General features: G+C 39.4%; 2 protein-coding genes across 8 annotated transcripts; both read left to right on the top strand.

Annotated features, from left to right (window-relative positions):
• The first annotated feature begins 22,667 nt into the window (after positions 1-22,667).
• LOC136874155 (zinc finger protein 595) lies at positions 22,668-150,632 on the top strand. Of its 7 annotated transcripts, XM_067147723.2 has the most exons (9): positions 33,908-33,936; positions 39,000-39,050; positions 45,541-45,710; positions 57,554-57,687; positions 80,565-80,701; positions 106,444-107,941; positions 126,234-126,479; positions 138,594-138,868; positions 150,341-150,632. In XM_067147723.2, the coding sequence occupies exons 3-9, from the start codon at positions 45,584-45,586 to the stop codon at positions 150,609-150,611; spliced, it is 2,688 nt and encodes an 895-aa protein (XP_067003824.2). In that variant the 5' UTR covers positions 33,908-33,936; positions 39,000-39,050; positions 45,541-45,583; the 3' UTR covers positions 150,612-150,632. The 7 variants fall into 7 exon arrangements, with proteins under 7 accessions (XP_067003826.2, XP_067003823.2, XP_068083781.1 ...); XM_067147725.2 differs by lacking the exons at positions 33,908-33,936; positions 39,000-39,050 and adding an exon at positions 22,668-22,845 and having other exon boundaries at positions 106,444-107,936; positions 126,247-126,479; XM_067147722.2 differs by lacking the exons at positions 33,908-33,936; positions 39,000-39,050 and adding an exon at positions 22,668-22,845.
• Positions 150,633-190,584: 39,952 nt separating this feature from the next.
• dUTPase (Deoxyuridine triphosphatase) lies at positions 190,585-260,886 on the top strand. The gene is made up of 4 exons (XM_067148668.2): positions 190,585-190,856; positions 198,773-198,909; positions 224,221-224,366; positions 258,193-260,886. Exons 1-4 carry the CDS (start codon positions 190,753-190,755, stop codon positions 258,247-258,249), a joined length of 444 nt encoding a protein of 147 aa, XP_067004769.1. The 5' UTR covers positions 190,585-190,752; the 3' UTR covers positions 258,250-260,886.
• The last annotated feature ends 1,052 nt before the right edge of the window (positions 260,887-261,938 follow it).

The raw sequence follows: 261,938 nt of genomic DNA, 5'->3' as shown, positions 1-261,938 counted from the left end.
TGTCCTCTAAATATCTGTTTAATATGTAGATGATGTCCGGTGACGGATTGTAAACAAGACAAGCAACACTTGTTGGAAGTGGTATTCGTAAACAGGTTAGACTTGCAATTAAGCGTGCTCGAGCCTGAGTATATAACTGACACTGGAGAATGAGGTGATTTGCATCCGCCTCATTTGAACCACACTGACATGTCGGGTGGCTGACAATATTGAAACGGTACTTTAACAAGGGCGTAAGCGAATGGTTGAAACGTAGCCTAATAATAGTTATTATATGACGCCGTGTGTAAGTTGATCGTTGATACCAGTGTTTGATTGGCAGAGAGGGTTGGATATTGTAATAGAAGGTCCCTTTTATTCTTGCAGTGTCATTCCAGAACTGTTGCCATGTCGCTTTTTGATGTTGCTTTAGTAATGGAATTAGATCTGTAACTGGAGTCATAAATGTCATTGGAGGGGTGTTGAGCAGTGATGCTTGTTTGGCAGCTCTATCCGGGAATATTTTTATGAGCTGGAATCCATATAATTGTAATCTTAGTTCCAGTAGTACGTAGGTCATATAATAGTTGTTTAACATTATAAACATACCAGTTCATCGTGAATTTAGAAGACTGGATCGATTGTAATGCTGATAGAGAATCTGTGAAGATATTAGCGTTAGGGATTGCTTCGTTTTTTATATACAGGAGTGTTTGTCTGATCGCTATAAGTTCTGCAGTAAATATAGAGAAATCCGGGTGGAGTTTATATAGTTCAATGTGTTGTATTCGTTCATAATAAAATGCTGCTCCTACCCCGCATGAATTCCGAGATCCATCGGTATAGAAATTATGTCCAATGTTAGAGTATGATAAGCGGATTTTTTTCGAGGGTGGTAAAAACATAGAGGTTTGATACTGTAGGAATGCAAAAGTAGTAGTTGTAGCTTGGAGCGTATCTGTGTGGTATTGTACTACCTCATACGGTACTGTATAATGGGGAAGTTTGGCGCACCTTATGATATTGTTTGTTAATGTCGATACATATTGGAAGACTGTTATTAGAGCAGGGGTTCTTTTGTCTCTGATATTATATGAGTTATATCGTTCATGTAGTAGTTGGAGTTTCGGTACAAGAGGATGTGAAACTGTTATGAAACGTCGGATTAGGTACTTAGAAGTAAGGAACTGCCGACGTATATGGAGTGGTGGTTCTCCCGTTTCCACTTGGAGAGCATTCGTTGGTGTAGATTTTAGTGCACCAAAACAAATACGTAATGCATGGTGTTGTATGGTATTTAGCTTAGTCAGTGTTGCGGGATTAGCAATATCAATGATATGAGCGCAATAATCTAATCTGGAGCGAATTGTAGCACAGTATACTGTCTTGGCTGTTGTAGGGTCTGCCCCCCATGATCGTCGTGTTATAGCTTTGAGGAGTTTTGTATAATTATCTGCTATATTTCGGAGGTACTGGATATGTCTAGTAAGGTTTAGTTTATTATCTAGGATGATGCCGAGATATTTATGATATGTATGTATCGGTATCTCATAGGAAGCCACTTGTAATGGTTCAGTGTTGTAGACCCGTTTCTGTGTAAAAATGAGTGTTGAACACTTAGTTGGAGATATGGATAAACCATGGTCATTTAACCAGTTCTGTACCTCAAGCATGACTTTAGTAATAGTATTACGGGCAGAGAGATAATATTCTTTCAGCGCTGTGAAGAGGAGGCGCACCTCCAGTGTTGATTGAATCGCGGATAGTACGATTGCAACGCTCCTCAGGTGATCTCCGGTACTACCGACGGAGGCAAAGCAGTACGGAGCTCCGGAGGTTAACCCGAGGGCCGCCTCCTATTCGCAACAGTAGCTCCGAGTGTAAGGACGTAGAGGGCTGTGATTTCAAACTTACGTCCATGAATGTAGGCGCCCTATAAAAAGCGTTACCTACATACACAGAAATTGATCTATATCACCGATATTCTATACAATACCCCTTAACAAAGAACGTATAGTCATTCAGAATAATTAATGCATCCTCTCATTTGTTATCAAGAAAATGCAATTACATCGACATATAATACATACCCCATATACCTGTAGGTATAAACCCTGTAGATACAACAAACAATATATCTAAATAGGTTCAGTTGTTTCTCAGAAAAGTGCAGGCCCTACCTGTGCAGAACTTACACAGTACACTTCGATCATTATTATATTATTATAGTAGGGAAAACTCAAAAGTTTCTGAACTGAGAAAATAAAAATTGCTAATTTGTAAATGTTTTTACTAGGTTGAGTAATGCTCTTTCGAGCGCACCTTAATAAATTATTTTTATTATGGAAATATTCCCATTATATTGGCGCTAGAATACAGTAGTTTCAAGTTAAATTTGAATTCGCTTTTAATTTCCGGACATATGTAAAAAACGCGAAAGACGTGCAGAAGTAAGGTATGATTATTTACGAGCGGAGGGAGGAGTTCAAGCGGTTCAAGTCTGTAAGTGCTGAGCTGTAAAATATGGCACAAATGACTCGTAAACACCGGCCTCGTGGTGTAGGTGGCAACGCGTCCGCCTGTCACCCGGCGGCCACGGGTTCAATTCCCGGCAGGGTCAGGGATTTTTATTTAAATTATTAATATTCCTGGTCTGGGGACTGGGTGTTTGTGTCATCCTTAACGTTCCTTTCCTCACATTCAACACTTTACACTACCGCCATTTACATAATACACGCAGAATTCCTCACATATGGTGCAAATAGGGGCAAAAGATCTTCAAAGGTCGACGCCCCGAACATATAGCATTAAAAAAGTTAAAGAAGGAGTGTAGTTTCGCGCAATAATAGCGACAAGTTATAAATTCCTGTGGAAATGCTCGTTCATTCCTCCCGTATGAAGTTCACACTACGCGCTTGTCAGTCAATGTTTTTTTTCTAGTTGTTTTACGTCGTACTGACACATATAGGTCTTATGGCGACGATGGGACAGGGAAGGGCTAGGAGTGGGAAGGAAGCGGCCGTGGCTTTAATTAAGGTACAGCCCCAACATTTGCCTGGTGTGAAAATGGGAAAACACGGAAAACCATTTTCAGGGCTGCCGACAGTGGGGTTCGAACCTACTATTTCCCGAATACTGGACACTGGCCGCACTTAAGCGACTGCAGCTATCGAGCTCGGTCATTCAATGTTTGTACGTAAGAATGCTATCTGTAATATCGTCCAATAATAAGGGTACCGGTATAAACCGAGGGGTCTAGTTTCTCACGATAATAGTGACAAGTTATAAATTCCTGTGAAAATGCTCGTTCATTTCTCCCGTACCAAGTTCACACTACGCGCTTGACATTCTATCGGAGGTTCTGATACATAATTACGTTTGTACGTAAGAATGCAATCTGTAATATCGCCAAATAATTAATAATTAAGGGGCCTAGTTTCGCACATTAACAGCGACAAGTTATAAGTTCCTGAGTTCCGTACCAAGTTCACACTACGCGCTTGTAATTCAGTCGGAGGTTCTGTTACATAATTATTATGTTTGTACGTAAGAATGCTATCTGTAATATCGCCAAATAACTAAAGTATTAACGGAGGGGCGTAGTTTCTCACATTAACAGCGACAAGTTATTAATTCCTGTACAAATGCTCGATCATTTCTCCCGTACCAAGTTTAAACTACGTGCTTGTAATTCAATCGGAGGTTCTCCGGAGGCACCGATTGAAAACGCCCGGAGCCTTCGCTCCGTTAACAGCGCTATATTCTTTGGTTCTCATTACCAAAGAGAATGAGTAGCTTTCTTTCTTTCTTTCTTTCTTTCTTTCTTTCTTTCTTTCTTTCTTTCTTTCTTTCTTTCTTGAGGAGGTTGGTTGGGATTGAATGTTCTATCTCCCAGTCACAAGCCGTTATTAATATTGCACTCAATTCACTTTTAGGTTACACACGCATCATTAATAGTCTTTAGAACCAGCATGTAATAGCATGTAATAGAAGAAAACACTATATGACCTACAAAAAGGGGATGTGAGGAATGCACTGGCAACTTATAGATGTGTTACTTCCAGGTAGTCATGAAACAACTGAAAGACTATAGCGTAATTACAACTTTATTTGAGTGGAATCAAGACAATCGTTAAGATTAGTGATGATTTGTGGTGAAGGTTGGAATAGCAAGACTGAAACTCGCGTGGGCAAAGGTACGTGAAGTCTGATTAATTTCCTCATTAAGAATCTCTGTTGAGGCACATATTGGGGACACTGAAAAATTAAATGATCACTGTCTCCATTATTATATCCACAAGAATAAGATGGGCTATTTGCTATGTTAAATCTATGTTGATAAACAGGGGTGAGCGAATGATTAAAGCGTAATCTTATAATATTAATAATATGGCGTCGCGTGTACGTACCATTGACAAACCATGGTTGTTTCGGAATGGTGGGCTGCAATTGATAATAGTGTTGTCCCTTCGTACCGGCAGAAAGTCGCCATAGTGTATTCCACCCTTGATGAGCATCCCTTTTAATACGAGAGAAGAAATCGGAAACCGGGATTTTAATTTGCAATAAATGTGCGATATCAGTACTTGCCTCTTTGGCTGCTAAATCGGCTGTATCATTACCCACGTGGTTAATAAGTCCTTTTATCCAAAGTAACGTTATAGAAAAAACAGACTTCTCGAGTTTGAAAAGGAGGTATTTAACCTCATTTACATACATATTGTAACTCTATGAAAAGGATTGTAGAGCCTGAAGCATACTTTGGGAATCGCTAAAAATATTTATTTTTCGAGAATTCAGTTGTTGAACATATAAAAGTGCTTGGTATATGGCATAGAGTTCTGCTGTAAATATAGTTAGACTATTCGGCAACAGATATTTAAAACTTGTGTGGGTTTGGGGATCAAAGAATGCTGCCCCTATGCCAGTAGACGACTTTGCTCCATCGGTAAATATATGATAATCTTGGGAATGTAATAAACCTTTAAATTTCTTATGAGGAAAATTTTGAGAGTTAATTTCACGTGAAGATTGGGTAGTTGGACAAGAAGAAGCTATAATTATGGATGGACGGAATATGATAATGTCATAAATGTATGAATACATGATGAAACGCGGTGTTCGTAGAATGGAATCGTGAATATTTTGCATTTCAACGTATGCCGTATATATTGCAGGGTATCGGTGTTTCTTTGGAGGACGCTGTCGGTAGTATTCATATAGTAATTTAGGAAATATAATAGAGTTCGATCTACTGATGTGCTTGAGCAGAAATTTTTACGCAATTTTTAACCGGCGAATATGAACAGGCTCTTCTGTGGCTTCAACTAACAAAGCGTTAGTCGGTGTTGTTTTGAGAGCACCGACACTTATACGTAAAGCGGAAAATTGTATGCGATTTAATGTTAAAAGATTTTGTTTGGAAGCTAAATCTATTATGTGTGCACTACAATCTAAGGTAGAGCGAGCGGTAGCACGGTATAACTGTAACGCTGACAAGGGATCAGCACCCCACGTACGATTCGTTACTGTTTTCAAAATGTGGATATAGCGATCGGACTGTCTACTTAAACGCTGAATTTGATGATTCCATGTTAACCTTTGATTTATGTATATGCCTAAATATAAAATGTTGAGTGACAAAGGGGATGCTGTAATAATCGAAAATGATAGGACTTTTATCAAAAACTCTTTTGTGAATAAAAACCATTGCCGCACACTTAGGTAAGGAAAGATGAAGGCCATGAGACATTAGCCACCGAAAAACAAGACTCAGAACATGGGATATTGTGTTTCTGCAATTGTCAATGTTAGGATGTGAACAATAAATGACATAATCATCTGCAAAAGCTAATATTCGGGCATACGGTGTTACAATAGATTCGAAATCCTTCATATAGAGAGAAAACAAGATTCCACTCAGTATGGATCCCTGCGGTAAACCCTGTGAAGTATGTCGACTGTCAATTTGATGTTGGGTTGATTTAATTGTTAAAATGCGGCTGGTGAATAATTGGTGTAAAATAGAAATGAAATGGGAGGGAAAGCCATAAGTAGACAATTTGTCCCATAAGATATGTAATAAAACCGAATCATAAGCACCTTTAATGTCAAAAAAAACTGCAATAGTAGACTGCTTCCGCCATTTAGCTAATAAAATATCAAGTATCAGGATGGTAAGGGTTTCTTGTGTACTGCGGCCGCGCATAAAAGCAAATTGGTACTTAGGGAACAAGGAATAATATTCTAAAATCCACGCAATTCTTTTCATTAGGATTTTACAAAATATTTTACGTATACGTGATCCTAATACAATTCCTCAAAAACTTTCGGGTGCTTTCGGTCGTTTGGTGGGTTTTAATATAGGGGTTATAAAAGTTGTTCCATTGTATTGGCACTTGTAGAGACGTAAGATTATCATTATAGTAGTGTAGTAAATAAACTTGCACTTGCGAAGGAAGTGATTTCAGCATAATATACGTGATAGCATCTGGTCCTGACGAGGAACTGTTGATATTATGTAGAACAGATTGAAGTTCATTATAGGTGATTGGTTGTAACAAAATAGTAAATTGGCGAGAATCGCCAGTTGATGAGGGTAGAAAGGGAGGAATTGCTGGGTCTGGGGTGATTGTTTGGAGAAATTCTTCTAAAACCGTTCAAGAAAAGGAATATTGAGGTTGATATTGAAGCGTTCTAGTTATCATACGAATAACATTCCAGAATTTCGCGGCAGGTAGCTGAGGGGTTAAGGATGAAATAAAAGATTGCCAAGCCTTACGTTTCTTGGTGTTAAAAATGAGCTTTGTTTTTGCGATATGCTTGCGTAGGAGTAGGTAATGAGGTTGTGTCATGGATTGACGATATTGCTTACACAACTGTTTCCTCTTATTGATCAGTTCATGACATTAATTTAATTTCGTGAACCGGGGGAGGACTCGATGCTTTGATAGGCCTGCACGGGTGAAACATGTTCAAGTAATGGTTAAATGAGTAACCAAATTGTAAAGGTAATAGGGGTGCCACATTCATGCTGCAGAATATGATTAATATATGCTTGATAAGTTTGGATATTGAAATTTTTATATGAACGTACGTTACTTGCTATGTGTGAGGCATATGATTTGGAGACAGATGGGCTACTACCATACGTTATAATGATGGGAAAATGATCACTGGTATAAGTGTCTGCTACGGTATGCCACGTGGTAATGGGAACCATCTTCAGACGGCACAGCGTGAGGTGCACCGCGCTTGGTGGGGATCCGGGAGGTGTAAGACGTGTTGGTGAGCCATCATTTAAAATAAAAAGGTCGTGATTTTTTGACGTGACAAGTAAATTTGATCCTTTTATTGTATCAGTTGTACAACCCCATTCGGTGTGGTGACAATTGAAGTCGCCGACAATGAAGAGATGCTGAAAGTGTGTAAATTATTCAGAACATTGTGCCCATTGTCCTTGGGTAATATAAATTTGAAGGGGGCAATATATATTCAGAAAAAATATTATTATAGACTATCTCTACCGCATAAGTATGTGGGTGTAGAGTTATCGTGGTATAACTTAAAGTCTTTTGAATGCACGTGGCTACACCATCATAACCGTTACCATCACGGCGTATAACATGATAACCTCGTAATCGAAAGGAAAAATGTGTTTGAAGTCACGTTTCCTGCAGAAAAATAAGATTAGCCTGTGTCGCATTTATTAAAAGATGTAATTCGTGTTGCTTGGGAGTGACACTTCTACAGTTCCATTGCAATAATCTGATCATGTAGTAATATGCATAATGTGATCCCTCAATTTATAAATTAAATTACTTAATTGTGGCTCGTGACCTAAATGTTGAATTAACATCACTAGGATACGTTGAATTTCATGTTCAAGGTATTCTTTCATGGAGATAGAACTTGTGGCTTGGGGGGCCAAAGGATTCCGCTGCTCACGTTGTTGTGGCGAAGTTTGTGTATGTAACACTGGTTCAGCTGTTATCTTTGAACTCGATGCTGGAGTAGGACGTTCTGAAGCGACGTGCTCATTCCTAAGAATGGCTAAATATCCCTGCTTATCGTATCCAGGTTCTGGTGTGAGGGGTGGAGATTGTAAAATTACCCAACTTGCGCTTTCATGGGTTGTTAGTGGGTGGAAATTGAGGATTTGTTGGTAAGGGGAGAAATGGGTTTGCCTGTTGGTCAGGGTAATAAACTGGAAGCGCTGTTCTAGCATTTGCCTCCGGAAATGACAGATATTCCGTACTCATAAGCCGTTTGATTTTGACTTGATATTTATGCTCAGGACAATCCTGAGAGCCCAGAATATGGTCTTTCTTGCAATATACACATTGCAGGAATTGTTCAGTACAGGTATTAGTTTCATGTTTTTGGGAACATTTTCCACATCGGGAATTTTTTGCCTGACATTGTCTGATAGTGTGCCCATATCGCTGACATTTTCGGCAGCGGATAGGAGAGAAAATAAAAGGCTCAACCTCCATATAAACTTTATATAAAGCAACCTGTTGAGGGAGCATTTGCGCACGAAACACTATCTTAATGGAATCCGTAGGGAGATACTGTGTTTTACCGCCTTGGGCAACCCTGCAATTTAGCCTTTGTACGGATTTAATTGGAGCTACAGATTCGAGATGCTGAAGAATGTCCTCATTTGAAATACCCTTATCAACCCCGCGTATTTTTCCCACTCGCAGAACTTGGGAGGAGGGAATATAGGCTTTAATTTTCAAAGTTTCTAAGATGGGATTGTTCAAAAAAGCATTGGCTTGCGCAGCAGTATTAAAGGTCACCTGTATTCGGTTTCGGCCTTTACGCTGAATGGATTTGACATTTAACTGTTGTTCATAGAAACGGCGACCAAGGGCCATGGGATGTAAGCTACCAACATTCTGATCGGTCTTGGATTCTACAAATACGAAATATGGCCCATGATGAAACCTGTTATAGTATTCCGGTGTAGGTACTGCTTGTTGCACTGCAGGTTGTTCGTTAGCTTGTTCATCATTAGAACGAGGTGGTACTTCTGTATTGAGACGTTGCTGGTCACTCTTAGTTGAATGGGATACCTGCCGTTGCTCAGTATTGATAGAGGTAGGGGTATCAGACATGGATTCCTCGTCCATGGGAAGCTCAACTTCACTTTCCACTAGTAATTTAACCCCTGTCATCGCCAATGGCCCTCCACTAGCAGCAGCCAGGGCTTACTACTCCCTTACCACACACTCACTAAGCACAATTAATCACCACTGCCGCACACAACTGACACTCACGACCGAGGTAGTGTACCGCACGGCAAGCAACGACGAACTGAGTGATCAAGGAATCGAATGAGTAGCTCATTACAAAGCATTATTATGAAAGTAGCGTATATGAGACCAACACTCGGCCACCTGGATTCCTTGCTGCACACCCTCTTTTCTGCACAACTTGTAAAAGCAAAGAGAATGCTTGTAAGGAGCGGTAAGGAGTCTCGAGTTCAGTAATAGCCGTATGAGCACTAAAGGTGTGTTTTGTATGTGCCATCTGTGAGCACTGAGCATTCAACTAAATTATTAGAATGGAGGTAATAGCCTGCGATTTGAATTTCTGTCGCGTACTACTTCCTAGCGAATTTGGATTTTTACTGCGTTCTACTTTCTAGCGTTTGACGGCAAGGGTAGATGATTTGAATTTTTAGGGGGACGTACTTCGTAGCGTTGCGCAATAACTTCCCAGAACAGACTAAGTGCTTCCAAAGTGAATTCATGTATATATCAGTCGGTAAAACTTTCGGTTTCCACTGGGCGAAACTTAGGTTATTCTCTCCTTCGTACGTCGCATGTCCACTATATTTTCGGCTGGGTGGCCCTCTTCTCCGCTGCAACTCAGTCGGCCCAAGAATAATTACACAGGCAGACGCCTAGTTGGCTGTCGCCTCCCCTCTTCACCATGAATTACGATCTTATCCTTGGTATTGCACCCATAAGCGAATGTGCGTAATTATGCATGAATTAAAAGTTGAATAATTCGCATATTGGAATACAACAGTATGTTGTGAAAGCTGGCAGTCATAAAGCAACATTCTGGCGCCGGTCAGACTGCAAGGAGATCCGCAGAACTTTTCGTAAGGCACGAACAGCGGATAGCTGGCCTAAGTGGTACATCCAATAAACTTTATGGTGCCGACAAGGAGTGGGAACTTTCTGCTCAGTTCTCACGGGAAAATCACGCGTTGGAACCTGACCTACTTAGAAGCGCAAGAGAGAAAACAATAATACCCGTCAACCCTTGACAGGAAATGGAAGCATCCACGCTGCGAGGAGCGCGAACGTCTCAGCCAATCACAAAATTGCAAATTTAAATGTCTTGTCATAGCGGGAATCTACAGCCAGTATTTCGCTATTTGGAGCCCGGAGTAGTTGTGGAAAACGGTGTCCTGACCTCCTAACAATATTTGAAAATTTATCAGTGCAAATGTGTGATTAATTAGTGGTTAATTATGAAAATTTTAACTTTACACGGAAGGGTGGTATCGCCCAGGAAGCGAACTATCATGGCGGGAAGAGAGCATCCTCAGGAAGGAAATAACGCCGGTGACGCGCGCCGTCGTATGGATTACCCTGTGATCGTTTCCTACGGCGCAATATAACAAGTAAGTCAGACCGAAATTAGGAAGATTTTGTACATATTTTTTTAAAGCTTTAACCTACGGACGTATGATAAATCGGTCCCAAGTGCAAGATTACTACGCCACATCCCTTCCACAGAACTATATTCGAAGTGGGGGAGAACTGTTTACAAAACCAACGAGCAGCGCGGTGAATCTTCAGTGTCAGCTTTCAAATTCAGTCTTGTGCGGAGCAGTTAGCTTTCGAATTCAGTCTTGTACGGAGTTCTTGTACGAAGTCTAGTACGGAGTTAGTTCAGTCAGTTGTGTGAATTCTGAGTCTGGTAGGAACGCGATCAGAGACACTTGTTGGCATCCGAGTGAGCCATGTATTTACTTGGGAGAGTAATATTTCAGGAGAAATGAACACTTTAACAAACTTTTATGTAATTTGAATCTATGCAGAGATAATCAGGCAATAGCTACGTTTTCATCACTTGCCTTAAATGAACTTACACAGCCAACCGAGAGGGACAATGGATCACGTCGTATCACGTAACTGCATAAATTTTTCCTAATAAATGTGTAGTTAGGAAATTTGTTGAAAGGTCATTCTTTTTATTTTGAGGATGATCAGTATAAAATTTCTCCACACATCATTGGAAACAGTACTTTTAGCTTGTTTTCATCACTTTCAATGAACTGTTATGGCAAGCGAGATATTACGGGAGAGAAATTAGTTAAAGCAGTTACAGGGAGGAGAATGACTTTGTTTTTCATTAATGGAAGGCCGCGGTGTTAAGACCTTGAGTACACTGTTATTTCCGAAGAGGTGAACAACCGGTAAGCCTTAAACAAACAAACTGAGAGGGGTGTGAGACACAGCAGGAGACGCCAGGCAGGTAGCGGAGAGAAGACTTTCGACTTCACGTCAGGTGTTTATGCAGTGTTATTGTATAATCTTCATAGAAGTGCTAGAAAATGCGATTGTGTATGTAAATGTGAACGTGTGTAACGCCAATATAAAAATGTATCAAGTACGTGCGTGTGACATTTCGGATTACCACATCAGCTTCAAGATGGAATTCTAATTCATCATGACAGAGCCCGGAGGGTGATCCAACCTGCGTTTTATTTGCGTACTTTCTTTAAGTAAATGTGTTTTGCATATTATTTCTGGATCAGTTGTAGTAAGTCCTTGTGACAGGTTAGAATTCTGTTTGCGAGATTTCGATAAGTGCAATGCAGATTTATAATAATAATAAGAATAGTAATAATGTTATTATAACGTTAGTTATGAGCGATATTTTGTTGAAGTTATTTATCTTGTAGACGCCACCTTGTTGATTTTTAATGTTTACTTTTGCTACTTGCGCATTCAGATCATTTCATGTTGTGTAATCATCATTTAGATGACCGTTTCCGGAAGCTCTTATACCGTGTATTTTCGCGACGATTTGGTTGACACGCGAGTGTTTATTTCTGTGTGTAATTGCGGTTACACTTTTCAATAGCCGTGTTTTTGAGAGGCAATCTCGTCATTTTTAGTAAACAGTTTGTGACAGGAAGCCATTGATAAGTCAGCTCTGATATTTTGTGAGATGTGAAGCAGAGGATGATCAAGAGATCGAGCTAAGTGAATAATGATATCCCTGATGATCTGCGTTGATAATGGAAATGTGATATTGGACCATATCATGAACAGTGTCGTAAGAAATGGAGATGTGCACGACAGATATTTCAGATATTTCGCCCGCCGGATACGAGCGAGGCCGTATTATGAGTTACTACGTCGAGAATAATGATGAATAAATAGAATTGAGAGATGAATAATTTAACTGAGAGTGTTAAATATGTAACGACATGGATTATGATTGTAGGCAGAAAGCCTGTATTGTGTCAAATAGTTTCCAGGGAAAGTAGATGCTCGGAAAAATATGCGAGTTAGAGCATGAGGTAATATGTGAGCAGAGCGACGAATCAATGTGTACTTTGACAGTCATGTAGAGTCATGAATGACATGTAATACCAGACGTTATTGTCCATAAAGGCAGAATAGTGTCATAGCCAGACATTTTTCGTCTGAGGTTAGAAGATTGCCATCAAATTCACATATTTTGTTACGTATAGCTGGGTAAAATTTTCTTTAGACTCCGATATTTGCGCATTTTATTTTATTTTTTTAACTTTCAGCAGGCAGCGATGTTTGGGATATAGATTTTTGTTATTATCCTTTCTTTGTGTATATTTTATCACAGTGTTATTTTAGGATCTGATCATACGTGAATTATTTGTATTTGAATGATGTAAATAAGTAGGTGTAGGTAGGTTAGTTTTGATTTCAGTATATTTTGTTCGGAGCAGTGTTTCTCCATTGACATATTCATTTATGTAAATAAGATTTCATGTGTTAGGATAAAAGATCATCGATTAGTTCATAGTCAAAACCATAGTAGTGGTATGCTCATACCAGACATTCAGTAATTACCAAGCCTTAAAAATCCACTACATTTCAATTAGGAAAATGAAAAATGAAGCGATCTTTAATAACTAGTTGCATCATAAGTGCCGCAAATGAATTAGGTAAAATGAGATGGGATCTGCCTCCATCTAATGGTAGTACCACAAATATGAATTCGTAATGAAAATGCAGGCAGCGGCAAATTAAAATTAATAATGTAAAGGGATCGCTTTCATTTGAGATGTAAACATGAGGCACTTGGCCTAATTAATTTCTAATATTTTAAGAGGTCCAGGCTATCACAGTCATGTAAGTGAGGTTTGAATAATTAAATGAGTGATTGTAACACTCAGGTTTATGTTTCAATAATTTTCTTGTTTTTCAACCACGAGTAGTTTAAAATGTGGCAATGGTTACGTGGTAGATGAAGTACAATGTTCATGGTTGTTTCTTTCAATTCTTTCTCTTATTTGTTACACATGGTTAGTGCAGTCCATGATTATTTAGAGTTGGGTGTTTCCCAACTGAATCACATGTATTAAATATTTGATAAACACCTCTGTGTCAGTGTTGATTTAATGGCTTAACGAATTAATTATTCAACTACGCAAGTTTATTTTGATAGACATTTTCAATGTATTACAATTCAGTATTTCAAATGAGGTGGTATTTCTGACCAGAGTTTTGAATTCATTCACGTCATCGTCTTGGAGACAGTGTCGACGTAATCTTATAATTTAAATTTGATATACCTTCAGTCAATTTATTAGGCAGATAATTGAGTTATTGTAATGTAGATCTTTTTTTAAAATTTCAATTTCATTTCACTTTGTTTTATTTTTCACCAGTTTATTTTCAATTTTTGGCACTTTGCACTTTGTTCAATAAATCAGTTTATTTATTTAAATTTTAATTCAGTCTTTGGGTACCGTCATTTATAGTTTAGTTTACCCCATCTTTTCATTTCCTCATTCCCCGATCGACGTGTAGCCCATCACCCGTGGGATATTTTTCGACGCACCACGACTGAGGAAGAAGAGTCTACATGCAGCGGTGAGTATTTTAAAATGTCATTATTTACAGGAGCAGCCGGCGCACAGATGAAGAAAGAAGATCACCGCATTGGGTGCCTTTGCAAGGGCACAGTATGGACACTGCTCTCGAAGAATCTAAGCTTTTCGACGTACTCCCATCCGCTCTGCTATTCGGCTACATGATCGCACCACTAATGGCATGTCATCGCAGATCTTGGTCCAATTCTTCTCTGACGTCGACACGACAGCCTTCCAAACTAGTGGAGTAACCATCAACGGACGACTTTGTACAGTGGTACCCATTCTTGAGTACATCCTCCAACAAATGCACTCTGACTCCGGCACTCTTCTCAGCGCTAATCCATATCCACCTCGCACACCTCAGCAGTCTCCACCGCTCCCCACCTCCATAACAACACCCTCACTACTATTACTACTACCACCACCTTCATCACCTCTGCACTTACACTCCCGAGTACTTCTACCCTTCATCCTACAATTAGCCACCCCTCTCCACTCATGTTCACATCTGCCACCGCCTTATCCCTCACATTGCCCAGTCCCCAGCAGCCCCCTGCCGACTCCCCGGATGCCACCATCACTGCTCAGCCAGCCTCCCACGGAGAGTCCGGCGTTGCCACAACCCCTCACCGGCTTCCATCTTCGATCTGTGTCCTTCGTGGCGTTGACCCTGCCATCACTGAACATGACATCCTGAACGACCTCCACTTGGCAGGCGTCCCAGCACGGCGAGGCTACCGTATATTCAACACTAACGATCCGACGTTCATGGTCCGCCTACAACTTCCATCCGATGAAGACGTCCACCAATTAATCTCCAACGGCGTCCGACTTCCAGGCGAACCTACCGCGTGGAACACTCCCGCTCCCCTCCCCCGTACCGTACGCTCTTCTCGTCATAACCCTCCTCATAGTCCCCGACCAGTTCCGCCACCCACCCCACCACCTCAAGCCATCTATCAACCTGCTCCACAGCCTCCCTTCTTACTACCGCCCCTCCCTATAATGGACCTTCTTCGCCTTCTTGCCACTTCCATCACCAAAATCACAACAACCCTCTACTACCTCATGTCGCAACATCACCCTTGTCCTCCTTCCTACAACCTCCTACCGAACCCTCAAACTGTCCCAACTCAATATATGTACACTTTTTATCTGTAATTCTATGGACAACAACTTTTTCTCAGTATTGAGCGCCCGGGACACCAACCTAATTCTCTTGTTACTATGGTGTTCGTTGGGTTCTGCTTGGGCGGGGTGTTTTGCGGGTCTTCCCTGGGGCCCGGCTTGTTGTCCCGGTGACCCTGCGGCACTCAATTATCTTCTTTCCTTTTCTGGTATGTACAAGACATACATCCCCTTTCATGTTCAATTTCAATTTTTCTTCCTAATCAACGGACGAAGAGCTCCGCGTTGAGCTGATGGCCCGCCCCCTCCTCGTATGAGGAGAGGGAATGAAATGACCTCATGATTCGATGCGATGAACTTAGGTTAGAGATCGAACATACCGCGGACGCCACCTTTAAATCAATATAAAATACTTTTCAAGTATGCTATATGTAGCATATACTATTTTTCAAAAATTTACTTCAACAGATTCTTTTTACACCGCAGATGGATCTTACATGGATATTTCCTTCCTGTCAACATCAGTAGGAATTATGTATATACCGAACCTCAAATTGCATTGACAACACCTTTCATAATAATTAGAAATACGTTCAGCAAGTAGCTTATATAATCAGTACCATCGATGAACATGATCGTACGAGTTCGGTAAAATATATATGGTAATAATAAGGCAGAGGAGAAAATAACACAAATGGGGTCATTATATTAATTGTATTCTTACAGTTGGACTGGATAACACAATGGCATTTTTTACCGGCTATTGCAGCCAAATACGGTAGAGTACAGTACTGTATTTGTTGCAGCCATTCCAATACTTTAGTCGAATACTGAACCGACAGATGGCACATACAAACCGCACCTTTAGCGCTCACACAGCTATTACTGAACTCGAGACTCCTTACCGCTCCTTACAAGCATTCTCTTTGCTTACAAGTTGTGCAGAAAAGAGGGTGTGCAGCGAGGAATCCAGGTGGCCGAGTGTTGGACTCGTATACGCCATATACAGTATTTGTATATGCTACTCATAACTTAGCCTACAAGGCATACAAAGCCTGCTCACTAGCAGTGCTCTCTTCAGAAACAGTGTCCGCCTGGCAGTGCGCGTCTTGACCACTGCAGCGCTAGTATACCACCTCACATCAGCGCTCACTGGCATTGCTAACGGGAGTTAAAACCAGCACATATTTACCTCTACACTATACTTCCCGTATATTATATACGTTACTGAGCAGAATGAAGTAGAACAAAATAAATGTTCACCTCTTACCCCTAGGAGTTCGATTCAACTGTGGATTTTCATTTCAGATAACAAACGTAACTGTCTGGCATTTAAAAGGATATAAGGTCTGCACTAGATATTTTTACTACCGCACCGTAGATTTTCAGTAAAAAGCAACGACTTTAACCATTTTCCTTGATATTTTCTGCTTATAAATTGTTTTTCCTCTCAAGAAGTGCCATGCCATTAGCGTAGTTAGTGACAGAGGGGTGCAGAAACTTCTGCAGTATTATCCTGCTTAATTCCTCAGGATGATCACTTATCCCACACTGTAGAATAGGATTTTTAGCAACATGTGGCAACAGTATTTCGGTTAATATTTGTGCTATTTTTGGACTGCCCAGCGTTACCGATATCATTCATCCGTTACTTGCCCCAGATTCATCAGCAGTGAAACAAACTTGGCTTTGGATACGAGACCATCTCTGTCGTTGATTTTTATTAATGACGTTAGTGGAGATGGACTCTGGATACTACTAATTTTATCGACACACTCTTGACATGGCATGTGGTCTTCGACAACTCTTACCAAATACCCTCCAATATATGGCATTAGAGCACTCGACATAGAAACGCATGGTGCTCCTTCTGCTTCCTTTTCGATGCTTTCCAGTTGTGTTTGAAAAATTCTTGCTAACTCAGGATTCGTTGTTGGCGGTTCATGCGCGTGTGCGATTTGTTCACTAACTAACGGTTGCAAAAGTTGGAAAAGATACATTTTATTTATTTTGTTCCGGAAGATAAGAAGAAACCATTTAGAAGCTTATAGTAGACCATTTATTCCTTTTTTCTGGTTATTTTTCACGAAACACTGAAAGATAAAAAGGAACTACTTATATATTATGTCCAAAGACTTTAATATTACTTATCTAGACTCACAGAGCGCGCTGATGCTAAGCGGGATATTGAACACTTTCGCGCATCGCCATGTTGCGGGCGCTTCAGCCTCGAATGCATGGCTAGCACGTGATAATGTTTACAGACCCTTGCATATTTTCGATTTGAATCATGCCTGTTAGTGAGTCTGGTTTGGTATTATATGTGACAGAGTGATAATATATTGTGAAATATTTTCAAGGAATGTGGGAGCTGATACATTACGTTAGTTAAATTGATAGGCCTAAAATTAGGCATTACCTGCGGAATGGAAAGGTATTCACGAGGGTAAATTCGTGTGCAGCCTTCATTATTTTGTACAGACTGCTATCAGAGGGCATCTGGTATTTCTTTTCACATGTGTGTAGAAATTGAACTGTTAAAAAGTAACTTTCATTTACCATAATCGAGAACTAAACAGGTTATAGGGTGGTTGATTCAGAGAACACATTGACATGAAATTTAGAATATTTGGGCTTCTTTTTCTTGTTTGTCTTTTTCCAATTCACGGGGGATAATTGTTTAGAACTAAAAATCTGTTCTGAAAAAGACTACATATTTTTCATACAAACTGTGTAGCGGTATCACAAATTTGATAAACCTGTGCCTAGGATCCGTAAGATATGATTGATACAACTTGATAAAACCTTCTAATGTTAGGGCAAGGTATTGCTTCAAATGGTCAATTATCTGAAAAATTATTTATTAGTATCGTATGTCTTAATTTGTTCAATTTTTCCCACTTGCTTTATAATAACAGATTGCAATTGCTAATACGGTATTTCAGAAAAATCTAACAATATAAAGTCTAAACAAAGCTCATTACAATCCAGTCAATCCTAGTCAGCATTAGAAAACGGCAATCAAATTAACTTTTCACTATGATATTAATCTTTTTTGTTTGCAAGTGCTTTACTTTCAATTTCATTTTATTTTCTTTCTGGTGTAAATCATGGTGCTCATGTCTGTCTGTTAGGTCATCAGCCCAGAGGCTGGTTGGATCCTCAAAGAGCATCACCAAATGCTGTGCAGTTATAGGGAAACCACGAAAACCAATGGCAGTACCAAAATGAGGTGATATACTAGGCAAGATGAGGAGTGAGGTAGTTTGCCATTGCTTTCCTCACTGGACCAGACAGTGCTATTGTAGCACAACTAACCCTATGAGCAACACCTTTCATGACACTCAGACACACTGGTTGTGGTCTGAATGTCATTAATCAGCACCACCCATACCCCAGCAGCGTCCATGTTGTCACAGCCATGGATGAGACTGGGACTTCAGTGGAAGCTACACTTTACTCAGGCCTGTGCCAAGAGATGGATGCAAAAGTACTGTATCCATCAAGAAATGACAGCAGGCAGATGGTGCTCATATTGGAGAAAATTTAGAACGCACTTTCAATTTTCATGTGCTCAGATAATGTTAATTCAGAATGCGTTTTTAAGAGCAGTAATATTTAAGAAGATAATATTATGAGGAGGGTTTTACATCTTAAATGATAAGATTCTTACTTAAGCCTAACCGGGCGAGTTGGCCGTGCGGTTAGGACCGCGCAGCTGTGAGCTTGCATCCGGGATATAGTGGGTTCGAAACCCACTGTCGGCAGCCCTGAAGCTGGGTTTCCGTGGTTTCCCATTTTCACACCAGGTAAATGCTGGGGATGTACTTTTAATTAAGGCCACGGGCTCTTCCCATTCCTAGGCCTTTCCTATCCCATCGTCGCCATAAGACCTATCTGTGCCGGTGCGACGAAAAGCAAATTGTAGAAAAAAAACTTAAGCCGGTATTTCATATTCGGAAAATGATAAAACATGTATCTGATTGTTTTAGAAAGATTTCTGCAGTCATGTAATTTTTAAACAATCCTTTCAGATAATTGAGTACAATTTCCTGTAATGACTTATCTGAGAGGAATCATACGAAGTAAGCTATGTACCTTTCATAGAAAGATTTCTATTTCACAGGTTTCCTTTTTTGTTGATATTGAAGATTATTATTATTATCGGCACAGGAGTTTGTAAATAGTGTTCTCCAGTTCGCTGAGAGACATGTAATTTTTATCTCACGTCATGTGCCGGTCTGAGTGGCTCAGACGGTTGAGGCGCTTGCCTTCTGGCCCCAACTTGGCAGGTTCGGTCCTGGCTCAGTCCGGTGGTATTTGAAAGTACTCAAATACGCCAGCCTCGTGTCGTTAGATTTACTGGCGCGTAAAAGAACTCCTGCGGGACAAAATTCCGGTACCTCGGCGTCTCCGAAAACGGTAAAAGGGTAGTTAGTGGGACGTAAAGCCAATAACATTATTGTTATTCTTACGACATGTAATCATACTTAAGTTGTAGATAGCTTTTTGAACATGTCTTCATATTTACAATAAAGCTAAATAATTGTTGATCCTAGGTTTCTCAAGAGACAGATTGTCAGGCGATTCTCGTCCTTTGAGTCTGGCCTTCTTGTCATACGTACAATGTTCAAACACATCAGTTACAAACATGACCCTTATATTAAAGTGAGCGACATGATCATTTTCGAGGTACCGTTAGTGTAGGCCTACTTTTGTAGTAGTGTATTTTTCAGTCTTCTTATTCAGTAAGCTAAAGGTTTCTTTTAGGTGCGCCGCCTATAGGCTATCCAAAGGGTTTGTGTAGATTGTTCAGTTTTTATACAGAAGTATATGTTAATATAACCACAGTCTTGATATTATGTATAACTTATTTATTGCGTGTGTACACGGTAGTCGTTGTAGGCTGTCATTAATTTTATTAGGCAATTTTTTCATGTGTGCGAAATGTAAGTTAAAGCATGAATTCCATACGATCTCCGCGTCAAGCTGAGGAGCGCCCGCAACATGGCGGTACGCGCATGGACATGTCTTCCCCAGTTACACGCTTCTGCGCAGCCAGCGGTGTGGGGCCTTGATTATGTCATTTTACGTTCCATAACTATTCCACTCTTCGAATTTCCAAGGTTAAAATCACAGTTTCGACACTGGCAACTCTCAATGTGAATTTCATGTAGAGTATACCACGGAAATAATGAAAGAATGAGAGAGTCTTTAAAGTCCTGGGGTACGGTACCTACTCCAATATTTGTGCCAAATACGATGGCCATGACGCCAAAGGAGTCTGGCATTGCTTACACCTTCCCAAATAATATGCTAATGTTGACGGATCATGTAACTACTAAATATTTTCATTCCTCCCCTGAAGAGGGAGGCGGGTTACCTAGACCGTGAATTCGTCTCTCGGGCCAGGAGATTTATATCGAAGATAATATAATTATCATCAGAACAGGTGCAATAATAATAAGTAACCTAATTTTGCCGTCACTTGGTGTGCGTATTTACTGTACCATACCTTGCCTGCTTATTGCTTTAATCCAAAATTCCCTAGATGGCTCTTGGCAAGGGAATTCATGGAAACTAGTTGCAGGAACTTTATTTCTAGAGACTTATTTACAAAACGGTACGCAAAAGTACACCAATGTAATATAATTGACGTATTTAAACAATACGGCGTCACCAGTAAGCATACAACGTGTAGAAATACCGAAAACCGAGATGTTCATGTGAGGTTGAATTGCAGCGCGTCTAGCGGCAAATATAGCATCCTCAGGGCGGATAGCGATGAGTGGCTATTGAGCAGGCCTTGTATTCCTTGTAGGCTAAGCCTATACGTCAATTATATTACATTGGTGTACTGTTGCGTACCGTTTTGTAAATAAGTCTTTAGAAATAAAGTTCCTGGAACTAGTTTCCATGAATTCCCTTGCCAAGAGCCATCTAGGGAATTGTGGATTAAAGCAATAAGCAGACAAGGTATTGTACAGTTAATACGCACACCAAGTGACGGCAAAATTAGGTTACTTGTTGTTATTGCACCTGTTCTGATGATAATTATATTATCTTCGATATAAATCTCCTGGCCCGAGAGACGGTGTCACGATCTAGGTAGTCCGCCTCCCTCTTCAGGGGAGGAATTAATATATTTAGTTGTTACATGATCCGTCAACATTAGCATATTATTTGGGAAGGTGTAGGTAATGCCAGACTCCTTGGGTGTCATGGCCATCGTATTTGGCACAAATATTGGAGTAGGTACCGTACCCCAGGACTTGAAGGACTCTCTCATTCTTTCATTATTTCCGTGGTATACTCTACATGAAACTCACATTGAGAGTTGCCAGTGTCGAAACTATGATTTTAACCTTGGAATATTCGAAGAGTGCAGCTGCCCATTCTTATTACGGAGGGTAAGTTATTGTGCTCGTCTATGCAGGAGGAAGAGAGGAATAGTTATGGAACGTAAAGTGACATAATATATAAGTAGTTCCTTTTTATCTTTCAGTTTTTCGTGAAAAATAACCATAACAAGGAATATATGGTCTCCTATAAGCTTCTAAATGGTTTCTTCTTATCTTCCGGAACAAAATAAATAAAATGTATCTTTTCCAACTTTTGCAACCGTTAGTTAGTGAACAAATCGCACACGCGCATGAACCGCCAACAACGAATCCTGAGTTAGCAAGAATTTTTCAAACACAACTGGAAAGCATCGAAAAGGAAGCAGAAGGAGCACCATGCGTTTCTATGTCGAGTGCTCTAATGCCATATATTGGAGGGTATTTGGTAAGAGTTGTCGAAGACCACATGCCATGTCAAGAGTGTGTCGATAAAATTAGTAGTATCCAGAGTTCATCTCCACTAACGTCATTAATAAAAATCAACGACAGAGATGGTCTCAGGTATCCAAAGCCAAGTTTTGTTTCACTGCTGATGAATCTGCGGCAAGTAATGGATGAATGATATCGGTAACGCTGGGCAGTCCAAAAATAGCACAAATATTAACCGAAATACTGTTGCCACATGTTGCTAAAAATCCTATTCTACAGTGTGGGATAAGTGATCATCCTGAGAGTCGTTGCTTTTTACTGTGCGGTAGTAAAAATATCTAGTGCAGACCTTATATCCTTTTAAATGCCAGACAGTTACGTTTATTATCTGAAATGAAAATGCACAGTTGAATCGAACTCCTAGGGGTAAAAGGTGAACATTTATTTTGTTCTACTTCATTCTGCTCAGTAACGTATATAATATACGGGAAGTATAGCGTAGAGGTAAATTTGTGCTAACTCCCGTTAGCAATGCCAGTGAGCGCTGATGTGAGGTGATATACGAGCGCTGCAGTGGTCAAGACGCGCCCTGCCAGGCGGACACTGTTTCTGAAGAGAGCACTGCTAGTGAGCAGGCTTTGTATTCCTTGTAGGCTAAGTTAGCTCATAACAACAAAAGATCATGAAGGGGAAGAAGAAGTACTGTTGTTTATAATCAATGGCAAATGTCGTGGTTGAAGTTCTCGTTTTATGGGTTGTTGAATCGAATTCACTGTATGTTTGAGGATAGTTTATTTGCCGCGAGTTATTACTTTGGCGTACCTTTGTGAAAACAGTGAAATGATTTCAGTGGTTTGTTGTTTATTATTGTTAACATTTTCGTTGTACAACCTCTCCTAACCTGTAGTTAGGATATAGTTCATTGCCAGTATTCAGTAATGGAATATCTGTTGATATCTACTTTTTTTTTTTTTCCTTTTTTCACTACTCTTCTTTCTGTCATTTGTGAATTTGAATGGTGGCGGTAGTAATTTATTTTTATTTTTTCGAGAGGAAGTACAACTAGGCAGCCATCCTCTGTTAACCCTAATCGGAGGGAAAGTGGAAGAGGTCCGACTGTTCCAAGAATAAAACTGTCGGCAAAATAGATAGAAACGCCACGTAGTGCATGAAGCGAAAGATTCCTAGGCCTCGAAACCTAATAGCCTACCGTCGGGGTTGGAAAATAAGATGAGGAGCCTGGTACAAATAAGTGGAGGTAATGTCCGGTCTCTGCTAAAGGCCCCGTGGGCGCCAAACCATGCTCTCAAGCTGAAAGCCCCTTCGGGCGTCTTTTAGTTGCTTCTTACGACAGGCAAGGGAAACTGGGGATGTTATTCTACCATGCCCACCCACAGGGGTATTATGAATTTGAATTTTCCAGACCCTTTTGGTGTATTTTTGGTCATTCGGTATTATAATGGAGACTTTAAATAATACAGTATTTAAATATTTGATAGCAGATGCCCTTTGTTGATCTTCAGTGGAATTGGTTTTCAGGAAATTCTCATTATTGAGCCCACAAAATTCCTGGGTGGCGTGGGTATTATCTTGCAGAAATTAAATTCAGTTAATTATTTTCCATTAGGGGCTGCCTCGCCAAAACAAAGACGTGCTTGGTTCACCCAGAAGAACGTGGGTTCGATTTCCTGTCAGGAACTTCGAAATGCATGTTTCAAACCAATGTTCTAGGTAACATTTCAAGAGCAGTAGTGTGTTTGTGTAAATTCATGCCTAGCATCATGCGTTATTAAGAAAGAAAATGTTCATGTGATGTCTCCGTTCAATGTATTGAAGTATGTAGGTAACAAGTTTAGAGTTAATAAAAAAAACTGTGTGGACTGCACCTTGTTGGACTGTGGTGTACTAAATGTTATTACAGTTCATTACTTCTAATTCCCATCAGGAAGTCGAGAAATTTAAGAAACAAGATTTCCACTTTTGTAGGTGCACATGGTCCAGAGATTCACTCGGCGTACACCAAAAATCAGTACCAGGTTAATTCCAGGGGGCAAAGGCAGTTAGGCATAGAGCTGAACACTCTACCCTATCAAGCGCCGGGGTTACGGATAGTAGAAGCCTTTATCTTCCACCCCTCCAAGGATCTTCATGACCTGTATGGAGATGACTTATTTTTTTTACTCTTCTCCATTGTTCTTTTCTTCGAAATGCATTTTTCAAACTAATGTTCTAGGTTATATTTCAAGAGCAATTTGTCTAAATTCATGTCTAGCATCATGCATTATTAAGAAATAAAATGTTCACCTGATGTCTCCATTATTAACTTAGATTTTGGAAGAAAATAATGAAACTTACTGTATATTCATGAACCCTTCCGCAGACTCGTTTGTGATGAACATTTCACCAGTCATATCACAGACTTAGGAACTGCAGTTCTATAAATGGTTATCTACAGGTACATCAATAATGGCTCATTCCTCCAGGAATTAAATTAGCCTAAACAATAAGTGTTCGAAATATTTTTTCTGTAAATTTGTTACAGGTTTATGCACTTGGTTGTTGTAATATAACCATTGGGCAGTTGTGTAACCCCACTGCCCCCTTTTGAATTGCTTAATTTGGGAATGTTGTTATAATTTGTAGCCTAGTTTATTTCCACATTACCTTCTTATCAAATACCATCGTATCATACATCTCAAGTAGTTTTGGTATGATACCTCCACACATAACCAAAAATTAATTAAAAACTGGAATTTATCATTGTACAGGTATCCGAGATAAAAATGAAATATTAACTAAAATTTCAGTGTGCACTCACAGAAGGATGTATTGAAGTATGTAGGTGACAAGTTTAGAGTAATAAAAAAAATTGTGTGGACTGCATCTTGTTGGACTGCGGTGTACTAAATTTTATTACAGTACTCGTATCAGCAATACCAAAGTCCTTAGAGAGATAGGAGAAAAATGGAATCTGATAACTGAAATTGAAAATCAGAAAATAAAATTTACTGGTCACATTCTGCAGCATGAGGAGTTTCTTTTGTAATATCATTGAAGGAAGAATTTCTGGAAAAAGAGGAAGAGGACGACCCAGAGTGTCTTTATTTCAAGAACCTGCTTCTGAGAATGAACTGCAATTGACCTGCACTGAGTGGAAAAGACTAGCTCAAGATAGACGTATATGGCTGCAGCAACGAGGCTTATCCTTTAGAATATGATGATGATGACTAGTATCAGGAACCCCACGAACCTGCTACGCAGGCGTAGCAGGGGGAGAGGTGATGCTCCCTCGCGGCGCGTCCCAGGTGGCGGATAGGGGGGTCCTAACCGGCTTGCCGGTGGACTTGAGGGATATAAAATACTTCTCGCGGACCAAACACACGCCCCCTGTGGGTGGGGGAGGCAGACGAAGAATTCACCCAGGGTATCCCCTGCCTGTCATAAGAGGTGACTAAAAGGGGCGACCAAGGGATAATTGTCTTGGAACCATGAAACTACTTGTGATTAGTACCACCACGCGGAGAGCATCATGGGTCGCTTTTCCTTGCGAGTAGTACCACTCTGTTAGGTACTCAGTAGTTTTGTGATTCGTAGCACTCAAGTGGGGTTCATTGTTGGTTTCCAGTACTCGTGAGTCGTACCCATGTGAGCAACACCATGGGTCTGGGCGTTGCCTGTGAGTTGTACCACTATGTGAGCGACACCGTAGGTCTGCGTTGCCAGTAATTAGTACCCACTATGTGAGGAACACCACGGGAATACCGGCACCCGTGATTAGTACACCTAGGTGAGGAACCTCATTGGTTTGCGTTGGCTATGAGTGGCGCCATTGTGTGAGTAAGATCATAGCTCTGTGTTACCTTTACAATGTACAATACTTGTGAGTAGTACCTTAATGTTTGGAACACCGTGAGTTTACGCTACCTTTGATTAGTACCGCAGCTTGAGAAATATCATGGTTCTACTTTACTCGCAACATGTACCATACTGAGGGGCCTTAGACCTGGTTTTATACCCCTTTAGACATCAAGCATAATCGATTCCAGACTGTGCTTTATAAGTGATCCCTTGGTCAGTAATACTATTATTTATGACCGTTTTTTAGTCGGATCCACTGTTTTTTTGTTTGTTTCTTGTTTTTTTTGGGTTCATGTCCATCCATTCATTTTTCATGACATTTTTATTTATTTTGGTCAGTGGATTTTTTGAACTTTTTGTTGTCATATCATTTCGTACCATTAGGGGCTGATGACCTCGATGTAAGGCCCCTCTAAACAACAAGCATCATCATCAGTATCAGGAACCTGCAGATATTGTTAAGATAGTTAAAAAACAATTTTAAATCTGCCACTCAATACTTTGTAATTTGTGTTTCAGTTGATTATATAGCATACATGTTTTGGCCTATTTTTAGGGTTTCTTGAGCACGATTCTTAAGTCAACATCAGATTTTTTGTTTGTTTAACATGACATTCGTGTCCATCCACATAATATGCTGTCAGTATGAATTATCTATATATTAAGAGTTTACTAAAAACAGTTTTGTCCAGTCCATCCATTCTGATAGACCGATTTGCTTAATTCTTGTTTTAGTCTCTCTGGAATTACCTGCCATTTAATCATCCTGCCTTGATAGGACTCTTAATCATCATGCATTGATAGGTCTCTTCAGTGAACTTTGAGTAACCCTAAAATCAAAACATTAAATGATCACTTCAGTAATTGCAGGTGAATGCTTACCCTAGTCCGCAATACATTCTGTACCTAGTGGGTTGCACACAGTTAAAGGAGCAATGTATTTACGTAAGTATATTGCCGAAGCGACTATAGGTAAACCTGCAATTTCAAATCAGTGTGGAACACATGTGATTTAATACTGTCTGGAGAAAAGTACAGAGGGAGTAAGACATATCTAGTACCCCTAGGTGTGGAGTGGAGAAGGAGTGACATGTAAAAATAATAAAAAATGATGTATATTAGTGTGAATCCATAGTTTTCTGGGTCGCTGAGATGAATAGTGACTCTCCAGATGACATTCAAGTCCAAGTTCAGCCACCATTGACATAGGGGTTGAGAAGAGGTAAAAAATATATATATATCCATCGAGATTATGTATGATATTCCAGCTAGCTGTCAACCACACTTGATACACATATGATTTACTCATCATCATCATCATCATCTTCATTTCCAGTTTCAGCCCTGAAGATGGTTTTCCGTGGTTTCCCATTTTCACACCAGGCAAATGCTGGGGCTGTACCTTAATTAAGCCCACGGCCGCTTCCTTCCAACTCCTAGGCCTTTCCTATCCCATCGTCGCCATAAGACCTATCTGTGTCGGTGCGACGTAAAGCCCCTAGCATTTCCAGTTTCCAGCTTTCGGGTCGGGTTGTGAATGACCTCCATCGCTGCTTGTCTCTCCACCACTCTTCTCCGTTTTTAAGTACATCTTCTGGTTTACCTCCCCGCTTCTCTATGCACTCCCACACTGAATCTGTTCACCTCTTTTGGGATCTTCCTCATGGTCTCTTTCCTGTTAACTTCTCTGAAAAAGCTTTTTTTGGCACACACTCTTCTTCCATTCTCATTATATGCCCATACCACTTTAGCTTTGTTGTTTCTGTCCTGTCTCGAAGTTTCAAGATTCCTGTCGTTTACCTTATGTCTTCATATCTAATTCTATCCTTTCTGGTCTTGCCCTCGATACCTCTTAAGAATTTCATCTCCGCTGCCTGTATTCTACGCTCCTCTCATTTTGTTGTAGTCTACGATCCAGCTGCATGGGTTAGTATGGGTTCATAATAGGTTGAATATAATACTTTCTTACATATGATTTACTACCTGAGCAAAATACTGTGGGAAAAGACAACCCTAGCACCCCTACGGATGGATTTGGGAGGGAGTGACATGTAAAAATCATTGAAAACTACCAATATTAGTGTCAAGTCCATATTTTTAGGGGTCACTGAGATGAATTGTTACACTCTGTATGCCGTTTAAGTCAAATTTCAACCTCCATTGGCATGCGGGTCATAAGGGGTGAGAAAGAAAATGTCCAGAATGACCGAGATCAATTCTGAATTCACTGTTTTGGGGTCCTCTAGGCTGATTGGTGGCAGTCCCAATAACAGTTGGAATCGTGCACACCATATGTATAGCGTGATGTATAAATACAGTTGACACTTATTTTTGTTACTCAAAAGGCTCAATTACTTCCCAGAACAATCAGGGCTGCTGCAAGGACAAAGTTCACATGTATCAATATAATCTAAAACTAAAATTTTAAACACATAACAATAACTCTAAAGGTACAAAATAGTTTGTAAAAACCAAGCAAGGGGCTGCGCGGTTTATGTCACGTAACTGTCAGCTTGCATTCGAGAGATAATGGGTTCGAACCCCACTGTCGGCAGTTCTGAAGGTGGTTTTCTGTGATTTTCTATTTTCACACCAGGCAGATACTGGTGCTGTACCTTAATTAAGGCCATGGTTGATTCCTTACCACTCCTTGGCCTTTCCTATTCCATTGTCGCCATAAAAGCTATCTGTGTTAGTGTGATGCAAAGCAAAAAAAAAAAGGTTTATATTATCAATCAGTGCCACAATTCACAATAAAGAAATCTACAATAAATATCACTTCACACATAATACAAATTCTAAAAGTAAATGTTTAAAAAATGTACCCGGGCAGCGCATAGAGCTATTTTATATCGAGACATGTTATCTAACTTATTTATAACGAATGTCGTGGAGCAGCACGGGTCATCTAAAATAATTAAAATTGTTGTTCTTTGCTGGCTGCATCTGTGCCTTTCAAGTAGGCACTCTCAAGTTTACTTGTGGTCAGCATATCAAGTCCTGAGGCTGTAGACTTTTCTTTCTACCACCAGATTCTTTGGTACACCTTCTTTTTGGAAGACAAATTCCATAGAAGTAGGATCATCTTGTTTTATTATATGACCACACCAATGATCTCTGTCACCTGTCCTTCTTGATCATGCTCCATTTGCCTTCAGTTTAACTGGCCTCTGTCTGTAACACATGATTCCACTTATTGCGCTCCATTTCATCCAGCTGAAGTTACCAGTAATTTGATGTTTAACATAATATAACCGTCTGACATGACACAAAGGTTCTTCATAGACCTACATGTGGAGCCCTGCGAAGGCAGGGCTCACCCATTCCGTATCTATCTATCTAACCATCTGGCATGACATCAGTAGTAGCAGAGGGACTTAGATACTTGAATTTTTCCTATTTTAATGGCTGTACCTTTTGGTATTCTCTATTCTGTATAATAGAGGGGAAATTTCTAAAATTTCTCGTTTTACTTTAAACATATTCTAGGGCTAGACAAGCAGAAAATAAAATAAATCTAGGAGCCAGCAGAATTTCCTAGATCCAGGCATTAAAAAAAAAGGCACTAACCTCTACAGCAGCAGTGCCCAAACGCTGCATAGCTTACAGTGTGTGCAGTTACTGCACACTGACTTTGCATGCAAGAAGAGCTTGGTAGGCATGTCCGCTCTCGGGAGAGAGAGGGTCGTAATGTGGTTGGGAATACTGACTGTAGAGTTGGCCAGGTGTATTGTGTGAGTTCGACAGCTAGGGAACATAGCACACACAGTTAAGGACGGCGGTTTGTTGGATGTACTGTTGCAAATGCATTGCAGTATGGAAAGCACATCAAAAAAGAGAAGTACAGTGAAAATGTTAAAGGTCCACCTTTTCAATACCATGAATGTTTATTGATGTGAATATCATCATCATCATCATCATCATCAGTTTTCCACTCCAGTTGCCCGGGTGTGGTTTACGAGCACTCTCCACTTCTGTCTGTCCATGTACCACTCTTCTCTCAAGACGACATCCCAGCTGACTCCTCTTGTTCCTATGTCCTCTTTCACTTGGTCCAGCCATCCCTTCCTAGGTCTTCGTACCAGTCGTTTTCCGGCCACGATTGTGTGTAGCCATTGTTTTGCTGTCCTTCCATCGTCCAATCGTTTGACATGGCCAAACCATTTCAAACGGGCCCTTGTCACTTTTTCATTCAGGGATGGGTACACACCAGCTTCCTCCCTTATTCTTTCATTCCTTACCCTGTCCCTTTTTGTTTTCTGTACCATAGTACGTAGGAACTTCATTTCTGCGGCTTGTAGTTTGCTATCCACTTGTTGGGTTGTTGTGCAGGTTTCTAGGCCATATGTTAGTATGGGGGTGAAGTATGATTGGAATAGAATCTGCTTTCATCTTAAGGGACCGAGCTCGATAGCTGCAGTCGCTTAAGTGCGGCCAGTATCCAGTATTCGGGAGATAGTAGGTTCGAACCCCACTATCGGCAGCCCTGAAAATGGTTTTCCGTGGTTTCCCATTTTCACACCAGGCAAATGCTGGGGCTGTACCTTAATTAAGGCCACGGCCGCTTCCTTCCCACTCCTAGCCCTTCCTTGTTCCATCGTCACCATAAGACCTATCTGTGTCGGTGCGACGTAAAACAACTAGCAAAAAGATCTTAAGGGAACTTGTTCGTTCCAGAGTAGGTTCCCAACTTGATGGTAAAACTGAGCTGATTTTTGAATGCGGTTGTAAATCTCATGCTGTATTCTGTTATCACTTGAAATGATGCACCCAAGATATTTATATTGGTCTACTGTTTCCAGCTGTGTACCTTCCAGCATTATTTTTCCTTTCTTCTTCTGCCTGTTGACAGACATAGTAACAGTTTTCGATTTATTTATTGTTAATCCGTGTGCTTTCAAATGTTCATTCCAGGTGTTCAGCCTCTCTTGGACTTCCTTCTCTGTATTTCCCCAAATTACTACATCATCTGCAAATGCAAATGCATTGATGTCCATATTGTTCTTCTGCTTAATTTCTTTCATGACTTCATCCATGACAGTGATCAAAAGTAAGGGTGAAAGGGTACTGCCTTGTTGCACTCCTTTAGTAGTTTGGAACCAATCAGAAATACCGTTTCCTATCTGTACGCAACTGCAGCAGTCTTCGTAAAGCATTTTAACTTTCTGGATAAGACCTTTGGGTACATTTTTCTTTCTTAAGCATTCCCATATAGTCTTCCTTGGAACACTATCAAATGCTTTTTCGAAATCCAAAAACACTAGTGTTAAGTCTTTGCCCTTCTCCCAATGCTTTTCTAACAGTATTCTAAGTGCAAATATGAGATCGGTAGTTGATCGGTGTTCTCTGAATCCATATTGTTCTTCCTGTAGTTGTGGTTCTATTATTTTCCTTAGCCTTTTTTCAAGTATTTTCTCAAATATTTTCAAACCATGAGACAATAAAGTGATCCCTCTATAATTGCTTCATTTCTTCGGGCTTCCTTTTTTGAAGAGAGGTATTATTATTCCCTTTTTCCAATCATCTGGGACGTTCCTATCCTTCCATATTGCATTAATTACTCTATGAAGCCACTGTATTCCTAATGCACCAGTTGCTTTGATCATATCTGCACTGATTTCATCAAATCCTGTTGATCTTTCTTTGGGCATACTATTAAGGGCAGTCTCTACTTCCTTCCATGTTGGCGGGCTCTCTTGGTCAGCCTCATCATTGCAGCTTAAACTGACCTGCATGGTTACATCATTGGAGTCTCTCCCAGTACAGTTGTATAAATTATCAAAATAGGATTTCATGATCTTCCTTATTTCTGTCTCTTCCCTGACTATGTTACCATCTGGTTCCTCTAGTGCTGTTATGTATTCATTGTCTCTTCTTATATTTCGTATTGTTTGGTAAAGTAGTTTAGAATTAGCTTTGCTGTCTTGCTCTAGTTTATCTGTGAAATCAGTCCAAGCTTTCTGTTTTTCTTCGGCTACAATTTTCTTTACTCGTAGCTTCTGATCTCTGTATTTCTGCTGCAGTTCGTTTACTCTAGATTCACTCCTTTGACTTCCTTTTTGCATTTCTTTGTCTCTGGCTTTCCTGGTTTCATTTTTCGCTTTTACAGCAATCTTCACCCGATCGTTCCACCAAGGAGTTTCTTTTGCCTTCATTTTGTTATTAGTTTTTCCACAAACTTCTACTGCAGCTCCGACAATGCTTTCTTTGAATCTAGTCCACTCGATGTTGCCTTCTTGTTATGCATTTGATGGTAATTTATTGGTCACATTTTTTGTATATTCAGCTTGTTTCTCTGCCTTCTTTAGCTCCCATGTCTTGATTTTTGGTTTCCTGTATTTCTGAGGTCTGTAAATTTTAATGTACTTTATTGTTGCGAGGAGAAGTCTGTGATCACTGTCCAGGCTTTCACTTGGTATAATTCTGACATCACATATGGTCTTTCCTGCTTCATTGTCTGATATAAAATAATCTATCAGAGTTTTAGTATCTCCATTCCAACTGTATCTTGTTAGTTTATGACTTAGCTGCTTCTGAGACCAACTGTTTATTCTCAAGCCATTCCTTACACATAGATCTAGAAGACTTTCTCCTTCTGGGTTCCTGTCTCCATAACCATGTGGACCTAGTACATTTTCATATCCAAGCCTGTCTGATCCAACTTGAGCATTTAGATCTCCCATTACTATGATATTTTCCTCTCTTTCTATGGCTTCTTCTAAATCAGTTCGGAATTGTTCTTTTTCCTCTTCGTTACAGCTAGTCTGTGGGGCATACACCTGGACTACTGTCAGCACACTCTTGTTAAGAGAGATGTTCAACTTAATAATTCTTTCATTAACTTATATTACCTCACTGATGACATCAATGTCCTCTCTTAATATGAAACCTACACCATTTTTGGCTTCTGTTTTATTTCCATTCCAATGTTGTTTGTATCCTTTTCTTAGTTTTCTTGTTCGTCTTTCCTTCCACTTTGCCTCACTCAGGCCAAGAATACAGAGGTTCCTCCTTTCCATCATATCTATCAGCTCCTCGCTTCTGCCAGTCAGGGTCAGGATATTCAGGCTCGGTTTCATCAACACATGTTAAATATATACTAACAAGTTGTTAGTTAATACCGAGTTAAAAATTTAACATCTTGTTAGGTTTCTTGCGTTTCATCAAACTTTTCCTCTGAAATGTTAACTAATCGCCTGTTAACTCCACTAACATTGCGAAGTGGTGTGGATCACGGAGGCAGTGGTACGAACATGCTGTTTTACAGAGCGCTCCAATGCGCTTTTGTTTGAGTACAGCTGTTAAATATGGCGAGTGAAGCAAAGAGGAATCGAAGTTCCAATTTCTCTTCCTTCGAAAAGGAGTTGCTAATTGAGTTAGTAAGTAAAAATAGGGAAGTGATTGAGTGCAAGCGCACAGATGGCTTAAGAATAAGAGAAAAGGACGAGGCGTGGGAGAAAGTCCGGGAGGGTTTCAATTCTAATCCCAATGTAACCTCCCGGACTGCAAAACAACTTCGCCAGTTTTATATCAATATTAAAAGGCTGGCGAAGAAGGCAAAGGGAGAAGAACGGTTGGAGAGATTCAAAACAGGAGGTGGCCCCTACAGTCCAACTGCAACCAAAATAGATGAAAGGGTTCTATCCTTGATAGAAGACCAGATAGAGCCCTGCAGTAACGTGTACGACTGTGATGCGGTTTACTACGGTATGTATTGCTTTTATTCATGGAGGACCTCAATAAAAGAGTATGTTACATGTTAATATAAATCAGATGGTAAATGTTAAACACATTTTTGTGTACTGTTGTAGGAGATGCCGAGATAGTGGAAGTTGTGGATGAGGATGAGGATCTTTCAGTTGTGGCAGCTGTACAGGTAATTATAAATTATATCAAATATTATTTTCCATGAACCGTACGTATACCTTAAAGTGATTGAATGTTAATACATTATACTGAACAAGATGTGCATTGTTCTGTTAGCAGAATGAACCAAGTTTGGTTGCGAGTACACCACCGAAGGCCACTACACACCTTGAGAGCACCAGACTGGATATAATTTCACCACAGGCCACTCCAAAAACTGTAAGTCCATATTTCTTTCTAATGAACTTGAATATGAGGTAATGTTTCGACTAGGCCTATACTGTAGAATGTGGTTAACGTTTAACTTACGATGATGTGCCATCCAGGGCTGAGCTTAACCTAGACAAGAGGAGACAATTACTTCCTGCAGCATAGCATATGGGGAGACTTTGTGACTGAAGTCTACTGAAATAAATAAGTAAACTAGCATAGTGTCCTCCAACTTATAAAAAGCTTACTACTACTACTACTACTACTACTACTACTGCTGCTGCTGCTGCTGCTGCTGCTGCTGCTGCTGCTGCTGCTGCTACTACTACTACTACTACTACTACTACTACTACTACTACTACTACTACTACTACTACTACTACTTTCAGAGGGACAAAATAATGTATTTGTTTGACTCTAAATACAGCTGACCACAAGGGTCCAGAATAGCTACAGAATAGAATTTGTTGTGAAAATCTGATATAAGTTTAGGCCTAGGTAACTTTGTCAATTCTAACTATGTGAAGCATTCAAAACAGTTTAAAAATACAATCTGTGATGCAAACTGTTGGAGGACACTATGCTAGTTTACTTATTTATTTCAGTAGACTTCAGTCACAAAGTCGCCCCATATGCTATGCTGCAGGAAGTAAGCTGGAATATCTGGAATCTTTGAATATGAGGAAATGTTTTAACTATGTGCTTAGGCAAACTTGAAGTCAGATTATGCAGGTAGTGCAGTTGAATTGACTGGGATAGCCAGTCTGAAACAAGTGTGGAAATATATAGCTTACTTCCAAACTTGCTTGTTGAGGTTTATCGTGTAAAAGTGTCATTACATTTATTATCTGAGACTGGATGATGTTTTCGAGGGTCGAGTCTCTCCTACGCTCTCATTAACTTGGTGAGAACAGTAACTTGATAACAGGGGATAAGCAATAGGGTAGGCGAACATAGTTCAGTCACTTGCTCTACCTTTAATAGTGCACTGGTGAAAATTAAAACTTGTTTTGAAAGTATAGATAATTTTATGATTTATTACTGTCATAATTTTCATAAAACTTTTCAGACCACATGCACATGTACATGTAGCTCGTTGTTTGTTAGGGTCGCACTTAGTTGGTAGGAACTAATATTTTGAGGAAATGTGTGCACAGGTTGTGAGGTGAATAGAATTTTTCAACATTGTTTTCTGTACAGCATAAGTTGTATGTTGAGCAAAACATGGCAAAAAAGGGTTACACTTTGTGTAGATGTGTGTGTATTAATTGGTTCTTAGTGTGCTGGTGTTGTTATTGACATCTGTCTAAATTGAATTCTGGGAGTCATGCAATGGCTGAAATGGCTGCTGATACCATAGGTACAGATTGTCACACAATGTATGATGTTAAGTTGTGAAAGTAATAATATTTCTTGGCATCGCTTTCCTGCCAGTCATTCAAGATTTGCTGGGGTTCATTTTGTTAGGTAGAATTTATGCCCCCAGACCCCTTTGCTTGTCCCGTTCCTATCTTCTTTATAACAAATGATGATGTGCCAGCAGCGCCATGTTCGATCTGTTATCTATCTTCCACATAACACTATCAGAATCGTTACCAACATTTCTAGACGAATGGTGGCAAATTAGACAGACAAACAAAGTCTAAACCCTGATGCCTTGCTTCACTTTGCTTATATGCAGTGAAGAAACCAATAGTGAAAAATTATCTTCACCTCGCAACCTGTACCAAACAGGTGGTAGCATTGTGTGCTGACCTTAGTAAGCTGCTAATAAAAACTTAAAAACTTTCCAGTCTACCGAACACAGGCTAGAAAACTTGTAACTTTATACTCAAATGAACACCGTATAGCAGCATACATTTCTATAAGTCTTGGTTTGTGTAATAATTCTACATTTAAAGGAAACAAATACAAAACACATGTTTCATGTAAATTCTGAAAGTAGGAACGAGGCAGGGACATCATCTAGGACAAGGTGAATGATTAAGGCTTAACCTGTTGCAATGTACTATCTGCGCACTTTTTAGCGATAGATTTGGGTACAGGTTTGAGGAGTAAGGTGGGAGCGCTTCCGGTTCCGTTAGTACTGCCAACTGAATGGAAATTAAATCTGAATTGAATCGATAATATGATCGATCAATATGAATTTTCTAAACCTTTGTTATTTTAAGCCAACAACTGTGTCACACACACACATTATATAACATTTCTCGATGCAAATCTTATTCCTAGAGTGAATTTGATAGTTTGGCTTTGCTGTGTAAATAACAACAGTACTAGTACGTAAAGTGTACGCCAGACGTCGCACAGCGATGCATAAGCGATTCATAGTTTGTGTTTCAAAGATTGCCAGTACGAATCTCGAAGATTGCTGAGGTCGACCGCTTCAGCACTAGGGTGTAAATCTGTCACTAAAAAGTGCGCAGATAGTACTTCTTATTCAAAGATTCAGCATATTTTAGTTCTGACTGAAAATCACTATGACTGTAATTGAATTGAAATGTTTTCCAAATTGTTACACATGTAATCAGAACAAATTTAAGATTCCCCAAACACATAAAACTATAAAATCAGACTGATAAAACCTAAAGATGGGGAATGGAAAATTATACAAATACAAGGCTTATGAAATTGCTAGGGTAATACCTAGTTTAGAAAAACAAATCAAATAATTCACTGGTTGGCTATGAAATGTTCCTATCTCTTCCATCGTCTGATCAATGGACAGTCCTTTTCATTTCTCTTACTCATCTAAGTGATTCCTCTAGTATGTAACAAATAATGGTGAATTTACATGGCAGCTATCTTGTGTGGCATTTCTTTAACTACCTTACTACTAACTACCCTATTTACACACAATATTAAAATTAACAACACTTTTTTGACAAGGCCACTTCACATAATTTAGGAGTCAAGCTTGCCAAGTCAATCAAAATTATTCAAAATTCTGAACTGGAAAACTTTTAAAAATATCAGATTTCATTCTCATCATCACAGCCTGCTCATTGTTCGATATGTAGCAACATTAGAAGTAGCTCTTCTATTTTCAGAATTTTTTCCTCTTTACTTTCCTGTTTATTTAAACAATTTTTACAAAGAAATAGAGACTGATATCATCACTCAACACAAAATAAATTTTACAAATAGAAAAGCAAATAATTGTTTATAAGCTTCATAGGAAGAGAGTCGCTTCTTTGCGTGTTTTTGGTCACTTTTCATACATTGTAGGCCTACTCCTTTTTTCTGGTATTTTTATAACAAAATTATATATATTTTCATGAATGGTTTTCTTTGTTGTTCTCCAGTGGAAACTGCCTTCTGACACACTTATTTACTTACATAATACTTCAAAAAATGTGAAAACTTGTGGATTTCCTCCACGTACTCTTTTTTCCCGCTGCGTCAGTCGCATCCAATTATGAAGAGAATCTAGGGACAGTGCTCATCACCTGAAGTCTCTATCGCAACTTAGCACAAATACCTGAAATGCCAGCTTGCACTCATCTTCAGTGAAGATGTAAAAAGGCTTACTTTCGAATCACTCCTTCTTTACCCCAATGGCACAAAAATAAATTGGAAGAAAAAAATTACAGTGAGCTAGACATTGTCATTTTGCTTCCAACAACTATCCGTTCACAATCATTAGTTCCACTTGTTTATTTCTTTCTCAGTTTCAAATAAAATTTGAATAGGTGCAATAATATTGTAACTATTTAATCATAGACGATAACTTCATGACTACAATCATGCTACAAACTGTAGGCATACTTTAGTGGGATCCACTGAGCCCTCTTTTACTGAACATTGAGACCTATGATATGGATAACCGCAAAGTACAAACTACGAATTGAGACACACGATTATTCATTTTGCGGGGCATGGATTCCCACTTCACAGTGTGTATAAATAAGAAATTCCACGCTCCAACCTCAGACTGCAAGTTTGAATGGTGTGCGGGACCATGTGATAAACACCGTTCTCCAGTATGTAAAAAAAAAAAAAGACAAGACTATTTAAATACAGCAAATTTGCAGTGAATGCCAGTTTAAAAATTGTAATAATTGTAAGAATATTTCACATGTACATTGTAATAATTGTAAGAATATTTCACATATACATTGTGCGCTTTTCTGTTTAATAATAAAATAACAAATTTCTCACCAAGCAAGTGGTTGTGCGATTAGGGTCGCGCAGCTTGAGCGTGTGAGATAGTGGGTTCGAACTCCACTGTCGGCAGCCCTGAAAATAGTTCTCCATGGTTTCCCATTTTCACACCAGGCAAATGCTGGTAAAACCTTAATTAAAGCCATGGACACTTCCTTCTCACTGCTAGCCCTTTCCTATCCCATTGTCGCCATAAGACCTATCTGTGTCAGTTTAACGGTAAGCAAATTGGAAAAAAGGAATACCCTCATGTTTTCCCCTTTACACATTAACATATAAAAATAAACCTAAAGCTGAAAATATATACATACAAAATCAAGCACTATGACTTACTACTGCTTGTAGTAACTGTGTAGGCAACAGTGAACAATAATAACAGCAACATACACAGTTTTCAGGGATTGCTCTGACATGTGGTATTGTGATTCAGATCACTTTTCTTATATTGTGTCTTTTTAGCCACACACTGATTTTAACTTTAATATAATCCTACTGTTCACTTTTCAAAACGCACGTCTTTCGCACAAGACTCGTCTACACCTTGAAACCAGGTCGTATACTGCAGCAGTTCAACGACACATACAGGATATCAGCTGAGACGACTAGTAACTGTTCGTAGACGATAGCCACTTGTCAACACGATAGTAGATTCACAATAGGCACTGGACAAAGAACTCTTACCATTGAACTGGCCTGCAACTAACATACGCTTGTACGGCCATCCACCTTCCCCATCCCATTTATCATGACGAACACAGTGTGGGTAAGGGTTGCAACCTGCGCAATACAGACAAGTGTATGGCCTACCTTACACAATATAGTCACCAGTGTCAGAGGTGTTCATTTACCTGTTTTCAGCAATTTCTACTTCTCTCTTCCTTCCTTACAATTTTTTTTTTTCTTTTCAGACCAAAGATAAAACCTGCGCAGAAACAAAGCAGTCAACTCGCTCAAACAAGGTCAGTATCTCATTAGCTATTTCACACTGAGAAAGTCAAAAACATTATTGCAGATGTTTTAAGATTTTCCTTCGTCATCTTTGTTCAGAGGCCAGTCTTTGTCGGAACAACATTGCTGCACTTGCTGAGAGCAGGACATCTCTCTGCGAAAAAGAAATGAAGTTGATAGAGGAGAAATATAAGCAGGAGATACAACTTATTGAAATGAAAAAAGAAACCGAGAGGTTGAAACAACAAACAGAGAAGTTGCAACAGGAAGCTATAAAGGAAAAGCTTCTCTATTTAAAAGAAAAAAGACGGCGAATTGCCAAAGATTGTGATTAATATTGTAAATAACCATTATGTATTCTTATTTATGTTTTTTTATTTTTAAAATAAAAGTTTCATGTGCAGTACTTACAAGCAAAGTGTTGTTGAGCAATTGAATTCCTATACGCTACTGCTGTGTGTTCATTATCAGCTTCAATGGAATGATTTTCCATCCTTTCATTCTTATTTCCCCTTTGCCTTATGTATTGGTATAATGGTAAGTCATCTGGAGGAAGTTCATCTCTAGTCAGCACTGCGATGTTGTGCAACACAGCTGTCGCTACAATAATGGTTAAGGCTGACTGGCATTTGATTCGTAATACCAGGCTGAGAACAGGAAATCTTCTTTTCCAGACCCCTATCATCCTTTCCACGCAGTTCCGTGTCCTGATATGCGCTATGTTGTAGCGGTTTTGCGGTCTTCCTTCAGGATGTAAGTATGGGGTTAACAGATACTTTCTTAGCGGGTATCCACTATCACCTAACAAAATCCCTTCATTAATTGTCCCCATTTCGAACTGTGCTCTGATGTGGGAGTTATTAAATATTGTACTGTCGTGTACAGAACCAGGCCACCTAGCAACTATATCCCTGATTTGGAGGTTAGGGTCACTTATCACCTGAACATTAACAGAGAAATATCCCTTCCGATTACGATATATTTCGGCCCTATTGCCTCCAGGTGATTGGATTCTTACATGTGTGCAATCTATTGCACCTAGAACACAAGGAAAACGACTTGCTTCATAGAAGTCGCGGATAATTTGCTGACGTTCTTCTACTGAAGGGAATGTTACATACCTCCTTCTCATGGATGCTATTGCTGCAGACACTCGACAAACAACTCTACTAACAGTGGCTTTAGAAATTCCAGCATTGTCTCCGACCATTACATGAAAAGAACCAGTAGCAAGAAATCGTAATGTTATCAGTACCTGCAACATTGGAGAAAGAGGTAAGTTTCTCTTCGTAGGATATTCCAACCTCACTCGAATTTCTTCAACAACCTTAGCAACGACTATTTTCAATAACCTGTATCTATGAAGAAATTCCGCATCCGTCAAATTTTCAAAGTCATTACGTCGCTGAACTCTTCTTCGATTAGGATTGTTTTGTAAAAGATCTAAATAGAGCAATTCCGCATCGAAAGCGAGATTCACAGCAGCCATTTTGGAACAGTGGAACAGGTTGCTAAATGCTAATGTTAGCCATTTAACATTGGAAATTGCTGATGTTAACTTTAATACGCAGTTTACCATTTGTTAATGTTAACAGTCGTTGATGAAACGCAAATTTTCTTTAATCGGATGTTAAGATGTTTTAACACCTTGTTAAGTACTAACATGTGTTGATGAAACCGGGCCTGTTCCAATTCTGTGTTTTGGACTCTTTCTTTTGGCTTCTTCTCAAAACATCGTACTTGAACATCAGCCTTACGGTCATCATACGTTGCAGATGTTTGAGAAGATGTGTCTATCCGGTATTTGTTTTGCAATCCGAGGCTCGTTTTTTAGTTGAAAGCAATCGATATAACCCTTCAGTTGACTTGCTAAGCCTAACACTGCTGGGGATTTTCTGTCAGGGGTATTCTCCCTTAGCCTTTGGCATCCCCTACCTCACTGCAAGGCAGCAGCTGATGAATTTATGTGTCATTTCCTACACAAGGTCACATCAAACTTAATGTCTAGAGAAGGTTGTGATATATATTCACATCAATAAACGTTCATGGTATTGAAAAGGTGGACCTTTAACATTTTCATTTTACTGTAATCCCAGTTCAATACAGAAAAAAATGAAGTTTCTAACTTTAAAAAAGAGAAGTGACAAAATTTTGCAATCCTTTAAAATGGCCTAGGAATTGCAGTTCTTTTTCACACCCGACGGAAACAATTCTAAATGCTTATTATGCCATCGGACTATTGGAGGACACCGGAAAATTTACTGTCAAGTGTCATTATAACGCTCTCCACAAAGAAGAATATGCCACGTTAGTAGGTGAAGAACATGAAGCAAGGCTTAGGGATCTGAAAACGTGATCGCCGTCAGCAGGCAGGTTCCAACGTAAGTTAAATATTTGAAAATATTTTTTAAGATCCAGTCTTCTGTGACTCACAACCGCAGTATGTTCAATAGTGTCCTTCTCTCCTACTTTCTGGAAGATTATCTTGATACACCGGCATCAAGAGCTAGTTACAACATAGCGCTGAAAATAGCGAGATTGGGAAAGCCATTTGCGGATGGCGAAATGGTGAAAGAGTGCTTGGTTCACACAGCAAAACTCTGTCTCACAGAAGGCAGCAAGTTTGAAAATGTCTGACTTTCCCACCAAACAGTCACTCGTCGCATCTGTGCCGTGGCTAGTGATGTTTATCGACAATTAATTAATGCCGTGAAGGATTTTGTTACCTTTTCAATCACCTTGGATGAGGGCATATGGTATGAATTTGTATTTGTTTATTGTATTTGACGTATAAACCACAATAAAATAATATAATAATGTGCGGTGTGAAATTTTCGGACTCAGAAAGCTTGACTGCTATGACTATATGGCTGAGGTGTCGTACTGTTGTTAGTTGGTGGGTAGGAAGAGCAGTGTTCCCCTCCCGAATGGCTAGTCGAGTCGGTTGCGCTGGGAGGAGCAATTCCGGATGGGTGGTAACCTTAATGTGCAAGCATGAGGCCAGCTCATCACACAGTATATCAGTGTGCTGAACAGGTGCGACATTCCTGGTCACCACTATTCTACAGTATTAACCAGTTTGAATTCGTCACTTACAGTCATCACCACTGCTTCATTTCTATTCAGTCCTTATATGTCTGTATACCTTTGAAAATTCTAGTGATCTATTGATATTGTCAATTCAGAATCTTCTAGGCCTTGGCCATGTATATTGATTATCATTAACTACTGTATTTCATGCTATCTATCTATTTAGTAGTAATCAGATACTGGTATGAAGTACTCCATCTTACACCCACTGTATAGCAATATAAAATATATACAGAAAGAAAAACAAACAATAAAAGGTTACGAGGAGAGTATAACGATTTCTTTAGAAATGAAGTGACGAGAAAGAAACGAAAAAAAAACCCCACCCATATGTAATCATGTCCGTGTTACTAGTAATGCTCTGGCTAGGTTGTCAACATAGAATTGAGAGCTTATGTCTGTAGTAATATTTCAATTTGGTTTTGAAGAGATGATAGGGAATGAAGATCTCAATTTCATGCAGGGCATCTGTTGTGGGAAGTATGTAGAATATGGAGCATAGCTGAAGTGTTAGGCACAGACGACAAACATGGAATAGAGGGTCTCAGGTCAGGGTTGTGAGCTTTCATAGTGTACACAAAGAATGAGAATGCACACTTAATTATATTGACATTTGTGGGAGTAGCTGATGACCAAATGGGTGAGCAAAAACTCAATGGTTGGAAGAACATAAATACAGAAGTATTATTTAAGAGTGTTTAAATTGTGAATTTCAGTAAATCTGAAAAAATCAAGAAATCTCATGCCACAGGATGAAAGTGCATTTATGTGGTGCGTTGCTCAAAAAATGGGGATGGGGCAAACTGACTATCTGCAAGCTATGCTAGAGTGATCTCACATTGCTTTGTAGGATGATGTGATAGACCTCTTTCTTGTGACTATGGAAGCTTTTCAGTGGATTCTTCAATTGGATTTTGTTCATAGGTATAATTTTATTGCAGGCTTGTGATCAGCGGATTTCTATGAATGTAAATAATGTTTTAATATCAATCAAAATCATTCAATACTGATCTGCATGTAGGGCAGTCACCCAGGTGGCAGATTCCCTATCTGTTGTTTTCCTAGCCTTTTCCTAAATTATTTCAAATAAATTGGAAATTTATTGAACGTCTCCCTTGGTAAGTTATTCCAAACCCTAACTCCCCTTCCTATAAATGAATATTTGCCCCAATTTGTCCTCTTGAATTCCAACTTTATCTTCATATTGTGATCTTTCCTACTTTTATAAACGCCACTCAAACTTATTCGTCTACTAATGTCATTCCACGCCATCTCTCCGCTGACAGCTCAGAACATACCACTTAGTTACAAGTCTCATACCACTTAGGCGAGGAGCTCTTCTTCTTTCTCTCAATTCCTCCCAACCCAAACTTTGCAACATTTTTGTAACGCTACTCTTTTGTCGGAAATCACCCAGAACAAATCGAGCTGCTTTTCTTTGGATTTTTTCCAGTTCTTGAATCAGGTAATCCTGGTGAGTGTCCCATACACTGGAACCATACTCTAGTTGGGGTCTTACCAGAGACTTATATGCCCTCCCCTTTACATCCTTAGTATATATATATATAATCTCGAGCTTATCATCATATGCTAAATAAATATATATATTTTACATGGCACTACAACCCTATGGGCCATGGTTTACCAAATGACTGCTACTCAGCCTGGAGGCTTGCAGATTATAAGGTGATACAAGATCAGTGTGGTGAATCCTCTAGGCCCATTATCCTTGGTTTTCTAGACTGGAAAATAAATAAATAAATAGCATTTACAAAAGTTTGTCATTTTCCCATCAAGTTAATGCCTCACCTATCTCTGCAGCATATTAAAACCAAATGTGCAACCATTTGAAATTGAAAGTACTTTGCATGTAAATTTATTTTAATATTTGGAAATAATTGTGAACTTTATCTCCTCCTTACGTACTGAGCAAGTTGGTTGCATAGTTTGAGACATGTAGCTATGAGCTTGCATCTGGGAGATTATTTTGAATTTATTCATTTGACTATTTTTATTGATCTTTTTTGGTCCATATTGACCTTTTACCTAACAATTCCACTACACTGAAAAACAGGAGGTGATATGAGTCTGCCTATACTATACAAAAAAGCTATTTAATACATAATATTATTATCTAATTGTACATGTTTTGAGAACACAGCACATTCTCTTCATCAGCAAAGAATATTTCCTAAAAATGTTGAGGACTTGATCATCACATACTACAACATACTATATAAACCCTTACATATAAAGATAAAAGACTATTACTATTCATCTTCTAGGAAAAAATCATCTCATTCCCATTAATTCTGTCAATTATTTGCAATTTCCCGTGCCTTTTCATATAACATTGGCCCTCTCACTTGCAGTTTCTTTCTCAAATGCACTTGAACCACTCATATATCGCAATGTACACTTCTGCAGAATAAAAAATTGAGTCCCGCTTTTTCACTCCGGATTCCTATTTTTCTCCCACTCATAATTTCATTCTTATTTTTCACAACTCTTTATTTGAGTTTTCTAGCATTTGAAATTTTTCAGCAAGTCCTTTCACACTTTCAGTAGGCTACTTACATTTTTTCTTGTCTTGAGATCTAAACACGCGTGCCCCTTGTACTCATGTTTACTAGGCGATTGAAATGCTATGGTATTTTCATTTCAACAGTTAGTACATTTAAGTCTCTTCCTTTTCAAGTATAACTGAGCTATCTGTCGTTGACCTTATCAGTGACAATCTAAGTTAAGAATAGAATGATACAAGCTAGGTTGGAAAATCCCTTGATAACTTCTGAGTAAACAGTCATTGGCAGCATTCCTGGGCAACTAACATGCTCAGAATGTACATTAATTAGAATGCAAGATAACCATAATGAGAGGTTTGCAAAAAGACCCCTACAGAAGAATTAACTTTACAGCTACTACAGCATTCCAATGTACATATCTTTCTCTTTTTTCTTGGACTCAAAATAGTACAAACATTCAAAAGGAATCCCTACATGTCTACAGAATGGTTTTAAAAGAAAGGATGATATATCCTGGTGTAAAAAAAATGTCTTGGAACATGCAAAGCATCTGCTAAGACAAGTAGACGAGACTAATGGTGATGTTCACTGTCTGGGATTCAAGGTTACCGTTTAAATGAGGCCTATTTAACAGGTACTCGATGTAAAATAATTCTGTGAAAAATGTCCATGTAGGGAAGTGTCCACTGAATAAAGGTGTCCGTTAGGGCAGGTTCACTATACTAAAAAAAAAAAATTGTTTAAATTAATTTTTACAATTGATGATATAAGAGAAATTTGAATACTGCATATGGCTAGTTAAAAAGTGAAGGTATTTCTTGCTTCCCTTCAGTACTGTTGAGAGTAACTTTTCTTTATCTGTCTTAGCTTGTTTTTCTGTCTACAGTAAAACTGCATCATCAGAAGTTGTCTCTGATAGAAGTGAAAGGATGTTATCAGAACCTGAGCAGTCTCATTTTCCTGAGGAGACTGAAGTAACTGTCAAAATAGAAATCACGTCAGACCCAATTAATGTTATGGAGATGGCGATGGAAACCGTTGCTGCTGATTCTCCAGGTCAGTTTTATTTTTAGATAGTACATGGTAGTTTAATAATAGTGCAGTTGGTTTTGCTGAGAATGAAGATTCTTCCAGCTTTTCTTTTCAAATGGTTGTTAAGTGATGGGCGAGGCTAAGGGAACAGAAACCCGTGGTTTCAAAATTTGATAAACGATGACAGGATTCAGATAGCTTGCATATATACAGGGTCTTCCACGGTGCGACGCAGCGGGCAGATGGGCGAGCTGGTCAGACGAGGACATAGCAACTTGCTGAGCTTGGGGCCGGGAGAGTGCCCATATGAATCACATGTAAATAACAAGCACACATAATAATGCATAATCAAAGTAAAATAATTTCTGACCTTTCTCATAGAATATGTTGAAAATGTCTTCCACCTGCATCTACACATTTCTGGCTTCCATCTAAGGAAATTTTCATTCATACGCATTAGTTCATCTACCAAGATAGCCTCAGTTTCTCTCGTGAGTTTTTCTCCTGTTGAATAACACCAAGGGGCCTGATCAAGGCTCATTGTCCCCATCCAGTGGAAAATCACCATGAACAGCATCATATGTCCTCACTCCATATTAATACTATGTAGAGGTTTGGAACTGAATTCAGGCTTTCAGCATGCAATCTAGCAATTAGAAATTGTATACCACCACCTCTCCTACCTTGCCGGTTGACATTCTGATAGTGAAAACGTTTTCCACCAATGGCACTTGAACCAACTAACCACATTGTCAGACCATCTACCAAATAAAATAAAGTCTCAATGCAGCATGCTTTCACAGAGTTATTGTGTACTGTAATTTCTAATCTTACAGATTCTTCCTGAATAGGCAAAACTAGTTGATACTCTGAATATTCTATACTTCCCTTCCTCTTGACTCGAATATCAGCAGCCGTATTGTGCCCAAGGCATAGCAAAGACTTCACAAAAGTGGGGTGCAGCCCAGTCGGCAAGTGGCATAACAATAAGGTTCATGGTTATGAGATGCAAGATATTATCAATGGGAAAAGAATGTATTTTGTCTGTTGCAGTGTTATTCATTAAACTGAATCCTCTCACAGCTTCTGCAGAACTCACAACCACTTTCATTATATTTCTTGTCACATCAACTAAATTCGTTAATAGAAATTGTGTGCTTTGGCAACTTCCATAGCTCATCCAATTTATATTCTCTGTCCCTCCAAAGAGATAACTGCTGCCATCCATTTCATGGGATCCAGTAAGCTTAGATTGAACTATATCAGATTCGTGTATGACTCATCCTGATTATTTAACAGCCTACTGTTCATAATATTGTTAATTGCACTCCTAGATCAGCTGCACTCTTGGTGGTTGCATGTTTGGTGTTAGAAACAAATGCAGTGTCTTTATTAGCAGCCCTGAAGGTAGTTTTCCACGGTTTCCTATTTTCACACCATGCAAAAACCTTTGATGTGTTAGTGCAACGTTAAACCATGAGTAAAAAAAATTCTTCTGATTTCATATCTATGGGAAGTGCACCTCTTAATCAGGCAGTCGGCTTTTCACTAATGTTACCCCCTGACTTTGTATTCCTTAATTAAGGCCACAACCGCTGTTTTCCCAATCCTAGTCCTTTCCCATCCTTACATCACCAAAACCTTTGATGTGTTAGTGCAACGTTAAACCACTAGTAAAAAAATTTCTTCTGATTTCATATCTATGGGAAGTGCACCTCTTAATCAGGCAGTCGGCTTTTCACTAATGTTACCCCCTGATTTTGTATTGCTGTCGAAACAGAGAGAGTACTCCAAGTTTATCATAAGAGCAAGGTCTTATGAAATTTGTACTGCCCAGTTTTTTCTAATCTACTGTGTATGTGATTACTAGAGAAATAAGCACATAGAGCTGGATAGGCTTTCTATAATCCTTTCTTAGCTCTAACGCTAGTGGCTACACATCAAGGTCAGAACAAATGTTGAATTGTTAGATTTTCTATTTCTAAATCTTTAGCTATACAGTACTATTCAATTCTGTTCTGACATTGCGTGGTTATGCTGAACCAAACTATTCACGGTATTGATAATATGGATATTTCATTCTATATATTTTTCATTCGATGAATCGACTATTGTTGCCAACTTCTTTTCTTTCCTGTGAGTTTTCTTAGCTGTAGAATGCGATGCCATTTGATGTTCCTGAAGTTTCTTACGTATAGATGCTACCTGTGTGGTCTGCATGGAACTAAATGCAGTTACCTCCCCCGTGTGCCATTCTGAAGATGGATGATCAACTTCGCATTTAAGACTTCAAACACTGCTCACACTTAACAGCCAACACTGTCATAATCAGAAACTTCTAACCGTCATTACTTGTTCATGAAATATTGTCTTTAGGTATCTCACCACATCAACAAAATATTTGCAACATTCGAGGATGACCCTGCATTTACACCTTTGACTCTAACGTCATGTTTATTCATTTCCGAAATGGCAATCGCCATATTGTCCATTCAGCATTTTTAGATATACTAGTATCTCTACCATGATTACTGAAAAAAATTGAAGTTACACTTTGGTGCTTTATTTTAATAGTAATCACTCTTTCACATCCAAAATGAAGTACTGTTTAAATGCTACTGCCCACTGCATATTTAACAACTGGATCTGCGAGCTGCAGTAATTTTACCAACTGGTTTAGGCAAACTTGTGCTAAATGGCGGAATGACACCTCTGGGTAATGTATCATTACAAGGCTGGTGTATTTGAGCACCTTCAAATAACACTGCTCTGAGCTGGGATGAAACCTAGTTCTTGAGATCAGGAAGCTCTTCCATCTGAGCTATTCAGCCTACTGCATGGTAGTTTAGTGATGGAGAAAGTAATATATATTTACTACAAGTTTTAAAAGAAAACTTTATTGTAGGTATGAGTTCATCAGATTTTTCAGTGCCAGGCTGAATGGCTCAGACAGTTGAGGCGCTGACATTCTGACCCCAACTTGGCAGATTCGATCCTGGCTCAGTCCAGTGGTATTTGAAGGTGCTCAAATACTTCAGCCCCATGTTGGTAGATTTACAGGCACGCAAAACATCTCCTGCGGGACTAAATTCTGGCACTTTGACGTCTCTGAAAACCGTAAAAGTAGTTTGTGGGACTAAAGCTTTACCATTATTATTGGCTTGTATGACTTTCCCTTACTCAGCGGCACTACCTCGAGGAATATGAGGACACTAATTTACTTTTTCTTTTTTACTGACCTGACTGGCGGACTTGGTTAATTTTGGCCTTCTGTTCCCAAGATTGAAGGTTCGATCCCCACCAATGTCAGTAGCATTTGAGTGCACTTAAAACGTGGAAGTTCAGTGTCGTTAGTTTCCGGCATGTTAAATATTTCCTGCTGGACAAAATTCTTTTAGCTGTCGACTTGCATTTGGGAGATAATGGGTTAGAACCCCACTGTCAGCAGCCCTGAAGATGGTTTTTCGTAATTTTCCATTTTGACTTCAGACAAATGCTGGGGCTGTATCTTAATTCAGGCCACAGCCGCTTCTTTCCCACTCCTAGGCCTTTCTTGTCCCATCATTGCCATAAGACCTATCTATTAAGATAGAGTTTGAGGTATGTTCCACCATTCAACACATTGTAAAATATATTAAATTATAAGAAGACCGGTTTCGACTCCCTTGAAGTCATCATCATTATTTCCTGTTGAAAATTAAATCGAGGGGAGTCTGATAACAATCATAATAAAAAAATTTAAAGGCGATTGCCTGGAAAAACATCAATGGGTTGCAAGCATCTCAAGCCAATGTATAATTTCAGCTGATTACCAAACATTTATTGTGATTGTGTGGTCATAATGGTTAACTCCAGTTGATTGTGGTAAGACCGCTTGACGGGTCTGCGCCGAGTGATACCAACATACGACAGCATTTTTACTGATATCCAAGAACGTTAAAGTGCCATGTGTTACATATCGGTGCATAAACTTTCAATCAATGTATATATTCTCGACTACGATTATGCATTTGTTTCCAATAGATTGTAGCAGGACCAACGGTCTAGTTTAATCAGTTGGAGGCAAGACTGTCAAGCCCAGGAACATTCTTGAAACGCCAATTGTTTCATATCATTGTAAGTATCTCATATCGTAAGTGTGTGTTTTCAAACCAGTGCAAGGGATTCCAGTATTCTGTGTGTATGAACGCATGATAGTCTAGACCAGAACCATGACTTCATACATTTGTTTCAAGGTGTCTGTATTTTATCCAGTTTTTTCAGTTAGAAACAGAACTGTCAATTTCAGGAACGCTCTTAGAGAGCCAAGGTTTCATATCACTATAAGTGTCCGTGTCAAGTGTTCAACAGTGCATGTGTTTCGAGTGTTACTTGTTCCATGAACACAGGACAATTTAGGCCAGAACTAGGAATTTTTTAAGTTCCAAGTGCTGCTTGCCATGTATGCGTTGCACTTCAAAGTAATGTCTTGCAACCCATGGATGTTATTCCACGCAATCACCTTTAAATTTTTTTATTATGATGATTGTTATCAGATTCCCCTCAATTCATTTTCAACAGGAACTGCTGATGACTCCAAGGGAGTCGAAACCAGTCTTCTTATAATCTATCTATATATATAAAATAAGAGTTTTGTCTGTACATTGCTCAGAATTTGAAAAGAATGGTATTTCTGTATCGGTCATGTCCACAGTAACAAGAAAATGCAATTTTTACTTTTCCGTAATTTCTGTCTGTCTGTCTGTCTGTCTGTCTGTCTGTCTGTCTGTCTGTCTGTCTGTCTGTCTGTATGTATGTATGTATGTATGTATGTACACGCATCACGAGAAAACGGCTGAAGAGAATTTAATGAAAATTGGAATGCAAAGTCGGGTGATGAACCACTACAATCTAGGCTATAAATTATTTTAATCACGCCGAGTGAAATGGTAGTTTAGGGGAAGGCCTGAAATTTAATTCTCAAATATTTATGTTATTAGTGGTCGTGTCTTAATGAAAATCGCTAGACAAAGATGGGAAATAAGTCGCTATAATATAGGCTATACACGTTGAGAAAAATGGTAGTTCAGGGGAAGGCCTAAAATTTAATTGTCAAATATTTATTTTATTAGTGGTCGTATCTTCACGAAAATTGGTATGCAACGTCGGGGAATAGGTCGCTATAATCTAGGCTATCAATAATGTTATTCACAATGAGTGAAATGGTAGTTTAGGGGAAGGCCTGAAATGTAATCTATATATATAAAATAAGAGTTTTGTCTGTACATTGCTCAGAATTTGAAAAGAATGGTATTTCTATATCGGTCATGTCTACAGTAACAAGAAAATGCAATTTTTACTTTTCCGTAATTTCTGTCTGTCTGTATGTATGTACACGCATCACGAGAAAACGGCTGAAGAGAATTTAATGAAAATCGGAATGTAAAGTCGGGTGATGAACCACTACAATCTAGGCTATAAATTATTTTAATCACGCCGAGTGAAATGGTAGTTTAGGGGAAGGCCTGAAATTTAATTCTCAAATGTTTATGTTATTAGTGGTCGTGTCTTAATGAAAATTGCTAGACAAAGATGGGAAATAAGTCGCTATAATATAGGCTATACACGTTGAGCAAAATGGTAGTTCAGGGGAAGGCCTAAAATTTAATTGTCAAATATTTATTTTATTAGTGGTCGTATCTTCACGAAAATTGGTATGCAACGTCGGGGAATAGGTCGCTACAATCTAGGCTATCAATAATGTTTTTCACACTGAGTGAAATGGTAGTTTAGGGGAAGGCCTGAAATGTAATCTATATATAAAATAAGTGTTTTGCCTGTACATTGCTCAGAATTTGATATGAATGGTATTTCTGTATCTGTCGTGTCCACAGTAACAAGGAAATGCATTTTTTACTTTTATGTAATTTCTGTCTGTATGTATGTATGATTGTACACGCATCAATAGAAAACGGCTGAAGAGAATTAATGAAAATCGGTATGTAATGTCGGGTGATGAACCACTACAAGCTCGGCTATAAATTATTTTATTCACGCTGAGTAAAATGGTAGTTTTGGGGAAGGTCTGAAATGTAATTCCCAAATAAGTTATTTATGTTATTAGTGGTCATATCGATAAATACTACATAACTAACATAACTTTAGTTGTGTCGTTAGTAGTAGTTATGTTTTCCGGGGTTTCCCATTTTCACACCAGGCAAATGTTGGGGCTGTACCTTAATTAAGGCCACGGCCGCTTCCTTCCAACTCCTAGGCCTTTCCTATCCCATCGTCGCCATAAGACCTATCTGTGTCGGTGCGACGTAAAGCCCCTATCAAAAAAAAAAAAAGTAGTAGTTATGTAAGAAGTTATTAAATTTCCGATCACGTATGTCTTAGACATTGTTACCGTACCGCATATAATGGGTATATTCATGAATTTGGATTTTTGTTACTAAGTCCATATCAGCGCCGAGTCACGAGAAAATTGGTTAACAGAATTTAGTGAAAATCGGTATGTAAAGTATGAGAATAAGGAACTACAGTCTACGATATAAATAATTTTGTAAGACACCCTAATATCACAGAGTCGAAAGAAAACTAATGTGAAGGCCTGTAATATAGAAAGCTCATAAACTTTATCAACAATAACATTACATTGACCATTGTTTGTTGTGATGTGCTTTTTGTCTTCTGTTTCCTCTCATCCCCGATAGATAGGATTACTGCAGTGTACCGAGGTTTTTTTAATTTGCTTGACGTTGCACCGACACAGGTAGGTCTTATGGCGACGATGGGATAGGAAATGAATAGTGGTGTGAAGGAAGCGGCCTTGGCTTTAAGGTACAGCCTGGTGTGAATGGTGTGAAAATGGGAAACCACGGAATACCATATTTTTTTTTGCTTAACGTCGCACCGACACAGATATGTCTTATGGCGACGATGCGATAGGAAAGGTCTAGGAAGTGGAAGGAAGCGGCCGTGGCTTTAATTAAGGTATAGTCCCGGCATTTGCCTGGTGTGAAAATGGGAAACTACGGAAAACCATCGTCAGGGCTGCCGACAGTGGGGCTCGAACCCACTATCTCCCGAGTACCGTCTTCATGGTTGCCGGCAGCGGGGTTCGAATCCACTATCTCCCGGATGCAAGCTCACAGCTGCTTGCCCCCTAACCACACAGCCAACTCGCCTGGTCATATCGAGTGTAACAGCCTGCCTGCATATTGGCGGGAAGTAGCTGGGGAGTTAGATAACTTTCTTCTTTAGCATGCCATTCCTCTGGTTCATACATTTTCTGATATATCTGGTACGTAACACACTGGTTCATCATAGTATTCGAGCTATACAATCCCTACTCTTAGCCACTGATTGGAATGAGTAGTGTGCATATTTAACGGAATAATGACAGAGGAGTGTTCACGGCAGTCTGCGACCTGGTTATTCCAGCTCTGGAACTTTGGACCCTTAGATCGGCACCGTAATACTGATAATATATAAGTAATAATAATAACAACGTAAACGTTTCCACCTTTTCAATACTACAATATATTAACAAAATTACAAATTACACGGTACTAGTTTCGACCCATCTAGGGGTCATCATCAGCCGTATTGGAGCAAAGATCATTTGTGGCGAAATCCTAAGACAATATTATTTTAAAGAATAACAAGTGAAATGAGATGTTATGGTAATAGTTAATAATACAAGGAATATACATACTAAGAGGTTTTTAACAAAGAATAAAGTATAAATGGGGTGTTGTAAAAATTATAATCATGGAAATCAGTAAGTTCTTGTATTGAAATGAAATATGGCTTAGGAAGAGGGCTTAAGGTGGGGCTGAAGGGTGCGGTACTTTTCCAAGACAATTACACTTTCTCCCGCACCCTTCAGCCCCACCTTAAGCCCTCTTCCTAAGCCATATTTCATTTCAATACAAGAACTTACTGATTTCCATGATTATAATTTTTACAACACCCCATTTATACTTTATTCTTTGTTAAAAACCTCTTAGTATGTATATTCCTTGTATTATTAACTATTACCATAACATCTCATTTCACTTGTTATTCTTTAAAATAATATTGTCTTAGGATTTCGCCACAAATGATCTTTGCTCCAATACGGCTGATGATGACCCCTAGATGGGTCGAAACTAGTACCGTGTAATTTGTAATTTTGTTAATATATTGTAGTATTGAAAAGGTGGAAACGTTTACGTTGTTATTATTATTACTTATATATTATTCTCAGTTCAATACGGACCAAAAACATGAAATTCATAACCATCAACCGTAATACTGTTCGTTGAAAGTGAGAAAGTGTGCGGTTTTTCATTTGATCGAGTATTTTATATGATAACATTGCTTTCAATCGCTACATTCCCACTGACGTTTTTGTAATGACCTATGTTGAATTCAGTTAGGAAAACCACCAAGTCAGTCTTTCTGAGAATCCTGTGGCGAAGCACGGGTACATCAGTTAGTTTAATATATTTTACAATGTGTTGAATGGTGGAACATCCCTCAAACTCTATCTTATTAAACGTCAACACGGAAATGAAGATCATAACCTACGATAAGACCTATCTATGTCGATGCAACGTAAAGTAAATTGTAAAAAAAAAAAAATACACGAGCCTCTCTTAAAATTGTTATCCCTTCTGCCCACACTAGGTGGTTATGTTTATCCTTTGTTTCTCTTCCTGTCTTTGGAGATTATACCATTGCTAGTTTATGATAACAATCATTAAAGATGTTACATGTCACTTTAGTTTCTTTCATGATTTTTAATTCTTCTTTCTACATCCTCTATACATTCAAGATAACTTAAAGGCCATATATGCAGTTGATATGTGGAAATGAATTAATTTTGTTATTGTTTGGCATATACTCTATAGTTATCTGTGTGGACTTGATGGCAATATGGGCAGTTTAACATGAAACGAAAATCCACAGCTTGTTTCCAGTTTCCACTGGGTCAGGAATGGAATGAATGAAGGCCCCACCTAGTGGTGAGGATAGGAACAGTGCCGGCTGCCGAAGCCTGTCACACTCCTCGTGGGCAATGATTAATGACTGACAGATGAAATGTAATGATATTGGTGAGTGTTGCTGGAATAAACAATGACAGCAAAAACAGGAGTACCCAGAGAAAAACCTGTCCCGCTTCTGCTTTGTCCAGCACAAATCTCGCTTGGAGTGACCATGATTTGAACCACGGGACCCAGTAGTGAGAGGCCTGAGCCACGGAGGCTCCAGACAATTTCACTTGCAGGTAGTAAATAGAGCTGATAGCTATGATATCCCAAGTCCCTAAAAACAGGAAACTATAACAGTTGACCAGAAAGGAAAACTAAAAGAGGCAATATCTAGCAAAGTTTTAGGGAGGCAGAGAGGGCTAAAAGGCATTCTAGGTGACAATACCAAAGAAGATTAACTTGATCAAGGCAAAATTCTCCATTGCAGTCTGACTATTTCATTTGTCTACAATGATGGATTGAAAGATCAATCTACTTCTCCATCCAGAACCAGTTTACTGACAACTTCATGTTGTTGGCGTCCATCACTTCAAGCTCAGCAGAGTGGAACCTGTTATATCCCTCACACCATTGCCAATGTATGAACACATCTAATCATCTGCGCATGGCCTTTAGTGGAGATTTGGAATAAAATTAGTGTGTGAATTACAAATTTTGGGTCATTGCATGAAGTTACCTTTTTATTATATTAGACATTTCAAGTCCAAATCTTTCTCGATCAAACAAAGATTTTGTGTAAAACCTCATTTTAACTATATATATATTGCTTATCTAATGCTTCACTGAGAAATATCAGAAAAAATTTATTACTGGTACACCGACACTCTCGGTACGTGAAAAGAAGTAAGCTATGTGTTTTGTACAGCGACCACGCAAAATTAATATCTTTTGACTTCAGAAACAGTCTAGGTCAGGGATGGCGAACCTATGCCACGCGTGTCACTAGGTGACACGGAAACACGATTTCGGTGGCACACCACATGAACATAATAACGCTTTTTATGTACGTCTTGTACTATAGTCTATACATATCTCTTGCATCGTATAGTCATAGTGTTTCAGACTTAAGAAATAAATATCAAAAATCTAAATATAGTTCCATTCGGACGCGCATTATGGCAAGACTTGCAACACTGATAGGTCCGGAAATCAAGTGAGATAAATGTCAGATGCGGCTGGCGATACATTCGCTCTCCCACATCAGTCAATTAGTGAAGTTCGACGTTTGTGCGGTTGCCAGCAGCGCGTAAGTTTTCTTAGTGTGTAACTTAACTTTTTAATTTTGTAAGACGAATAGTTGCCAAGAGAGTTATCCCAATTACGAGATTTGGAGAAAATATCGCACTTAATTTCAAACCCTCATATTGCACAAATGAGTAATATTAAGGTCAATTTTTTGAGTAGTTAGAAATGGAGTTGACAGAGTTTCAAGAAAGCAGTACATGGGTGAACAAATTCGTACAAACTGATGAAGCATTGGTGTGTTACAATGGGCGCTTATGTTAGGTATTCTAAAAACTTACATATTTAAAAATATATTTTTGCAGTATTGGCAAATACGACCAAGGAACATGCAAGCAAAAGTATTATCTTACAAGATATATGTAATAAAGTAATAACGTATTATGAAATATAATTTGAAATTAGGGATGGAAGTCGGGGGGTGGGGAGGAGGCGTGGGTTGTATCTACTCCAAAGGACAATAACTGGGCCGATGACATTCGATGTTAGGCTCCTTAAAACAACAAGCGTAATCATCATCAAGGAAAATAACTAGTGGCACAGTAGACAGTTGATAATAATAAACCGGACTTACAATGGCACACTGTTTAGAAAAGGTTCGCCATCCCTGGTCTAGGTAGTTCCTAGTCTAAGCAGACTTTGAACATTCCAGGACCTGAAAGTATAATTCTCAAATTGTAATCCTCATTTCCCTTGCATTTTTCATCTTTCTTTGTGTTCGTCCATATCTGAGGCAAGTTTGTACATCATAACACGAAACTTTCTACAAGATGGGGCTGTTAACCCCATGGCCAACCCTCCTTCTGTATCCGTGCTAGGAACTCACTTTTGGAATATTGTCAAAGTGGTGTTGATGTAACACACATACATATCAATACAACACATGGTAGGTTAAGTTCACTTGAGCTTATTAAATCTCACTATCTCTAGTTAGGTAGTCCCACAAATCACTTCACTGGTTAATAGTGATGCATATCTAGGTCACACAATGAGAACGAACAAGACACATTACAACAGGATTTATGTCGGTGAGGGCTTACAGTTATTAGCATGTTCAATGTTCCTTACTCAGTATAACAGTCTGATGACCAAGCTCGATAGCTGCAGTCGCTTAAGTGCGGCCAGTATCCAGTATTCGGGAGATAGTAGGTTCGAACCCCACTGTCGTCAGCCCTGAAAATGGTTTTCTGTGGTTTCCCATTTTCACACCAGGCAAATGCTGGGGCTGTACCTTAATTAAGGCCACGGCCGGTTCCTTCCCACTCCTAGCCCTTTCCTGTCCCATCGTCGCCATAAGACATATCTGTGTCGGTGCGACATAAAGCAACTAGCAAAAGCAAAAACAGTCTGATGCTTTTATGGCTCAGAATATCAACTCTGTGTAAATATTGTTGCAGTGAAATTGTCACGGGATAGTGTAATAAAAAATAAAAAACCTGTACAAGTTCTAGCTTATATACTTAGATGATAACACTAACTTCTGCATTTGTCATGTCTTGTTTTTAAGAACATACTTCATTTCTTGTGAAACCATGTTGTTGGTTATTTCATAGTGATAGTGTTACATGATGAGCCTGTAATATGTTAAGTTTGATTCTGTTGTAGATGTTTTTCCTGTTCATCCTGGGCAGCTGTGTCGCCTTTGTGCTCTTCCCACACCAAATATGATGTTTATTTATGGAGAGGAGGGCATTAAAGAAGAACTAGCATCAAAAATAAATATGTGGTTACCAATATCGGTAAGGCATTGTTAAATTTATTTCATTACTCTACGTTTATAACTAGTAGGTATAGTTACAGTACTGTGTAAATTAGTCAGAACAATGTTCTTTTTTTTTCCTAATTTTCCCAGTGGTGGCAACATTTTTTTACACTGTGTCTGTTCTTAGATCCTGCACTCTCTCTGCATTCTTTGCATGCTTATTCATTGCCCATTGGTAATTAATATCTGTGACAATTGTTTTGGGTTAAAAGTTTATTTGCTTCCATGTATGTCCCTTTTGAGCAAGTTTGAGGATTCCTTGTGCAATTGCCAATTAGTAATACCTATGTCTTCAATGGAAGCAACTCCCAGGAAGCACAGTGTGACTGTAGCTTAATTTCAGAATACTTCCATGATACAAAGATAGTTAGCTACTAAATTTGGTGTCGGCCGTCATTATTATTTAGCAGCACAAGCAGACTGGCTCAATTTCACAGAAGAAAAGGGAAAACTGTGACAGGCAAAAGAAAATGACACACACTGATGAAAGTTTTCTCCTCAGAAGAAGCAAATCAAATCCCAGGATTATGCTGTGAACTTGTCTTGCAAACTGGGGGAAGAGGAGCGAATCTGCATGTTTCTAATGTTCGCCGTAGAATTCTGGCAGCTGGAATGGAAGTTTGTAAACCTGTAAAGAAACACCTTCTATCAGGAGAAATGAGCAGGAAACTTCTCTTGTGGGCACATAATTGTCAGGATTGGGCAGTGGAACACGGGAAGAAAGTTTGTTTCTTGAATGAGAGCCACTGTGAAGTACAGGGGCAGAGGGTTCCATATGTGTGCCAAGCAATGAATGAGCTAAAAACTTCAGCACATTTGCAACAGCATACTATAAAACACCCCATTAGAAGATGTATTGTGGGTGTTACATGCATCAATGACCAGGGCCCTCAGTACTAGTTGATGGGATGATGAAGTTTAGTCGATACATCCAGTTACTGGAAAGGAGAATTGTTGGTGAGTTGCAGAAAATGTTTTCAGATGGTGACAGTCTTTTTCATCTATATTTTGCTCCTTGCCATACTTCAAAGAAAGTGAAGAAATTCTTCACTGAGAACAATATTTGTGTCTTAGAGTGACCAGGGAATTCCTCTGGGCATTTATCCAATAGGAAACTTATGGGCCCTTTGTAAAAGGAGACTCACATAACTTGACAGTTCCATAAAAATGCACAATAGAGTCTCTAGTTATGGAGTGGTTTCATGATGTTTAACTTAAAAAATATGTGCTCAGAGCCTGTGGAATCTATACGAAATTGTGTAAAGCAACTTATAAAACAGGAAGGAGGACTTACTAGGAAAGGTTAAAAGTATGTGCTGTATTGGGTGAATGTTTCTGTCTGTTAAGTCATCAACCCAGAGGCTGGTTGGATCCTCAAATAGCACCACCAAAGTCTATGCAGTTATGGGAAAACCAAAAACAAATGGCAGCACCAAAATGAGGTGCTATACTAGGTAAGATGAGGAGTGAGGTAGTTTGCCATTGTTTTCCTCACTGGGCTAGACAGTGCTATTGCATCACGACTAACCCTATGGGCAACACTTTTCATAACACTCAGGCTCCAGTGCTCCGAATGTCATTACTCAGCACCACCCGTACCATAGGAGCTTCCATATTGTCACAACCATGGATGAGACGGGGACTTCGGTGGAAGCTACACTTTGCTCTGGCCTATGCCAAGGAATGGATGCAAAATAAACTGTATCCATTAAGAAATGACAGCAGGCAGATTAGGTGAATACGTGAAAAAAAAAAAAAATGTAGATGTAGATGTTATTGTAGTGTTCCGATTAATTCACATAAGACTGTACAACTGACAAGAGTCTTGGATAGCTACAATTATGTTAAATAAATTAATGTTATGGGATTAAATTTTAGTGTATTGAAACTTCATGAAAATTTTAAAAAGCTATTCTCTCTTAGTGAAATTAGTTGTGAAAAATAGTTTCTTTTATCAAGAGGACAAATAAAAGCCTACTGGATTTTATAGCATTTTCTGAGATATGGATGATATTTGTTTCTTTTATGCATGTTCTTCCTTTGCTTCTTCACCGCATCTCTTAAACCAGATGGATGGGTATCTTTGGTACATCCTTAGCTATAATAGTGCAAGCAATTAGGCTGTCTGCATTTCAATTTTGATGTTATATTTTACTCCTCCTAATGGCAGAGAAACTAGAACTCTGTTGGACGATCTATTCCTGAGGATTTTAATTAATTTTACCTGATCATCATCATCATCAGTTTTCCACTCCAGTTGCCCGGGTGTGGTTTACGAGCACTCTCCACTTCTGTCTGTCCATGTACCACTCTTCTCTCAAGACAACATCCCAGCTGACTCCTCTTGTTCCTATGTCCTCTTTTACTTGGTCCAGCCATCTCTTCCTAGGTCTTCCTACCGGTCGTTTTCCGGCCACGATTGTGTGTAGCCATTGTTTTGCTGTCCTTCCATCGTCCAATCGTTTGACATGGCCAAACCATTTCAAACAGGCCCTTGTCACTTTTTCATTCAGGGATGGGTACACACCAGCTTCCTCCCTTATTCTTTCATTCCTTACCCTGTCCCTTTTTGTCTTCTGTACCATAGTACGTAGGAACTTCATTTCTGCGGCTTGTAGTTTGCTATCCACTTGTTGGGTTGTTGTGCAGGTTTCTAGGCCATATGTTAGTATGGGGGTGAAGTATGATTGGAATAGAATCTGCTTTGATCTTAAGGGAACTTGTTCATTCCAGAGTAGGTTCCAAATTTGATGGTAAAACTGAGCTGATTTTTGAATGCGGTTGTTAATCTCATGCTGTAGTCTGTTATCACTTGAAATGATGCACCCAAGATATTTATATTGGTCTACTGTTTCCAGCTGTGTACCTTCCAGCATTATTTTTCCTTTCTTCTTCTGCCTGTTGACAGACATAGTAACAGTTTTCGATTTATTTATTGTTAATCCGTGTGCTTTCAAATGTTTATTCCAGGTGTTCAGCATCTCTTGGACTTCCTTCTCTGTATTTCCCCAAATTACTACATCATCTGCAAATGCAAATGCATTGATGTCCATATTGTTCTTCTGCTTAATTTCTTTCATGACTTCATCCATGACAGTGATCAAAAGTAAGGGTGAAAGGGTACTGCCTTGTTGCACTCCTTTAGTAGTTTGGAACCAATCAGAATTACCGTTTCCTATCTTTACGCAACTGCAGCAGTCTTCGTAAAGCGTTTTAACTTTCTGGATAAGACCTATGGGTACATTTTTCTTTCTTAAGCATTCCCATATAGTCTTCCTTGGAACACTATCAAATGCTTTTTCGAGATCCAAAAACACTAGTGTTAAGTCTTTGCCCTTCTCCCAATGCTTTTCTAACAGTATTCTAAGTGCAAATATGAGATCGGTAGTTGATCGGTGTTCTCTGAATCCATATTGTTCTTCCTGTAGTTGTGGTTCTATTATTTTCCTTAGCCTTTTTTCAAGTATTTTCTCAAATATTTTCAAACCACGAGACAATAAAGTGATCCCTCTATAATTGCTACATTTCTTCTGGCTTCCTTTTTTGAAGAGAGGTATTATTATTCCCTTTTTCCAATCATCTGGGACTTTCCTATCCTTCCATATTGCATTAATTACTCTATGAAGCCACTGTATTCCTATTGCACCAGTTGCTTTGATCATATCTGCACTGACTTCATCAAATCCTGTTGATCTTTCTTTGGGCATACTATTAAGAGCAGTCTCTACTTCCTTCCATGTTGGCGGGCTCTCTTGGTCAGCCTCATCATTGCAGCTTAAACTGACCTGCATGGTTACATCATTGGAGTCTCTCCCAGTACAGTTGTATAAATTATCAAAATAGGATTTCATGATCTTCCTTATTTCTGTCTCTTCCCTGACTATGTTACCATCTGGTTCCTCTATTGCTGTTATGTATTCATTGTCTCTTCTTATATTTCGTATTGTTCGGTAAAGTAGTTTAGAATTAGCTTTGCTGTCTTGTTCTAGTTTATCTGTGAAATCAGTCCAAGCTTTCTGTTTTTCTTCAGCCACAATTTTCTTTACTCGTAGCTTCTGATCTCTGTATTTCTGCTGCAGTTCGTTTACTCTAGATTCATTCCTTTGACTTCCTTTTTGCATTTCTTTGTCTCTGGCTTTCCTGGTTTCATTTTTCGCTTTCACAGCAATCTTCACCTGATCGTTCCACCAAGGAGTTTCTTTTGCCTTCATTTTGCTATTGGTTTTACCACAAACTTCTACTGCAGCTCCGACAATGCTTTCTTTGAATCTAGTCCACTCGATGTTGCCTTCTTGTAATGCATCTGATGGTAATTTATTGGTCACTTTTTTTGTGTATTCAGCTTGTTTCTCTGCCTTCTTTAGCTCCCATGTCTTTATTTTTTGTTTCCTGTATTTCTGAGGTCTGTAAATTTTAACTCATTGCGGACCGTGGACGGCGTAAGACGTTTAAGCTTGCTCCTATGCTGCGGGCCGTGGACGGCGTAAGACGTTTAATGTTCCGCGCGAAGCAATGCTGTTTATATTCGTCATCTATGCATTCTTTTACACCTTAGCCAGCGTTACTGGTTGTAGCAGGAAGTTGGTTGACCTTTTTGAGATAACCGTCGCGTTGAGTGGACTTATGTTTATCTTAGCTGTTTTAGCGGGAATATCTCAGCACTTCCTCGCGCGTCAAGACGGTACTTGAGATTTCAATGCAGTGCATGTCGTTCTTACCGAGTGTAGTATAATGGCTTATAAAACAAAGTTTCTTACGGAAGAAAAAGTATTAAGTATTGTTCACAATGATTATTCTGGTGCTGAACTTATTCCTGAAATAGACTCGGATAGTGAAAGTGAGAGTGACGAGAAAATTCCAATTCTCGAATCCGATAGGCCTATAGAGAAAAGTGAAGTGCCTGATACAAATCATCCTAGTTATTGTCCACCCGTTCCACCATTTACAGAGAGTTCAGGTATAAACGTTCAAATAAAATATAAGCAGGATATTTTGAGTTACGTGAGTATTTTCATGAATGACGAATTTTATCAGTATGTGTGTGAGCAGACCAATCTATACGCGAGTCAAGTGATAAGTGCGTCGCCGCGGCCTTTCACAAAGATTTCGATCATGCAGTCGTGGAAACCGATTAGTCAAAAATCCTGATATAAAAATGTACTGGACCGAAGACCCTGTTTTTCATACGCCGATATTTTCTAATACAATGTTCCGAATACGCTTCCTTCATATTCTTTCATTTCTTCACTTCGGTGACAGTAATCATTATGCCGAAAATACAGATAGGCTGTATAAAATTAGACGTATTTTGAAACCTGTGACACCAGATATCACACCCTAAATATTTACTAGTGGTAAGCACAAAGTATCATTTTTCTAACGTTTATAGTTTAGGAGTAATTGTAAATTGTATTAAGTGATGCAAGTCAAGAGGGCCGGGCATGAAAATGGCTGGTCCAGGCATTCAAGTGTCCCGCTCAGAAGCTGGTACTGAACGTGTTAATGTACTTTATTGTTGCGAGGAGAAGTCTTTGGTCACTGTCCAGGCTTTCACTTGGTATAACTCTGACATCACATATGGTCTTTCCTGCTTCATTGTCTGATATAAAATAATCTATCAGAGTTTTAGTATCTCCATTCCAACTGTATCTTGTTAGTTTATGACTTAGCTGCTTCTGAAACCAACTGTTGTTTATTCTCAAGCCATTCCTTGCACATAGATCTAGAAGACTTTCTCCTTCTGGGTTCCTGTCTCCATAACCATGTGGACCTAGTACATTTTCATATCCAAGCCTGTCTGATCCAACTTGAGCATTTAAATCTCCCATTACTATGATATTTTCCTCTCTTTCTATGGCTTCTTCTAAATCAGTTCGGAATTGTTCTTTTTCCTCTTCGTTACAGCCAGTCTGTGGGGCATACACCTGGACTACTGTCAGCACACTCTTGTTAAGAGAGATGTTCAACTTAATAATTCTTTCATTAACATATATTACCTCACTGATGACATCAATGTCCTCTCTTAATATGAAACCTACACCCTTTTTGGCTTCTGAATTTTACCTGATAAACACAAAATTTGTCATCTGAGATCTTTTACATGCCAACATCATCCAGCATTGAGTGCTGAATAGACTTCTTCCTCTCTTAAACTAATCAGACTATATTGCCACTGTTGGGTTTATACCTGTGATCTTGGGGGTTCTTTACATCAGTAGTTATTTATGATTTACTGCCACTATATCAGCTCTTCTGTTTGAGGTGTCTACTGTATTGGCATAAATTATTCTTGATGGACTGTACATTTTCTGACTGCGACTAGGACAAGGGTGCCAGTGCTATTTGTATACTATGCTAGTCCCTTATAGTTGAATTTCAGCTTGCTATTTAGCAATGAATTCTAAATTTAGTACAGTCTTCATAACATCAATTTTTTTGTCCTTGTTCCCCCTGAGGCCTCTTCCTGAAACTACTCGTGTAGCTCTCATGATATTTGATGTCGTTTAAGGCATTGACCATACTGAAAGGGAAAATAACATTTATTTCTGCTTACCTTGCTGTTCAGTATTTGTTTGGTGAACATATTTTTCTTTAACATAATCATTATTTTTATATTTCAAATCTTCCGGGTGCTAGCAGATTTGCGCCTAGAGATCTCGACATTTTGGTAAATTGGAATATAATGGTGAGAAACAATTATTGTAAGCAGTATTTAGTGTGGTAAATAGTATAAAAAATGTTATTTTACACAAAAATGAGAAAAGTTATTTCATCGACACATGATTGGTGGTGGTGATGATTTTTTTGTTTTAGGAGGAAGTACAACTGGGTAACCATCCTCAATCAACACAGGAAATAAGTTTGTTAACCCCTTTTCTTACGATATAAACATGTGCTCTGAACCTTCGATTTATCATTTAAATTCTGATTAAAATGAGGTTCATACATGGCTGTATTTAAATATTAATATCTTTGCAACTATTATTTGCTCAAATAATGTGAAACCGGTACATAAATACTCAAAATTAAACAGACCCCCACTGCGGTTCTGGTCTAGAATTCTACCATCTACGTTAAGGCAACCTGAATTTTATTCTTGGTACTGACAATAGTTTAGAAATACAAAGAATCTTGGAACAGCATTAACCATGTGTCGTGAAGACAATTAGGGAGCTGCTGTGAGTAGTAGTACCTAACAAAGAACCAAAACTGCAGTTGCTGTCTCCCGTCATCTTCAAGTCACAAGCCGACCAGCAGCCACCTTGTTCTCCGAAGGCCAACGCGGTACAAATAACTATTTCAATGAAATTTACTACATTACATTGAAAAAATATACTGTAGGAAATAAACTCACTTAGGGCTGGTTCAACCATCTGCTGGTAAAGTGGCTGGCAGCTGCCCGGGAGGTAAACTACCTGGGGGTTAAATCAGCTGGTACTTTGGCTTGCGTGCAACCAGCGCGCAAGTGCTAGGTAGCTACCCGGAGCTGTACACCGATATGTAGGGTTGGCTAGACTGATTTTCTGCAACTTCTCGCTTTCGAGTGTGGTGCTATCTATCATTAGATGTATGAAGCTCATTTCGATCGTCTTATTTTTCTGTGCTTGCATCAGCTGATTACCACCTAAAAGCCTAATAAGGGGAGTCTTAAGAGTTATGGACAACGATTTATGTCAAGCTTTCGTGATTGTAATCTATGAGCTTCAAAATCACTACCTAATTGGGATTAAAATCTCAAGATTACATTTTCTTTCGCCAGTTATAACCTGTCATGTAAGGCAGCGTTTTTGGAAAGTATTCTCGTAGTAGATTGGTCAAGTCGCTTGCTCCATAATAGAACGTACGCAGGTTTTCTTCGTCTTTCTAATTTACACTTAAAAATTTATTTTCGTTCCCTGCCGTTGTTCTTAACTCTCTTTTACGTGCTTCCATATACGTATATACCCACACATCTTCCTTATGGACTTATTGCCTTTGAGCATTCTCTCTGCAGGCTTCTGTGAATTGATTAAGTATCTCCACGATCGTCTATTTGCAACTAGCTCTTTGACCTCGTTTAGTTCCACATGCTTCCATTTATTGATAATGCATTTCATTCTAATGTTTAACTTTATGAAGATAAAGTTGGAAGGTACTGTAATGTAAAGAACTAATCAGGGTAAATATTCTTTCATAGGAAGAGGAATTCGGGAATGGAATAGTTTCCAATTTCTTTGAAATCGTTTACAAGAAGACTACGTAAACAACTGATAGGGAATCTGCTACCTGGACGATAGTCCTATATGCCATATTAATCATAACATCACTTTCTATAAGTAGCACACATATAAAGCATTTTCCTAGTAGACATAATATTGTGATTAAACATTTCAATGAAATATATTATTAACAAAAGAACGTATGAAAAGGCACACAGATTAATACAATGCTAATAATGAAAATAAAAAAAGATTCGGCATAATGAAGTCTCAAACTTGCATACCTCGTATTATGAAGTGAGCGCGTTAGCCATTACGCTATGAGAACGCTTGGGGTAATTAGGATACATACACTAAGTTATACCTGATGTCTAAAAACTGAAAAAGTAGAAAATTAAATCCCGTTTGAAATGATTTTCAAATAGGTTTTGATTTTATATCGTTTTAGAGTTTCTTTGCAAAAGCTTGACGTATAAAATGTGTTTCCTACGCTACCATTGCAAGAGGCTGGTGTGACCGTTGCAACTCCAGGGAAGCATTAATGTTCAAAATCCTGCAGTACAGTATCAATCACTGATACGGTATCATGCTTTTTTCAGTATACTAAGCTAATTCTAGTTGTATGTCATCAGAAATATAGGTAATAATGTTCAGCTCTCAAAACTTGCCCGGCAGGTAAAGTCTTATCGGGTCCTCGAAGTGGCCGATACGTTACGCGCCAGTAAATATGTATTGTGCTACCGATAGTGTTACTTGGGAGTGGTCGAACGGAAACTTCCTTTATCTCATCATACACGCAGTACAAATAACTATTTCAATGAAATTTGCTGCAATGCAGCAAAGGAAAGTATACTGTAGGAAATAATGCAGTACAGATAACTATTTCAATGAAATTTGCTACCTTACAGCGAAAAAGTATACTGTAGGAAATAAACTCGCCTAGTAACGGATATCTGTTTGTCTCATCACACATGCTTTGCCAAAAGTCATCACCAAGAAATCAATCTAGAATGTTTTTAGCTGTAAGTTCAATGTTTTGAAAAATAGGACTTGCCCTAGGAATTCCCGTAAATTGCACTTTTGTAGGAATATCTTTTAGTGGTCACGTAGATTTCCACTTCCATTCTTTTACTTTCTGTTTTTTGTTACGGTGCGCAGGAACATCTACAGTCGCAATATTTACGTCTGCTTCATCACTCATATCATTATCACTAACTTCACCAACTGCATTCACTAGAAGAACTTTCAGATGTACCATAATCTTCATCACAGTCACTATCTAGTAACATATTCACAACTTCCTACTCGGTTATAGCTTTACGTGCGCTCACTTTTACTGACTGAGTAATCGTGACAACAGCTGTTCAACTATCTTCAAATACAGCAGTTATTCACCGAAAGATAATGTGAATACAGTAATAAGAGACTTCCTTGTAATACTGTATAAAGAAGCATTTTAATGCCATCTGTTGAATTGATAATCAGTTACTTCACTGTTCTGTCGATAACACAGGGCATGGCATTGCCCTGTCGATTCAGCAGTTAGGTAAGCCAATGGGTTAAGAAGGAAGCCATATAAGAAAATAACCAAAGGAACATATAAAAACATGTAAACATATCAAATTCACTACTCTTTTTGTACTACAACTGTACCTCCGTCCCTCTCTGGATCAGTGGTAGCGTTGGCCTCCGGTTCCCAAGATCGCATGTTCAAACTCAGTGGATGTAGTCAAGTCGGATTTTTGAAGGGCGGACTTAAGTCCATTCGATACTCCATGTTGTACGATGTTGACATGTAAAAAAATTTCTGATGATGCATTTCGTGTTAACCCAACAAAATTCATTAAAACTCAGTCATAGATGCCCAAGAGAGATTTGATTTACTCCGTCATCTAGTTGGCCTAGAGTAAACTGCAACATTGAAATTGATGAGCAGGCAGCCAGATGGCATCAGATTAAAATGCCTGCACATGGTAGCTGAGGCCACACAGTTATATATATATAAATGGAAGTCGGTTTTGAAAATAAACGTGAATTAATGAGGCACTTCCAGGCATCTTAGATACTTAAAACTCACTACCAGAGTAGTGGATGACCTCAGGATCCCTAAGAAATAAAAAATTCCAGAAGGTCTCCAAGGGGGCCAGGCTGGGGGGGCATTTCCAGATTTGAGGCTCAGCACAATCTGCCAAATGAGCGAGAAAATTGAAATTAGGCATAATTGTAGCTTTTAGCCTGTAACCGATGGAAAAATTCCAAAATGTTTAAATTTTTCCCTTTTTACCCCCAAAAGTATCTAAATATGAAGGCAATTTTAGTGACATTACAGACCTTCATTTTGAGGTATTTGGTAGCTAAACAGTAAGTCATATCACAAAACAGATAGCAACAGTCATGGCTCAACCGAGCAAGTTGGCCGTGCGGTTAGGAGTGCGCGGCTGTGAGCTCGCATCCGGGAGATAGTGGGTTCGAATCCCACTGTCAGCAGCCCTGAAGCTTTTCCGTGGTTTCCCATTTTGACACCAGGAAAATGCTGGGACTGTACCTTAATTAAGGCCACAGCCGCTTCCTTCCCATTCCTAGGCCTTTCCTGTCCAATCGTCACCATAAGACCTATCTGTGTCGGTGCAACGTAAAGCAACTAGCAAAGTCATGGCTCAATTTGGAGCGATCTACAACTTTGGTCCTATGGCTTTGTCGTATCCCAATCCTTTATATGTTGAATAGAGCTGCATTTCTCGATTTTGGATAATTTTGTAATTTTTACAAGTGTATTTTATTGTTTGACACACTTATAGAAAATATAGTCATCAAATTTGGCATGCACATTGACACGACCGATGGCCATATGTGAGCCAAATTTCATGATTCTAGCTTCCACATAAGTATCCGGAAAATAATGTAGTGTGTTAAATTTTTATCCAAATTTCACCCTTTTCAAAGTTTCTAACTCAATCTAACCCATAAATATGGGAGATGCAAGAAAATGTCATACAACCAAACACGTAGAGCGGTAAAAAGGGTGTCTGATGGCGCAATCTGTTTGTCAATGTGTCGTACTGTTTAGGACCAATAAACCTCAAAATGGAGGTCTCCACATATAAAGGGGCACATGCTTATTATATCTATATAAATATAAATGGAAGTCTGTTTTGAAAATAGATGTGAATTAATGAGGCACTTTGAGGCATCTTAGAAACTTAACTCGCTACCAGGGTAATGACCTCAGGATTCCTAGAAAAATCGAAGATTCCAAAAAGTCCCCAAGGGGGCCATTCCCCCTCTCCCCAAGTCAAGATGGCAACACAATCTGCCAGACAAGCTAGAAAATTGAAATTTGGCAAAATTGTAGCTTTTAGCCTGAACTGACAGAAAAATTCAAAACTTTTTCAATGTTTCACTGTTTAGCTCCGAAAAATATCGAAATATGGTGGCAGTTTTAATGATGGGGCAGACGTTTGGTTCAAATTGTATCACAAAACAGATTGCAATCGTGCCTCAATTTGGAGAGATGTACAACTTCGGGCCTATGACTTTTTGTTGTATCTCGATCCCTTATATGTTAGATAGAGCTGCATTTCTCGATTTTACCGAGCTCGATAGCTGCAGTTGCATAAGTGCGGCCAGTATCCAGTAGGCATAGATATCAAGGATAATTTAATAAAAAACCACCTAATTCAATACTTTCCACGTTTAATGTGGTTATTATCTACATGATTTTATGTAGACTTATTTGGTCAGGTACATGTTTCACCCATTATTTTGGGCATCTTCAGCCTGTAAACAACCTTTAGGTCAAGGTTTGGGACCTTTTCAACCAATATAAATATACCAATATATACACTATATACAATATATACATTATATACAATATATACAAACATTAACGAACTCTTAAGATGGGTAACATAAGTTAATACAGTTAAGTTTTTTGGTCCTAATCTATCTAATATGAAAAATGTCCAAAACTAAAATGGATCTTCTTTTCGGTAAAGAGGATTACATATCGGGGTTTATGTGACCTCTATATCATATTAAGTTCTTGACGTACCGTGTCTGGTGACAGGATGTGTTGTCAACAATAAGTGGAGATTTGAACTGATTGTTGCTTGTAGGTTGGTCAAGATTGAAAATATAAATTTAAATTAAATGTGTTTTAACTTGGCAGTTCTATTCTGGTTAACTTAAAATGTTCAAAAATAAAAATAAAATGAAACGGATCTTTTTTTTATTTTTAAATCATAAGTCTTGAGAAAGGGTGATATTAAAACTGGGGCTTATTTGACCCATGATTTTCATTTTCATGTTCTTGACGTAACTAATATTTAAATGTGTTGTCATGCACAAGTGGAGATTTAAAAAGCCGATTGTTGTAGGTAGACTGAAGACAGGCTGAAGATGCCCAAAATAATGGGTGAAACATGTACCTGACCAAATAAGTCTACATAAAATCATGTAGATAATAACCACATTAAACGTGGAAAGTATTGAATTAGGTGGTTTTTTATTAAATTATCCTTATTATCTATGCCTAACGTCATCTTCAATACGGAACAATAATGAGAGTTGTTACTTGCAGTATCCAGTAGTCGGGGGGATAGTGGCTTTGAGCCCCACTGTCAGCAGCACTGAAGATGGTTTTCCGTGGTTTCCCATTTCACACCAGGCAAATGCTGGGGCTGTACCTTAAATTAAGGCCACGGCCGCTTCCTTCCCACTTCTAGCCCATTCCTGTCCCATCGTTGCCATAAGACCTATCTGTGTCGGTGTGACGTAAAACAACTTGAAAAAAATTCTCGATTTTAGGTAAATTTTTGTAATTTTAAAAATTGTCTTATAGTTTGACACACTTATAGAAAAGGTATAATCAAATTTCTATTTTGAAAATTGGCACAAACAGTTGCCATATGCGAGCTAAATTTTATGATTCTACCTGCCACATAAGTATGCAAAAATGAAGGCAATGTGTGAATACTGTATCCAAATTTCACCCTATTCAAAGTTTCTAACTCAATCTAATGCATAAGTAGAGAAGATACGAGAAAATGTCATAGGACCAACCCTGTAGACCATTAAATTTCGCCTCGGATGGTGCAATCCACTTATCGATATGAGGTACTGTCTAGGAGCAGTTAATCTCGGAATGTAGATCTGCACTTACAAATGTGCATATACATTCGTATGTCTAGCAGACGGCAAGGGAACATGCTATTTTGGTCAAAACTCCCTCATCTAATTGTGTCTGGCAGTAGGCAAGGGTGCCCGCCATTATAAGCATAATTCCCCAACTAGATTGTGACTGGCAGTTGGCAAAGTGGCCTGCTGTTATAATCGAAACTCCACAACTTGACTGTGACTGGCAGTGGGAAAGATGGCCTGCTGTTATAATGACTGTCGTACTCTCCAACTCGATTGTGACTGGCGGTGGGCATGGGGGCCTGCTATTGTAATGGAAAAACTCCATCTCGATTGTGAATGGCAATAGGCAACTTCCAAACTCGACTCTTAATGGCAGTGGAAAAGGGGGCTGCAGTTGTCGTTCCAACTTGACAACACGCACCTTACATTGGAAGGAACGTACGGGGTCCTTCCCGTGGTGTTTTTCAGGATAACGCTTACTCACCGTGTGTACAGTAATTTGTGTAGAAATCCATGTAATGTAGAATACTGTAGTGAATCACAGGTACATTTGCTAGTTGCCACCGCCGCCGTCGCCCCCCCCCCCCCCCCTCCCTTAGTAACACTCTTAATTACGGCCAGATGTTGATGACCTGTAAAATGACCTTAATTATTTCTAAAATGACCTAATAAAGATGATCAATTTATTTCAAAATAATTGCACGTTCTCCTCCAACTTTCATACACTGTTATTAACAGTAGTGTATTGGACCACATTTATTGGCTTACTGTACTTCTTATCATCGCCCCAATCACCTCAACATTTACACGCATTTAGAAATCAGTGATGAAGCCAATCTTCTTCTACTGCTTTCTCCACACCTGTGGGGTCATAGGTGCAAACTGTGGTGCACGCATATATTTGGCCCTGTTTTATGGCCAGACACCAACCCTATGTGGAGGGATGTAATCAGTATTGCGTATTTCTGTGGAGGTTGATAGTATGGTGTGTTGTCTGAATCTGAAGAGAGGAATATTGGGACAAATGCAAACACCCAGTCCTGGAGCCTGAAGAATGAATGATTTGGGTCTCGTAGCTGTGAGTTTGCATTCAGGAGATAGTGGTTTTGAACTGTTGATATATCTTCATTTCTACTCCTTACACCGGTTTAGGTAATCAAATTACACTGGCTGAGCAAATGTCATGGGATAGCGGAGCACTGATGCGCAGGTGGGTTGTCTGCGCATCACACGCCCCCTGTGCAAGCGGCAGTTGTATAGCAGACCTTGTGAGCAGTGGCTGTGCATGTGACAGGTGTAACATGGAACGTCGTCGTGAGCTGACACCGTTCGAACGGGGTATGGTGGTCGGTGCCCAACAGATGGGAAGTGCGATTTCGGAAGTGGTGCGGGAATTCGGCTTCACACGATCAACCGTGTCCAGGGTGTATCATGAATGGTTGAATGCAGGTGTCACCGTCCACAACAGATGAACGACCAGCCGTCCAGCCACTCTCGATGACCATGACCGGCGACATCTGAGACGGATTGTCAATAGTGACAGATGGGCAACCGTGCAACAAATCACGGCTCAGTTCAACACAGGCCGTGCTAGACACGTCTCACAGTGGACAATTCGTAGGAACATGGGTTCTATGGGGTATGGGAGCCGGCACCGCACACGGTGCCACTGTTAACCCAATGTCATCGGGCACGACAACGCGCATTTGTCGCCAGTTACCAGACATGGACACTGGAAAAATGGCATAACGTGATATGGTCAGATGAACCACGATTTCAGCTGCACCATGCCGATGGGAGGCACTGTGTATGGCGCAGACCACATGAAGCGATGGATCCTGCCTGCCTCGAAGGTGTAGTCCAGGGCGCTGGTGTCCCTGTTATGGTGTGGGGTGCATTTTCCTGGTATGGAATGGGCCCCCTAGTTGTTCTGGAAGAGACTTTGAATGGTACGCGATATGTTGAGCTGCTCGGAGACCATCTCCACCCATTTTTGGCCTTCCAGCGCCCAGACGGTTCTGCGGTGTTTCAAGATGATAACGCGCCGCCACATCGCTCCCACGTCACCCGGGAATGGTTCCAGGAACATGCAGCGGAGTTCCAACGACTGCCATGGCCACCCAGGAGCCCCGATATGAATCCTATCGAGCATATCTGGGATGTCCTGGAACACAGGCTCCGTGCCATGGATCCTGCACTCACGAACAGACAGCATTGTGGGCCGCTCTGCAAACGATTTGGTGTCAGCTGCGTCCAAAGGACTACTAGGGACTTGTTGACTCACTTCCATGGCGTCTCACTGCAGTTCGCAGGGCCAGAGGAGGCCCCACACGCTATTAGGGGACTATCCCATGACATTTGCTAAGTCAGTGTATACCATAGAAGCACCAGCTTCGTCACACACATCCTTTTATTATGAACTGTTATCGACAACTGACTATCACACATACCAAGCAATTCAAACGGTCAAAGAACAAAACAAACGAAGATTAACCACTCGACACAATTTACATGAGTTGCCAGCACATAACCTTAAAGTTGTTTTCTGATAACTAATACAAGATATAATACATGACATTTTATTTTTATGAGAAAATAACATACCCACTCCCCCCCCCCCTTTTTCTCAAAATAAAAAAACTACTCTTCAATCAATTATCCTCTCATTACAATCCCATAAACCTACAGAGTTGGCTGTGCGCGTAGAGGCGCGCGGCTGTGAGCTTGCATCCGGGAGATAGTAGGTTCGAATCCCACTATCGGCAGCCCTGAAGATGGTTTTCCGTGGTTTCCCATTTTCACACCAGGCAAATGCTGGGGTTGTACCTTAATTAAGGCCACGGCCGCTTCCTTCCAACTCCTAGGCCTTTCCTATCCCATCGTCGCCATAAGACCTATCTGTGTCGGTGCGACGTAAAGCCCCTAGCAAAAAAAAAAAAAACCTACAGAAGCTCTTTTAAGTTTGTTGCTTGATAAATTCTTTGTGAACAAGTCTGCAGAATTTCTCTCTGATGCTACATATACAAACTCAATGAACCCCGTTTCTACTAGTTCTCTACATACATGGTGCATGATGTCAATATGTTGTGACCTTTCACTCATATTATGGTTTTTACTCAATTTAATCGCTGCTGCATTGTCAGCAAAAACTTTACTAGGCATATCCATAAACCTTTCCAGCCCTAGCTCTGATAGCAAATCTTTCATCCAAGTTACTTCTCGAGATGCCATTGCCATGTATTCAGCATCCATGGTAGATCTAGCAATGCAACTCTGTTTCTTACTATACCATGATACTGCTCCCCCTGCTACTGTGGTTACATACCCACTCACTGATCTTCTTGACTTAGTATCTCCTCCCCAATCTGCATCACAGAACACTTGTACTGTCTCCTCACAATTTTTGAAATACAACTTTAAATCTCTAGTACCACATTCATATCTCGTGATATGCTTCACCTCTTTCCATTCTCTAATCTTAGGTTTTTGACAATTTTGACTAACTTTACTTATCACAAATGCAATGTCAGGTCTAGTATTATTTGACAAATATATCAAACTTCCTACTGAACTGCAATAGGTGGTACAATCAAATTCCTGCTCATCATTTTCAGCTGCTGAATACCCACTTGGTAAAATAGTCTTACTCGGTTTACAGTCACGCATGGAAAAGTCAGCAAGTAATTTGTCAATGTACAAACTTTGACTCAACATAACCCCTTCATTTGTCTGTTCTGTTTTTATTGACAGTAAGTTTGTTGCTTTCCCTAGATCTTTAATCTCTAACTCATCTGCCAACCTTATTTTAACCAACTTAACAACCTCGTTGTTACCTATTACAATTATGTTGTCGACATACAAGGCATCTTTAGTACCTGCCTCGTACCCTATCATAACGCATGGCTCTGCTCTGGGATCTAACTTCCTGCTCTCTGCTCTCACAGCCCATGCCTGACATCAAAATACTTTCAATCTACCTGTTTCTTCCTCATCTAACTTCCTATTGAACTACAGTTCATACAGTATCTGAAAATTTATTGCTGAGGATGGGCACCTGTTTCTTAATTACACTGCAGTCATTACCGCTTCTCCTCACAATTCTTTTGGTAACCCAGACTGGATCAATAGACATCGAACAGTATCAGACATCGTTCTATTGTGCCTCTCTGCTAATCCATTTTGTTGTGGAGTGTACAGTACAGACCTCCTATGAGTAATACCACATTTTTGCAATTGTGCTTGAAACCTGCTACATGTATACTTTGTACCATTGTCAAATTGCACTACCTTAATACCTACACCATGTAACTTTTCTGCCTTTGCCTGATACCTATCAAACTCCTCCAACACGTCATCCTTATTTTTCACACATACAGCCACATTAAATCTGGAGTATTCATCAGTCATAGTTACAACATATTGAGCTTTCCCAAGTGATGGTGGACTAATTTTTCCAACTACATCAGTGTGCACAACATCAAGTGGTTTTTCTCCCTTACGCTCACAAGACTTAGGTACTCCCTTGTTACTTAGTTTCCCCCACTGATCTCTATACATGGATTGCTGATGGCAGCTCTCCGCTGCAGGAGAAAGTACGCCAAGCTGAGTGCGCGGTCCGCCATGTTGGTGTACCCATCCTACAGCTCTCCTTATGGGGAAGCAATGATAATATAATCAATTTTAAATCGCAATTAATGGCGCATTGGAATAATTAAAAATATAGGGACATGTTCACTCAAAGCATAAGGACATTGGGAACACCGACACGTCATTCGGAGGTCAGTAAATCTCCGGGATAGCAATAAAAATGAGTGTATAATAACGGCCAACAAATATTAACTTAGATGCTGAATACATGCAATTAGCGATCGGTAATACAATACAAGTGAAAAACAGTTTCTGGAAACATTGCTGTAAATTTTATACATGTATGCCACAAAATTATGCATTCTGAATTTTTCGTACTTTTAGCCACAAACTCTGTTTTTCTTCTTATTCATACAAAAATAGCCCTATTCTTCCTCTTTCAGAAAATGTTTTTATTTTAGTAATTCCGGCTTGTTTAAAGCTTGTAGAAGTCATTTAATATGAGCCCGCAGGGCATTTAAAAGCACAGAACCACACCCACTTCTCCTGTAACGGTATAATGATAGTTTACTGTGTGTTTTTCACTGGATATTCAAGTATTTCGTGGCGTATTTTCCGTAGGAGTACACTTCGGCATGCTGACAGTCACTTGTTTACTACGTAATCAATACAATTACGTTATGGTAGGAAATATTGTAATTTGAACTGACGGAGAGAATGTTGTACCTCCTCGAAATAGTACTCAGTTGAGTATATCTGCCACACATGTATCTTTGATAGTTGAAATACATTATGTATTTGTATTTTTTACATTTAGGAATTCATATTTGTGTTAATCGTAGTAGTACAAGCATGGTCCCTTGTTTGTTTATATTTTACTAACATGCTGAAGTAACATGGTTTCAATTCAGCAAGTGAAATATCTCAACTAGTGATTTTTCATTGATGTATTTCATCTTAATTCCTTTGGAAATGTGTGGGGTATTGCAATAACACGGCATAGAATACTTGTGGAACTACAGTCAGGAGGGCTGGCGTCACTGAACTAAGCATAAACAAAGCAAGCGCGCTCCTTGTGGTCTACTGCATCGTGCGCTTGCTGCCATGTTACTATGCCAGTCATCTTCTATTCAGCTTACTGCTACCCAAGCTACCAGCGATCTCTGTATAGAGATCAGTGGTTTCCCCTGAATGCATACAGAGCAAGTATTAATATCATTAGGCCTACTTCTTTTCAATTCTAACCTAGGCAATTTAAATAAAGCTTCAGAATGTACATGTCCATATCTCTCATGCCACAACCTAACCTGGCCAACACTTTTAAATGCTACATTATTATTACATTCTTGATCTATTATATGGTCACAATCACTCACAGCTACAATATCATTTCTCCCCTCTATCTGTACTACATACACATCATTCCTCCTGTTTGCAATAGACAATGTTTCATCTCCATTCTTATCTACAACCACTGCTTTCTCACCTGCAAATCCTACTTTGAAACCTTTGCTGGTTAACTTACCAACTGATATTAAATTTGCACCTAAGTTTGGTACATACAACACGTCTTTAAATATAATTGTCCATCCTGTTGACATTTTTACTTTCATCTTACCTGTACCTCTAATATCCAGCTTACTGTTATCTCCTATTTCTACATTCCCAGTTACATTTGTTGACATGTCTATAAACATCCCCTCTGTTGGACACACATGATGGGACGCACCTGAATCGAACAGCCGATCTCTAATTTTCTCAGGTCCTACAGAAACTATCATACTCATTGCTTTATCTACTGCATGAATAATTTCTGAGCTTACCACTTTTCCACTCGCATTCACTGATTCACTCTCCTGTGATGATTCGTCACTCTTCATTGTTGGACATACTTTAGAATAATGTCCTGACTTACCACAATTGGAGCACTTTTGGGTACTGCGACAATGTTTAGATACATGTCCCTATTTACCGCAATTGTAGCAACTATACTGTTTTCCTCGTCCCACGTCTTCTTTCTTGATATATCACTTCTGTTGAACAATCGTGGCCTGAGCTTCATCCTCCTCATGTTTTCCAGTGTCGTAAGCCTTTCCTCCATTTTGCTGAAGTTTCCTTCTGCTTTCCTCAGTGAGTAATCTCGCCTTCACCTTCGGTATTGTCAATTTCGCCAAATCAACTTCCAAGGAAGGTATACAACCTGCATATTCCCCTGTAAGATTTCCGATGATTCCTGCAACTTGTTGATCTGTGAAATCGTATCCGGCTTTACTCATTCTCCTCCTTAATTTATTTATTTTTGTGAAGTATTCTTGAACGCTCATGTCCTTGGGCTTCACAAAATGAGTTAACTGTTTCAGGATCATAGCACCATTCACTAGCCCTCTGTCATTGCACAACTCGTCCAGTTTTTCCCTTATCCCACTCTGATGAGTCTAGTGTCAGACCTAAGATGAAACGCTGGTTAATAGAGCAAATACCTGAAAAGCCTTACATCTGATCTGTTTTTGATATTATTTTCAAATATGTCAGAGAAAATTTTGAAAGTGACATTGCAGATATTGAATCAGCGAAAAACGTAAAGCGAAAAATTCTAAATTCCCATGGAGGAATTTGATATTTTTCACCAATAGAGCATGTCAAAAATTTCAAAAACAGATAAGAATTTTCCATTTGGAATTGCTAGGCGGGCAATAATTCCATTGTGGAAATTTATCTCCCGTATGCAGTTATCAGACTGTGCCTCTTATAAGGGCTTCTGATAAGTTCACCTGCATACACCCCAGCGTCAGTGGGTAGGGTCTGACACATCCCACTCTGATGAGTGTAGTGTCAGACCTAAGATGAAACGCTGGTTAATAGAGCAAACGCCTGAAAAGCCTTACATCTATGGAATTTTCCATTTGGAATTGCTAGGCGGGCAATAATTCCATTGTGGAGATTTATCTCCCGTATGCAGTTATTGGACTGTGCCTCTTATAAGGGCTTCTGATAAGTTCACCTGCGTACACCCCAGTGTCAGTGGGTAGGGTCTGACACATCCCACTCTGATGAGTCTAGTGTCAGACCTAAGACAAAACGCTGGTTAATAGAGCAAACGCCTGAAAAGCCTTACATCTGATCTATTTTTGACATGCTCTATTGGTGAAAAATATCTAATTCCTCCATGAGAATTTAGAATTTTCCATTCGGATATTTGAAAATAACCGCTAAAGCGATCACATTGTTTCGCGCTCGCCGTCTTGTTTCTATCTGATATAGTTGACAACCTGGGGTATCCTCATACCCTATTACTGATTCCCATACATCTTTCAACAACAGCTCTTATTTCACCTTCAATGCCCACGAAAAATAGTTCTCTACTGTAAGCTTGGGCACACTTCTATTCAGTGTTTCTTCACCGGTCCACGAGGTCGCCATTTTTCCCGTCAATAACGTCACAACTTCCTTCATCCGTTAATTCTTGTTACTCCATTTCAACTTATATTGCCCGGAATGTACTGCGGCGTTTTGGCGCTCTGGAGCTCTGGGCCCATAACCTGTTGATATATCTTCATTTGTACTCGTTACACCGGTTTAGGTAATCAAATTATACCGTAGAAACACCAGCTTCATCACACACATCCTTTTATTACGAGCTGTTATCGACAACTGACTATCACACACACCAAGCAGTTCAAACGTTCAAAGAACAAAACAAACGAGGTTAAACTACTCGACACAATTTACCTGAGTTGCCAACACATAACCTTAAAGTTGTTTTCTTATAACTAATACAAGATATAATACATGATATCTATTTTTATTTTTATGAGAAAATAACATTCCAACATGAACCCCTCCGTTGGCAGACCGTCGAGGGTTTTCCGTGTTTTCCCATTTTCACATCAGGAAAGTGCTGGGGTTGTACTTAATTAAGGCCATGGTCGCTTCCTTTCCACTGCTAGCCCTTTCCTATCTCATCGTTGCCATAAGATTTATCTGTGTCGGTGTGACGTAAAACAAATTTTAAAAGAAATTGGAGGTTATGTGACTTTCTCAACAGTCATGTAAAATAACAAGCTTATTATTTTATTCTTTTGTTCACTAGTTGTTAATTTATAAAACGGTACAATATGGATATGTGCTAGGATTATTGCTACATCGGTCTTCTGAATAACATATAAATGAAGTTTTTTATGTGTGTGGGGACTTTGACATAACTGTATATATAAAGGTCCATTCACAATTAAATTTAAACATAAGCATGTAACATAAAAATCACATGCATGATTGCATGTAAAGGAAACATTCACAATGGAAATCTGAACTGTACATAATAACCAATCACAGATAAGAATAAATGACCAGTTGAATGAAAATAGGTCATCTACAGATAGTACTAAACTAAATAACACTTGCATTATTATTTAACTGTAATTAAATTTACCTTTAGAATTCATTTTATGAGATCATTATGCATTTTTTTCGATGTTGCATTCTTACAAGATTTTGTTTTATAAGCAAGGATGCGATTGATGCAACATAATGAATCTCTCTTCAAACGATGCCATAATTCAACTGGTGAAGCATTGCTCTTTCATCAGTTGATTTCTACATTTGACAAGATGCAGACAAAGCTTGGAATTTGCTGTCATATACGTTAATGTAGTATATTACAGTGTCATCGTGATTGGCCCCATTGAAAAACCTGGTCATCAGCTTCTGTGTTTATTTTTACATCTGATGTCCATTGTGAATGGACCTTAAAAGTGAAAAAACACACAAGTAAGGAAAATTACATTACATTAGTTTGAAAATCATATGGATTTCATTGAGCCGTAAAATAAAAAATACAACAGTATGAAAAATGCACAAGTGAAAAACTCATTGGTTAAGAGTTTTTTTGTTGTAATTATTGAGCTAGATTTCCGATTTGATAACTTTACAGGTGAGCCGTAAGGATTCGTTGCCTAAGCAAGTATGTGATACTTGTATTCATCAACTGAAGAGATCAGCAAAGTTTTCATTTTCTGTCTTACGTGCTGAGTACCTGCTCAGAGAACTCCTAACTTCTCAAAGCTTTGGGTAAGTTATATCTATACAGTATTTCTGCCCAAATGTATGAGTCTGGCGTGTAACATCCTGAAGCTGTTGTGACTCTGATGAGCAATTGAATTAGAGATATCTGTCTTGTGTTGTGTAACACCTTGTTTCACCCTGATGAGTGTGGCGATGTAGTGAAACATGGACTCGACAAGACAGTAGAAGTGTTGGGGGACCATACTGATCCATGATTGCTGTGCAGCCTCCCATAATGCATGGAGATTGTTCAGAGTATGGGCCAGGGTGTCTACATCTCTCTCGATAGCATCCCAGATGAGCTATAGAGGGCTGAGGTCGGGTAACCTTGACGGCCAAGCAAGAATCTTGTTCTCCGTAGTGTGTTCATCAAACCAATCAGCCATAGTCCAAGTTAGATATGTTAGTGCATTGTCTTTCTGTAGTTACAGCTGATGAGGGACGTTGGTAGATGTATCAGAAATTCATTTCATCCCATGTGAACAGTCCTCATACAATATACATTTACCTAGCCTACTGTAGGGCCGTTTCAATAAATGCAGCTATCTCTGATTTAATTGCTCATCAGTGTATATTGCTAGTATCTAAAGCAGTTTGTGCATATTTTAGTTCTCTGTAGTGCTTTTAGGTTTTTATGTAACTACATGTGTTGTGGAGTATTTTGAAAACAAATACACATTTTAGCATTATGGAATGCTTTTGGGACACCATTCTTGTTCCAGTTCCTGAAGCCATGATCACTGCTTAACCAAGCACTAGTAGTCCTGTGACACTGAAGGAAAGAACAGCAAGAAAAATAGACATATTAAAGTAGTAATTTGTATGCAATGTCCACAGATATGTTGAGAACAGTTTAGCAAGAGGAGAAATTTTGAAGATGGCTAAAATATTGAAACTTGATCGGAGGACAGTCTCCAATATAGTTCAGAGAGGCCTAGGGATGCCAAGAAAACCTGTTAACAAAAAGACAAATTTGCATATAATGGATGAGTTTTGCTGTGACTATTCAGCATGGGATTTATTGTTTTTTAAATTCTTTGATTAAGGTAAATGCATTGACTATGAGATTTACTAGCACAAAAATAAAAAATGTTTTGGACTTTCCCTATGAAGCAACTACACTTTGAGAACATTTATGGATACTTGGGTTTCTACTGTATGTCATCGCTTAGGATAAGAAGCCAATAATGGAAACCGTTGGCCCTCTGAGGATGTCAGGTTATTTCCCTCCACCCAACACTCATTATTGAGTCGTTGGCTGTATGGTCTACTCCACTACCTTAGCAGGGTCACCTGGCCAGACCAGTACTGTAAGTATTCCACTACAACTCATATGCTGCCAGCTGGAGGTCTAATGGATGTGGCGACTACATCCTGGATAGAATCTAGCCATCTGACAAGGAGGACCACGCCTGTCTGATATATTTCCCTTTCTATAGCAACTGGTATCCAGACTATCAGGCCCTCTCAGTAAGTTATTCGGTCTTTCTTCGTAATAGTTGTTTGCATTCTAGGATGTTGCAACAGGAACTCTTGCCATGATCCATCAATTTAAATAGGCCTAACTAATCAATCGATCAGTCATCATTGATCTGCATTTAGGGCTGTTGCCCAGGTGGCAGATTCCATATTAATTGTTTGCCTAGTCTTTATTGACAATCCTACCATCAGACAAAATCTGAAATGGGTGCAGAAAAAATATGGTAGGAACACTAATCTTCATGAACTTGACAATTTTGTGACCATAAACTTTCAAAAGCACTGTAGAACTAAGTAAGCTAGTATTTGCACTTATGTTGGGATTTGAATCCTTGACTGGCCAGCATGTAGTCTTGACAAACCCCATTGAGCATGTGTGGGATACGCTTGGAAGGAACGTCAGACAACATGACAACACTACCTTGGCACAATTGAAAACATCATTGCTAGAAGTGTGGGATCGCAACCCACTGGAGGCCATCCAACAACCTGTGAATGGAATGACTGAGCGTTTACAGGCAGTCATAGGCGCGAGGGGTGGAAACACCTGTTTCTAGTCACCAATGTCCTCATGAAGTTCAGTACAAACATTAACTTTGTTTTGTTTGGCCATAAGTTTAATAACAAATGACAGGCACCAACTGAAAAGAAAACTTTAAAAAAACCTGAAAATTGTCAAGAATTGCAAAATATAAGGAAATTTTGTGTTAATGATTGTTGTAAAATGTATTTTGGTATTTTCTATAGCTAGACATGCAGCTTTTCTAAAATTTAAATGAATATTGGAAAACCAATATATTTTGTGTAATGAATTAAGATTTTAGTTAAGAAATTAGTGTTCCACTTTTTTTTTTTTTCTTTTTTTTTTTTTTTTTTTTTTTTTTTTTTTTTTTTTTTTTTTTTTTTTGGTTCAGTGTAGATTTGGCTCTCTTCATCAATCTCATATGGTTTGGAAATTAGTATACAGTGAAATGCCATCGTTATTATTGATGCACAATAAATAGAATTGGTGGAGTTGGTAGGCAGGATGGGATTGAACATATTAGGAATTAGCAATGTTTGGGTAAAAGACACTCTTCTTTACTACTACAGTAGAACCCATTTTTAACAAATCTCTGGGGGATTTGATATTTCTTCCTTAAAAGGGGGTTCAAAGAAAATAGGCTATATATCACAAGAAATAATAATATATTTATGTTTTTAACTAATGTCATATCAAGAAATAATAAATGAACATATTAATACCAAAAATTTAAATTAACACAAGAATAACAGAAGATATCTACAAAACAGCAGACGTAACAAATTCCTTAGTGGACCATTGGGAGCACCCAACCTGCAGCAAGGAAAAGAGAAATGGGTATTACTGACTTGCAGTTTTAAATTGAAGGAACAGAGACCTAACATGATTTTAAAGAGATTTGTGAAAAATAGAGCATGAGAATAAGCCTATTAAGCTTCACTTTCTGAAATAGTCCAGTACAGTAGTTTGCTTCCTCTTGCCCAGATGTCTCACGGAAAGAAGTTTTCTCCCAATTTGGTTGAGACCCTTGCTGAAATCTTCATCAATGTTGAAGGAGGAGAAGTACCAGCAGACAATATTCAGTCCCTCCACTGCTGCCGCAAAGGTGGTTCTGCTGGATCCTCTTCCTCCTCCTCTTCTTCTTCTTCTTCCTCCTCTTCAGAACTTTGTCTTTATGTATCGTCACAAAAGGTCTCCAACATCCATCTGTGGTGCTGAGGTTAGGATATCATCATCACAAGTAACAAATTCTTTGAATGTTGTGGCACTCGAGTCCTTTGGTACAACCCCCCAATCTTCCCTAATGTCATCAGTAGTGTCATCTTCATTAAAAACTTCTGAAATGACTCCAAAACCTGCATGGCCAAAGCAGTTTTGAATAGTATTTGTTGTGACTAGTTGCCATGCTGCTACCAACATATGCATGGCTTGGACTATATTCAATTTCATTTCCTCATTTCTTTCGAGGAAAGAAATAGCTCTTTGAACCGGGGCCTTCCTGTACTTCACTTTCAGAGAATGAATAATGCCAAGGTCCAAAGGTTGGCTGATGACCTTAGATGTTAGGCCCCTTTAAACAACAAGCAAGATCCAAAGGCTGCAGGTGACTAGTGCAGTTAGGAGGAAAGAAAACCACTTTGATATTCCGCAGGAAAGATGTATCCGAAGGATGAGCAGGACATCTGTCTATGATCAGCACTATCTTCCTTCCTGCTGATCCCATCTTAGCATCCAAGCTCCGTAAAAATTTTAGAAATATCTTCGATGTCATTTGTTAAAATCATATTTACTTGGGAGTGTATGGGTGTTCTTGAAGCATCTTGGATTCTAAATTTTCCCGTTATTAGTAGGGATAATTTTTCACTCCCGCCACTGTTAACACATAAAAACGTTGTCAGTCTTTCTTTACTTTTTTTTTTTTTTTTTTTGCCTCCTTGGCATTTTTCTCGGCGAACAGCATATGTCTTGTACGGGAGCAAATTGTAAAACACTCACGTTTCTCCAGCATTATAAATATCATTTAGCATCATATCCTTCAAGAAGTCGAGGTAACGTATTCTTTTTCCAGTACACAACTGTATTGTCGTTAACTTTCGCAGTCTCGCTGCACATGTTTTGGAACAGAAGATGGTGCCATTCTTTAAAACAACCAAACCAGCCATTTAGAAGCATGGAAATCGACCAAACCCAGCATAAGTGCAACTTCTCAAGCTTTTTTAAAAGTATGTTCCTGTCAATTGAAGCGTTCTCACTCCTTTTTCCCACAAACCATTTAATTAAAATGTTTTCAAGTTCCTCGTACGGCGAAGAACGAATCTTCTTCCGTATTTTTACCCCAGAACCGCACTCCACTTCCGTGGTCAGAATTGCTTCCCTCTGCTTCATGATGCCAAATAGCGTAGAAGGTGCCAAGTCATATTTTTTTGCCATCTGTGACAGAGGTACTTGGCTATCCCTTTCAACATCACTAATGATGTCGATCTTTTGTTGAAGAGTCAGCTTCTTACGTTTAGCAGCCATAATGAACGTAGTCCGCCGTAACTTCCAGTACAACACTTATCACAGACACAAGTTACTTGTAGCACAACTTGCAACACAGGAACAAAAGCAGTGAAAGTTGCAGATATTCTTCAGTCTGTGCACTCCGTGTGATTCCTAAGCACTGATTGGTGCTGCGAGACGGAAATGCCTAGCCGGTGTAACAGTGCTGCAGCTTTAGGTTAAGGCAGCTGACCTCACTGGAGACAACTATTTAACTATCATTAGTGAATATTTTCCTTTTTCAGATAATGACTGGACATAGTATATCTAATATCATTATGGGATTACTCACACATTTTAAAATTTATTGTTATTGACTGCTGTTATTGCGGATGCTGAAAAATATGATGGTAGAAATGTCACAGGCTTGGTGTACGATATGAAATTAATCATTTTTGTGAATATTTTAAGGTTAACTAGTGACCCACCCCGACTTAAAACGGTCCTAACTCCCAAACCATTCATGCAAATTATGTACTTCAAAGATTATTTTAATCCTTAATGAGTCCTAGAGGAGGTTAGACACTTTGTTTGGATGTAAAATTTGGGGAAAATCTCTATTAATTTCTTTACGGTACGGTATTTGAAACTTTTTTTTTTTACCACCGACTATGAACTAAAATCGCTCTAAAGGTCAAATGGTTGGAGATAGGTATGTGCCCTCACAGACTTTTTTTGTAGAGCTTGAACAGCTCTACATTCATACGCTTACACTTGGGATCTATCGATGACGGTTCAGGCAGTATAGAATGCACTTTCATTTTGTTCAGTATCCATAGCCTTTTCAGTTTCTAATTGCTTTTAATCTTCTGAAATATATATTTCATTGTAAATCATGTGAAATTTGCAAGAGACCTTCCACCTAAAGGTTTGTATTTCGTGAAGTTACTTGCGTCTCGCAGCATGTACGCATACGTCAGTCATGCCTCTAGGCCATACAGCTAGTCTCGGCGGAAACCGCACTTTGCTCCCATACAGCCGTCATTCCGGTACTGCCTACAGTTCAGTGGAAATGACTAACCAACGGCATCTAGCATGACGGTGACTGCTGCTTGCCAGTAACTGATTTCCAAAGCCTGCACCAATTTATCATGGTTCCACCCATCGCTAAAGGAGCGCTTTAACACGTTAACTTTGGACTGAGACTTCGTGAAAATGGAAGTTAATTAACATTTCAAGCAAGTTTAGAAAAAATATCTTATCGCAAATTTTCGTTACAGCGGGATGTGCGATAGTAAATTATGTGAAATATATTCCTGAAAAACGGACTTTTCTTCATGTCGAGGTTTGTTAGAAGGGGGTTTAAATAACACTGTGCTTATGGCCATTTGGCTGGGCCTTACAAAAATCTTCGTTAAAAGCAGGCACGTTAAAACAGGGTTCTACTGTATCTGAAAAACTTTTAGTGACACTTCGTCTCAGTTATCTTAGAGATACGGATTGGCAGCCTATGACATCAAAGCCGAATCGATTATACATCGTTGGCGGTGTGATAGCAAAACTTTGAATACTATTATTTTTAAAAGGCAAGAAATATAGGTGAAAAATGAACTTTTGAAACCTATTGCAATGGCTGAGGATAGTCTAAGTATATCACATGAATACCTTAGAACTCTATGCACAGTGAGGGCTGAAAAATAATAGCAGACATGGAAGACTGCTGTGATAGAGGAAAAAGAAAATAAACAGTTGCACTTCCCCTTCAGTAAGTCGATTGAACCATCTGCTGCATATACGGAAAAATCTCTTTCCACAATTGAGAGAATTAAAACATTTCCTGCCTCTCTACTCACCTCTAGTAAAAAAAGTTAGGCCACTCTAACTATTTCATTATGATTGATGTTAAGCCGTAATTTGAGAATGACATACTTGGTTACAAGGGTGCAAATTGGTTCCTATGATAAAGGTTTGGAAAACTCATATCGATCACACAATCGATTCAATTCAGATTTCAGTTCCATTCAGTTGGCGTTCTACTAGAAAAGTTGAATTCCCTCCTTGCCCCTCATCCCCCTAAAACAAAGTGTCACTAAAAGTTCCATGGATAGTACTTGTCAAAAAGGGAGCGTGGAGTAAGAGTGCAAGCAAACATATTTAAAAGTTCCTAAATGCATACAGTGATAAAACTTTATAACCGTTTGTAACTTGTACATATATCCTCCCCTTAATCTCATTTCTTGATACAGAGTTGAGGATTAGGTGAGATAAATTGATATGGCATGATTTTGCAGCCGGATGCCCTTCCTGATGCCAACCTCACTTGAGCTAATGATGATGAAAAGAATGATGGTGAATGAAATTGGGTAAGGATGTGGAAGAAATTGGCTGGAGCCTATGAATAGGAACTGTCTCAGAATTTGCCTAAAGTGAAAATGGGAAACCACGGAAAACCATTCTCAGGACAATCAACGGTGAGGTTCAAACCCACAAAGCATCTCTGCTCGGTAACCATCTGAGAGGAAAAAGAAAGTGTTTAATGCAGACCACAACTTAATACAGTCTCATCACTGGGGGCTCAACTACGGTTGCTGATTAAGTAATAATTCCAAGATAATGAGTGCATTAGTACATCACAGTTATAAAATGTTGGAGATGATGTCTTGTGAACGGATATTTGATGTACGGTTTGAGGTACCAGGGTCTGTGCTCTGGTGTAACCTTGCTGTGCAGTGATAAAGTTAACACTTCTGATCCATAATGTTATTGGTTGCAATGTTATCACCTAAAATGTTAAAAAATAATCACATTCAGTGGCATTTTTTCAAGCAGAGTAACATAATGTCAGTTTGTTAACAAATATAAATATTTGCTTCAGGAAGGTTGTTGAGCATTGTCCCACATCCTGAGGCTCACTTAGTCCATTCCCTTACAATGATGGATGCAGCCATTGAGTGTATTTAAATTGGAAATACAATGCTCTGACTAGATTTATTTTTATTGTGGCTTTCCAAATTAACATTACGTCCATAGGTAGCATAGTATATTTTTGAACCATGTGTTTTTATGTTCCCACATAACATTATGTTTGATTTATAACTGTTAGGCTCTTCAATCTGCCGAAACTAATTTTGAGTAAATAAATTTATAAACTACCTGAAAGAGAAAACATATGGTAACAGTATTACACCTGAAAAAGAATCAAGGTATTAATTGAGTTGAAATTGAACAAGAGACGGCTTTAGATATTAAAAATGACCTTTGATGGTGCTATATAAAGATCCAATCATCATCAGGGATGAAAATTTAACAGATGATAATATTCAAGGGCCATTTCTCCAAAGTATACATTCTTTTCTTTTACTACCGCTTTTCCCACATCTGTGGGGTTGCAGGTGCGAACTGTATTGCACATGTGATATGGACCTGTTTTACTGCTTGATGCCCTTCCTGACGCAACCCTATATGGCGGGATGTAATCACTATTGCGTGTTTCTATGGTGGTTGGTAGTGTAGTGTGTTGTCTGAATATGAAGAGGAAACTGTTGCGACAAACACAAACACCCAGTCCCCGGACCAGAAGAATTAACCAGAGGCGATTAAAATCCCCAACCCAGCCTGGAATCGAACCTGAGACCCTCCAAACCGAAGACTTCAACGCTGACCATTCAGCCAATGAGTCGGACTCTGCAAAGTATACATTGCTCTATAAAATTGGTCTTACATGACATCATCAGGAGGAAGAGGAATTTTTTATTTATTTTTTTGAGGGTTGAGAAGAAGACAGATAAGAAACATAACATGGTTGAGCAGTAGTGGTAGTTCTATTCATAAGACAAAGGGGGTTAAATCCACATTATATTAAAATTAATTCTTTTCTCTTGAAATGACCTATGACCGAGTGAGTTGACAGTTAGAGGCGTGCAGGTATGAGCTTGCATCCTGGTTCGAACCCCACTGTCGGCAGCCCTGAAGATGGTCTTCCATTCTTTCCCATTTTCAAAACCAGGCAAAGGCTGTACCTTAATTAAGGCCATGGTCGCTTCCTTCTCATACCTAGTCCTTTCCTATCCCATCGTTGCCATAAGACCTATCCGTGTCGTTGCAACGTAAAGCAGCTTGTAAAAAAAATTACCAACGGACGTTTAAGGGAGGAACTTTAAATATAATCCAGTGTTGTTGGTTGCAACATTATCACCTAAAGTGTTAAGAAATATTCACATTCATTGGTGCTTTTTCAAACAGAGTAACTTTAGGCCAATGTTTTAACACATAGAAATAAGCCTTAATTTGAGAATGACATACTTGGTTACAAGGATGCAAATTGATTAGTTCCTATGATTTAACTTTCTAAAATATTTGTGTTGAACTTCTAAATCTTCTAGAGCTATTCAATGAGATGATTTAAAGCTTTTGTTGGCAACAACTTCACTACTCCACTATACAGTGATCAGATTGGTCATCTAACTCGGGAATTACCTTTATCTCTCGTCTCTTCAGTTTTTCTGTGTGTATCTTACACATCCCACATCAGGACAAGATTGGTCAAGATGGCCTCTCTGCACTACTGATGAAGCTGGGAAGCAAAAGTGAGTTATTGCGGTAGTGGCTTCGAATCCCACCATCCGGAGCTCTGAGGATGTTTGTCTGTGGTTTCCCATTTTCACACTAGGCAAATGCTGGGGCTATACCTTAATTGAAGCCACAGCCGCTGCCCTCCCTATCCTAGCCCTTTCACATCCCTCCATTGCCGAAAACCTTCAGTGTTTTAGTGTGATGATAAACCACTAGCAAAAATATATATATATATATAGGCCTATATATATATTTATATCCTGGCCAGAACTACTCTCTGATTTGGAGGTTATGATCTTTCCCATTGCAGCATATTCCAGCTGTGTTGCTTCCAGGTGATTGGATTTGTGCAAGTATATTATATATTGCACCTAAAAGGCAGCTAATTGCCCTAAACAAGAGGTAATTTCCTTCACTTTACGTTGTGGTGTAGCTATACCATTTCAGAAGAATTATGTACACAATCTTGGGATTATCATAAGTGAGACTGGAGTGATCACACAACAAGCGTCTGTAGGAAAATTCACTTGTCGTTTCACCCTCTCAGAATTCGCCAATCACTTCTTCCACACAGCATGGAAATTAAACTTATCCAGACCCTTAATGACTGTGATGAATGAGCCACCATGGAACAAACGTTGAAACTATAGAAGGCAGTGAACTAGTCTATTAGATTTATATTTTCTGTGAAGTTTTGAACTTGCCTTTTCCCCATTATAAAATATTCCCTGGTATCGACAAACTACAATATCTTCACATTGCAACTCTCATAGTTTAATTTTCTGTCCTCTCCTGAACATAACACATGATCGACTTCTGCACTTGCAATACCTGTGCATCGTTCAACAGCGTATAATCACTCCTTTCAAGTGTCTGGTGCAACTCTATGGAATTCCCTTCCAGTTAGTGTTAGGAATTGCACCTCTTTAGCCTCTTTTAAGTGATCTTGCCGAGATTACTTGTTCAGTGTATAACTAGCTTGTGTGAATATCAGTATGAATGAAAGAATGAATTTGGTTAGAATTTTTGATTATTTACTTATCATTTTTTCTCAAGTTTATATTCATTATTATGTGGTTAAGTGTAAGAGAGGGCCATAAGCGCTAACCTCACCACAAATGAAGCCATGAAATAAATAAATGAAGCACCAGGAAAACAGCCTATTTCATAGGAGTCGTGGATAATCTGTTAACGTTCTCCTACTGGAGGAAATACTAAGTAATCTTCTGATGGATTCTATCACTGCAGAAACTCTGTTAACAATTTTACTAACTATAGCTTTTGACATTCTAGCATCGTCTCAAAACATTGCATGAAAAATCATCGGTTGTGCATTTAGAAAGTGTTCGATCTCCAATGAGCTTGACGGCACAGAAGGCAAAGAAATAAGTGACAAAGAATCTGAATCATCTGATGGTGATGACTGGCTGAGCAGTTAAATGGCAGAAAAATGCTACATCACTGAATTGGAAGTTCTGGGCAGTGTCACTGCATTGAAAAAGTTCAGGGTGTATCTGTTAGGTATTAACTTCATAATTGTTACAGATTGTGCTCCCTTCCAGAAAGCCCATGCACAAGAGGGACTTGACTGTGAAAGTTGCAAGGTGTAGGCCTACTCTAATACTAAAAGAGTTTCAGTATATAATCATTTACTGCAGTGGAGCCAGATTACCACCTTGAGCTGACACCCTGTCCTTTACACCATATCAGATGGATTGATTGCTAGAATAGGGAACATGCAGGATCTGGGCTTTTCATTAAAAATATGCTAATCTGATTCAAAATTTTATGCAGAATTCAAAAATGTTATCAGAATGTACAAATAATGAATGGACAAATAATAACTTCAAACATGATAAATTTATAAATTAAAGTACAAAAATGTCACGTGACGCAAGTATGCGATCTCATTGGTCTGATGTCATCGTACCGGTTGACTGAATTAGCAGACGAAATAACACATTGTGTGCTGTGAGAAACAGGATACACTTCGCATATTTCTACTTTATGTTAGTGTCTGGCATAGTTAAATTCGAAGTCTATACATTGGATAATAATCTGAGTGGTATATTTTGGACTTCAAATGAATCCTGCGCAGACAAATGAGGCAGAAAACTTATAAATGTTGTATAGCACATCACATGCCATCCCAAACAAATTGTTTATAAATGTTCCAGAGGACGCTTAAACTGGGGAGAAATGTATTTTGGTGAGCCAGAGAAATGCTGGTGATATATCAGAAAAGTCTACAGTTTATTTCTTTGAAGATAATTTTAACATAATTTGAATTTGTTTGAATTTTCAATCACTTTTCCATGTCAGCTGTTCTAGTGGTAAAACTTTAAATTTTAATGTATGATGCTTTAATTAAATGCTTCAATTACATCTTGGAATATGAAAGTAATAAACAATGCATTAATTAATGCTGATTATTAAAGTATTCTCCAAACCTAACCTATGTTTTGGGTGATCCATGTCAAGGTAATAAATCAAAGGGGTTATGAGTGGTGGTGGTGGTGGTGATTATTGTTTTAAGAGGAAGTACAACTAGGCAACCATCCTCTATATAACACTAATCAGAGAGGAAAAATGGAAGGGATCCGACACTTCGAAAAATGAAGGTATCGGCCAAAGAAAGGCAAGTGCCACCCAGGGCGTGAAAATGAAAGACTCCCTAGCCCTCGCAAACCTAATAGCGTCTGGGTCGGAAAAGAACAAGAGGTGACCAAGGTAGGTCGGATAGGATAGATGAATGTGAGGAGCCTAGCACAAGTAAGTGGAAGCAATGCCAGGACTCAGCTGAGGCCCCCATGGTTGCCAACCCACGCTCCAAATTTCAGAGCCCTTGGGGCCCCTTTTAGTCGCCTCTTACGGCAGGCAGGGGATACCGTGGGTGTTATTCTACCGCCCCCACCCACAGGGGGAAAAGGGGTTATGAACCATAATTGACAGCTCTAATTATACCAGTTTATCTTGGCATGGACAGTTATTTATGTCTTTATTGAAGAGCTTACATTTGTAAAGAAATTTAGGCTATAGCTAAGTACTCTATAATATAACAAAAAATAGGCGTGTACATCATGAAAGAAAACAACGTGAATTTAACAAATGTATATCTGTACACAAAAACCAATGCTTGTCTGTCGGGGTAGTCTTTCTTATAAGTTAACTATGCTCAGTTACAATAATATTATCATAATATTAATGAAATAAATAACATAATTGCGCACAGGTGAAAATACATTACTGGTACTAAAAATAACAATGATGTTTTTATTTTAAGTATTATCCAACTTAGCCTAAGTTTTAGGTTATACAAGCCAAGTCAATAAACTGAAGGGTAAAAATTACATCACCCAAAAGACATTCCTATATTGAATGACTAAAATGTCACCAAGACACTTTTCTTGCTTGATATGCTCAGCTTGTTAAAAGCCAAATGTAATTAATGTTATTGGCTTTACGCCCCACTAACTACTTCTACAGTTTTCGGAGACGCCGATGTGAAGGAATTTATGCCCGCAGGAATTCTTTTACGTGCCAGTAAATCTTCCGACACGAGGCTGACGTATTTGAGCACCACCGTACTGAACCAGGATCGAACCTGCCAAGTTGGGGTCAGAAGGCCAGCGCCTCAATCGTCTGAACCACTCAGCCCGACTTTTGAAAACTAGATTAAGTCATATTTATCTTTATCATATTTAACTTGTTCCCTCCAACAATATATTTTATGTTTCTCTTTCATGGGCACCGGAAGTGGGTAGGCCAGTTGCCCCAACCATAAATATATATTTTTTCAGGAATGATGGATTATAGACCTATAGTATTATGATCTTTCTTTCCTTCTTTTTTTCTTTCTTTCTTTCTTAATCAGTTTACCCTCCAGGGTTGGTTTTTCCCTCAGACTTAGCGAGGGATTTCACCTCTACCGTTTCAGAGGCAGTGTCCTGAAGCGTGAGACTTTATACAACTGGTGAGGAGGGCCAGTACCTCGCCCAGGCAGCCTCACCTGCTATGCTCAACAGGGGCCTTGTGGGAGGATGAGAACATCGGAAGGGATAGACAAGAAAGAAGGAAGGAAACGACCGTGGCCTTATGTTAGGTACCTGGAGGAGAAGTGGGAAAATACGGAAAACCAGTTCGAGGATTGCTGAGGTGGGAATTGAAACCCTTCTATACAGTTGACCTCCCGAGGCTGAGTAGATCCCGTTCCAGCCCTCGTACTATTTGTTTTCAACTTTCATGGCAGAGCCAGGAATCGAAAGTGGGTCTCCGGGGGTGGTAGCTAATCACATTAACCACTACACCACAGAGGCGGCCTAGTACTATAATGCTCCCTATATGTTAGTGCTGAAGTCCGATTTGTTACTTTACTAATGCTGAAAGCCCGAAAATGTAATGTTATTCTTTAATATGGGAACCAGTCTAGAAGGAAATGTTGAAAATGATGATTTCTATCCAGGTTCGTTGTTATCCTAATACTATGAGTTACAGTACATTGCACGCATATAAAAGATGCCACTTACAAACTTGCGTTTTATCCGTGAATTTCTGCGGCCACAAAAGTCACTATTTTTCAAGAATGATGACATCTACACATGGTAGATTGTCTAACTGTGCTGTTTTGAACCCTTCTTCTGTCATTTTGAAGTTATTCACGATCATGAATAAATAAATAATCGGCTTTTAGTAATAGCTGATGCACAATGGCTGGTAGGGCTGCATGAGGTACTGGATCGTAGCGTCACAGCGCGCTGCTTACGCCACAGGATGTTTCACTCGCCTTGTGGAAAGGGAGTTTTAAGTATTGATAGGAAACAAGGCAACTTACCACAATGTAAAACGTTATTATGCATGTTCCCTATTAAAAGGACACAAGAGAGAAGATGATGGTTCCAATGCAACTTGGGAATTAATCAAAGAACAACCATACAAGAATTTCATAATCGGGGATGACATGCTATTCCAATTCCTAGAGGGTCAAGAAGTACTAGTTGTACCAAAAGGCATGCAAGAAGAGTTTATCAAGATCGCACATGAGAAAGAACATTTCTCTATGAAAAGAACTAAAGACTCTGTAAACCAAAAATTTTACATTTATGGGCCTGAGGTTCACTCAACCTACACAAAAAATGAGTACAGTAAAATCTCATTAATTTGAATTTGTTGCGGTGCAAAAATCGGACTTCGAATTACACGATTTTGAATTAACCGCCAAATCGTAATTCAGAAATGCCTACCTTTGCGGCGTCACAAAGTATTCTAAGACCCATTACTGCATGCAGTTAACTGTGATTCACAGTTTAAACCTTTCAAATGCCATAGAAAAAAGAATATTTCCAAAATGTATCCATCCAACAAATAATGCACTTGGATAACTCATCGACAAACATAAACTCACGCAGTGAAATTTAAAAAGAAAAAATTATTCAAAGACGAGGAGAAATCTATACTGGCTCCCGTGTGCAAGTGCTTTATTCATTAGATTACTGTAATGTATGCATTTTAGATGCCTTGAACTTGCATGGAAAGTGCCTGACACCTTTAAAAACACTTTCATATGACAAGGGAAGGAAGTATCTCGCTTCCGTGTGCATTGAAACACAATACAGTGACCCCTACCCTTGTATGATTTCTCGGGTGGCACTTCTCTCCTTTAAAACCGTAAGTCCGTTTGGGCTCGGAATAAAAAAATAAAAATGCCGTTTTATCGCAACTGGCAATATTGTTCGATTCGTACAAATTGATTATATGAGCCACGCTTTTTTGCCAGCTGTCGGCATCGCTAGTGTTCAAGGATTGTTTCTCCACACACTGCCTGCTACGTGATATTGTGGCATTCCTTAAAATGCTGAAAACAAAAGAATTACGATTTCACTCAAACTTAGCACATATGAAGCACTCTGTAGACACACTGAAGTAAGTGAAAGTGTGGAAAGCTACCCCTGCACGTTCTGGAAGACGCGTTCTTTCATTGCGCGGAGAAATTTTGAAATTAATTTACTCTGTAAAATACTATGTTTTTAAAATGTAATGGCAGTTTTGAATTAAGTCTGAATTTCGGTAACGAGACCGACATTGTTCTTCGAATTACGAATTATCTGTATTTTGAATTAAACAATTTAAATAACATGAAAAACCGTACCTCATGTTTCCGTGATTCTTCGAATTAGGCAAGATTTTAAATTAACCGATTTCTAATTATTACGGTTCTACTGTACCAGGTTAATTCCTGGGGGCAAAGGCGATGGGGTGTAGAGCTAACTACTCTACCCCACCAAGTGCCGAGGTTACGGATAGTGGAAGCCTTTACCTTCCACCCCTCTAGGGACCTCCATGGCCTGTACAGAGATGACTTTGTTTTTGCTACTCTGTAGAAGAAACTGGAACATGTCTTACCCAGTTACATAAGATGCACCTTCTTAAATTGGAAAGCCGGTAAACAGGAAGGTTTATCACATCCACTCTTCAGAGAAGAGATCATCTAAGGCCTTTAGAGTCAACTCATGAGAGTTGCAAATATAGTATATTCTCAGTCATAGATGGATTTACGAAGTTTGTATGGCTTTACCCCACACACTCTACAATTGCTAGGGAAGTGGTCGCCATGCGGAAATGAATGGCCATGTATGGGAATCAGATCTAGAAAGTGCTGGAAAATATTTTATGAATAATGAAAGACAAATTAAGCATTTTACTATCATCATCAGTAGTTATCAGAACATAAAGATGTGAAATGACTGAAGTAATTGTTTTATGATGCATGTTGTCATTAAGTATTCCTTATATCTGTATAATTGTTTCCTTTTTTCTCTCAATAACTCCTGCACTACTACTACTACATGAGCAGCATTTATACTTGTGAATATATTTTTCTTCCTCTTCTTTTATGACCGCATAGGATCATTTTAGTCAGTCCATCGTTCAGGTCTCTTTGAAGGGATTGTTCAGGCTTTGCGGTCCTCCCAGTACTTCTTCAGACGCTCCGATCTTCGTGCCCTTTCCTCAGTTGAAAATATGCGTTTTGGTTTGTTTCGTGTAAGGGTAAAGCAGAGGTTTGTATTCTTGAGTTTTGTATTCAATTTTATCTTATTTGTGGTGTCTTGTGTTGTAAGGCCTATTTCCTTCAGATCCTCTTTTACTTCTCTGATTCATTTACATCCTGTTATGGTATTTTTTGAGACGAGATTGTGTTGTACTAGTTGTTCCAGAAGTCTCAAATCCTGTGCATCCTCATGATATGTCCAAAGAATCCCAGTCTCCTCTTACGCATAGTACCTGTAATGGATTCTAGCTCTTTGTACACGACTTTGTTTGGTATTATCCACCACTGTCCATCTTTCTTGTATTTTTTGTTGATGCAGGTTCTTCCAATCCTCCTTTCAATTTTCTGAAGTCTGTCAGTCTTTGTTTATTCAGGTGAAAAAGTGTTTCTGCTGCATGTGTAGCTTCCGGTTTTACAACTGTGTTGTGGTGTTTTATATTTGCATTTATTGATAGGCATATATTTTTCTAATATTTAATTTATTTTTTTCTTGACAGATAGCAAACGATCTCTCTGGAACTTGTGAACTATCTGTATCTGCAGTGAAATCAGTTTGAAATGAAGTTTATAACCTATGATTATAACCTATGAAATAATCATGCTGTAACACTATTCTCTGTACAGTATTCTATAAGCAAGAATATGAGACAATTACACTTACTCTTCATGGAAGTTCAAAGGCCACAATCAATGTTTCATGGTGTTTATACTACTCAGATTTGATTGGTAAGAATTAATTTGATGTCATGCACTTGCTGAATGTTCTTCCGTATTCTCTCTGGGTAGGGTAGTGTCCCAAAGCCCTCCACCTTACTCGATCTTTCCACCATTCCTCTTCTAGCAGTAGTAAAAAATAGCTATATCTTTGTCCTATGAGAAATTCCTCATGGATTTCAAAATTATTGACTCATACACATTTTTTAAAATTATTAAATAGGCTATCATTTATGGACATATTTTAAACAACCCTTTTAATTATTAATCAAATTTTCATGTAAGCTTTGTCTTTTTGGCAGCCTCCAAATGGGGGAAGCAGAAATAAATTCATTTCTCTATCGACTCTTCTATTTGCAATACAGTGCACAACAGAGCTATTATCATTTCTATGGTGACCCCGTCAATTCCAGCTGCCTTGCCTCGTTTCATTCTTTTAGAGACCCACTCAGTCTCTGCCGTGGACACCTTGTTTTCCTTATCTTCTATCTGCACTAAATCTGGTTCTTCGATTTCTCTTTGTACCAATGTATTTTGCACATTGTAAAGCTGTTCAAGTATTTTCCCCACCTCTGCAATATATCCTGCTTCTGTGTCATTACTTCCTCCTGTTCATTTTTAATGAAGTTAGCACCTTCAACTGGGTTTTCTTCTTTTTAACCCACTGGAATATGATCTTTTTGTTTCCAGTTGTATCTTCTTGCAGAGATTCAGTGAAATTTTGCCAGCATCTTTTTCTTTTCATGAACCATCTTAGAGCACTCCTTCTTGCAATGCCTGTATTCTGTTTTGCATTCTGTTGTTCTGTTTCACAGCTATCTTTTCCAAGCTTGTTTCTTCCTTTTAACTATATATTTTTCCCTGTCATTCCACCAGGGTGTTTCTTGATCTTTCATCCTGCCTGATACTCTTCCACAGGTCTTTTCTGCAGACTCGACCATGACTGTTTTAAAGTATGCCCATTTCTTCTTCGACCCTTCCGATATCTTCTTTAGGTGTACTTGTTTTAATGTGTGTCTGGAACTGTTCATTTATTTCCTTCTCCTCCACTTGAGGGACACACCGCGAGGAACAGGATCGGCGACGGCTTTCTGACTGGGATTAGGGAATACCCAATCGGAAGGACCGCCCTCATTCGTTTCTTAGGGGGTTTGCTCGCCTACTCCCCGGCCGCTTGCGGCTCTCGCCAGTGCTTGGCTCACTCGAGTTTGCCCGGGCGTACCGGTACACGCGCCCCTCCTGGGCCTATATAAGCCCAGGGAGGACGCGGCCAGGCGGCAGTCTGCTGGTGGCAGGGAGGAAGGTCTTGATGCAGAGTAAATATTGGGTCAATTGTGGACCTGCCTCTTCTGAATCCATACTGGTGTTCTGCCAATTTTCCCTCTGCTCTGTCTCTTATTCGTCTATCCAAGATTCTTTTAAGGATCTTAGCTGTATGAGGTATCAGTGTCACTCCTCTATAATTTTCACATTGCTTCCTGTCTCCTTTCATCCACTCTTTTGGAACAGTCTTTTCTCTCCATATCACGCGCCCCTCCTGAGCTTATATAAGCCCAGAGAGGGCACGGCTGGGCGAGCAGTCTGCTGGTGGTGGGCGAGGAAGGTCTTCTGATTCGGCGACGGCTTTGCAACTGGGATTGGGGAGTACCCGAATGGAAGGACCGCCCTGATTCGTTCCTTAGGGGGTTTGCTCGCAGCTCTTGCCAGTGCTTGGCGCGCTCGGGTTTGCCCAGGCACGCCGGTACACGTGCCCCCTCCTGGGCCTATATAAGCCCAGCAGACTGCTCACCCAGCCACGTCCTCCCTGGGCTTATATAGGCCCAGGAGGGGCACGTGTACCGGCGCGCCCGGGAAAACCCAAGCATGCCAAGCACTGGCGAGAGCCGCGAGCGGCCAGGGAGTAGACGAGCGAACCCATAAGGAATTAATTAGATGGTCCTTCTGTTAGGGTACTCCCCAGTCCCATTCGGAAAGCCATCGCTGATCTTGTCCCCTGCGGTGGTTCCCTCAAGTGCTTTAATATACGGCTATATATATATATATATATAAAAACTGTATATACATAGGGCAAGAAACAAAATACATTATAAACGAGACAGTGTACGAGAAAGAAACAAGATCAGTCCCGCATAAGTGAGTACAAAACAAAGTATACAAAACACTACACCACAAGACACTGCCATAGCTGGGGAACTCCATCGGTCAGCAGGCAGATCCGGGAGCTCCATCCTAGGTTGCCCCTCCAGAAGAAGGTGACGATTCATCACCGCTGTCTTCAGCCGACTGACGTCCCTCCCATGGCGTGTCCTCCTTTTATGGCAATTGGAGGCTCGTGTGTACTGAGCGTAGCACTTCCTAGGAGGAAACGTCCGCCGGGTTATCGGTAGAGGCGATGAATCGCATGAAAGGGTTACCCCACCTCTGTGCACAATGCTTTATTGTCAAGATATACAATGCTAAGAAATAGTTGGTGGAATGCAGAACAGCTTCACGGCCCGACTGCAAGGTGTATCGGGTGTCTGTGTACAATATAATCTCAGACACAGGATCATATGGGAAATCAGTGAGAAAGTGATGAACGGCAACAACGGCGGCGGCCGTCTCTGCGATGTTGATCCTGGTGTGTTGATCGAAGGCCTGGGACCATGCCTGGTGATACTGAGGGACCTCCACAGCGATGGACCAGGGGGTGGCGTCAGCAAAGATCTCGATGGTTTGGTGTCCTATATGCATTCAGTATTAAAAACTTCATATCTGGTCTGTATTGAAAGGAGGTAACATACAATAGAGGGAAATTTAATTGATCCACCTTTTTTCAATACATAAAAAAAATACATAAAATACATTAAAAAAAAGGTCCTGTATGCATGCGACGGGGCATTGCAAGGTAGTCCGGGGTGAGTAGTCGACGAACCCAGAAGAATTTGCCTGCTAAAATATGCTTAGGGAGGAAACTAGGCCAAATCATGACCCTGCCCAGACACGAGGAAGTACCCAGCCGCCTGTTGGAGTTGATACGGGGAAAGGTCGGGTAGAGCGGGCACAAGATACCGGGCCCGCTGCTGTGTGGTGTGATGCATGGTGATCTCTTGAAACTGAATGTTGATGGTGACCCCAAGGTAGGTCAAGATGGGAGTCGGGTGCAGGACCAGCTTGGAGTAGTTGATGGTGATACCCAGAATGACGGTGAGGAACAACTCAATGTGCTGCATCAGGTCATAATCGAGGTGTGCGGCGTGGATGTAGTGGATTACATGTAGTGGATGAGCCAGTTGTCCAGATAAGGAATCATCTGGACGCCGAACTCCTGGGACAGAAGCTCCTGCACAGCGGTGGCCCAGCGTTGGATGATGGATGGGGCCAGGCTATGCCTCATCGGCAGGCGGGTCCAACGATATCAGCGCCCACGGTAGAGGATACCGTATGACTAGTGGGGATTTGATAAAACCCAGACTGAAGGCCGAGTTTGCAAGCAAGATGATGAGACAGAATAGATGCAAGCGCCTGCGCTGGACCACGGAGAGAGAAGTGTGGGTGCTGAATGTAGGGGCTCCAGCCGCTAAAGTCGTATATGACCTGCACCCCCTGATTCCTTGGGGACAAGGAACAGGGGGAAGGCCGAAGAGCACTCACCCCGCTCGATGTCATTGGCGAGAAGATCTGCGATGACCTGGTCCATCAGCTGGGATGGTCTAGTCGACTGGAAGATGATCGGGGCATCCAGTGGTCAAGGCAGGTGGACCCCACGGTCCATGATTCTGGTTGCATATCAGCCCATAGGTGTGTCCAGGTAAGGGACCAGATACGGGAGAGTCACTACAACAGAATGATAAGACTGGGTTGCAGGTCTTCATCGAAGCTCAGATGGGTGATGAGAATCAGTTGGCGGAGGATCAGGAGGTGGCCTCAGGCGAAGCCACGGCCCGCTGAAGTCGGCGTTGTTGTCTTCCTAGTCATCGTCATTGTCGCGAGACTGGCTGTCGGCGTCCGGTGTGCCGGCGTCGGTTCCGGGAGTCATCGCCAGACATGATGTCCCAGGGAGCTGAGCATAGGTGGAGCTCTTCCAGGTACAACACGGGAGCAATCGGTGGAACTGCTTCAATGTCATCCTGTGTGGCGGGGTCAACAGAAGCTCAATACTCTGTGAGGGTGGCTTCAATAATCGGTGCGGGTGCATAGGCGATGTACTCCATGGTCACGGGCGAAGGGGACCCTACACACCCGATGGTGAGGCCTGGACATCTCACGGAGGCAGCCACAGCTCACGAAGAAGGTGGCGATCCATCACCGCTGCCTTCAGCCAAACCAGGAACATGTTAAAGCAGAACAGTACAACAAATTTTCAGCCTTCTCCAACCATATCTCAGGTTTTTATCATTCTCTCTCATCAATAGAAAACTATTTTTCTGTTCTTTTTACAACCACGAAAGGTCTCCTTTTGAAGATATTTTCATATATCTTTATTAATTTAGACCAAAGATTGAATCCTTTAGGCAATCTGAATGAGTTGTCCAAGAATATCAACATTCTCTTAGACATGGTAATTAATAAGATATTTAATTGTTCCTTGAACAAGATGTCTTGTTCGAATACGAATCGGCATTTTACTTTTCTTTCTCATTCCACACCCTTCCCTATACCCACACTTCAGGCCACTCCCCCAGCCAACTCACTCCCCTCTTAGCTTTCAGCCCCTCCATCACGCCTGCAGTACCCTCAGTTAGGCACAGCAGACCTTCAACAAGAAGACGCGGATAAACCAGTTTAAGCCAGCAAGGATGTAAATTGCGGTTCTATTGCTTTTCATCCCATTTTTTCTTACTTCCCCCAGTATTTTGGTTCTCAATGCTTACAGCTTTTCCCTGTTTGTTACAGATTGTGTTCTTTCAATACCTTAACTTTTAACAACCTGGCTTGAGCATGATTTCACACAATGTGCCACACAGCATGAGTCAAAATTCTCCAAACTCATAATATAGCATTATAACGTCTAAATGAATATGATCCATTTAAAAACAGCCGAAGTTGGTGCCTTATTTTATAGTCAATGAAAGATCTGTAGAAAACAGCGACTTGATATTTTAACCCTTATATAATTTTATCCATTTTCTTTTATGTGACACCTTCATCTTTTGGTTTTAAATGATATTTAACTGGGCAAGTTGGCCGTGCTGTAAGGAGTGCGCAGCTGTGAGCTTGCATCTGGGAGATAGTGGGTTCATACCCCACTGTCGGCAGCCCTGAAGATGGTTTTCCGTGGTTTTCCATTTTCACACCAGGCAAATGCTGGGGCTGTACTTTAATTAAGGCAACATACCGAGCTCAATAGCTGCAGTCGCTTAAGTGCGGCCAGTATCCAGTATTCGGAAGATAGTGGGTTCGAACCCTACTGTCGGCAGCCCTGAAGATGGTTTTCCGTGGTTTCCCATTTTCACACCAAGAAAATGCTGGGGCTGTACCTTGATTAAGGCCACGGATGCTTCCTTCCCACTCCTAGCCCTTTCCTTTCCCATCGTCGCCATAAGACCTATCTGTGTCGGTGTGATGTAAAAGCAATTTGCAAAAATAACAATAATAATAATAATTAAAGCCACGACCGCTTCCTTCCCATTCCTAGGCCTCTCCTATTCCATCGTCGCCATAAGACCTATCTATGTTGGCGCGACGTGAAACAAATAGCAAAAAAAAAAAGTATTTAAGCTGTAGCTGATGATGTCCACGATATAAGGATGAAACATGTACTAATTGATTTTAGTTAAATTTATGTTTGTATTTATAAGCTTTACAGTGACTGTACAGAAACATTATGAAGTTTATAATATGTAATGACTAGCTGTTAAACGAGTCATTAACGGATTTGGTTTTATACAATAGCAGCGGTGATGAACGATAGAATGTGGGGAAAAAAGAGAAGATTGGAGAGGCTCTGTTAACAACCTGCATAAGCAGAAACGTATGAAGAAGAAGAAGAAGCAGGAATACTATCTATCGGAGATGAGTGGCAGCCGAAGAGAGAGAGCACATCTCAATTAACAACAATCTAATGAGTTATCGTTGCCCATTTTCATAGGCTTAGGACATAATAGATCATCTGTTTCAGTTTCTTTCGGCTCGGCAATATTATTGCATCTGTGGTCAAGGGAGTCCTTTATTTTCACCTCTCTTCATGTCTCCCTTTTTTTTATATTAATTTTCTGTGCGTTTCCCTTCTCATTTTGATGGTTATCTTAATTATCTTCCTGATTAATCTGGGCTGCTGATCTTGTTGTTTTGTACCTTACAAAAATGATCACAACAGCAACAACAACCTCCATCATCACCATTTAACTACTGTAGTTACTGTGACAACTGAACAATATTTTCAAGTCAGTGATGCTCAGCGTTGGTGGACTTGGCAGTAAAATCTAAATTTATGAATATCTCTGTTTTCTTATCATAGCCCATGCTATTTATTAGACATAAATTATTGGAAATTGTACTTGCTATAACTTTTGTTCTGCACAGGGTTTAGGTGGAACAAATATTCCCGGGAAATGTAATAATCATGAATATTTATACTGTTGTTATTTGGAAGTTAAAAGTGCATAAAACATAAAAAATCAGAAATGATATTTTATGCAACTTTTCTAACATGCATTTTTTCAAAACATCTAATGTTAATGGAGAAATGTCTGGCTGAATGGTTAGCATGCTGGCCTTTGGTCATAGGGGTCTCGGGTTCAATTCCTGGCAGGGTCGGGAATTTTAACAATCATTAGTTAATTCCGCTGGCATGGGGGCTGGGTGTATGTGTCGTCTTCATCATTATTTCATCATCACATCGCGCAGGTCACATATGGATGTCATATCCAAAGACCTGCACGTGGCGAGCTGAACATGTCCTCGGACGCTCCCAGCACAAAAAGCCATATGCCATTTCATTTCATTTAATGGAGAAATTTGATATTTCCTGTTTTGGTCCTCTTAATATTGCTACATGCTTTATTCTAATCAAATAATATATAGCCTAGTGCACTCTTTGGATATCCCTGAATTTGTATACTGAATTTCAAGACATTCTGTCAAACCCTTTTCCTGTGATGTTCACGCAAACATAGACCAGCTGACAAAAGTTGAGCTGAACCCATTTTTGACTTTTGCATACCTAATCCGACAGAAAAATGATGGCTGGGCTTAGTGGCTCAGACGGTTAAGGCGCTGGCCTTCTAACCCCAACTTGGCAGGTTCGATCCTGGGTCAGTCTGGTTGTATTTGAAGGTGCTCAAAAATGACAGCCTCAAGTAGGTGTATTTACTGGCATGTAAAAGAACTCCTGCGGGACTAAATTTCGGCACCTCGGCGTCTCCGAAAGATTTTCAACATAATTTTACTAGCATTGATCAGGATCTTACAGTTTTACAGGTTATTAATAAAAGTACTTTACTTGACATCACTGAGGGCTGTTTTATTCACCTGGACCAGTACTTTAATGCAGGTTTGAATCTTAATGACATTTCTGAGAAACCAAGAGTATTGTTTGACTTTTTGATAGCGTTTTTCAGACTTAGAAAAGCGTCCAATAGCAAATTATTTTTTCGTAACATACAAAAAACATTCTCACGCCACGCCCTCTCGCCGCATTGCCCTGCATAATTCCCCTCCCTCTTCCCTCCTTCCTTCATTGCCATTGGCTCCAGGCCCCTCCTACTCCTTCTCAGTGCCTCCCCTGTTTTGCTTCCCCCTCCCTTCCCCTCCAACGCGGGTGCATTGGTCACGGTGTCTTGCGGCTCTCAGTGTCTTCCCTAACATCTAATAACACATAATAATTACGCTCCCAGAGGTGAGTCTCTTATTCACGTAAGTTTTTACGACAAGATTTAAAAAAAAAAAAGCCTTTCTTGATATTATTTTCTTTTTTACTTGCTTCAGGTCCTAGTTTGAACCGAGAACAGTACCCTGGAAACACGGCGTCCGCCAATATTTTTCATCAAAAAGATCTTGTTATCTCATACTTAAAGAAAGCGGCTATGTTAGAGAAGACATATGTTTTATCACGTAAAATAGGAAATTACGTCTTTTGACTGGTTGTGTTATTTTAATAACAGCCATTTTTAACCAATAGAAAAATTGTCTCTTAATTCTTGCACTGGTTACTCTAATACTCAGTGAATGTTTAGCAAGTAAACCTTTTACACATATGTTCTTACAAAATTAAAAATAATGCTCTTGGACTTTTATGATAGTGAAACATTGGTTTTTGTTCGCACATGGTTTAATGTTTTTAGATTCAGAGGACTTTTATCAAGAGGACGTATATTCATAGTTTTAAGACAGTTGGTATTATTTTTTAGGTTTAAGTCATAGGTTAATGTTTATGGATCCTGTTTTTAATTAGGTCTTGCCAGTTCTGTAAAATTTGTATGTACTTTATGCATTGTTTATTGTAACTTCGTCTATGTATATTTTTCTTATTTTTGGCTGATGATGATGCACACCAGCATCGAAACCGGTACCGAGTATAATAAAATGTTATAATTTTTCTTATAACATTATATGGTATTGAATAGGTGGACCTCTCTTGTTTCCATTAGAGTATCCAAAGACCATAAAAGTTAGTGGGACGTAAAGCAAATAACATTATTATTATTATTATTATTATTATTATTATTATTATTATTATTATTATTATTATTATTATTAGGGAAATATGAGGCAAAACTGTGAAGTGTACAGACAAAATTGTAATGTTACTGTATTTGTATAGATAATGACCCTATGATGAGTAGAGGTATTGGCATTTCTGTTTGCTATTAACAGTCCTGAGAAATCATATTGACGTAGGTTCCCTTTATTGATAGTAATAATGAGGATGATTATTTTGATGACAATTATTTTTACCGTAGTGCTTTGTTTATTTGTAAATACAAAGTTATTTTCACATTTTCTTCCTCACAGGTTTGACCAGGATGAGCCTAAAAGAGGACAAAACTGTGACGATGACCCTCATCAGTCTCCAGGTGTGCCTGCAGGTTACAGTTGTCCTCTGTGTTGTGAAGGTGTAATGGCAGCTTTACAAGGAGAAATGGTCTCTGAGGGTGACTCTGAAACTCCTTATGGAGACACTACTGCAAAGTTTAGTCCAGAAATCAATGACATTCTTGAGAGTTTAGATGAATACCACTCTGATAAGAATAGTGTGTCTAATCTAAGTATAAAAGATAAGGTTGAAGGATCATATATGCAAGATTGTGAACTACAAACATGGGAAAATAAGTTTCTACACTTCTATTGTCGTATGTGTGGTGAACACCTTTCCAGCTCAGAAGACTTGGTTTTCCATTCGTTACAAAAGCATGGAAATAGTAATACTGACTTCTACCCATGTGTTCAGTGTGAAAGAATTTTTGATGAGAGTTCAGATCTTGTTAGACATTGTTCTCTTTTTCATAAGAGTCAACTCTCGAAACAAGTGGTTGGTTTGTTGTATGTCTGTTTTACATGTGGGGGAAAATTTAGCACTCGTGAACACCAAATGGGCCATACATGTGATGAAGTTGTTGCTAGGGAACTGACTTGTAAAAAGTGTGATCTAACGTTTGAAAGTCAAGAACAGCTAAACACCCACATTATTGTTCATGAACAAGGGGAAGGATTGCTTCTCGTTTGTGAATTGTGTGATATTCATTTCAGTGATGCTACCAGCTTTTTTAACCATACCAAAGAAATTCATACAAATCATGAACCCAAAGAAGCGGCATCGTATACATGTGACTGTGGTAGAATATATCAGAACAGATCTGCATATCTAATGCATTTGAGACGTCATAAGGTCCAGTATTTATTTAAGTGTGATATGTGCTCCAAATCATTTCAGGATAAACAAACATTGAAGGAACATTTTGCATCACATATGACTGTTAAACCATTTCAGTGTCAGATATGTGGAAAGTACCTTAATAGACTTTCACGTCTTAAAAAACATCTTCTGTCACATGAAGTAGAGAAGGTGGAACCTCAGAAGTTGTATTGTTGTTCAAATTGTTCTCAGGCATTTCCAACAGAGGAGAAGGCTATTGCACATGTTCGGGGTGATAACGATGGATGCTTAGATAATGGAAATTCTGTAGGTTTTGTGGTGAATATGTACTGTGAAGTTTTTCGCTGTGAATATTGTGAAAGATGTTATTCATCTCATGAATCACTAAATGAACATCGTAATCAGCATACGGAACCTCGTCTGTTTTCTTGTAGTGTGTGTAAAATAGAATTTTCTTCTTATTCACGATTACAGACTCACAAAGTTGGGAAGACTTCATGTCAAATTGAAGAGGGAATTAAAATTCCTAAGATGTTTGGCTGTGATGAATGTTATAAGTCGTACCTTCACTGGACCTACCTTGCTGTCCATCGTAAACTTCAGCATGCAGAAGTGAAACCTAGATACAAATGTAAGGTGAGCTTGCAGGTTAATTAGATCCTCTCAAGGAGGCTTCTGTAGCAACAGCTTTTGTCAGCTGCCTTTACAATGTAATAATCCTTCTAAATGTCTTCTAAACTGTGCCATAATCAAACCAGTGAGTCCAGTAGTTAAGCTTGCTCACATTTTATTACTGTGATTAATTATGTTTAACAGAGTATAAGTTGTTTGCCGTCGTATTGCTACCATTTTTCTCTTGTGTATTTTGTGATTACAGTAGATGAGCTTGATAGCTGCAGCCGCTTAATTGCCGCCAGTATCCAGTAATCGGGAGATGGTGGGTTCGAACCCCACTGTCGGCAACCCTGAAGATGGTTTTCCATGGTTTCCCATTTTCACACCAGGCAAATGCTGGGGCTGTACCTTAATTCAAGCCATGGCCGCTTCCTTCCCATTCCTAGTAGGCCTTTCCAATCCCATCGTCGCCATAAGACCTATCTGTGTCGGTGCGACGTAAAGCAAAGAGCAAATAGCAAAAAAAAAATAATCCAGTTGTTAAACAGTATTATTTGCCATTTGTAGTCTTACGCCTACTTACTGTTCATGGAATTTTGACTTCACCATCTGTGTTTTCCTCATGGTCCAGTATAAACAATTGCTATTCTTTGTCCCACTTGGTATTCAGAGAGTAATAGTAACAAGAATAATGGCTGCTTTGAATGGCTCATTTGGTAGGTGGTGGTGGTGGTGGTGGTGGTGGTGGTGGTGGTTTAATCAAGTCCATTTACTCTGACTCAGGAATTCGGGGATTATAAACAAATACAGTTTAGTCTCGATTATCTGACCTAAACAGGACCTGGAGTACGTCGGATCACCGAAAATGTCGGATAATACAGAATAACTTTGAAAATGAACTGAAACAAACAGGAAGGCTATATTGTAGTACTAAAACAATAACATGTTTTACAATACTCTATTTATTGAATTATCAGTTCAATTGTACAATACATGCAGTATTGAACGAAAACATTCTAAATGTCTTACAAAAAAAACTTGTCAACAATGTCTGCTTGCCTGCTGATCCACGTTTTCTTGCTACGAGATCCTGCCATCGATGAAAGATCAACACCTCCATTGCACTTGCTTCCGGCTATTGCTCAACGTAGATTAATGCCATTTCTAATGGACTTAATCCTTCACTGTGAGTCATCGTTTTCTCCTTTTGTTCTGCAATGCCTCATTCTTCTTCTTCATCATCCTCATTTTCATTAGCATTCACAAAATCAATAATATCAGTGTCAGTTCAAACAGCTGATCTTGTGTGCACCACTTACATCTTGAGTTGTAGCATCCTCACAGCCAGGAATGCAATTCGGTAAGGGCACAATATTTTTCATGTCTACTTGTACCACCTCCTCGATGTTCAGCTTCACTCAACAAGATGTTCCAAGACTTTGCTATGTCGTTGTTTCAACTTCTTCCCAAGACTGCGCTATCCAGTATGCCAGATCTTTCATGTTGATTCATTTTAACTTTTCTATCCTTTCATTGTCATTGTCCATTTCCTCTATCAGGGATGAAAGGAGTTTCTGCCGATATTTTCTCTTCAATGTTTACAGCACACCCTGGTCCATTGGCTGGCATAATGACGTCACGTTAGGAGAATAAGAACATCAATCAATACTGATCTGCATTTAGGGCAGTCGCCCAGGTGGCAGATTCCCTATCTGTTGCTTTCCTAGCCTTTTCCGAAATGATTTCAAAGAAATTGGAAATTTATTGAACATCTCCCTTGGTAAGTTATTCCAATCCCTAACTCCCCTTCCTATAAATGAATATTTGCCCCAGTTTGTCCTCTTGAATTCCAACTTTATCTTCATATTGTGATCTTTCCTACTTTTATAAACGCCATTCAAACCTATTCGTCTACTAATGTCATTCCACGCCATCTCTCCGCTGACAGCTCGGAACATACCACTTACATTACATGTAATAAATATCTAATAAATAACTTAATTTTATTATTTCAATCAAACATACCAATTAGTCGAGCAGCTCTTCTTCTTTCTCTCAATTCTTCCCAACCCAAACATTGCAACATTTTTGTAACGCTACTCTTTTGTCGGAAATCACCCAGAACAAATCGAGCTGCTTTTCTTTGGATTTTTTCCAGTTCTTGAATCAGGTAATCCTGGTGAGGGTCCCATACACTGGAACCATACTCTAGTTGGGGTCTTACCAGAGACTTATATGCACTCTCCTTTACATCCTTACTACAACCGCTAAACACACTCATAACCATGTGCAGAGATCGGTACCCTTTATTTACAATCCCATTCATGTGATTACCCCAGTGAAGATCTTTCCTTATATTAACACCTAGATACTTACAATGATCGCCAAAAGGAACTTTCACCCCATCAACGCAGTAATTAAAACTGAGAGGACTTTTCCTATTTGTGAAACTCACAACCTGACTTTTAACCCCGTTTATCAACATACCATTGCCTGCTGTCCATCTCACAACATTGTCGAGGTCACGTTGCAGTTGCTCACAATCTTGTAACTTATTTATCACTCTATAGAGAATAACATCATCCGCAAAAAGCCTTACCTCCGATTCCACTCCTTTACTCATATCATTTATATATATAAGAAAACATAAAGGTCCGATAACACTGCCCTGAGGAACTCCCCTCTCAACTATTACAGGGTCAGGCAAAGCTTCACCTACTCTAACTCTCTGAGATCTATTTTCTAGAAATATAGCAACCCATTCAGTCACTCTTTTGTCTAGTCCAATTGCACTCATTTTTGCCAGTAGTCTCCCATGATCCACCCTATCAAATGCTTTAGACATGTCAATCGCGATACAGTCCATTTGACCTCCAGAATCCAAGATATCTGCTATATCTTGCTGGAATCCTACAAGTTGAGCTTCAGTGGAATAACCTTTCCTAAAACCGAATTGCCTTCTATCGAACCAGTTATTAATTTCACAAACATGTCTAATATAATCAGAAAGAATGCCTTCCCAAAGCTTACATACAATGCATGTCAAACTTACTGGCCTGTAATTTTCAGCTTTATGTCTATCACCCTTTCCTTTATACACAGGGGCTACTATAGCAACTCTCCATTCATCTGGTATAGCTCCTTCGACCAAACAATAATCAAATAAGTACTTCAGATATGGTACTATATTCCAACCCATTGTCTTTAGTATATCCCCAGAAATCTGATCAATTCCAGCCGCTTTTCTAGTTTTCAACTTTTGTATCTTATTGTAAATGTCATTGTTATCATATGTAAATTTTATTACTTCTTTGGCCTTAGTCTCTTCCTCTATCTCGACATTATCCTTGTAACCAACCATCTTTACATACTGCTGACTGAATACTTCTGCCTTTTGAAGATCCTCACATACATACTCCCCTTGTTCATTAATTATTCCTGGAATGTCCTTCTTGGAACCTGTTTCAGCCTTAAAATACCTATACATACCCTTCCATTTTTCACTAAAATTTGTATGACTGCCAGTTGTGCTTGCCATCATGTTATCCTTAGCTGCCTTCTTTGCTAGATTCAATTTTCTAGTAAGTTCCTTCAATTTCTTCTTACTTCCACAGCCATTTCTAACTCTATTTCTTTCCAGTCTGCACCTCCTTCTTAGTCTCTTTATTTCTCTATTATAATAAGGTGGGTGACTTTGATGTCACCACTTCTAAGTTGCTCTTCATTTGGGTGTGATGGAGCGTTGTCTAGTAGAAGAAGAGCTTTTCTAGGGAGATTTTTCAAGAAATTTTTCTACATCTGGAAAAAACTGTGTAAAAAAAACCAGTGTTAAAGATGTCAGCAGCCTTCTGATTCGTGTAAGGGACTGGAAGTGCATTAACAGAAATGTTTTTAAATCCCCTAGGCTTCTTTGATTTACCGATCATAAGCAATTTTGCTTTTAAGTTCCCAGTAACATTACTACAGGCAAGAACAGTAACTTTTTCCTTACTTTGCTTGTAGCCAAGTGCAGACATCTCGGCTTGGGCTGCAAGAGTTTTTTATGGCAGCATCTTGAAATATAGCCCAGTCTCATCACAATTATAAATTGATCACCGGTTAATCCTTCAGCAAGAATTATTTCTTGAAATTCCTTTTTAAATTTCACAACTTCATGAGATTTATCTGACAGTTTTTCTCCACAGATATTAAGCTGCCTAATGCCGTACCGTTTTTTTTCCACCAATCAAGCCAACCGGCACTGGCAGTAAAATTAGGGTCCCCTTCATTAAACTCCTTCTGGAAATACACCGCTTTTTCTTGCGGAATCGGGTCAGATATTGGCAGGCCCTTTTCCCAGTTTTGAGTGGACCAAAGAAATAGTACTTCATTTACTTTTTCATACTCACATTTTTCATTGTTTTTTTCTAATTTTCAGTGCATCACTTGTTGCTCTGGTAGAGCACCACTTTTCAATTTTTTTTTTTTTTTTTTTTTTTTCCCCCACTGTAACACGTCCAACATCATAATCTGAAGCCACTTTTTGAAGAGTTTCCCCTTTGTCCATTCTCTTTAATGCACTCAACTTGTCTTCCATAGAAACAATCACTTTCTTCTGTTTACTCGCCATACTTCCAGAGGATATGAAAACTATAACATCCGCACCCAACCAATACTACAATGAACAATGACTGAAGATTCACTGCATCTGTCCTTGAGAAATACACCCGGTCCTCCCACCAGCGGTCAGGCCAGTGCTTGTCCCATGGTCGCACCCTCCACACCGGGTGTCCCTGAATTTAGTCTCCACAAAAAGTTCAAATTAAGTCTACCAGTGTTGGATAACATGGAGTGTCGGATAAGTGAAGGTTGGATGAGCGAGGCTCTACTATTTAATTCCTCTGACTTGGAAACATGCCTCTTCATATTCACACAGCACAGCACACCACACTACCATTCACCATGTATATATGTATATATGTTCAGTCCTTAGCCTGAAGGCTAGTTGGAACCTGAAACAGCTCCACCATTAGCTGTCATAGATGGCCTAGGCACCACTGAAGAGATGTACTATGGAAATAAGAAGTGAGGTCGTTTCCCATTACTTTCCTCATTGAGCCAGAAGTTGCTGTTACATATCAGTCTGCCAAGCCCACTGAAATGCATGCACCAGCCGACCCTAGGAGCAACATTTTCACACCATTCTTAGCAGGGACTGGCTGCATAAGGAATGGCAGTACTAGTATTGATCACATCTCAGTCACTTTCATATTGTTAAAGCCAAGGACAAGTTTGAGACAGAACAATGAAAGTAATAAAATTGCTCTAGCCAATGCCAGAAGACATAGTGCACTATAAACACTAGATTTTGCCTGCAAAGGCATCCATCCACTACAGAAATGTGCAATTGCAAATACATCTCTCTGCATAGAGTTAGCGGAGACTCTATCATACATACTTTTGTGGAACAGTCAAATTTTGTGAGTCTCTTTTTGCAAACAAAGTTCACCATAAAGAATTTGGCAGGGAAGCCTGGTATCACCCATGCGGTGAACACAGCCTAACCATCTCAGTTGATGAGCGATGATTGTTGCCTCAATGCTATTTAGCTGCGCTTTGTCGAGAACTGCCGTGTTGGTCACATAGTCCTCCCACTTAACATTCAAGATGTATCTCATTTGCTATTGGTGGAAGCGCTCAAGTTTTTTGATATCACGGCGATAGTGTCCAATTTTCACAGCCATACAGCAGTGTGGAAATGACAACAGCTTTGTACACTATATTACGTAAATAAGTGAAAAAAAAAAACATAAAATGTGTATGTTATTGTCATGTTCCAATTATTTAGCATGAGATTGTAAAGATATGTCAGAAACAAACTCGATGGATGAAGTTGTCGGTATAAACTGGCTTGTCCTTGTCCTCTTTATGTTTTCTTTCTTTCTCCCTCCTGATCTGGCATTGTGTTTGTCCTGTTGTGTATTCCTTCTAGTGTTCTATTTGAAGACCGCAGTGTATGAAGATGTGACCGAGCGAGTTGACCGTGCGGTTAAGACCATATAGCTGCGAGCTTATATTCGGGGGATGGTAGGTTCAAATCCCACTGTTGGCAGCCCTGAAGATGGTTTTCCATGGTGTTCCATTTTCACACCAGACAAATGGTGGGGGCTGTACCACAGCCATTACCTTCCCAATCCTAGTCCTTTTCCATCCTTGCATCACCAAAAACATTTGATGTATTAGTGCAACGTAAAACCACTAGCAAAAAAATGAAGATATGGAGATTGTCCTTTTCTTTTTTGTCTCTGATTCTTCCTTTTCCCGGATTGACCCGTCGCTGTGTTTTCTTTTTCTTTCCCTTTTTTGTGTTCCTTTCAATGTTTTTATCTTTCTAAATGTGATTTGCACTTGTTTGTTCCTTTCCGTTATATTGACTATAAGTCTGCATTCTCCGTTTACGGTTGTCGAACGGAGGTAGTTGTGTAATTAAGTCCTGCTCCGCAAGTGAGTGAGACCTGTTCAACCACTTGGTGCTCAACAGTCTGAGCGAACGCACCACATTTGGTCCGACTGATTCACATTTCCAGGCACTATGACATTAGTTGCGAACATGGAAGGGGAATCCATAGACAGGGTGAAAGCAAAACTTGAGAGCAAAGAATATGAATTACTAAATTAAGAAAGGATAAAGAGCAAAGTGTGGAGTACTTCTTGCTAGTAGCAGCTGCAAGTGGTAAACATGTAGGATATGTGCCACGTAATCGTTGTGCTTCTTTATTGTCATTTGAATCTACTATCTCACACATGAAAGTACATGTGTGTAATGTGCGGCCGAATACAGTGCGGCCATCAAATACAGTATCCCATGATATCAAACAAAACATTACACAGAAGTGGGCTAAATGTGCAGCCGATCTCCATCCCTTTGCGATTGTTTCAGGAAAAGGGTTCCATGACAAAAATGAATTAATGGTGGCACAGACTATGGACGAATAAACTTTGCTGATATTTCTCCTATGAAAAATTATTTATTTAAAGATTACCTTTCTGATAACAATCCCCTTGCACGGTGGATAAATAAAAACCACAGAATATCCAAGGCTTGCCCTGCTAGCGAAGAAAATATTGTCTATTCCATCTTCCAGTGCGGCAAGTGAAAGAGATTTCCGTTCTGCTGGTAACCTAATTAGTGACAAAAGGAGCTCACAACCCACATATGCTCTCTTCGTTCATTCTGTACTAAAACAAACGAAACAATAATGACGAATGTTTGTGACAATGTGAAAGACGGTGCAAGTTTAATGTTCTGCCTCTGCTAATGTTACAAGTTGATTTCAAAGTAAGTTTTTAGTAGGTTTCATTACTTCATTGAAAATTTCAATAAAATATTTGCATGGTGTCCAATATTTTATAGTCATCCATTCTCCTTTCCTCATGCCTTCCGAGTTTGTTCGTCGTAACTTCATTGATACTTCCCGAAACCACATCAGCTGCCTTACCTCAGACTACATGCTGCTAGCCAACCCGCTCTAAGTCACCCGTATTACGGTCAAATGAGCGTGGGCGAACGAACTGAGTGATTTGCAGACCTGTAATATTGACCCATTGGGTTCGTTTTCTCTTTTTGTGTTTGTCCCATGTTCCTAGTATTTTACCACCCATATTCATTTCCTTGCCTCCTTCCTTTTTCTGTGGTAATCTGGCTTTTTTGTAGTATACTTCCCATATTAAGACTGAAGAGCTTTCAAGATGGTTCCTTAATAAGTGTTGAAGCCCATGCTCCTGATAAAGTTGGGAAGCAGAATTAAGCTCATCAGGTGCTGAGAAGAAAGGGATGTAGAAAAACTGGGATTTATGAGGAGAGAGCAAATCTGTTTCGAGAAGGCAGTGTATGAATATGTGAAGATCGTCGTAATCCTTTTGTGTTTTCTTTCTGTTTCTCCCTCTTCCCACAATGACCTGACACTATATTTGGTCCTATCTTGTGTTTCCTTCAGTGTTCGTGTGTTTCTTTATATAACTTCATTTCCACTCAATTGTGGAAATGTTACTGTTGGTTTAAACTTAAGTAAACAGTTAAGATGTTTTATTTAACCCCTCAGCGTCACAGCCGTTTAAAGAGCTTCCTACCCCGCGGCCGGATGAGATTTCAACTACGCGCGACTGAAATACATTGATTCGCTTAAAGCGTTACTACTCGTATAAGAGTAGCCCGATATTCACGAAATTTGGAATTCCTTATGGTAGAACTATGTACATGAAGATAATTACATAATTGTTTCACATTTCCTTAGTAATTTAGTTCCGTGTGATAGAGTTCGAAGCACTCTTCGAGACAGAGACCCAAGGCACACTCCTGGCAGCAGTACACCGATGTCTTCTTTTCACCGTGTTTTGAACACGCGATACGTCACTGAGGTTTGGATTTCTCACTCTTGGGTGCTAATTTCCTGATAAAACGTATTTCCTGCAACCTTGGAACTGTATTATCTGATGCACGCCGGCCTTGAATATTTCGTTTCCCGCCCGAGAAGCGTATTTTGTACTACGTAAACAAACCTTCCATCAGCTGAAACTGATAAGATAACTGCTCAATGTTTGTCCCTGTGACTTGTCTAAATATTATTGGAGAATCTAGGAATCATAATTCACTGTTGAAAACTTCCCTTTGACCTGTATGTGTATCTATAGTCTCCTGCAGGAAATTTCCAAGTACTGGTTCCTCCTCATCGTCACTCTCATCATTTACCACGGCCACATCATCTATTTCATTATCACTACTGCTAATACTGCCACTACTACTTCCGACTAAACTTCCATTTGAATTATACAATATTTCAAGCATGTTACTCTCAGCAGGAGCTAGCCATTGAGCGCAGTGCGTCACACAAGCTGATGAAGCTGCAGCGGGACCGAAAGCGGCAGGACGAAACTGAATGAGGGGAATAACATTTATGACGAATCGAACCAACTCGACACATATTTCAGATTAAAAGGTCGATACATCGTCTTTCAAACGAGATATATACCATGCACAACTGCTTCTCGTGTCGTATGACAGAAAGCAGCACTAACTGATGCCTACACAGAGCACTCGTGGAGAGTTACGAAAAGACTACAAGCTGAGAAATAAAGACAAATATAATAAATAAACCGCACTCTTAATACAAAATTAGAGCAAAGAACATCACACGAAAACACAAACTTCTCAGATCATCATTTCTTTATTTTATTATTCTGTGGGAAAGAATGAAGCAAACGGACTATTAAAAAAGCAGGGATTGGTGCTCAGACATAATTGACAAATACTTTTCCTTGCAAAAGCAACTGCACTTTAACGATTTTCAATTCTTATTTAGAACACTGATAAACCCGAAAATGTCTTCTTGGAAACAAAACAATTTGCACATCCATAACACCAAAACTCTTCGTGCTTTAGCCGTAAATGCGAAACCATGTATGGGTCTATACCACGTATAGAGGTCGGCGGCTACGGAAGAAAAGGGGGTCTATACCACGTATAGAGGTCGGCGCTGATAATTAACCTGGCAGAGTTAGGAATGTACTGCCTTCCTAACACTTCACCAGTTTTAACGTGATACACTCGTATTACTAATAACTACTTTGTACTTTTAAATGATGCAGAGAATGATGATGATTAATAATTAATAATATTTAATAATAATAGTGTATTTTTTAATGAGAGACTATCAGTGATGGGACACAAACACTTTCAAATTCGTAGTAATAATATCTTTGGAAGGTCAAAAATTTCAAGTGTTCTATGGATAGTGCATAATGTTCTTAAAGCATATCTCTTGAAATTAAATGGCGTATGGCTTTTAGTGCCGTGAGTGTCCGAGGACGTGTTCGGCTTGCCAGGTGCAGGTCTTTTGATTTGACTCCCGTAGGTGACCTGCGTGACGTGATGAGGATGAAATGATGATGAAGATGACACATACGCCCAGCCCCTGTGCCAGCGAAATTAACTAATTATGGTTAAAATTCCCGACCCTGCCAGGAATCGAACCCGCGACTCCTGTGACCAAAGGCCAGCGCGCCAACCATTTAGCCATGGAGCCAGACGAGCATATCTCTATCTACGTTGAATGGGTGTAGCATGTGAATAAGAAAATTCTAACATTTTCAGTTTCTTTTTGTCTTCCTAACAAATCTGGACTAGATCATCAATTTTTGTTGTTATGAAAGTAAAGCCCAGTTATATTTTAAATTTCAAATAACTCTATGAAGTTTGGTAGAACACTTTTATGGTAAATTAGTGGTATGTAATTGTTATACAACACTGGTATATGTAGATATCTGAACAAAGGTTTTGTCCAAAACTGATGCAGTTAACTGAAAGAAAAGTTTACGCAATAACTGCTTAGTTTTTACGGAGGTATTAAATTATTTGTATAATCCAACAATATATTAGCAACGTTTCATCAATAGTTCACATTTACAAGGGAAGTAAGTACTGGACCTCTCAATGATAATCATCACTAACTTTCAGGAGTGGACTAAGCAACTAGTGGGGAGGTCTAGCACTTCACATTTTCCCTACTGATGCTAGGACATGGCTTATTAGAAGGACCTGGATTTTTATGTAATATCGAAGTGCAAAATATGTACATAAAAATGTAGTAAATATCAGTGAAGTATGTATTTTAAAAAATGTAATTCAGTATGTCATATTCATAAAATATGTAGTAGTATTAATGCATTAATTAAATTTACAAAAATATTTGTAGCCTATGTTCCTCTTATTATGGCTTACAGTTATCATATGAGACAATAAGATTGTTTTAAATACCTCAGTATTTTATGATAAAGTTACTGGCATCATTGTTGCTTTAGATAATTTACATAATCTACCATTTTCTAATTTTGACAGTAAGTAAAGTTACTTATTAAATAATCAAATTAAAGGCATATTCAAGATATTTTGAAATAATGTTATGCACTGTAAATTGTAAAGTATATTTGCACAAGTTTTTTTTTTTTTGCTGTAGCTAATTTTCTGTTGCCCTCATGCCCCGAAAATGAAAAAAAATTTGTCAGTATAGAATCTGTCTTTAAACCCGCTATTAAGTAGCACAATTAGTGTGGTAAGTTTTTTAATCATGATGTGCAGTGTGTCACCAAGTCTCCCTGTTTTCCGTTGTGATGTTTTGGCGCTGATACAATAAAATTTGCTTATAAGCTGAGAAGTACTGTTCAGCATCGCAGAAAGTCACCGGTGCATATTTTAAAAGATAAAACTTGCTGGTTGAAATATATTACAGGGATTCTTCGTGTTCTCCACGAATGATCTTGCAAACAGATAGAAAACTTGAATAACCTGGATTTTGTTTCAAGACTGCAAATAACCTTACTCCTTGTGGGTGGGGTTAACTTCCAATAAGTAACCAGGGGAACTTGGCCCCTACAAAGCACGTCCCCAGGTGGTGGATAGGGGGCCCCTACAGTATGTAGGGCTGGTTGAAATAACCAATACAACCCGCGGACCAACAAGTAGCCCAATTCCTGGGGGTTTTAAAATACTGGGACACCCTCTTTCCAGGGGTCATAAATATGGAGGGTCCTTGCCCTGGGTTAAGGGTGAAGACCTCAACGGCATCTACGGCGGAGAAGATGGACTTGAGTACGGTGGAGATGGTGGAAGAGGCAACCCATCTTACAGATGGAACCTACTGCCTTGTAGGACGAGGAGGGCATCCTCAAAGGCTAAGGGAGTAAACCCTGAAAGAAAATCCTCTTATGCGTTAGGCCTAGCAAGTCAGCAGGAGAGTATTGAGTACAGTCGCTTTCAATAAGAAAAAGAGCCTTGGAAAGAAGATCATAGATCGGACTGACCCGTCCTCTCAGACAATTGTAAAGTATGATGACCATAAGGCTGATGATATACAATGTTCTGAAAGGAAACCCCAAATAAAAAAAGAGACCCAAATACCGAATTGGAACTATGAACATTCTATCATTAACTGGAAAGGTAGAAGAACTCCTAGACATGATGGATAGAAGAAAAATATCAATATTGGGAATAAGTGAGACCAAATGGAAAGGGATTGGATTGGAAGTAAGACACTTCACGGAGGATATAAATTATACTGGTGTGGACAGGAGAAGGTGGCGAAAAATGGTGTTGGATTCTTAATTAACGAAGGGACTGATGCTACAGATGAAGTTATCTGCAAAAGTGCTAGAATCATTAAAATGTTCATGAAACTGGAGAACACTAAGTACACCGTCATACAAGTGTGTGCCCCACAGACAGGCTGCAGTGAGGAAGACAAAGAGAAATTTCGACAAGACCTGGAAGATACAGTTAATGAGGAAAATGTTATTATTATTATTGGAGATCTAAATGCGCAAGTTGGGGTAGACAGACTTGGGTACGAGAACATCATTGGTCCACATGGATTTGGACAAAGGAACCCAGAAGGAGAACAACTATTAGATCTGTGCAGAAGAAATGATCTTATAATCAAAAATACATTCTTCAAAAAAAAGAGACAGTCACAGAATAACAAGGTACAGTTGGGATGGCCAGTATAGAACATTGATTGACTACATAATCACAAATAAAGATTGTGGCAAGTACATCACAGATGTAAAGGTAATCCCTAGTGAAAGCATGGACAGTGACCACAGATTGTTGGTAGTAGACTTCAAACATAAGACTAATGAAACGCAGAAAATTATTACGAAAAAACCAAGGGTTAAAACTTGGAAGTCGCAAGAAGTCCAAATAAAGGAAGAATACAAACTAAGGATTCAACAGAGTTTGCCGAAGGTTGAAGTAACCAACGTTAATGAAGAGTGGAAGGTCTTCAAAGACACCTTTGTGGGAGAAGCCAAAAACCTATGTGGAATTACAAGTTCTATCAAAAGAAAAAGGAGACACCATGGTGGAATGATAGAGTGAAAACAGCGGTGAAAGAAAGAAACCAAATAAAGAAGGCACTGGACAAGGAAAAACAAAAACAGGGACAAGAACAAAATGAACAAGAAATATAAAGACTTCAAGGAGTATACAGGAACAAGAAACTTGCTGTAAAGAACATTGTAAGGGAAGAAAAAGAGAAGAAATGGAATGAGTTTGCAGACAAACTGGAAGAGGACAGTAGAGGAAATATGAAATTGCTATACAGAGTAGTGAAAAACAAGCGAAGGGATCAAGAGACCATAAAAGCATTAGAACGTGATGATGGAACTCTGGCACAAGAAGAGGGAGAAATTAAACAAGAACTCAAGATCTATTTCGAAAAGCTGCTGAATAGAGATACAGAAAACGTAACAACGGATAGAGGAGAGCCAAGTAGAGGAACCACAACTGAACCACCAATTACATGGCTTGAGGTTGAAAATGCGCTCAAGAGCATGAAGAAAGGAAAGGCAGTGGGCATAGATGAACTAAGTGCAGATATGCTGTAAGCAGCGAGAATTCCAGGAATCCAGTGGCTCTACAGACTGCTCAACAAGATATGGGAGGAAAATACTATTCCTGAGGACTGGAAGATGGGCATCATTGTACCTCTGTTCAAGAAAGGAAGCCGACAAAAATGTACTAATTACCGTGGTATCACACTACTGTCTCATGTCCTGAAAATATTGGAAAAAATAATAGAGACCAGAATCAGAGATATTGTTGAACCAATTTTGCAAGAAGAGCAGTATGGTTTCAGTCCAGGAAGGTCAACTACAGACCTTATATTTGCAATTAGGATGCTAATGGAAAAATACTGGGAGAAGAACAAGCCTTTATTTCTAATGTTTTTGGACATTGAGAAAGCATACGACAGTGTACCAAGGGAAAGAATTTGGCAATGCATGAAAGAACTTCAAGTGCGAGACAGCCTCATAGACAAAGTGAAAATGTTGTATAGTGGGAACAGAAGCTGTATTCAAGTAGGATGTGGTTTGTCGGACTGGTTTGAAACAAAGAGAGGAGTGCAGCAGGGCAGCTCATTGTCACCACTTCTATTTATTATTGTAATGGATGTAGTCATGAAATCTGTTAAAAGGAAAGAACATGGAGATATCAAAGCCTTCACATTTGCAGATTATGTTGCGATCTGGAGTGACTCAGAAGAGGAATTGGGAGAGAGAATGCAAAGCTGGAATGAGGAGTTTAAGAAATATTGTTTAAACATCAGCAAGACCAAGACGGTGGTGATGAAAGTGTATGGGGAAGGAGCAGAACCAATAGTCATGTTAAAATAAATAATTTGAAAATATTAATTCAATATCTCCTCCATATAGGATTGGCATCAGGAAGGGCATCCTTTATGCTATGCAGTTGTTTCAAGCCAGTCTTAAGCTACGTGAAGATTTAGCAATACAGTGAAACCTCGATTCTCCGTTTTTCGAGGGACCGTGAAAATAAAACGTACAACACGGGAAAACGGAAAATCCGGGAATGAATGAAAACTATTAATTTGGCTAAACATCACAAAAATGAAATATGTATAATTATAATCTTACAAAAACTCCTAAACCAAACCAAACTACAGCCCCAGTGAGACTTTGCCTGCCAAGCGACCGCTGCTCAGCCCGAAGGCCTGCAGATTACGAGGGACGCATCGTCAGTGCGACGAATCCTCTCGGCCGATATTCCTGGCTCTGTAGATCGGGGTCGCCATCTCACCATTAGATACGGTAGCTCCACAATTAAAGGTAATCACGTAGGCTAAGTGGACCTGGAACCAGACTTATATCCAGGTAAAATTGCCTGACCTGGTCGCAATCGAACCCGGGCCCCCTGGATGAGAGCCGGGCATGTTAGACCGCGAACCGCATTAATTACCGGTACGCGAGTTCAAAATCTCGATACTTTATATTCAATTTTACAGGGGAATCTTCGTCAGTTTCCCGTGAAAACTTCTTTCAGTTCAGCAACTTTGATTACGCTAGCCAAACTCTTCGAAAAATCTAACAACGCCAAGCCAAACGACAATCGACCACAAGTAGCTTTTAATTCTCTCATCTAATAAAATAAAGCATATTAGATACAAAAACACCCAAAATGATGGCGAAATCCGTTCATTTCTTAATCTTTCATTGTAATTTGGTCTCCGGTATACTGTTCGTAGTCAGTTTCTGGAAATCTCGTTCCGCGCAAATTAGGCCTACATCGACTTTTAAAGGTTATGTTGAACTCGAAAACATGGTTTCGAATGTATCGATTCTTAAAAGTTCTCGAATACATTATATTCAATTCTGCGCGTCACAAATCCAATCAAATTGGAAAAATAAAAGAAATATCAAAACTTCAGAAATTACGGTTATTCGTGACCTTGAGGTCATCTGGAAAGTGCGCTCGCTGCACATGGCAGTACGAGTTTGAAATGATACCAATCATTTAAAATGTAACGTGCGCAAGTAAAACGACTGCGGTTATTGGTATTTTAACACGAAAACGTAAAATTCCCAGTCTTACATTAGTAACAGTAATAGGCAATCCCAAGACCTTCCATGGCTTTTTTTTTTTAAATGTAAGGTGCAACATCTGTTTTCGTCTCGCTAACATAATCATGTACGATAATATAAAAAATACTGAATTTGTGTTAAGGAGCAGTTTCGATTCCTGCCTGAAAGCCCACTTAGGTCTGCAGTGCCCTGAGCAAAGTGCCGAAAACCCCTTCGGCAGTACGATCGAAAAAATGTAAATAAGAAAACATCTAACCCTGGACATAACATGGAAGTTTTATAAGTGGGAACATTTGACGAAACTCGTTCCGTCTTCACGCAGAGCTGTAGAAATGCGCCGTGTCTTCTAGCAATTGCTGTGGCCACTCTCTGCCCTATGATTTTCCGAGATTCTCTAAACAATACCACCCGAATGCGATGCTAAGATGGTCCCTTATGCAAGTTCACCGCCGATCGCCGAACGCCAAGATCCATAAATATGCCATAGCCGTCCTTTCGTGAGATACAGTTTATTAAAAAACGATTGATCGAGGATTTAGCGTTGATGGGACTGGAATTTCTGGACGGTTGATCCGGGAAATCGTTTCTTCGAGGAACGGATAATGCGGGACTTTTACAACGTAATTTAATTACGATGCTCTCGGGACCACGTAATTTGAACGCATATTCCGGGAAAACGTACTTTCCGGGAACGGATAATCGAGGTTCCACTGTACCGCCTACCAAAGCCCATTTGATTTCACCTGCAAATTGATCTAATTGGCTAACTTTAGCAATTGATAAAATAACGGTGCGAGATATCGAAAATAATGTCAAACTATTTATCAATACGACCAACTCTCTAACCCTCTTATACCAGGTTCATGTTGTTTCCGACCAGCCTGTATATTGTATTGGAAGTTGATGTTTTTAAAACAAGTGGTATTATGACCCAGTATGAAACATTCATTTTAAGATACCAGTACTTACAAATACACTTCTTTAAGAAGTTTGTAGCTTTCCTTTGCCATTTTCTCTGTAACATTCTGAGGGTTGTGAAGTGCAGTAACCATTAACGTGCTATGATGTGCAGCTAGTCAAACTATACACTCTGACTGAAATGTAGAGGATACTGGTATTTAGTCTTGTATAAGACGACTTAAGTTGGGGTTCCTACTTCAGGAATGAGTTTTGTTAATGGGGAAAATCGAGTAATGTTCTGCATAACTTTGAGTTATGGAAAAATATTCTACTTGTGGGCTAAAAATATCATTTGATATATTGTAAATTTAAGCAAGATATAGAAAATATGTAAGATTCTGTCATGAAACAAAAATTCCTTGGATATATTGAAAATTCTTGTTATAATGTTCGAGTTATAGAAGTTTGACTGTACTTTGAAATACAGGCTGTTTTGTGTTTCATTATACCCTGTCATTAAAGAACTATTTCTGTTTGCTGCACTTTGAACGCTATATGGGACGGTTGATGGGTTGGGTTTTTTTTCTCCTTCACACTGTTGTAGACACTCCAAGCGTAGTTTGAAGTGCGTACTTGTTCACAATGGAAACAAACTTGCATCTGTTCCCGTTGCTCATTCAGTTATTATGTGAGAAACATATGCAAATCTCTAAATGCTGTTGTGTAAACTGAAGTACCAGGAACACAAGTGGCAAGTGTGTGGCGATTTCAAAGTGATAGGTATTCTGTTACGTTTACAAGGAGGTTACACAAAGCACCCCTTATTTCTGTGTGAATGGGACAGTTGAGCAAAGTTTAGATAATGGATTTTAGGGTCAAAAAACATAAAACAAGAAACTCTTATTCACAAAAGCAAAATACTGTTACCTCCGCTTCATATCAAACTAGGGCTTATCAAGCAGTTCGTTAAGGCCCTAAACAATGACGGTGAATGCTTTCAGTATCTTTGTCATCGATTCCCAGGCATCAGTAATTCCAAAATCAGGGAGGGTATTTTCACAGGTCCAGATATCAGAAAACTTCTTTCTGATGCTAATTTTGAAGACGTTATGTGTGCTGCAGAGCGATTGGCATGGGAAGCATTCCTGAATGTGGTCAAGAACTTTCTTGGAAACACAAAGGATTCAGACTACAAACAAGTGGTAGATAGATTGCGTGTTTCTTTCCAAGATTTAGGCTGCAAAATGAGCTTGAAAGTGCACGTTACATTCACATCTGGACTATTTACCTGAGAACCTAGGAATGCTGAGCGAAGAGCAAGGAGAAAGATTCTATCAAGATCTACAGGAAATGGAACAAAAACATGCTGGCAGATTACTGCTGGTTACTAAAGAGAGAAGGTCCAACTACTCCTCACACACGAAAAGCAAGGCGAAGAAGTTTCGTATACTAAGGTAGGACATTATAAAACTGAAACCGTAGACTTACCATTCTCAGTACGTTATGAGGCTTAATGCATGGTAAATTTTGGTCCATGTGGCTGTGTTTTTCTACAGATCTGTTAACACAGTATACTACATATCTTTATATTATGTTCATAAGTATACCAATCTAAGATAGGAATGTTCAGATGGATGAAAATAATAAGAAAGAAGCGTTCTTTATATGTGATAGTAGTAATCTTGTATGTGCGCGTGCTGCATATTTATCAAATTTTGAATTTGCACAAAAACCTGATGTGATAGGGGAAAACTGACTTCAGTTCCGGAATCAACATGCCCGAAATATAAAAGATCACTATGTAAACTTCATGCAATGATTAGAAAGTTTGAATTCGCAGGTCAGTGTTATCTAATATGTCTAGCACCTCAGCCTGTAATCTGGTCACAACTTTCCAAGTTTTCCTCCTCCATCTGTCAGTCTTTTGCAGGAACTCTTCTGTCTCTCTATGTATGTTTTGCTTTAGTTGTCATTTTAGATGATTGCAGTGTTTTTATCATAGATATGTGATACAGCTTTTCCAAATTCCTGGAGTGTTGCTTACCACCGCAGAACTCGCCATCCAGTTGAGGAAGGAGGTGGCAGTCTTTCAAAGCAAAAACCCTTCAGATGTGAAGTATGTGGACGCCGATATGTCAGCGAGATATCATTACAACACCACCAGTCGTCGTTGCATGGTGAAGAGGCTGCGGATGGATGTGGAACCAGTTATCAGTGTGAAGAATGCGGCAAGGTGTTTAGTCGTAAGGTAAGTTATACTTCTTTCATTTTATACTAATAGTGTAACTGCAGGAAGCATAACAATCAAATAGTATTAGATAACTCAAAAGTAATTATCCTATAAATGTTTTATTCATTTGTTTTTGAGATGTTAGGGGACATATAATTTGCTTGTATTTGTTGTTGGTACTGTTTTGAAGAACATTTCTAGAGTCTTATACATATTTCTTCAAAATATCATCAGAAATGTGATTATAATTTGGATACTTCAAATTTTTTTTTTTTTTTTTTTTAGAAACTGCTTCGATATGAAGCAAGCAGGGAAAAAAACAGGTCAGGTAGAAGAGATGATAAGTATTAAAACAGCTTTAAATTGATTTAGGCAATTGAGTAATGGAGATACTAGACATAATGTCTTGGTATTTCCAAACATACAGTTGCTTAACCTCTCCCCCAACTACATATAGCATACAAAACACTGAAAGCATCCTACCTATCAAGTTTGCACATAGTCAAAACAGTAAACCCTTATTCTATCAGGGAAGATATACAATAAAGATGTGGTGAAAACTTAAGTATGTTTGCCAACATGTTACTAACAGATCTTGATTGATGTTCTCTTGTTGAATTTGCATACAAAAGAACAAATTGATAAGCATGTGCCTCAGTTCAGAAGAATAGAGGCCATGTTGGCAGGTTCTTCCAATAGGCGCCTTTCTCATCAGCATTATAAATTTGCTCTTGCAGAAGATCAGCTCTAACTCCTTGGCTGAATGGTCAGCGTTGAGGCCTTCAGTTCAGAGAGTCCCAGGTTCGATTCCCGGTTTGGTAATTGATTTTAATCATGTGTAATTAATTTTTCTGGCTCGGGGCCTGGATGTTCATGTTTGTCCCAACACTCTCCTCTTCATATTGAGAGACAACACACCGCGCTACCAACTACCACAGAAACATGGAATAGTGATTACATCCCTCCACGTAGAGATGGCGTCAGGAAGGGCATCCGGTCGTAAAACAGGGCCAAATCCACATGTGCAACACAGTTTGCAGCTGTGACCCCACAGGTGTGGAAAAAGCGGTAGAAGAATATCAGCTGCTTCTTTGTTAGCACTTAAGTTAGTTTCTCACTGTGAACTGCAATCCCACAGCACTGTTCAAACTGAGTCATCCAACCTGAAGAAGCATTAAGTTCTCCTTCAGTCTTCAGAAGCTTGTACAGTTGCTGCTTTGTGAATTAACATGTAACCTGACATGGGAATTCCTTTTGTTTCATCCAGATCCCTGTAAGTTGAGATTTTTATTTTATGTCTCTGGCTATCTGGATTCCTATGCCATAATTATAAGTGAGCCTTGCTGCTGATTCACCATTTTTCTAACATATCTATAACTTCTAGCTCTTTTTCCTCTTGCCAGAACAACATGTTTGCATTTTGATAATGAATTGTAGTCCTAATAATGACTTATTTAATCCAGGTGTTGCAGACTCTGTGTGGTGAGAAAAACACAAAACTGTTAGCTGCAGGTTTCCCATTGTGAAAGGTACATTTTGAAAAGAGGTCATTTATGTAGATTGAGCTAAATTAGGAAGAATTTACTGTATCTCTGTGAAATGAAGTACATACATACATACATACATGCATGCATCTTTATTGTAGACTGTTACGCCTTTCAAAGTTCAGTCTGCAAGCATCTGTGAATTTACTAAACACCTCCACAATCCTCTATTTGTAGCCAGATCTGTGACCTCAGTTAGCTCCATACCTTTCATCTTTAAATCATTAGATACCACATCTAACCATCATCCCTTTGGTCTCCCTCTACTTCTCTTGCCCTCCATGACTGAGTCCATTATTCTCCTATGTAATCTTTCCTCCATTCACCTAACATGACCCTACTGCTGAAGCCGCTTTATAAATCGAGTTCATTCCTAACTGTGCCTTTATCTTCTCATTCTGAGTACTCTTCTGCCACTGCTCCCATCTGTTTGTACCAGCAGTCATTCTCGCTACTTTCATGTCTGTTATTTCTGATATTAAGATATCCTGAGTCTGCCCAGCGTTCATTCCCATATAGCAAAGTTGATCTGAAAACAGACCAATGTCAAAGGTAGTTTTGTCCGGGACCTGACTTCTTTCTTACAGAATACTGTTGATCGCACCTGCGAGCTCACTGCATTAGCTTTTTAGCACCTTGATTCAATCTCACTTACTGGGAGAACACACATGTAATAATAATAATAATAATAATAATAATAATAATAATAATGTAATGAGTTTATATAATGACCGACTGCACCAATAATTTACGTAAATGAGACTTGTAAGCCACGCAACTGGATGCACACAAATAATTTTATGACAGAGTACCGAGGGAATTCTCTATTGCCAGCTAGACTTTAGTCTTTTTAGCTTATCCACCTCTTACCTTAAATGGTGAAATGGTTAGTGTGCTGGCCTTTGTTCCATGTGGTCCTGGGTCGATTCCTGGCCAAGTTGGCTAATTCCAATGGCTCATGGGCTGGGTGATGTGCCATCTTCGGCATTAGAATTCATCATACATAGGGTCTCATCCTCACAGACACACAGGTTGCTTGTAAGGCATCAACTCAAAAAATCTGCACCAGGTTTCTCTGGAGACCATACGTAATAGTAATTATTATTATTACCTCAACATTATGTCTAAACATCATTGACGTGCAGTGAACACATTCGTTACCCCAGCTGCAAAAATTTTGAATTAGCAGTCGCAGCCCCACCACTCTCTCTAAAGCCAACATTACTATTGTATAAACTGTTACTATTACCATTTTATAAACTAAGTGGAACTAGAGCTAGAGAAACTGGGAAATGCCTTTTGGTCCCAGCTTCAATAACAGTGAAATCCTGACATTCACCTCCCTGTGCTAGAGAGTGGGCAACGGTTGTGTATATATATATGTGTGTGTGTTATAAACAGGCGGCTAACGAATGCAGGGACCGGGTATCTCCCGCTATAAGGAGACCACCTTCTACCAAATGCCAAAGGCCTCCTAGGAGGGTGGATGATCAGGTAGATGGAAGGGCACTCTCTTGCCCTTGGAGTGAGAAACTGCTCCTAAAGACGGAAGAGCCAGTAGATGGCCAACGGCATAGGATGGGGAAGCAAACTGGAAACCACTCCATTCAAGACCAGCATCGACTGGTTGAGAACTTTGGGGGGTGCACCCATGTCAAGTAAGTGTACATGCTAAAACTCAAGAAATATTTGGTTGACGGACCTCCTGCTGTACATTATAACCAGCAAATCCTATTCTAATAAAAGGGGTGAGGGCGAGTACCTGGCGCCTTAAAACTGGGACTACTCGGCTAAGGTATGGTAACCCTGACAGAGAAGTCTCTGGCCCTCCAGGTCGGGGGTTGAATGTAGGGTTAATGGCTCTGTTGCATAGACACTAGACACTACAGGTCCTGGATTATACGGGAAGCTCTGGAAATACGTAGAAATCCTAACAATTTCAACAGGGACACTGGCTATCAATTAAGTAATACCTGGTTTCCAGCCATTAAGAATTTACGTAGGTAGTTCCCTTCCCTGTCCCTTCGCCAGTGTTATTTCGTCTCTGTGTTTTCCAAATTCGTACGTTCCTCGTCGCCAGATGTTTCATTCCAGGCTTGTGTCAATGCCATACACCTGTCAATGTCATATGTTACGTACATATGTTATATAAACATCTTAGACTGATTCTGATGGTTCGATCAGCTTCTGCTTCGAACACTAGCACTGTGCTACGTCCGGGGAGCCATCTGGTGGCAAATGAACGTACCATTTCCACTTCCATTATAACGTCTAAATTTAAAGAGTCATTGTTTAAGAAGCCTTTCTCGTGAACAGTTGAAATTTTCTTCTGATGACGCAGAGCACAGTTCTCTGCAAAACGTAAAGAATTTCACCTTATTTTCTTGATATGGCATAAGCCCAAAAGCCTATACAGTATCATGTCTGTAAGTACGGGCCATGAAAGCATCAATGGCAAAAAAAAAAAAAAAAGGTTGTTACAAATATCTCACATTTGCCTTGGATGAATAAGAATGTATATCAAAATATGATGACCCTGCAATGGAAATCGGCTTTACAAATAGGTACTTGGAATGTAAGAACCCTGCATAAACCAGGATCCTTCAAAATCCTCAGTCAACAGTTAGAGAAGTATAGAGTGGGAATTGCTGCAATTCAAGAGACTACATTATTAGGTAATGGTATACAGGACATGGAGAAGTATACACCTTTTAAGAGTGTTGAAGAAACTGGACCCCACGAATTTGGTAATGTATTTTGTGTCCAAAATTCACTAGTGTCGTAAGTGCCGTCCTTTGAACATGTGAATGAAAGACTATGCTATTTGAGGGTACATTCTAAATGGTTTAACATTTCACTGGTGAACTGTCATGCCCCCCACAAATGACAAGGATGATCATGTTAAAGACTCCTTTTATGAAGATTTGTTAGAACTGTGGAATAAATTACCCAAACATGATGACAAAATGATTTTAGGTGATTTCAATGCAAAAGTTGGAAAGGAAGACATTTTTGTGCCAACAATAGGAGGTAAAGTCTACATGATGAAAGCAATGATTATGCCATAGACTAATCAGTTTCACTACATCCACAAACATGAATGTGCCAACCTTCCCACATAAACAAATACATAAGGAAACATGGTATTCATGTGATGGTAAGACTGCCAATCAGATAGATCATGTACTAATTGATAACAGGCATAGAAGCTTCATAATTGATATCAGAGCTTACAGAGGAGCCGAGATAGGATCTGATCACAATATGATAATTGCTTCTGTTAAAATTAAATTTAAAACCTCTTGTAAGTCACAGACTGAGGAAAGATGCAAAGTTGACACTGGCAGGAGGATGAAAGATTAAATTATAATGTGGAAATTACAAGCAGATTTGATATTCTGGGAGAAGATCCTATAGAAGACATTGATGAAACAAATGACAAAGTTTATGAACGAATGTGGAAAAATGCGAAACAAATCATGTCAACAGTAGCAATGAAAGTGATACCAAAAGGTGTTAGTAAGAAAAAGAAATGGTTTGATGAGGTATGTCAAGATGCAGTTAATGAAGTGGCAATATAGCATAATAAGTGGCTGCATTCTAATAAGAATGTAGATGTTGAGGAACTATACAGAGAAAAGCAGAAAGAATGTAGTAAATTCATTCGCAGAAAGAAAAAAGTCTACCTGAGACAACAAACAGAATCAGTCCAAGATGACTACAGAAACAGGAACATCCGCAAGATGTATAGAACTGTCAACACAATTTAAAAAGGTTTTCAACCAAGATCAAGTATTATGAGAGATAAGTTTGGAAATTTAAATGCTGATCAGGACAAAGTATTAAATTACTGTTAGGAATAGTTTGATTCCTTGCTGAATTGTGCTGATCCAGAAACCTGTATTGGTAAACCATCTAATTCCCCATCAGAAGAACAAGTACCATAGCCATCATATCAAGAGGTATTACAAAGTATTATACATTTGAAAAACAATAAAGCTTCAGGTAGTGATAACATTCCTGCTGAGCTTATTAAATATGGTGGAGAAGTATTAAATACATACATATATCATTCTAAGGATATGGCACTATGTTATTCCAAAAGAATGGCTGGAATCACTTATTGTCCCAAGTCATAAAGGAGAGGATAAGGAAGATCTTCAAAATTATCATGGTATATCTCTTGTAAACGTGGACTACAAAATTCTGTCTTTTATTCTCTTACAGCGTTTAAAACCATTTGCTGAAAATGCTCTTGGAGACTATCAGAACGGTTTTTGTAGTAACAGATCCACTACAGACAGCATAATTGCAATTAAGACTATTAATAAGGTGTGGGAACACAAAGAGTCAGTTCATTATCTCTTTCTAAATTTCTTCAAGGCATAGGATTCCATCCATAGAGAAGGGCTGTGGAACATCATGATGGAGTTTGGCTTTCCCATAAAATTAATTAACATGTGCAAACTGTGTATGGATAGTAATGTTAGCTGTGTTTTGCTCAAGGGCAGAAAATCAAGTTTCTTCCAGAATAAAACTGGTCTGAGACAAGGGGATGCACTATCTCCTCTTCTATTTAACATTGCACTGGAGAATATTATCAGGAAATTAGCTCTTGTACCTGCTGGCATCATACTGGGGAGACAACATAAAGTCCTTGCATGTGCAGATGATATTGTTCTTATTGACCGCAATGGATTAGAAATTAGGCAGTTATTTGTGGAACTAGAGGAAATGGCAGCAAAAATTGGCTTACGAGTAAATGATAAAAAGACACATTACATGGTTGTACAGAGATTGAAACATGAGGAGGTTGACAGATTGCCTTTGAAGATTGGGAAATATATATTTAGAAGAGTAGAGAAGTTTAAATTACTTGGTTTATTAATCGATGAGCAAAACTGAAGGCAACAGGAACACCAAGCTAAAATTAAGAATTCAAATAAGGCATTTTACTCTATGAGCCCTATATTAGGCAAGGAATGCATAAATTATCTACAATACAATCATTCGACCAGTACTTCTGTATGGTTCCGAGACATGGAGTATAACCAAGAAAGAGCAGCAGCAAGTCTTTGAGAATAACATATATACATACTTACATTATCATTATAGACTGTTATGGCTTTCAGCGTTCAGTCTGCAAGCCTCTGTGAATTTACTAAACGTCGCCACAATCCTCGATTTGCAACTAGTGTTGTGGCCTCATTTAGTTCTATACCTCTTATCTTTAAATCGTTAGAAACCGAGTCTAGCCATCGTCGTCTTGGTCTCCCTCTACTTCTCTTACCCTCCATAGCAGAGTCCATTATTCTCCTAGGTAACCTATCCTCCTCCATTCGCCTCACGTGACCCCACCACCGAAGCCGGTTTATGCGTACAGCTTCATCCATCGAATTCATTCCTAAATTAGCCTTTATCTCCTCATTCCGAGTACCCTTCTGCCATTGTTCCCACCTGTTTGTACCAGCAATCATTCTTGTTACTTTCATGTCTGTTACTTCTAACTTATGAATAAGATATCCTGAGTCCACCCAGCTTTCGCTCCCGTAAAGCAAAGTTGGTCTGAAAACAGACCGATGTAAAGATAGTTTCGTCTGGGAGCTGACTTCCTTCTTACAGAATACTGTTGATCGCAGCTGCGAGCTCACTGCATTAGCTTTACGACACCTTGATTCAATCTCACTTACTATATTACCATCCTGGGAAAACACACAACCTAAATACTTGAAATTATCGACCTGTTTAGCTTTGTATCACCAATCTGACATTCAATTCTGTTGAATTTCTTACCTACTGACATCAATTTAGTCTTCGAGAGGCTAATTTTCATACCATACTCATTGCACCTATTTTCAAGTTCCACGATATTAGACTGTAGGCTTTCGGCACAATCTGCCATTAAGACCAAGTCGTCAGCATAGGCCAGACTGCTTACTACATTTCCACCTAACTGAATCCCTCCCTGCCATTTTATACCTTTCAGCAGATGATCCATGTAAACTACAAACAGCAAAGGTGAAATATTACAGCCTTGTCTAACCCCTGTAAGTACCCTGAACCAAGAACTCATTCTACCATCAATTCTCACTGAAGCCCAATTGTCAACATAAATGCCTTTGATTGCTTTTAATAATCTGCCTTTAATTCCATAGTCCCCCCATATGGCGAACATCTTTTCCCTCGGTACCCTGTCATATGCTTTCTCTAGATGTACGAAACATAAACGCAATGGCCTATTCCTCTCATAGCATTTTTCAATTACCTGGCGCATACAGAAAATCTGATCCTGACAGCCTCTCTGTGGTCTGAAACCACACTGGTTTTCATCCAGCTTACTCTCAACGACTGATCGCACCCTCCCTTCCAGGATGCCAGTGAATACTTTGCCTGGTATACTAACCAGTGAGATACCTCGATCATTGTTGCAATCCTTCCTGTTCCCTTGCTTATAGATAGGTGCGATTACTGCTTTGGCCCAATCTGAAGGTACCTTACCAACACTCCATGCTAATTTTACTACTCTATGAAGCCATTTCATCCCTGCCTACCACTATACTTCACCATTTCAGGTCTAATTTCATCTATTCCTGCTGCCTTATGACAATGGAGTTTATTTACCATCCTTCCACTTCCTCAAGCATAATTTCACCAACATCATTTTCCTCCTCCCCATGAGCTTGGTTGTTTGCAACACCACCAGGATGATTTCCTTTTACATTGAGAAGATGTTCAAAATATTCCCTCCACCTCTCCAGTGATTCCCTGGGATCTATTATGAGTTCACCTGAATTACTCAAAACACTGTTCATTTCCTTTTTCCCTCCCTTCCTAAGATTCTTTATTACTGTCCAGAAAGGTTTCCCTGCTGCTTGACCTAGCCTTTCCAGGTTATTACCAAAATCTTCCCATGACTTCTTTTTGGATTCAACAACTATTTGTTTCGCTCTGTTTCTTTCATCTACATACAACTCTCTGTCTGCCTCGGCCCTTGTTTGGAGCCATTTCTGATAAGCCTTCTTTTTACGTTTACAAGCTGCTCTCACTTCATCATTCCACCAAGATGTTCGCCTTTACCCATCTTTACACACAGTTGTTCCTAGGCATTCCCTTGCTGTTTCTACTACAGCATCCCTGTATGCCACCCATTCACTTTCTATATCCTGAACCTGCTTACTGTCTACTGTTCGAAACTTCTCACTAATCATATCCATGTACTTCTGTCTAATTTCCTCATCCTGGAGATTTTCTACCCTTATTCGTTTGCAGACAGATTTCACTTTCTCTGCTCTAGGCCTAGAGATACTTAGTTCACTACAGATCAGATAGTGGTCTGTATCATCGAAAAATCCCCGGAAAACTCGTACATTCCTAACAGATTTCCTGAATTCGAAGCCTGTTAAGATATAGTCTATTATGGATCTGGTACCCCTAGCCTCCCATGTGTAGCGGTGAATAGCCTTATGCTTGAAGAATGTATTTGTAACAGCTAAACCCATACTAGCACAGAAGTCCAGCAAACGCTTCCCATTCCCATTAGCTTCCATATCTTCCCCACATTTACCAATCACCCTTTCATATCCTTCAGTTCTATTCCCAACTCTCGCATTGAAATCGCCCATTAGCACTATTCTATCCTTGCTGTTGACCCTGACCACGATGTCACTCATTGCTTCATAAAACTTGTCAACTTCATCCTCATCTGCACCCTCACATGGTGAATACACGGACACAATTCTAGTCCTAATTCCTCCAACTGACAAATCTACCCACATCATTCGCTCATTTACGTGCCTAACAGAAACTATGTTCCGTGCAATGGTATTCCTGATAAAGAGCCCTACCCCAGACTCTGCCCTTCCCTTTCTAACACCCGTCAAGTACACTTTATAATCTCCTATCTCTTCCTCGTTATCTCCCCTTACCCGAATATCACTTACTCCTAGCACATCCAGATGCATCCTCTTTGCTGACTCAGCCAGTTCTACTTTCTTTCTTCCATAAGCCCCATTAATATTGATAGCTCCCCATCGAATTCCATTTCGTTTGCCAAGTTGTTTCCAAGGAGTCCCTTGCCTGTCAAATGGGAGTGGGACTCCGTTACTCCCATAGGTCCGAGGCTTGCTTAAAATGTTCTGAGCTCGGTCGATTCATGAAGCAGGATGCTACCTTACTTGCACATAGTCCAAGTGAGGATCTCTCCTCTAACGGGTTTATAGAAAGTTTATAGAAAAATATTTGGCCCATGGTTCGATCCTATTTCTCAAAGCTGGCATAATAGATCTAATTATGAGATTTACACCCCTCTCTCAACAACATACTATAATAGGTGTGATAGAATCCAACAGACTGTGCTGGGCTGGACATTTACTGAGGATGCAGGATAACAGAGCACCAGTAGATCTATACAAGGGATCTCTTAATGGGAAAAGACCTTCAGGAAGACCCCGCTGAAGCACCTGGAAGAAGGAGACCAACAAGGTATGCCGGACCCTCGAAATTGATAACTGGGAAGAGCAGGTTCAGGATCGAAAAGGATAGAAGCAAGTGAGTGAGTGAGTGAGGTGGGGTTTTTTTTTTTTTGCTAGGGGCCTCATGTCGCACCGACACAGATAGGTCTTATGGCGACGATGGGATAGGAAAGGCCTAGGAGTTGGAAGGAAGCGGCCGTGGCCTTAATTAAGGTACAGCCCCAGCATCTTCAGGGCTGCCGATAGTGGGATTCGAACCTACTATCTCCTGGATGCAAGCTCACAGCCGCGCTCCTCTACACGCACAGCCAACTCGCCCGGTGAGTGAGTGACAAGCAGACAGATCAGACAATATATAAGACAATTTAGGTATTAAAGAACTTATGAAAATACAACTCACTTGAATGAGAACATTTTCAATCACATACTAGCACATATTTCCAAATTGGTATCCACGGCAGTGACGGCACCTTCATAACATAAACTACAGGAAATTTTAAACAATGTTCTTACATTTTCATAGTTTTCACAGAAATATACTCAGACTAACATTTTGTTCTTTAACTTAAAAAGCCTAAAACTGAACGAGCAAAACACCGCAGGTATTTTACCGTCGTTGAAGTTTTACAGTCTCACTCCTTTACTGAGCATAGGTACAGCAACGACAAACGAGGGGAAAATGTTCTTCACAACGTATACCACTGTTATATTCACAAATAGTGCCACAGAACTTCCGAAACTTTACCTATAATTCAAGAGGTACGGTACAAAAATTCACAGTATACCCCCATTACAGACAAACCCACTCATACAGAGCACCAAATACAACATTTTTTGTACTTCGCACTTAGCACTGTGTTCATGTTGGGCAATCTAAGTCTTTTTCCTTGTGTATTGACAAACATCCTATACACGTGTCATCAGTGAATCTCACAAAAATTTCATACATGCCAAAATAAAATGAAGACCTTTATTGATTTTATAAAATGGCTATTTTTGTTAGCAAGACTATGTGTAAGTGGCTATATTATTTTTTCTTGTATCCTCTGGTGTGTGGTGCTGAACACTTCCAGTGTTAACTATTTATTACAACTAACATGTACTCAAGCTTCCCTGCCGTAAGGCGCTGTGGATCTCGAGTGAGGCTAACAGCATTCTCCCCGCCTCCCCAAGAGAGGGAAGCTTAAAGTGAATGCATCAACCAAGCAACTTGAATTTCGCTGGGGTAGCTCTCTTTAGTGCCGGCAAAGAACCGAGCTCGCTGGAGAGACCTGGACTGTGTTAGAGCGATTGGGTTATTGCCTTGACTTAGCTGTTTGTAGTATTTTTAACCTGGTAAAGAAATGTTCTGAGGAATAATACAAAAATATAAATACAATATTCTTTGCCCAAGCAGCGCTGGGGTAGCTGGGGTTCAATGCACGCCACTGCTAAACATCATCTCATAGGCCTCCTCCTTCCCAACTCCTCCTCAGCTGTGTCCATCATTCTTGTAATTGTCCTATCCTCGTCCATTTGCCTCATATGACCCCATTTGCAAAGCCTCCACTTAATTCATTTTCAGGTGATCTTTGTAAGGCTTTAGTATGCAGCATTCTTCTGTGAAATAAATTAAACAATCCAGTTCTACAATCATTCCTGAAGGAATATTGTGTAAACCAAAATATTGCAGGACTAAAGATTCAAACAGTCAGTCAATATTTGTGAGTGGAATCAGTGTGTCTTTGCCAGATGAATGTTCGGAACGTTCGGTGCCAGTATATAAATTTTGTCTCATCACTTCAGTTGATGTAGAAAGGTAATTCTCAGCCAATAACATTATTTTGACTGACAATAGATGTAATTTGTCTCCAGGAAACATTTAAAAACTTGCAGTTATCTATTGTGATGCTTCTTTCCGCAGTGAATGGGTACATGTATAAAGCGAGTGAATAAAATAGGCATGTTTTTAAATTTAGAATGCATATTTTCTACATTTTTAATGCATAATTGCATGCATATTTAATCATTTTTAGTACATAAAGATCCGATTCCTACTCATGACTTACGATTAAAAGTGTCCATAGTGCTGTGTTGTCCTATTATTTCTATTGTTCAGTTGCATTCTTGTTTACTAGCTATCTCTGGAGTCACACTTGAGGTCCCACAGTGGTCTGAAGCCTTATTCGTGCAAGTTGTGCAATAAAACCTTTGTACATCCATCAGGATTGTCTTCTCACATTCGTCGTCATAAAGGAGACATGCCTCATTCTTGTAAATATTGTGGTAAGAAGTTTCTTCAGCGGAGCGACTGTAATGACCATGAACGCAAACACACTGGTGAGCGACCATGGACATGTGACACTTGCTCCAAAACGTTTCGCACTCGAGCTATGTGGTTTGAGCACTGCAGGTAAGCATGAATTATTAATGTGGTAACTTCTTCCTTCCTTGACTCAGATTCAATTTAGACATGTTTTAGTGTTTGGCTAGGATGCACTCATTCTCATGAAGATAACTGAGTAGAGACATTGGTTAGAATGCATTTTCTGGTCATCCTACCCTCATAGCCCATTCATACCTAGTGTCCATTATAATGTTCTTTGCAATCTTTATTACCTTTTAAACCTTCATGTCAGTTTATAACTTTTAAAATGGGCTTTCACTTATTTGCTTCTGCTTTTGAATAGTTAATGCCATCTACCAGAACATGGTGAACAATAATAATAAATAATGTTATTGTTTTCACGCCCCACTGACTTCTTTTAACGTTTTTCGGAGATGCCGAACCATCTGAGTTGCTCAGCCTGGCACATGGTGAACATAAAATAATGAATAAACACTAGCTTGTGGGACTGAACATCACCAGGCAAGGAGTACAGAGTAATCCTCTGCCCATTTTATGAGTTTTTTTGCTAATATCCCGGAACTTTTCTCCTTGCGAAAACCTAATGATCATGAATGTCTTAAATGAAACTCAAATACTGATAGTGATAGCCACAGCATCTTTGATGACCAAGGCCTACGATAACAACTAATGTGACATCACTGATAGTACAGTTTCTATTTCAACACACACTGTTTATACAAATCCACAGCTGTAACATCTTTGGCGACCAAGGCCTAACAGTAACAACTAATGAGACATCACTCCCGTCACACATTTTCAGATGACCCCCAGCTACAAGACATATTCATGTCAAAAGTGTCAGTGAAAGTCAGTTTGGGTTTAGAAACAGTCTACATTGTCTATCCAAATTTTAATTCAAAAATATCTGGACAAAGAGCAAACTCTTTTTGCTTGCTCTACTTGTTATGAAGAAAGTTTTTCTACTCATCAGCTGAAACATATTGAAGATAAATAGCATAATCATGAAACTGTTCTGGAACCAAACAGCTCCCATCAATGTTGGGAACCAGATTATTGAAGATATCAAGTTACAAAAAGGTATCAGATACAGTGTTCTCCTTAGCCGTTTTTACAGACCGCCCGGCTAACATAACCTAGATATGTGCTAGTTACATAATATTGATACTTATTTCAGTCGTTGGGCACTCCAGATTAAAATATAGGCCTAAATACTGTAAAGCTGATAAATGAAATGATAAATCATTACTGTGAGCATAATTTCATCAGTTACACCGGAGATTAAATATTTAGCTTGACTATCACATAGTGTCATGCGCGGGCGGTGTCTAGATTGGTGCGGAATCGCAAACGACCACTTTATTTTGCAGAACGTCACAAACCCATAGGGCATTTCACAGCAACAGAATTGTAAGCCCTGGTGCTATGTGATTATAAACGAGCAGTAGAACACTAGAAGTTCAAAATACTCTGTTATGACTTGTTCGGGATAATAACACTAAAATGGTTCAATTTTGCTGATATTAATGTTAATGCCCTGAGGGGAATACATTAAAATGTTGTCATATTCATGTTGTACATAGTATTCCCTCCTAGCTACTCATCCCTGCCACCCAGCTGACAAAAATTTCTGGGGAGAACACTGAGATATGGTTATCTTTTCCCCAATATATGTCTTATCAATTAGGACACTGATTTGAACAGTAGAGCATGATGAAAATAGGGAAGATTTTAAAACATTATAAAATATGAACTGCACACAGTACTGTCAAGTTGTGTATACATATACATAGGGCAAGAGACTACGTATTTGTCGATAAGAATGGTTCTCAAATATTCAAGATCATGACAAGGAATTGACGTACTTTTTCAGCGCTTGGTTCCGGGCAGCTAATCCACTTTCAGAGTGCATAGCGAACACACATGCTAACCATTTTAAGTGAAATAAAAGTCATTTTGTGTAGAATATGGTGAACATGTTTAAATAGGTACATCACTTTTATGCTGTAATAACTGTAAGACAGAATTACAAAAATTAGTTTAATAATTTGACAGTATTGAGGCATATGACAAATTTATAAAAGCAAAAGTTTGAGAAATGTCAATTAGAGGAAAGAGCAGCTCATAGCAATTTCAAAAAAAGGGGTTGTTTACCAGTACCAAATAGAACAGACTCTATAGGTAGAGGAAGAAACACAAGAAGTTGTATGACCAGGCCAGTTGGCCATATATTTTGGGTCACTTAGCTGTGAGCTTGCATTCAGCAGATGGTGGGTGTGACTCCCACCATTGGCAGCCCTGAAGATAGTTTTCCATAGTTTCCCATTTTCACACCAGGCTATCACTTTTCCAATCTTTCATCACCAAAATCCTTTGAGTTACTGTGACATTAAACCATTAGCAAAAAAGAAAAAGAAATTGTATACAGTTGATAGAAACTGCTAATATGTATAGGACAACGTGGAAGATTGGAAAAAGGGAATTTAAGTGCAATACCTATATTCCTTCTACAAAATGTTGACTGTTTTCCATATCTAGGAAGCCACCTATCGCAAATGCCAATGTAGAAGGAAGTCTGTCTTAAATGTGCTGCAGTAACATTTCAGTGGTTGTGATTCCGAGTTTTCAATAATCATGACATAAATAGCTGCACCAAACTTCTCATGTACAAATCGTTCGAACCCTATTTTCTTACATGGTTGTGAAACACAGACAACATACAGGCACTACATAAAAATGCTTGAAATCATCCAAGATGTCTCAGAAACATCTTGAAAATTACCCGGCAGGATAAACATACATATGTCAATGTTCTAGAGGACATTGGTATGAGCATGGAGGTAGTGTTAGCCCAAGATCAGCTCCAGTGGGTTGCATAGTGTCTACATGCCTGATCACCATGCCCCAAAACGATTTCTCTACTCTAAACCAAGTGAATGTACCTGCCATGTTGGAAGTCGGAAGAAGAGGTATGACGACTGTGTGAAAGCCACCACACTTAATTAAGGCCATGGCCGTTTCCTTCCCACTCCTAGCTCTTTCCTGTCGCATCGCCACCACAAGACCTATCTGTGTCTTTGCGACGTAAGGCCAATTGTAAAACCAAAAAAAAAAAGTCGTCATGAGGCAACGCAACATCCATACTGACAACTAGAAAATATGCGCTCTGGACTGCCCAACCTTATGGAAATAGCATTCATCAAGAATAACATTTGAAGAACAGAGATTGCACTAGGAAAATAATACAGAAATACAGAAATCCCAAGGAGGAACGTTGGTTACTAACTCCTCACTGTTTATCTGTCTCTCTTCTGGTAGAGAGTGCAGATCATGAATTGGGACGTTCAACCATCTGAAAACGCATCAGTAAAAAACTTGCTTGCGAGTGTTTGCCAGTGAATGACCTTCCTTCTTAATCCTAGCATATATTGTATATAATAAAAAAGGAATGAAAACGGAGAGACTGATCTATATAATTATGGTTGTTTTAATCAAATGTGTCCCTATTTTAAGTTTCATTGAGGATTTTCTAAGCTTTTGTCCCAGAAAAATTGTTGAATTTGCTATGTATTTCATGGAATGTTTGGTATATAGTTTATTTTCAGTGTTATTTATTTATTGATGTCTTTATTTGTGGCGAAGTTTGGGCTTTTGGCCCTCTCTTACACTTAACCGCATTATGTGGCTTGATACTGAATATATTATATATGTTCAAACTTAATATAATAATATAATTTAATATAGATTAAAACTAAAAGATCTACATCCTAAGTCTAAAATGAACAAAATAAATTCAATACTTGATATTCATATAATATAACAGAAATTTATCAAAACATCTGGGAACTATTTACTCAAGACATTTACACTCGCACATTCACACATAACTGTATAATATAGCATACGTATTCAAGAGAAAATCTTTAGACAGTCTTTTGAAAGTAATTAATGAGGAACAATTTCTAATTTCAGGGGGTAACGCATTCCATATTCTAGCACCCGACACAAGGAAAGAATTACTGAAGGCATGTGTATGATGTAGGAACTTAAGTGGAGGTGTCACATTTGAAAGTGGCAAGAGTAATTGCAGGTACCATCAAATGGAAACAGTGGCTGGATGATCCTTTGTATAAGAATTGGATTTATTGTTGGGCCATGAGAGATAAATAGACGAGGGTAGGTTACCTGTTAAATTAATACACTCAACCCTGTCTGCCAAGTCATCAGCACAGAGGCCGATTTGATCTTCAAATAACACCACTGAAGGTTATGCAAAAGTTAAAATGAGGCATATTAGGCAAGATGAAAAGTAACGTAGGTTTTCATTGATTTCTTTACTAAACCAGAATGCTACTGCAGCCTGACTGACATGTGAATAGAATGTTTCACAGCACCCAGATGTTTTAATGCCATTACTCAGCAGCATCCATACTAACACAGCACGATATTTGACAGAGACTACAGCAGTGAAAGCTACATTTTGCTATATCCTGGGCCAAGAGATGGATGCAAAAATACTGCATCTATCAAGAAACCCAAAGGTTGACTTTCTCAACACTACATGGAAAGGAAAGCAGAAAGGAACCTAGTGGTTAAACTTTTTTGCACGAGACTTGGAAGCTCAAGAGAGACCAGTGCTAGCTGCAAATAGATGATTATAGAGACAGTGGTTTATTCACACAAAACAGACAGTGTTTAGACACAAATTGCATATGTCAAGCATTGGTGACTTGTTGGTATTCATTTAAAATTTCTCCTGCTATTTCTGTTTTCCACTTAGTTCAAGGCTCATTTGATTTATTTTTCTAAGCAATCTATTGATATTTTGTCCATCGGATATTGTTGCAAACCATTTTAGCTAGACCAGTCACCTTTATTATATATTTATTTATTTTATGGCATACACACATCAGTAAACATAAATTATAACAACATAATACAACATAAAGATCTGAGTACTACAAAGATAAGTCCATATGGCTTATGTTGCGTGGAGCTTCTGGCATAGCATACAGGAAATCATGGAAGTCTCCAATGTAGGCTCTCTTGGTGCACTTCATCACTATTGTGCCGAACAGATTGGGTTTCAGCCCCACAGTCGCATCTTGGGGATTGTATTTTCTCCCATTTGAAGAGGGCATCAGCACATCTACCATGGCTCGTACGGATGCGATTCAGAGTGGACCAAACCGAGCGTGGCTGATCGAATCCTGGAGGTTTTCTTGTCAAACATGGTAAAGTTCTGCATTGTGGGGGACAACTTTATAGCCACTATTGCTTCCATGAGTTGCTCATGTTGAAGCCATCATCGTGTAAAGCTTTTGCTGTGAGAATGGCTGGGTGTCTGGATCTAAGCCTATTTCGTTCAATGTACGGAATGTCAGTAAGAACAGGCAGTTGTAGGTCAACGATCTTCCAATATTCCCGAACAAGGACACTCTTTCTTCTATCTTGTGGAGGTGGTATATGATTCAAAACAAGTAGCCAATAAGTGGGGGTAGATCATATTGTTCCACTAACGATGTGCATTGTTTCATTTAATACAGCATTGACTTTTTGTATAAGCACTGTTGGTGGCACAGTATTCGGCTGCAGAGTAAACCAGGCCAAGTGTTGACACTCGTAATGTGTGTGCTGATGACCCCCAGCTCATGCCACAAAGCTTATGCAAGATGTTATTTCTGGTTCTCGGTTTGGCAGCTATTTTGATCAGATGTTCTCTATAAGACAGTGTTATATCTAGTGTGACTCCGAGGTATTTTGGATGCACGTTATGCTTGAGTATAGTTCCTTCAAAGTTGACATTCAGCTTTCAATTGGCTGATCTATTACACAGGTGGAAGCATGATACTTCTATCTTCGTAGGATTAGGCTTTAATCTCCACTGTTTGAAACAGTTACTCAGAGTTAAGTCAGAAGTTAAAACGTCTTCAGTTGTCTCGAAGGTTGCATGATGTGTTGCTATAGCCCAATCATCAACGTACCGAGCTCGATAGCTGCAATCTCTTAAGTGCGGCCAGTATCCAGTATTGAAATAATAACATTAAGTTATTTATTAGACCACCTAATCAATACAAAATCGTCTTGGATGATTTACATAAATTTGTTAGCTAATAGTGGGACATGTTTCGCCTTCTCTGAAGGCATCATCAGCCATAGTCTTAACCTTAAATTAAAAATAAGTGTCTAAATAACATGTAGTAATGAAATGAATTTTAAAAATCTTGAAGAGATTTGAAGTAAAATAACATTAAAAATAACAATGATGGTTTGAAAATACAATGTGATGAGATACAATAGTGGAAGTATTAACAAAATTAACATTACAAGGCTGCTAAAATAAGTACAATGGATAAAACAACAGATTGTTATACAACAAGTAGTAAGATTACATAAAAGTAAAGTTGATAGTCATGGCGGTTATAATTAGACGATGGCGAAAAATCTTATATAATCAAAGTAAAGAGGAGAGAATAAAAGTCAAAGTTAGTCGAGAGATCCAAAGTTCATCATGATCTTGAAGATAAAAGACGAAAGTCAGATGCATATAGTGAAGTTGTAGAATACGTTGAGGATATGAAGTTGGTGAATAGAAGTTGAAGAACAGTTTCAAATAGGATCACTATGGACCATCTCAAAATTTGAAGTGATGTTCAAATGTTGTAAATTGTGAGATTGTAGATATTCTAGTTGAAAAAGCATATAAAAGTGGAATCTGTAAATGGAAGCAAGAAACGTAGAGATAATTGTGTGACAAGATATTTGAAAAATATTGAAGTAGAATAGTATGCACTTACCATTTGACGGTGACAAAGATAGCTTGTAATATTATGAGTTAGAAGAATTTGCAACCGTAGACTTCTTGCTACGTGTGTTATAACTGAAGTTTTGTGCTGGAGGGGGATCTGTTTGCGTTGACGTAACTATTGGAGGGGGGCTGCTATTGGTGGGAGGGAAGGAAGAGAGTGTATTACTGCGCGTGTTGTAACGGTGTAAGGCTATTGGAGGGAGCGATGTTCCGGTGGGTGTGGCTATGGGTTTATTGGTTGTATTTGAATTAGAGGTACTAGCGGCGGGGGGAAGGGAGGGGGGTATATTAGCTGTAGGGGAGGTGGGAACTCTAATTGATGTGAGGTTGAAGATTTTTAAGAATTTGTTGGTGAGGGAAGTTGATTCTCGTAATAAAATAAGAATCTGTTCATACAAGGGGCTTTTTTTATCAATAGTGTCATTTAGATTTTTATCTTTATTAAAATGTTGGTCGAGGAAAATAAATAAGTTTTCATATTCTGTCATGAGTTTGCTTTTATCGACTCTTTTTAGGATATGGAGGTCTTGTTCTATTGTGGTGAATTTATGTCCGGTGTCCCTCATATGGTTGGCCATAGCGGAGAATTTGTTGTGTCTTTGGGCATTGTAATGCTCGGCATATCTGGTAGAGAAGCTGCGGCCAGTTTGGCCAACATAAGAAAAATTACATGTAGAGCATTTCAATCTGTATATTCCTGATCCAGAGTAACTATTGTCTGTGATGTTGATAGAGTTGTGATTGAAGAATAAATTACGATTAGTGTTTTTTGTTGTGTAGGCTATTTTTATTTCGTGCTTCATTAATGAATTGGTTATCGGGTAAATGCTATGGTTAGTGAACGTGAATTTAGCGTATTTTGGTTTGACGGGTTTTAATGGGGTTAAATTGGTAGCTAGTTTCAGTTTGGTTTTATTGATGATTTTATCAATCATACTCGTGTTAAATCCATTGAATTTAGCTATTTCCTTGATGAATAGTAATTCTTTCTTTAAATTAGTAGAGGACATAGGGATCTTTAATGCTCTATATATTAAACTGTGATAAGTGGCTTTTTTATGTGAGTTGGGATGTAAAGAATCATTTTTTATGGTTGTTGGAGAAAAGGTGGGTTTTCTGTATATTTGGAAGTCGAATTTGTTCAATGCTCGTGTGATTTTGATATCTAAGAAGTTCAAAGAGTTATTGAACTCATCTTCTTTAGTGAATTTAATATTATTATCTAAGTTGTTGAGGAATGATAGTATGTTATTGCTGTTGTTGATTTGTTTATCAATGATAGCTATGATTTACTTTGATTATATAAGATTTTTCGCCATCGTCTAATTATAACCGCCATGACTATCAACTTTACTTTTATGTAATCTTACTACTTGTTGTATAACAATCTGTTGTTTTATCCATTGTACTTATTTTAGCAGCCTTGTAATGTTAATTTTGTTAATACTTCCACTATTGTATCTCATCACATTGTATTTTCAAACCATCATTGTTATTTTTAATGTTATTTTACTTCAAATCTCTTCAAGATTTTTAAAATTCATTTCATTACTACATGTTATTTAGACACTTATTTTTAATTTAAGGTTAAGACTATGGCTGATGATGCCTTCAGAGAAGGCGAAACATGTCCCACTATTAGCTAACAAATTTATGTAAATCATCCAAGACGATTTTGTATTGATTAGGTGGTCTAATAAATAACTTAATGTTATTATTTCAATCTAATATCATCAATACGGACCAAAAATGATATTTATTACATGCAGTATCCAGTATTCGGAAGATAGTGGGTTCGAACCCCACTGTCGGCAGCCCTGAAAATGGTTTTCCGTGGTTTCCCATTTTCACACCAGGCAAATGCTGGGGCTGTACCTTACTTAAGGCCACGGCTACTTCCTTCGCACTCCTAGCCCTTTCCTGTCCCATTGTCGCAATAAGACTTATCTGTGTCGCTGCGACGTAAAGAAACTTGCAAGAAAGGAATCATCAACGTAACCAAATTTTCTGAATTTTGTTGATGGCATATCTGCTATATAAAGATTGGAGAATAAGAGGTGCGAGCACTGAACCTTGTGGAAGACCATTGTGAAGTGTTTTGGTAACACTAATATCCTTTCCCATGGTGACAGATAAAGTTCTTCCAACTAGCATGTTGTCAATGAGGGAGATGGTTTTTCAACATTGAACGGCTTGAATCATTTTATAAAGCAATCTGTGCCTCTAAACTGTGTTGTAGGCTGAACTTACATCTAAGAAGACCACAGACGTCTTCATTTTTAGCTGATATCTTGCTTCTGGATAGGTTGTTAGAGATAGAACTTGGTCAGCACAACTTCGAGCAGGGCAAAATCCGGCTTGTTCTGCATGTTGCTCTTTGTTGTTAACATCAGCTAGCATCCAGATCTCATCTGTGTTCATCCACAAAATACTCTGCTTTATTATGGCTGGAAAATCAATGACCTCAAAGGCAATTCTTAACTGTCATGAAAAGGAAGAAGTCACATTATGCCAGGGTTGGAAGTGCCGATGTTGTGTTGGCACTGTTAGGAAGAGCAAAACAGCCCTTAGTACAGTCAGCCTCATAGCAAGAAAGGGACCTGACAGATCATTGTAAAAAAAATTAAATTAATTAAATAGTTCACTTGTAAAGTGAGAGTGTATTGATCAGTTGTACCAAAATGTAACATTGTTTCTTAAGAGAGAGAGAGAGAGATTTATTAAAGAAATAAATCGTCCGTCCTCCAATGAGGGTGACCATTTGGATCCGAAATACAGTTTCAATTTCAATGGAGTTTAAAAATATCAAGAAATGAAAATTTAATCGTTGAAGCTGTTATCTTCTTTTTTCCCAGGGTTGGTGGGGGAGAAATGTCAATCACGTTCTCAGGTACAGATGGAAGTGAATGATTTGCAGAGAGTCCCTCAGTATCTGTATTACTATTTTTTCTAACTCGCAGAATGGAACTTTCAAGTTTTGTAGGAAGTTCGATGTCTGACTAGGGAGGGTGCCTCTTGCTCCGAATAGCAGGCCTCTGACAATCCACCGATTGATAGGTATTTTATACTTAAATGAAAGGTAAGGCAAGCATGGAATATAAATGGCTTGCTTTTCTAGGTCCACATCCCGAGCCTGATCCAGGTCCCTTTCAAAGCGAATGGTGGGATCTAAGACCATCGCTTTCATGTCCTCTCTGTTGATGGCTACGATGTCCGCCCTCCAATTAGAGTCTTCGGTAGAGACGCAGTGAACCTCCTCGTGCACCTCCCAACCACGCTGTCTCAAGCCTTGAGCAATCGACGATCTTACACGGTGGTGACGGTGGTTGCGCATTAGTTCAGTGCTCCGGCAGAATCCCAGCACATGTCCAAGGGTTTCTGTCTCGGTTGCAGCCATTTTGGCAGCAACGGGTTGTGTTGAATGACCTACCGGTAACCGACCTGACTGCGGTGAGGTTGCATGTCATCTTCACTGCATTCATGTATTCAGAGGAGGACAGAGGTGATTTATGAGTCATCCAGGAGTTTGCTTTCGGGCAGTCTGAATATAACACTACTCCTTTTCCTTTATGTAGTAGCTGACACCACGACTGAAAGGATCGATTTCTCATAATTTTGCGTAGTTTTCTTCCGTCAATCTTTGGGGGGAGACTTTCTTTTTTTTATGTCAAGTCTGTAGAGTGCCATATCTTGTTCTTCAGGTAACTTCCTTACGTATGATAGGTGAATGTCCTGAACTGTATCAATACGGATCTATATGATGAAGTTCGTAAATTGTACTACAGATCAATGTAAGTAATGGTAAAGAACAAACAAGTTCAAATCAAGTATATGTAGAAAGATAGAAACACATAATAGGGTAAACTCATTGTTAGGTCTCTTTTTGTGTTTGACCTTTGTTCCTGATCTTTTAACAATCTGTATATACTTACCTTTTCATGTGTTTATCCAGCTTTCTTTTTGTCCTACACTTCCCACATCAAGATTAAAGATTTGTGAAGAAGGCATCTCATTGAGCTTTGAAAACTCACCCTCCTGCTGAAGCTGGGAATTAGAAATTAGCATACTGAGAAGAAATGGATGTAGAAAATCTGGGATCAATGAGGAGAAAGCTAGTCTGAAAATGACGGTGTATGAAGATGTGGGGATTGACCTTGCCCCTTTGTGTTTTCCATCTGTTAACTGTCATAGTATACATTGGTTGGCTTTTATGGAGATAGGAAATGAATGGGTTTTTTTGGACCCTCACAATATGGCTACTTTCTGGATTGAATTTATCTGTGCAGTTGATGGCCATATACTTCCATATTTCTCAAGTTGGTACAAAAAACATCATCTTTCATTTCTTGTACAACCAACTCTTGACAGTCAGGAAGGAAATTTGTCTTGTGATTTAACAGTTTGTTTATTTCTTTAATCTGTGCAATTTATGCCAAAGTAACTTTGTTGGAACAAACATAGATTTACACTAGGTAAATGCACTGGCCCAGAAGAGTCAATATCTCATTTGTATTTTAATAGGGCTTTGATCTACAGGTTACTTTTTGGTGTTCAGTTTCATCATTTGTTTTTGAGAATAATTGATCTGGGAATAACAAGATGATTTTGTAACACAGTGTAGTGTTTTGTAGATAGTATAACTACTCATCTAGGGTAAATGGTTTATTTTAGTTTGCTACTTATAATATGTTTGTTATCTGGTGTTTCAGAATTCACAGAGATGAACGACCATTTCCTTGTGACTTCTGCGGTTTGGCATTCAGACGTTCATATGCACTAAAGAACCACCGTATGATACATACAGGAGAAAAGAACTTTGTCTGCAAGGTGTGTAGCCGTGCATTCCGTGTAAAACAGGATCTACAGAAACATGAGCGGTTAAAGCATCAAGTGAAAGAAACACCTTTGGATAAGAAAAAAGAGGATGTAAATTTTGTATCAAATTATACTGGATCATTCAAGAATGTAAAACTTAAATAATAAAGTCTTCTGTTAAGTTTCTGTTAAGTTTGCTCTTTATTCTCCCTGTTGGGAGTATATTGGTGTTTAATGTTACAAGCACTGCACATGAATTTGAGCTGTTCTGAATGGCTCAGGCTCAGATGGTAAAGTGCTGGTTTTCTAAGCCTAAGTTTGCAGGTTCAAATCTGGCTCACAAGGGAAGGGTTAGACCTTCAGGGCACCAATTTATTTTAAACTTCACACATGTGTAGAGGAGGCTTAGGATAATATATTGCACATACAGTTTGTTGCACTTCTCAAGCTGTCTTGAAAAAAGCGTGAGAGAAATTTCACGAGATGAGCAATTATTCTTAAAGAGTTTCACCTTTTTATGCAGTGAGCATTATACTTTGAGATTCAGTATGGCAAGAACTATTAAGCCTGTTATGCTGTTATGCCTTGATGGCATAAATTCAAAATGCCTGCACACAGAATAGAATACTCCCATCCCCTAGTTTCAGATTACCTTAAACTAGGGAGAGAGTAATAATTTATTACATATAACATGTGATGAACCATCAGCGGTTGGCAAGGTCACCTTCCAGCAGGAGCATTCAATTATTACACGGAGAACCAGTCACATAAAAACAAGGCTGCAGACCAGCTTGAGGATTTCCAATGGGGCCCAGTCGGGAATAAGTTATCATCTAACTTCCACACTCTTTTTAGGTTCATTCCTTTTCTCTTTCATATTCTAATTCAGATTTTCATTCTTCTGGTTTTTAGACATTATGCATCTTTCTCATGTTATATGCAGTTATTGGTGTGCAAGATCTTAGAGGTTACAAGGTTCAATGGTTCCCTTTTGAAGCCCACTACAATATAAAATAGACTGATCCATGCTACAGGGGGATGTTTACCCCTAATTTGAATGTTTCTTATGCACGCTTTGTTACATGAGACACTTTTAATTTGGTTTCCCATTACATCAAGACGCTGTGTATTTTTAACATATCAAAGAACAATTTTAAGACTTTGCCACACAAAAAAATGTGTGTTTTTACAACTCAATAGATGTACTTTCTGTTTTATGTATTTTAATTTGGTGGTTCGTTCTACAATTTTAATGGGTCATGCATTAGGTATGCTATGGATATTTTAATTCCCATTGTTCTCTTTTTAATAATCTAAATATAATAATGGTTTAGTACTTACGTAGTTGAAGATGTCCACTAGGTGGATGAAACAAGTACTAATAATTTCTATCAGGTGATGTCTTTTGCCGGCCCCGTGGTGTAGGGGTAGCGTGCCTGCCTCTTACGCGGAGGCCCCGGGTTCGATTCCCGGCCAGGTCAGGGATTTTTACCTGTACCTGAGGGCTGGTTCGAGGTCCACTCAGCCTACGTGATTAGAATTGAGGAGCTATCTGACGGTGAGATGGCGGTCCCGGTCTAGAAAGCCAAGAATAACGGCCGAGAGGATTCGTCGTGCTGACCACACGACCCCTCGTAATCTGCAGGCCTTCGGGCTGAGCAGCGGTCGCTTGGTAGGCCAAGGCCCTTCAAGGGCTGTAGTGCCATGGGGTTTGGTTTGGTTTGGATGTCTTTTATCTGATTAAATAGTGTATTGAATTAGTGGATCCTTAACAATTGTATATGTTTAATCATTTATTGTAATCCAAATTGTGTTTTGATACATGCATGCTTTTCCTTATTACAACTGTTTATCTATGACTACATTAAACATTACAATTAAGTCTATCAACCTTTTTTTTTTTTTTTTGCAAGTTGTTTTTACGTCACACCGACACAGATAGGTCTTATGGTGACGATGGGACAGGGAAGGGCTAAGAGTGGGAAGGAAGCGGCCATGGCCTTAATGAAGTTGCAGCCCCAGCATTTGCCTGGTGTGAAAAATGGGAAACCACAGAAAATCACCTTCAGGGCCACCGACAGTGGGGTTCGAACCTTCTATCTCCCAAATACTGAATACTGGCTGCACTTAAGCAACTGCAGCTATCGAGCTCAGTATATTAACTATCCACACCCAATCTCTAAATTGTAGTTTTTAAAATAAACATAGAGCCAAAACTGGTTAGGACGTTTTTGTGGGGACCGAAAGAAAATAACGTCATAAAGAGGGAATGTGCCAAAAAATGAAAAGCAATTATGCTGTTAAATTTAAAGTTATGTTTGAACGTAAAAAATTTATGATGAAAACAAAGAAACAGGTGTTTACAATTATAAATAATAAAATAATACATTTTAAGAACACCAATAGAGCAAAACATCAAGGAAAAATGTTCTTAGGGATGCGAACTATACACGTCACTTACAATTATGTTTAAAGTTATCGTAGGAATGTCCAACATCTGGGCGATTTGCACACGTTTCATGTGTGGCGGTGGATTAGCATTCGCTTTCTCAATAAACTCTAATTTTTCATCATTTGTAAACTGTCTAGCTTTCTTCTTCTCCGTAACTGAATGTCCTGCAAACCACTATACGCAAGTACAGCAGGCCTAATTTATGTACGTTGTTACAAAATACACCTCTCTCTCTCTCTCTCTCTCTCTCTCTCTCTCCAGTCGTCAGCAATTAGGCTGGTTGGCAGCAGCTCTCCATTCTTCACGTTTCTCTCCTTCCCTTTTCAGTTCGTACTAGGAGTCACATCTCATGTCATCTGAATTTGCATCATATACTCTAATCTTGGTCATCGTCTATAATTTTTTCCCTCTATGGAACCCTCTAAGTCTCAGTTTGTGTCTATGTCTAACGAGGGAACGGTACGAAGTCGGACGGCGGATTTCGATTTAATTTTTACACATTCGTGAAGGTCGTTTTAAGCTGAAACACGTAGTGGAAGTCTAATTTTTCGCTGGTCTTTTTTAAGGGGGCATTTGGGAGCTCAAAGTTGGCGGTGCGCGCCCTGAATTGTACAGTACATGCTGGCACACGTCAGCGCTCACGGCCAGCGGCTGCCCTGCCTCGCCTTCCCTCTCCACTCCCTCGGTTCTCCTCTGTCCCCCACCACATACGGCTGCCAACAGTTGTGTATATGAGACGGCGAGTCCTATTCTATTCGGTCAAGTTCTCCACGACTGATGACAATTCCACTACAGGAGATCGTATTGGATTCTCTACTTTGTCATGGTCGCTTGCAACATTATTTCAGCTCTTATTAATGCCTACAGTGTTAATATTCAGGAAGCTACAGAGCTTTCTGATGAAGAGCAAATCATGTATATACAAATAAAGACAACGTTTGATGCAATTTTGGAGGGAAAATGTGAATTTATTCAGGAGGAAGAAGCCGTTTTCGTTGATTCAGAAGACGAAGATGGCGTTGAGGAGGGGACAACAACACCGAAAAAACGCAAACACGGAGATGAGTTTAACGAAGGTAACAGGTCTTGTGATGGCCAAGGAAGACCCTGTAAGTCAGCGGAAGATTATGATTCCGAATCATTGTTGGACATGTATCAAAAAATAAAGGAACGAGGACCTATGTACGCTATACGGAAGTATAAGAAGACTTGGAGACAAATTTATGGAATCGTCTACCACGTTGAACACAATGGAGAAATTAGGAAATGTGCAATGGTTCGAGCTTATGTGAAAGAAGAGTTCACCAAGGCAAGGATGCGTTATTTATGTCACAAAATTGGACATTGAGCGTTGGATTGGTGAGGGTAGAGAGTTGTATTGCCCCGAACACTCTCTCCAAAGCGCCTCATACATGACAAAATTAAAAGGCGTTCGAAAATTCGGTTCCGAAAAGTAACCAAACTAGTCAGTAAAACGTTTAAAACAGACGAAGTACGACACGAAGTGGCAAAAAAGTTTGTAATATTCATTAATGAATTGCAAGGAAAGAAAGAGATCCCGGATGCCAATATCTGGAATTCGGACCAGTCCCGATTTGAGTACGAAATGGCAACAGAGAGAAGTTATGATTTTCGTGGTGTGAAAGACGTTCTTGCTACGCTTGTTTGCCGAAATAGTTTTACGCACTCCCACACAATGCAATATCACATTTCTAAAGCCGGAGAAATGGGACAGTTGTTCTTGATCGTTTTCCAAGAAATTAATGGAAAGTTTGGACCTAGAGTACAAGAAAGTATCAAACCTGCATGGATGCCTTTAAATATGTCGTAATTGATTGTTCATCTTCCGGAAAAATGGGGAAAGGGCATGTACGTGACTGGTTTCAAAACGTTTTCCATCCGCAATTACAGGAAGACGAAAGAAATCTTCTTCTCATAGCTTCATTCAGTGGCTAGGGCAAAAATGCACAACTTGAATCCCTGACGAACAAACATGTACAAATTGAATACATACCGTAAGGAACTATGTATCTTTTCCAGCCGTGTGATCTTGGACTCTTCCGACAACTAAAATGTTTAGTCCGTCGAATGGAAAACATTTACCGGTAAAGAATTTACACGGCCAATCAAAATTAAAACCCAAAAGCAGACTTTTCATTATAACTAGTCAAATACTAGCTCATAACCAATTACAAGCTGATTGTTTTGTACCAATGCTGAAATATGGTTGGAAAGCGGGTAATTATTCCATTAATGACAATATACTACAATTTCATATTGTGTCGCAAACGAATTTGTATGATTTGACTGATAGAAAGTGTGCTGGAAATGATTGTACCAATTTTTCGTTCATAAGGTGCGCACATTGTTGTCTTGTGTTCTGTTATTCACATTTTGTGAACAATGGACCAATGCCAGACTGTGCTAGAATAAACTCATTTCTTGAACACTTTGAATGTCATGATGCAGATCATGTTTGATTATGTATTATTTGTATATTAAGTAGTGATTTGTAAACAATTTTCATTGTTTATTTACTCCATAATAAATTTATCTGTGTAAATAAAATGTCCCAACTAACGTCAGTATTCACCCGCAATCTCTTGTACACAAATGTAGGCAACCTTGTGTGGTGGGGGACAGAGGAGAACCGAGGGAGTGGAGAGGGAAGGCGAGGCAGGGCAGCCGCTGGCCGTGAGCGCTGACGTGTGCCAGCATGTACTGTACAATTCAGGGCGCGCACCGCCAACTTTGAGCTCCCAAATGCCCCCTTAAAAAGGACCAGCGAAAAATTAGACTTCCACTACCTGACTCAGCTTAAAAAGGCCTTCACGAACATGTAAAAATCAAGTCGAAATTCGCCGTCCGACTTCGTACCGTTCCCTCGTAAGTATATGGTATTAGATGATCCCACTGTCTTTTTATTTGTGTCATAAAACACCTCTTCATTCGTGACTGACACTCCCTGCAGCTGCAGCCAACATGCTAGGACCGTGAAATTAAGTTCTCTACCAAATTCTCACCCAGGCCAGTCGTCGCTGGTGCATCGTGTGTGCAACGTGGCCGGGAATGCTAATTTAAATTTCTTGTGGTGGGAATATTACGAACGTATTAAAGTGTGATGTAAATATTGCTATCCAGGTTTCTTTAGAGTGTATTTAATAGGACATAAATTAAACAGCAACATATCAACTGTATAGATATGTACAGTAGGCCTAATTTACGTACGTTATTACACAATGCACTTACAGTCATAAAATTAAGCACCAACACATCACACGAACTACTGTTGCGCGATCCAAACAAACACACGCCCACATCAAAGACTGGCTTGAGACTGATGTTCCCTGCAACTGTAGGCCGACACACTAGGGCCGTGAAATTAAGTTCTCTACCAAATCCTCACCCAGGCCAGTCGTCACTGGTGCATCGTGCGTGCAACATGGCCAGTAAAGCTAATTTAAATTTATTATGGTGGGAAGATTACAAATGTACTAAAGAGTCTAAAGTTAAAAACTTCATGGCCGTTCTGTATTGAACTGAGAATCACAAAAGTAATTTAATGTAATGGAATCCACCTTTTCAATACATACAAAACTGTTGCACATAAATTATATTACAAAACTTTTATTATTATGAAGGTACTGGTTTTGACATGTTTTCAATGTCATCATCAGCCTTACGTAAAACCAAGCAAAAGATTAAATTTACATATAGCAACTATACACACATACTAGGTAAAATTCTTGTAATGACACATTTAAAATAGTTCATATAAAATATCTGAGGATTGCTACGCGTTGGCGGCGTAATAGTCTTGTAATGTTTTGGTACATGAGTTGTGGCACTTTCTGTGAACTTGTGCTTAGGTATGACAAAACTTTATAAACACGTTAAAATCTTGATATCTTATTCATAGAGAAATACAGCACTGAGGAATAATCTGAGCACTTTTGGTGACATAGTCTTCTTATCTTAAAGTTGTACTATGTGCGTCGGAAGGTGGTTTTTAGTGTACATGTAGGTCCTAGGATGATATGTAGGACCGAGGTTTCTGAGTTCAAGCGGAAAAAGAAACCTAGAAAAAACGGAGAGCTGATTTTAATATGGAGTTCTGTAAAGGGCAAGTCAAATGAAGCACAGGTATAGAGAATTAAAGTGTGAGAACTCGCCTTGCCACAGTGTGCCAGGAAGCTTACTCTATAGAGAGGAGTTGACAACTGGAGAAGGTGCTTCATTTGACTTGCCATGAAGATGGTTTTCTTGGGTTTACCATTTTCACACCAGGAAAATGCTGGGGCTGTACCTTAATTAAGGCCACGGCCATTTCCTTCCCACTCCTAGCCCCTTCTTGTCCCATCGTCGCCATAAGACCTATCTGTGTCGGTGCGACGTAAAAGCAACTTGTAAAAAAAAATAATACAGCCCTGAAGACACCCACCTGCCTAATCATCACATGATTAGATAACATAACACTTCACCTACTCTATTTCTCTAAGTTTTATTTTCTAGAAATTTTGCCACCCATTCAACTACTCATTTATCTTGTCCAATAGCCCTCATTTTCATCAGTAATCTCACTTGATCTACCCTATCAAAAGCCTTGGATGATTAATACCGATACAGTCCGTTTGACCTCGTAAATATAAAATATCTGCTATATTCCGCTGGAATCCTACAGACTGAGCTTCACTGGAATAACCTCTCCTCATCCCGAACTGCCTTCTATCAAACCAGGTGGAAATTTTGCAGACTTGTCTAATATAATCAGAAAGAATGCTTTCCCAGAGCTTGCAAACAATACCTGTCAAGCTGACTGACCGAGCTCGATAGCTGCAGTCGCTTAAGTGCGGCCAGTATCCAGTAATCGGGAGATAGCGGGTTGGAGCCCCACTGTTGGCAGCCCTGAAGATGGTTTTCCGTGGTTTCCCATTTTCACACCAGGCAAATGCCGGGGTTGTACCTTAATTAAGGCTACAGCCGCTTCCTTCCAATTCTTAGGCCTTTCCTATCCCATCATCACCATAAGACATATCTGTGTCGGTGCAACGTGAAGCAAAGTAGCAAAAAAAAAAAAAAAAAAAAAAAAACCACTTCAAGCTGACTGGTCTGTAATGATCCAACTTTGTTTCCACTATTTCCATTGTACACTGGGGCCAATGTTGTAACTCTCCATTCATTTGGTATTGCTCCTTCATGCAAACAGTAAGCATATATTTCAAATATGACACTATATCCCAACCCATAGCCTTTAATATATCCCTAGAAATCTTATCAATCGCAGCTGCCTTTCTAGCTTTTAACTTTTGTATCTTTTATAAATGTTTTTATTATCATAGGTAAATTTCAGTATTTGTAGCCTGCTCTATTTGTACATTATCCTAATATCCAACTACCTTTACATACTGCTGACTGAAGCAAGTCTTCGCAAATAAACTCCCCTTGTTCTTTAATGATCTCTGGAATGCCATTCCTGGAATCTGTTTCTACCTTAAATGACCTATACATATCCTTCCATTGCTCCTGAAATTAATTATAGCCAATTATGTTTGCTATCATGGTTTCCTTTGTTGTTGTTGTTGTTGCTGCTAAATTCAATTTCGCAGTAAGCTCCTTCAACCTCTCCTTACTCCTGCAAGCATTCTCAACTCTATTTCTTTCTAATCTACACCTCCTCCTTAAACTTTCTATTTCCCTGTTATAATTCAGTGGGTCCTTGCCATTTCTTATTACTTTTAATGGTACATACCTGTTTTCACACTCCTCAACAATTGCTGTTTACATTTTTATTTAACATTTTCCATTGATCAATTTTTTTCCATGCCTGATTATCTTATCAAAATAATTCCATATCAGCGTCAGTGCTAGCCTTACCATGTCTGTACACCCCAAAAACATCAAGTTGTCTATTATCTTCACAGGTAAGTCTTGTACCTAGAAGTTGAATTGTTGAGGAGTGTGAAAACAGATACACTATGTGATCAAAAATATCCGGACACCCCCAAAAACATACATTTTTCATCTTAGGTGCATTGTGCTGCCACCTACTGCTAGGTACTCCATAGCAGCGACCTCAGTAGTCATTCGGCATCGTGAGAGAGCAGAATGGGGCGCTCCGTGGAACTCGTACTTCGAACGTGGTCAGGTGATTGGCTGTCACTTGTGTCAGAAGTCTGTACGCAAGATTTTCACACTCCTAAACATCCCTAGGCCTACTGTTTCTGATGTGATAGTGAAGTGGAAACGTGAAGGGACACGTACAGCACGAAAGCGTACAGACCGACCTCGTCTGTTGAGTGACAGAGACCGCCAACAGTTGAAGAGGGTCATCAAGTGTAATAGGCAGGCATCTATCTAAACCATCACACAGGAATTCCAAACTGCATCAGGATCCACTCCAAGTACTATGACAGTTCGGCGGGAGGTTAAGAAAACTTGGATTTCGTGGTCGAGCGGCTGCCCATAAGCCACACATCACGCAGGTCAATGCCAAAAGACGCCTCGCTTGGTGTAAGGAGCGTAAACATTGGACGATTGAACAGTGGAAAAACATTGTGTGGATGACAAATCACGGTACACAATGTGGCGATCCGATGGCAGGGTGTGAGTATGGCGAATGCCTGGTGAACGTCATCTGCCAGCATTTGTAGTGCCAACAGTGCATGGCACTATCATAGCACAAGCCTACACCGATGTTTTAAGTACCTTCTTGCTTCCCACTGTCTAAGAGCACTTCGGGGATGGCGATTGCATCTTTCAACACGATCTAGCACCTGTTCATAATGCTCGGCCTGTGGCGGAGTGGTTACACGACAATAACATCCCTGTGATGGACTGGCCTGTACAGATTCCCGACCTGAATCCTTTATGGTTTATACATACATACATACATACATACATACATACATACATACATACATACATATCTTTATTGCCCACCCTAGTGTACACCATCGGCTTACAGGCAATAAAGACAGACAGAGCGAAACAAAGGAAAACAAGCAATAATAGCAACTACATCTCTCTTAAAACTACTTAACTACATTAACTACCTCTACATCTACTCAGTATCATCCCACACGTACGCGGATAGCCAGCACACATGCAGGACGATACCGCACTACTAACTACCCTAAGCCCAACCCCTGACTACCACCTAAAAAAAAAAAAATTAATTAGACTGGTCGCTGCAACAGCCCTAGTATGGAACACACGCCCACCAACCCGTCTACAGCAGCCACCAGCCTTGCCACGTGAGAACTGGTATCGTATCTCACCGACACTCGCTGACAAACACTGTGTTCCTTCCCTTATCATGTGTTACAAGCCACCCTGGCTGAAACCAGACCCAACAGGTGGCCTGCCACACACTTCCGCTATGTACGTCACACATACTCTTGTCCATTGTCAGCACACTACCTTCCCTTTCCTTTTCCTTTCCATGCAGACATGCTCAAGTCTAACTTCTTTGGAGTGGGGTCAAGTCCCCACCCCTCCCTCTTCCCTTGATACGTCACCCTCACCTCTCACGCACTACTCCCACTCACTACATCTCACCTTATAAAACTTAACCCATTAGTGCCTGAATTAATTTTTTTCTGATATTTGCTTACTTATTGTGTTTTGCCGCATTTTTGAGACCAAAATAAACTAATAAAACAAGTTTCAGAATTTTGGAATCGCTAGGTCATAAGATATTTGACGTTACCATATGGCAACGCTAGGCGCTTGCACTACCTATTTTTAAACAATGAGTTTTGAAAGTCGAATTTAGGTTGCAAAGTGTTTTTTTTTTTTTTTTTTGTTTTCGTGCAATAACAGTGTTAAAATATCTTAGCATTATTTATTGTAATAATATGGAATATCAGTTTTTATCACATCATGGCAAAAGAAAAGAATTATTGAACAAAGGAGAAAATATTTGTTTACAGTATATAGACACATATGTACAGTTCGTTGCCTGTCAAAATAAAACACTCACTGGAACAATAGAATAAAATCAAAAATAAGAAAATGAAGAATCAAAGAACTTCAGATGCAGTTACAAACTATTAGTCTATTCTTTCGGAGGCATATGAAAGCCCACCCTCAACACTTGCGCGTTAGCCACAGAGATAAAGAATGACAATCTTTCACTGTCTCCATATCATCCTGCGTGTCTCAAAAAGAACGCTTGGAGGGCAACCTATTATATCCAGAAATGAAAAGTATGGCGATAAAGCAACGAATTTCATCAGAAGTTATTTGTGGGTTCGTACAATTTAAAAACACTCCATACATTTTAGACTCTCGAACTAAATGTTCGATCAGCTGGATATCTGTAAACAATTCAAAAATGTCAACAACAGTCATGGATTTTCACTTGCTATAACTAGGCTCCCGAAATGTCAACAGTCTCCCAATATTGAAATCAGCCCCATCGGTCTGTCTTGGTTTGTTGATTTATTATTTCCTCTATCAGTTATCCGCTCTTTCGCAGCGTCGGTTATTGAAACAGATCTTGCATCAGTAGACAGAAAAGGCACTTCGTCCTCTGGTAACACACCTTCACCATCGTAACTAATCCCGATTCTTTCATTATTTACAAGCTTCATTTCAGCACTGACGCATAACTGTCTAGAGAGAGATTATCAATCAGCCCACCATCATCTTCATCACCAGGAGCCCTCATCTGTAAGTACATTTACATAGGGCGGTTCTACAAAAATATCACCATCGAGATCTTCAGTCAGTAGCATATCCAGTGCTTCTAAAAGGGAAAATCCCTTCCTGCAATGAAGATGTATGAATCAGTATGAAGTATTATGATCTGACAGCTGCAGGAATTTTACTGAGTATAAACGCCTAGCGTTGCCATATGGCAACGCTAAAGATTCAACAAGCACTACTACGGCATTGTGCGCCCATACTGTTTCAAATACTTACAGCATATATAATGAAGTGTGCACAACCCTACTGTAAACATAATCCAATGAAAGAACTTCACTCGTAGATTTTTATATCCTTCCTACGTGAAGCCGGCAGCCATTTCGCAGGAATCTTAAAATAACCAAGAGTCCACCAGTCTTTGTGTCACAACAATATATTTTAAAATGAAATAAACGTGATTACTAGATTCTACAAACTCTTCTCTAACTGTCGGATGACACCACAATCTTCCAGATTATTTCTTGCTGCCTACAGCATTAAAATAAAAAGGTGCAAAAATCGTTGCCATATGGCAACGCTAGGCGTTAATGGGTTAAGACTTAAACATCAGCTAACAACCATTTAACATTCCTCATCAACGCACCTAAAACAATAAACTTTTTTTTTTACACAGACACACAGTTTTCATTCGTAGTCCATTAGTTCACTCAGTCTTCTCCACCTACCGCACCACACTTCACATATCAAACCGTCTCACCTTATTAAGCTTCAGACTTAAACATCAACTAACAATCATTTTACATCCCTCATCATCGCACTTAAAACAATTTAACTTTTTTTTTTAACATTTCACTTACACACAAACAAACAGTTTCCATTCCAAATCCATTAGTTTACTCCGTCTTCTCAGTCTACAGCACCTCAATTACATCAAACTGTTAGACTTATCCCATTTCTTCCATCCTATTAAACTTAATACATAAACATCAAGAATCCCTCAATTTTACACCCCTCATCAAGGCATCTACACCATTTAACGTTTTTTTTTTCATATGACCTACTTTCATAATTTCCATACTGCCAACATTTTCTCCTTAACTACATTCCCACTTAATCTATCTCAATTCTATCACATACACCTTCTTTATACTCCCTCCTCACACAAATACACTTAAACAATCCAATTTTTTTCCACTCCTCATTTACACACCAACAGACAGTACTCCATTCCAAGTCCATTAGTTCACTCAGTCAACTCACTTTCTTTTTTTTTTTTTTGCTAAGCTTCATTTCAACTATCCACGATAAACTTAAATTATATACCATCTTCTTAAATTTACACTACCCTCAAACCTACTCAACCTCCCCTTTTCTCAACTCTTACCTAATTTTCTCAGGCTTTCCCCTGGCCCCAGGCGGATCACCTTTCCACAGGGCAAGGTGCTCTCCCCCTTTCCCCTAACACTACAGCCCCCTCTTCTGATATCATGATTACCATGATACCCTTCCCGCATCTGCTCAGGGCGGAGATCCATTCCTCTGAGCAGAATGCCTTCCCCCTTTCTCCCTCGACACGAACCACATTATCTGCACAACCCCTGTTACGCCTTCAATTTCTTTATAAATATACTTCTGGCCACATTTAAGAATTTTGCTATATTCGTTCCTTTCTCCCACTCTCTACATAACCAAGATGTTATCTTATAGCTTTCCCCTACCATATGCAGCTCCTTCTTACTTAGTAGTTTGATCTTTATCTCCGCCAATGGTCGGCATTGATTAAAAATATGCAGGTCCTCCCACTTCTCTCCACATAACACACATCTATCCCTATTCTCACTACCTACCCATCCCCTATTCCTTGGAACACCCAATATCCACCAATACAAACCTCTCTTATCACTTCTACCCTCAAACTCCGTTTTTGGGTTTATTACTTCCACCAATTTATTTAATACTGATAAAGAGACTCTCTCTCTACATTCCCCTATTAAGCTCTGTCTTTCAATATCTAGTAGTCTTCCCTTTATCCTTTCCAATACCCATTTATTCCTACCATCCCCCCAGACCTCTCCATATACCCCCAATCCAATCTTTTGTAACCATTTTTTGCACCCAGTAACATTCATTCGTCATACCTTTCTGAAAACTGAACGTTTATTGTACTAACGCCCCACCCTTCCCTTCCTCCAATCTAATCCAGTACTTGAACACCCTCTTAGCTATTTCAACCTCTATCGATTCTTTACAGACTAATCTGGCCCCGGCATTGGCTGTACAATTCGGGAGGTCCATCATGATCTTGCTAAATTTCGCCACCACCTGGTTTAGTTCACTCCTGCCCTCCTCCATTCCCCATACTTCAACCCCAAATAGCATTTTGCCCATTACCAGTGATTTAAACACCATTTTCTGAATTTTGTATTTAACGTCTGGAAATTTCTTTTCTAATACCCCCACTGCCGCAAGCGCTCCTCTTCCTTTAAATTTTGCACTCGTACACTGATTTTTCCAAGAAGCATTCTTACTAATTATTACACCTAGGTACTCAATTTTTTCCCCCTGGTTTAATTTCTTCCTGATCTAGCCTCCAGACTTCATTATTCTTTCTCCCACCCCTTTTCCTACATACCATTATCTGAGTCTTTCTTACATTTACTCTGAGAGAGCATATCCTAGTATATTCAACTACCTTGTCCAACCCTTTTTGCAACCCACTTGCCGTCAAAGCCAAAATCAATAGGTCATCCGCGAATAGCAACCCCGGAACCTCCATTTTCCCTACCCAAGGCCATTGCCATGCGTCTCCACCATAACCCTCAAAAATATTATTTATAAATAATATAAATAATATCGGGGATAGCTTACATCCCTGTCTCACCCCGCTTTTCGATTCAAAACTTACTCAACCTTCCATCCTGCAATTTAATCATCACAAACACTTCCTCATAAATAGTTTCTATTGCCATCCTCATTTTTTTCGACATTCCAACCTCCTCTAATTTCAAAAATAGCGCCTCCCTACTGACCGTATCAAAGGCTTTTTCTAAGTCAATCGCTGCTATAAATAATTTATGCCCTGCTATCCTCACATACTTTGCAATCAAAGTGTCCAGAATCCAAACATTATCGACTGTATTACGTCCTTTCCTAAATCCATTTTGGAACTCTGATATCCTACCGTACTGTTCCGCCCAATTTGTTATCCTATTCGCCAAACCCCTGTGTACACCTTCGACAGCGAGTCTAGGAGTGTAATTCCTCTATAGTTGTTTGGATCACTACTAGCTCTTTTATTTTTATAAATAGGGCATAATACCCCCTTCATCCAATCTCTAGGAAATTTCCCCGTTTCCAGCAACCTATTAAAGAATTTCACAATCCCTCTCAACATCGGTTCATTAGCCCCAACCTCCTTCCATACACTATTGGAAATACCATTCACACCTCCTACAGCCTTGGGTCTAGCATTTTTTAATACTGTAATTACCTCCTGCCTTGTTATCTCCCCATCCAATAGTGTAATGCCTACTTCCAGTTCCCTTCCAATTTGTGACTTGTCTATTTCTCTACCCAATTTCCCCTCCCCTTCTAAAAGCCTTTTAAAATGCCTAACCCACTCGTTTTCTCCTATTTTATCCCCCTTCCCCACCGGTTTCGTTCTGATCTTGTTTATTGACTCCCAAGTCCTCTCAAATTTCTTCTCTTTACAATATATATTTATTTTTTCAGCTTCCGCCTCCTTCCATCCTCTTTTCTTCTCATTCAATACCTCCTTATATTCCCTTCTCAATTTACAATATTCCTTTCTTTTTTCTTGCACACCCTCCTTCCTAAACTCCGCTAGGGCTCTCATTACAACCTCACGTTTTCTCCTACAGTCTTCATCAAACCATCCATTCATTTTATTCTTTTTTCCCTCTACCCTTCTCCTCACTTTCTTCCCCACCCTCCATACAGGGAGTTCTACTAATTTTAGCACGTTATCCATATCATTCCCTTCTACCGCCCTTTCATTTCCTACCCTTAATATATCTCCCTCCTCTTTCAAATGCCGTCTTAATTTCTCTTTAATATTATCATCCCATACATACTTCCATCCTCCATTCCTATATCTCTCCTTACTTTCCTCCATCTTTCCCTTCTCATCAGCAACCAAAGTTCTCAATTTTATTTTGATAGGCATATGTTCCGTCAACCCACATTCTAACACCTCAAAACTCATTATTCTCCTTAACGCTATCTCTGAGCTTATTCCTGTATCCACTACGCTCCCTCCATTTGTTGTAATGTACGTTAAATCTCCCACACTATCCCCCTTCATCCACCCATTTAAAATAAATAAATGTTCTATAGCACATAACTCTAATAACCTTTCTCCATAACTATTTACAACATTATCCTTACTCTTCCTTTGCAGTACCCCGTCTACTTTTACTTCTTTCCCGTACACCGGTACTCTATTGCTCACTCTCGCATTCCAATCCCCCAATAAAATCATCCCATCTTCTACATACATTCCTTTAATTGTGTTTATTTCTTCAATCAGTTCGTCAAAAAATGTTTATTTGCATAAACTGAATCGCTCGGATGGTTATAAAGCAGTGCCAGACAAATTGCTTCCGCTGCCCCCTTCCCCATTTTTACTCTCAACCACACTATCCCTTCTACCCTAGTCTGTAACGTCTCCACCCATTCAGCTATCTCATTTCTTATTAAAACTACTATGCCCCCTGGGTTTCGGCCGCTCTTCCCTATTTTTTTCCTTAACACGTTAACTACTCTATAACCGTCCCATGTAATTTCAACCCCGTTCCCTAACCACGTCTCTACTAGAGCAATAATCTCAAAATCTTTCACTAAATCCACAATTTCCTTATTCCCTAACTTCCCCCATCAACCCCTCAATATTCAGCATCCCTATCACCATATCTAGTTATTTATTTCCCCCCCTCCCTCCCTATACTTCTGCATTTCACCACTTCCCCCCTTACTTCTCGCGATTCTTCCTTTTGACTCCACCCCGTCCCTCTCTTTCTTCTCCCCCCATCCTTCCCCTTTTCCGTGCCAGATTCTTTTTTCCCACCCCATAGATCTTTTAAACGTAACGATCTCGCCTTATTTAACGCCTGCTTTCTCTCCAGGTTTATTTCTGCATTTCTCCTATTCGGGGAGGTTGAGTCACTACCCTGACTCCTTTCCCTTCCTGTCCCCTCTTCACTACCTGTATCCACTTCACTTCGGTCTAGTGTCCTACTTGTTGATTCACTCCTTCCTGGGCTGTTCTGACTCACCAAGGTCTCCGCTGTCTTCGCTACCTGCCCGCTGACACCGCAGTCCCATCTTCTCTCTTCCTTCTCCGTACTGATGTCGCCCTGCTCTCGATTTCTGCAACTCATTTCCTCCTCACATTTTTTCATCCTCAGCAGTTCCTCCTGTGTCCACGATCGCGACCAATTTCTGTCTGAAATTACCAGGCACCTCCCCACTATCTTGACTCGCAATCCCTGCGCTCTAGCACGCCACATATGCCGCTTATAGACATCCAACCGCATCCTGTCTTCTTTCTCTATCTCAGCCTTCAAATAAATGTTCGATCCTTTCAAATTTCCAGCATTCCTCAGAATTATATCAGCCATCAGGGTTGATATTAATCTTAACTTCACTGGCCTATGTGCCTTGTTCCTTCCCACTCTATATATATATTCTATATCAACTTCAGAAAAGTTTATCTTCATTTTGTTCGAAACTATGTCCACCACTTTCAATACTAATTCCACTTTTGATTCTGTTCCTTCCTCAGTTACACCATACACAAACACATTTTTCCTTGCTGATTCGTTCCTTGCTAACCTCACTTCTCTCTTCATTGCTGTTAATTCCTCTTCCAGTACCACCACCTTCTTTTTCAAGCTCCCTACCTCATCTTCTATCTCCGCTAACTTGTCATTTACACCTCCAATTTCTTCTTTTATAAAATTTTTTAAGTCCTTCATCTCCTTCATTTGGGTTGCCCGGTGTTCCTGCATCATTTCCGTAATTTCTTCTCCTTTGCTTGCTTCCTTCACCACTCTCTTGATCTCTTCAAGCTCCTCCCAACCGAACGGTCCCTGGTTTGGACCCGGGTTCTTTTCTATACCTCCTACCACAGCAGCGTCGCAATAATCGTCGCACACAACATAATCTCTAACAGTCCTTTATAACCACTAATTTCTCTTCCTCTCTCAACTCCACCTTCCTTCCAACACTGCCTTGCACCATGCCATCTTCCAATTCTTAGCCTGTATTGCTGTAGCGTTATTCTCATATTGCGCACCTCAGCTCACTCACACGTCTGCACTTCCCGATGTCTCGCTCGTGACTGCCGACCTGAATCCTATAGAACACCTTTAGGATGTTTTGTAACGGCGACTTTGTGCCAGGCCTCACCTACCGGCATCGCTACCTCTCCTCAGTGCAGCGCTCCATGAAGAATGGGCTGCCATTCCCCAAGCAACCTTCCAGCACCTGATTGAACGAATGCCTGTGAGAGTGGAAGCTGTCAACAAGGCTAAGGTTGGGCCAACATCATACTGAATTCCAGCATTACCGATGGGGGGCGCCACAAACTTATATGTCATGTTCAGACAGGTGTCTGGATACTTTTGATCACATAGTGTATTTACCTTTCAAAAGTGGTACAGAATGGTAGGGAAATAAAGATTTGATAAGGGGCTTTAGGTTAAAGAAACAGGGCTGAGAAGTCTTAACATTTCTATAGCTTACAAATTCTTTCACCAGTATAAATACTCCCCCTCCTATTGTTCCAAAGCTGCCTCTACGGTAAACACTCCAGTTCTGTGAGGGAATTTCCACATCATAATACCACTTCTCAGCTATGATTCAGTTCCTTTGTCCGACGTGACTTCATACTTCTTATACTGTCATCAGTCTTGTGGGGTCGTTATGAGAAGTCCACTTTCGCCGGTAGTGGTTCATTTTTATGGGGCATTTTGAGGACGAAGATTTACTTGCCGGGGAGTAACGTTAGGGCCTGCAGGACCTGCAATGCTTGCCTTAAAAGGGTCCCGCAGACTCGCCAAGAAAATGATCAGAGCAATTTTGCAGAATCATTTGAAATAGTTTGTTCTTTTACAATTTGTACGTAGAGGAATTGCCACTTGATTGCATCTAGCAGCAGTTTATTGTGTCGTGCATAACACAGCGCAGCAATGCCAACACCGTGACACGCTCCTCAGAAAAGACCTGCACCAATTATTTAAAAATAATCGCAGCAGTGAAAATTGATACCAAAATATCGTATCATAGTTAGAAAATCATATTTCCTGGTTGGGTGGTGCACCTGAGATCGCATTATGCATACATTTTGCAGAATATTTAACTGTTGTCACACGTGTATTCAGCAGCAATGTACAATGCCAATAAGAAGTTCGTGTAGTAACTATCACTCAACTCAGTTTTGAACGAAATTAATAATAGACTTATGTATTCTGCGGTTTGATATTTTCAAACTTTATTTGAACAGTTTTTGATTTAATTTTGTTTTTATATTTTCCTATGTTGTAATCTAATTATAACAGAGACTTCGATAATTACAGAGTATAGATCTGTGGCTACTGAAAAAAATATATCAAGTAAGAACAACTAAGTGGTGCATGGATGGCAGTTAAGCAGCTTAGCTTCAAAACCATGGAGGCAGTCAAAATACCTATTAAACTAATAATATTACAATAACGAATATTCCCTTTGTCATATAACTTGACAATATTGCCCCCATTATTGCCTAGCTAAGCCCAGCCAGTGAGCGAGAGATCCCAAGGGGGACCGTTCGTTCATTGGCTATTGTTTTCCAGAGGCATTTAAGGGAAAGAAGGGTTGATGACCAAGCCAGAAAAATAAATTTTAAAACAACACTCTGACATTAACACAAGCAAATCACAAATAAAATTCTTGCTGATATTTCTTTTACATTGAACTTTCATACCATCCATTTCTTCCTCAGTCTTTGAGAAGCACGCATTTCTTAATGGAGAGCCTTACTATTCTGTAACGAAAATCAAAGAAAAATTAGGCCTACCGCCTTTCAAAAATCAAAATATTCGACTGAAAGTAATTTTAAAAAAACTTAACAAAGAGGTTCACAAAATAACTCGATAACTGCCTTGCTGATATTTTTACAATAAAGTAGTTAAAGGCTTCATGACCTTAAAGTAGCCTCAACACGTGGTTTAAGTTGAATTCTACTTAGTTTTATCATTTAATGTACTTACCATTGGTCAATAACACCAGTATAAGCTTTAATAGAAAATCGAAATTAATTTCAAAACTTCAAAATTAATTAATTATTCTTCTTATTATTATTATCGATCTCTCTCCTTATTTAATTAACACGACCTTCACCATCACACGATCGTGTTTCTAATTAATTTCTCACTGCATCATTCACATAGCAATCGTCATTTACATTCCAAAATAATTATTTTTCAATGAATTATTGTGACTCGTTATCACCAAAATTCAAAGTAATTATGCAGCTAATGGACATCCACTTCTGATCTTTGCATGGCATTTATGTATTCAAATTAATTTTAAAATATTTCAAAATTCAAATATAAATGTGTCAGAAAACTTTGTTATCCACGTGTGGGCTAATTAATAAATAGTTTACTTTACAAATCGATTGCCTTCGTGAAAATAACGAGATGATCTTTCCTTTTAAATTACGTTCATCAACAAAAATATATCCTTTCCTAATCTTCCTCGACTTAAACTTATCAAAATTTTCCCTTAAGGGCACGAAAATTACTTCTTAAGGTAGCACACAACGATGAATGTAATCTGCGTCGTCACAAGCACACGACCAGATCAAGTTAAATAGAATAAACATGATACAAGAAAAATACACATATTTACACACACACACACACACACACACACTCATTCATACTGGGAAACACGTATTTTATATACATTATTTACATCGAATCCTGTTCCTGCAAGTTCACTTTTGACTTTTAAGAATGGTCGGGTCACGTCATATCCAGTAGGAGATAATTTGTGTACAGAAATTATTTTTATCATTAATAGTGACTAGTGATCGAAGTTAGGGATATCACTTGGGTAAGAATATGCTTCGCATACAGATGGAAATCATCTAACTTTGAAATTATAATCGAAGATTTCAATAACATCCGTAATCACTACCAGCACATGGGTGATAAGTTGAAACTATCGCGTCCGTGAGCCTCAATCGCATTATTATTATTCCCTGTCCGTGAAATACACGCGCAACACGTGCTCCAATAATTATAATTTATCTTGCGCTCCCAATAACACAAGAACAAGTCAATCATCATAAATACCTCATCCAATAACTCAATTACATAACAAATATCCCGCAGGATTGGTCATATTCCAGACACTTCATAAACAGAGCCCATTCAATCTCACATATAAGGAATCTACTGTAAAGTTATGGCTCACGAGCGTTTAATTCTCTTATACCCGATCTTTAGTCATTGTTATTATTAATCAAGTGATTATTACATCTACTGATCCTCGTGAAATATAAAATCAGATGACTCGATCCTAAGGAATGCAAGTGATCTTGAAAAAAATCTAGGTTCGACCCTATCTCACAAAATGTACACGTAAATTCAAGTCCGATAAATTTCAACATTACACAAAAGTAGATTTATCTCGTGGTCATTGATTTTTAGATATTTAGCTCATAAGCACGGAAAATCATCCAAAGACAAACTACATGTCTACTCTAACAGGTTCAAAATTTCATTCACACATGTGACTCGTCTGCCACGACACCTTAAGAATTGGAAAAATGAAATGCTTCTAACTAGTACAAAACTAATAGCTCTACGATTTAAAGAAGAAAGATCTCTAGTTTACAAAGGATGAGACAGAAATTAAATGAAAATGGTACTCAAGTTTTAGATGAAGTTCGATCCCAGGCAGCAGTCAATCACTCCAGCATTTCCCCGGTCAGTTTCCTTCCCATGACCAGAGACGCCTCACATTTTAGAGACCCATGGAGACTTGGTCGTTGATGTCCCTCGATGAAGTTGAGTTGCAGATGATTGTAGAATTATCCATGTTGGTGTACTGCAGTAAGGTGGGTGTGCAGTTCCCTTCACTTCTTCTTTCTGTGAGCTTTGCTTAGTCTTCCCTCTGGTGAATTCATAGAGGACATCAGGATCCAACACCACCTATCATCAACAGGACCTCGTTGTAACCAATTGCCCTTCAACGTGACTTCGAATGTGTCCATCTCCTCCTTGATATTTGATGGCTCGCACATTCGTGTCGCCCTTGTGGCGAGTGTTGTGGGAATGCTATGTTTTTGTGCTGGAGGGTGGTGAGAATCTGTATGGAGATAGCGATTTTTGTGGGTGGATACACGGTATGTCCTAATGAGCCGTCCGGGGTTCTTCCTTGCTAGAACATCCAAGAAATATGATTGTAAATAAAGGGTACAGATCTCTGCACATGGTTATGAGAGTATTTAGGGGTTGTAGTAAGGATGTAAAGGAGAGAGCATATTTGTCTCTGGTGAGACCACAAATTGAGTGTGGTTTCAGTGTATGGGACCCCTACCAGGATTACTTGATTCAGGAACTGGAAAAAATCCAAAGAAAAGCAGCTCGATTTGTTCTGGGCGATTTCCGACAAAAGAGCAGTGTTACAAAAATGTTACAAAGTCTGGGCTGGGAAGACTTGGGAGAAAGGAGATGAGCTGCTCGACTAAGTGGTATGTTCCGAGCTGTCAGTGGAGAGATGGCGTGGGAGGACATCAGTATACGAATAAATTTGAATGGTGTCTTTAAAAATAGGAAAAATCACAATATGAAGATAAAGTTGGAATTCAAGAGGACAAGTTGGGGCAAATATTCGTTTATAGGAAGGGGAGTTAGGGATTGGAATAACTTACCAAGGGAGATGTTCAATAAATTTCCAATTTATTTGCAATCATTTAAGAGAAAGCTAGGAAAACATCAGATAAGGAATCTGCCACCTGGGCGACTGCCCTAAATGCAGATCAGTAGTAGTGATCTTCCATACTAGGTTATAAACCCGTGAAAATATGAGATGTGAGGTAATCACTCGCGTCATATTCTATTGCTACGGAAGAGGAGCTGTTCAGGGACATATCTGCTACATTTCTGCTCATGAGTATAAGACACAAACGATTCTTGAATTATGCCGGTAGAGGATTGTCGTTAGTACTCCCAATTGCTTTAATGTGAGAAAAAATTCCCAGACAATCTTGAATAAGTCCACGCTTCAGTAAATATTTCAAGTTGTAGAGCCTTTTCAAGCCCGCAAAACAACACAGCGCAGATCGAATAATTTTAGGGAATCCTTTCTGCTATTGAAATAAATCTCTTTGTTTACCTGCTTTCAGATCTTTGTACACTGAATAAAATTTGCGCAGGACTCCCTCCTGAATCTCTGTGTACAACCCAAAGGCACTTTCGAGTGGGCAGCCTTTATGAATTCTTGAATTCAGTACATCAAAAATGTAATTTACTAGTTTTATAAACTTAACAGGTTCTTCTTCACCTGGCAGAAGGTAAGAGACAGCTTGTGCGACATGTTTAGAGAACCGCTGGCATGCAAGATAAACGCGTTGACGACCTCTACCAGAAACAGACAAGTGATGAGCTGTAAGTTAAGACACAGTCTGATTTCACCATAATCCATTGACAAGAGCTGTTCCACAACACGTTAATCAACAACCTTCCTTCCCCTTAGTGCAATCCGTCAAATAAGAAATGGTTTCTCAATAGTTTTATCGTATGTGGTGCCGTACGTCACAAAAGACCCTAATATGTTTATTGTCATCTGAAGTATTAATAAAACACGTGTTTGTATAGTTTGCTCCAAGATTTTTGCATATTTTTGCGTTCTTCCCACCCAAGTCTGAGGCTACGCCCAAAACTATACATACTCAACCGCCTGCACTTCAACCATAAGATTTTTGCATATTTTCGCGTTCTTCCCACCCAAGTCTGAGGCTACGCCCAAAACTATACATACTCAACCGCCTGCACTTCAACAATAATTTCTTCAGTAGCTCACCAGTCACTTGAGTATCAAAGCCATAAAGTATAGGCTGTTTCGAGGCTGCACACTCTCCAAAAACCATCAGAACCTGTACCTGACTGTGGGGTCCGAGAATTTTGTCTTGTTGGTCATAACCGATGTTGGTCCTAACATTCATTTTGTCAAAGCTCAGTACACACAACACCTCCATAGTATTTAAACGCTTTGCCTTAGTTTTCATTAAATGTAGGACGTCTACCAAAATTCCCATTCGGCATTGAAACGAGTTCGAAACTCATCTCCTTAAAGTTGAGAATGCTGATAAAGTAATACCCTGCCACTTTCGTAAAAATACATAAGTTTTTTATAAAGATCGAAGAGCTAGTGCTTTTTCTTATATCACGTTTCGTCCAGCGAGGTTTCTTGCCTTCATTAAAAAGGTAGTTGATTGATGTTTCTCTAAATACTTTTCCTAGAATTCTGTGGACGTTTAGTTTAATAGTTTAATGGTCTGTTGCATAGAAGTTTTCAAATCGAATATTTGATTTTTGTGTTCAATGCTGACTGAAGTGACCTCGTTTTAGCCCTAAGCCTATTCAACTCAACTAATTTTCTAAGCGATTATTTTTATATTTTAAGAGAGTTACTTCTTTTCGTAGTTTTCGTTCCAGCGACAATTCATTAAATGGTTCAGTTCGGATTCGGCGTATTTTTCTTTATGAGTGAGAGAGATAGATAGAAAGAGAGAGAGAGAGAAGTATATTAATAGCTCGCTTTCGGGTCTCAAGGTTTCCATACCGAATTTTTCCGGTGACATTGTATCTTGTATCTTGGGAAGAGAATAAAATTGAATCTTAGGAATTTTCGTGATCTTCTAAGGATGCAGGTGTGCGTCCTGAAATTAAATTTAAACTGGGCACTGCGCCGGGCTTAAGCAACTTCTTTGGTTGTAATCCTAGGAGTTCCGATTTCAGATCACGCATGTAATCTTCTTCTTTAAAGTAGGCACTGCACACTTTTGCATGTTTCACGTTAAGTTCAATTTCATCTGGGCAGTCTCACGTACGTTCTCGTGGCGAGTGGACGTGTGACAAGCAGCTCTAGTGTTATACTCAGTGTCGGGCGTGCGTAGGTTAAGCTTGGTGTGTCTTTTCATTTGTGTTGTTCTCGAAGCTTCCTTGGGAGCGGTAAGCCGTTGTGAATATTCTATGAGTTAACTCCACACTTCCGTTCCGACCTCATGGCGGAGGCGAGTGGGGGTCTAGGAATGGAGGAGGAAGTAATTGAAGTGGATAGTCATGAGTTCTCGATGGATAATACGTTGGTGCTCCCTACACCCCCTCCTAATAATAGTAGACATGATCCATCGCTTAATGTGGATATATTTTCTGTAAAACCGGAAACTCAGGTCTATGATGATAACCATTATAGGGCCATATTTTGTATTCGTGGAGGCCATAGATGCCAGTAAGAACCTGGGTTGTATACATCCTATGGCGTTTGGAAAAATTTTCTATGATCGTAAATTTGAAGGTATCACTCAAGTTGCTCGACGAGGTCGCCAGAGGATACAGATTGAATTCCAGAATAGACAGAAAGCTAACCAATTCCTCACGAACCCGGTGCTAAAGGAAAAACATCTGAAGGCATTTATCCCTTCCGCAGCCTTATTTAAGATCGGCGTGATCCGTGGGGTTGATAAGGATTTGTCCATGGAGGAAATATGTAAGATAGCTGAATCGACCACCCCCATTGTAGGAGCTCAGCGTACGAAACGCCGTGCAGTTCAGGAGGGCAAAGTACTCTATCTTCCAACGGGTACCGTTAAACTAACTTTCCAAAGTCAGACTTTACCGGCTTTTATTTCCATTTATCGTGTGCGTACTCCCGTGGAACCTTATGTTTTCCCCAACGATATGCCGGCGCTGCCAAAGATATGGCCACACGAGAAAAACTGTAGGGCTCAACACCCGAGATGCGCTAATTGCGCCCAGGATCATGAATCAACTGATTGTCAGACCTCGACTAAGTTACGTCTCAATTGCGCAGGGGACCATTCAGTAGGTTCGTTGCAATGTCCGGAACATAAGAGACAACAGGAACTGAGGAAAAAAGCAGGCCTTGGAGGGCGTGTCAGTCTCTTCTGATTCCTTTTTTACTCCGAATACCAACAGATTCAGTCCACTTTTATCTCTACAACAATTCCCTCCTCTCCTGAGTGCTCCTCCGGTTGTTCAACCTCAATTACCCAGAAAACGCAAATTTACGGCTGTAGTTTCATCTTCCCCACCACGTCCGGAGAGGACGCCCGCTTATGATGTTCGGGACTATCGGGAACTTATACAAACACCTCCCGTGCTCCCACCTAAAACAGCTCCTAAAGTCTCCGTATCAGCGAAGACAGTTTCGATTTCTCCCAGACCAGTTGAGTCGGCTGGGTCATCGAAGCAAGCCAAGTCACTGGCTCCGCCATCTTTTAAAGAGGCCGTTTCTATCTTTGCTGACAAAGTTGATGCATATGTACAGGCGGTTTCAGACGATCCAGAGGGGTTAAAAATCTTCAACAAGGTGCGTGACGAATTTTTGGCAATCCTACAAAAAACAGCAGCTTCCCTTTCAGTAAAGGATAAACCATCTACGGTTAATCAATAATATCGTTACCCAATCACTCGACATCATTTGTTTTCTCTATCTGGATATCCTTTAGCTTAACGTATTCGGGTTATAATTTCAGTGAAATGTCGACTCTATTTACCAAGACACTATTTTTCTGCCTTATCGAAGTTTCTTCGTTTCCCTTATCCTTCCGGTAGGTTAGTTTCCTTCTCTTCCTCTTATGTGTTGACCCGGTCTTGTGTGTGTTTAGTAGAAAGTCGCCAAGTTTCGGTCGCTATGGCGTGAAGTTTAGTTCCTTGTGTCCCTGTGTTTCTCCTGTGTTGTAGGTTTCGTTACATCCCCTTTTGCTCTCCGTTCATTTCTTACTTTGTACTATACCATCCTGTTTTTATTATACTTCTTAAGGGAACGTGGCTGGGTATACCGCTCCCAAGCGAAGCCCATTAAATTATCAAGACAAGACAAGACAATTTCATCTCCCCGATTTCAAGCATGAATCCATCGCTTAAAGAAAGCTGAGTCTTTCGGAAATGTGTGATAGGTGATGCTTGTATCTTTCGTTTACGGATAATAATTTTCACACGTAGCCATAGCACAATTTGGCATTTTTAAAAACTTCTGCGAACCCTCACACATAAATATTTATATTATGACAATGACATGTAACCTGCCTAGCTCACGCTTTTCACAGAGTGGCCGAAAAAGTCGGATCAAATGTCTCTGAAGTTGACAAACTTGTGTCCCTAACTAAGAAGGTATTTACTAAGGCTCCATCACGCAGGGAAATTTTCAGATCCCAAGCAACCGACATTCCATTTTCAAAGTACAAAAACGTGCTGGTCGACAATCGTCGTTCTTTCTCCTGTGAGAATCTACGAATGGTCACAGTCATCTACTGTAATGCGGAGTGAGGTAAGGCTGTATAACCTGTCATGTATTTTAAGTGCCTTCTTTTCATATTACCTCTAATCCGATAAAGAATTCGAGTACCTAACTGCGAAATTCTCTCTTTTTTGTTCTTCTGATGTTGCAGCCTTAAAGTTCCACAACCATGAAGTGTTACCTTCCTTGAAGAAAAGAACACAGGCCTTGGAGTTTCAAACAATAGACTGAAATAATAACCAGTATCTGTGTGCAAATAATTCTTATTTGTCAAATAATGTTTAAATTATATTAGGAACCTATTAAAATCATTTCAACATACAATGACGTAGTCTGTTTGCATTTCTGTGTAATGAAATTATGTCAGTTTCATTCAAATTTTGAGGTATTTTTTAAGTTTCCGTTTATTTTAAGGGTATTTGCAGTCATTTTACAGGCTATTTGTTAAAAATTCTTCGATCATCATATTCCGAGCCCTGATCATTAATGTTAGTTTGCAAAATTCTTAATTCGATTGTTGCCTGGTCCCTAAAAGGCAGCTCTCGCTCCGCCAGGAAACAAACAGCCTCTATTAGGCAATTAACTATATACCGGTACCCGTTTTCTTTAATTTTTTCAGTGTGTTTGTCCCGACTCATTTTCAAGGCAAGGCTTAGGGATTCCTTTATTCTAGTGCTACTTAAATTCAGTAAAGTTATTTTTGAATTAGCATGGTATTCAGACTGTTCATGTCCCTTTTTAGTACATAATATCTGTTAACATCACAAACCCACTTTGTTGTCCACATATTCGTATATGTTGAAAATAAAAGACAAGGCCAACAATGCAAGGTACATACAGCCATGTATCATTTGTGCACCAGGAATTATTAAAACGGAACACTTCGCCTATTCTTTCTGTTACCATGCGTGATATACATATCTGATATACTGGGAGTGGGACTCTAATTGTGTATGATTTGCATTTTGTAGAAACATTTCGGCTAGTAAGTCCTCAATAACACAGCAACATTTGTCTTCCATCATAGCTGAATCTCCCTTTACCAACAAACATGGTTATGAAAGTGTTTTGGGTTGTAGTAAGGATGTAAAAGAGAGGGCATGTAAGTCCCTAGTAAGACCCCAAAAGAGTATGGTTCCAGTGTATGGGGCCCTCACCAGGATTACTTGATTCATGAACTGGAGAAAATCCAAAGAAAAGCAGCTCGATTTGTTCTGGGTGATTTCCGACAGAAGAGTAGCGTTACAAAATGTTGCAAAGTTTGGCCTGCCCGACTAAGGAGTATGTTCCTAGCTGTCAGCGGAGATGTAGCGTGGAATGACATTTGTAGACGAATAAGTCTTAGTGGTGTTTTTAAAGGAGGAAAGACCATAATATGAAGATAAAGTCGGAATTCAAGAGGACAAATTGGGGTAAATTTTCGTTTATAGGAAGGGGAGTTAGGGATTGGAATAAATTACCAAGGGAGATATTCAATAAAATTCCAATTTCTTTGAAATAATGTAAGTGAAGGCTGGGAAAACAACATATAGGGAATCCGCCCTAAATGCAGTATTGATTGATTGATTGATTGATTAATTGATTGATTGATTGATTGATTGATTGATTGATTGATTGATTGATTGATTGATTGATTGATTGATTGATTGATTGATTGATTGATTGAACAAAGCCGTTGCAGGCAGAAGACACGCTCATAACAATCACCACTGAAGACGGCAAGCGATTAATGTTAATTTAGCCTCTCAGCAGGCGCAAACACGCGAGCCTAGTTCCCAGCATGGTCAGCAATGTGCTGTTTTACCGAGTGCATCGAATGCGCAAGTGCGCCCCGGCTGAATTCAAGGTCCTCATATTTGCCTCTGCGAAACGGCAAACAGAGCTCACTGTCAGCATAACTTAATCATTCAACAGATGCAAAGCTTGCGTCACTTAAATTGATATTTTTGCGCAAGAGAATTATGCTTTATTGTTGTTATAACATATTCACAATCACAATCAGCCAGTTCTATCAATAACTGATGTGGCTTCTTGAAGTCTGAAACTTAGGTAAGCATTTAGGATTTGCCTCCACTTCCAACGATCTTGAGCGATGTTTTGCCAATTAACTTCGGCGATTTTCCGGATGTCTTTGTCCCAGCGATCCGGTGGCCTTCCTCGCTGTCTTAGTTTATCTCTTGGGCTCCATTCGAGAACAACCTTGGTTCATCTGCCATCCATTCTTCGGGCTACATGTCCTGCTCGTTGATACTTTAATGTTGAAATTCTCGTGATGATGTCAACGTCATTTGTGACTGTTCTTATGTCATGGGTCCTCTTCTGCTCTTATGTCATGTGCCCTCTTTCTATCTCTTCTAGTAAACGCAAGCATAGATCTCTCCATTCCTCTCTGGGCTGTTTTTAGCTTCCATTTAGTGAACTCATTCATTGTCCAGGTCTCACAGGCATAGGTCATGACAGGGAGAATGCATTGGTCATGAATATAATATATTATACGATATTAAATAAACAATTTATATGCCGTATTATTATTTAGTCATATCCTTGGTCTTTCATTTTAGATGGTGTTAGCCCGGCTAACACGGCAAACCTAGACTTGCAGCGCCTGCCTTTACATCCTTTCAACAACCCGTAAATGCCCTCATAATCATGTGAAGAATTTTATTTACAATCCCATTTATGTGATTACCCCAGTCAAAATCTTTTCTTATGTTAAAACGTAGGTGCTTTACACAGACATTCCGGTACACATCTTGACTAGCAATGATCAGCATGATGCTGAAGCCGTAAGCGTGCGACTGCCGCCTTCTTACATCTCTACACTATCCCAATGCATTAATGTAAAACTGTGCCCGAAACGGGAATACTGGACAAGAAGTTTTTAAAATATTTGAAAACACATAGAAATAAGAACAATACTAAGGATTAATTAGACCTATTAGGTCCTTTCTTTTACTGTTAAAGAAAGAAGCACTGGTATATCAGTTTGCCAATGCTTTAAAATAGCCAGGCTATTATAGACCGATCTACGGTCAAATCTGTTTCCATTCACCCTCCTACAGCATAATTTGCACATATCTTCAGGAGTTGGAAAGTTTGAGGGAGATAATTAGGATTCTCACAGAAGACAGGAAGGAAGATAGGACTCCCTCAAACAATGTACAGGTTACAGTAGGTGTACAAGAGGGAGGGGAAGGAAAGGGAGGAGTTGTAGAAGACAGGTGGTCTAATGTTCTAAGGGGAAGGAGATTGCAGGCCAAGGGCTCTATTCAGGATCAGAATTCAGGACAGGTGTCTGTGCGAAATCGGTACGAGTCACTCCAGGTAGAACAACAGAGGGAAGATGAGGGACAGGGAACTGTTGCTGAGATGCGTGGAAGTAGGAGGAAGGGAAAAGGTAGGAAAGGGAAATGTAGAGTAGAGGATAGGAAAAGACAGGTGGAACAGGGTCATGGGAAGGAGAAAAGGGAGGAGGAAGTAGCTTCTGCAGCTATCAGGAAAGATAGGGCTGACCAGGAGGGGAGGGGATCAAATGAGGTGGGTAGGGTTGAGGCTCTGGTCATGGGGGATTCCATCGTTAGACACGTGGGGAAAGTGTGTGGAGGAAAGGGAACCAGGGTAGAATGTTATCCAGGAATTAGATTGAGGCAGATGTTGAGGAAAGTAGAAGAGAGGAAGGAGGGGAAGGAGAAGGTGGTAGTGTTTCACGTTGGTACCAACAACGTAAGGCAAGCTGATATAAGTACCAACATAGTTGGAGATGTGTGGGATCTGGTAAATGCAGCACGGGTGAAGTTTAAGAAAGCGGAGATTGTTATTAGTGGAATACTGTGTAGGAGGGATACTGACTGGAGGGTGATTGGGGATTTAAATGAGACTATGGAGTGGGTATGTGGGAAACTGGGAGTGAAATTTCTAGATCCTAATGGGTGGGTAGGAGATAGGGATCTGCGCTCGGATGGCCTTCATTTAAACCGCAGTGGTACGTATAAGTTAGGAAATTTGTTTGGAAGGGTAATAGGGAGGTACATTCAGGGAAACGGGATGGCCTAGGGAGCGGTGATAAGGGAACAGGGAACTGGAAATCAAGTAGGGATGACATAAAATTGTTAGTGTTGAACTGTAGAAGTATTGTAAAGAAAGGAATAGAATTAAGTAATTTAATAGATATATATTTACCAGATATTGTAATAGGAGTTGAATCATGGCTGAGAAATGATATAATGGATGCAGAAATTTTCTCACGGCACTGGAGTGTGTATCGTAGAGATAGGATAGGAAAGGTGGGAGGGGGAGTTTTCATTCTGGTGAAAGAAGAATTTGTAAGCTACGAAAAAGTTAAAGATGAGACACATGAAATTCTAGGTGTAAGGCTCATTTCTAAAGATAATAGGCAACTTGATATATTTGGAGTGTACAGATCGGGAAAGGGTAGCACTGATGCGGATTCGGAATTATTTGATAGGATAGTCAGCTATGTGGGAAATGACATGGAAAGAAATGTGATTGTAGCGGGAGATCTGAATTTGCCAGATGTAAATTGGGAAGGAAATGCGAACGACAGGAAGCATGACCAACAAATGGCAAATAAGTTAATATGGGAAGGACAGCTGATTCAGAAAGTGATGGAACCAACCAGAGGGAAAAATATTTTGGATGTGGTGCTGATAAAACCAGATGAGCTCTATAGGGAAACTGAAGTAATAGATGGTATTAGTGATCATGAAGCTGTTTTTGTGGTAGTTAAAAATAAATGTGATAGAAAGGAAGGTCTTAAAAGTAGGACTGTTAGGCAGTACCATATGGCTGATAAAGCAGGTATGAGGCAGTTTCTAAAAAGTAACTATGATCGGTGGAAAATGGTAAATAAAAATGTAAACAGACTCTGGGATGGGTTTAAAGAAATTGTTGAGGAATGCGAAAACAGGTTTGTACCTTTAAGGGTGGTAAGGAATGGTAAAGACCCACCTTATTATAATAGAGAAATAAAGAGACTAAGAAGGAGGTGCAGACTGGAAAGAAATAGAGTTAGAAATGGCTGTGGAAGTAAGGAGAAATTGAAGGAACTTACTAGAAAATTGAATCTAGCAAAGAAGGCAGCTAAGGATAACATGATGGCAAGCATAATTGGCAGTCATACAAATTTTAGTGAAAAATGGAAGGGTATGTATAGGTATTTTAAGGCAGAAACAGGTTCCAAGAAGGACATTCCAGGAATAATTAATGAACAAGGGGAGTGTGTATGTGAGGATCTTCAAAAGGCAGAAGTATTCAGTCAGCAGTATGTAAAGATTGTTGGTTACAAGGATAATGTCGAGACAGAGGAAGAGACTAAGGCCAAAGAAGTAATAAAATTTACATATGATAACAATGACATTTACAATAAGATACAAAAGTTGAAAACTAGAAAAGCGGCTGGAATTGATCAGATATAGTAAAGACAATGGGTTGGGATATAGTACCATATCTGAAGTACTTATTTGATTATTGTTTGACCGAAGGAGCTATACCAGATGAATGGAGAGTTGCTATAGTAGCTCCTGTGTATAAAGGAAAGGGTGATAGACATAAAGCTGAAAATTACAGGCCAGTAAGTTTGACATGCATTGTATGTAAGCTTTGGGAAGGCATTCTTTCTGATTATATTAGACATGTTTGTGAAATTAATAACTGGTTCGATAGAAGGCAATTCGGTTTTAGGAAAGGTTATTCCACTGAAGCTCAACTTGTAGGATTCCAGCAAGATATAGCAGATATCTTGGATTCTGGAGGTCAAATGGACTGTATCGCGATTGACATGTCTAAAGCATTTGATAGGGTGGATCATGGGAGACTACTGGCAAAAATGAGTGCAATTGGACTAGACAAAAGAGTGACTGAATGGGTTGCTATATTTCTAGAAAATAGATCTCAGAGAGTTAGAGTAGGTGAAGCTTTGTCTGACCCTGTAATAGTTGAGAGGGGAGTTCCTCAGGGCAGTGTTATCGGACCTTTATGTTTTCTTATATATATAAATGATATGAGTAAAGGAGTGGAATCGGAGGTAAGGCTTTTTGCGGATGATGTTATTCTCTATAGAGTGATAAATAAGTTACAAGATTGTCAGCAACTGCAACGTGACCTCGAAAATATTGTGAGATGGACAGCAGGCAATGGTATGTTGATAAACGGGGCTAAAAGTCAGGTTGTGAGTTTCACAAATAGGAAAAGTCCTCTCAGTTTTAATTACTACGTTGATGGAGTGAAAGTTCCTTTTGGGGATCATTGTAAGTATCTAGGTGTTAATATAAGGAAAGATCTTCACTGGGGTAATCACATAAATGGGATTGTAAATAAAGGGTACCGATCTCTGCACATGGTTATGAGGGTGTTTAGGGGTTGTAGTAAGGATGTAAAGGAGAGTGCATATAAGTCTCTGGTAAGACCCCAACTAGAGTATGGTTCCAGTGTATAGGACCCTCACCAGGATTACCTGATTCAAGAACTGGAAAAAATCCAAAGAAAAGCAGCTCGATTTGTTCTGGGTGATTTCCGACAAAAGAGTAGCGTTACAAAAATGTTGCAATGTTTGGGTTGGGAAGAATTGAGAGAAAGAAGAAGAGCTGCTAGACTAAGTGGTATGTTCCGAGCTGTCAGCGGAGAGATGGCGTGGAATGACATTAGTAGACGAATAGGTTTGAATGGCGTCTATAAAAGTAGGAAAGATCACAATATGAAGATAAAGTTGGAATTCAAGAGGACAAACTGGGGCAAATATTCATTTATAGGAAGGGGAGTTAGGGATTGGAATAACTTACCAAGGGAGATGTTCAATAAATTACCAATTTCTTTGAAATCATTTCGGATAAGGCTAGGAAAGCAACAGATAGGGAATCTGCCACCTGGGCGACTGCCCTAAATGCAGATCAGTATTGATTGATTGATTGATTGATTACAGTGATGCAATTATAATAATAAGGCGTGCCGGACTGAGTGGTTCATACGGTTGTCCTTCTGATTCTAACTTGGCAGGTTCGATCCTGACTCAGTCCGGTGGTATTTGAAGGTGCTCAGATAAGTCAGAGTCGTGTCGGTAGATTCACGGGCACGTAAAAGATCTAATGCAGGACTAAATTCCGGCACCTCAGCGTCTCCGAAAACGGTAAAATTATTTAGTGGGACGTAACGCCAATTGCATTATTATTAGTGCTTATTATTATTATTATTATTATTATTATTATTATTATTATTATTATTATTATTATTATTATTATTATTATTATTATTGTCCGACTCATTGGCTGAATGGTAAGTTTTGAGGCCTTCGGTTCAGAGGGTCCCGGGATTTTACCGCCCGGGTCAGTGATTTTAATCGTCTCTAATTAATTCTTCTGATTCGGGGACTGGGTGTTTGTGTTTGTACCAACACCTTCCTCTTCATATTCACACACTACCAACCACCACGGAAACACACAATAGTGATTATATAGCTCCATACAGGGTTGGCGTCAGGAATGGCATCCGGCCGTAAAACAGGGCCAAATCCACATGTGCGACACAGTTCGCACCCGCGACCCCACAGGTGTGGAAAAGGCGGTAGAAGAAGAAGAATGTTATTATTAGGTACTAATAAGGCGATAAACATACCTGTCCATGGGGTTTAGATCTAAAACATGTGAGCGTAGCCTTCAAAACAAATGTGTTTCATACAACTGGGTTGTGACTTCATTAGGTATGTTCCGTTTCAAGACTGAGCTTAAACCATTACATGTATTCGGTCTGAAATACATCTCAGGAAGTTCGCACACGTGAACAACATGAAGAATATTCTTTTTGTACAACTACTTCCTTACAAGTATCACATTGTAGAGAATTGATAAAACATATCTACCACAAATTCTGAGATATAAGGTATTCAAATAATATTGTTATAATAAACCTAACAACTTTTTCGATTTATGCAAGATTACTAGTCCTTCCACTTTAATTTTAACAGTATTTTTGAAATCTTTACAACATATCTTCAAATGTGTGTGTTAGTGATGTATTTAGTTTTAGTAACTAGAAGCTATTAGTGCTGTATATTATTTGCTTGTGCTTCATTGAGTTTGGGCAGTTTTTACCACATGGGATTGTAAAAAAAAGGTACAGATATTTGAACATTATTATGAATGTATTTATGGGTTATAGTAAATATGTAAAGGAGAGGGCATATAAATCTCTGGTAAGACCCAACTGAAGTATGGTTCCAGTGTGTGGGACCCTTACCAGGATTACTTGATTCAATAACTGGAAAAATTCAAAGAAAAGCAGCTCGATTTGTTCTGGGTGATTTTCAACAAAAGAAGAGCGTTACAAAAATGTTGCAAAGTTTGGGCTGGGAAGACCTGGAAGATAGAAGACGAGCTGTTCGACTAAGTGGTATGTTCTGAGCAGTCAGTGGAGAGATGGCGTGGCATGACATTGGTGGACGAATGGGTTTGAGTGGTGTCTTCAAATGTAGGAAAGGTCACAATATGAAGAAAAGTTGGAATTCAAGAGGACAAACTGGGGCAAATATTTGTTTATAAGAAGGGGAGTTAGGGTCTGGAATAACTTACCAAGACAGGTGTTCAATAAATATCCAATTTCTTTGCAATCTTTTAAGAAAAGGGTAGGTGAACAACAGATAAGGAATCTGCCACCTGGGTAAGGAAGTGTTTATTGTAGCCGGAGGCAGTTCCGAACCTACGCAGAGGTGTGCCTGAGCCGGAGTTTACGTAAGGTAGGGTGGCCAGTTCCTTCCCGTTCCTCCATTTCCTTCCCCCTCCCCCAACAGCGCGTGGTAACCCATCCAAATCTTAGCCACGCCCAATGTTGCTTAAATTCGGAGATCTCACCGGATCCGGTGTTTCAACACGGCTACGGCCGCTAGCTAGCACCTGGGTGACTGCCATAAATGCAGATCAGTAATGATAGATTGACCGAGACTACTACTATTCGATTACTGACATAACCAGAACAAAATCTTAACCTATAACCAGTGTTGTACCAAAGTTTCTATTGCGGTTATAATTATTGTTGTTATTATTAATAATTATAATAGTACTACGCCGCACTCCACCACAAGGGGTCTAACGCCAACAAATATATATCGGAAGGAAGTGATTTCTGTCTGCTACATAATTAGTCATCGTTAATAGTTGATTTAATTTCATTAATAACTAGATAACAAGTGTACATGGGAACATGTAAGGCACTTACCGTTGTATTGAAGTTCAAATTCCTCCCTTCTTCTTTCATCTTGAATACGAGAAACCACCCCCAAACACTACGCAGGTATTCGCTGTTCTGCCACACAGTAGTTTGTCGAGTATTTAATGCAAAGTGTACATAAAAACAGCATAAACTAAAACTGCACATAACACGGTACCGGTAACACACATGTTTACAGTAGGTGTGTAGTGACGTAAGATTGCGGCAGCGGCAAGTTTTGGGCTTCACTAACGCCATTGCTACGAGACGGAGCTCTGTCAGTCTATTTACTATATGTCTGTGGTACTTTCAGTGATCCCCATAAAGAACTTTCACGCCATCGATGCAGTAATTAAAACTGAATGGACTTTTTCTATTAGTGAAATTCAAAACCTCACTTTTAACCCCGTCGGTTATCATACCATTGCCGGCTACTGGCTTTACCTTTCGCTTATAAACTTGAAGAGAATGGAGGCAGTTAAAGCAACATTCTTGAAACGGCTACCTTGTCTCTCGGGTACAACTTTGATACGACTAATGTATCGGACAGCTTGTACCGGCTTATTTATCAGGGAGCTAGTACAGTTCAACGGCTTAGAAATATGAATCTCACAACAGAGACAGGGACAAGAAAGCTGCGAGCATTGATCAGCACTTCTACTTAACACCCGCCCTGAATTCAAGCGAATGGAAAAATCCTAACTTTGCAACGTGGCACATCTTCACAAGCACTGAGGCTCACGGCTTCCACTACTTATTCTGCCAGACAAGATGTCGAGGCAGACCACGCTTACAATATACACAGCAAATCATGTCTGATGTAAGATGCAGAAGCTATGGAGAGGAAAGCTACGAATAAAGCCGACTGGAGAACTGCCGCAGACCAAGCCATGGATTGAATGCTTAAGAATAAGTGACAGGATTTCACAAGTCATCTTCTCAGTGTTTGTGCAGTCTCTGTGGACGGCATTGTGAACAGTATCACATACTATTCTGTGCAGCAAGGACTAATTCACTCGTGAACTATGCAGATGACAGTGCGATGGCACTATTTAGAAGTGCAATAGCCCCGATCATCACCTACGGCATACAGATCACCTGAAAAAAATGTTAGAAATTGGTGAATTAACCAGATTTGAAAAGGTGAAGACAATGTACACGAAAAGGGCAATGAGAGTAGGGAAGACAGTCCCTTCATGACTTCTATACGAGATGATGGGAGAAACCTACCTCATAGAAGACATCAGAATCTAACACCACCTAACATCAACAGGACCATATCAAGGACTACTAAGGAACCGAAGTAAGAGGAGAGAAGTCGATCACAGACTACTGTAATAAGTAACATTCTTGTCCTGACGTCGAAGAGGACAGAATATGACTGCGATCCTTACGGACAGTTCATGACCTGCCTTGTTCTCTTTGATTCGTTGTTTGCCATGACTAGGGCCCGGATGTTGATGCCGTAAAAATGTTGGAACTATATCCTTAAAATGTTTAAAAATTACTTTAATAAATGATCTAATAATTCGAAACATGCACTATAAAAATGGAGAAAATTATCTTATAATAATAAACTGACCAATATTTCAAAAATTATATCTTAAGCTCAAACTGAAGAGTCAATCAAAATAGATTTCTAGCACTTAACAAAAGGTTTATGTTCACTTTAGTCTGAGTTGCACTGCACTACGAATGTCATTCTGTTGTCAATTGTAAATGATCTGCGGTTATCAGCCAACGCGTTTTTATACAGTATCTCGAAAAGCTGCGTTCAACATCATCTGATGTGATCGGAGCGTACTTGAAGTGAGGAAGGTCGTTTGCTGCTAAATCCTCCTCAATCTCATCCATGCAGTAGTTTTCACCATAAAGAATGTGTGATATTTTGCATAATGTTTTATACCTGGTGTTTTTGTACAGCACTTTTTTTCAGTTTTGATACAATATCCGCAGGGAAACTGAATTAACCATTTCTTCGCCTGTTTTCTCCAACGATGTGATTGTTGCTGTCAATAAGGCGAAATTTGATTTTATGAATGCCAAACTACGTTCAATATTTGGTCCAGATGGCAGTTCCTGGGCAATTTTTATTGCTGCAGCTTCTTCACTCTCAAAACTCTGCACTATTTCCTTCACTAACTTGAAGTTTTTGCAATAATACATACACGCGTTTAACCACGTGCCCCAGCGTGTTATGGTAGGTTGAGTAGGTAATGCAATGTCTGGTGCTTTAGCTCTGAAACGTGCGATTCGCGAGGTTGCTTTTAAGTATTCTTAACGTTCGCTCTAAGCCTGTCTTTACTGGGGTAAGGAGCCCTTGCTTCTTCACAAACTCTGTGCAGTCCATGGGCAAGGCATGTAACATGGACCATTTTAGAATAGAGTGCCTTTAATTAATTAGCTGTTCGTACCATATACGCTGCAGCGTCAGTTAAAAATAAAAGTAGATCATCGTGTTTGATGCCCTCAGGCCACAGGAGAAACATAGCACTATCAAATAGTTTTGACATGGTAGAATAATTGGTCTTTTATAACACTTTGGTAGTCAATAAAAATATTTCACCTGGTGTATGCACTTCTAAAGTTCCGATCACAACGTTGGCCATATAACGCCCTATAGCATCTGAAATTTCGTCTATTGACATCCATATCATCTTCCCGCGAGTTTCAGATCTTATTTTGTTTAATATGTCTTCGTAACACTGCGGCAAATAATTCTTACGTAAAGTTGATTCGTCTGGTATTTCTTCATGAGTATGTTTTTCCAAAAATCCACGTAATTTCGGGCTGTTGTGTTTATACAGCGGTTACAAATACATCACACAATTCTTTACTGAACTTTGAGGACTTGCCGGAAGTCGAAGCAACTGAAGGCAGTAAGCGCTGATTTGCAGGTTTATTTGAAACACGCTGAAGAGCACGAATGTGTTTAGAACACGAATGTGTTTATCTCGACCTATATGTTGCGTTACAGTAAATCATCTTTCAGTAGCTAGTTTAGTTCCACACAGTTTGCCAAACAGTACGCTTCCTTCGGTAGAAAACACATTGTCACCAAATTCAGATACTAGTTGTTTTAAATGCACTGATACACTCGGTAATGAACTAATATATCTTGTCGTGAACTATGCGGAACTAAGACAACAATAGCATCTGAAATTTCGTCTATTGACATCTATATCATCTTCCCGCGAGTTTCAGATCTTATTTTGTTTAATATGTCTTCGTAACACTGCGGCAAATAATTCTTACGTAAAGTTAATTCCCCTGGTATTTCTTCTACCGCTCCACAGTTGACCTAACAGAGCAGGTAACATTCCATTTCGCTAATAACTGGTTTGTGACGAAAACAAGAGTATATGTATACCTACCCCGATAACCTTCTGCCTCCAACATGTATATTTTTCTAGTAATAGCATGTGTCGTCTTCATCATCATTTCATCCTTATCACGACGCGCAGGTCGCCCTCGGGGTCAATTCAAAAGACCTGCAGCTGGCGGGCCGATCTTGCCCTCGGATACTCCCGGCACTAAAAGCCGTACGCCATTTCAATACCGAAAAATTATACTTCAATATTTTAAAGTATCTTGTATCAGCTACTAGCTTGTTCTTAACTCCGAGAGACGTAACTTCCTCATATAAAGCTGTGACATGACTAAATCGAAAAAAAAAAGAAAACCTGAAAAGGCGGATTTCTTTAAAATATGAACCAAAGATCTACCAAACTTAAAAAAAAATGCTCTTATAATGGAAAAATAGCAAAAAATGCAAAAAGATGCAAAATAAAAATGACGTATTTGAAGACGGGTTAGCCCGACCGGAGTTTATATGTGCTTCAGCATTGTTTAGACAGCTCAGTAAAAATATGACGTGTACTCAACATCCGGGCCCTTGTCGTGACCGTTGGTTTTTTGTATATAATCTCCATGTGCAATGGTTGGGTCATAGAAGTTAATATTTCTGCCTTTCAAATTTCCCTCTAATATTCGAAATCGCTATGAACGAGTGGTTGCCTGTGTGTTTAGTTTGGAAATATAAGCACTGTATCTTGTATTATGCTGCAGAATTACTTTGTTGTGAGAAGTAGCGGAAAACATTGTAAACGTCATTATATATATATATATTTATTTATATTTGTAATGACTTCTTGACGGTTCATTGGGCGCGCGCGGTCCACATTGGCGGGCTTTTTAACACCTGTAATTTGAAGAATAGCCCGCCGAAACCGTTTTTGTTTGAAATCATTTGCAACCTTGTTACAAATGAGCGTTTGTTGAGGCTTCTGTTCGGTTTGGCTTGCATGGGAGAGTGTCGACTTTCTCAAATCACTTTGTGGACATCTGAATTTCTTTCGAGTCTAATAAGAATTTCTACTTGTTGAAGTTGCTGCTTCTTAATTTATACCATTTAGTATTCTCATTGAACACAACATGCCGGCTGAATCGCGAGTTGTTCTACGTTTTAAGAAGCTTTCGAATAAAGCATTTGCTCCGCAGAAAGCATCAGCTAAAGCTGCCGGATATGATCTGAAGAGGTAAGTTTTTATTACATTTACTTTTTGATAATTATTCGTGTAACTTGCTGTGTGCTGTGACTGAATTTTACATGAAACTCGCACACTTTTCCAATCATCTGTCAACAAATAAGACTTTTTGAAATCTTTTATAAAACATAAGGGACTGACTAACCTTTTTACGTTACTAACCTTTGTATGGTATTCGGTAGATCGGGTTATGTGTTGACACAGATGTACTGTGAGCTGCTTCAGTTCTGTTGAATCAATTTTTAGAGTTTGTAGGCATATTAATGAGTTAAGTTTCTAATCATATGGATTAGGTGTTTAGAAAATGTTGAGTAAGAGTACGTGTCGATACGACGAGAGGTCCACTACTTCCAGAGGAGAGATAGTATGCATAATGAAGATTTACGACCAAATGAGGATAAGCTTCGTAGCCCTCGTGAAACGTAAGTGGTGATGTGGTTCTATTTCAGTTGCTTGAGCCAAGGATTTCGGTGGTGGGGCGAGGACTGTATGGAAATAAGCAGGGTGCTCTGATCCTTACATTAGTTCGTTACTCATGAAAACCTAACCGCAACAGGCCATATATTTTATATATATATAAAATATGGCTAACCCTTTTTTTGCTAGACAAGTATGGTATGAGCAGATCAATGGCAATGAACATACACAATTAGTTCAAGTGTAACCTATTGAGCCTCACTTTCCTTGATATGTAGGCCTATATTCTGACATTCCACACATTCACCACTGTACTTTTAATCATCACGGCATATTCTTAGTGAATCATAACCTCAACTTGAACAGGATTCAATCCAGGTATCCGCTAGCATTGGCTGTGTGAAGCTTCACCCTACCTCGCACTAGTCCCAAGGATTTCAAACTCCAATTGTGCCATAATCTGCTCCATTCATCTAAGGATTGCTAGAACTCTTCCTACATTCAAGATCGTCGTTACTGTTTAACGATTCCATTATTGGTGTTCTACGTTGTATACGATTTTAGTTTTACTGCTAGTGCGTGAATATGGAATAGTTCAACTTGTATTTTCTTCTGGTTTTGAGATTACCTCTCCTACAGAATTTGCAACTATTGGAGATCACGTCATATCAACCTTAGTTTCGTCGTCATGCGCCTTTTGACTGGTTCAATTTGGACTCGTACTATTCAATGAACTCTATTTCAACTTTTATTTTTACACAATTGAAGGAACTCAATCCTCAATAATCAATCCACGCTTCACTTTTTGACGTATATTTTAATGTCCACAATATCTATTTTTTACTTTAACAACCCCATGATTGTTTTTAACTTCACAGACTGCCATCGTTCAATATATTCCACCACAAATTCTCACTGTTAATCTGTACATACTGTTACAATTTAAGTCTAATGTTATCATATTACTTTTTATTACGACATTGTTATTCTTGTAACAATTTTGATAATTTTAAGCTCGAGGCCCTGACCTAGTCTTTATACATTAACAGCTGATGATGTTCGCTATGCGGAACGAAACATGTCCCATTATTTAAGACACCTCATGATTATTTTATTCAATGAGTGTATTGTATTGAATAGGTGGTTGTAAATAAAAGGATTTTATAATTTTAATGTATCATCTTCAATACGGTTCTACTATGAGATTAATTACATGTAACTTGGTGTGGATGTCCGCAACCATCTCAGTGCTGTATTTTCTGGTCGCTGGATTGGAAGAGGAGGTCCTTTCCATGGCCTGTGAGGTTGACTGATCTGAATCCCCTTGATTATTTCCTATCAGGATATCTAAAGTCACTTGTGTATGAGACCCCAGTGGATACGGAGATGGAATTGGTTGCCAGAATTGAAGGGCTTAGTGGAAAAAGGGGGTATCCCTCCAAAGTGTACTTTTGAGATATTTAGCATTTTATTAGATTGCCTGTAACTTTATCAAAACAATAAGAATCAGACAATGTTTTAAGGATTGAGTGATGTAGGTACTGTATTAACTTACTGCAAATGTGGGGCAGAATACGTTGATTTTTATTGTAAAAAAGGTTCACTTGACTACTGACATGTAGATGATATTGAAAATAAAACACAGATTTTAAAATACAACAGAGAAAAAATAACTCTAACCTCATGAACATTAAACACCCTAAATAAAATCAAGCTCATTGGTTTCTTCTATTTCATTTCCATTGTCTGATTTCAAATTCTGATAATTGCCATGGTGTATGGGAGGCATAAACTTCAACATGGACATTATATCACGCGGTTTAGCCCATTGATGGGCCTACCATTAGGATACTTTGTTTCCAGAACAGTGTAATTTATTTTCTGTGCCCCTCTCTTACCTTTCTGTTAATTTATGGTAGAATATTGGTCTATATCACTGTATGTGAACTCTACATGCACTTTATGCCCTCCCTGGAGCCTCATAACAGATGCCTCTCGGAAGTCCACGCTTATGCCAGAAGGGGTTTTGTTTCTTTTTGTTAGCTTCTTTGTTAATGTAGTTAAACTAACAAAATCCTCTCTCTGCATTTCCACTATAGTGAACGGTTTCTTTTTCCTTGCATTTAGGATCAGGTTCGCCATTCTTGAGGGGTGTAAATGTATTGGGTACGTCGCTTTAACTTTTCAATGATGCCAAAATCTTCGTCCCAAGGAAAATATGTATGGCCAGGTACCAAAAATCTATGTTCGATGCTCTCAAACCAGCCCATTTCAATCATGTAGATCCACACACACACACACACACACACACACACACACACACACACACATAATGGGAAAGTTCTTATTTTGTCCCACACAAGAATCACTATAAACAATTAGATGTTTCATGTTTCCTCTAATTTTGGGGATAATTTGAAGCAAAACTATTTCAACCACTCCACGTCCTGCCATACACTATGGCCAAACACCCAAAAGATAGGCATTTTGGATATTTCTATCTGCTAATTTATAAAAAGCATTAAAGTGTTCTTTCTTCCTGTCTTCTGCAATATCCTTGTAGCCACACCATTCTGTTTTACAGCACTGGACACTGGCACACACTTTAGCAGGTATAACCTCCCCTCCGCGTGCAATATATTCTTCTCCACTGTTACGTGCCTTCTTCCTGCTATTATCTTCCCATTTTTCTGGATTTCTCTTCCTCTTTTTTGCTTTTAATTTCTATATTTTCTTCATTTTTAAACATACCACTACTTTCTGCATCAGCTTTTTATAAATTAGCAGATCGAAATATCCAAAATGCCTATCTTTTGGGTGTTTGGCCATAATGTATTGCAGGACGTGGAGCGGATGAAATAGTTTTGCTTCAAATTATCCCCAAAATTAGAGGAAACATAAGTCCAGGTTTGCAACCTGTTCTCCCATTGGTTGGTTAGGTAATCATTTAGCCAGTCGGAACCAAGGCATCATAGAGATTTGGGATACCTCCTTATTCCACTCACAAGTGTGAGACTGCTGAGACTGCTCTGTAAGGCCTGTTATGTTATCCTCTTTAGTACTGACATGGAGCAATCCTGCACTCTGATAGGTCAATAAACAGATGCCAGATGGACCCAGCTCACATAAAATGCACTTAGCTCAATTTTCTCCAAAAGCCCTTCAATTATAGCTGCTTGTGATGTGATTCGAAACACACCAGGGACATTTGTCAGGTTACGTCAGAATCTTGTTCGCCGATGTCATGCTTGCATTGAGGTTGATGGCCTTCAGTTTTAGCACATTTTGTAAGATACAGTGAAAGTGGTACGTTCCTTGTGTCAGTGATGGTATTTGCAGTTAACTGTAACTAATGTAAATAAAAAAAGTACACAGTAATGTGATTGTATTCCTATTAGCTCCTTAAGCTGGCTTCTCCGACCCAGGTTCCCTACCTCAAATTGTTCAGTGGAGTATCCTGTATGTCCTGTTAAATTTTTGCAAGCTCTTACGGAAACACCCTGTATATTCTATTATATACAGCATCGCCACGCTACTAAAGGAACATAACGTACACAGCCGGCTGGTACAAGCAGAAAGGTCCTCAGTTGCTGAACACTTGCTGGTAGCAAGCGATGACATACAGTACAGCAACACCAAAGTACTATCAAATTCTGTCTTAACATGCCCGGTAACAAAGGGAAGCCATTGAAATCCTGTAGCACACCAACAGCTTCAACAGGAATCTGAATGGGTCAACAAAGACTGGTTTCCAATTCTGAAAATTTTTAATACTCGAGGACACAGTGGCTGCAGCAGGCCAGAAAACGCAGCAGTCAATTGATTGCCCATCACTGCCAAGGCAGGTCGACCAACGCCGGGCTCTGCATTCATGCCATTGGCCCAACAACAGCCACTCAGCGATTGTACCACTACCATGGTGGACCAATAGGTGATCAGCGCTCCATAGCCTGCGCTATCATTGACTTAAGAACAGCTCAATGACCGCCCCCACCATAGAGGACCACAGCCTGCATTATATATTGAGGTGAAATTGCAACACCACACCATTCCCCTGAGAGCGTAGCAAAGTCATTCGGAACCCTTGAAAATGTCAAACACAGTTTTCAGTGAAACGTCTGTACTATCACATGCTCCTGGACCACGGCCTACAAACCTGTAAAACAATGTTATTGGCTTTATCTCCCACTAACTACTTTTATGGTTTTCAGAGATGCTGAGGTGCCGTAAATTTGTTCCACAGTAGTTCTATATGTGCCAATAAATCTACCGACACAAGGCTGACATTTGAGCACCTTCAAATATTACCGGACCGAGTCGGGATCGAGCCTACCAAGTTGGGGTCAGAAGGCCAGTGTTTGAGCCGCTCAGCCCGGCAAACCCCAGAAAATACGGACCTTGTTTTGTTATAGGTCATGTTATGTTATTCATAAAGATCCATTGCTATCGTGGCAGCCCTCGATCTACATTTCACAGATTTATACAGATTTCAATTTCACTGGTGTGACTGTTTATTTGCCATACATTTTTGCCAGTACTGTGTTTTCTGGGATTATCCTCTTTTTTTTTTTTTTTTTAATATGACTGCCCAAAGATTTTTTACTGAAAGAGGTTTTTTTGTAGTTCTGTATAAAACCATCACAAAAATGTAATTGCACACTTGCAAAGTGATTTTCTCACAATCATGTGTATAAGTAAGTAATAAATTTACCATATTTGTTAGTTTCCAAGCTTTACATTTTTCTTGCTTGAAAAGGAAAATAGTCTTTAAACTAAGATCATTTACTGTTGGACTAAGTTCTTTCTGGCATCAAACTGTATCACATTCACTCAGCAACTTAATACAAGAAAGATATAACAATTCTGTGTTGGTTGCTTCTTCGGTTTTGGGAATACTTCCACGGCATGTGGAAATAATAGGTTTAAAGATGGATCTTAGCAGACCCTGGAGCCAAGTTCATCCCCAGTGGCAGTTATTGAACTGAAATACGCAGACAATGATGATATTCTAGCCACTACGAAGGATTGCTCACAAAAATGTTTTGAATGCATTTAACCATGGATGAACTATAGAAGGCCTGCAAAACTGGCTGATACTGTGCAATGTGGCCCCTCACAGTGCCCAGGGCTTTTCCTTCTCGCTCTAAGTTTGCCTCTATGGCTATGTCATTGCCTTCCTCACAGCAGTCGTAGCCTCTTCCTCTCTGCCGACCGAATGAAAGGTCTGCAACTCTACAAAGTGACCTGCAAATCCGAGAAGAATATCATCTATTGTGGAAAAAATCCTCTTGATTTCTACAAAATATTTTCTACAAAAAGATTTTGCCCTTGCACAGACTGGCTACCAAATTTTTGGTGGAGCTTTGGTACCCATTCCGCATGTTTGGACTCGTAGACTTTAAAAAAACTATAATTGAAGTAGGAGAGAGGAGAGATATTTCCTTTATGCTTACCAGGGACTCACCATCTAGCCCCAAGAAGTATTCTTACAGGCATGTGGAAGAATTAAAAGTTACACATCGTAAAATGGAAATTCGACCATTTTCTTCGTTGCTGTTGGCCGGTTGTGATGAATAAAATATACATATTGCCTTCAGTACAGCTTGCACTCTGTGCAGCTGCAGGGCTGCCACATTTGAAGATAATAAGGAAAACCCAAAGCCTGAACTCTCAATGGCATGTGCTGGCTGCGATTGGTCTATCTGTGATATGATTGGATCTCTAACCTGTCTTCCATGTTTGTCACGTAGGAGTGTTCAGGCCAATCTCTGTCTTGGAAACTGGCTCAAGAAGGTCTTTCCTATAGCCCCAGCATATGCTGTCTGCACGGCAGGCAAAAAAGTCGCTAAGTAGTTCTAACCTATTTTGTGTGTTTATCCCTTTGTAGGAGTATCCGTGACAGAGAATGGCACGGAAACAGTGACCCCTGTGAGGCCGCTCCCCCTTTAAGAGATTCTTTTCTAGGATGGCGGTGCATACTGTCAGCGTGGCAAGAAAAGAATCCTTCATTAACTTCGTATAATGTTCTGACGTTGATAAGCCTGTTAAGTGCATTTCTTTTAAAGGAAAGGTACCAAAGCTTTACCAAAATCTTTAGTATGCTTGGTATTACTTAGCTTTGTGAACAGCTGTTTTCTTGAATAAAATTATCTGAAAGCCAGATCCATTTTTCCATGTCAGACATTCACTTCAAAATCTCTGAGAATAGCTAGTACGCAGAACCTGACGCCATCATCATCATCATCATCATCATCATTGTACAGTTCCAGTTTTCCGGGTACTGTTAATGAGCCTCTTCCACTTCTTGTCCATATACAACTTGTCATGGAGAACATCATCCACTATCCATCCTCTGGCAACTAGATCAACCGTGATTTCCGGAATCAATGTGAATGCAAGAAGAGGAAGATGGGTATGTTGGTGAAGAAGAAGAAGACGACGAAGAAGAAGAAGAAGAAGAAGAAGAAGAAGAAGAAGAACAAGATTATGATACTAGTGCTGATGAAAGTGCAAGGAAAAACTTCTTTTGCTGTAGCTGTAAGCGTTTGTAGTGAATTATGGCTTTTCTTGGTTAAACAGAACAATGCTCCCGATAATGTGGTAAAATGTAATGAAAATAATTTCACAATCCCCAGCATTTCGTTACATCTATATTTGAGTGTAAATACACAAAAAATAGTCTAACCCTCCGCTGTCTTGATTTACTTTACTTGAATTCTGAAAATCTGACGTTCTGCACAAATTCACAATCATAGTTGTAATGACATGCATTATATAGCAATTGTCATGACATATTCTTAGTGGAGGTAACACCACAATTTAAATAGGACTCCCTACTATAGTAAGAAACATGATTTTTCTAAAGTCTTGTTTCATGAATCCAAAAGAATCTAATTTCTGATGTTATGTGCCATGCAGGGATTAATATTTTTTCCTTGTCTAAATACATCTTGGTTCCGACAAAAATGGTTCCTGCCCTTTATGTCATCCATCATAATTAGAAATAGTACATTTGATAAATTGTAGATAATTTATTAATTTGTCGTAACAGCACTGTCATCATGCCATCTTTCCTCACACACTTTTCTCATTCCGTTGCTCTCCACTAGGTGCACTGATAAGTAGTTTTATGTGGCTACCAACATAACGAATGCAGTGTCATGATTAGTTTATAGAGTTTGGTTAGGAGAAATTGTGGCTCACACAGGAAATATCACCACTTGTTGACAGTCTGACAGTGCTCTTGAGCTGTGATGCTTGGATGGAGGAGTAGAGACAGCACATGTCAATATTGTTACTGTGCCAATTACCTCAACACCGATGTAGAGTAAGAAAATGAATTTATATGTATATAAAGATTAAAATTACTTTCATGTCTAATTGATGTATTAGTTGCTGATCTTGAAATGAATGGGCAATTGTATTGACTGATTAATGATGCCTGGAAATGTCCTAGATGGCTTTGTGTAAAGAGTTTTTCCATGTTTCAGTGCTTATAGTTCGGTCATTCCTGCCAGAGGGAAGGGTTTGGTGTTGACAGATCTTCAAATCCAGCTCCCTACTGGCTGCTATGGCCGAATTGCTCCCCGTTCAGGGCTTGCTGTCAAGAACTTTATCGATGTAGGAGGTAAGAAGATATTGAAAGAATGATTGGCTTGACAGTATACTGTAGTTGTACAGAGATTTTATGATACAACAGATATGTGAATAAAATCTTCCTAAAGGTTGGTTCAACCATCTTCTGGTTGCATAGACCGCAACTATGTTGGAGGTAAAACTACCTGGGGTATAAATCACCTGGTACTCTAGCTTTCGTAGTACCACTTTCTTTTTTTTTTTTTTGCTAGTTGTTTTACGTCGCACCGACACAGATAGGTCTTACGGCGACGATGGGCCAGGAAAGGGCTAGGAGTGGGAAGGAAGCGGCCGTGGCCTTAATTAAGGTACAGCCCCAGCAGTACCACTTTCATGTAAGCACTAGGTAGCTCTGGAAGAGCTCTATTCCAGCATACTGGGTTGGCAAGAATAATTATCAGCATTTTTTTTGCTTCTGACTGAGGTGGTGTATATTGTCAGGTGTATAAAGCTCATTTCGATTGTCCTAATTTCCTATACTTGCACTTGAATCGGGTGATATCAATGTGCCTAACAAGGAGAGTCTAGTGTTACAGATACTTGATTTTATCATAGTATATGAATTTCATTATGATCCTTATTGACATACATTCACAATGATGAGAACTTAACAAAGGTCCTATTCAATACAAATTAATATTAAATGTGAGTTATATTTACATTACGTACATTTGGGACAGGTTTTGATCCTTTTAGGGTCATCCTCAGCCATTACAATTTATATATTAGGAATATAACACCTGTATGCTTAAAATTAACACTTTAAATATTACGGACTGTATTATCTATATATAAAATGAGAGTTTTGTCTGTACATTGCTCAGAATGTGAAAAGAATGGTATTTCTGTATCGGTCATGTCCATGGTAGCAAGGAAATGCACTTTTTACTTTTCCGTAATTTCTGTCTGTATGTATGTACATGAATCACGAGAAAACAGCTGAAGAGAATTGAATGAAAATCGGTATGTGAAGTCGGGGGGATGCACCACTACATTCTACGCTACAAATAATTTCTCATGATGAGTGAAGAGGTAGTTTAGGGGAAAGGCCTAAAGTTTAATTATTAAATATTTATATTATTAGTGGTCCTATCGGTAAATACTACATAACTAAAGTTATATAGAATTAAATGTCTGATCATTTATGTCATGAATTGTTACTGTACCGGCTTTGATAACACAGATATTCAAGAATTTGTATTTTTGTTGCTAAGTCCATATCAACGCCGAGCCACGAGAAAATGGGAAAACAGAATTTAATGAAAATCGGTATATAGAGTCGGGGAATAAGAAACTACTGTCTAAATTCTGAACAATTTTATTCACCCTGGATGAAATTGTAGTTTAGGGGAAGGTGCCTAAAATTTAATTTTTAAATACCTATGTTAATATTGGTCCTATCGAAAAGTACTACATAACAAAAGTTATAGAGAATACAATTTCCGACCATTTATGTTTTATTCACTTTAACCGTACCGGCTATGATAAGAGTGGTATTTCCGAGTCGGAAGAAAACTAAATGTGAAGACCTACAATATCCGATAGATGGGATTACTGCTGCGTACTGAGTAGAACAGCCTGACTGAATACAGGTGGGAAATAGCAGGGGAGGTAGAAAACTTCTTTAGCATGTCGTTGCTCTGGTTCGTACATTTTCTGACACCGTACTGCTGGTAGGTAAAACACTGGTTCATGATAGTATTCCAGCTATTCAATCCCTACTCTGATTTGCTGTTTTGAATGAGCAGTGTGCACACTTAAGGCAGAGGCTCAGTAGTAGTAGTAGTAGTAGTAGTAGTAGTACAATTTAGGCATATTCCAAATTATAGCACCACAATTCACTAAACTCAAAATTCAACCGTGAGAAGAGCCATTTCTTAAAAAGAGCTTCTTCATCTTCACTTTTAATAAATTCTACATTCATTTTATTCCAAATTAGCAGTGAAGGGGAGGTTTCTCCTTTAGTTTGGAGGAAAAATTTGCCTCCAAGTCGGATATTTTTCCGCCACCAGTGTAGTTTATTGAGATTTTTCGACTCATCGGGTACTCCTAGAAAAAACAGATTAGTAAAAGGGCATAGTTCTTGCCTTGGAACTCTCCAGTATTCGACACTTCCGCACTCCCACCCCCGAAACGACTAAGAGTGTTCACGGCTGTCTGCTGCTTTGTCATTCCAGCTCTGGAACTTTGGACTGTTGGATTGGCAGTGTTGTACTCTTCGTTAAAAGTGAGAAAGTGTGTGGCTTTTCATTTGTGAAAGCATTCCTTTTACTCGCGCCATTCCTACTGCCGTCATTGTAATGACCTATGTTCATTTCAGTTGGGAAAATCACTAAGACAGTCCTTGAGGATGTAAACAGGCAGGCAGAGAGTCAGTATCTGCCATTATAATGAAATTCCCCAACCTGATTGTGACTGATAGTAGGCAAGTGGGCCTATCATTAAAATGAAAATTCCCTAACCCCAGTCTTCATGTGAGAAAAGACGTTTGGTGATTTCTGCGTCGCTTTTCTAGGATAACGTTAAGAGCTATGCAATTTCATACAGTCTTGCTCACAACGTGTACACTACCTAACTTACAATTCTGTATAGGCCTACAATGTAGAATTCCGTAGCGAAGCACGGGTATATCAGCTAGTAAATCTATATACAGTAAAACCTGTTAAGATGTTTCTGCAGGGGACAAGGGAAAATAATGTGGTAAGCGTGAAAACTTAATACTGAATACAGTGGAACCTCGATTATCCGTTCCCGGAAAATACGTTTTCCCGGAATATGCGTTCAAATTACGTGGTCCCGCGAGCATCGCAATTAAATCATGTAAAAGTCCCGCATTATCCGTTCCTCGAAGAAACGATTTCCCGCATCAACTGTCCAGAAATTCCAGTCCCATCAACGCTAAATCCTCGATCAATCATTTTTTTAATAAACTGTATCTCACGAAAGTACGGCTATGGCATATTTATGGATCTTGGCGTTAACGCCCCGTCACTGCGATAATTAAAGCAAGTACTGTACCGGTACCGGAAAAGCGATCGTGGTGAACTTGCATAAGGGACCATCTTAGCATCGCAATCGGGTGGTATTGTTTAGAGAATCTTGGAAAATCATAAAGCAGAGAGTGGCCACAACAATTGCAAGGACACATGGCGCATTTCGACAGCTCTGCTTGAAGACGGAACGAGTTTCGTCAAATGTTTGCACTTATAAAACGTCCATATTATGTCCAGGGTTAGATGTTTATATTTTTACATTTTTTCGATGGTGGTACTGCCAAAGAGGTTTTCGGCACTTTGTGCTCAGGGCACTGCAGAGTAACTGGGCTTTCAGGCAGGAATCAAAACTGCTCCTTAACACAAATTCAGTATTTTTGATATTATCGTACATGATTGTTAGCGAGACCAAAACAGATGTTGCACCTTACATTTAAAAAAAAAAAAAGAAGAAAAAAAGAAAGCCACGGGGAGGTCTTTGGATTACCTATTACTGTTTATATAGGTCCTAATGTAAGACTGGGAATTTTATGTTTTCGTGTTAAAATACCAAAAAGGGCCGATGACCTTTGATGTTAGGCCCCTTAAAACAACAAGCATCATCAAAATACCAAAAACCGCAGTCGTTTTATTTGCGCAAGTTACATTTTAAATGGTTGGTATCATTTCAAACTCGTACTGACATGTGCAGCGAGCGCGCTTTCCAGATGACCTCAAGGTCACGAATAACCGTAATTTCTGAAGTTTTGATATTTCTTTTATCTTTCCAATTTGATTGGATTTGTGACGCGCAGAACTGAATATAATGCATTCGAGAACTTTTAAGAATCGATACTTACATTCGAAACCATGTTTTCGAGTTCAACATAACCTTTAAAAGTTGACGTAGGCCTAATTTGCGCGGTACGAGATTTCCAGAAATTGACTACGAACAGTATACCGGAGACCAGATTACAATGAAAGATTAAGAAATGAACGAATTTCGCCATCATTTTGGGTGCTTTTGTATCTAATATGCTTTATTTTATTAGATGAGAGAATTAAAACTACTAGTGGTCGATTGTCTTTTGGCTTGGCGTTATTAGATTTTTCGAAGAGTTTGGCTAGCCCAATCAAAGTTGCTGAACTGAAAGAAGTTTTCACGGGAAACTGACGATTCTCCTGTAAAACTGAATATAAGTACCGTACCTATCGAGATTTTGAACTCGCGTACTGGTAATTAATGCGGTTTCGCGGTCTAACATGCCCGCCTCTCATCCAGAGGGCCCGGGTTCGATTGCGATCGGGTCAGGCAATTTTACCTGTATATAAGTCTGGTTCCAGGTCCACTCAGCCTACGTGATTACCTTTAATTGTGGAGCTATCTATTGGTGAGATGGCGACCCCGATCTTCAGAGCCAGGAATATCGGCCGAGAGGATTCGTCGACTGACCATGCGCACCTCGTAATCTGCAGGCCTTCGGGTTGAGCAGCGGTCGCTTGGCAGGCAGTCCCACTGGGGCTGTAGTTTAGTTTAGTTTGGTTTGGTTTAGGAGTTTTTGTAAGATTATAATTATACATATTTCATTTTTGTGATGTTTAGCCAAATTGTTGATGGTTTTCATTCATTCCCGGATTTTCCGTTTTCTCGCGTTGTACGTTTTATTTTCATGGTCCCTCTAAAAATGGAGAACCGAGGTTTCACTGTATACAAATAAAAACTCTCCAACAGGGATATGGAAACACTAGATAAGATTTTTTTCGACATGGCATTTTATGTTGTGTCTCCGTTGGTACAGTGAAAATTATATCTACAATTTCTAAAGATGAGAGGAAAGTATTAAAAGGTGTGAAATAACATGAGTAAACAAAATATAAAAGCTTTTTCCGCTAGGGCTTTTAAAATAACAAGTGTACTGAGACGTGTAATAAACACCAGACAACACATGTGAAAACGTGCACTAGGGCCAATAAAAATATCGGAAGTATTATTACAGATCACAGTCTTTCTAAAACAGAGTTGCTCTCGCTGAGCTTTCTGTCCCGCGGGCGCACAGCACGGTAAGCGGGCGGGCTGGCAGGCGATCTGCGCAGCGTATGCTATTCAACCACAGTGACGTGGCTACGTCACATGCTGTAAAGCCTGGGTGAAGTTCTCCCAGTCGCTCTCTATCACTGCTGTGATACCCGAGTTTAAAATGGAGAAACAAAATAATGAGTGCAAAAATCCACGTGATTATCAATTTAGGTTGTAAGAAATAAGTTATTGATGTTCATTGCAGTTTATGTATTTTGACTGGTTATAATAAAGAGTTAGGCCTACGACCTCAAATATTTGTATAATGTACGTAATGAATTACAATTTTCACTATTACATTTTAGGTGGTGGTATAGAAACAGTTCTAATGTAATACGGAGTTAAGGTGGATAAGCTGTGGTTTGTGGTTGTTTGAGTTTAAATTATCTGATAAACTCTCCAAAAATCCAAACATGCTTACTGGGAATAAAATCAATGAGGTTATTTATTTTAAGGCATCCTGTACATCTATCTGCTAGATATATTTACATTGTTGTTGTACTTTAATCTTGGATAGTAAATATCGATGTCCTCACTCGTGATGAAACATCCTCTCGCCATTTAGAGGCTGTCTTGTAGCAGTTGAACTGCTTGGTTACACAAATAAAATACTAATAATAATATTTATGAACACAATAAACACATTAATTAAGGTTCAACAGAAGCAATGCACTACAAAAAGTAAACAGCAGGTTATGAAACATGACAATTACGGAATGGATGTGGAAAGTGGCCTGGAAACCTTGCAATTTGATGGAACGTATCCTTTGTGATGGAAGAAAACAGAAGTTAATTGCCCTTGAATAACACATTTATTTTAAAAGGAAACAAACAAACTCATAATACAAAAAATAAAACAAAACTCTTAAGATATTTATAAAGTAAATTTAAGTGTTAACCACACTGGCAGACATGCGCAATGTACCAAAGAAATTTTAAGCACAACATAAGTACCCAACGATACATGACGATTTAAATGAGGGCTAATCCCAATCTATACAATGTAGGAAAAAAAAGGTCCTAACACAGAGGCACAGAAAACTTGCATCGCTACCTAAAACAATTCCAGTAATGAGCATGTGTTAGGTGTCGCAGAACTATGGGAGGCAAACCCGAGGAATAAGTTAATTACATAATTAGTTACAAGGTTAAGGAAAGGGAATTGCCTCTGAAACAAAATATGCACGATCTTAACTGTAAAGCTAAGTCATTTAGACAATTTTTGTGGTGAATGTGAATCTTGAGGATAAACTCCTGTGCAAGAAAAGGAATATTTACATTTAAATGAAGTTAATAATCAAAATAAAAGAAGAAACAGTGCTTACCCTGAGACCATGGTATTCCATGACGGGACCGATGGGGAAGTGTGTCCGCTCCCTAGTATGGTCAAAATCCAAGACGCAGAGACTACTTCGCTCCCACCGAAGGAGCGGGTAAGTTTGAGAAACAGGAGATGGTGCAATCACCTAAAGAACCAGTCAGAATATGGAATTTACCCTAGACTTTCACATTCACCAATTACATGAACTCTTTATTTTCTCCAATCAAAAGTCTGTTCTTTTTCGCTGATCCAGAAATTTTTTTTACCCAACAGGAAATGCGCTTCTAGAACGGCACGTGTACAGAGGTGCCAACTATTACGGATTGTCCGTAATTATTACGGATTTCCCCTCACGATTACGGGATTACGGTCAAAGGGGAAATTATTACGGAGAAGCTGACATTATCACGAAAAAATAATTTTCTACGGAAAGAAAGAAAATAAGGAAAAATGTTCAATCCTTTCGAGCCTTTCTCCTAAATGGTCCCCGTTTCATTGCTTGTGAGTTGGCAACGATACTTATTCTATCGTGAGTTCCATTTGCTACCCGTAAGCGTTGTAAAATTCATTGTAAATGAGGGAGCTCAGGAGCTGATTTTTTTCCACTATAAACCCTTCAGTAATGTTGTATTTGCTCTGTTAAGTGTACTGACAGTTGACAGAAAGATTGAGAAAGAAGGGAGGCCTACATTAAGCACATCTGCACTGGAATCGCTTGTGGTTGGGAAGACGAAAATGTCATCACAGTGGGAAGGATGCTTAAAGAAAAACTACAGTAAAAAGGAGCTGCTGCGTGAGAAACAAGGTACAAGGAATATTTTTTCACACAATTAACAGGTTGTGTGCAAATGTTATTGTGTAATATGATATTCTTTCGAATAGATTGCTAGAGGGAAGGGCAAAAGGGGTGTCATTATCGAGAAGGAAGGAGCGTCCTTTGGACTTGACTCTAAAATTTTCTCGGGGGCGGAGGGTGATTACTGATAATCCGCTTCAAAGGTTGGCACAATTTAGATAAATGAACATATAAAAATTCACTGATAAATGATAATTTTCATACAACCCATAAAAAAAATGTTCAAAACAGAATTCTTCCAAGTTCAAAGGTCAAAACAAGATAATATCTTACACAACACACACACACACAAAATTTTAAACAATAAATTAAGAAATTTCCATCGATTCTTCATTGCTGTCTTAGCACTGTCCACCTCACAAACTCGAGCTACGCTCAAAAACCGACAAACATTTCACATTAATTGGAGGTTTTGTCGCACGTCACACAATTTTGATCTAATGGGAACAAAAAAGTGGGGTCCACCTATTCAATACAATAAAATGCTATAAGATGAATTATAACACTTTATTATTAATGGGACTGGTTTCAATGCTGCTGTGCATCATCTTCAGCCACAAAATTAGAAAAACATACAATGACAACTTAAGGTTGCAAAAATAATGTATAAAAGTGTACAATAATCTTATGAATGGCAGGAGGAATGACTTGATTAAAAACATGAGCCCTGAACTTTAACTTGTAACATTAACCTAAAAGTCCTCTTTTCTAAAAATATAGCACCAATTATCTTAAAGTTTTGTGTAAACGTCCTCTTAAGAGTTCACTGAATCTTAAAAACTTTGAATGATATGTGACTAGATTAACAATGAGCCGAGGACAATAACTTGTATATATCACTATCTTAAAAGTTTAACACCATATTTCTTTTCCATGAGAATATTTGTACGAAAGTCTTCTTGATGAACACGAGTCTTGAAGTAAATGGTACAAATGTTAAGAACTTCAATCAAAAACATTTGGTTTTACTATTAATTGAAAAAGATCGGTCATTAAAATAGCTTAACCAGTCTTAAGACATAAATTATAAATACTAAAGAGAACATGAAGGAACTTCAAACTCCATTTTTACGTCGTAAAATGCATGTCTTCTCTAACTTAAGAAATTGTGGCTGGAGTCGGTCTACTAAGTATTCTATAGCAAGTTTTTACATGAAAATGAGGCATACGCTGTGTTTTCCCCAGGGTGCTAAACGATGTTCTCTGTTCAAAATGGGTCCTGAAGCAGATAAAGAAAAAAAGGGGGATATTTAGAAAAATTCTTGAAAAAAGATAAGGCCCTGACCTAAGAATTAACGTGAACTTGAGACTCACCTCTGGTGGTGTGTATGACGTGTGCAACCAGGAGTTAGAGAAGACACTGAGAGTCGCAAGACACTGTGACCATTGTACCTGTGTTGGAGGGGAAGGGGGAGAAGTTGATCAGGGGAGGTATTGAGGGGAAGTAGCAGGATAGTTAGGAATGGGGGGAAGGAGAAGGAGGGGCTTAGAGTTAAAGGCAAGGAAGGGAGGGGGGAATTATGCAGGGCGACGCGGTGAGAGGGCGTGGCGTAAAAACGTTTTCTGTTTGTTTTGAAAGACTGATTTTTCTCATTGTTAATCTAGTCACATATCATTCAAAATTTTTAAGATTCAGTGAACTCTTGTTAAAAGGATGTTAAGGTAAGGTAAGGTAATTGGTGCTATATTTTTAGAAAAGAGGACTTTTAGGTTAATGTTACAAGTTAATGTTCATGGCTCATGTTTTTAATCAAGTCATTCTTCCTGTCATTTATAAGATTAGTGTACACTTTTATGCATTGTTTTTGCGACCTTAAGTTGTCATTGTATGTTTTTCTAATTTTGTGGCTGAAGATAATGCACACCAGCATTTAAACTGGTCCCATTAACAATAAAATGTCATAATTCATCTTATAACATTGTATTATATTGAATAGGTGGACCCCACTTTTCTGTTCCCATTAGATTCTCAGTTCAATACGGATTTAATATAAAGTTTTTAAAACTTGGACACAATTTTGATGCCATTCACTGTAGGAACGTCAATATGCATCCACTTCCTTTTCTTTTGGGTATCGGCGATTTAGGTAGCTGTTGACACCAGCCGGCTGCCAATAGACTCCCCATACACTTTCAATCCAACCGCATAGTCAGGAGCATTCTATGAACTCTCATCCCAGTACTGGACCGTTGCGACCAAATCGTGTAGTGCAGCATCCAGACAGGTTCCGTAGTATGTCCACCAGATGGACCAAAAATTTTGCCACAACTGCAACACAAATAGATACGGAGCAGAAAAGGGGAATAGATCAGGCAAGGCGTGCGTCCAACAATTCTGGAGGGTTTGACGAAGATAAACGATGATATCCAAGGGTTTTAAAATATTTATTTTGTTACAATAATTAAACGAGCATCACCCGACCGGTGGCTCAGTAATTGCTCCATTGGGAGACTCCCCACATTTGGGATACCAGTAAACCCAGGGCAAACCCTATTTTATTAATTTAGAAAAGAGATGAAAGATAAAACATGAAAATCTACAGTAGTTTACCCCAGAGCCACAAAGTTACAGTATGAAAACCAAATCTTACATACCCTAAAATTTAAAGAAGGAAATTAATTTACCAAAAAACATATGCCAATGAGGATATTGTACAAACACATTACTATTCACCAAAATCCCTCTACACACAATTTACTTCCAAACAGTTTGAGCACAGTAGGTATGATAAGTATGATGATTCCAGCAGACCACAAACCTTCAATGCACTCTCTTTTAATAATCTCGTTTCTCAAATAAACTGAAAGTGCAATGGAGGAGAAAAACATCGCAAATTTAATCATCTAACATCATTAATTTCAAATTGGACCTTTAAACTTAGAAAAATAAAATAGTGTTGGTAAGAACTGGGAATTGACAAGACTTTTAGCCAAATCTTACAGATGTGGAGAACATTACTATGACTTAGACATCAGTAAATTGTGATCAATGTCTAATCCATCACAGATATATTTTAATTTGTTACATACATACATACATATATACATTATCATTATAGATTGATATGCCTATCAGCGTTCAGTCTGCAAGCCTCTGTGAATTTACTAAGTGTCGCCACAATCCTCGATTTGCAACTAGTGTTGTGGCCTCATTTAGGTATATACCTCTTATCTTTAAATCGTTAGAAACTGAGTCTAACCATCGTTGTCTTTGTCTACCTCTACTTCTCTTACCCTCCATAACAGTCCATTATTCTCCTAGGTAACCTACCCCCCTCCATTCGCCTCACTGACCCCTCCACTGAAGCCGGTTTATGCGTACAGCTTCATCGAGTTCATTCCTAAATTAGCCTTTACATCCTCATTCCGAGTACCCTCCTGGCATTGTTCCCACCCGATTTTTCCAGCAATCATTTTTTCTACTTTCATGTCTGTTACTTCTAACTTATGAATAAGATATCCTGAGTCCACCCAGCTTACGCTCCCGTAAAGCAGAGTTGGTCTGAAAACAGACCGATGTAAAGACAGTTTCGTCTGGGAGCTGACTTCCTTCTTACAGAATACTGTTGATCGCAACTGTGAGCTCACTACATTAGCTTTACGACACCTTGATTCAATCTCACTATATTGCCATCCTGGGAGAACACACAAGCTAAATACTAGAAATTATCGACCTATTCTAGCTTTGTATCACCAATCTGACATTCAATTCTGTTGAATTACTTACCTACTGACATCAATTTAATCTTCGAGAGGCTAATTTTCATACCATACTCCTTGAACCTATTTTCAAGTTCCAAGATATTAGACTGCAGGCTTTCGGCACAAACTGCCATTAAGACCAAGTCGTCAGCATAGGCCAAACTGCTTACTACATTTCCACCTAACTGAATCCCTCCATCCCATTTTATACCTTTCAGCAGATGATCCATTTAAATTACGAACAGCAAAGGTGAAAGATTACAGCCTTGTCTAACTCCTGTAAGTACCCTGAACCAAGAACTCATTCTACCATTAATTCTCACTGAAGCCCAATTGTCAACATAAATGCCTTTGATTTTAATAATCTACCTTTAATTCCATAGTCCCCCAGTATAGCGAACATCTTTTCCCTCAGTACCCTGTTATATGCTTTCTCTAGATCTACGAAACATAAACACAACTGCCTATTCCTCTCGTAGCATTTTTCAATTACCTGGCACATACAGAAAATCTGATCCTGACAGCCTCTCTGTGGTCTGAAACCACACTGGTTTTCATCCAACTTCCACTCTACGACTGATTGCACCCTCCCTTCCAAGATGCCAGTGAATACTTTGCCTGGTATACTAATAAATGAGATACCTCGATAGTTGTTGCAACCCTTCCTGTTCCCTTGCTTATAGATAGGTGCGATTACTGCTTTTGCCCAATCTGAAGGTACCTTACCAACACTCCATGCTAATTTTACTACTCTATGAAGCCATTTCATCCCTGCCTTCCCACTATACTTCACCATTTCAGGTCTAATTTCATCTATTCCTGCTGCCTTATGACAATGGAGTTTATTTACCATCTTTCCACTTCCTCAAGCATAATTTCACCAACATCATTTTCCTCCTCCCCATGAGCTTGGTTGTTTGCAACACCACAAGGATGATTTCCTTTTACATTGAGAAGATGTTGAAAATATTCCCTCCACCTCTCCAGTGATTCCCTGGGATCTATTATGAGTTCACCTGAATTACTCAAAACACTGTTCATTTCCTTTTTCCCTCCCTTCCTAAGATTCTTTATTACTGTCCAGAAAGGTTTCCCTGCTGCTTGACCTAGCCTTTCCAGGTTGTTACCAAAATCTTCCCATGACTTCTTTTTGGATTCAACAACTATTTGTTTCGCTCTGTTTCTTTCATCTACATACAACTCCCTGTCTGCCTCGGCCCTTGTTTGGAGCCATTTCTGATAAGCCTTCTTTTTACGTTTACAAGCTGCTCTCACTTCATCATTCCACCAAGATGTTAGCCTTTTCCCATCTTTACACACAGTTGTTCCTAGGCAGTCCCTTGCTGTTTCTACTACAGCATCCCTGTATGCCACCCATTCACTTTCTATATCCTGAACCTGCTTACTGTCTACTGTTCGAATCTTCTCACTAATCATATCCATGTACTTCTGTCTAATTTCCTCGTCCTGGAGATTTTCTACCCTTATTCGTTTGCAGACAGATTTCACTTTCTCTACCCTAGGCCTAGAGATACTTAGTTCACTACAGATCAGATAGTGGTCTGTATCATTGAAAAATCCCTGGAAAACTCGTACATTCCTAACAGATTTCCTGAATTCGAAGTCGGTTAAGATATAGTCTATTATGGATCTGGTACCCCTAGCCTCCCATGTGTAGTGGTGAACAGCCTTATGCTTGAAGAATGTATTTGTAACTGCTAAACTCATACTAGCACAGAAGTCCAGCAAACGCTTCCCATTCCCATTAGCTTCCATATCTTCCCCACATTTACCAATCACCCTTTCATATCCTTCACTTCTGTTCCCAACTCTTGCATTGAAATCGCCCATTAGCACTATTCTATCCTTGCTGTTGTCCCTGACCACGATGTCACTCAATGCTTCATAAAACTTGTCAACTTCATCCTCATCTGCACCCTCACGTGGTGAATACACAGAGACAATTCTATTCTCCGGACCACCTTTTGAGCAGACTAAAGCAGAAATGACGTCATTGCCTCGTCACACTCGCCGTGGTTGCCAAATGAGCCGGCTCACGATTCAAAGTGGTACTCTACCACTATAATACAGCACAGCTCACGGATTGAACATCGAATGAATTTAAAATAATTAATACATTAACGTATGCGTGTTAGAATCCCATACAGTTTTTTTAACGGCTTACATCTTTAAACAATTAATTTACTGAATTACGTTTTAAATGTGAAAACCTACAATCTGTTTTCCAGTCAATGACAGTCAGGGATGGAATAAATGAAGCCCCATCTTGCGGCGAGGATAGGAATTGAGCTGGCTGCCGAAGCTTGTCTCACTCCTCCGGGGCAATGATTAATGACTGACAGATGTAATTAAATGTTACTGAAGAGTGATGCTGGAATGAAAGATGACAGGGAAAACCTGAGTACCCGGAGAAAAACCTGTCCCGCCTCCGCTTTGTCCAGCACAAATCTCACATGGAGTGACAGGGATTTGAACCACGGAACCCAGTTTTGAGAGGCCACCTGAGCCACGGAGGCTTTTACAATTTTAATGTACTAACTACAATTTCACGCTTAAAGCATTGTGAACGAATTCTTTTTTTGACATAAACAGTAAGCATTACATTCATTAAATTATTACTATTATTATCAATATGTATATAATATTTCATTATTTATTATTCACTATTTTTGTTTAAATATATGGCCTGATTCCTGATTGAAATGAGCTGCTACTCACGGGCGATTTATGAATAAGCGAGAGAGGTGAGGATTATGTACTCGTACTGGAATTAACTTGAAACTAACAGATAAAGTTGGGGATCCAGGCGAAAATTTGTCCCACCTCCACTTTGTCCAGCACAATTTCAATAAATTAATTATTACAAATATATTTTTGTAAAAAAATATTACATATTATTATTATTATCATCATGCAGGAGGTTTCAGTGTCAGCTTACCTTGTGCCGCAGTAATTAATCTGTGTCACTATCGAGTGGCTGCACACCCTAGTCGGAATCAGAGCCGGGTTCAGCACACGAGGTAAACTAATCCCGCCTTCAATACTATTCGCTTGGAAATGCTTATAAACACAGAATCATTTCTCTCGCCGGACGTAAAAATCTTGCGTTTCTTCTTCAACTGATAACAGTCCGGTGAATTTTTGTTCGGATCCATTGCACAATAATATCCAATAACGAGTAAGAAGAAACCTACAAACGTACAAGACATAACAATAATTATGAATTAGCACACAATACGCACATACACTGTTTTTGTAAAAGCTAAGCACACTGATAAAATTCTCTCACTGGTGTTTTAAACAGACTATGATTGGAACTGCACCCACGTGTTCAGTACATCTACCGTGTGATTAAGTATGGCAGTTCCGCATTGACTGCACTATTGCCAAAACTCGCTCCGAGTAGCTCACCCCCCTTGCCCCCTCGCCCACCGCGTGACAACACCGTAGGCACTACCCCTGTCGCCCGCGCCATCCCCTGGTCTATACACTCACTTCTGCTTTAGTCTGCTCAAAAGGTGGTCCGGAGAATAGTCCTAATACCTCCAACTGAAAAAATCTACCCACATCATTTGCTCATTTACGTGGGTAACAGAAACTATGTTGCGTGCAGTGGTATTCGTGATAGAGTCCTACCCCAGACTCTGCCCTTCCCTTTCTAACACCAGTCAAGTTTACTTTATAATCTCCTATCTCTTCCTGGTTATCCCCCCTTACCCGAATATCACTTATTCTTAGCACATCCAGATGCATCCTCTTTGCTGACACAGCCAGTTCTACTTTCTTTCTTCCATAAACCCCATTAATATTGATGGCTCCTCATCGAATTCCATTTCGTTCGCCAAGTTGTTTCGAAGGACTCCCTCACCTGTCAAATGGGAGTGGGACTCCGTTACTCCCATAGGTCCGAGGCTTGCTTAAAACGTTCTGAGCTCGGTAAATTCGTGAAGCAGGATGCTACCCTACTTGCACATAGTCCAAGTGAGGATCTCTCCTCTAATGGGTTATGGACCACCGGTGAATTGTATAGTCCTAGCTGCCTGAGCACAAGGAGGGCTATGACTCAGAATATGTCCAAGATGCCCACTCCCATTCCATAGCAACTGGTATCCTGACTCTAAGGACCACTTACTAGGCCACTCAGCTGTTGCCCATGGTTCACGAACTAGGACGTGACTACAGTAACCCACACCATTTGTTAATTCTTTTTATATATGTGTTAACTGGTGGCAATATTTTATTGGTGTAAAATAATTTTAACAAACAATTTGAAGATTCAATGTAAAGACTTAACCTTGAGATATTTGTTCAAATGAGGCTGAAGATGCTCGATATAACAAGCAAAATGTCCCAGTTAGTGTTCTATTGTAATAAAATATCCTCCTAGAGACAATAAACATTTTTATGTATTGAATTAGGTGGAAAATAAGAATTGCAACAATTAATATAGGCAGGAATCGGAGGGGTGAGTGAATATTCCTTTTAAGTCGAGGCTCACACAGACTAATATAAGATATATATACATAATTTTTCCTTGTTACAGATATATCGACAAGCTCAAGTCTAAATTTACATCAACCTTAGAGTGTCCCTTTAGACTAATGCCCCATACAAGCACACAACGCTTTATGACTAAAACAACAAACAGATGTCCGATATAAAACAAGTCATTCCAGCATTAAATCAACGATAGGGAGAAACTATAATATTTACGATAGACATGCTAAACCCAGTTTGCTTTAATTCATAAGATGAAGAAGCATGAAAATTGAAAGAAAAGTAAAGTTTTAATGAGTACATTAACAGTCTAGTTCTATTTTCTATATTTAAGAGACAATGTTATCTGCAAGAGTTTAGGCAATTAATGTTTTTAGCTTAAAGAACAAACTTTTTAACATTATAATAGATTAAGTTGAATATGTGCAGGACCCTCCTCTGCGAACCATGTGACCTTGCCGCGGTGGGGAGGCTTGCGTGTCCCAATGATGCAGATAGCCGAGCCGCAGGTGCAACCATATCGGATGGGTATCTGTTGAGAGACCAGACTAACGAATTGTTCATCGAAAGGGGGGTAGCAGCCTTTCGGTAGTTGCAAGGGCGGCAGTCCAGATGATTGACTGATAAGGCCTTGTAATAATACTCAACATGGCTTAGCTGTGTTGATACTGCTTACACGGCTGAAAGCAACGGGAAACTACAGCCGTAACTACCTCCCGAGGACATGCAGCTCTCTCTGTATGAATGATGTACTGATAATGGCTTCCTCCTGAGTAAAATATTCCGGAGTTAAACTAGTCCCCCATTCGGATCTCCGGGTGGGGACTACACGAGAGGGGGCGAACATTAGGAAGATGGATACTGACATTCTGCGAGTCGGAGCATGGAATGTTAGAAGTTTGAATCGTTGTGGTAGATTAGAGAATCTGAAAAGGGAGATGGATAGGCTAAAGTTAGATGTAGTTGGTATAAGTGAAGTACGTTGGCAGGAAGAACACAATTTTTGGTCAGGCGACTACCGAATTATCAACACAAAATCAAACAGGGGAAATGCAGGAATTGGTTTAATAATGAATAAGAATATAGGGCAGCGGATAAGCTACTACGACCAGTATAGTGAAAGAATTATTGTCGTCAAGATAGACACCAAACCAATGCCCAACACAATAGTGCAGGTCTATATGCCTACTAGTTCAGCGGATGATGAAGAAATCGAAAGAATATATGAGGAGATAGAAGGTTTAATACAATATGTAAAAGGTGACGAGAATCTAATTGTGATGGGAGACTGGAATGCAGTGGTAGGCTAAGGAAGAGAAGGTAGTGCAGTAGGAGAATTTGGATTGGGACAAAGGAACGAAAGAGGAATTCGGCTGGTTGAATTCTGTACTGATCATAATTTAGTCCACGCCAATACTTCGTTCAAACACCACAAACGACGGCTGCATACGTGGACGAGACCTGGAGACACTGGAAGGTATCAAATAGACTTCATTATGATTAGGCAGAGATTCAGAAACCAGGTGTTGGATTGCAAAACTTTCCCAGGAGCGGACGTGGACTCTGACCACAACCTGTTGGTCATGAAATGCCATCTGAAGTTGAAGAAATTGAAGAAAGGAAAGAATGCAAAAAGAGGGGATCTAGACAAAAAAGTGTGAGGGATTGTTTCAAGGAACATGTTGCAAAAGGACTAAATGAAAAGGCTGAAGGAAACACTATAGAGGAAGAGTGGAGAGTCATGAAAAATGAAGTCGGTAGGGCTGCTGAAGAAATGTTAGGAAGGAAGAAAAGATCAACTACGAATCAGTGGATAACTCAGGAAATACTAGACCTGACTGATGAACGACGGAAATACAAGAATGCTAGAAATGAAGAGGGCAGAAAAGAACACAGGCGATTAAAGAATGAAGTGGATAGAAAGTGCAAGATAGCTAAGGAAGAATGGCTGAAGGAGAAGTGCAAGGATGTCGAAGGCTGTATGGTCCTGGGAAAGGTAGATGCTGCATACAGGAAAATCAAGGTAACCTTTGGAGAAAGGAAATCTAGGTGTATGAATATTAAGAGCTCAGATGGAAAGTCACTTCTAGGGAAAGAAGACAAAGCAGAAAGATGGCAGGAACATATCCAACAGTTGTATCAAGGTAAAGATATAGATAAATTGGTTCTGGAACATGAAGAGGCTGTTGATGCTGATGAAATGGGAGACCCAATTTTGAGGCCAGAGTTTGACAGAGCTGTGAGTGACCTAAGTAGGTACAAGGCACCTGGAATTGATGACATTCCCTCTGAATTACTGACTGCCTTAGGAGAAACCAACATGGCAAGGTTCTTTCATTTAGTGTGCAAGGTGTATGAGACAGGAGGAGTCCCATCCGATTTTCGGCACAATGTTGTTATACCTATTCCCAAGAAAGCCGGTGCTGACAGGTGTGAAAACTACCGCACCATTAGTTTAGTATCTCATGCCTGCAAAATTTGAACACTATTATTTACAGAAGAATGGGAAAACAAGTTGAAGCTGTGTTGGGAGAAGATCAATTTGGCTTCAGAAGAAATGTAGGAATACGTGAAGCAATCCTGACTTTACGCCTGATCTTAGAGGATCGAATCAAGAAGGACAAGCCCACGTACATGGCATTCGTAGATCTAGAAAAGGCATTCGATAATGTTGATTGGACCAAGCTCTTTATGATTCTGAAGATGATAGGGATGAGATACCGAGAACGAAGAATCATCTACAATCTGTATAAAAATCAGTCTGCAGTGATAAGAATCGAGGGCGAAAAAGAAGCAGCAATCCAGAAAGGAGTGAGGCATGGCTGCAGTTTGTCCCCTCTCCTTTTCAATGTGTACATAGAACAGGCACTAAAGGAAATCAAAGAGGAATTTGGTAAGGGAATCACAGTCCAAGGAGAGGAAATCAAAACCTTGAGATTTGCCGTTGATATTGTTATTTTATCTGAGACTGCAGAAGATCTCGAAGTTGCTGAATGGTAGGGATGAAGTCTTGGGTAAGGAGTACAAGATGAAAATAAATAAGTCCAAAACAAAAGTAATAGAGTGCAGTCGAAGAAGGCGGGTGATGTAGGAAATATTAGATTAGGAAATGAAGTCTTAAAGGAAGGAGATGAATATTGTTACTTGGGTAGTAAAATAACTAACGATGGCAGAAGTAAGGAAGACATAAAATGCAGACTAGCACAAGCAAGGAAGAGCTTTCTTAAGAAAAGAAATTTGCTCACTTCAAACATTGATATCGGAATTAGAAAGATGTTTTTGAAGACTTTAGTGTGGAGCGTGGCATTGTATGGAAGTGAAACGTGGACGATAACTAGCTCAGAAAGAAAGAGAATAGAAGCTTTTGAAATGTGGTATTACAGAAGAATGCTGAAGGTGAGATGGATAGATCAAATCACGAATGAAGAGATACTGAATGGAATTGGTGAGAGGAGATCGATTTGGCTAAATTTGACGAAAAGAAGAGATAGAATGATAGGACACATCTTGAGACACCCAGGAGTTGTTCAGTTGGTTTTTGAAGGAAGTGTAGGTGGTAAGAACAGTAGGGGTAGACCAAGGTTTGAATATGACAAGCAGATTAGAGCAGATGTAGGATGCAATAGTTACGTAGAAATGAAAAGGTTAGCGCATGATAGGGTGGCATGGAGAGCTGCATCAATCCAGTCTATGGACTGATGACACTCACACACATATGCATGACAGTAAAGGTTTCAGATCCATAGCTAAAATACCATATTTGAATATTGTATTTAATTAAGATTGTGAAAGAATTTGGTAAAATAGCATATGTTTGTAAAGTAACATTAATTCAAAAGTTCAAGGTCAAGATTCTAATTAACCTAGAGAAACTTTTGTGGCTGATGGTGCTCAGAAAAAGAGCAAAACATGTACCATGTGTAACAATTTAGTAAGGATGTAATCCTAACTGAGCTAATTATGTATTGAATAGTGGATTGTAATAAACCATTGTATTTTTACAATATACCACGTAGTCGAGCAGCTTGTCTCGTTTCTCCCAAGTCTTCCCAGCCCAAACTTTGCAACATTTTTGTAGCGCTATTCTTTTGTCGGAAATCCCCCAGAACAAATTGAGCAGCTTTTCTTTGGATTTTTTCCAGTTCTTGGTTCAAGTAATCCTGGCGAGGGACCCATACACTGGAACTATACTCTAGTTGTTGTCTTACCAGAGACTTTTTATGCCCTCTCCTTTACATCCTTACTACAACCCGTAAATACCCTCATAACCATGTGCAGAGGTCTGTACCCTTTATTTACAATCATACATATGTGATTGCCCCAATGAAGATCTTTCCTCATGCTAACACCTAAGTACTTACAATGGTTCCCAAAAGGAGCTTTCACCCCATCAACACAGTAATTAAAACTGAGAGGACTTTTCCTATTTGTGAAACTCACAACCTGACTTTTATCCCCGTTTATCATACCATCGTCCGACGTGTTGGTTGAACGGTCAGCATACTGGCCTTCGGTTCAGTTGGCCCCGGGTTCGATTCCCGGCCGGTTCGGGATTTTAACCTTAATGGGTTAATTCTTATGGCACGGGGGCTGGGTGTATGTGTCATCTTCATCATTATTTCATCCTCATCACGACGCGCAGGTCGCCTACGGGCGTCAAATAGAAAGACCTGCACCTGGCGAGCCGAACCCGTCCTGGGATATTCCGGCACTAAAAGCCATACGACATTTCATTTCATCATACCTTATCATTGCCGAGTCACGAGAAAATGGGTAGACAGGATTTAATGAAAATCGGTATGTAAAGTCGGAGAATAAGGAACTACAGTCTACGCTATAAATAATTTTATAAGATGCCCTAACATCACAGAGTCGAAAGAAAACTAAATGTGAAGGCCTACAATATAGAAAGCTCATAAAAATGATCAACAACAACATTACATTGACCATTGCTGTTGTGATGTGCTTTGTCTTCTGTGCCACTTATCTCCGATAGATAGGATTACTGCTGCGTACTGAATGTTTTTTAAAATTGGCCTTATGTTGCACTGACAGTTACGTCTTATGGGGACGGTAGGATAGGAAAGGGCTATGAGTGTGAAGGAAGCGGCCTTGCCCTTAATTAAGGTATAGCCCCAGAATTTGTCTGGTGTGAAAATGGGAATCCACAGAATAAAATCTTCAAGGCTGCCGACAGTGGTATTCGAATCCACTATCTCCCGAATGCAAGCTCACAGCTGCGCGCCTCTATCCACATGGCCAACTCACCCAGTCGTACGAGTGTAACAATCTGCCTAAATACTGGCGGGAAGTAGCTGGGGAGTTAGGTAACTTTCTTCTTTAGCATGCCATTCCTCTGTTTCATAAATTTTCTGATACTACTGGTACGTAAAACACTGGTTCATCATAGCATTCGAGCTATTCAATCCCTACTCTGAAGCACTGATTGGAATGAGAAGTGTGCACACTTAATGGAATAATGGCAGAGGAGTTTTCATGGCAGTCTGCGGCCTGGTCATTCCAGCTCTGGAACTTTGGACTGTTAGATCGACATCGTAGTACTGTTCATTAAAAGCGAGAAAATGTGCAGTTTTTCATTTGATCGAGTATTTCATATGATAACATTGCTTTTAATCGCTACATTCCTACTGACGTTTTTGTAATTACCTATATTGACTTCAGTTAGGAAAACCACCAAGTCAGTCTTTCTGAGAATCCCGTAGCGAAGCACGGCTACATCAGTTAGTCTATATATAAAAAATAAGAGTTTTTTGTGTACATTACTTAGAATTTGAAAAGAATGGTATTTCTGTATCGGTCATGTCCGTAGTAACAAGGAAGTGCACTTTTTACTTTTCCGTAATTTATGTATGTATGTATGTACACGCATCACGAGAAAACGGCTGAAGAGAATTTAATGAAAATTGGTATGTGAAGTCGAGGGATGAGCCACTACAATCTAGGCTATAAATCATTTTACTCACGCCGAGTGAAATGGTAGTTGAGGGGAAGGCCTAGAATTAAATTCTCAAATATTTATATTATTAGGGGTCCTATCGATAAATACTACATAACATAAATAGAATTAAATCTCTGATCATTTATGCCATACATTGTTACCGTACCAGCTTTGATAACACAGATACCGTATTTACTCGTGTATTAGACCCCCCCTGGCTTTTCGAGACGAAGTAAATGAAAAAAATAAATCTTGCCTATAAGACCCCCCAACGTAATTCGTCAGAGAATGATGACGATTCCGCTTCAAAGCGGGTACAAGTCTTATTGCAGCTCTGATGAAGTAGCACAAATTTGTGAATAATTTCATCCGTACGACCTATGCAATGAAAAACGCGTCGAATCCATGCGGTACATCTGTGTTTCGTAGTTAAGAAATGTCCGCCTCTAGCGTACGTCTACTGCAGCTCTGATGATGTCGCACAAATAGATGAATAGGCCTAGCTTCGTGTCCAACCCGCACATTGCAAGCATGCAACAGTCATGCTATGTCTTTGTTTTGTAGTTAATAATGCCCGCCAGCGTAATGGCTAGCACAATTAGTTGCTGTATTCGGGGGTCTGACTTCAATTCCCGGTACCGAACTGCCAGAGATTTACGAATGGCAGGAAGGCTGATATGCGGTAAAAGCGGTACCTGTAACTCCCCTCCACTAGGCGTGTGTCTAAAAGGAGCCGTATCAGCTCAGGATGAGGAAACAAGTTTACTTTAGTTGAGAAATATTCGCGGTTGTTGCTATTTATACAGCAGGCGAGATCATTAACAAAGTGGTCGTTTAATATCTCATAACTCGGGCCATTGTAGGTATATATTTGGAGAGAAGTAAGTTTAAAACGTGATAAAAGCTGTCCAATTCAAACGATCGTTTTACTCGCCAACGTACCTAACAAATAATAATTTTATGTCCCGACGTACTTTAAACGATTTTGCGTTAATGAAAAGGAGACAACGAATGTACACAATTAAACATTATGATAACACTCATTACCGCCACACCTGTAGATATCCATAAATGCGGTATATTTTCCTGTTATTTATTTTTATTTTTTCCGTCGAACTTTTGGCACTTTCAGGGCGATAATGTACCTAACCTAAACAACGTGGTCTGTCTTATCTCATGGACAGCTGTTTACCCAAATCCTGATGTGATAAATGTAGAGAACAAGCATGAAATATACTCAAAAATAAGGCTCTGTGTTTCAACTGCCGCAGTTATCAAAAGAATGTTTCCAGTTACTATGTATTACATTCGGAAGTACAACTCGTAACATGCGCTAGTTATCAGCTGATGGTTTGGTATGGCTTTATTCGGAAGGAGTGGCTTCTGCTACATATACACCAACTGGGAATATCAGAGACCATCTGGGAATAGATTTACACTGTTTAGACTCTATAGTCGGAAACGAAATTATTTTTCAAAGGTTCAAAAAGACGGGAGCTCGCATGCTCTTGATTGCAGTGCATGGCTCGAAGAGAATGAACAATGCAGCAAGGCTGACGCGACTGACGAGAGATAGCAGTGAAGATGACGTCACTTAGAATGGCGACATGCCGGTAGCAAGGCAGGGAAGTTGGCTGCGCAAAGCGATGATTCAAATGAAAGCAGTGATCTGGTTTACTGTGTGGTAGGCCTACTGCTGAACTGACAGAGACAAATTACTGGCCATTAAGTTCTTTTGTATCAATTTTTAATTATATAACACGGCACCCTTATTCCTTTCTTCTACGGGATAGAGTATGAAGTGAGACGAATCTTCATAGCGAGTTTTTACGGCCGTATGCCCTTCCTGATGTCAACCTCACCAGAGGAATTAATGAGATGTATCGAATGACGTGATATGAGTAACTAAAACGGACTTTTATACGTACCGTAGGCCTAAAATTTGTGTTCACAATTTTTTTTGTCATTTTACGTTTAGAAACAATGCCATCCGACGAAAATAGCCAGTATAATTAAATACATTCTAAGTTTGTTAAATAATAGTATAGAATGTTTACACGTACAATTTATAGCTCTTTATAATCTAGAAGTCAAGTATTCGCTGCACAAAATTTTGAGGTTGTCGCATATTGGACACCCCTTTATTATTTTTGGCTTAAAAGTGGGAAAAAAAGGGGTCTAATACGCGAGTAAATATGGTATATTCATGAATTTGTATTTTTGTTGCCAAGTCCGTATCGACGCCGAACCACGATAAAATGGGTAAACAGAATTTAATAAAAGTTGGTATATAGAGTCGGGGAATAAGAAACTACAGTTTAAGTTATAAACAATTTTATTCGCCCTGTATGAAATTGAAGTTTAGGGGAAGGTGCCTAGAATTTAATTTTTAAATACCTATGTTTTTGGTCCTATCGAAAAGTACTACATAACAAAAGTTACAGAGAATACAATTCCTGACCATTTATGTTTTATTCAATTTTACCGTACCGACTATGATAAGAGTGGCATTTCAGAGTCGGAACAAAAGTAAATACGAAGGCCTACAATACTGAAAGCGCATAACATTGATCAACAATAACATTACATTGACCATTGTTTGTGGTGATGTTCTTTGTCTCTTATGCTGCCGCTCAACTCCGATAGATGGAATTACTGCTGCGTACCGAGTATAACAGCCTGACTGAATATTGGCGGGAAATAGCTGGGGAATTAAAAAAACTTTCTTTCTTAGTATGTCATTGTTCTGGTTCGTACATTTTCTGATACCATACTGCTGGTACGTAACTCACTGGTTCATCATAGTATTCCAGCTAACGCGCTGTTTTGAATGAGCAGTGTGCACCTTAAGGCAGACACTCGGTTAGTAGTAGTAGTAGTAGTAGTAGTAGGACCTGGTCTAGAATTACAATTTATGCATATTCCAAATTATAGCACCACAATTCACTAAATAACTCAAAATTTAACCCTGAAAAGAGCCCTTTCTTTAAAGAGCTTCTTCCTCTTCACTTTTATTAAATTCCACATTAATTTTATTCAAAAGGGGTTATTCTTCTCGCTTGGAGGTAAGAATTGCCTCCAATTCAGATTTTTCCGCCGCCAGTGTAGTGAATTGAGATTTTCAGACTCATCGGGTACTCCTAGGAAACAGATGAGTAAAACGGCACAGTTTTTGCTCTGGGACTCTCCACTATTCGAACCCCCTCCCCTCCGAAAAAAAACTTACGAGTGTTCACGGATCATGGCTGTCTGTCTGCAGTGTGGTCATTCCAGCTCTGGAATCGTAGGCTGTTTGATTCGCAGCATAGTACTGTTCGTTAAAAGTGAGAAAATCTGTGGTTTTTCATTTGATTGAGTATTTCATGTGTAATCATTGCTTTTACTTGCACCATTCCTACTGACGTCATTGTAACGACCTATGTTCATTTCAGTTGGGACCACTAAGACAGTCTTTCTGGAGATGTAAAAAGGCAGGTGGAGAGTGGGTGTCTGCCATTATAATGCAATTTCCCTACCTGATTGTGACTTATGCTAGGCAAGCGGGCCTACCATTACAATGAAAATTCCCTAACGCAGTCTTCATATGAGAAAAGACGTTTGGTAATTTCTCCGTCGCGTTTCCAGGGTAACGTTAAGAGCTATGCAATTTAATGCACTCTACCTAACCTACAATCCTATATACAATGTAGAATTCCGTAGCGAAGCACGGGTAAATCAGCTAGTAATATATAATTGTCAGAGTAATTCTATAAATCTTTTGCTTTCGTATTGGTAATTTGCTCCACACTGGACAGCTTTTTCTCTTGATCACTTTCATGAGACTATTTTGTTGTGATGGCAATGTTTCTTTTGAAAAGAATTGGTAGCTTTTAGATAATTGTGTTCATTTATTTTGTAGCTGGTGTCGTGGATGAAGACTATCGTGGTAATGTTGGTGTGGTGCTTTTCAATCACTCCTCTGAGGACTTCCATGTAGCTGAAGGGGATAGAATAGCCCAACTGATATGTGAGAAGATCTACTATCCTGACCTTGAAGAAGTACAGGTATTAGCCATTGGAATTTTCTCTTCTCTCTTTACATAATGATAAAAGTATTGGTGTCATGTCGCACTAACTATCTGAATGGTTTTTGGAGATGCTGAGGGGCTGGAAGGTTGTCCCGCATGAGTTTTTTTACATGCTAGGAAATCTACCAGCATGAGGTAAATGTGTTCGATCATCCTCAAATACCACCGGACTGAGCTGGAATCAAACCCACCAACTTGGGGCTCAGAAGACTTAGTCTCTGTCTGAACAACTCAAATCGGCCTTTACTCCTTTTGTATATAAAAAAGGATTACAGTAAAACCCCTCTTACACTTTTCAAGTGAATGCAGAAAAATTTGTGTAAATTGAGGGAAAACGTAATACGAGGGATATGGGTTTTACTCACGACATTATGTACAGGGTGAGCGGAAGTAACTGGGTATTGAAACTGACCTATAACTTTTATGTTTGCCGAGTTATTAATTTGAAATTAATACAGTATGTACATCAATCTCCTCAACGACTGGAATGGAATCGACAGCTTTCTGGAGGAAGTCCAGTCCCATGAAAAAAAACATTTTTTTAAGTCACAGGGTGTCAGGTCTGGACTTATTGCAGGCCATTCATGAGGTCCACATCTCCCCAGCCAATGTCCTGGAAAATTCTCATCCAACCAATTCCGCACCACATGTGTAAAGTGAAGCGGTGCACCGTCTTTAATTAAGATAATGTCGGCAGTATTTTCCCAGCCAGATACTGTGGGCCAAACATAATCCTGAAGCATTTGAAGATTGTGTTCCCCGCTCATTGTGTCACACAGGTGATAGGGGCCAATGACATTTGTAGCCATTATTCCACACCACACGGTCACTTCTGGACGAGACTGCATCTTCTCTACTGTAATTCCAGGATCTTGTGTCGTCCAGTAATGGCAATTGTGCCGATTGATTAAACCTCCCACATGGAACATGGCCTCATCACTCCGGAAGATGTTGTGAAATAGTTGAGGCCAATCTTCGTGCCAACCCAACTTCAACTCCCCATACTCCAATCGGTGATCACAGTCTTCCGGTGTTAGCTGCTGCACGTATTGGGGTTTCCATGTTCAAAATTTTAATTCTTAATGCAACACCTGACACACAGTGTGCTTTACAATTCTGCTCTCACGAGCTGCCTGGCATGTTGATTTCCCCGGGCTACGATTGAACATTCAGCCCAATCGCCACATTCTCAGCACTCCCAAGACATGGATGGACGACCTGTTTCTGTTGCATCCTTTACTGAACCTGCCACGAACCTGCTACGAAGGCGTAGCAGGGGGAGAGGTGATACTCCCACGTGGCGCGTCCCAGGTGGCGGATAGGGGGGTCCTCACTGGCTTGCCGGCTGACTTGAGGGAAATAAAATACCTCTCGCGGACCAAACACACTACCCCCTGTGGGTGGGGGACGCCCATGTAGAATACACCCGCGGTACCCCTTGCCTGTCGTATGAGTCGACTAAAAGGGGCGACCTAGGCGCGGACATGGATTGCGGTTTGGTATAATGTGTTGTACCTCCTGTGGATGGGAGGGGTTGAGTACATTCACAGGTAATCCCTGCCTGTTGTAGAAGGCGACTTAAAGGGTCATGTGGCCATGGTCCCCTCTTTATTTTTTATTATTTTTCGAGGGTCAGATGTAGACCACCGGGCGAGTTGGCCGTGCGCGTAGAGGCGTGCGGCTGTGAGCTTGCATCCGGGAGATAGTAGGTTCGAATCCCACTATCGGCAGCCCTGAAAATGGTTTTCCGTGGTTTCCCATTTTCACACCAGGCAAATGCTGGGGCTGTACCTTAATTAAGGCCACGGCCGCTTCCTTCTAACTCCTAGGCCTTTCCTCTCCCATCGTCGCCATAAGACCTATCTGTGTCGGTGCGACGTAAAGCCCATAGCAAAAAAAAAAAAAAGATGTAGACCATTTCAAAATTTTGATGTGCGTGCTGCCCGGAGATGGGCCTTTTACGTGTGCGACTACGCCCAAAAGCCCACAACTGTCCACCCAGGACCATTGCGTGGTGGGAGTGCCATGTACCTTGGCAGTAGTATCCGCCTGACAACACAGGTCCCCGCACAGCCGAATGCCAAAAGGACATATTATTATTAATTATTTTTTATTTTTTTCTCTATATTTAGTGCTCTGTACACACTATGGGGTACATGCCATTGCGGGTGACTGGAGGAAGGGAGTCTTAGTGCTCATTGCCTCAGTCATCCCGTATTAGGCATCGTTCAACATCGGACCCCGGGCAGTACCGGCTATGACCAGGTGGGTACTGCCTTGGCTGCTTGGTTCGGCTACAGAGACCCCTGATCGGAGTGGGTGGCATTCGGGGAGGAAGCTATCAGGCATGGCTTCCAAACGAAGTCTGCTCTCTCAAGGTGGTCCCCCACCTAAGTCTTTAACTTTTGCTTCCCTGAGAGGTTCCACTCCCTGGGAATAGGCGCAGCGTGAAGGAATGGGATCCAGCTTCCCTAGGTTTCTGGTCGCTACCAGAACCGATGGGCATGATTTTAAGCTGGTGAAGTCGATCCTTTTTAGTCGACGCATTGAAGGTGTCTACGGCGAACTTGAGGATCTCGCGAAAATGCGCAACGGTACTTTGCTCATGAAGACTCGTACAGCACTGCAAGCTGATCAGTTGCTTAAGTGCGAGAACTTTGGCGAAATCCCCGTCAAAGTGGAGGAGCATAAGTCCTTGAACCTGGTTCGCGCAGTCATCTTTCACCGCGACCTTATTTTGAACACTGACGACGAGTTGATGGAAGACATTAAGAACCGTGGCGTGACACACGTCCGGCGCATTACGCGCAAGGTCAGCGGTGAAGACGTTGCCACTGGTGCCTTCATTGTCTCTTTCAAGTTGTCAGTGTTACCAGTGAAAGTCAAGGTAACAACTTATCGTTGCGATGTGAGGCCGTACATCCCGCCTCCTATGCGATGCTATCAATGCCAGCGATTCGGACATATGGTATCTCGCTGTTCGAATCAGACTATGTGGTACATGTGGACGAGTAGCTCATGGCGCGGAGGAGTGCACAACTCCCTACAAGTGCACTAACTGCTCCGGTTTTCATTCTCCTCGGGATCGGACTTGCCCGATATACCTGAGTAAGAAGATAATCCAGGAGATCAAGACCCTGGATGGTCTTTCCTACCAGGAAGTGCGCCGTAAGTTTAATTCCACGAATACACCTGCCCAACCACTCGACTACAGCATGATAGCTCAGAGTCTTCCTGGTTCGTCATTTTCGACATCGCCACCTGTGCTGATCGCTGCGCCCAAGGCACAGAGTAAAAGCTCGAAGGGGGGGGGGGGGTCCACCCCACCCTCGACCAACAAGAAGTCTGTGCCGGCTGGCAGTACCCAGCTGGCACAGCAGGGGGGAAGCTTAAGTCTCTCCTCCCCAAGAGGTCGGCGAATGCCGAGCCCAAGCCGGCGGAGGCGGCATCGTCGACCAGGGCTGGGAAACCACTTCCCAGCCCGTCTAAACTAGAAAAAAAGAAGGCGGCGAAGAAGGGCGCCCTTGCTGAGCCCTCTCGCTCTTCCCCTACGAAGGAGAAGTCATGCCCCCCTCCTGAGGGGTTATTAGTCTCCGCCGGGAGGTACTCCTGCTCCCAAACCGGCGCGCTCTCCTCGTAGAGGACCTCTTCGCCCCCGAAAAACGTTGAAGTTCTGGGCGGCATCCTCGCCGTCTGTTGATGACGGTATGGATGTCGCGCTGTCCTCTACATCTACGGATGTAGATGTAGATAGTGTTTAGGCTTGCGAGCATTTTGTTGTTCATAACCCAACACTCCTTTTATAGTCCACACTATGGCACCGTTACAGTGGAATTGTGACGGTTATGATAGGCATCTTGCTGAGTTACGTCAGCTTATTAGTGAGTACGCAGCGAGTATAGCCTGTATTCAGGAGACCAATTTCAGACCTGGTCATCATACGGTCTTCAGGAATTTCAAACTATACTCGACAGAACGATACTATGCTCACCGGGCTTCCGGTGGCGTTGGCATTTTTGTACGTTCTGATAGCTACAGCGAAGAGGTTCCATTAAGAACCCCTCTTGAGGCTGTAGCTGTTCGCGTCTCGCTGCCTCTCATAGCAACAGTGTGTAATGTTTATTTTCCACCAGGGCAGCATCTTAACATAATTGATGTCGCTGATCTTATAGATCAGCTTCCACCTCCCTTCCTCTTATTGGGAGATTTTAACGCCCATCATCCCATATGGGGCTCTGAGACGCCTTGCCCCCGGGGTCGAGAGCTGGAAACATTAGTGACAGAGCTGGATTTATGTTTTTAGAACACAGGGGAACCAACTCACTTTAGTGTACGTTACGGCACATATTCTCGCATAGACGTAAGTCTATGCAGCCGAACGTTGGTTCCACTGTTTCGGTGGAATACACACGATGATCTCTGTGACAATGACCATTTTCCCATCATCCTTACTTTGTTGAAACATAAATCCGTCGAGGCTCTCCCTCGATGGATTCTTAAACATACTGATTGGCCAAAGTACGCATCACTAGCTGTCTTTACTGACGATATCAGGCAGACCGTCGGTGGGGAGATAACTTACGTCACCCAAGTTATTCTTGCGGCTGCTGAGGAATCCATTCTGCTCTTCTCGGGGAATCCTCGCCGAAAACTCGTTCCTTGGCGGAACGAAGAAATAGCAGCAGCCATCAAAGAACGCTGTCGCGCTCATAAGCGCCACCGTAGACAGCCTACTGTGGCCAACTTGCTAACATTTAAGAAACTGCGCGCTAAGGCGCGAGTTCTTATTTGACAAAGTAAGAAGGCTTCATGGGAGAGATATGTCGTCTATGACGTCACATACTCCATCTCAAGTGTGGACTAAGCTTCGATGGATTTCGGGTATCCAAGGATCATCTCCTGTACCGGGAATTTCCATTGCAGGCAGTGTCGCCACTGACCCTCTTGCGATTGCTAACCATCTAGCGAGTCATTTCGCGGATGTATCTGGCTCCCGGAATTACCATCCTGATTTCCTCGCTCTGAAGCGGGAGGCATAACGTCATCACCTTAGTTTTGCCACCCAAGCTTCAGAGGACTACAACGTGCCCTTTACGGAGTGGGAACTCCACAGCGCCTTAGCGCTTTGCAAGGACACGTCTCCTGGACCGGACAACATCCATAACCAGATGTTGAAACACCTTAGTGATGATAGTCTACTATATCTCCTTCGTGTGTTCAACCGGATCTGGATAGAGGGTGATTTTCCGTCTCAGTGGCGAGAGGGCATAGTCATTCCTGTCCTCAAGCCTGACAAAGATCCTAAGTATGCAGGAAGTTACAGACCAATTTGTCTTACAAACTGCCTGTGTAAGCTATTTGAGAGGATGGTAAATCGCCGACTCGTGTGGTGTCTGGAGAAACAAGGACTCTTGTCCGAATACCAATGTGGTTTTCGAGCCGCTCGATCCACCACTGACCACTTGGTACGCCTGGAAAGCTCTATTCAGGATGCGTTTCTCTGCAAACAGCACTTGGTAGCTGTTTTCTTTGACCTGGAGAAGGCCTACGACACCACATGGCGATATGGCATCCTTTCTGTCTGTCATCAATGGACATTCCGAGGTAACTTGCCGGTATTTATTGCAAATTTTTTGTCCCTCCGTCTATTCCGTGTCCGAGTAGGGAGGTCATATTCGCAATACCACGTTCAAGAAAATGGAGTCCCACAGGGATCGGTCCTTAGTGTCACTCTGTTCGCGATTGCCATAAATGGTATTGTCGCTGCTGCTGGTCCAGCAGTAATACCGTCCCTATATGTCGACGATTTTGCTCTGCACTATAGCTCGTGCAGTATGGCAATCGCAGAGCGACGATTACAGCAAGCTATTAGGAGGGTGGAGCAGTGGACCTTAGAACATGGCTTTCGGTTTTCTGCCGCAAAGACCTCTGTTGTCCATTTCTGTCGTCAACGTACTCTTCGCCCACATCCCGAGCTTTACTTAGGAAATGTCGTTCTTCCAGTTGTTGACACTTACCGATTTCTTGGGCTCCTTTTTGACAGTAAATTATCGTGGGAGCCACACGTGCGGCAGTTAAAAGTGCAATGCACTAAGAAGCTTAACATCATGAAGTTTCTTAGCAGCACTTTTTGGGGGGCTGACCGCACGGTGCTCCTACGATTCTATAGGGCTCATATTTTATCTCGGCTAGACTACGGCAGTGCAGCATATGGCTCAGCAAGACCAAGCATTCTTCTGAAGCTAAACAGCATCCATCACGGCAGGGTTAGGTTGGCGACGGGAGCTTTTCGTACATGCCCCATTGCCAGCCTACTCGCCGAGTGTGGCGTGCCGCTTCTACACCTGAGGCGCCAGCAAATGCTTTTTTTGTATGCTGCAAATTTGCGACAGATGCCACTTCATCCAAGCTATCCTTGCGTGTTCAACGATGGCAACCGTTTGCTGTACGCTGCTCGTCCTCGAGCGACGCGGCCGGTTGGGATACGCTTGGATAGCAGTTCCGAATTGTTTGACGTACCTTCGGTTCCTTGCCTTGTCAGACAACCAAGTGGGTTACATCCGTGGATCATACGACGACCTGAAATAATCCTAGATCTGCACACTGGCCCAAAGGAAAACACGGACCCTTCGATTTATCGGAGGCTCTTCCGGTCCGTTGTTGGCCGCTATCCAGGTTCAGTCGTCGTCTACACGGATGGTTCAAGGACAGATACGAAGGTGGGCTGTGCGTTCGTTGTTGACAATGATAGGTTCCTTTTTGCTCTTCCGGCAACCTGTAGTGTGTACACAGCAGAGCTCTATGCTATCTGTGAGGCTCTGCGGTACGCACTGTACAATGAGCGCGGACACTTTCTTCTGTGTACTGACTCCTTGAGTTCGCTCCAGTCTATAGATACCCATTTCCCTCGGCACCCTCTGGTGCAGCGGATCCAGGACCTGCTGACCAGGTGTTGGGATGCTGGCCCCAGAATCACGTTTCTGTGGCTCCCAAGCCACATGGGCATAGAGGGAAACGAGTTAGTAGATCAGGCTGCCAAGGAGGCAGTTACACTGCCCCCGTTGCCTTTCAAGGTTCCAGCAAGTGATATTCGATCCCAGCTGAGACATCTTGTTATGTCCCATTGGGAGATGGAGTGGCAGGCCATTCCACTTCCCAATAAGCTGAGAGCGATAAAAGGAACAACGAAGGTATGGAGGACTTCCCTTCGGGCTTCGCGGAGGGAAGCCGTGGTATTATGTCGTCTTCGGATCGGCCACGGTATCTTGACTCACTTGCATCTTTTGAAAGGAGAACCCCCTCCGGTGTGTACCTGCGGCGACCATCTTACCGTGATGCACATCCTTACGGAGTGTGTGGACCTGGTCGATCTGCGCCGTCGTCTTAACCTTCCGAGCACTATCTCCCTTATCTTGCGTGATGACGAGCAGTCAGCAGACCTCGTCGTCCGCTTTATGAGGGATAGTGGACTGTTTTATCGTGTGTGATGCTGCCCTTTGTCCTAGTGTGTTTTGAGCCACTTGCGCTTTTATCCCATAGACTTCATTTTAGTTTGTGTTGCGTATTTTAATGTGTTATTTTAACTTCTCACGTAAATTATGTACTACCAGGCAATGCCTTATTCTTTAGTTTTCCTGTATATTCTCTTATTTTATTAGAAAATAAGGCATTGCGTATTAGATCCACTGATTGTTTTAATCTCACCCTCATTCTTCTCCATCACCATTCTTTTTTTAACTCTAGTCAGTGGATATGTTTTTAAAATTTTAACATCATCTCTCATGTCGTTTATCTTGTTCCATTAGGGGCCGATGACCTTCGATGTTAGGCCCCTTTAAATAACAAGCATCATCATCATCATCATTATTACTGAACCTATGGTCGTTAGCTTCTTGTGACAATTCTTTGTCTCCAGACGAATTGTTGCATTCCTTCCCTTCACTGTTCACTCTGCACAACAGGGATTGAATTCTACACCTCGTAGCGCGAAGAAATTTTTTTTTTTTTTTTTTCTAGTTGCTTCACGTCGCACCGACACAGATATGTCTTATGGCGAGGATGGGACGGGAAAGGGCTAGGAGTTGGAAGGAAGCGGCCGTGGCCTTAATTAAGCTACAGCCCCAGCATTTGTCTGGTGTGAAAATGGGAAACCACAGAAAACCATTTTCAGGGCTGCCTACAGTGGGGTTCGAACCTACTATCTCCCGAATACTGGATACTGGCCGCACTTAAGCGACTGCAGCTATCGAGCTCGGTATAGCGCGAAGCAATCTGTGCTTGTTCTCTTACTGTAAGGCGATTGGCCATCTTTCTTATTATTGAATGTACCACCCCTCGCGGCCACCGTCAGTACTACGCTGCATGAACAATCACTACTCTGTTTAATGTTCTATATGTTTGCATATTTCCATTATTAAGCTATCAATATTTAAAACTTAAGTCATTTAATGATATCTAGTTACTTCCCACCCACCCTGTAGTGATGAGCAGTGTGAGACTAGTGCAGGCATTGTTTCTTGCGAGAAATTTCAAGAGATCTTGAGAGCGTTGTCCCCGCATGTTGCGAGCAGCGTGACGTAGGCCTACAGATAGACGGAGCTGAATGTTGTTTATTCTGGGTATTCAAATAGCCAACTATGGGCCTTCTCCATTCCGTAAATACGTGTCAATAAGCGACTTGGGTGTTCATTACTTCATTTTATTTCTTTAATTTCTATCGAGGTCTATTTTGACGCAGTATAACATAATCATAAAGGATGCACATTCTTGCATTGTATGCAGCGGTAAGCACAGGAACGAGTAGGCTAAGTACAGAAACTGACAGCTACTGTGGGTGTACATTGTTATCAGGCCCCATATTCAATATCCATATGACCAGTGCTTCCTTACAATGTTAGAGAGTATTCACATCATAATTAGGTACTTCAGTATATGATGGTGCAATGTGTAATTGTGCCTAATTGTACGTGACAACTTTATGATGATTTCTGAAACGCAAGGTAAGTTGCAGAAATGCCAACTATTACGATTCATTCGTAATAATTGTGAATTATCCATCACAATTATGCCTTTATGAATCACACACCACAAATTATGATTTTTTGTTGATTTTAAAATCTAAGTGTATGAAGTGTTCAAAAGGATACACAAGGAATACCATTATAGCTTGAATTCTCAGAATATTATTTTCAGATTTCTCAGTAATAATTTATATCCCTTTCCTGTCCCTTGTTTTGAGAATATTTTGCGTTTTCACGCGCCAAATGCAGTGTGTGCTGCCAGTACCGGAAAAATAGGCACCTGTGAAGTGGTATATCTTGCGGAGTTGTCTGTGTTGGTCACATGACCAGACTTCTATGCAAGTATGAGAGTTATTTTGTCTTTGTTTTTGCGCCAAAGTGGTGACAAACTCTGTTTCATTGTGGATACTGTGTGAGACTGCAGAAGAAATATTTACTGCGCTTTTGGTTGCCAAATCTACAGATATAAAATAACTTGTACTGACTGACTGACTGATTGATTCATCATCGCCGAGCCAAAACTACTGGACATAAAGAAATTAAATTTTGGGGATACATTCATATTAAGATTTAGGTGCTCGCTAAGAGAGGATTTTTGGATATTCCATCGCTAAGGGGGTAAAGGGGGGTGAAATTTTAAAATGAGTGTATCTATATCTCAAAACTGTAAAAGTTTACAGATGTAAAAATTGGTGTTTAGAATCTTCTTTGAAAATAAGGAAACATATTTTTTTGTTTTCAGAAAATCCCAATAGGAGGGGTAAAAAGGGTGAAAAAGCGGTTGAATGCCTTTAATCCGGATACTGGTACTTATATCTCTGAAACTGAACATATTACAGACCTGAAAATTTGTACTTATGATCTCTCTTAAAAATAAAGAAACGCATATTTTTTTTGTTTTTGGAAAATCCAATTAATAGGAGGGTGAAAAGGGGGTGAATTTTTAAAATGAGTGTATCTATATCTCAAAACTTTGAAAGTTTACAGATGTAAAAATTGGAATTTAGAATCTTTATTAAAAATAAGGAAACACATTTTTTTTTGTTTTTTGTTTTTGTTTTCAGAAAATCCCAATAGGAGGGGTGAAAACGGGTGAAGAAGGGGTTGAATGCCTTTAATGAGGATACTTATATCTCAGAAACTGAAGATATCACAGACCTGTAAATTGGTGTTTGGGATCTCCTTTAAAAATTAAGAAACACGTATTCTTTTGTTTTGGGAAAATCCAATTAATGGGGTGGGGGTGAAAAGGGGGTGAATTTTTAAAATGAGTGTATCTATATCTCAAAACTTGGAAAGTTTATAGATGGAAAAATTGGTATTTAGAATCTCCTTTAAAAATAAAGAAACATGTATTTTTTGTTTTCGGAAAATCCCAATAGGAAGGCTGGAAAAGGGTGAAAAATGGGTTAAATGCCTTTAATGAGGCTATTTATATTTAAGAACCTGAAGATATTACAGACCTGAAAATTGGTATTTGGGATCTACTTTAAAAATAAAGAAACATGTATTTTTTGTTTCCAGAAAATCCCAATAGGAGGGGTGAAAAAGGGGTTGAATACCTTTAATGAGGATACTTATATCTCAGAAACTGAAGATATTACAGACCTGAAAATTGGTATCTGGGATCTCTTTTAAAAATAAAGAAATTTTTTTTTTCTTTTGGAAAATCCAAATAGCGTTCAGGGGTGGAGGGGGGGGTGAAAAGGGGGTGGACTTTTAAAATGACTGTATCTATATCTCAATACTTCAAAAGTTTGCACATGTAAAAATTGATATGTAGAATCTCCTTTAAAAATGAAGGAACAAGTATTTTTTTTTTTAAACTGTAAATCCCAATAGGAGGGGAGTAAAAGGGTGAATAATGGGTTGAATGCATTTAATGAGGATACATATATCTCAGAAACTGAAGATATTACAGAACTGAAAATTTGTATATAGGATCTCCTTTAAAAATAAAGAAACACTTTTTTTTTTTTTTTTTTCGAAAATCCAATTAATGGTGGTTAAACAGGAGTGACAAATTGCGGTGAATTGTTTGAAAGAGTATATCTACACAATACTTGAGAAACGTAAAATGTTACAGACGTAAAAGATGGTATTTGGAATCTCCTGTAAATGTAAAGAAACATAGGTGATTTGTTGATTTGTTTTTGGAAACTCCACTTAAGGGGAACTAGAAAGTGGGTGAAATTTTAAAATGAGAATTTCTACAGTATATCTCAAAAAACGTTGCATGTTACAGAAGTGAAAAATGGTATATTTTATCTCTATTAAAAATCAAGAAACGTGTAATTTTAGTTTTCCAAAATACGAGTTGGGTTGGGGGGGGGGGGGTAAAAGTGACTGAAAATGGTGTTGAAAGGGGAAAATTTTAAATCGTGGGAAACAACTTGTACAGGTATATATAAAAATGCTCTGGAAAAGGAGGTAAATGTTACACAAACGCATATTATTAATTTGTAGAGTATTTCAGTCTCAATCGATTTACTGTATTTACCTCAAATAAAGGTCCATGTAAGTTAATTACTGTACTGTATTAACTGTTGACTACACTGCCTTTGTAATTCTGCTCATCCTTTGCCCGGGAGGTTTCCGGTAGGTGGTTAAAAATTTGTGTAATATTCTTTTAATATACGGTAGTTACTTTCTTAGAATGGCTATATACATTTTAACACCAGGCAAATGCTGGGGCTGTACCTTCTTTAAGGCCATGGCCACTTCCTTCCCTGTCCCATCGTCGCCATAAGACCTATCTGTGTCGGTGCGACGTAAAGCAACTAGCAAAAAAAAAAAAGAATGGCTATAGAATTATCTAAGGTGCAGTATTTTCTCTGAATGAAACATTTTAATTGCTACTATTGTACCTGTATTTACAACATTAACACAAATTTATTCCAGATGGAAAACTACACAATCACTGCTTCCTACCAAAATAGTCCAGAATCGATCTGTTTACACTTCTTATTTCTTATGACTTCTGTTTGTTTTTCAAGCTCATAAAGGTTATGAAAATTATTTTAACCCCCACCCTCTACAGATGACAGATACCTGTGTAAAACATCCACTGCTGCACTTGCATCAGCACTGGTAGGCATCACTTCACTGTCTTCCTCGGCTTCATCACTGTCACTGGTGGGATACTAGGCTGCTGTTTGCTCACCAACCAACTCTTCCACACTTCTTTCCTGTGCATTGATCACAGAATCATCTACCCGAAGAAAATCTTCAGTAGTGCAGTCTGACTGCAACATTTTCCATACATCAGGTAGAAGGCCTTCTTCTTCTTCTTCTGGCAGCTGAGATTCGGGATGATTCTTGAAAAATCCTGCTTTCAAGAAACAATTTGAGATGGTAGTCTGCTTCACGGCGTTCCAAGACTTTGCAATGAAGTGAAGCACATCCAGGAATGAAACTTTAAATGATGATGGATCCTTTCCAGCATCCATGACGAATAAAATTCGCTGCACCAGGTTCTTCCTATAAAGTGATTTAAAGGAGTGAATAACCCCTAAATCCATAGGTTGTAGCTTGCTTGTGTAGTTAGCAGGCAGAAATTCTAACTGCACATTCCTCAAATTAACATCCACAGGATGTGCAGGACAGCGGTCCATAAAAAGAAGGATCTTCCTATTATGCGCACCCATTTTTGAATCCAGAGCAATTAACTGCTGTTGGAAAAGATCTGAGGTCATCCCAGCTTTATGGTTGGAATCGTTGGCAGTAGGTAATGATCGCACGTTCTTAAAGCAACGAAGCTTTTTAGATTTTCCTATCACATAGGGGTGGAGCTTCTCAGACCCATCAGCATTGGCTCCCAACATCACTGTGAGCCTCATCTTGCTGTGTTTCCCACCATGGCATTTATCTCCTTTGAATACCAAAGTCTTGCTGGGCAACACACTGAAAAACAGTCCAGTTTCATCTAGGTTAAAAATGTTCCTGGGTTAATAATTCTTGGTCAGCTTCTGCAATCTTCTATCGATCCATTCCTCCACAGTTTCATCACTAACTGCATTAGATTCCTCACAAACGGTTTTATAGGTTAGGTTATATCTTTTCCTAAATCGGTCAATCCAGCCATTGCACGTGCTGAAATTTTCAATGCCAAGAATGTTTGCCACTTTAAGCGCCTTTTCCCTTAGAGCACACCAGCCATTGGAATGTCTGCGGCTCTTGAAGTTTCAAACAAACTTTTAACAATTTTTTCCATTTTCTCGTATTTACAGTATGACGCATACTTCCTTTTCTTGGAGTTTGGTCCACATTCTGAAGCACTTGATGTAATGCTTCCTCTGTTTTTCTTAATTGTATTTGGTGTGGATACAGGAAGTTGCAATTTTGCGTGCCAATGAAACACGTGTTCTGCAGTACGAATCAACCTTTTCTAATATTCAAACTTTCTCATGCATAGTGAGTTTTTCTTTCCTTCTTTTTTTCCATTATTAGCAGGAAAACAGTAAAGCAATAACAAAGAAGGATTAACAAAAACACACGACGGGAAAGGAAGATTGCGGCAATTCACTTTGACCGCTCGACTCGCATAACAAGAACAAAAAACGTAACAAATAACAAAAATAAATGTGATGAAACAGCGACAATAACTTTACAACTCCAACAACAAATGCAAGTGTAAAACTGTAACCTTCCGGTGTACACAAACACAAAATTAAAACCTAATAATAATAATCAAAGTTATGAGGGAGACTAATAATTTTCAGATGCGATCAAACAATATCGAAAACATACGCGCGATTAATACAGGAAAACAGCAGGATGTAACTATCAGGCTGGGTAACATGACTAAGGAACGGAGATGGGAAGCGGTTGGGACTATACCCAGGCGGTGAGAAGGTATTGGCATTGCTGGTGAAACGAAATTAGCTGTGATTCAACTCTAACACAATTTACTGAAATAATAACCTCCTCTGCGAACCATGTGACCTTGCCGCGGTGGGGAGGCTTGCGTGTCCCAATGATGCAGATAGCCGAGCCGCAGGTGCAACCATATCGGATGGGTATCTGTTGAGAGACCAGACTAACGAATTGTTCATCGAAAGGGGGGTAGCAGCCTTTCGGTAGTTGCAAGGGCGGCAGTCCAGATGATTGACTGATAAGGCCTTGTAATAATACTCAACATGGCTTAGCTGTGTTGATACTGCTTACACGGCTGAAAGCAACGGGAAACTACAGCCGTAACTACCTCCCGAGGACATGCAGCTCTCTCTGTATGAATGATGTACTGATAATGGCTTCCTCCTGAGTAAAATATTCCGGAGTTAAACTAGTCCCCCATTCGGATCTCCGGGTGGGGACTACACGAGAGGGGGCGAACATTAGGAAGATGGATACTGACATTCTGCGAGTCGGAGCATGGAATGTTAGAAGTTTGAATCGTTGTGGTAGATTAGAGAATCTGAAAAGGGAGATGGATAGGCTAAAGTTAGATGTAGTTGGTATAAGTGAAGTACGTTGGCAGGAAGAACACAATTTTTGGTCAGGCGACTACCGAATTATCAACACAAAATCAAACAGGGGAAATGCAGGAATTGGTTTAATAATGAATAAGAATATAGGGCAGCGGATAAGCTACTACGACCAGTATAGTGAAAGAATTATTGTCGTCAAGATAGACACCAAACCAATGCCCACCACAATAATGCAGGTCTATATGCCTACTAGTCCAGCGGATGATGAAGAAATCGAAAGAATATATGAGGAGATAGAAGGTTTAATACAATATGTAAAAGGTGACGAGAATCTAATTGTGATAAGAGACTGGAATGCAGTGGTAGGCCAAGGAAGAGAAGGTAGTACAGTAGGAGAATTTGGATTGGGACAAAGGAACGAAGGAGGAATTCGGCTGGTTGAATTCTGTACTGATCATAATTTAGTCCTTGCCAATACTTGGTTCAAACACCACAAACGACGGCTGTATACGTGGACGAGACCTGGAGACACTGGAAGGTATCAAATAGACTTCATTATGATTAGGCAGAGATTCAGAAACCGGGTGTTGGATTGCAAAACTTTCCCAGGAGCAGACGTGGACTCTGACAACAACTTGTTGGTCATATGCCATTTGAAGTTGAAGAAATTGAAGAAAGGAAAGAATGCAAAAAGAGGGGATCTAGACAAAAAAGAGTGTGAGGGATTGTTTCAAGGAACATGTTGCACAAGGACTAAATGAAAAGGCTGAAGGAAACACTATAGAGGAAGAGTGGAGAGTAATGAAAAATGAAGTCAGTAGGGCTGTTGAAGAAATGTTAGGAAGAAAGAAAAGATCAACTAAGAATCAGTGGATAACTCAGGAGATACTAGACCTGATTGATGAACGACGAAAATACAAGAATGCTAGAAATGAAGAGGGCAGAAAAGAATACAGGCGATTGAGGAATCAAGTGGATAGAAAGTGCAAGGTAGCTAAGGAAGAATGGCTGAAGGAGAAGTGCAAGGATGTCGAAGGCTGTATGGTCCTGGGAAAGGTAGATGCTGCATACAGGAAAATCAAGGAAACCTTTGGAGAAAGGAAATCTAGGTGTATGAATATTAAGAGCTCAGATGTAAAGCCACTTCTAGGGAAAGAAGACAAAGCAGAAAGATGGCAGGAGCATATCCAACAGTTGTATCAAGGTAAAGATGTAGATAATTTGGTTCTGGAACATGAAGAGGCTGTTGACACTGATGAAATGGGAGACCCAATTTTGAGGTCAGAGTTTGTCAGAGCTGTGAGTGACCTAAATAGGAACAAGGCACCTGGAATTGATGACATTCCCTCAGAATTACTGACTGCCTTAGGAGAAACCACCATGGCAAGATTATTTCATTTAGTGTGCAAGATGTATGAGACAGGAGAAGTCCCAATCAATCAATACTGATCTGCATTTAGGGCAGTCGCCCAGGTGGCAGATTCCCTATCTGTTGCTTTCCTAGCCTTTTCCGAAATGATTTCAAAGAAATTGGAAATTTATTGAACATCTCCCTTGGTAAGTTATTCCAATCCCTAACTCCCCTTCCCATAAATGAATATTTGCCCCAGTTTGTCCTCTTGAATTCCAACGTAATCTTCATATCGTGATCTTTCATACTTTTATAAACGCCATTCAAACCTATTCGTCTACTAATGTCATTCCACGCCATCTCTCCGCTGACAGCTCGGAACATACCACTTAAACTGTATATAGGATAATATCTTTTGTTTATTTCCACCTATTCAATACATTACAAGAAGTTGGCATTTACTTTAAAACATTATTCAGAAGAGACATGTTTCGCCTCTCACTGTGAGGCATCTTCAGTCATTATCAAAAACCTTATTATTTTACCAGGCATCTGGTTAAAGATATTCAAAAATGTGTTTGAAGATTATAAGAGAGATAAGATTTACGTTAGTTATAAACATGTTCATGAAGTAACTAAAAATCTAATATATTGATAAAAACAATAAGTAGTTCTTTGTTGAATAGGACTTGTTTGATTGTACTATATAGTAAAAGAAGGTGGCTTGAAGCCGTAGTCATTATTAGATGTCTAATACATAGTGGAAGGCATAAGAAATCAGTTCAATGAGTATATATAATACAAACAATTGGTACTGTCCGCACAGTTTATCTTGGTGCATTTACATCCTAGTGCTGAATCGGTCGACCTCGGCGATCTTCGAGATTCGTACTGGCAACCTTTGAAACACAAACTATGAATCGCTTAAGCATCGTTGTGCGACATCTGGCGTAAACTTTACTTACTGGTACTGTTGTTGTTTACACATCAAAGCCAAAGTATAGAATTCATGCTAGGAACAAGATTCGCATCGAGAGATATGTTTTATAATGTTATATAATGTGTATGTGACATAGTTGTTGGCTTAAGATGATAACGGTTTAGAAATTTCATATCGATCGATCATATTCTCGATTCAATTCAGATTTCATTTTCAATCAGTTGGCAGCACCAGGCAGCACTATCGATACCCGGACAGCTCCCTCCTTACTCCACACCCCCGTACGCAAATGCATCAAGATGAAGTGTGCGGACAGTACATAAAACTGGTAGATTCATAAGAGGTACATTTAAAAATGAAGGCGTCATGTGACTATAAAAGACAGTTGATGGCTTAAAGCCGTAGTCAAAGTTTGAAATGTAGGTCAAATAACTGCTAAATATATGGTAAAAAGATATAAGTCAAAATATACAGCTTAGTATAAAAAATATGAAGGAAAAACATTCCAATTGCTTGACAAAAGTTACTTGACGTTGGCATGCGTTTGTCCGTGATATTTATTGGTCAACATTTCGTAGGTTATTTTAGATTTATTCGGCAAGATTGCATTGACAAGAAGTTCACCAGATGTTTATAGTTGGCCTAATTTGTAAAAAGAAAGATGCAGAGATGATGGTGGGTGGAAATTCTCAACGTTGGTATGGTTTTCTGATGTGAAGGTTGGAGAGCTGTTGTGTTCTTCTTCGATGACAATATATTTATAAAACGTTGATTGTAAATAATTTATACTATTGAAGAGTATTATGGAAGTTTGATGAAGCTGTTGAATTATTGTTGTTATAGAATGGTTCTATGGCGTTGTAGGCCCATTTAACAAGCTGTGTGAGGCGCTATTAGGATAGCTTGTTAAATGGGCCTACAACGCCATAGAACCATTCTATAACAACAATAATTCAACAGCTTCATCAAACTTCCATAATACTCTTCAATAGTATAAATTATTTACAATCAACGTTTTATAAATATATTGTCATCGAAGAAGAACACAACAGCTCTCCAACCTTCACGTCAGAAAACCATACCAACGTTGAGAATTTCCACCCATCATCATCTCTGCATCTTTCTTTTTACAAATTAGGCCAACTATAAACATCTGGTGAACTTCTTGTCAACGCAATCTTGCCGAATAAATCTAAAATAACATACGAAATGTTGACCAATAAATATCACGGACAAACGCATGCCAACGTCAAGTAACTTTTGTCAAGCGATTGGAATGTTTTTCCTTCATATTTTTTATACTAAGCTGTATATTTTGACTTTATATCTTTTTACCATATATTTAGCAGTTATTTGACCTACATTTCAAACTTTGACTACGGCTTTAAGCCATCAACTGTCTTTTATAGTCACATGACGCCTTCATTTTTAAATGTACCTCTTATGAATCTACCAGTTTTTATGTACCAATTGTTTGTATTATATATTCTCATTGAACTGATTTCTTATGCCTTCCACTATGTATTAGACATCTATTAATGACTACGGCTTTAAGCCGTACAATCTTACAACGTCCTTATTAACAAAGAACTACATATGTGTTTATCTTTTTATTAGATCATAGTTATTTCATTGAACATTTTATATGTACTATCTTTGAATCCACTAGTTTTTAGTATCACTTGAATGTAATGTATATTCTCATAGAACTGATATTTTTTGCCTTCCACTATGTATTAGACATCTAATAATGACTACGGCTTCAAGCCACCTTCTTTTACTATATAGTACAATCAAACAAGTCCTATTCAACAAAGAACTACTTATTGTTTTTATCAATATATTAGATTTTTAGTTACTTCATGAACATGTTTATAACTAACGTAAATCTTATCTCTCTTATAATATTCAAACACATTTTTTAATATCTTTAACCAGATGCCTGGTAAAATAATAAGGTTTTTGATAATGACTGAAGATGCCTCACAGTGAGAGGCGAAACATGTCTCATCTGAATAATGTTTTAAAGTAAATGCCAACTTCTTGTAATGTATTGAATAGGTGGAAATAAACAAAAGATATTATCCTATATACAGTTTATGAAACTTTCAATACGGACGAAAAATGATTTTCATCACTTGTAACATAACACTTAGTCGAGCAGCTCTTCTTCTTTCTCTCAGTTCTTCCTAACTCAAACATTGCAACATTTTTGTAACGCTACTCTTTTGTCGGAAATCACCCAGAACATAACGAGCTGCTTTTCTTTGGATTTTTTCCAGTTCTTGAATCAGGTAATCCTGGTGAGGTTCCCATACACTGGAACCATACTCTAGTTGGGGTCTTACCAGAGACTTATATGCACTCTCCTTTACATCCTTACTACAACCCCTAAACACCCTCATAACCATGTGTAGAGATCGGTACCCTTTATTTACAATCCCATTTATGTAATTACCCCAGTGAAGATCTTTCCTTATATTAACACCCAGATACTTACAATGATCCCCAAAAGGAACTTTCAACCCATCAACGCAGTAATTAAAACTGAGAGGACTTTTCCTATTTGTGAAACTCACAACCTGACTTTTAGCCCCGTTTATCAACATACCATTGCCTGCTGTCCATCTCTCAACATTTTCGAGGTCACGTTGCAGTTGCTCACAATCTTGTAACTTATTTATCACTCTATAGAGAATAACATCATCCGCAAAAAGCCTTACCTCCGATTCCACTCCTTTACTCATATCATTTATATATATAAGAAAACATAAAGGTCCGATAACACTGCCCTGAGGAACTCCCCTCTCAACTATTACAGGGTCAGACAAACCTTCACCTACTCTAACTCTCTGAGATCTATTTTCTAGAAATATAGCAACCCATTCAGTCACTCTTTTGTCTAGTCCAATTGCACTCATTTTTGCCAGTAGTCTCCCATGATCCACCCTATCAAATGCTTTAGACATGTCATTTGCGATACAGTCCATTTGACCTCCAGAATCCAAGATATCTGCTATATCTTGCTGGAATCCTACAAGTTGAGCTTCAGTGGAATAACCTTTCCTAAAACCGAATTGCCTTCTATCGAACCAGTTATTAATTTCACAAACATGTCTAATATAATCAGAAAGAATGCCTTCCCAAAGCTTACATACAATGCATGTCAAACTTACTGGCCTCTAATTTTCAGCTTTATGTCTATCACCCTTTCCTTTATACACAGGGGCTACTATAGCAACTCTCCATTCATCTGGTATAGCTCCTTCGACCAAACAATAATCAAATAAGTGCTTCAGATATGGTACTACATTCCAACCCATTGTCTTTAGTATATCCCCAGAAATCTGATCAATTCCAGCCGCTTTTCTAGTTTTCAACTTTTGTATCTTATTGTAAATGTCATTGTTATCATATGTAAATTTTATTACTTCTTTGGCCTTAGTCTCTTCCTCTATCTCGACATTATCCTTGTAACCAACAATCTTTACATACTGCTGACTGAATACTTCTGCCTTTTGAAGATCCTCACATACACACTCCCCTTGTTCATTAATTATTCCTGGAATGTCCTTCTTGGAACCTGTTTCTGCCTTAAAATACCTATACATACCCTTCCATTTTTCACTAAAATTTGTATGACTGCCAATTATGCTTGCCATCATGTTATCCTTAGCTGCCTTCTTTGCTAGATTCAATTTTCTAGTAAGTTCCTTCAATATCTTCTTACTTCCACAGCCATTTCTAACTATTTCTTTCCAGTCTGCACCTCCTTAGTCTCTTTATTTCTCTATTATAATAAGGTGGGTCTTTACCATTCCTTACCACCCTTGAAGGTACAAACCTGTTTTCGCATTCCTCAACAATTTCTTTAAACCCATCCCAGAGTCTGTTTACATTTTTATTTACCGTTTTCCACTGATCATAGTTACTTTTTAGAAACTGCCTCATACCTGCTTTATCAGCCATATGGTACTGCCTAACAGTCCTACTTTTAAGACCTTCCTTTCTATCGCATTTATTTTTAACTACCACAAAAACAGCTTCATGATCACTAATACCATCTATTACTTCAGTTTCCTTATAGAGCTCATCTGGTTTTATCAGCACCACATCCAGGATATTTTTTCCTCTGGTTGGTTCCATCACTTTCTGAATCAGCTGTCCTTCCCATATTAACTTATTTGCCATTTGTTGGTCATGCTTCCTGTCATTCGCATTTCCTTCCCAATTTACATCTGGCAAATTCAGATCTCCCGCTACAATCACATTTTTTTCCATGTCGTTTCCCACATAGCTGACTATCCTATCAAATAATTCCGAATCCGCATCAGTGCTACCCTTTCCCGATCTGTACACTCCAAATATATCAAGTTGCCTATTATCTTTTGAAATGAGCCTTACACCTAGAATTTCATGTGTCTCATCTTTAACTTTTTCGTAGCTTACAAATTCTTCTTTCACCAGAATGAAAACTCCCCCTCCCACCTTTCCTATCCTATCTCTACGATACACACTCCAGTGCCGTGAGAAAATTTCTGCATCCATTATATCATTTCTCAGCCATGATTCAACTCCTATTATAATATCTGGTAAATATAGATCTATTAAATTACTCAATTCTATTCCTTTCGTTACAATACTCTACAGTTCAGCACTAACAATTTTATGTCATCCCTACTTGATTTCCAGTTCCCTGTTCCCTTATCACCGCTCCCTAGGCCATCCCGTTTCCCTGAATGTACCTCCCTGTTACCCTTCCAAACAAATTTCCTAACTTATACGTACCACTGCGGTTTAAATGAAGGCCATCCGAGCACAGATCCCTATTTCCTACCCACCCATTAGGATCTAGAAATTTCACTCCCAGTTTCCCACATACCCACTCCATAGTCTCATTTAAATCCCCAATCACCCTCCAGTCAGTATCCCTCCTACACAGTATTCCACTAATAACAATCTGCGCTTTCTTAAACTTCACCCGTGCTGCATTTACCAGATCCCACACATCTCCAACTATGTTGGTACTTATATCAGCTTGCCTTACGTTGTTGGTACCAACGTGAAACACTACCACCTTCTCCTTCCCCTCCTCCCTCTCTTCTACTTTCCTCAACATCTGCTTCAACCTAATTCCTGGATAACATTCTACCCTGGTTCCCTTTCCTCCACACACTTTCCCCACGTGTCTAACGATGGAATCCCCCATGACCAGAGCCTCAACCCTACCCACCTCATTTGATCCCCTCCCCTCCTGGTCAGCCCTATCTTTCCTGATAGCTGCAGAAGCTACTTCCTCCTCCCGTTTCTCCTTCCCATGACCCTGTTCCACCTGTCTTTTCCTGTCCTCTACTCTACATTTCCCTTTCCTACCTTTTCCCTTCCTCATACTTCCACGCGTCTCAGCAACAGTTCCCTGTCCCTCATCTTCCCTCTGTTGTTCTACCTGGAGTGACTCGTACCGATTTCGCACAGACACCTGTCCTGAATTCTGATCCTGAATTGAGCCCTTGGCCTGCAATCTCCTTCCCCTTAGAACATTAGACCACCTGTCTTCTACAACTCCTCCCTTTCCTTCCCCTCCCTCTTGTACACCTACTGTATCCTGTACATTGTTTGAGGGAATTTATCTTCCTTCCTGTCTTCTGTGAGAATCCTAATTATCTCCCTCAAACTTTCCAACTCCTCCCTCATACCCCTCAATGCCTCACCACACCCACAAAAAGTACACTCGCGCTCCTTAGCCATTCTTTACGTGGGGAAAATTATAAATTAAAAAAATTAAGTAACTTATTTGCAAAAAAAATAAATGAATGGAGGGATATATTGTCTGGGATAGTACACAACAATAAGGTAATTAATATACGACTACACTACAATACTACTTAGTCGTGCTCTATTTTTTATTTTTTATCCTACATCCCCTAACAGGATAAAAACTGCTGTTAATTACTGAATATCGAAAGTAATACACAAGAACTACACAATTCCAAACTGCAATTAAGCCTATCCTAATTTCAACAATATTTTAGTACGAGTTTCTACGGATACCTCTACTACACCAGTACTACACAAATATTTTACAATAATAAAATAAGCACACTAAATTCTAATAGGATATTACTCGTATCCCATCCGATTTTCGGAAGAATGTTGTTATACCTATTCCCAAGAAAGCCGGTGCTGACAAGTGTGAAAACTACCGCACCATTAGTTTAGTATCTCATGCCTGCAAAATTTTAACATGTATTATTTACAGAAGAATGGAAAAACAAGTTGAAGCTGAGTTGGGAGTAGATCAGTTTGGCTTCAGAAGAAATGTAGGAACACGTGAAGCAATCCTGACTTTACGTCTGATCTTAGACGATCGAATCAAGAAGGACAAGCTCACGTACATGGCATTTGTGGATCTAGAAAAGGCATTCGATAGATAATGTTGATTGGACCAAGCTATTTAAGATTCTGAAGGTGATTGGGATCAGATACCGAGAACGAAGAATTATCTACAATCTGTATAAAAATCAGTCTGCAGTAATAAGAATCGAGGGCTTTGAAAAAGAAGCAGCAATCCAGAAAGGAGTGAGGCAAGGCTGCAGTTTGTCCCCTCTCCTTTTCAATGTTTACATAGAACAGGCAGTAAGGAAATCAAAGAGGAATTTGGAACGGGAATCACAGTCCAAGGAGAGGAAATCAAAACCTTGAGATTTGCCGTTGATATTGTTACTTTATCTTAGACTGCAGAAGATCTCGAAAAGTTGCTGAATGGTATGGATGAAGTCTTGGGTAAGGAGTACAAGATGAAAACTCGCCAATCTCTGCTTCTGACATGTCAGTTACAACAATGGATTGATCAGCAATTTCAGAGAATAAATCTACGTCACCCTGGATAGTGCCGGATGGCTTCCTACCACTAATCTGCACCTCGTAACTTAACTCCAGCTTCCGCAACATTCTAGGAGCAAGGGGCGAGACTCCACGATTGATATGCAACTGACAACAGTTGGATTAGACTTTACACTTGGTCTTACAAATATAAGTTTAAATACGTGTTGTTGTTGTTGTTGTTATCATTATTATTATTATTATTATTATTATTATTATTATTATTATTATTATTATTATTAGCAACTAGCAATGTTGACCTGGGCAACCTATCAAGTTGTTAGACAACAACAACAATGTAGCAACCACCGCCAATGCTACCAAATACAACTGCAACCTTACCAAGAAGTACACACAACAAGTAGAAGACAATGCAAATGCACAAACATCAAAATGAAAACCAAACGCAATACTTATCGTAAGGGCAGTAGCACCAAATACGAAGCGTGGAGGGCAAAAACATGAAGGAAAAAGGCCAGGGTTTTACATTAACGTTGACGGGTTGCCAGGTCAATATTACTAACTATTAAATAACAGACAAGATTAAATTTAAAATAAGGAATATTTACTTAATAAATTAAATTTGAAAGTCAGTATAATATAAGAACAGGTAAATATATATATTAAAAAAAAAAGCAAATAAAACAAAGGGAGAAACAGTATTTTATAATGAAATTTAAATTAAGATGAAATGAAGCTGACATTAACATAGGCTTCCTCAAAAAATTAAAGTTGGAAAACTCATAACTAATACCATTAAATAAAATAGTCAATTACGTTACCTTAACGTACTGAACGATTAAAATATTTTTTAAAAAAGGAAAAACTGGTTGCAACTAGAAAATTTGGAATGATAAACTCTAGATAATTATTACATGGAAATTCATTTAAAGAATTAAAATAGTCAAGGATAATCAGTATGCGGGCCCGCGATTATTATTACTGTTTAAAATTGAAATTTGCTACACTACTAACGAATGAGTCACACGCAAAGGCACACACAAGAACACGCGTACAATAAATCAGTGGCTCCAACCACGAATAAAATTTACATAAATAAACCAAACCAGATTCAATTATAATAAAACAAAGGTGGAAAACTATACCAACAAAATAAAAAAATATCAATGGAAAAATACTATATACGTTCCCACATAATAACAGAACACGGAAGCACACCACAGGAGTGACATTTACAGACGCCAAGCCATCATCTCATTATAATCATCAAAGCCACCAAAATGCATACCGTGTTCATCAGGTAAGATAAGAAAGCGATGACCATTACGTAATAATAACAAAGGCAAGGAACCCCAAACATTGAGGAGAATGTGACAAGAAAATGTAAAGAGAATGGCATATTTTAAGTTAAATATCAACAAGCAAATTTAAATTTTTCACAGATTTGACGTTATTAAGAATAATAATAATTATTATTATTTATGCAAGAGGTGATAATTAGGAATTACATTTTCTTTTGTTAAGCAGTTCACCTACAGCTTAGGTAATTTAGAATAAAGGGGGCTTTCGATTATGCTAGGATACGTACATGATGTGTCATTAATTAAAGACCGAACAATGAAAATAACGATCACATCCAAATAATTAGCCGGCAAGGGCAACAGCAACGGTTAGAAGGAAAATACAAACGACAAAGGAAAATCAGGGAGGAAAATCAACACCAAAATTAGATAACAGAATAATAATTGTTACCGAGTTTTTGTGGTAGTTATGCGTGAAAGAAGGTGCGGGGTGGTGAACAGGTCTCAAGCTACTAAAGTAAAATTAATTTAAAATTTAACAAGGTTATATTTTCTTTTTTTAAAACAAAGAAATAACAAGCATGGCAGGTACAAAATAGCAAGTCCAAAGGGTAGTTACAATATTTACAAGATTTGGGCTTCGCGCCCTGACTCCACAATGCTAGGGCAATCAGCCCAGTTTTACCCCAAACACAAGTTTCAACAGAGGGGCAGAAAACCCCATTCATGCCTAGGAGCCCTTGCTCCAAATTACACAGAAAAGCCTCCACGTGGCGTACAACACTCAATTTTCAAAAGAGCCACTCGCTCTCAAATTTAAGCCTCTCCCAGGCCACACCAAACTCCACCTTCAAGTTGTCCTCAACGGACCTAAACACAGGGGTAGAATACCCAATCTACTGAGGTCTATGAAATGAAAAGAAGGTTACTTAAATGACCTCTAAGGTAACAATTTGAGAGGAGGCGAACTTGCACTCCTAATACACTTTGATTAAGACCTACTTGGCACTAGGCCGTTAATACAAGGGCTAATCCCATACTAAAGAGGTGACTTAAGAAGAGAACAATTTGTTTTACGTTAACGAAGAATAGGTTGAGAAAAATAAGTTCACCTCAAAACAATATGAGTGGGAGCTCGAGAGGGTTAGCACTCTCTATCCCAGTATGTAGCTTTAAAAGAGAATATATGAAAGAGTAGTTACATTTAGGAAAAGGTTACATGGTGGAACGCTTAGAACCCGCCCCGAGAGTTAAACTGCTGAGCTAGCCAAGAAAAAAGGTTATTAATTGGCCATTACCTTGTTGTTGACCGCTGCCGAGGAAAGAGGCGCTTCCCGCCTCCTGCTATGTACTTTATACACTGAAAGATGGAACTGAAGTGGCCCGGAGACCCTAAAATCGGCAGTTTATATACTCTCGCGGAAGTTTCTAGGCGTTAGGGGAATGAGAACACCCTCCCACGAGGATTTTATTGGTTCATCCATAAACCCCCTACACAATACTAAGAAGAAACACATAATTGGTGGAAAATTAATTTAAGAAATTCGGGATAGGCTAGATTAAAAACAAGGGGAAAGAAGGGGTTAATATTGCCAACTTAACCAATGACTGAAAAAAATTTAGCAAAGAACAAACATTTGAAATAAAAATTTCTCCAACAAAATAGTTCTTTGACTTCGCACTAGGGTGCACTATTGTTGATCTTCAGTAGTGTCCTCTAGAAGAGAAAGTTCACACTTCTTACTTCAAGCAAAACAAAAACACATAAAAAATGACACAGTTCAAAAACTCAAAATTTTCCACGTGGTGACATCTTCTGAGAAGGTAGCGAATTAATAGCGTATATAAAGTTCAGACTTCCTCCAGCAGAGGAGTTTCAACTGGCGCAAATTTTAAATTAGCGGCGTGGAGGTGTACCGCCCGGTACAATAATAATAATAATAATAATAATAATAATAATAAACATCACAAAGAATGGGTAGGCAAACAAGGTGTGAAGCACAACACAGTAAGCTTAAACAACACACACAAAATACAACCTCATAGACGCATAACTAGCGATTCCAAATTCCCACATAATTTAGTTACATACTTTTACAAATTTAATTCATAACCGATACAATGAATTTTGCTTCCCAGATGTTTGCAGTTTTTAATTGACGAACTGAAATTTCGAAGTATGTGCTCCTTGGCTGTACGAGATCACTTGCATAATATAGACCTTCCAGTACTTACTTGAGTAGAGTTATCCAATACTAATACTTGCCATGTAGTTTAACGGTTAATACACACACAAAGTTTTCTTCTTACAGCAATGAAAAACTTAAGGTTGGAGCACACTGAGAAGCATTCAAAAAGTAAAGGGCGTAGCCCTAACGTCCTCTGAGTTAACCTCCAGAGTCAGGCTCTATTACTAAGGTTCTCCCATTACGCAAAGATGTCTCTTTAAGAGTTCTCCTTAACGCAGCAATGTTGAATGCTCCAACTCAACAGACAGACTGCCCGCACGCTCTCACACAGAGAAGGTGGAAGTCTTCAGCTCCCAGCATTCCAAGTGCTCACTGCGCATGGCCGCACGGCCCTCGATCAATATCGAGCGATTCAGAAAAATCTAGCAAATACGTAACAATAGGAGATATAATTTTGAATTAAATGAGCATGGTAAATTCCACAACTAAGTAACAGTTCCAAACAATGAACGATAGATAAGTCTCGATTCACAAGTAGACATGCCAGATAAATAATTACTCGTAGATGTTTTCATGTTGTAATTCCATTATGCCAAATAAATATTAGTTGCCATTTTCACGTCACACTGGGTGATTTCCGACAAAAGAGTAGTGTTACAAAAATGTTGCAGAGTTTGGGCTGGGAAGACTTGGGAGAAAGAAAACGAGCTGCTCGACTAAGTGATATGTAATACCAATATAAATGGTCCGTTATTGGACATTATAAATTTTCCAGCTAACTCATTCTTGGTTGCCAGCGTTTCGCCCTCGTGTGCTAGGGTGGGCTCATCAGTTGGTACCTAGCACACCTACCAATACGCTGGCTAGTGCATACCGTGGAGGCCACTGCGTAGGCTAACTGGAGCCACCAGCAGTGCCAATGCATGAGGGCGAAACGCTGGCAACCAAGAATAAGTTAGCAGGAAAATTTATGATGTCCAATAACGGACCATTTATATTGGTATTATAAATTTACTCATTCAGGACAAATATTTCAGATTCCCTATGGGAATCAACATCTATATCATATGTTCCGAACTGACAGTGGAGACATGGCGTGCAATGACATTAGTAGACGAATAAGTTTGAGTGGCGTCTTTAAAAGTAGGAAAGATCACAATATGAAGATAAAGTTGGAATTCAAGAGGACAAATTGGGGTAAATATTCATTTATAGGAAGGGGAGTTGAGGACTGGAATAACTTACAAAGGGAGGTGTTCAATAAATTTCCATTTTCTTTGAAATCATTTAAGAAAAGGCTAGGAAAACAACAGATAGGGAATCTGCCACCTGGGCGACTGCCCTAAGTGCAGATCAGTATTGATTGATTGATTTATCTGGTTCAGCAAAATGCAGACTGCACACAAAGGATGTTCTGAATTAAAAATTTGGAACAAAACTGTCCTGTGACACATTTTTCAACCATTTCTGTTTTAGGTATGCATCAAAAAGGAATTCGTGAAATGATAACCTTTACTATTCATGCTCTGGCTTTTGCAATATGGCACACAGCAATAAACCATTGTGTAAATAATGTACTAGTACTTACAAGTGAAAAATTGCATTTTAATTACATGATTGCCAACTTTCAGTTCATGAGTTGGCCATACATTGCATTAACTGAATATAAAATACTCTACAATGTGGCCTGGTTATTTTGCCGAGTCTTAATTCAACGAAAGTAAAAGTCATCTCAATTAATCACTAACCTAAGCAGTCATACAGTTGTAGATAAACATGAATATTATAACATTTCAAATTTATATATATATATATATATACATATAGATGGTTCGTGGTGTGGGTTACTGTAGTCACGTCCTAGTTCGTGAACCATGGGCAACATCTGAGTGGCCTAGTAAGTGGTCTTGAGAGTCCGGTTACCAGTTGCTAGGGAATGGAAGTGGGCACCTCGGACATATGAGTCATGGCCCTCCTTGTTCTCAGGCGGCTAGGGCTACAATTCACCGGTGGTCCATAACCCGTTAGAGGAGAGATCCTCACTTGGACTATGTGCAAGTAGGGTAGTATCCTGCTTCATGAATTTACTACGCTCAGAACATTTTAAGCAAGCCTCGGACCTATGGGAGTAACGGAGTCCCACTCCCATTTAACAGGCGAGTGACTCCTTGGAAACAACTTGGCGAATGAAACGGAATTAGATGGGGAGCTATCAGTATTAATGGGGCTTATGGAAGAAAGAAAGTAGAACTGGCATGAGTCAGCAAAGAGGATGCATCTGGATGTGCTAGGAGTAAGTGATATTTGGGTAAGGGAAGATAACGAGGAAGAGATAGGAGATTTAAAACGGTACTTGACGGGTGTTAGAAAGGGAAGGGCAGAGTCTGGGGTAGAGCTGTTTATCAGGAATACCATTGCATGCAACATAGTTTCTGTTAGGCATGTAAATAAACGAATGATGTGGGTAGATTTGTCAGTTGGAGGAATTAGGACTAGAATTGTGCCCGTGTATTCACCATGTGAGGGTGCAGATGAGGATGAAGTTGACAAGTTTTATGAAGCATTGAGTGACATCGTGATCGGGGTCAACAGCAAGGATAGAATAGTGCTAATGGGCGATTTCAATGCTAGAGTTGGGAATAGAACTGAAGGATACGAAAGGGTGATTGGTAAATGTGGGGAAGATATGGAAGCTAATGGGAATGGGAAGCGTTTGCTGGACTTCTGTGCTAGTATGGGTTTAGCAGTTACGAATACATTCTTCAAGCATAAGGCTATTACTCACTACACATGGTAGGCCAGGGGTACCAGATCCATAATAGACTATATCTTAACCGAGTTCGAATTCAGGAAATCTGTTAAGAATGTACGAGTTTTCCAGGGATTTTTCAATGATACAGACCACTATCTGATCTGTAGTGAACTAAGTATCTGTAGGCCCAGGGTAGAGAAAGTGAAATCTGTTTGCAAACGAATAAGGGTAGAAAATTTACAGGAAGAGGAAATTAGACAGGAGTACATGGATATTATTAGTGAGAAGATTTGAACAGTGGACAGTAAGCAGGCTCAGGATATAGAAAGAGAATGGGTAGCATACAGGGATGCTGTAGTAGAAACAGCGAGGGAATGCCTAGGAACAACTGTGCGTAAAGATGGGAAAAGGCGAACATCTTGGTGGAATGATGGAGTGAGAGCAGCTTGTAAACGTAAAAAGGCTTATCAGAAATGGCTCCAAACAAGGACCGAGGCAGACAGGAATTTGTACGTAGATGAAAGAAACAGAGCGAAACAGTTATTGAATCTAAAAAGAAGTCGTGGGAAGATTTCGGTAATAACCTGGAAAGGCTAGGTCAAGCAGCAGGGAAACCTTTCTGGACAGTTATAAAGAATCTTAGGAAGGGAGGGAAAAAGGAAATGAACAGTGTTTTGAGTAATTCAGGTGAACTCATAATAGATCCCAGGGAATCACCGGAGAGGTGGACGGAATATTTTGATCATCTCAATGTAAAAGGAAATCATCCTGGTGGTGTTCCCAACAGCTAAGCTCATGGGGAGTAGGAAAATGATGTTGGTGAAATTACGCTTGAGGAAGTGGAAAGGATGGTAAATAAACTCCATTGTTATAAAGCAGCAGGAATAGATGAAATTAAACCTGAAGTGGTGAAGTATAACGGGAAGGCAGGGATGAAATGGCTTCTTAGAGTAAGATTAGCACAGAGTGTTGGTAAGGTACCTTCAGATTGGGCAAAAGCAGTAATTGCACCTATCTATAAGCAAGGGAACAGGAAGGATTGCAACAACTATCGAGGTATCTCATTGATTAGCATACCAGGCAAAGTATTCACTGGCATCTTGGAAGGGAGGGTGCGATCAGTCTTTGAGAGGAAGTTGGATGAAAACCAGTGTGGTTTCTGACCACAGAGAGGCTGTCAGGATCAGATTTTCAGTATGTGCCAGGTACTTGAAAAATGCTACGAGAGGGATAGGCCGTTGCGTTTATGTTTCGTAGATCTAGAGAAAGCATATGACAGGGTACCAAGGGAAAAGGTGTTCGCTATATTGAGGGACTATGGAGTTAAGGGTAGATTATTAAAATCAATGAAAGGCATTTATGTTGACAATTGGGCTTCAGTGAGAATTGATGGTAGAATGAGTTCTTGGTTCAGGGTACTTACAGGAGTTAGACAAGGCTGTAATCTTTCACCTTTGCTGTTCGTAATTTACATGGATCATCTGCTGAAAGGTATAAAATGGGATGGAGGGATTCAGTTAGGTGGAAATGTAATAAACAATCTGGCCTATGCTGACGACTTGGTCTTAATGGCAGTTTGTGCCGAAAGCCTGCAGTCTAATATCTTGGAACTTGAAAATAGGTTCAAGGAGTATGGTATGAAAATTAGCCTCTCGAAGATTAAATTGATGTCAGTAGGTAAGTAATTCAACAGAATTGAATGTCAGATTTGTGATACAAAGCTAGAATAGGTCGATAATTTCAAGTATTTAGGTTGTGTGTTCTCCCAGGATGGCAATATAGTGAGATTGAATCAAGGTGTCGTAAAGCTAATGTAGTGAGCTCACAGTTGCGATCAACAGTATTCTGTAAGAAGGAAGTCAGCTCCCAGACGAAACTGTCTTTACATCGGTCTGTTTACAGACCAACCTTGCTGTACGGGAGCGAAAGCTGGGTGGACATAGGATGTCTTATTCATAAGTTAGAAGTAACAGACATGAAAGTAGCATAAATGATTGTTGGTACAAACAGGTGGGAACAATGGAAGGAGAGTACTCAGAATGAGGAGATAAACGCTAATTTAGGAATGAACTCGATGGATGAAGCTGTACGCATAAACCGGCTTCGGTGGTGGGGTCATGTGAGGCGAATGGGGGAGGGTAGGTTACCTAGGAGAATAATGGACTCTTAAGGATGGTAAGAGAAGTAGAGGTAGACCAAGGCGACAATGGTTAGACTCAGTTTCTAACGATTTAAAGATAAGAGGTATAGAACTAAATGAGGCCACAACACTAGTTGCAAATCGAGGATTGTGGCGATGTTTAGTAAATTCACAGAGGCTTGCAGACTGAACGCTGAAAAGCATAACAGTCTATAATGGTAATGTATGTGTGTATATATATATATAGACTACGTGTACCGGTATCTTACACTATTATTACAAGTAATGAAACTCATTTTCTCCGTATTGAAACAATCTTAATAATAATAATAATAATAATATGAGAAATTTATTTTAACTTCAACCTATTCAATACAGTACAAGATGTTAAACGTATTAGTTAAACATCGTTAAAATAGTTGAGACATGTTTCGCCCCTTCTGTGGGCCATCATCAGTCATATCAATACCTCAAAATTCTACCAGACGTCTGGTTGGAAATTATAAAAATATGTTGCATGGGTGAATACATTAAAAAACATTTACAAGATCTTATCATTAACAAAATATCAAATTGATTAAAAATTTTACACTAGTGAACACATTGGTGAATTTTCACTTAAAACAAGGCCGTCATATGTACTGTACTGACAATAATGGTGGTTTAAAGTCTTATTTGATGCTAAGTTCGAAGATAGTTCAAAATTTATATACAAATATTGGGAATGAATGCAGAATACATATAATTACAATTACTGTACACGTATTTTACATTGTAAAATGTTGTGGAAAAGCATTCCAAATTTGTGTTAATTTCCATTAAAATTTTTTTTTACCTCAATATTACGTTCCTGGTGTAGTCTAAGCAGAATTAGCCTCAAGATGTGAAATTTTGTATGTGATTTATGACCAGCTCATGTAAAAATGTTGCATTGCACCGTAATTCAACTTGGATGTCTATGTTGACTAATTGAGTCTAAAATATAATCAAATTAGTTCGTCAAAGTATCCATGTGCTAATCGCCTCCGTTGGACACTCTCTATGAAGGTGGAGTGCCTAGTGCATGTAAACAACCGTTGATATTTGATTCAAAATGAACCTATGTTGAAACAAGTTAAAATAATGTCTTGAATGAGTGTGGTTGAAATGTCGTTAAATCTTCCCAATCGACTAGTGTTTTTAAGTTTTTCTGCGTGTTTCTGTTGTTGAAGTATGGGATGTCGGTTTTTTGGTTGAATGGGCGACAGTCGAAACTTTGTGCGATGTAATTAATGTTGAGCTGTCTTACATATGTGAAAATCTTGTGTTGTTGGGCTGTTACCTTATTGCTAAGAGGTTTGAGGTTTATGGAAATTAATACAAATTTAGAATGCTTTTCCACAACATTTTACAATGTAAAATACGTGTACAGTAATTGTAATTATATGTATTCTGCATTCATTCCCAATATTTGTATATAAATTTCTTATATTATTACCTAGCCTCATACATAACCTCTTTGAAGACAACTAGCACTGCAGTATTTCACACCAAACTTCATGCAATACATTCTATTACAGTACGAAACACCAGTAATATTAACTTAATATCACAGTCTCATCAGTAAGCAACAGGTTCCCTGGACCCCATACATACAGAGAGATAATAGCCTGCTAGTGCTCCTGCGGGAAATACGGTAATCATCACGTGTTCGCTCGAAAAGCACAGGAAGCGAGGAGAGGTGTGTAGTGTATAGCAGAAGGTGAATTAAATTGTAAAAAAAGAAAAAATTGATTATTTGTATGTGTGTATTCATATAAGACCTGGGAATTTAATGTTATTTTTCCTGATGCTTCTAGGAATTGGAGGACACAGAACGTGGATCTGGAGGATTTGGCTCAACAGGAAAGAACTGAAGTGTTATGTGGAAGCTACAAGATTTATACTGTGCAAGTATAGAATAGAATGTTCCTACAATTCTGTTTCCATCCTTAATGCACCGTAAACTATTTTTAGGAATCTCTGTATTGTATATAAAGTGTGAAATCACATTCTAAGAAACGTATTCTTGGGATTTAGATCATTGAAGGCACATGCAAAAAGTGCATTTTAATACTTTGTTTCTTGTCCCTGTTTTTTCTTCGGTATTTTAACTTATTGTATCATTAAACGTGTGAATACGAATATACAGTAAAACCACGTTAATATGAATTCCAAGGAACGTCAGGATCCATGTTCAATAGGGATGTAAATTTTGGAGTTACTTATACCAGCCACTTGATAATTAGGTATGAGATATTATGTACAGGAACAACAAAGGTACTCGCAAGTCATTTTCTAGAGGAACATTTAAGAATGTTAAGGATATTTAAGGATGGGGAAAGAAAATGCTTTGTAACTAGTAGTCAGCTGTGTTCATTGCTTAATTAAACATAGTTAAGATGATGTAATAAAATGTTCTAAATTGTCCAAAGCAGTAAGAATTTCCCAACAGATAGGTGGAATGATACCATAGTTCTCACATTCTCATGATGGCTATTCTTTCACATGTACATTCTTCAGATTCCACAGCAGCATACATGTAATGTTATCTGCTGTAATACATTCCTCAAATAACTGCAGGATATGGATAGCATCTCTACATACTGAGGCTGTTATAAGTTTTGTTTTATAATAAATAACTGTTGCATGGCCTCTGACATCTAAAGCCAAGTTCTTCATAAATCTGCCACCTATTGGCAGATGAGCAAACTAGGAGTGCTTTATTTTGCTCCGCTCCTGTTTGGACCTCTGGAACATTTATAGCTCTAGCCATTGTACAGTAGCCATGCAGATTGCTGTTAGTGCTGTGTCTGTCTGTTTCTCAGTGCAATAATGGTTACATATTTTTGTCATGCATACGCGTTGCCAGTATTGTTGACAGGTTGACAGAAATAGCAGATCACTCATCTTTCATGTGATACTGCACTGAATAAGGTCTTTTTTCTAACTTTTGGATTAACTTACGACGTGACTACCCCAAGTTTTTGAAAGAGCAGTAGAGTTCTTGGTGCCCTTTGCAAAAAACATTGATGTCAGCCAGTATTTTCAAGATTTATGTTTATCAAAGGCAGATACCATAAGACTGCATGTGGAGGCTGATATACTGAGTGAAAATCAGCATTATAGAAATAAACTGGTTTCAGGGATATAAATTCAAGTAGGGACTGGAGTAAATAGCATCTGATTTTGAAAATTAGCATACATTTTCTGAAAATTAGTTTTTTAATAAGATAAAACATGCCCACATTCAATATTGTTTGTTAGGGTCCACAACAAATCAAAATGCTCAAATCCACAAGAAAATTCACTGTTCAAATGAAAGCATTATACAGTAAAACCTTGTTAATTCGAAGTTGTCGGGGTGCAAAAATCTGACTTCGAATTACGTGATTTCGATTAACTGCCAACACGTAATTAAGAAATGCCAACCCTTGTGGCGTCACAATATATTCTAAGACCCGTTACTGCATGCAGTTAACCTTGATTCACAGTTAAACTTCTCAAATGCCATGGAAAAAACATATTTACAAAATGTATCAAACAAGGTGCATTTACAGTATTCAAATAATGCACTTGGAGAACTCACCGGCAAACATAACCTCGCGCAATGAAATCAGAAGAAAGAAAACATGATTCAAAGGCGAAGATAAATCTATACTGGCTCCCCTATGCAAGTGCTTTATTCGTTGGATTACTGTACTGTATGCATTTTAGATGCCTTGTGCTTGCACGGAAAGTACCCAATGCCCTTAATATATCGCGGCTTATCAAACTTTCCTATAACGAGGGAATGTCTCTGGCTTCCGTCCACATTACGACAGTACAGTGACTATACCTGTACGATTTCCCGCCATGGCACTTCTAAGACCCAACAATGCATGCAATCGCCTTGATTCTCGGTTTAAACTTTTCAAATGCCATGAAAAACACTATTTCAGAAATGTATCCAACAAGGTGCATTTACGTTATTCAAATAATGACTTGGATAAAACAATGGCAAACCACCTCACGCAATGAAAGGAAGAAAAACACGATTCAAAGAGGAGGAAAAATTATGCTGGGTCCCCTGTGCAAATGTTTTATCTTTCGGATTACTGTACTGTTTGCAGTTTTAGATGCCTTGTACTTGTATGGAAAGTGCCTGATACCCTTAAAACATCGTGGCTTTTCGAACTTTCCTATGGCGGGGGAAGGAAGTCTCTTGCTCCCGTGTATACTGGATAGCAACACAGTACATTTCCCGGCTGGCAATTCTCTCCTTTAAAACCATAAGTACGTTTGGTCTCAGCATTAAAAAAAAATAAAAGAAACAAACCGTGCAGTTTCATCGGCATTGAAAATATTGTTTGGTGCATACGAATTGATTATAGGCTATAAGCCACGCTTTTTCACCAACTGTCGGCATCGCCAGTGTTCGCGGATTCTGCCTCTCCACACACTGCCTGCTACGTGATATTGTGGTGTTCCTCAAAACGCCAAATACAAAATAATTTAATATTCCGCTCGAACTTAGCAGACTATAGACACGCCGAAGTGGGTGAAAGTGCGCAAAGTTACCCCTGCACGTTCTTTCATGATGCGGAGAAATTTTGAATGTAAATTACTCTGTAAAATACTATTTTCTTCAAAATGTAAAGGCAGTTTCGAATTAAAAGTCTGAATTTCGGTAACGGGACTGGCATTGTTCTTCGAATTACGAATTATCCGTATTTCGATCTAAACAATTTAAATAACATGCAAAATCATACCTCATGTTTCCGGGACCGAGAGCTGCTTCGAATTACAATAAATTAACTTTCAATATCCACCTATTCAATACAATAATGTTGTTTATAGATGTAATTACAACATTCTAATTATATACAGTACTAGTTCGACACATTTTTGCGTCTATTCGGAAAATAGGCAAATTATATAAAACTCATGATAGATATTGAATTGTGCGTGATATGAAACCCTATGAAATCTACATTAAAAGAATGACACATAATAAAACCTTATTGAACAAGTTAAAAACATGCGAGTCCAACATATACTGAATGCTGAATAACACTTCTCAATTTTATTCATGTCCCTGTGGACATACAGTAGTAAGCTCAATAAATTTGGTGAGTGATTTACAGTAATAAAATATTTTGTGTTTTAAAACATTTTTAGACCTTGATTCAACTACGGTTCATAAACTGCGTAGTCATCTTAAAATAATCATGAATATTGATGAATAAAATTTAGGTATGACGGACGTCTTCAATATCTAAGGGTATGAGGTGAAAACATATAAATGACTCCTTAAGATGAAAACAGGAACTATGTTTCTCAGTTCAAATGGGGAACCTGATAGTGCGTTGTCACAAGGCTCGTGGATCCACAGCGTTTTAACATGTTTTCCTGTGGAGCTTTGGCAACAGCAAAAAGTGAAGAACAGCTTTTTGATCTCCACCTTGTTGTAGAGACTGCAGCAGAAGATTGTACAGCTGAATGAGACTCAAAAATGCGTCGAAACTAGTACTGTATGTAATTAGAATGTTGTAATTACATCTATAAACATTATTATTGTATTGAA

The sequence above is a fragment of the Anabrus simplex genome, chromosome 5 (assembly GCF_040414725.1).
Source record: "Anabrus simplex isolate iqAnaSimp1 chromosome 5, ASM4041472v1, whole genome shotgun sequence".
Classification (NCBI taxonomy): domain Eukaryota; kingdom Metazoa; phylum Arthropoda; class Insecta; order Orthoptera; family Tettigoniidae; genus Anabrus; species Anabrus simplex.
The sequence above is the reverse complement of the archived record's forward strand: the minus strand, read 5'-3'. Positions and strand labels throughout refer to the sequence as shown.

What these genes read in the sequence shown, in the direction of transcription:
- dUTPase (XM_067148668.2), top strand. Translation starts at nt 190,753, where the DNA reads ATGCCGGCTGAATCGCGAGTTGTTCTACGTTTTAAGAAGCTTTCGAAT. An exon ending in GCCGGATATGATCTGAAGAG is followed by an intron (nt 190,857 to 198,772) that starts GTAAGTTTTTAT and finishes TCCATGTTTCAG; the next exon opens with TGCTTATAGTTCGGTCATTC. An exon ending in CTGACCTTGAAGAAGTACAG is followed by an intron (nt 224,367 to 258,192) that starts GTATTAGCCATT and finishes TGATGCTTCTAG; the next exon opens with GAATTGGAGGACACAGAACG.
- LOC136874155 (XM_067147722.2), top strand. Translation starts at nt 45,584, where the DNA reads ATGTTATCAGAACCTGAGCAGTCTCATTTTCCTGAGGAGACTGAAGTA. An exon ending in CGTTGCTGCTGATTCTCCAG is followed by an intron (nt 45,711 to 57,553) that starts GTCAGTTTTATT and finishes ATTCTGTTGTAG; the next exon opens with ATGTTTTTCCTGTTCATCCT. An exon ending in CTAACTTCTCAAAGCTTTGG is followed by an intron (nt 80,702 to 106,443) that starts GTAAGTTATATC and finishes TCTTCCTCACAG; the next exon opens with GTTTGACCAGGATGAGCCTA.